General features: G+C 36.5%; 22 protein-coding genes, 8 long non-coding RNA genes and 7 other non-coding genes across 48 annotated transcripts in view; 19 read left to right on the plus strand and 18 right to left on the minus strand.

Moving 5' to 3' along the window:
- Positions 1-819: 819 nt before the first annotated feature.
- Positions 820-19,294, minus strand: Mcr (macroglobulin complement-related). The gene is made up of 8 exons (XM_065310863.1): positions 18,986-19,294; positions 6,885-7,465; positions 6,128-6,820; positions 5,999-6,067; positions 5,686-5,910; positions 4,868-5,626; positions 2,126-4,681; positions 820-2,060 (listed from the first exon to the last, which is right to left on the minus strand). Exons 2-8 carry the CDS (start codon positions 7,461-7,463, stop codon positions 1,746-1,748), a joined length of 5,196 nt encoding a protein of 1,731 aa, XP_065166935.1. The 5' UTR covers positions 7,464-7,465; positions 18,986-19,294; the 3' UTR covers positions 820-1,745.
- Positions 19,295-19,456: 162 nt separating this feature from the next.
- On the plus strand, positions 19,457-20,479 carry EMC7 (ER membrane protein complex subunit 7). 2 transcript variants are annotated; one of them, XM_065310864.1, is made up of 2 exons: positions 19,457-19,548; positions 19,609-20,479. In XM_065310864.1, exon 2 carries the CDS (start codon positions 19,627-19,629, stop codon positions 20,308-20,310), a length of 684 nt encoding a protein of 227 aa, XP_065166936.1. In that variant the 5' UTR covers positions 19,457-19,548; positions 19,609-19,626; the 3' UTR covers positions 20,311-20,479. The 2 variants fall into 2 exon arrangements, with proteins under 2 accessions (XP_065166936.1, XP_065166937.1); XM_065310865.1 differs by having other exon boundaries at positions 19,460-19,548; positions 19,593-20,479.
- Positions 20,480-20,552: 73 nt separating this feature from the next.
- LOC135798940 (transmembrane protein 209) lies at positions 20,553-22,597 on the plus strand. Its single transcript, XM_065311930.1, has 6 exons — positions 20,553-20,713; positions 20,764-20,913; positions 20,970-21,181; positions 21,235-21,764; positions 21,829-22,152; positions 22,213-22,597. Exons 1-6 carry the CDS (start codon positions 20,694-20,696, stop codon positions 22,555-22,557), a joined length of 1,581 nt encoding a protein of 526 aa, XP_065168002.1. The 5' UTR covers positions 20,553-20,693; the 3' UTR covers positions 22,558-22,597.
- LOC135798941 (uncharacterized) lies at positions 22,196-30,347 on the minus strand. Of its 2 annotated transcripts, none has more exons than XR_010549814.1 (3): positions 30,164-30,347; positions 23,323-23,403; positions 22,196-22,402 (listed from the first exon to the last, which is right to left on the minus strand). It is a non-coding gene; the product is annotated as an uncharacterized lncRNA (long non-coding RNA). The 2 variants fall into 2 exon arrangements; XR_010549815.1 differs by having other exon boundaries at positions 23,323-23,448.
- On the plus strand, positions 22,779-29,864 carry LOC135798939 (atrial natriuretic peptide receptor 1). The gene is made up of 14 exons (XM_065311928.1): positions 22,779-22,901; positions 23,227-23,468; positions 23,958-24,123; positions 24,388-24,468; positions 24,528-24,693; positions 26,530-26,649; positions 26,709-27,440; positions 27,513-27,597; positions 27,737-27,854; positions 27,910-28,077; positions 28,133-28,309; positions 28,367-28,526; positions 28,575-29,516; positions 29,576-29,864. The coding sequence occupies exons 2-14, from the start codon at positions 23,227-23,229 to the stop codon at positions 29,788-29,790; spliced, it is 3,372 nt and encodes a 1,123-aa protein (XP_065168000.1). The 5' UTR covers positions 22,779-22,901; the 3' UTR covers positions 29,791-29,864.
- On the plus strand, positions 23,830-23,911 carry TRNAS-GCU (transfer RNA serine (anticodon GCU)). The gene has a single exon. It is a non-coding gene; the product is annotated as a tRNA-Ser (tRNA).
- On the minus strand, positions 24,727-24,845 carry TRNAL-CAA (transfer RNA leucine (anticodon CAA)). The gene is made up of 2 exons: positions 24,808-24,845; positions 24,727-24,771 (listed from the first exon to the last, which is right to left on the minus strand). It is a non-coding gene; the product is annotated as a tRNA-Leu (tRNA).
- TRNAS-GCU (transfer RNA serine (anticodon GCU)) lies at positions 24,996-25,077 on the minus strand. Its single transcript has one exon. It is a non-coding gene; the product is annotated as a tRNA-Ser (tRNA).
- TRNAM-CAU (transfer RNA methionine (anticodon CAU)) lies at positions 25,246-25,318 on the minus strand. Its single transcript has one exon. It is a non-coding gene; the product is annotated as a tRNA-Met (tRNA).
- On the plus strand, positions 27,644-27,715 carry TRNAC-GCA (transfer RNA cysteine (anticodon GCA)). The gene has a single exon. It is a non-coding gene; the product is annotated as a tRNA-Cys (tRNA).
- A 122-nt stretch (positions 30,348-30,469) lies between the features above and the next one.
- Positions 30,470-34,374, plus strand: SMC2 (structural maintenance of chromosomes 2). Its single transcript, XM_065311539.1, is given in 6 exon segments — positions 30,470-30,699; positions 30,753-31,454; positions 31,519-31,858; positions 31,924-32,958; positions 32,961-34,114; positions 34,183-34,374. Coding segments are annotated over 6 exon segments (3,510 nt in total). The 5' UTR covers positions 30,470-30,531; the 3' UTR covers positions 34,294-34,374.
- Positions 34,116-34,511, minus strand: LOC135798663 (uncharacterized). Its single transcript, XR_010549762.1, has 2 exons — positions 34,370-34,511; positions 34,116-34,264 (listed from the first exon to the last, which is right to left on the minus strand). It is a non-coding gene; the product is annotated as an uncharacterized lncRNA (long non-coding RNA).
- LOC135798653 (transcriptional regulator ATRX-like) lies at positions 34,469-39,275 on the plus strand. Its single transcript, XM_065311538.1, has 7 exons — positions 34,469-34,584; positions 34,640-35,533; positions 35,593-36,583; positions 36,634-37,452; positions 37,510-38,358; positions 38,728-38,829; positions 38,883-39,275. Exons 1-5 carry the CDS (start codon positions 34,562-34,564, stop codon positions 38,320-38,322), a joined length of 3,540 nt encoding a protein of 1,179 aa, XP_065167610.1. The 5' UTR covers positions 34,469-34,561; the 3' UTR covers positions 38,323-38,358; positions 38,728-38,829; positions 38,883-39,275.
- On the minus strand, positions 39,214-40,998 carry LOC135798657 (spliceosome-associated protein CWC27 homolog). Its single transcript, XM_065311541.1, is given in 6 exon segments — positions 39,214-39,744; positions 39,802-40,075; positions 40,130-40,287; positions 40,289-40,547; positions 40,550-40,784; positions 40,844-40,998. Coding segments are annotated over 6 exon segments (1,440 nt in total). The 5' UTR covers positions 40,886-40,998; the 3' UTR covers positions 39,214-39,272.
- Positions 40,999-41,427: 429 nt separating this feature from the next.
- Positions 41,428-42,918, plus strand: LOC135799688 (acid-sensing ion channel 2-like). The gene is made up of 4 exons (XM_065312882.1): positions 41,428-41,861; positions 41,932-42,124; positions 42,182-42,623; positions 42,689-42,918. Exons 1-4 carry the CDS (start codon positions 41,428-41,430, stop codon positions 42,916-42,918), a joined length of 1,299 nt encoding a protein of 432 aa, XP_065168954.1.
- A 42-nt stretch (positions 42,919-42,960) lies between these two features.
- Positions 42,961-44,530, minus strand: LOC135798659 (putative ribosome-binding factor A, mitochondrial). The gene is made up of 4 exons (XM_065311543.1): positions 44,121-44,530; positions 43,873-44,068; positions 43,639-43,807; positions 42,961-43,579 (listed from the first exon to the last, which is right to left on the minus strand). The coding sequence occupies exons 1-4, from the start codon at positions 44,231-44,233 to the stop codon at positions 42,978-42,980; spliced, it is 1,080 nt and encodes a 359-aa protein (XP_065167615.1). The 5' UTR covers positions 44,234-44,530; the 3' UTR covers positions 42,961-42,977.
- A 63-nt stretch (positions 44,531-44,593) lies between these two features.
- Rho1 (ras-like GTP-binding protein Rho1) lies at positions 44,594-47,634 on the plus strand. Of its 3 annotated transcripts, none has more exons than XM_065311546.1 (3): positions 44,633-44,775; positions 45,266-45,461; positions 45,676-47,634. In XM_065311546.1, the coding sequence occupies exon 3, from the start codon at positions 45,681-45,683 to the stop codon at positions 46,257-46,259; it is 579 nt and encodes a 192-aa protein (XP_065167618.1). In that variant the 5' UTR covers positions 44,633-44,775; positions 45,266-45,461; positions 45,676-45,680; the 3' UTR covers positions 46,260-47,634. The 3 variants fall into 3 exon arrangements, with proteins under 3 accessions (XP_065167617.1, XP_065167618.1, XP_065167619.1); XM_065311547.1 differs by lacking the exon at positions 44,633-44,775 and adding an exon at positions 45,092-45,200; XM_065311545.1 differs by lacking the exon at positions 45,266-45,461 and having other exon boundaries at positions 44,594-44,775.
- A 31-nt stretch (positions 47,635-47,665) lies between these two features.
- On the minus strand, positions 47,666-50,061 carry LOC135798655 (uncharacterized). Its single transcript, XM_065311540.1, has 6 exons — positions 49,798-50,061; positions 49,667-49,722; positions 48,852-49,458; positions 48,572-48,788; positions 47,961-48,518; positions 47,666-47,904 (listed from the first exon to the last, which is right to left on the minus strand). Exons 1-6 carry the CDS (start codon positions 49,864-49,866, stop codon positions 47,813-47,815), a joined length of 1,599 nt encoding a protein of 532 aa, XP_065167612.1. The 5' UTR covers positions 49,867-50,061; the 3' UTR covers positions 47,666-47,812.
- A 230-nt stretch (positions 50,062-50,291) lies between these two features.
- On the plus strand, positions 50,292-53,828 carry MetRS (methionyl-tRNA synthetase 1). The gene is given in 7 exon segments (XM_065311549.1): positions 50,292-50,502; positions 50,585-50,863; positions 50,927-50,992; positions 50,995-52,474; positions 52,560-52,796; positions 52,856-53,552; positions 53,622-53,828. Coding segments are annotated over 7 exon segments (3,021 nt in total). The 5' UTR covers positions 50,292-50,393; the 3' UTR covers positions 53,775-53,828.
- Positions 53,787-54,953, minus strand: LOC135798661 (uncharacterized). The gene is made up of 3 exons (XM_065311548.1): positions 54,729-54,953; positions 54,094-54,470; positions 53,787-54,037 (listed from the first exon to the last, which is right to left on the minus strand). Exons 2-3 carry the CDS (start codon positions 54,468-54,470, stop codon positions 53,860-53,862), a joined length of 555 nt encoding a protein of 184 aa, XP_065167620.1. The 5' UTR covers positions 54,729-54,953; the 3' UTR covers positions 53,787-53,859.
- A 273-nt stretch (positions 54,954-55,226) lies between these two features.
- Positions 55,227-62,508, plus strand: Hydr2 (abhydrolase domain-containing protein 2). The gene is made up of 6 exons (XM_065311542.1): positions 55,227-55,622; positions 60,559-60,731; positions 60,787-60,954; positions 61,050-61,236; positions 61,304-61,653; positions 61,714-62,508. Exons 1-6 carry the CDS (start codon positions 55,468-55,470, stop codon positions 61,896-61,898), a joined length of 1,218 nt encoding a protein of 405 aa, XP_065167614.1. The 5' UTR covers positions 55,227-55,467; the 3' UTR covers positions 61,899-62,508.
- Positions 62,509-63,873: 1,365 nt separating this feature from the next.
- Positions 63,874-65,791, plus strand: Sec13 (secretory 13). Its single transcript, XM_065311046.1, has 2 exons — positions 63,874-64,967; positions 65,043-65,791. Exon 1 carries the CDS (start codon positions 63,986-63,988, stop codon positions 64,937-64,939), a length of 954 nt encoding a protein of 317 aa, XP_065167118.1. The 5' UTR covers positions 63,874-63,985; the 3' UTR covers positions 64,940-64,967; positions 65,043-65,791.
- tst (superkiller complex helicase subunit twister) lies at positions 64,934-69,384 on the minus strand. Its single transcript, XM_065311045.1, has 8 exons — positions 69,061-69,384; positions 68,815-69,006; positions 68,534-68,753; positions 68,313-68,477; positions 67,003-68,255; positions 66,446-66,952; positions 65,440-66,387; positions 64,934-65,389 (listed from the first exon to the last, which is right to left on the minus strand). Exons 1-8 carry the CDS (start codon positions 69,061-69,063, stop codon positions 65,039-65,041), a joined length of 3,639 nt encoding a protein of 1,212 aa, XP_065167117.1. The 5' UTR covers positions 69,064-69,384; the 3' UTR covers positions 64,934-65,038.
- LOC135798262 (uncharacterized) lies at positions 69,378-71,291 on the plus strand. 3 transcript variants are annotated; one of them, XR_010549685.1, is made up of 4 exons: positions 69,378-69,618; positions 69,731-69,782; positions 69,896-70,964; positions 71,056-71,291. It is a non-coding gene; the product is annotated as an uncharacterized lncRNA (long non-coding RNA). The 3 variants fall into 3 exon arrangements; XR_010549684.1 differs by having other exon boundaries at positions 69,896-70,902; XR_010549683.1 differs by having other exon boundaries at positions 69,462-69,618; positions 69,896-69,959.
- Positions 71,292-75,262: 3,971 nt separating this feature from the next.
- Positions 75,263-102,341, minus strand: LOC135797987 (vanin-like protein 1). The gene is made up of 6 exons (XM_065310630.1): positions 102,257-102,341; positions 77,020-77,199; positions 76,837-76,962; positions 76,040-76,744; positions 75,768-75,988; positions 75,263-75,707 (listed from the first exon to the last, which is right to left on the minus strand). Exons 2-6 carry the CDS (start codon positions 77,086-77,088, stop codon positions 75,344-75,346), a joined length of 1,485 nt encoding a protein of 494 aa, XP_065166702.1. The 5' UTR covers positions 77,089-77,199; positions 102,257-102,341; the 3' UTR covers positions 75,263-75,343.
- LOC135797986 (vanin-like protein 2) lies at positions 77,505-81,648 on the minus strand. Of its 2 annotated transcripts, XM_065310627.1 has the most exons (8): positions 81,183-81,648; positions 80,386-80,530; positions 80,200-80,322; positions 79,994-80,140; positions 79,764-79,906; positions 79,500-79,708; positions 78,919-79,139; positions 77,505-78,863 (listed from the first exon to the last, which is right to left on the minus strand). In XM_065310627.1, the coding sequence occupies exons 2-8, from the start codon at positions 80,455-80,457 to the stop codon at positions 78,195-78,197; spliced, it is 1,584 nt and encodes a 527-aa protein (XP_065166699.1). In that variant the 5' UTR covers positions 80,458-80,530; positions 81,183-81,648; the 3' UTR covers positions 77,505-78,194. The 2 variants fall into 2 exon arrangements, with proteins under 2 accessions (XP_065166699.1, XP_065166700.1); XM_065310628.1 differs by lacking the exon at positions 81,183-81,648 and having other exon boundaries at positions 80,386-80,731.
- Positions 102,342-107,837: 5,496 nt separating the features above from the next.
- On the plus strand, positions 107,838-111,666 carry LOC135798845 (probable 2-oxoglutarate dehydrogenase E1 component DHKTD1 homolog, mitochondrial). Its single transcript, XM_065311809.1, has 7 exons — positions 107,838-108,136; positions 108,192-108,315; positions 108,403-108,953; positions 109,011-109,426; positions 109,486-109,643; positions 110,184-110,451; positions 110,510-111,666. Exons 1-7 carry the CDS (start codon positions 108,022-108,024, stop codon positions 111,629-111,631), a joined length of 2,754 nt encoding a protein of 917 aa, XP_065167881.1. The 5' UTR covers positions 107,838-108,021; the 3' UTR covers positions 111,632-111,666.
- Positions 111,667-111,874: 208 nt separating this feature from the next.
- On the plus strand, positions 111,875-111,947 carry TRNAR-UCU (transfer RNA arginine (anticodon UCU)). Its single transcript has one exon. It is a non-coding gene; the product is annotated as a tRNA-Arg (tRNA).
- Positions 111,948-112,175: 228 nt separating this feature from the next.
- On the plus strand, positions 112,176-112,338 carry LOC135799927 (U1 spliceosomal RNA). The gene has a single exon (XR_010550092.1). It is a non-coding gene; the product is annotated as a U1 spliceosomal RNA (small nuclear RNA).
- On the plus strand, positions 112,179-118,917 carry LOC135797985 (spatacsin). The gene is given in 8 exon segments (XM_065310626.1): positions 112,179-112,783; positions 112,840-113,381; positions 113,436-114,881; positions 114,884-115,362; positions 115,440-115,904; positions 115,906-116,865; positions 116,926-117,854; positions 117,916-118,917. Coding segments are annotated over 7 exon segments (5,169 nt in total). The 5' UTR covers positions 112,179-112,783; positions 112,840-112,849; the 3' UTR covers positions 118,274-118,917.
- A 1,397-nt stretch (positions 118,918-120,314) lies between these two features.
- On the minus strand, positions 120,315-120,631 carry LOC135797988 (uncharacterized). The gene is made up of 2 exons (XR_010549653.1): positions 120,498-120,631; positions 120,315-120,445 (listed from the first exon to the last, which is right to left on the minus strand). It is a non-coding gene; the product is annotated as an uncharacterized lncRNA (long non-coding RNA).
- Positions 120,632-128,845: 8,214 nt separating this feature from the next.
- LOC135799357 (uncharacterized) lies at positions 128,846-129,609 on the minus strand. The gene is made up of 3 exons (XR_010549997.1): positions 129,464-129,609; positions 129,210-129,369; positions 128,846-129,115 (listed from the first exon to the last, which is right to left on the minus strand). It is a non-coding gene; the product is annotated as an uncharacterized lncRNA (long non-coding RNA).
- A 616-nt stretch (positions 129,610-130,225) lies between these two features.
- On the plus strand, positions 130,226-178,883 carry LOC135798981 (protein dead ringer-like). Of its 3 annotated transcripts, none has more exons than XM_065311989.1 (7): positions 130,226-130,796; positions 148,205-148,360; positions 148,437-148,655; positions 165,466-165,538; positions 175,861-176,044; positions 176,522-177,189; positions 177,252-178,883. In XM_065311989.1, the coding sequence occupies exons 1-7, from the start codon at positions 130,728-130,730 to the stop codon at positions 177,386-177,388; spliced, it is 1,506 nt and encodes a 501-aa protein (XP_065168061.1). In that variant the 5' UTR covers positions 130,226-130,727; the 3' UTR covers positions 177,389-178,883. The 3 variants fall into 3 exon arrangements, with proteins under 3 accessions (XP_065168061.1, XP_065168060.1, XP_065168059.1); XM_065311988.1 differs by having other exon boundaries at positions 130,227-130,796; positions 148,205-148,354; positions 148,437-148,664; XM_065311987.1 differs by having other exon boundaries at positions 130,228-130,796; positions 148,437-148,664.
- Positions 165,014-172,912, minus strand: LOC135798982 (uncharacterized). Its single transcript, XR_010549840.1, has 2 exons — positions 172,698-172,912; positions 165,014-165,689 (listed from the first exon to the last, which is right to left on the minus strand). It is a non-coding gene; the product is annotated as an uncharacterized lncRNA (long non-coding RNA).
- A 5,623-nt stretch (positions 178,884-184,506) lies between the features above and the next one.
- Positions 184,507-185,894, minus strand: LOC135798513 (uncharacterized). Its single transcript, XR_010549724.1, has 2 exons — positions 185,758-185,894; positions 184,507-185,698 (listed from the first exon to the last, which is right to left on the minus strand). It is a non-coding gene; the product is annotated as an uncharacterized lncRNA (long non-coding RNA).
- Positions 185,895-190,421: 4,527 nt separating this feature from the next.
- The window catches only part of LOC135799146 (uncharacterized), a 122,925-nt gene continuing 24,988 nt past the window's right edge, over positions 190,422-288,358 (plus strand). Inside the window, exons 1-3 of one of the 3 annotated variants that reach the window (XM_065312169.1) lie at positions 190,422-190,724; positions 191,330-191,618; positions 260,700-260,905. In XM_065312169.1, coding sequence (XP_065168241.1) covers positions 191,501-191,618; positions 260,700-260,905 — 324 coding nt within the window. In that variant the 5' untranslated portion in view covers positions 190,422-190,724; positions 191,330-191,500. Of the gene's footprint in view, positions 191,619-260,699; positions 260,906-288,358 lie in introns of all 3 variants that reach the window. The other 2 variants (XM_065312170.1, XM_065312168.1) reach the window with 2 other exon arrangements.
- LOC135799147 (uncharacterized) lies at positions 213,653-242,347 on the minus strand. The gene is made up of 5 exons (XR_010549892.1): positions 242,097-242,347; positions 241,958-242,039; positions 235,388-235,464; positions 235,073-235,113; positions 213,653-213,710 (listed from the first exon to the last, which is right to left on the minus strand). It is a non-coding gene; the product is annotated as an uncharacterized lncRNA (long non-coding RNA).

Genomic DNA, 288,358 nt, shown 5'->3' on the forward strand with positions numbered 1-288,358 from the left:
CAAATATAATAAACAGCAACAGTGTGTTTTTGATTCCACGAAATAAAGATTCGATACCTGCAGGTAAACAAACTTATCTCTTGCGCGAAATCGCGTGATCCACACGGACACGGTGTGCACTCACTAACACCAACAAGCAATATTTAATGCAAAACCGTACATCGTAGCGCCATCTAACCTTTGAAAATATTTATCAACTTTAAAATATTAAAAACACATTTATCAAATATGCAACAAAATTGATATTGCAATGAAATTGAAAACAACGAAAGACATACACGAAACAAACCAGTATTTAATTTAAACGCGTAGAGCAAAGACAATAACCATTTACCTATATACTGACTAATTTCACTATTTACTTCTAATCATGAAAAATAAATAAATAATATTATTCAATGCAACACCTACCAGTGAAACGACGGTAAACTACAACTATTGTCCCCCGCAGTGTGCCGCAAGTACATGCCGTAGATGTTGGATTGTGACGGTTGAACGAATCCAATTTTCCAGAGGTAGAGCGCACTGCATCACGAATTCACAACACAAAAACCGATACGTGTGAAAACATTAAATTAATTTCTTATTAGCAATTTTGATGGACGCCGAACAAAAACAAACGAGAACCAAGAACAAACGAGGCTTGCAAGAGCAACGCGTGCGGACGCACCGGTGCGTTTGAGACGACTAGAACTCGCAGTAGATAAGAAGAAACTGGTTTTAAAATAATAGCGGCCTCGTCGGTTATAGTTATTACTAAATTTAAAAGCGGGAATGTTTAAAAATGTGGCTTGTACTTTCTTCATTGAGAACAAAGGGTTTTCAAATCAAATTCAATTTTAATGTTCTACAAAAAGAAAATATATTATTAAACAACACGTTTTGAATTCGTACCAATATCTTTCAGCAAATTTTTACATTTTATTATTCATCAATAAGTATAGCAAATATTTCTATGATCCTTGAAACCATAGAAGTCGTAATATTATTATTTTTTATATTTTATACAAAGGTTTTTTTTCTCATTTCATAATATATAAATTTGTAAACATATAAAAAATTAATACAAAAAAATATGAAAAGAAGTTATCTAAGAACGACCTACGCATTCTGATGTAAGGTAATCGCATTTCGTTTTCATTGAACAGGTATAAACCGAAACAACAAATGTGACATATTTACAAAATAGTTATTACACATTTACATCGTCTTCATTTAAATAACTACCGTCGTATTGCTGTCCTGCTGTTCAAGTTTGAGTGTGTGAATTAGGACCTGCTTAAATAAGGCCATTGCTTACACAATTTGTGCTTTAGGCCCATAGAGATTCGTTTCTTAACTTAATTTTGCCGACTGGGTCGACAAAAATGGACGGTTTTTAGACTACACAGAATTTCAATTGTTCACACTTCAGATTCAGTGTCTAACAACAAAATGAACACAAAATGACGTACACATTCATATCTTGCTGTAAGCACCTACCACTCGCACGCATTAAACGACAAAATCCTTAGCAAAGCCTTCAAATCACAAATGATATTCGTGTAGGCACTACGTTCGTTAGTTAAAAATAAAGTTTTGTACTAAAATTGATGTGCTAAGGATTTTGTTCGTAAGTCGCCAGTGACTTATCGCATTTGTTCGAGATTTCGTACCTAGTCATATCTTTGTTTCAAGCTGCATTCGTAGCTTAAGTTATTAAATTGTCTTAAATGGTTGCGTTGTAACTAAAGTGCACGTGGAAGTTAAGTCAGAGTCGTTAGCTGGTTCGTCCACGCGTAGCGTGCGACGACGACCGCCGCGGAAGAAAGAAGCAGCATCAGGGTAGGCAAGGGATTGATCACCATCGCTGCATTATAAATGTAACAGTACGGGCACTGTGAGCTGCCACACACCTCGCAGATATTCAGCAGATACGTGGTGAATGCGTCGAAGATAGTTTCGTTGAAGCGTTCGGGTGCGTAGTAATCGTAGACTTTGATTGGCAGGAAACGGGACATATTCGCCACTGGGTACCAGCGCTCGACTGTGAGATTTATGCAGGTTTCATGTTCATCCAACTGCAAAAAAAAATAAAGATTACTTTTCATTCTTTCTAAATTAACGAATATAGGTAGGTACTTACGTAGTCAAAGTAGAAGAGTACTTTACGTTCTAAGAACTTGGCCCTTTGCAGATTTCTGACTTTCCTGCTGAGAATATAGTCATCCAACTTCTGTTGCTGAATGATATACCCAGTGGGAATAGTAATATCTAAGACGGCCATACCAGACCGCTCCGATTCGTTGAAGTTCATCCATCGCTGACAACTCACATACGCAATATGTGAGTGATTTCTGCCGTAGAAGTCCGCCCTTGTCCAAAGATCAAATGCCCTTTGCGGCGGTGGTGTTTGGAATCTTGCGATATCCACATTATACTGTACGGACATTTGCAAAATTGCATAACCGGTACCCTTCGCTTGGACCTTAACAGTTCCCCAAGCATCCGGGATATGAATGCTTTGAAGTTGTGCGCGATTCTTTTGATTCACATGCATAACTTGCGTCTTTCCAGGCAGGGCAGTCGCTTCGACAATAACAGACAAACTAGAAATGTCTCGAATCCTCTGGGCGGAAGTATATTCAATTAAAGCCTTCATCGCATGCGCTGTATCAATAGTAGATGCCCATCCACCATCGGTCAAACGTTGAGTATTTAACCATCGTACAATGTTATCTACAAAGATCTCCTGCCTGGCGACATAGACCATCAAACCATACGCTGTTGCTTCAACATTTTCTGCATCATACTTGTAGGGGAGTCGCGGAAGGAGGAAAGGTTTCTGATTTTCAATTTTATAAGGCGGTTGTGGAAGGTGTTCACGTGACCAGTACATCAAGCCACCCTCCAATCTAGCATGTTTCGCAAGCAAATTAAACGCAGCTTCAGCATTGCGCGCTTTACTCTTCATCAACGCGTATGCCACGATAGCGATATCAAACGGTAAACCATGTGACTCAATCAATTTCATGTTCTTCTCCAACCAGTTTATCGCTCGCGATTGGGCAATTGCCACCTTGGCGCTCAAACCACCTTGCAGATCTTTCACACTCTCCAACATAATCAAAACATGAGCAGTTAGCGTAATATTACGTTGTCTGATCGGGTCCCGTTCTGAATAATTAATGGAATTGTTGTACTTCCGGTCGGGCATCCATGTTGTCTCATAGAAAGCACCCTCTTCTGTTTGATGCTGTAACACCCAGTTAACTGCCTTTGAAATAACCTGAGGATCAATATAAATGTAGTTTTCCCACTCGTAGAAACTAGCTTCCTGCAGAACTCTTGCGCAGTATGAAGTCAACCACACAGACGATTCAGATTGATTCCAATCGGTACGGAAAAGCGAGAAACTTCCATCTGGTTGCATGAAAGACAACTGCCTTTGATAACCAATGTTCATATGATAGAATGAACCGCGTTCCAGAGTACGATTACGTTGAATAGTGTAACGCATGTACAGAGTGGTGTACATGTTAGCCGCAAAGCCAAATATATTCTGTTCGGCGGATTCCATTGGAAGATGCAACAAAGACGTTGCGTTCATGGGCATTGTAGGGAAAATGGGCCCAACCACGTCACCCACTACAGATAACACAGCTTTGTTCGAGCCGTAGACATAGTAGCGATCGTATTCGTACGGAATGATTGGGATCTCCGTGACATTGACGTGCATGTACTGGAAGACGTACGCACGGTTGGACAAATCCAACAACATACTCTGGTGACGATGCTGAGGAATTCCATCAGCCTCGACATGAATCCGGCGAGTAATCTGATCCTTCCCGATCAACGAAGTTGCATGTACCGTGACATCAATGTCGCCAAGTCGTGTTGGTACTATTGGAAGATAAACAACGGAAACGTCCTGTGCTTTAATGTAAATGAAGAACTGGTGTTCACCGAATGATGTTCGTGGATTATAAGCAACCACTACACCATTTTCTTCTACATGTACAAACTTATAATCCGGGGACCCGTTTAACACCACGGTGGCTTCAATAGCGTTGGTCATGTAATTAAAAACGCTTACTCGCACACCGACCTGCTCACCCTGCATACAAGTTGTTGGCATCTCAACGTTAATGAAGAATGGTAATACTCCCAGATATTCCAACGGTTTGTTAATCATACCAAAACCTAATGATGGACTCATACTAAACGCAGATACCATCCAGTGGGCGGGACGAGGAGGAACGTCAACATTAAATATGAAACGGCCATGTGGACCAATATTACAATCATGCCACAACCAAACGTTTTCATACTGACGTTGAATGCGGTTGAATCTGTACTTTCGGAAGAAAGCCAAACCACTTTCGTCTTCATACTCACAACCAGCTTCATCAGTACCATCATCACAGTCAATTAATCTGTCACATTTTCGACTAGCAGGGTAACACTTCCCACTGAGACATTCCATCATGCCAAGAGAGGCGTTACAGTAGCTATGAAGTCGTGGTACTTCAATATCAGAAAATACGACGAGTCCAGCAAATTCAAACGTACGATTTGCGTCGATTCCAAACGTAGACGAAGGGAAGTAGACTAATTCATCAGGATTTCCCTCATGTGACACCCAGGTCTGCTCCAGAGTGCCGTTGGTGTTCTCATCAAACGACGCCATCTTTTTAATTACCTGTTAAAATATAAATACAAAATCAACTTGTTTGAGATCTTTGTCTACATAATGTGCGCAATAAGTGAAAACAACTTTACTTCTACTCTATTGTTTCACTCACCAAATACTTCACATTCAAATTATACCAATTGAGAAGAAAATTTAATATTAACATCAAATAATTTACTTAAAAGTTGAGCTTACCTTTGCATAAGTGAGCTCATTACCGGCCTGCATGCTGTAGAAAGCCTTGTCAATACCAGACAAAGAAACACTGGAGCCAGGTTCGCCATAAATTGCAACTTCAACTTTATGACCAGTACGCGCTTTACGATTATTAACAAAAACGGTAAACTTATTGCGACTAATGCCGTTTACAGGGAAAGTCAGACTATCAGCCGTTACATCCCCGTATTTCCCGACATGCCACACGACAACAGAAGCCACTGGTGCCATTTCCGCACTGAGAGTAATCGCCATAGTCGCTACAGAATCTTCCATCACTTCATCGCCCGTCAATAGAACAATTCCTTTCGCCATGATGAGATAATTAAACCGTTCGATGTAATAGTTACTGCGTACGTGCAAGATTATATATTCGCCAACCTTTGGTGTCATGGTGCTAGTATAAACCTTAAGATGTTTGTTCTCTGGGCTGTAATGGGAATACAACAACAAATCTGTCTCTGCTCGTCCACCCAGAGAGTCCTTGAAGTAAGCCATGATGCGTAATTCGCTCACATCATTCAGTTGTTCATAACTACGAGCGTCCTCAACATCTAAATCGTATTTCAAGTCGATGTCATAACGCCAAATGCCTTCGTCTTCGGACATTTTCAAAGCCCGAATGGGTAATTCACGGCGAGCGCCACCACGTATTGTTACAGTAGTGCGCACTTCCATGAGACTGTCCAGGAGGCGTTTCTTATGTAGCGGCGAACCATCATGGAAAGACGCGGAAATCTGCACAAGAAATAAAAATTAATCCAAATTTATAGTTTCCACAATGAATATTAACTTACATAAGTTGTAATAGGCATGCCCTGCTTAAACACTTGCGGAGAATCACCCAAGAACCGCAATTTAATTGATGAATTAAATACACGAGCAATCGAATGTCCTTCGATGACTTCATCCAGGAAGCGATCACCAACTGTGGCGGTAATCACAATTTCTGTGCCCTCCAGACTCGGCACGTGATGCAAAAGATCCCTGATAGGGTATTTAAAGTTGTAAACGCCGTAGAACTACAAAATATTCATTAATGACCCAAACAAAACAACAAATTTCCAAAATTATTGTGCTAGGAAGCGAATAAACAGAAAGGACACTTACAAATTGTAAAGTGGGAACACTCTGATAATAGTGATCAGCTAGATTATACCAAAACGGATATTCTTCATCCTACAAACATATAAACAAATAAAAACTGTGCTATGATCATCACAAGGAAAAAATACTCACAAAACTAAAATATTTCTCCACACTCGGTCGGTTATAATCATTCCGCTGATCATACTCATTATAAATCCTATTACCAAAGAGATCATCAGGTCGGGGACGATGCAACTTCCTCTGAACTTCCTCAATCCTTCGCTGTAAGTTAATCGGACGGATGGACGCCTTAAGCGTAAGATTTCCACGCACCGGTGCGCCACTTGTATAATTCGCCATGATAGTCCCATGAATAAACTCCTCATCGTTGAAAAAGAACGCCGGCATGGTAACATTAACTTCAAAACGCGTCTGATAATATTCCTCCACCAAAAACTTAGACAACTCTTCCTGTCCCTGTGCGACTACCTTAATCACCCATTCACCAAACACAGGTTGATCAGACAGTTGATAATCTAAACTAACAGTACCCAAATTGGTTTGTCTTGAAAGCCAACGTTTCATTATATGTCCATTTGGGTCCAACATATAAACATCAATAGCGCTATCAAACGCCTTCAACTCAGTATTGATGGGAACTGTTCGGAATCTCACTGTTTGACCCTGCATGTAAACAGGTTTATCTGTTTGAATGAAGATGGTCATCGAGCGCTGTGAGAAAAGCAACTTGGTTTCATTGCTAAACGCAGAACCGCCGAAGATATTTTCGTAGAGACCTTCAACCCGAAGTTTGTATTCACCGGGAGCTGACGTTGTGGGCACCTAAACGAAAATTAATCATTTTTTAAACACCTATTTAATAAAAGCAATAAAATCATTGGCTTACCCTCATGAGGAGTGTTTCCGGTATGCCGACTTTAACATCCTTGTGATCAGCAGACATTTCAACCCCATTGCGTTGGATAGAAGCTCTAACCGTCAACGGCGCTTTTTCTTTGAGAATTGTCACAGCAACCCGGTATAATTGTCCAGGACGTACCATTCGAGATGCAACCACGAAATAACTCGCTTCCCTGATGATGGACGAGTATCCATACTCATTACGGTTATCCTGGTCAAACGGACGGTTGTATCCATATCGATCATCTAGTCCAAAATCACGATCCCGATCTCTATCTCTATCCCTATCTTGGTCGCGGTTGAAGTCTCTATCTCTATCCCGATCGAAGAGGTCATTCCGCCCACCACCAACTCCTCGATTACCGAAGGGATCATTATTGGTATTGTAGGACGGATCAAAATCCCGCTGATTATTTATAGGACGCACGGTGCTAAATGGCGGCGGACGATTTGGTGTATTGGGGAAAGGATCAGGCGTCACCTGAGCGTTGACCACGTGTAGAAGGACGCAAAACGCGATGTGACACGTGGTTGGCATCGTCCATCGCAATACTCTAAGCTGCATTTCTGAAAAAGCAAACAACAGAGACTTAAACAAACAGAAAGGTGCGTATTTTGTTTGATGTGGATAATTACAGGGCTATTGTTAGCATAGGCTTAAAAGAATGCCGGGAGCGTCGCATGCGTGAACACGCTAAGCGTCGAACGCTTAATTAAGACCAACTCGTGCAGGCCACTTAAATTTAAATCCAGTATTGTCTCGGCGCATCTATACATCACTCCATATTACAAAAGGTGCAAGAAAAGAAATTTCAGCTCTTCAAATCATGAATAAACATTAATTTTACGATTCGCCCGAGGGTACAAGTGTCAAACAAGTTTGTTCTTAGATAACAATTTAATTATTTTTACTTCCAGCCGCAAATTAATTCCGTAACATCTGCCTAGCGAGTGATATTAATACACAACGCACATTTATTTCAATTTAAAATTATGATGCCCAGAGAAAGGTCAATGCCTTTGTGGGATGTTTAAATTCGCCACAATTTGTGACGTGTCACTTGTGACACAAAGTGGACTAATTTTTATTAAATATCGCCCCTAAGTTTTCGGCTGCGAGTGTAATGAAATCAGATTTGTAAAATCTGGCGCACAAGTTCGTCATCATCGACGAAGCGCGTCGGGGGTTAAAAAATTGGATGAGAGGGTGCTGCTGAAACGAGGGGGTGTTTATCCCTCCTTCGAGGAGTCATCCTACGTACTATCTGGTCGAATAAATGCATTCAATGTGTAGACCCTAGCAAAGTTCGCCCTAGTTCATCCGAGTTTAGTCATTCATTCATTCAAATCGGGATAGTATCAAAGCAAAGAGAAAAGGAAACTTTCAGCGACTTGGATGTAACAACAAAGTTTCACCAGGGTTAGAACAACCTAAAAGTTTTCTTCCTCAAACACAAACTCGTATATTTTATTGAGAAAATATAATTACGGTCCTGTGCGTTTTGCAATCCTTTCCTCGCACGTGCAACGGATGCAGGAAGTCGTATAGGGATTAGTAGCTCCCCACAAACAGAAGAAGTTCAAGTTCAACCCTGCAGTATCATAATAATCATAAGACGCACGAGAAAGTAAATAAAACCAGCCCTATTCATTTCTTACATGCTTTGTATGCACTTTTTTATTCATTTAATGCGATGTTTTATTTGTATTTTAAGACTTTTCGACGTTAGTTTATTGTCGCTTTGTTTTACAACCTGAATAAAACCCAAACGGAAGAAGGAAAATAAAAAAGCACACAACAAAAGTTAATGGCAATGTCAAAACAACCTCAAAGCCAAGGAGTGGCAGGAAATTTAACAATGCTCTCTCCACAATAATACACAATAAGTTCACTTGCATGAGAAATGCCGTTGCGAAACGCAAAAATTTCAATTTCCCGACTGTTCCCACAAAATTCTCCGACTCGATGAATCGGAAATTGGTGTCTGCTAAGAGTTCCATTAACTCTTGACGAAAGAAACACAAAAGAACGAATGAAAAGTGAGCGAAACGCATGTAAAAGTCGGGAGTCGACTTCAGACTAAAAAATGACTATTCGCATGTGCTTTCAAGATGCTTTCAGAATTTAGAAGCATTTCCCCTTTTAAAATGTTCATTTTTACAGTTTATTATATAATTACGATAACAATACAACTTTTTACGATGGAAAAATGCTTGAATCGAAGTCCCTTTGAATTTCTCCACCCTTATCATTTGTGCAGCGAAAAGAAAATAAGATTAAACATCCCCCAGCCCTTTTTCTTCCTGTTCATGCATTTTTTTACATTAATTGACTCACGGTAGCGTTTGTTTACGTGTGCTACTCGTGTTTATTCTTGTTACAACTGTAATTTATAGTTGAGATGAAACACGAGCGACTCCCGAAGAAAAAACAAACGAGGGTGGTGTTATTTGGGGTGCGATCACAAGTTAGCGTTTCCTGTGCGCAGTTACGTAAGATAACAAACAAGACAAACTCCCCCGAAAATACTATTTTCTATTAGCAGACGGTCGATTTCCTCGAAGAGTTTTTAAGAAAACACGCCGCAATTTACTTTTAGATATTTTTCATGCATTCATACGTTACCATGACAACTAGACACAAACATAACGCACAACAAGTTGTTTTTCACTTAGATAATAACGATTGGAATATGCAGATACCTAATAGGGTGTCCGTTATTTCCCAAAATGGATTTTATTTTTCAGACGCCCCCCAAACTTTTAGATTTTGACCTAAAAAAAAATATGAGACTCATTTCAGCCCTTAAAGTTGATATTAAACCGTGCCTAAATCATAATCCTTTTCCCATTTGAATAACATGGGATTTTCGCACTTTTTACAGTTATTGTTTTTTTATCGAAACAAATATAGCTAAAAATACCGCTGGAACATATTTTGTCGGAAATTTTACGCTCTACAAAAAAGGTCTGAATACTTTTTTCGATAAAATCAACCCTGTAAAAATTATTCAAAGATTAAGTCGCGTTGTCGATACGCGATTATTGTAACGTAAACTCTAGTTTCGATCAATTGATTATAGGTGGCGCAGTTAGAATTTGCTGTAAATGAGATTATAAACTATGTGTATAACTTTAATCGCAAATAACTTTTACAGGAATGTTTTTAAGCAAAAAACCAAAGAGATCATTTTTGTAGAGGGTAAAATTTTGCATTAGAATATGTCTTTGTCGAAGCTGTAGGTTTATTTACTTTGGAGATAAAAAATTAAATGCAAAACGTCAGGAAATCCCATGTTATTTAAATGAGAAAAGGATTATGATTTAGGCACGGTTTAATATCAATTTTAAGGGCTGAAATGGGTCTCATATTTTTTTTTAGGTCAAAATCTAAAAGTTTGGGGGGCGTCTGAAAAATAAAATCCATTTTGGGAAATAACGGACACCCTAATACCTATACATATTTAATTTTATTCTTGTACACCATATAAATATAAATAATTCCCCACAACCCTCTTTAAAAGCTGTAACAGGAAGCTCCGAGCGAAATAATTTCAAGTTTTGAGTGAAAACAGTGAACATAAATTAGGAAGAGTCAGCACGTGGCGTCGACACGCATGAAAGTAAACAATAAACAATCCGATAATGTGGTAAACTCCAGTCAATTTTAGTTAACTTTGGTTTCAGAAACAATAAACACCTTTAAATGAGTAAAATTTAACTAAAACATCAAAAAACCTTTAAAAAAATCATTTATTCAAAATAATTTAATGTTTATTAGATGTTGAATAAGTTTTAGATATCCACCTTAATCATAGTGTAAGCATAAACGTGAATCTAAACTCAGAACACTAAATTAACGAAAATGGTTTCCTCGTAGTAGCCTGTGGTGCAATATCTATTAAATTTTAAAACTAAGAGTTAACCAACCAAACCAGTGTATGCATGTTTCGGGGCGCATCGACCGCATCCAATAAAAATGTCCTCAACACGCTTGAGTAATCGACATAAAGTCTAAACCCGAAAAAACTTGTTCTAAACTGTGTTCTAGGGACACATAACGTATTACACGCTTCAAAATTTTCCAACCTTGAGACTTTCGTTGAAGATCACTCGAGCAATAAATTACGAGTTTTTAATTTTTTAAATGTTACTCTAATTGAGTCAATGGCTGACCCGGAAGTGTTGAATTAATATGTTTTAGACATTTAAATTATGTCCGTGCGTGTGTCCGCATGATTGCGCTAGCCAAACATCTCACAATTGTTATCACATTGCATGCACAAGCCGACAAGCGTGTAATTGATCCATTGAGTTGCACAAGCATGAATTTTGATTTGTTTATTTATGAATGCCGCACTATTATATTTCCAATCGTCGGAATATGCACTATTTATCTAAATATTTATGTTTAAAAGCTAATACAGCGATAAAACAAGATAAATAATTAATTAAAATTGACCAAAGGCGTTAAACTGAAAAATTGTCACTTTGGAAGTGATTAAACTGTTTTAGTGCGTCTGAAAATCGTAAATCAAACGCGACGCGATACTGGAAGTGAGAAATGTTCGTCGGTTTGAAAAATAGAACGCAGGGAAATCGATTTCGAAGTTCGCTGCGTAATGTGTCGATGAGATATATAGATATATGAGTATGAGGATTTATTTGTTGGCAGCGTTCATCGGTTCCTAGCACCACCAACCTCAATTGCTAACTGACATTTATTCACTAATCAATAAACAGTCATATTTAATACTAGCTTTAACGCGTCTGTAGTCACAGAAGAAGTAACAATGAAGTAGAATGGCGGGAAGTTTAAAATGGCTGAAAGTATAGTCAATGGAAGTATAGTGTACATTCTCCATAGTGTAGTCAATTGGATTTGATGTTGACGTAGCTGTCGGTAATACAGTGTGATAATACAGTGTGATGGTACTATAGTACTTAGGTTTGAGCTTCATTGCTGGAAAGCTAGATGGCGTTAAAGTAGTCAAATAGCCAGATGCAGAGGTATTATGGGCTAAACAATTTCTTTATTTTATTTTAAAAATAATTTTTTTTATTAAATAAAAAGTAGCCTATAACCATTCGGGGACCACTAAGAATATGTGTACAAATTTTCATGATGATCGGTTAAGTAGTTTTTGCGTGAAAGTGTAACAAACATCAGGACTTTCGCATTTATAATATTAGTAGGGATAGGGATATACCTACATAGGTTAAAAATTGGGAGAGAATTGAAAACTAAAAACTAATTTTACTTAAACACAATATTAAATCTTCATTCAATGTTTTGCACTCTTACCATGTAAAGTACTATTTTTTCGTTCAGCACGTTTACATTTGCATACCTTTCGCCTTCTGCATGCAATCAGCCGTCTGCTGCAGAGTCTGCTCGGCTAAATTTAACAAAGCCAACAAAACCAGCACGACGTAATGGGATTAACAGCACAAGAGAGAGAATAGATGTGCCAGACGCGCCGAAAACGTTTTCAAAAACTCAATACACCACCAAACAAAACTATACTTTCCCATTACAATTATTAACAAAACTACAAAAAAAAAAACACAACTACTTTTATTCTATATATCACAAACATATCAATTACATTAATATCCACCACAGCTCATTACTCTTGAAGAATATTAGTATGCGTCGCTGTGCGGGCGGGTTTCATTTCAACATTAGTCCTATGTACCTCTACGTGCATACAAATGAACGCATGAATGGATGAATAATTGCCGGAACACATGTTACACATTTCAAACTGCGCGCGTACGTGAATTCCAAATACAATGATCAGCCGGCCGAATCCAGCAAGCAACACACATGGTAGTACGAGGTAAAATGTGAGTTGTAACAGTGGCAATAATAGTAATACTGCAACAGCTACACATTATGCTTTTAATCGTCTGCTTTAAAGCTCCAACGAGATAATCTTCTGATGTATTAATAGTGATGTTGAAGTTGAAAGCAAAGTTGAAACAACTATCGAATACATTAGCGAAATCGTTAGATGAAGAGAGCTTTCAATTGCCACGCCGCTTGTCATTACATAGCAAAAATAAATTTAACATTACAAACCGAAAGTGAAAAACAAAATTATCATTACCCGGCTACTAAAGATAAATCACACCACGTAATTTTATTTTCATGTCTAGGGTGTGTTATTACCCCCTAAAGTTGCATTACATGTTAGTCTACTACTGCCTTTTTGCTTCAGAGTAATTGAATAGCGTTCCTCACATTTTCCGGAATCTGTTTTCCTTCGAATGCACAAAATCTCCCCTCGTGCTGACCCTTAAAGTGGCTAAAGTCCCGCTAACAACCGACACTAGTTACCAACTGTTTGTTTCCCAATTTATGCCCCAACAATAGAAAAACTATAATTAATTAAACCGCAAATGACACGGCATTAATAACACCCATCGTTAAACCCTCCTGCGTTTACGTCTAATTTAAGGTATCTAGGATGTGGTTTACGCTCTTTGGAAATTTATGATGTGATGTAAAATTGAAAACACTGCTTGATTGAAATTTATCTTCTCCGCGTGTCGATAAGTTAAAGCTAAGAGATAAATGTGCATTAGTGGCATTAGTACTTTTGTAGCCTTGGAATAAATATTCCGTATGTCCACTTCAAAGCTCGGAAATGTAAAACGTAAACTTTCACTTTAGGTTATTTTCAGTTGAATTTTGAAACACAAAATTCGAAAACCTCTACAGTTGTATATTACCCGAACCGGATGATGAGGATCACGTGCAGCACGTGGCACCAATGTACGATAATCATTACTCCTCTTTCACCCGAACATTTCCAACCCTTACAATCGAGACATTCCCAACACACGATTCGAAAATTTAAACTCGATCAATAAACGTTAATAATTACATGGAATACGTAATGTGATGCGTCCCAAGAGTGCAAAAAGAAAGATCCTCGAGAGATTTAGTTAATTTAAAATGCCCGATGTGGTAATCCGACTAGACAGCTATAAATTTTTGAGTAAGACCCAAAATGAAAGCTGGATTAAACCCCCTGAAGACGTAATATTGGGATTAACACAACATTCAAAGCTATGCAAAGTAACCGAGCCTTAATGATTGCTTCCAACTACGAGTAGATTGCTTATTGCGATAGAAACTCGACTCCGGGTAAGTAAATAGGAAAAATGCGAATTGATAGCTCTGCAGTGGTCATAAAGGGTCGACGATCGAAGCGGGGCGCATTCCCCTTCAGTTCAAGAGTAGGAGTGGTTCTCAAGGGTTGCATTACTTTGTGTGCTTAGTTTAGTCGCATGTGCCGTTGAGTACATAAGTAAATATATGTTATTGACCAGTGAATGTTGATGGTTTATTATGATATCATGTAGAGAATTCACGCAGAACTCATGATCGGCAATTTTTTGACTACTATATACCAACCAGAAAAAAAAGTAGTGAAAAAAGAACTTAGACCTCTGGGCTAAATGCGACTGTACTTCTGGACAGCTCAGGCACGACTGAGCCCTTTCTTCACTGCAGCACACAGCTTTCATACCTGCGGTTGACCCGCTATAAGTGGTGGGGGAAGGTGCGCCTGTAAGGGAACTTGTAGGAATGTGCAGGGCGAGTACCAGTGGTGAGGGAGGGGGGAGATTGAGTCACAAATTGTCCTCTTTGGATTGGCGGCGCGCCTACCCCCACCTCTTTCAACGGGTCGGCCGCAGGTATAAAAGGAGAGCGCTCACTGCCCCTCGTGCTCAGTCGTGCCTGAGTCGTCCAGTAGTTCAGTCGCAGGTCTCCAAGTTCTTCTCTCCGCTCTCTTTAATGTAGCTTACAAATACATAAATTTACTCTGCAAATATTTACTTTTTGTGGTAAAACTTCCAGACCAAACCGCAAGACTGTTTCAAAATATCAAAATAGTTTTACATACCGTAGCAGACCAAAGGATGATCTAATACTCATTAGAAGAGTTGTGCAAGCGCCAAGAATAACTCACCTGAAACAAAAACGAAAAATCTATTAATATTTAAGCAAATGAACTCTGACGTAACTCGGACAATTAAAGGACCCACCAACCAGTAGTCCCCTTTTTTATTTACCAAGGAAAACAAGCAAATATTTACTTAAAACTATTAAAAAAAAAGCACTATTTGCTCGTTAGTTCTACTTCATTGAATTCGGTCGTTTTTCACTGTGTCCACACACGTTATTTTTCAATTCCTCTTCAAGTTACATTGCGTAACAAATTTCACGTTATTTCAAAACATGAAAATCTAACAGATGTTTACTTGGTGTTCACTTACACCCTAAAAATATATCATTTCTGGCCGAAAAAGAGCGCAAAATGCAAAAATTCGCCATGTTTGTGTATTATTAGAGGGTAGGTAACTAGAAACATCACACAACAAACCAGAAGGCCCACAAAATCCCTTATTTCCGAGTTCAGAGATCAGAAAGCGAGAAGACGGGGGTGAAACAGACAGCTGTACACAATTTTTTTGTTCAGTTGAGTTTAGCACGTGCCACGTTTCATGAGTGTTAGACGAGTGACATTAAAATGACACCAAAGTACCAAAAATAAAGCAAAATGCAGGAAAATATTAAAAACTGACGAAATTATGAGGGTGGTCGTGATATAACACAGGCGACGTGTGAACCAAATATAATTCCACGTCGACACGTGCCATACGTACTTATTACTTCCTTTCAGACATAAATATTCTAGGAAATTCATAATTTTTGTAATAACTGAGAATAAAAATGAAATAAAAGTAAAACCAGTCTAGTTAATAAAGAAAACCATACTCGATTAATGACAGCGACGCATTTACTGGCAATTAATTAATTAAAAGTGTAATAAAACACCGACAGCAGACGCCCCCTAAAAGTTACTCACACAATAAACGCGATAGAAGTGCTTTGTCTAATCGAGCACATTTTGCATACGCTGCAAATGCAAATATTAATTAAAGTTAGTAGATTTCTTTATGCCCAGGTATGGTATCGTATAATTTACACCCCTCAGTGCATAAACCATGCAGCTAATACTATGCATGCATATCTCCTGACTGGAGCTAGTCGTTTTGCGCGTTTAGTACATTTTGTACGCGGTTTAGTTGCTATAAAATGCAAAATTCTGCACGAGGGTGACCACGCACATATTCGGACGATGGATCGTTTTATTTCACGCCACGCACCCCGCAAGGGGCAAGGGCAGCACCCCTTGGATTTGCAATTCCCAAATCATTCGATGTGAGGCACGTTCGGGGGTGTTTATCTACGAGTATGTTGCGATGTTTGTACTGAAGGGCAGACGCAGTGTGTGCATGGCTGCTGATAAACAAAATCAACATGTAATTTCACTCCTGGATTAAATAATGTTGATTTTATGCAAATTACAAAATATTAACAACTAAAAATATAAAATACCCCCTCCACAATTGTCATTTATTCACATTTTCTCCCCCAAATTGTCAAGAAAATAAAATCTAATCTAATTCAAGTAGGGGTGTGATAAATCTTATACATTTCAAACATCTGAAGTGCTTTTATTAAATTTCCACTCGGAAGTGACAATGAAATGCGAATAGGAACTGATTACATTCCAAGAAAACTTATTACTCACGTCAGTCATCTGCCAAATAAATTAAGTCATTAATCATAACAGAAGTGATCATCAAAATCTTTAATTTATCTCTTGGTGGTCGGCGCCGATTTTAATTTTTTATTTCTGTAAATTGTCCTACTTTACGCGACCGCAAAAGTTTCCTTCATTCATATTATGTGAGTAAAACATCAATGATGTGATTATTCCACTTAGCAGACATAAATCAGTGCAGCATAATTAAATAATATATTGCTATCAGTGGAATATGAAAGTAAGTAAGCAATTACTAGAAATAATCTATGCAACGTTTGACTTTACGACATTTCTACTGCGTTTTGGTTTAGTTTACTCATGTTTATTTTACTATTTCTCGATGTTCTCGTAGTTATATCGTAGACAGCCGACTTTATTGACTTTTCTAGCAGTTAAGAAACTACGACTTGCGTAGTACTATTGCTACCGCGTGTGATTGTAAACCGTAGCAGACTTTACGCGTTTCAGGCTTTTCCACACCTAGTTTTCGAGCTGTAGTAAGCTTATGGCAAAGAAGAAAAATGTATCGCGTGCGTGATGGTTAGTAACTAAGCCCATCACGCTGTCGGTCATTAATCCATGCTATTATTTCACTATTTATAGCCACTCACAACACCTAAACATAGCTTTTTTTTGTAATTCCACATTTTCAGAAATATCTTAATATTTAAAAAATATATTTCTGTTTATAAAAATGCATTTTTATTGATTTTATATGATTAATTGTGTAATATCATGCATAAAATTAATATTTTATCAAAGTTGGTCGCAAAATTTGGCCTGGAAACCGGAACTAAATTAAAATTACCCACAAAAATGGCATTTGCATGCAAGCGTGCATTTTTTTCCACCCTTGCACTTTCTGTGCACGAATGGCACGCGGCACGAGAAGCCGTAATATGCTACCAGTCACCAAAAACCCTTAACGCACGCTCAATTTCATTCTCTCGTATTTTTGTCGCGTTCCGATGTTCCGGTATTTTTTGCCATGCTACTACACCCTACGAAAACTTCTGCTACCCGCTGAGTCGATTTTATTCATCGTATTATTACTTTTTTATGAAAATGAGAAAAAAAAAAAAATCGAAATAAACACGCTAATATAGTTTGAGTATAAATAACATCACGTCTGTTTATAATCTGCGCGTGCCAATAATAAATTAATGGGCATTAACAGCGAATCCAAACAAATCTGCACAGTTTACGACCACCCTGTTCGGCACACGTGCAACACTTTATTTTGAGTTTAAGTACGTATAAAATTGAGCAAAAACCGTTATTCGAAATTTGCTCGAGTACTAGACCTACCCTTAGAATTACTGCTGCACTCTACCTAACCCTAATTGCATTTTGCTGGTGCCTTTTTATTTTTAAACAAGCGGAAGCAGCTGCTTTGTTCCTGCCACCACGACCACTTAATATAACTCGACGAGTGCTTAATATTCATGTGAGTTCACATGCTCAATGCTCATATAGCACACAAACTAAATTACATTATCTATCTATTGAAAAACAAGTCAAAAACACACAAAACTATCAAAAATTAACGCATCAACGCAAAAAGTCATGCTTGTTTACTTAACACCCCCACAATATTGATTAAGTAATGACCTATACAATATTAATGAAGGTATGTCTGCATTTCCAATGAAAATTGATAAAAACATCAGGAATATGACATTTTAGACGAATTACAACGTATATACCAACAATACAAACACAACACATTGGAAACAGTCGTGAGCGTGTATTTGGTGTGTGACCTGACCCTTTGGTCTTTACTAATTCAATTTGAATTCTTTTAGGTCGCCATCATGACGATGACTTGTATGATTGACCATTTCCACAGCAAAACTCAACATTATGATGAGTAATCTATTCTAATCTACGAGTTACTCACGTTTATGCAATTGTGAATCACTTTTCTAAGACAATATTTCAAAAAATAACCTACCAGGTATTCCGAACCCTTTTGACTTAATTTAAGTCAAAATAATAACATATTAAATGTTTTCAATTTAAAATCTTAAGAAATAAAAAGTAAACAAGCAGACACACCTATTGCGATGACGCTGACAACTATACCGTGACTTTGGTGATGATAAACAATAGTAACACGAGTATAATATAAGAATGAGTCACCTGCAGTTTTAAAAACACTTGTTATGCTATTGCGTGAAATCAAACATAAAACAAAAAATAAAACAAATGAATACAGGGCGTAGATGGTTCATATCTCCGCTATTAAAGTCTCACAGGTTGTATGAGCACGCGCACCACAAACAGAAACAGGTAGGTTTTGTTTGCTAGATTGACTCTTCTATGTGGTACCATATTTACAACACATACACGCACAGGCATGGTCGACGCCCAGGTTGTACGCTGGCAAACGCGCAGAGACGATGCCCGCCCGTTGTATGTATGTGTGTTTGTGTGCATACCTGCAGACGTAACGTACCTTGACTGTGTGTGCGGCGCGATGATTGTGTCGTCTCGTCTCTTTCGCTAATAATCCCGACGAATCATGCCACTGGAGCACTGTTATCACTTGCGCTGATAACGCGTTATCGCACCATAGCGCGCAGAGTATTTAAACGGATGCAACCCGTGTGGAGTTTTATTGTATTTAATTTCTTGCGAACACGTTGGTATCGATACTCTGGCACACGGCACACCCTCACCAGTCAAACGAACGCAGCGGACTGTTGAACGGAGTGGGAGATTGGAAAGACGCGCAACGCCGGACTACCTTTTGAATCTTCATACTGCGCATGCGCAGTAAGCATTTACACCTGTAAATGATAATATGATAAAATACATGCTTTTACGCATTAAATTAATGTTAATATGTTTAAATACAACATTTTAAATGTATTTAAATAAAATTTTAGGAAGATAAACTGTTTTTAGTATGTTTTTATCGTTATAGTTTCTATGGTTACGTTATAGTCACATCCACATCAAAGTCGAGCTGTCAAACATAAATTCTTGTCATTATACACATTTCCTGCTGTTTATAAAGTTAGTTCAATTAAAAATCTTAATTAATATCAATTGATAAACAGCAATTTCTACTTCTAGGCAGCTAAAATCATAAAAATGCTACGATTCAAAGCATTTTTCTTGCTTATATGCATAACCTCTGTGCTTTGTGAGCCAATGACTCTCGAAGAAGACTCCAATCCAAACACAAAACACACCATAGAAGGTCGTATCATCATGGATGCAATGTTTGCTTCACCTAACTGGGCAGCTAATACACGTATTCACGTCAATGGTGGAGAATACCTTGGTTTTGTCAAGGAAGATGGCTCATTTCTCATCCACAACATCCCAACAGGTTCATACATCATTGAAGCACTCAGCCCACACCTCACCTATGAGCCAGTTCGAGTTGAAATCAACAGCAAAGGCAAGTTTAGAGCCAGAAGAGTGAACCATATTCAAACTGCGCTGGTTATCCAAGTACCATATCCTTTAAGAATGAAGCCACTTGGCATGACAAAGTACTTCCAGCTTAGAGAACAGTGGATGATTACTGATTTCCTATTCAATCCGATGATTCTTATGATGGTGCTACCTCTTCTGTTGATCATGGTCCTACCCAAGATGATGAATGATCCAGAAACTAAGAAAGAATTAGAACAAATTGGTAATATGACTAAGTTTGAAATGCCACAGATGGGTGATATGGTAACAAATTTCCTGGCTGGTGGAGGACCACAGGGGACTCAGCAAGCTGGTACCCAGAAAAAGAATGCCAAAGCTAAGAAAAGACAGTAATTTCATTTGTACTAGTCATTGATAAATGAATTTATACCTACAATACAAAACTGGTTGAAGTTTTGGTTATAAGTCGTCTTTAGTAAGAAATTTAAATTAATTGCAATAAAATAATTATGTTAATGAACAAACTTTTCGCATACGCAAAAAATAAATCACTTCTTATTTACTTTTGAGTATTTACTTATTTTTATGTTGCATATGCAGTTTTAATATAGGCAACACACTTTACACTCCAAACACTGTAGTACATAACTACATTTTATGTACATGCGCACATAAAATAGGGTTATATGCCTATTGGAACCGCGAAAACAGTTTTCAAGTATTATATTGAGTATTAACACTGATTAACACCGAAAAAGCGTTTCTAATTCTTTATTATGTCGTTTAATAATACCATGTAAGTTATATTAGCTTTTTGTTGATTTTATTTAATAAATAATTGTTTAGAACACCGCCAAGAGTGCCTAGAATGGTTAATTCAAACCTACAGCCTATAAGAAGAGAAGTAGTAGAGTTTCAACGAATAAAACGAGCAAAACATAACGTTATCTGGGGAACAATCAACATAATTCTACTTGGAGTGGTTGTTAATGATATGTAAGCTTGTTTTAAAGTAAAAATTAAGATATTAACATAATTATTTTCTGTTTTAGACTCTCATATTGTGAGAAAACAGGCAAATATTCTAAATATGTCTACTACTTTGAGCATGTTCTTGCTGTAATCTTCCTATTGAATTCAATTTATCATTTGTACAAGTATTGCACTAGCAATACCAAACCACCAAACAAAAATATCTCCACAGCAAATACCAGTAATCTTAATAATTCAACTTTACAAACATCATTCAACACTTCATCTCCTAGTAAGTTGAATTTTTTAACCTAAAAACCATATTTTAACACAAAATTTTTAAAGATTTAATTAGATCTCCATATCAAAATGTCATAACACACACATCGCGTCTTTCAAAGACTCCAATGGACATGTCAGCAACAAGTTGGCTAAGCACTTCAGCAAATCACAGTCTAAACAGCAGTCCATGGTCATTCCAAGCAGAATCCCCTGTGGGAAACAACTCTCCTGGATTCAAATCATCACCTATTCTACCAGCCAATTTAAATAATATGGCTTTAGTTGATGAACAATCATTGAGTCAGTATTTAAAAGAATATGAAGCTATTGAAACGACACAAAATATCAACGTTGAACCGCCATCAGCAAACTCTCTAAGTTTCTTCTGGAATCATCCAGCTACTAAAATTAAAGACAATTCACCATTATTAAGACGTTGTCAATATCAACTCTCAACTCCCAGTTCAACAAATTCCAGCCCCAAAACCGATGATAAGTCATCACCGTTGAATCAAAGTCAATGTTCTGATACATGGAAGAGATTAAATGTTGATAGTGTTGCTTTGACACAATGGAGTGAAAATCTACGCGTTGTAAGTTTAAATTTCATTAAAAATGTGATTTTTTAATAAAAAACGTATTTTTTCAATGTTTTAGTGGATTTCCAAGACGATTCTCTGTCGGTTAATAACAGAATTCACCACAATTGATAAAAGCCTGCACGTACAAGGCATAACCGACGTGATAATCGGCAAAGTAGGTTTGGATCGTCTGCGTAAAACAGCACAAGGACAAGTTTTACAAAACACGCCAAATCTACCAACGATCGTTCCATTTCTAGAACTACACACAAATCAGGAATATCTTGTGCAGAGAATTCGGGAATTATCAAAAGGTGGATGTATGAGTGAATACAAATGGAATGGTGGCGGATATTACAACGAAAAGGAATGGGATCCTACTTTACCGACAGATGCAGCGGTAAAAATACATAAAAATCAAATAACACGCTTCAAAACTACAATTTTTAAATGTTTATAGATTGTAATGCATTTAACTGCAGCTTACCTTGATACTCAACTAGTCCCACTGCCGAATAATCCTGATGTGAAGCCATTCACAGGATTCCATTTCATCAAATCCACTGAGAAGTTACCGGAACTGACTGCCAACACACTGGCAATTCATGAAGTCAGCGTCAAACCGCCGCATTACCGAATTATCATTGGCACTGAAACATTTGAAATGGATAAAGGTTACAACAATCTATTTCATACTATATTGTTCTTTTTGTATAATGTAAACAAACGTGAGCATGGAATGCTCGGCAGGGTGAATCTCGGAAGATCCGGACTTAACATGTTATGGATCATCAATGCGAATTAATTTATCTTTTCTAGTATTAAAATAAAGAATTTGATACTTATGTGAGTTGCGCAATAGTTATTTAATTAATGAAAACACTCCGATCTGAATAAATTTGGATCACGTTAACTTGAAGCGTGCGAGATTTGCATTATTAGCGCAGGATTATGCAAACCGCGGGGAGAGCGCCGCGACGCAGGTGGTTGCGCCGACGATCTCGACGCGCATGTTGGCAGACGCAGGGTGTCCGTCACGTCGGCAGCAAGTTCAAGTTCAACACGACCAACTTCCGCGTAACGAAAAACAATGTAAATCAAAACTAAAACATTTTTGTGCAACAAATAAAGTTGATCATCATTAACAAGGTAAGATATTTTATTTTATTACAACACTTGAATGTTTTATTTTGTAATATCTGCATGGTGACGCGAGCGCGAAACAAATAAAAACAAAATAAAGACGAATCTGGGTATCCTGCACGATGACGTTGATTGATGGGACAAAGTGTGTCGCCAAGCGCGCGCCTAAGCTTAATAACGCAATGTGTCGTCGGATAAAATATAGGACAATGCGCGAAAATTGCATCCTCGCACGTCTCGCACATTCAACTTCTCATAAAATCATTTTTACGTCTCTTTGATCTTCTTTAATTCAATTTTTCTTTGATATCGACCTAATTTTTACTTCTAGATGCATACAAGACTCACAATGTATACTTGGTTGTATACATTGACATTACTCACGACTACCGCGCATGCGCATATAATCGGCTCAGATTACACTTACTATAACGTCGGAGTGTTGATGGCGGGTCATCTGGACTCACCTTTCGACCTAGTCCGATGCGGCCCTGCGGTGGACATCGCTCTGGAAGAGATCAACGATAAATTTCTCAAACCACATCGAGTTATCCTACAAAAAGTCCAAGCAAGGTGAGAAAATTAATTATCATGCGCAATCAACACGTTGGTTAATTATTAATTATACAGTGTTGTGTGGATGATATCCTCATCATGAGGATGAAAAACAAAATTCAAGTTCACGGTTGTATACCACTGGAACCAATGAATACGCTGCTAATGAACCTGTCCTGCTGTCCTGCATTTTCCACACCTCTATCCAACCAGAGTTTGACATTGAATCAAGCATACATTCAAACATCGCACTATAATTTACCGATCTAAATATATCCGACACCCCCACCCAAAAAACCGGGTGTTACAGTTGTCATCAACAACATAACTTAAACCCATGTCAATCAGATCCTGCTTTTCACCAGGGTGCATTTATCAGGACGAGGTGGCCGAGTGGTTAAGGCGTTGGACTGCTAATCCAATGGGCTCTGCCCGCGTGGGTTCGAATCCCATCCTCGTCGAAGTGTTTTACCCTTTAAAAATAAGTAAACATGATGTTTTTTACAGTTATCCTTCGTGTAGCGGCGACCTGGCTCCCGGATATGCTGCAGACATGCATTTTAAAGATAATGTGATTGCATTCATCGGTCCTGCTTGTACATTCGCCCTGGAACCAGTCGCGAGTCTGGCAGCATACTGGAACACTCCGATCATCACCGGAATGGGTGACCAAGTGAGTATTATCATAATTTTACAATTCGGGCGTGAATCGTTGCGTTTTACGAGTGCATCGGCGTAAAAACGCATCAAACCCTTTTGTTCTGCGTGTTTGGTACATTAAACATGTATGTCGGGTGAATACTAATGTTTTATCCTCTAAATATCCTTGACACGTAATTTACATTAAATTTCTTTCAATTCTCGGTCGTTTTCACAATTTTTGTGATTATTACAAGTGATTATAATCATGTTATGCGTAAAATGTGATTTTATTAAGCCGCCATCTTCCGAAGATGAAGTAACAGTGACTTCCGGTATTCTTGGACGTTTGCAACGCTGGAATCGCAACGATACCGACGTGAGTGTTGAGATTTGGTTGCTAATTGGCAATAATTTGCGTTTGTAATCCAATTTCAGACGCAAGGTATATTTAAGAACAAGAGTAAATTTTATCCGACGCTAACAAGGATGTCGTACTGCCAGTGTCGCCTGAAGCTGGTCTTCGGGAGTATTTTTAAACAGTTCGATTGGAAGCACATTGCGTTGATCTTTGATAGATCGGATTTATTTTCACTTACAGTCGGTGAGTAAATGTATGAAAATGTTGAAAAAGTGCTGTCAGAAGTGGGATTCGAACCCACGCCCTCAGAGAGGACCAGAACGCTCAGCCTGTATTTGAATTACAGGAAAGTTTGCACTTGAGTCTGGCGCCTTAGACCGCTCGGCCATCCTGACACATAAACAGTGCTGTCAAAATTTCATTTATTAATCAGTGTGGAGTATATATACACTATATAAATAATTTGTTTATTGCTAATTTTGAATTACGCGATAAAATGCAAATAAACATGTGCTATTGGTAGGAATATATTCAAAAAGGACGACCGACGAGGATGGGATTCGAACCCACGCGGGCAGAGCCCATTGGATTAGCAGTCCAACGCCTTAACCACTCGGCCACCTCGTCTGTGACCATACTCAGCTAAAATCCTTATTTTAAAAACGAGTCCATACTTTAAATATTTAACAAGTAAATTTAAATAACACCTGGTGTGCTACTTAAAGAAACAATTATCAATAACATATACAGAAATAAAACTAAAATAGAAATTAATTTTAATTTGTTGGAAAAAAATGCCCCGGGTGAGGATCGAACTCACGACCTTAAGATTATGAGACTTACGCGCTGCCTACTGCGCTACCGAGGCTATAAAAACATCCTCAAAATTAGTCCTTAAATGGAATCCTCCAATATTTAAACATTATTTATTACTAGCGGCTTCGCTCGCGAATATCTAAAATAATGAAGTTGTTTCCGTACGTGTCTGTAGTCACAGAAGAAGTAACAATGAAGTAGAATGGCGGGAAGTTTAAAATGGCTGAAAGTATAGTCTATGGAAGTATAGTGTACAGTCTCCATAGTGTAGTCAATTGGATTTGATGTTGACGTAGCTGTCGGTAATACAGTGTGATAATACAGTGTGATGGTACTATAGTACTTAGGTTTGAGCTTCATTGCTGGAATGCTAGATGGCGTTAAAGTAGTCAAATAGCCAGATGCAGAGGTATTATTGGCTAAACAATTTCTTTATTTTATTTTAAAAATAATTTTTTTTATTAAATAAAAAGTAGCCTATAACCATTCGGGGACCACTTAGAATATGTGTACAAATTTTCATGATGATCGGTTTAGCAGTTTTTGCGTGAAAGTGTAACAAACATCAGGACTTTCGCATTTATAAAATTAGTAGGGATATTCTGAAAAGAATATATAGAAAATATAGAAAAAAAACATTTTCACGTAAGATTATGCGAATATTTTATGAATAAATTTAAAATTTTAAAGAAAAAATGCAGAAATTGTTGAAATTTTACAATAAAAACCGATAAAATAATATTTAAAAAACTTTTCCTTGATAATTATCTTTGATTTATTCTAATAAAATAGAAAATAATTTTTTTATCCGTTGAAAACGTAAACTTACTTAAAATCTTTAATTTCCTTTAAAATTGTTCGAAAATCTCCGAAAATCTTTGAAAAATATTTTTTTTAAAAGCTTTTTATTTGATTTACTTTTTAAAATTTGAAAATAATCATTTTATTAGTTGAGTTGTGTATATCAGTAGGTTTGTGCAAACAGTGAAGGAGCAATAGGTATAGTACTATACTGTAGACTACCCTCATAGCAAACTAATGTAATTTCAATATAAACTCATTTTTCTAGCAAAAAATAAATAATAACTTAATAAAGTGAATTCAATTTTATTTTATTTCTTTGATAAATAGAAAGTAGCCTATAACCATTCGAGGACCACTAAGAATATGTGTACACATTTTCATGATGATCGGTTAAGTAGTTTTTGCGTGAAAGTGTAACAAACATCAGGACTTGCGGATTAACTCTCATTACTCCAACAGGGAAAAACCTGGAATACGGCCTCAAACAAGACGGACTCCTCGCATTCGTACGTGAATTAGACGGAAACGACGACGAAAGTTATGATAATTACCTAAGAGACGCCAGTATGTACGCGAGAAGTATGTCAATTCACAAAAATCAATATTACAACTAAAATTTATAAATATTGATCCAATAGTTGTTATCCTAAGCGTCCGGGGAGTCCTCGTGCGTAAATTCATGCTCGCCGCTCATGAACTAGGCATGACCCGCGGTGACTGGGCTTTTCTGGACGTAGAAATATTCAAAGGAAAATACTGGACAGACCACGACTGGGAAGTTGGAGATGGTCAAGATGCAACCGCACGTAAAGCATATGAAGCCCTATTGAGAGTATCCTTACTCCAACCAACAGATGATCAATTCCAAGACTTTGCTGATAAAGTAAAAACCAGAGCTTTAAACGACTACAACTATAGCATGAGACATGAAGGAGAAGAAGTGAATTTTGTTAGTGGAGCATTCTATGATGGTGTCTACCTCCTAGGCATGGCCCTGAATGAAACCATCAATGAAACCATCACGGAACTTCTTAAAATTGATCAGAACCAACGTAAATTCAATGAAACCCTCAATGAACGCATTCGGGATGGTTTTAGAATCACCAAAAAGATGTGGAATAGACAATTCAAAGGTATAACAGGTCATGTGAGGATTGATGACAATGGAGACCGAGATGCAGATTATTCTGTGTTGGATCTGGATCCCATCACTGGGAAATTCGAAGTGGTCGCGCATTATTACGGTTTGCATAAGGAATACTCCCCGGTACAAGGGCAGAACATCCATTGGCCTGGGGGACGTGAAGGACCACCTCCAGATGTACCCAAATGTGGGTTCTTGGGGAATAACCCTGATTGTCGTAATGATGGTAATACAAAACCTTAAATTTTTAAATTTTAAAAATTTTCTAAGGTTAATGACAAAATAATTTGATTTCTAGACTCCTATGTGATGATTCTCTATGGATCCTTCGCTTTCGGAGCATTTATGGTCCTAACAGCAACATTGGCTTGTATATCATACAAGTAAGTAAAGTATAGAAGTATTGATCTAGACAAGGTCTATTCAAGTGGGGATATAGCTCAGTGGTAGAGCATTCGACTGCAGATCGAGAGGTCCCCGGTTCAAACCCGGGTGTCCCCTAATTTTTCTTTCATTTTCCAGACATTTGAGACACGTAGCTGATCTCAACAACATGTCATGGCGGATCAAACCCGAGGAAGTGCTTTTAGAAGTAGGAAAACCCTATGGATCAAAACTAGGCCTACAAAAACTAACAGAAGTATTTATCATTAATAAAATTTAATATTTATAACTAAATAATTTATATTTTGTAGACTTTTGGGTTGCGTAGTGGACGCGCATCAATCACCTCCTGTAATTCACTACCCCCAACACAGATATTCACCACGATAGGAATTTATAAAGGCACACGTGTAGCAATCAAGAAAATCACTAAAAAGAAGGTCGATGTGAACAAGAAACTCCTCTGGGAAATCAAACAGGTAGTCAAATTGTATTTTTAATGTTAATACAAAAGAACTAATGATAATTATTTAGGTCCGTGATGTAACCCATGAAAACACAGTGCGTTTCCTTGGAGCATGCATAGAATGTCCCACAGTGCTAATACTAACTGAATATTGCCCCAAGGGATCACTCAGGGATGTGTTACAAAATGATGCAATCCAACTAGATTGGAATTTCCGGATGTCCCTCATACACGATGTGGTTAAGGTAAATAAAGTAAAGTGGGTCATTAGTAAATACTTATTAAAGTAGTCCTATTCACAGGGAATGAGTTTCCTGCACGGCAGTGAAGTATCCGTTCATGGTAAACTACGATCGTGTAATTGTCTTATTGATGGCCGTTTTGTACTCAAGATAAGTGATTTTGGTCTGACTACCCTTACAACACCAAACGAAATAGTAAAAGACCAGAATTATCAAATGAGTAAGTAAAAACCTCAAAAACATTAAAACCCCTCAAAAACCTTTTTAGAATTATTATGGATCGCCCCTGAACTATTACCCTTAACAGTCATCCCAGGAACACCCGCAACCCAAAAGGGAGATGTCTATTCCTTTGCCCTGATTCTGGAAGAGATTATCCTAAGAACAGGACCATTCCACGCTGCGCGTCAGTATTTAGAAGTCTCAGAAATCCTATCCCGAATAGCAGCAAGGGAATTCCCTCCGTTTAGACCCATGGTCAATCTACGTGACTGCCCTGATGATTTACTAGAACTCATGGAGAGATGCTGGTTGGATAACCCCGATGAAAGACCTTCCTTTGAAGTAATTCGAGGTGTACTAAAGTGTATCATGAAAGGGTACTGTGAGAACCTCATGGATGATTTACTCCGACGTATGGAACAATATGCCAACAACCTTGAGAGTCTTGTCGGTGAGAAAACAGAACAACTCAGTCAAGAGAAACGCAGATCTGAGGAACTCCTCTATCAAGTGTTACCAAGACCAGTTGCATGTCAACTGATGGCTGGGGAAATAGTCCAACCTGAGCAGTTTGAATGTGTGACCATTTACTTCAGTGATATTGTGGGTTTCACTGCGTTGTGTGCTCATAGTTCCCCAATGCAGGTTGTGGACTTTTTGAATGATCTCTACAGTACCTTTGATCGGATCATTGGGTTTTATGATGTTTATAAAGTGGAGACTATTGGGGATGCATATATGGTGGTTTCCGGTCTTCCGGAACGCAATGGGAATGACCATGCAAGAGAAATTGCTTTGATGTCCCTGGCGATATTGAAAGCCGTGCAATCTTTCGTGATCAAGCATCAACCTGATTATAAACTGAAGCTGAGGATAGGGATTCATTCGGGTCCTGTGTGTGCGGGTATCGTGGGGCAGAAAATGCCACATTTTTGTCTTTTTGGGGATACGGTCAACACGGCGAGTCGAATGGAAAGCACTGGATTACGTAAGTATTAATTTTTAGGACCATAAAAGGTTTTGGGATTATATTGGGTTGAATTTTAGCTTTGAAGATACATTTGAGTGAAACCACCAAGAAGATCCTTGAATTTTTCGGGACTTTTAATCTGGAATTGCGAGGTGAGGTTGAACTTAAAGGTAAAGGGTTGTTTACTACGTATTGGTTGTTGGAGACAACTGAACCGGACCCTAGACCACCTACGCCCTGTCATAATATGCAGGAAGATGTCAATCCTTATCCGCTTGTGTTTATGGGTTAATCATGCTACTAGAAGTACAACTATGCTTAATGTACCTGTAACCTATCTGTGTTTCTGTATTTCGATTATGAAAATGCGTGCCAAAGACAGATTGATATATTTATAGCGAAATGTGATTTGAAAGTTTAAGCAAAGAATAAAAGAAAGTATTTATTGACACAAAGCGCCGTTTTAAACCTGCGGGATACCCACAAAAAGTGGTGGGGAGAGATGTGCTTGCTTGTGATTGGTCAAGCGTTTGTGTTGCAAGCAGAGGTTAAGAAAAATCAAGAAAACATGCGTTGTGAAAGGTAAATCATTTTATCTTCTTGTAATTACAAAAAAAATCACAAAAGAATGCCAAATATATAAGTATAAAATAAAAAAAACTAACCTTGTTAATTCTTGAAGATTTTACTGGTTTAACAACGGAATAAATGTTCTTGTAGCCCACAAATCACCACATCTTTTAATAATTACAATTATTAACTATAATAGTGCAACATATGTTGTCGCTTCACTATTAAACAAGTGCAACACAACTAAATGCTGAGCTCTACAATACAACCGATAACTTTCCGTTTGAGAAAGTTAAAATCTCTATCTAAAAACAGCAGTGGTGGCACTATCTGCGCATGCGCAGTCACTTGTTTGAATTGTTTGTTTGCAACCGTTTGAATTTCTGTCATGCTATAACCTGCAAATGCGCGCCAACCGTTAAACCAAATCTGCATCCTACGTGCGAGTGGAAATCAGCGGAAAATGTATCTTAAATCCGTACATATCGACGGCTTCAAGTCGTATGGTAAACGAGTGGAGATCGATGGATTCGACGCAACATTCAATGCAATTACAGGCCTCAACGGCACTGGCAAATCGAATATTCTCGACGCTATTTGTTTCGTCCTCGGAATTTCAAATTTATCTCATGTAAATTATAACAAAATAATTGAATAATCATCATTCTAATTAATATTTTATAGGTACGTGTAAGTTCTCTGCAAGAACTCATCTTTAAGAATGGTCAGGCTGGCATAAATAGTGCCACAGTAACTTTAATCTTTGATAATAGAGACAAAGATGCTTCACCGCCAGGTTATGAAAACTTTCAAGAAATAACAATCACTAGACAAGTGGTAATTGGTGGCAAGAACAAGTATTGGATCAATAGTTGTATTGTACCCAATAAAAAAGTGGCTGATTTGTTCTGTTCTGTCCAAATGAATGTGAACAATCCACATTTCATTATAATGCAAGGCAGAGTTACAAAAGTGTTGAATATGAAACCAGGAGAGATTTTGGCCATGCTGGAGGAGGCTGCAGGTACCAGAATGTACGAGTCTAAAAAACAAGCAACTTTGAGGACCATGGAGAAGAAAACTGCTAAAATGGATGAATTAAATAGTATTATAAATGAAGAAATATCACCAAGATTAGAAAAATTGCGGAATGAAAGAGAATCATACATTAATTATACTAATATTGAGAGAGAATTAATTACTTTGAAGAAAATGTATGATGCTTACTTATATTATGCATCTCAGAGATATTCTGAACACACTCTTAAAATGGTACAGTCATCAGAAAGGGAAATTCAACAAATTCAGGATAATATCACCCACAATGAGAAAACTATTGAAGAAATCACTGAAGAATTATGCCGAATGTCAAAAGATGCTGATGAGGTAACATATTCTATTTTTCCTTTAAAAATTCATGGTTTATTTATTATTTAATTGTGTTTTTAAGAATTCCGGTGGACAATTAGCGGCGTTAGAAGCTCAAGTTAAAGAAAAAGAGAAATTCAACACAAAAAGCACGGTTTCGATTAAAGCAGTCAAGGATTCAATCAAAAACGAAGAGAAGAAGTTGAAAGATATTCATAAAAACATCAAAGACGATGGAATGTTATTAGAAAACAAACAACATGAACTATCAAAAGTGAATGACTTGTTTGAAAGTTTAAAACAAAATGATGAGAAAGACAATGAAGCATACAACCAAGCACAAAAGAAATATGAAGCAATTTGTGCTGGTATGGAAATCAACGAATCTGGTGAAGCACAATCACTGCAAGAACAATTAATCGGTAATAAATTACTTTTTATTATTTATCTTTTTAATTATTAGGTTATTAAATGTTTTATTAAATAGCAATGAAGGAGGAGGCAGCTGCGAAGAATACTGAAATAAAAACCACTAACATGCACCTTGCCCAATACGAAAAAGACGTAAAAACAAAACAAGCGCAAATTGGCACTGCCGGTGCAGATTATCAAACAGCAAAAGCAAACTGCGAACACAACAAAGCTGAAATACACAAACTAGAAACCCAAGCAGCACGCCTCAATTACAACGAAGAAATGGTAGCAACTTTAAAACAAAAACACCAACAATTATCACGAGATTTACAATCTCATCGCGACAAAGTCGAAGATTTCGAAGCACGACGACCATTCACCAAGTTTAACTACCGCGACCCAACTCCAGACTTTGATCGACGTAAAGTCGACGGCATTGTGTGTCGTTTAATCAAAATCAAAGACACGAAATACTGCACTGCACTGGAAACAGCCGCAGGTGGTAAATTATACAATGTTGTGTGTAAAAACGAACAAGTAAGCAAACAGATTTTAACCTATGGACAACTCCAACAACGCACAACATTTCTACCGTTGAATAAGATCAAAGGAGCAAAGATACCAGCAAATGTTGTTAAATTAGCACAGGATTTAGTTGGTAAAGAGAATATTATCCCTGCAATGGACTTGATTGAATATTCTCCACATTTACAAGTAGCGATGGAGTTTATTTTCGGTCAGGTTTTCATCTGTAAAGACCTGGATATTGCTAAGAAGGTGACATTCCATGATAAAATCAGACGTAAGTGTGTAACTCTTGATGGAGATGTCACAGATCCAAGTGGAACATTAAGCGGTGGCGCGCGGCAGAAATCCGCACCGGTTTTGTTGCAAATTCGTGAAATTGTCGAAAGTGAACGCGCGTTACAAAATGGCGACGCTGAGCTTCAAAAACTCACCACCGAACTACGACTGAAGTTACAAAATCAGGAACAGTTTCAGAATATTCAACATCGGTTGGATATCAAGAAAGCTGAGTTGGTTAACATGGAGATGTTATTGAAAGACACTAGTTATCATCAGAATGTACAAGAAGTTGAGAATTTAAAACAAAAATTTCTGAATTGACACAAACGATTAACAATGCGAAGAAATCAGAGAAAGAAGCATTGGTTAAGATTAAATCTATTGAAGCGAATTTAAAAGATGCGGATGGGCATCGTGAACGCATGTTGAAATCCGCAGAGAATGAAATGTTACAGGCGAAGAACAAAGCGGAAAAGTCGAAGAAAGAGTGGCAGAAACGCGAAGCAGAGTATGAAACACTTAAATTAGAAATAAAAGAATTAACTGGTTCATTAGAAACACTACAAAATGATATACAAACAACCGAGAATGAAATTGAAAGGTTAAAACATGAAGCAGACACGTTAGAAAACAATTTTGTCGAACATAAAGAAGAGTTATGTCAATTGCAAGCACAATTAAAGACTGAAAAAGCTGCAATTGCTTCAAAAAATCGTGAAATGAGCAAAAAAACCGACCAGAAAGAAAAACTATCATCACAAATCAATGATTTCAATCTAGAAATTCAAAAACTTGAACATTCTGTGCAAAAACATCGTGATGAGCACAAAAAAGCGAAAACCCGTGAGAGTGATTGTGAGAAACGCGCAAAACAAATCGATAATAACATCATGAAAGATGCTTCAAAGATGTCTGATAAAGATGGTGCTAATTTACAAGCACGTATCGTGGCCAAGGAAGAAAGTCGCACGAAACTCGGCCGGAATATCAACGTAAATGCACAGATGATGTTTGACCATGAGGAGAAACAACACACGTCGTTGTTGAAGCGTAAGCATATTATCGAAACAGATCAGATAAAACTCACACAAATGCTGCGTGATTTAGACGAGAAAAAGAAACAAGCTGTTCAGTTAGCGTATAATCAAGTAAAGAAAGATTTCGGATCTATTTTTACAACGTTATTACCAGGCGCAAATGCAACTCTTGCACCGCCTAAGAATATGACGATTGTTGAAGGATTAGAGATTAAAGTGAGTCTCGGTGGGATTTGGAAAGAGAATCTGACTGAGTTGAGCGGTGGGCAGAGATCTCTAGCGGCGTTATCGTTGATTCTAGCGATGTTATTGTTTAAACCGGCGCCGTTGTATATTTTGGACGAGGTGGATGCGGCGTTGGATTTGTCACACACGCAGAATATTGGTACAATGCTAAAGAACCATTTTAAACAATCACAGGTAAATAAATATTGTTTTATTTTGTTAATTATTGAAGATAAACAAATTCTGTGTTTAATTTGTTTCAGTTTGTGGTTGTGTCATTGAAAGATGGTATGTTTAGCAACGCCAATGTTTTATTCCGGACAAAATTTATCGATGGAGTTTCGGCTGTGGGCAGAACAGTTAACAAATCTTAATATTTCTTAATATGTGCTGATTGATAGGAAAGATGTGAAGTTATATATTTTTTAAATAAATAAACGGCATGCTTACTTTGACTTCCTGTGTGTGAATTGTAACAGATCAGCGTTTTTGATACATTTTTTAAAATTGCGAACCGTTGGCGGGGAAAACCCGCTTTTATTGGCGTGTTTTGGTTATGGTTTGTTCAATATAGCTGTACAGTCTCATGAAGTATGTAGTGTATGTTATTGCTGAGTGTTATTAATGATTAACTAAACAACAATGGGTGATTACCTACGAGAACGGTATGTTTTTTACATTATTCTACCAACTTGAACTAACCAAAATAAGTATTTTCAGGTATTTGAAAGATGTGGAATTTTATAGCCACAATAACAAAACACTACAGCGATCAGCAAGCACAACATCTCTCATAGCAGATGCATCTACTAAAACTACTAAAATCACAAACCCAGAAGATGTAAAAGATCTTTTCCATATCAGTATGGACCTGCTTACATTCAAAAATAATGCCATCCATGTTTGTAAATATATGCTACAGTCTTTCGAAGGACAGATTGAGCCATTCTTCAATACACCTGAAGAAGCAATACTTCATATACAATCACTTGATGAAGTCTGGAGGACACATTGGAAGGAACATTTCTTGTTCTTGGAGCATGAATTGGGTGAACTGAATAAAAAGTTCATAGATTCATATAGAAACAAACAAAACCAGGATAATATGAATGATATTGATGAGTGCATCCATATGATTGAACCAGATTTATCATCGACAGATGATGAATGGTTGATTGAGATTCCAGCAAGTCGACTACAAGAAATGAAAAACTTGTTAGAGATAAATACATCTTCTGAACAAGATGAAAATGGTTTATCAATCGAGAAAAAACAAAATGGCAGTACAGTAAACATGAATTTAAATGGGAATGCTTGTACAATCAAGGATTCATCACCTTCACCTTCAAAATCAACCAAAGACAAAATGACTGAACAAATGAATATTGCTGTTCTAGATGAGATTCCAGACAATGATTCCCTATCGAGTTGTGATATCAGTTTGAATATATCACGCCCTGGTACTCCCATCATTCCCAAATCCAGTGTTATTCGAATATCATACACTGATGATCAGGCGAAGAAACACTACATCAATAAATATTATGTGCAGGATGATGAGTTGTATGTGAGGATTCCCATGAAAGAAAAATTATTGACTGATGAATACTCAAGGTATTATTAAGAACTTTTCCTAAACCAACTAATATTTAACTACCTTATGATTATTTTAGTAAAAAAAGAAAAGTTGTATCAACATCAGAAGATAGCAGCACTTCATGCAGTGAATCAATCAGCAGTGGTTTAACTGAGCTGCTAGGAATAAAAAAGAAAAAAAGGAGACGAATTAAATCAATTTCGACAACTACGTCATCTTTATCACCAACTTCCAAGACCGACAGCATTCACTCTTATCATTCAGACGATAATTCAGAGACTCAATCCAGTAATACCCAAAGCAGCGATGAAAACATACAGAATGTTTTAGATCAAATTCCAGATTGTAGTGATTCAGACTCCAGCAGTTGTGTTTGCCTTGATGATGTATATTCTGATGTAGATACACAGGAGTTAAAAGGGAAGCCTAAGTATAACAAAATGAAACCAGAAAGGACATCTCGAAGGGCTACCTGGATGAATGATCCACTACTCAAGCCTATGATGTTTAAAATGTATGAATTAAGTACCGACGAAGAAGATAATACGGAGGACAAAATGGAGGATGTAAAAGAAGATTATAATGAAAAGCCATGTTTAAGCACTTCTTCTGAAGAAGACAACAAAAGTAATAAACCAGTGTACATAAATGACAGTGATTCATCTTCGGATGTTGAATTTGTGTCTTCAATGCATCAACAGACGCCGCCAGCTGAAGGCGATAGTACAATCAAAGGCAGACGAAACATTAAAAAGATTCTCACTGAAGCAGAGCTCAGCAAGGAAACGAAAAAGGTACAGGAGTTGGAACGCGAACGTGTTGAACGTTTAATGAAAAACGCCCAGTCAAAACCACAAAAGGACGATTTTGTATTAAATTCAAATGAAGATGATAATTTACACGTGACTGTACATCCAAAACTAGCCGGGAAACTCCTCGCACATCAACGTAAAGGTGTACAGTTTTTATGGGACAATTGTTATGAGAGTGTTCAACGTTTACAAAATGGCGACGAGGGTTCCGGATGCATTTTAGCGCATTGTATGGGTCTTGGCAAAACATTTCAGGTATATAATCGAAAATTTACATGAAATCAACTTATTCTGATATGTTTTAGGTGGTGACTTTTGTTCATACATTGTTTAGTCACCCTGTAACGGATCTAAAACGCGTGCTGATTCTATCTCCACTGTCAATCGTTGAGAATTGGCAGCGAGAATTCGAGGAAGCAGCGAAACTCATCGCTGAGCCGCAAGAAATTAACATTTTCCTCGGCGGCACTGCAAGGGACAGCACAACAGTTAAAATCAGCACTGTACATAGATGGCACATCGTTGGTGGCGTGCTTATCATCAGTTATGATTCATTCATGGCGTTGGTGAAACGCGATGAGCGCGCAATTGACAAATGGCTGCTCGATCCGGGTGCAGATTTAGTCGTGTGTGATGAGGGTCATCTACTTAAGAAGCCAACAGCACGTCGTACGATCGCCATTGGCATGGTGGCCACCAAACGAAGAATCATCCTCACTGGAACACCAATGCAAAATCATTTAGATGATTACTTTTGTATTGTAGGGCTGGTCAAGCCGAACTTCTTCGGCACCGAGCGTGAATATCGCAATCGATTTGTGAATCCAATTCAAAATGGCCAGTTCGTGAATTCAGAACCGCATGATATTAAGTTAATGAAAAAACGTAGCCATGTTTTACACAAGATGACGCGGCATTTTATTCAGCGGTATGAAGAGAAAGAATTATTACCGTACCTGCCAACCAAATTAGACTACGCAATCAAGATTGAGATGACTGACAAGCAGATTGAATTGATTCGAGAGTTTTTGAAGATATGCAACTTTACTAACCTGTTTTCGAATGTTGCGGTGCTTCGCGGCATATTCTCTCATCCATATTTGCTACAAATGCAAGCAATGGCTGTGAGTAATCTTCATTTACATTATTTTAATACATTGTATAATACGGTCTTATTTTAGTTGGAAAAAAACAAATATAAGAAGAAACCTGTAGCTGTGGGTGCGGGCGATGAAGAAATCATAATCCCTGAGGTCATTAAAGGTGACTGGTTTAAATTACCGGAAGATGCAGCAACAAATATCAATTACGGGCCCAAGTTACAAGTCATGATGTCGATTATAAAAGAAACAATGGCGCGTAATGAAAAAATCCTGGTTTTCAGTGTTTCGCTGCTTGAATTAGATCTGATTGAAAAGTTCCTTGGCATGGATCCCACCTGGGTGCGTGGTAGAAGCTACGTGCGCATTGACGGCTTCGTCGATGTTAACCATCGAGCGAGATATTGTAAACAATTCAACAATCCAACCAGTGGACTTAATTTAATGTTACTCACACAGAGGGTAGGCGGATTGGGTTTGAATTTATTCGCAGCAAACCGTGCGATTCTCATGAATATCTCCTGGAATCCAGCGGATGATACGCAGAGTTTGTTTCGCATTTACCGCCTGGGACAGTTGAAAACATGTTATGTTTATCGCTTGATTGCAATGGGTACTACCGAAGAAGTTATTTATGAAAGATCCATCACGAAGCAGGCGATTGCCAGCCGCGTCATTGACGAAAACACATTATGCGCCATTTTCAAGCATCGCAGTTGGCAGCCATGTATCGTTGTGATCTGGATAAATCAGGCGAACGGCGTTTGCCCAAACCACCGAGCGATACGCTCTTGGGTAGTGTACTTACCAAACATCAATGTATTTATACTTATCATGATCACAACGCCATGTTGGAAAATTTACCGGATGAAGAGCTGGATGAGATTGAGATGAAGCTAGCCTGGGAGGAATACGAGAAAGAAAAAGATAGTGAGTACATTTTTTTAGAGACCGACCGAAATTTTGGTTTCGGTTTCGGCCGCATCGAAACTCACCTTTCGTGAATTGTCGTGCGTCGCTCGGCTAACTTCGCGGCAAATGGCGGTCGTTACTTTCCATCTCAATTCGCTCATAGAAGTTTAAATTAATATTATATTAAGTATCAAGTGACTAAACGGGGACTTTACTCCCAAAATGGATTTTGTGTGTAAAAAATGTGGAAAAACTGGCGATGTGTTGGTAAAAGTAGAAAAATATTTTCGGTTTCGACTAAAATCCAGTTTCGGTCGGACTCTAAATTTTTTATACATTTTAGTATCCAGATTATGATTGGGTAATAATTACATTTTTCAATTACAGATATATACCCAACACTATCATCTTCCTACGTGCCACTATATGCAGATCTGGCTGCAGGCCCATCAAACAGAGCTGTCCAGTCAAATGCGGAAGAATCAAAAGGTAAAAACTCGATAAATCAAACAAAACAATGCAATTTACTCGTTTTCATTTAGCTATTCCAGCCACAATAGACACATTGAAGAATAAAACGATATATTTCGAGTGTAATTCATATACGAAAGGCGGAAAAATCCTAGCGGTGTTCAATGAACGCGGAAAAATCACAAACAACTTGGATGACCTAACGAATGCGCAGATCAGAACCGCCGTGAGACTGTGCACGATGCAGCCGCATATCTTCAACTCCAATTCTTATGTCATCGAACGCAATGGAATGTTCTTTGATAGAGATAGAGAGAATACAATTCCACAACGCAACAGAAATATCAACGAACCGGAGATCTGATGAAAAAAGCGACCATGACTTAGTATTAATCAAGTTACTTTGATTCAAGAAGACATTTTATTATCTTTTTTGTTTTTATATTAAGAGTTTAATTTTCTTATTTCTTTTTGTGTGTTTTCTCACCGCGTCGCCGCTTGTTAAGCGGGTTGCGTGGATCGTAGATCTCGAACCAATCATCGTCTTTTGTGCTTGCATCCTTTGCTAGCACTGGTGTATCTGAAACAAATCTCAACTTGTGCGCAAGCCAAGTCTTTTCATCATCTATATCAACATCTACATCTGTTTTAGATGCTTGATCATTACTCTGTTCTTCTTCATCTTGTTCCTTAGCTTTGTTGAGTTTGTTTTTAAATTTATTCAACAAACTTAGCGTGAAATCTTCACGTTGTGATCCTTTTTTAGGCAGATCTTTTGATTTTTCTTTGTATAGGTTATGTGTGTCTTTATATTCTTTAAACTGCTCTTTGTGAGCTTCTTTTTTCTCTTCTTCTTCCTTTTCTTCAGTGCGTTTGAGTTTATTTTGATGATATTCACGTTTTACGGACTCAATCTGCTTCTGGATTTCTTCACTAAAGAAAATTTACATGTTTATTGTTTGTTTAACAATAATTTGTGATTTTACTTACTATTTTCGTTTCTTGTGCTGTACATGTTCATCTTCCTCTGGGTAAACATCGTCATCATCTGCTACGATCTTCTTTTTCTCTATTTTTTTGTTAGTTGATTTGGTTTTGCTGCTGCCAGCTTTGAGTTTGTTTCGAATCGCCTGTAATCTTTGTTCTGTAGCTTCAGGGTTGTCAGAATCTTCAGAATGTTCATTATCTGATGAATCTTCATTGATTTCGGGTTTGTTATCCACTGATTCATCAACGATTGATTGTGAACTTAATTTCGGATCATCTACATCATAAAAATATTGAATATTTTGTTAAATATGCATAAAAACTATTTTACCTAGAACATCATGTGTAGATTTTCCTTTCCCTGCGTATCTCTCGTTTTCCCTTGCATTTTCTTCCTCGTCTTCTTCAGCTTCAGTTCCAAAAGACAATAACTTAAAGTTTTTCACACCTTGTCTCTTCTCTTTCTTCTTTTTTGGTTCTTTTAATGCACATTCTTTCACTCTGAGGTTCAATATCAGGGAAAGGATTATTCAACACTTCAGCTTTGATGATTTTATGAGGATATTCTGGCCTTTCATTCTTGATAAATCCTTCCTCTAGTTTCAACATGTTGAAAATTGTATCTCCACCAACTTTGCCAAAAATGGTGTGTTTGTTGTTAAGTTCTGGAGTTGCTCCAAGTGTGAAGAAAAACTGTGAAGCATTATCATTCTTCCCAGCATTTGCCATAGCAAGCAGACCTCTCTGGTGAATCTAAGCCTCTGGTGGAATTCATCTTCAAATGTGCCTCCATAGATTGAGTCACCACCAGTGCCATCCCCATTTGGACAACCTCCTTGGGCTATAAAACCCTTTACAACTCTGTGGAATATCAATCCATTGTAATATCCTTCCATGCATAGCTGGATAAAGTTCCTGCATGTCTTTGGGGCTTCTTTTGACCACAATTCAATGTCTATATCACCCACAGTGGTTTTCAACAGGACCTAAAAGGTGTTTTAGGGTAAATTATAAAAGAAATATGTTAAATTATGAATAAAATTACCTTTCCTGACGTCGGAGGCTCTAAAATATAGATGTTACTCATGTTGAACTATGTATTTATCAATGCAATCACTAAATATTTGTAAACATTGTGTTTTTACAGGCCCTGTATATGATTCTTTAAATTTTAGGTTAGGTTAGTTTTGTGTTGCGTATATTTTCCACTTTCAAAAAAATCAATGCATATTTATAATTTATTATTTCTTGTTCATGTTATACATGTACAATATAATATAATATTTATATTACTATAAAATGTGTTTTTAAAACGATATATAAAAACACTCGCAGTGTAGTTGTTTTCCCACCAGGAAAATGTTTTGTTCAAAATGTCTGCACTCAGTGCGAGATTTTTTCAAAAACACAACTTTTCAATGTTATCATTATCTTGCTGCATCTAATCTGCACTGGACCGAGCGTATATTCTGGTTTGTTTGTATCACTATTGTTTCGGTAAGTTTTAAACTTCTCCAAAACAAAAATATTTAAATATATAAATTTAAAATTTAGGGATATGGAATAATGTTAATGTGGCGTTCACTCTACGCCAACCTAACAAACTCAATCAATCTCTCAGTGGATACCATGTATCTTGGATGGACAAATGATCTCCCAGCCGTGGTTTTCTGCGAGAGACCACGCAACATAACCTCATATGTAGACTTCCCACAATTCATCCCACCAGAATCGGACCTCACTGAAACATCATTTTTTCCATTTGCAAAAGAATTCATGTATTTTGAACCTGGTATGTCTTTGACAATGGATTGTTTCAAGAAAGAAAAATGGCTGCAAACAACTCCCACAGACCCAAACGAAGTACAAGAATGGCAAATATTGAAAAAAGCATGTAATACAATGCGCACCAACGTCACACGCTTCAATAATCTGCGTTATACATGCACAGATATAATGAGGAAATGTTACTGGAAGAACGTAGAGTTTAATTGTTGTTCTCACTTTCAACCAATGCAAACGATTTATGGCCGGTGCTACGCTATCAATTCCATGACCACCAAGTAAGTTATTTTAAACAAAACAAACAACAAAACAAAACAATAAACAATTGAAATTATTTCTTGATTGTAGAAGCACACCGTTTGTTTTGACAGCGAAATCTTCTGAAATGTTAACGTTGAGCGTCCATTTTAAAGTCGACAGTGAATGGATTCACACTTTTGTCATCAGTCGTGAAGAAAACATAGCGTACAGCCAATCAAAAGTGTTTGAAACTCCGTTTATAGGCTCATTTCAAACCGGAGATGTTTACATCAAGTTCAAGGTAAAAAAAATAACCTAACATTTTTCTTTTAATTATTCTGTATCCTAACCTATTTAGAATACTATCAATGATAAAAACATGCGTAGTATCCCGCTGAACATCCGCAAATGCCGATTTCCAGAGGAAAACATACTGCGCATGTCTCGTGTATACAGCTACACCGCATGTATTGTTGAAAACATGGCTCGACTGCAGTTAGAAATATGCAACTGCACACAATACTTTTTACCAGCACGCGCAGATGCTGCTAAGTTCTGCTCCAACCTAGATCAAATCCATTGCCTTGTTAAAAACAACCGAGAAATACTAATCGGAGCTGCAAACAGTAACTGCATGATTTCTTGCGTGGAAAATGTGATTACCTACGTTGGTAAATCAACATCTAATTCATCTGCTGAACTGGATTCAAACGAATACGAAACAATTCTTAATTTTCATTTCTACCCGTCAAAGATGCGATATTATCGACGTGTGATGCGTGATTTGGTCGATTTGATCGGTAAGAAACATAAACTTCAATAAAATTTTCATAAAATTCACTAAAATCTATATAAATATTTATAGTTAATGTTGGTGGCATTGGATCACTGTTTTTCGGCGCTAGTATCATTACAATCATCGAAGTTATTTACTACATGTGCATTAATCCTTGGATTAGACAAAATATGCAAGTAGAAGTCGAAGAAAACTCAAATACGACCCAACTTGATGATATTCAGTCAACTACAGTTTCCTACAGTGATATTTTAGCGAAAATTCGACGTAGAAATGTTGTAGTTCCCTATGTGAATTGAGGTTATGATTCAATTATGGTTATGACTGCGTGATTTACACAATTTAAGCATTCTAATATCTATTTTTCATTTATCTCATCGTTTTCTTCAATATAATCTTTCTCATCAGCTAAATATTCATAAAAGTCATACTTTTTCAACTCATTCTCTCGCTTGTTTCTCCACTCTTCTTCGAAATAATCTAAATCAGGGCGATCATTACGATCTTCTTTCTGCATTTTCTGTCGCATCGTGAGGCGTTTATTCAAGAAATCCCTGAATGCATCGCGTTGTACACGCATTGATGGGTATGAAATCGGTTCCTGATTGATTTCATTCGCTAATAAACCAATATTTGTCGAGTTTTCGCTGGTTTTTCGATGTAAACCTTGTGATTTCTGAATGTTTCTCATCACACGCTGCATTATATCAGCACGGTCTAAACCCAGCACGTTTTGTGGCATTTCTGGAGCATCTAGTTTGATATCTTGTTCAGCTGTTTCATCCGATGGTTTAATTTCGTCAAGTTTTTCGATTTTTTCACGCAAAGTGAACTCCAATTTCGTTTGAAGTTCTAATTCTTTCTTTAAACGACTTGCTTGATCCACAGGTTCATGTTCTTCACCATAATCTGCTTGTGCTAATTTGTCATCTAATAACTTTAGCAGTGTGTAATGATTATCTTTAAAATAATATAAAATTAATGTTTTTATTCTTAAAACAAGTATTTCATGTTTTTACCTTTAACAAATTCTATCTTTGGCACAATACCCACTACATGCAATTGTGTTAATTCATGCCTCAGTGCAAAAGCATGTGATTTTAAAATATCTTCAATGTTCTCTACTAATTTATCAGATCTTGCAAGCCAGTAAACTTTGACAAACTGAAAATCTGTTGATACTTTGACCTGTAAAACAATCCAAATGATTCTTTGAGTTTTATTAATACTATTATGGTATAAATATATTATACCCTGTTAATTTCTATGCCATGTCCTGTAAAAGCATGTGCATAAGTTCCAGTTGACATTAAATCAGTGATGTGTCTCATGAACAGTTTGTTTAACACATTCATTCTTTTGCTGTTGACTGCCTTCTTGCCATCTCCTGTGATTGCTCCCAAAGATTGGGCTGCTGATAAAACGGGCTTCTCTTCAACAATGTATTTTCTAAACAATTATAAAAATTAATTCATAAATAGACACAAAAAAGGAAACAAACTTTTGTTTTCTGGGTTTTGTCATCATTTTCTTCATCATTCGACCTACGCCATGAAGAGTACTCGATGTAGACAAACATCGTATGTGATTTGTTACAATAACACTACTTAACATTTTATTTAATAATAAAATATAAACTAGAAATATTCAAGTTTTGTTTTGCGGTGGATTGTAGAAATCTGTGGTTATAGTTGGGTACTACTCTAGCGGTCGACTTTGGAACTAAAGTTTATGTACCTGATGTCATTCAAGTCAAATATTTGATTAAATCGTAAACTATCACCAGATAACACTAAATAACTTAAATATATAATATTTGTTTAAGAAATTTAACTATAATATTCAAATGAAGTTTTCTTTTTATTGTTTTCTGCTTTGCAAACATTAATTATATTAAATCTGTTTTAAATTTCCTCTTGCGTCAATCCCATGCGCATGCGCAGCATAGCCCGACCGTAGTTTAGCGAAACGGGCGAACGGTTTGTTTATGTCAGTTCTATTTCTGTCCGTTTTCTGCATTCTCCGTTAGAATTTTTCCGATATATGCACGAGAAACATTTGCGCGGCGCAATACGCATCAGTGAAATTCACCGACGGCCCTATCCATCCACGAATGTTGAGTTGTTGTTGGTCCGACGGCGGCGATACGAATAAAGGTGAGTCAGAAGACATACACACATGCAACTGTACCATCACTGCCTCCCTGCGCCCAACAGCCCTTTATATACTGCGCAAACTGCGATTGTTTACACGTAAAAATTCCGTCGACAACGCCCAGCATGCTCATTACGCGCATCATTACGCATACATCTACTAGAAATACCCTTACAGCAAGTTCTCGGAAGAATGAATGATAACGTTTCTTGGAATTTCCTGTCTTGTTTCTGTATATGTGTATATCGGAATGATTGGTTGTTTCTGTGTTGGTGCATCGTCAAATCGTCTATCCCCGCCTTAACTTCGGGCGCCATTCGTATTGTCATGCTGGTCCATTCATAAACGCGACTTGAATTTATCACAACCGACAAAACCTTCATGTTTGAAGCCACCGATGGTGATGATTGTACCCAATCCAAGCATTGTGGGTGTTTACATTACATATAATACTCGGTTGGTTTCGTAAACGTGCCGGTTTTATTTTTGCAGATCAGTTTCTAGCGTCAATTCAAGCGTGTCGCGGTCGTGTGGGACGAGGCGACGAGACATGATAGCGGCCATTTTGCGTTGCTCTGTTGTCAGATAGCTCGCAAGCGGGCCGCAACCAGCAGTATACCGGGTGTTGGCGCAGTTCACAAACCCGCCGCATCGATAAAAAGCTCTAATTAACGTTGATCAAGCATAGGTAATCTCAAAAAAACAAGCGTGTGGTTTCGGGTGCGTGAGAAACGCAGTCTACTGCGTGTGTGTTTGTTGTGTGTGTATGTGAGAGCGAGTGTGTACTTGGCATCGCCGCTAACGTCACTCGTTCGGTATTTGCATGAGTGGCCCGCCGATCTGTTGAATCCAGTTCGAGAGTCGTGTGTAACTGTTTTCTCCGCGTTGCTCTGTGCCCGCAGGTCCGATGGCTACAATCCGCAAAAAGCTGGTGATTGTGGGCGACGGCGCGTGCGGTAAGACCTGCCTGCTGATCGTCTTCAGCAAGGACCAGTTCCCCGAGGTGTACGTGCCCACCGTGTTCGAGAACTACGTCGCCGACATCGAGGTGGACAGCAAACAAGTCGAGCTAGCGCTATGGGATACAGCCGGGCAAGAAGACTACGACCGCCTGCGGCCGTTGTCCTATCCGGACACCGACGTCATCCTCATGTGCTTCTCGGTGGACTCGCCCGACTCCCTCGAGAATATTCCAGAGAAGTGGACGCCCGAAGTGAAGCACTTCTGCCCGAACGTGCCGATTATTCTCGTTGGGAATAAGAAGGATCTGCGTAATGATCCGAATACCATCAAGGAGCTGTCGAAGATGAAGCAGGAGCCGGTCAAGCCGCAGGACGGGCGCGCCATGGCCGAGAAGATCAACGCGTTCGCATACCTCGAGTGCTCGGCGAAGAGCAAGGAGGGCGTGCGCGAGGTGTTTGAGACGGCGACGCGCGCCGCCCTGCAGGTGAAGAAGAAGAAGAGGCGCGCGTGCGTCCTCTTCTGAGCACACCACACACCATACACACAACACACCCGAGCAGTGCTTTTCCAAGCATATTTTATATATACATATATATTATCTTTATTTCTCTTTGAAAAGTAAAACTAAAAACACACACAAACACTTACACACACACACAATTTACCCGAACAACAACAACAAACGTATGTGGAGCGCATGCGCGAATGCAAGTAACTGAAAAAAAAGCAAAACATTTAAAAAAATCCAATCAATTATTATCAAACGCAGAGAATACGACCACAAGTGTTCCGCAAAGCGCATTAAATGTTACACGTATTTTACAAAGTGCCACATACTAATTATTAGAAAAGAAAAACAAGAAAAATATGCGTGCGGTAAAGATGGTGGAGTCTAGCTAGCTGGGGGTGAGGCGCATGCGCGTGCGGGGAGCAGTTATCATGTTATAACTCTACACTATATATTTATATTATACATTTGTATATCTGTCCATTTTGTAATGAATGCTGCACAATGACGCGAGCGTCGTAAATGTAAAACTACCAAGTGGCTTCATATTCATATATTCGTTGTAATCGTGTTGTCGTGTGTAATAATGTACATAAATGTTTCCTCAGATTTAACACTAAACTAAAAAAAACCTTGTGACGCTACAACTGAAACTTCTAAAACAAACTAAATTAGGCGTATTTTAAGTAAGATGAGACACACGCAGAAACTAAAACAATGACGGTGCTAGCAACGCTCTCCTCCGCTCGCCGCCGCTGCCGCCCCCCAAAACCTCGGGTGTATTATGAACAAGATGAACAAACCCCACGTTACGATTTTTGCACAAAAATACCTACAACTCAAATGTTTTTCATTGTATCTGTCAAATACCCAGCGCCCTCTGTCGGAGACTTCCAATTTTAATGTTTATTATTTAAGTTCTGACGTTTCTTCGCCTCTTGTTCTTCGTTATATATATAAATATATTAATCATAAGTATAAATTAACAAAAGAAAAATAATAAAAAAAATGAGAAAACTATTTAACGCACGAAGGAAACCGATCAGTTTGTGTTAACAATTGCGATTGAAGAACGATTAATTATCATTATGTTATTAAACTTTGTGTAAAACATGGCAACAAGATGATGGAAAGAGAGAAATTAATCTTGAGCAAAATTGTACATTAGCATTATTACTAACTAAACTTAACTTCTAAGTGTATCGCGTGTTGCCTATCATGATGAGGAGAAAAACAACCAACCAAAACATTACTATATAACAAACAAAAAAAATGATAAAGGGAAAATATTCGATGTAATAGCTTTAACTTTTCCAATACGTACACACGGATCTAACTTGTAACCTTTGGAAGGAAAGGTTTTCATATAATATTTTTGCCTTTTTAAAAACGCCTGCGACTTGTTATTTTAGCGAACCCAGCACGTTTTTTAAGGTTATATTTTTCCTCAGTAGCAAAATTCGATATAAAACATATTAACGGTACAAATATATCAACATTTGGGGGTTAAACTAGTGGAATACTCGTAGAAAAATACTATAACAGTAAGAAACAACGCGTCTGAATGTTCAGTCGGGTGTGTACATCGCATCCGCATTGTTTGCATCCTCTGCATACGCCTGCTCATCAAAAATTAACTCTAGTTGAGCTTTTCTTGACACTGAAATTAATTTAACATCAAAACAATCGTTATTATTTCAAAATTATTTAACTTACAAGGTTCAGCACACAATGAGAAGACTTCCGCCTCACTCATACCTTTTGTAGCCTCATTAAACACCTCACAATCCTTGTCAAAGTTTTCCAAAAACTTATCAGCAGGTTCTCCATACTCAAACAATCCCCTCACTTTTTTTAGAATCTCATCAGCAGTTTCACGTATTTTACTCGCATCCTCTTCGAATTTCTCCACTTCTTTATCCTCCAACATCCACTCCCTGATATTACCAACGTATTTCCCGAGGCGGACGATTGTATCAACAAAAAACGAGCGCTTCTTCAAAGATATTGCTTCGATTGTTGAATCTAACAATTGTTTCATGTAGGTTAATGCGTCTTGTGTTTTTGCCTCTTTGAGGCCCAAACACTTCTTAATTTCGATTAATAATTTAAAAACTTCCATCTCGCGTTGCAGCCATTGTAGTTTAGACTTTTTATACGCAACTAGGGATGAATTTGTCTCACTGACAACGTAATCATCGTCACAGTTGAGTGTTTTGATGAAGCGATGATCGGAAATGTCTAAATTACCAACTTCTATCTCTGCTTTCAACTCTAAAACAATAATTTTATATATTTTTTATTCTGAAAGCGAAAATATTAATTACCTAGTAATTCTTGGACTAATTTTGCTTCGGCTATTGCTCTGTCATATTCCGAACGGAAGATATCCAATGGTTGAGGATGATAAATAAGGCCACAGTAATTATCAGCGCCGATTTTGATCGGAAGCACTTTTAATCTGGAATCATCTGCGTTGTCCAGTGATATTGCATCGGGTTTGTTGATTTTATAAAAATGACTATTATCTTGCACGCGTTCAGCCTACAAAACAAAATAGACATTAATTATTAATAATAATGAAAAATATAAAAAGATTAAATTTACATAAGTCGTAATAGCAGTCAGGTAAATATCAGGTAACAAATTGACATCTTTTACGTTGATTTCTCCAGTATAATACGGATTTTCTTTAATTTCTTCTTTTGTTTCATCGGTTTCTTGTTTATCAATAGTTTTTGGTTCATTTTTAGGTATTGCCTCGGTAATCTCATCGATTTTTTCACCATCAGGGTGAAAATTCTTGTCATTGTCATGTTCTGGATCATTATTAGTTTCCTCAGTCTTTGTTTCTTCAGTCATTGGTAAATTAATTTCAGTGTCTATATTTTGGCTGTTTGTGTTCTCGTTTTGAGACTCATCGTGGTTATGATTGGCATCTTGTAGTTTAATCCGTTTGCTGGATGCTGTCGGTGTGTCCGATGACTTTTTACCCGCGTTTGATTGCCGTTTACGTTTGTTTCCTTTCGTTTGTGCGCGTTGTTCCTCTGGATGTTCTTCATCCAAAGCATTTGGATTGCCATCTGTGCCTCCATCTTTTGCAATATCTAATTCTATATCTTTTATTGCTTCTGCGTAGAATTTTCTCTTCTGCATGGGGAATTTGTGCTTATTGGTTAGGTAATAAAACACATTGTCTTGTTTCAATGTGCCACTACAATACAAATCATGATAATTATAACTGAAATTATTGTTTGAGAATGTTTTGTACACTGGCACCATCACTACAAGCTCTAAACGTGATAGTCGGCGGTTACAAAAGTTTTTCTAGGACTGTTAAACAACTTAAAACTAAATAATTTGATAGTTTCAAGCGATTTATAGTCCAAAATGGTTGCATTTCTTGATATAAACTTGCTTACGTTTCATTTGTGCCATAGAAAACCACGCCGTATCGTTTGCCATTCACAGAAGTCACCTTAGAAATAATTGGGATTAGTTTAAGAAGTTTTATTTATTTGAATTAGAAGCAATTCAATATTTGTTAACTTACTCTTGCTGGCCATGCGGGATATCCCTTCACTTTGCCGAAGACTTTGTCGTCTACTTTGAATCCAACCATGTTTATTGCTTATGTGAGGAAGACCATTCGATTAATACACAGAGACAATGGAATGATGAAAAATAGTGCTGATGGAAATGTGCAAACAAAATTCTGGTTTCAGCGGTTATGTTTATTTGGCGCCAGTTAATCGCAGTTATTTACCTATATTCGTTATTTACTGAGTATCCCTCGGTAGCATACATAGTGTGAAGTAGTTCTGTACATATCCACCAGGCGTCGCTTTTATAAAATTCAATTTTTAAAATTAAAAAAAATTGAATTTAAGAGATATTTACAAATTTATTTGCCAGAGACTAATGCAGATTCTATTTAAAATGATTTATTTACTATAATTATGTTTTTATTATTTAAGAAAACAGTAAATTAAATAAATTGCGAGATTTTCGCACGTTCCACATGTACACCTGACGTTTCTGACGTGTGCGCCGTGTGTGCATTCATCATAACCTTTAAAAGGTTGACGAGATTGACTCACCGGCATAGATCATTGCATCACGGTCGTGTTTTCCACATTTCCTACGAAAATGTGGACTATAACGACCAACGAGAACAACCCGGCGACGTTAAAACTCGTCGTGGCGTTTAATTACGCGCAGAAATCTGATTATAAATTGGAAATATTTACACCAGCTGGTATGTAATACAACTACCACAATTAAAATACCGTTAGTTGACTCGCAACTTAAAAATCTTTATAATTAATATTTTTTATTAGATAAATCGCGTCCATCTCAACAACGTCTACCTGTGGTGCAAATTAACGAAGATCTTCGTTTGTTTTCATCAAATGCCGTGCTACAACTTCTTGGGTTGTGTAAACCTGAAGATGAAAAAGTATCCCTAAAATGGTTGGAGTTTGAGGCAAGTCAACTTGCTCCTAGTGTTGCATTGGCCATTGCTGGTAAATCAGCAGCACACAAACAAAGTTTGTTGAGTTTGCTGAAGGTCCTAGAAGGTTATGCAACTTCTTATACAAGCAAAGTAAGTTATAAAAGTTTAAAATCATATTTTAACATTTTTTAACTTAAAATTATTATTATTAAATGATCACAGGCAGTTTTATTACATGACATTGCACTTTGGTCAACTTTATACCCATTGTTGAGTGATCCATCATTAAAAAAGAATATCTGGACACTTTTGATAATCTAACAAAATGGCTGACAAAGTTATCCAAAGAAAAACAAATGCAAGATGCTTTGGCAAAATACAAACTCACGCCAGGTTTAGTATCAATCCAAGCACTCTTAACAGGTGCTAAATATCCAACTTCTATTGTTCCACCAACTTCAACAACTCCAACAGAGGAAGTATCTGTAACACCTGAAGAATTATCAGCAGCCAAAACCGCCTGGTCTGCTGTGGGTAAACTTCCCCAGCCCAAAAAAGAAGTCAACCCAGTATTACCCATCAAAGGAGAACGAAACATTTTAATAACCGCTGCACTGCCCTATGTGAATAATGTACCACATTTAGGTAATATCATCGGATGCGTGTTATCCGCGGATGTTTTCGCTCGTTTTGCAAGATTATGCAATTGGAATACACTGTTTATCGGTGGTACAGATGAATATGGTACCGCAACGGAAACAAAAGCCTTAGAAGAAGGCTTAACACCTAAACAAATCTGTGATAAATATTTCGAAATTCACAATAATATTTATCGCTGGTTTAACATCGGGTTTGATTATTTCGGGCGAACAACAACCCCGGAACAAACAGTTGTTGTTCAAAACATGTTTAAAACATTGAACGACAACGGATTCATGGAGACACAATCCGTTGAACAATTATTATGTGAAAAATGCAATAGATATCTTGCTGATAGATTCGTTGAAGGTGGTTGTCCACATCCAGGGTGTAATTATGAAGATGCACGTGGTGATCAATGTGATGGTTGTGGTAAACTCGTGAATGCTATCGAATTGAAGAATCCACGATGCAAGGTGTGTCGCAATGCGCCTGTTATGAAAAATTCTGAGCAGTTTTTCTTGCAATTGAATAAACTGGAACCTTTATTACTAAATTGGATGAGAACTGCTCCGGATGGCTGGACGAACAACGCCAAGGTGATTACAAGGTCATGGATGAAAGAAGGTTTGAAACCTCGTTGTATTACTAGGGATCTCAAATGGGGTGTGCCTGTACCCATGGATGGTTACAGGGATAAAGTGTTTTATGTTTGGTTTGATGCTCCGCTAGGTTATGTTTCCATTACTGAAAGGTATACGAAACAATGGGCCAAGTGGTGGAAGCCTGAAAAGGCTGTGAATGTTGAATTGTTTCAATTCATGGGCAAGGATAACGTGCCGTTTCATTCGGTTATGTTTCCGGGGTGTTTGCTGGGAGCTAATGAGGGTTGGGTGTTGGTTAAACACATCATGGCGACGGAATATGTTAATTATGAAGATGGCAAGTTTTCAAAGTCGCGAGGAGTTGGAGTTTTTGGTAATAATGCGCAGGATACTGGTATTCCTAGCGATGTTTGGCGGTTTTATTTATTGTACATTCGTCCGGAAGTCGCCGATTCAAGTTTCAGCTGGACGGATTTAGCTACGAAAGTTAATTCCGAGTTGTTGAATAATCTCGGCAACTTTTGTAATCGGTAGGTTTTACAGGAAACTGTAATTTATGGTAAAAACAATTTGTGTTTAAAAAATAACTTAATGTTTATTTTTTGGTTTATTTAGTGCGTTGGTGTTCACGGAGAAATTCTTCAACTCAATGATCCCCGAAATGCACCCAACCGACGACGATTTCAACGTGCTTGCGCTGTGCGCACGCGAATTACGAGCGTATTGTTTAGCGTTAGAGAAGACCAAGCTGCGTGATGGCATTCGTCACATTTTAGCCATTTCCAAGCACGGTAATCAGTACATGCAAGCCACGCAGCCGTGGGTGTTGCTAAAAGGCACCGATGAAGACAAGTAAGTGTTTTGTTCAGTTGATTGTTTACTTGTTTACTTATTGCCGATTGTTTTAATAGAAAACGTGCCGGTACGGTGATTGGCATCTGCTGTAATATTACCTGTTTGCTGGCCACGTTACTTTTCCCTTACATGCCGGATGCGAGCCGCGCTTTGCGGTCGCAGCTCGCTGCCCCGGCGGATAACTTCGTATTAACACCTGATAATACTGATATTGTTATGTTGATACCTGCGGGGCATAAAATCGGTAAACCTGCGCCGCTTTTTGAGAAACTAGAAACTGCCAGGGTTGATGAGTTGAGGCAACGATTCGGTGGGGTTCAGGAAAAACCTGCGTCTGGTGCTGCTTCAGATGATATTAAAAAATTAGAACAAGCTGTGCAGGAACAAGCGGATAAAGTACGCATTTTGAAATCAAGCGGTGTGGAGAAAACAAAATGGCAGCCAGAGGTCGCTATTTTATTGGATTTAAAGAAACAACTAGAAACTGCACAGAAAAGTGCTAAATCATCACCGAAAAAGACACCTGCAGCACAACCACAGGCCAGTGGTGATGTTGCATCATTAGAAAAAGCTGTACAAGCGCAGGGAGAAAAAGTCCGAGCGCTTAAATCCAGTGGTGCTGAAAAATCAACATGGCAACCGGAAGTTACCATCTTACTGTCATTAAAAAAACAACTAGAAACTGCGCAGACGCAAAACTCCACAAATCCAAGTGTGGACGTCAAAACCATCGAAGCCGAAATAGAAAAACAGGTTAAATACTTCAATCACTTCATTAATTTTATATAATTAATTAATAACACTAAATGTTTTCTGATTCAGGGTCAAGTGGTACGCAAATTAAAGGAAAGCGGTGCCACTAAGACCGAAGTGCAACCGCAGGTAGATATTCTGCTAGCGCTGAAAAAGAAATTAGCAACTGCGACAGGTCAACCACTTACAACTGGTGGTGGAAAATCGAAAGGTAAAAAGTAACACACTCGCACGGTTGTACACAAAACAACATTTAATAAAATTTAAATTAATTTACATACGGCTTGATCAAGAAAAAGATAAAAACTTATTTACGCGAGTCCACATTAAGGGTGCTCAATAACTGCCGCATCGTAGCACTTGTATAAGGACAACGCTTGTAGATTTTCATACAAACCGACTTATTTCTCCACTTTTCACCACTACGCGCCGCAAGATGAATTTGTTTCGTTGCCCAGTTACTACTCTCGACTTCTTTCGACTGCCTGAAGCAAAAAATAAGTAAAAATCAACAAAAAACACAAAATTTGTGTTTTTTTACTTAATAATATTAAGCATGATGGCTTCCTCCGGGTGCAAGTCTGCTTCCTCTGCTGCGACGATCTGACAAACATAACTGCGTGTACACGTGGATAAATCATTTTCCAAGACAGCTTCCCAGTTGATGTTGATGTTTACGGGATTATCTACGGAGCGTTTGGTGAGAAAACGATTCGCTAAACTTGCGACGCTGAAATTCGGGAATAATCCCTGCCCGCGGTCTTCGGATGTAGCTCCACTGCTTGCCCTCGCAACGTTATTCATCATCCAGAGACCGGCGAGGCCCAACAGGCCGAACATCATCATGCGAAAGTGCGCCGCCTTCGTCGCGCCAATCAGCAACGACAACAACACCAGTTTGATCATGGACGATCGCATCTAGGCACACACATACCACATGAAATCAGTGTAATAAATTTTATCTACCACGGGGAAAGTTGAATGCATAATGTATTATATACGAGGAAAGCGCGAACGCAAATAGTAAAAGTCCGATTTGGCATTGATCTTTGCGAAGTTCAAGTTAGGTTTCACTCTCACTTAGATTTTTCTTTGAATTTCTGTTAAAAAAGTTTGTGAAGTTTGATTTTTTTGTTGGAAAATTTAGTTTTTGTTTTAAATATTGTTTTCACTTACGTTTTGAGGAATATTTTGTTGTTTGAAGTTGAAGAAATAGTTTTGCGATGCAACCACTCGCCGCCGACGATCGAAATCTAATGAAATCTTGTCTGGTCGCGCGAAATTGCAACGGGATGCACTTTTACCGCGACTGGCGTTTAACGGGGGAAATGAAACCGAAAGTTTCACTTTTTCCCTATGCAGCGCAATGCATCGCGAGTGTGAGACGGATAATATCACAAGTTCAAGTGCTAGGACAAATTACCGTGCAATTTTCATGCAATTTGCGCAAATTATGCTTTTTAACGCATGGAAATACGCTCAAATCGATGCCAATTAACGTAATCATTCAGATTCGTGTCAGAAATTAGCTCTTCCGTTCATTTTTTCTTTTCCTAATAAGTTTCCAAGCATAATATAACATAACATTTGTTTAGACATGTATAGACAACGTATAAGGATTGGTGTATATTGTGTTGCCTATGTTAAACAATCAAAATTCGCCGTCACCGCAGCAGGTTTTTTCAACTTCAGCTGTTGCTCGCGCGCATGCCACGGTCGAACGCGCAGGACTCGATTACATTGTTACCATTACAAAATTGCCATTCCATTCAGTCACGCCAAGGCGCTCGCTGTTGTCGTACGCGCTTGCATTATCATCAACACCGGAGGACGGGGAGGCGTGTTGTGATAAACAAAAGCGGTGAAATTCCGATGTGCGAAGAGAACGAACACCGAAACACAGAGATTTGTTAGGATGTCGACCGCGTTGCTTGCCGTCGTCGCCGTGATCCTCTGCGTGCTGTTTCGCATGCTGAATGTACACAGCCAGCCTCAGAAGCCGGTCATCTGCTGCGGCGATGTTAACTTCCTGGACACCGTGAAGAAGATTGCACCGTTAATTCTAGAACCGTAAGTAAAACAAAACGTTTTTCATTTAATTTTAATTAATTTAACACAACTAAATAATTCATACTTTAAACACATTGTATGTTGTTGATCTTGAACTTGTACCGGTTGTACCCAAAGAAGGAAGTAAAGAGAAGTGGAGGATGAGGCATAGAAACACATTTTACAATGTACCGTTCTCCGCAAATATTTATCTTGTTAGATTTCGGATGGTTTAATGTTTAAACAAATAAACATTGCGCATGCGCGCTTGATTGCCGGTAATAAAGTAATTTGAATTTCGTAATCGTTATAAAATAATAATAACAATATCGAGTAGGCTGGAGGTTCAAGGCGCGTCGCGCTTGAATTCGCGCACGCAATCATCACGTGAAAACGACGCTCGCGATGCGAATTTATGCATGATTCATACCTACAGCGTACAATTAATCACGAGTATGGCTTAATAATTAATTATACTTGTATCCTAAATGAAGCGATGATCGCATTGTTTACCAAACTCGTGAAATTTTTAGGTTTACTTTCATTTGTTTCTACTCGACCGACTTTTATTTTTTTGTATTTTTATTGTTGATTGTTTTAACTTTTTAACTTTAAAGACGAAAAATTTACTTTCGTCATTTATTTGCTTTTTTTCTACTTCCACCTTTAAAACAGCACTTTTTCTGCGGTTTTGATACACAAATTTGCACTTTAGTCACGCCCGTGATTAAAATTAGTGGTTTTACGTGTTTGAGTCACAAAAAACGTACTGAAATTTTTTTGATCCGCGATTGTTTTGACTTCAAAGACGAAAAATTTACTTTTGTCATTTATTTGCTTTTTTTCTACTTCCACCTTTAAAACAACACTTTTTCCACGGTTTTGATATACAAATTTGCACTTTAGTCACGCCCGTGACTAAAATTAGTGGCTTTTACGTGTTTGAGTCACAAAAAACGTAATACTTAATTTTTTTGATTGTTTTGACTTCAAAGACGAAAAACTTCCGTTTGCCATTCATTTGCCTTCCATGTAGATGGCACAATTTATTGCTAATGTATTCAAACATGCAATATTCGCGTCGGGCTGTTATCTCGATCACATAACTAAGTTGATGTGCGTGTTGGTACACCATTTTAGTATCTAAATTTACATATTGCGATAGATCAACGAATGTCTAATGCAATTCGTCAAATATTTTAACCTAAACTCATGCTTATGTTATCACCTAGGAATTTCGCACTTATTTTATAGGTTTTCACAATTATCCTATTTAAACACATGAGAAATTAGTCATCAAGTGCGATAAACCGAAATGAGAATAGTCTACAGTAGATAACAGTACGAGTATATTACACTGATGTAACATTTTAATTTTTAAGTGACGCTTATTTTTCTCACCCGGCTGATAAGAATACAATATTTTGAGACGCATTTACGATAAGTCTTTCATAAAAGTTGATGTTTTGTGTGTTGTACTGTTAGCAATGTCACCGTATTAGTTGTCATTCAAGCAGGGGCGTAGCTACCGCCGTATTTGCCGTATCAATTATACGGGGCCCCCGGGCCACGGGGGCCCCCAAAGTGTGTAAGGAAAAACCTTTACCTCCATATAAGGGCCCCCAAAAAAATTTTTATACGGGGCCCCGACAAGGCACGCTACGCCACTGCATTCAAGGCGTGTGAGTTCTACAAGTGTATTTGGTCTCATGTGACATGACCTCGTCCTTCGACGCAGCGAGAAATGAATATTTTCATCGAATCTATTTATTAATGCGCGCCGGAATAAATTGATGCCGGCAAATTATAGGTCATAACTTTTTTATAACGTCAGCTGTACGAGTAAGTGGCCTCAATAATGCGCCAAGTAAAATAAAATATTACCAACATCATGTTATGCTAGGGTGTGACTCGTATATTAGTTTCTTCCTGACCCATAATCAATAATTATGCATGGGAATAATTATGTTTAACGGTATAGTGCAGATAGTTGAAGGTCGTTCAAGGACCATGGCAACTCAGGTGTGAATATTTACTGATTAGATTAGTAAATTATACAATAGGTGGGATAATTGAGTGAGTTATGGAATTTTTTGGGATTATTAAATTTATCTGTGTTAATTAATCTTAAATGCGGTAAGAATTTCGATTTTTCGCTTTGTCCATTTTCCTTATGATTATTTCATCGATAGGTGACTTGTGTTCAGGGCACCGTACGAGGGTAGCGGTAGAGTGACTCGTGTTCAGAGCACCGTATGAGGCTAGCGGTAGAAGTGACTTTATTCAGGGCACCGTAAGAGGGTAGCGGTAGACGTAACTCGTGTTCAGGACACCGTAGGAGGTTAGCGGTAGAAGTGACTCGATTCAGGGTTCCTTAGGAGGCTAGCGGTAGAAGTGACTCGTGTTCAGGGCACCGTACGTGGCTAATGCTTTAGCTGACTCTCATTTGTTCATTTTTTCGTATGAATTAGAATTCCATCTCTCAGATTTGCAATTTAACTAGCTTATCTTTTAGAGAATTCGATGTAAATTACGAATTTGAAATCCGTTAAAAGAAAAGTACCTATATTATGTAGTAATTAATTAATTCATGTGAATGAAACTGTCGTGCCGCGAAGAGAATTAAAATTAATAATACACAAACAATTACGCATTAGTCCGAAACAAGCCGCACTCGCCAACCACGCAAGATATTATTAAATTTTATTAGCCGTATTTGTCTGCTACCCGATGCGATGCATTCGCCGAATGTAATTATCCCAAGCGTTTGCGTCAATCGCAAATTTTTTTGCTTCGTATTTTTTTTTTGCAAAAAAAAGTTGAAGCAAAACATGCGCGGCATAATCGCCGGCGATTATACATTAATAATAATTGCGAGGAAATGTTTTTCTGCTCCGTGTGCGCGCATTTATGTAACTTGTGAATGAAATTTCCAGCGGCTGCAATTAGAAAATATTGTTGCAGCGCTGCAATGAGTCATGACCGCAAACAATTGCTTGTTGCAACAAGTGCAGTAATTGCTATGGCTGGAGACGTGTAGATTCGGAATGTGTACGAGAAAGGAAGGAAGAAAATAAAATGCAAAACGCCCGGTGAAAGTATTGTACGTGCTCGCATTTACAAATTATTTTCAAAAACAATACGCGAAACGCAAATATCTCGACCACCATTTCTCAATGTGCTATTTTTTAAGCTAACAATTGTTGTATGTGATAATAATATGTTAGTTTTTGAAGAAAAACAGAAATATCCCTACTAATATTATAAATGCGAAAGTCCTGATGTTTGTTACACTTTCATGCAAAAACTACTTAACCGATCATCATGAAAATTTGTACACATATTCTTCGTGGTCCCCGAATGGTTATAGGCTACTTTTTATTTAATAAAAAAAAATATTTTTGAAATAAAATAAAGAAATTGTTTAGCCAATAATACCTCTGCATCTGGCTATTTGACTACTTTAACGCCATCTAGCATTCCAGCAATGAAGCTCAAACCTAAGTACTATAGTACCATCACACTGTATTATCACACTGTATTACCGACAGCTACGTCAACATCAAATCCAATTGACTACACTATGGAGACTGTACACTATACTTCCATAGACTATACTTTCAGCCATTTTAAACTTCCCGCCATTCTACTTCATTGTTACTTCTTCTGTGACTACAGACGCGTACGGATGCAACTTCATTATTTTAGATATTCGCGGGTTAAAGCTAGTATTTAATATAATTAAACTTCTGTTGAATGTGGCTATTTTTAGGCGGGATTCCGACCCGTTACGCTTGCCAAGAAAAGTGCAGAAGTGCTCTCTGGGGAATTACGAATTTAATCCAACATTTTACTACGATATTCATTCAGAATTTGTGCACTTTTCGGTTTATTTGCGTAATTGTTGCTTTCGTGGGTGTTTTGTTCAATGACGCACGTTGTGTGTTTGTATCTGGGAATCGGTTGTAGGTCAGGATGAGTTGGGCCCTCCGTACTCGACCCGACCTCGACCCAAATATTTTCCGCCTGCTAGACACATTCCAAGAAATGGAGGAAACGTGGCGAAAATGACGCGTTTGTCACAAGGGATTCACCAATCTTCTGACGTCATTTTCGCCGAAAAAAAAAAAACACTAGAAATTGCGTTCCGAAACTCGAAACAATAAAAAAAACACAAGTTGTTTAACTTTTTTGGCACAACGAGTGTTCATGCAAGCGTGTTATTGTTAATTAAAATTCGTTTACGCTCAACAAAGGCGAATTATGCCTCGAAAATAACAATTCGTGTGGTTTTCGTGTTTTCGTCAATAAACTGCGCGCTTATGTGTTTTTTTTTTCTGTCCACTTAACAAAAAGTGATTGCGCTGCGTTATCGCCCTCGACCCGATCTATATCGATTCGAGTGTTTTCCGGAAAACCACAGCGTATGTTGTATAAATGTAAAAAGGATGCAAATGGCGTGAGCGCGCCGGTTTTACGTTTTATTGCCATTGATTACGACCATTACACAACCGAACGCACTGCTAAACACACTCCGAGGCCCCGAGGTGGCTTGGAAAAAGCGTCGAATCGATATTTTCCTCATGCTGGACATATTCTACGTCGCAAATATCAACATAACGCGCAAAACAATATTTGATTAATCAACAAATCCACAAAAAGAGTTATTTTATCATTTTATGTGTTTACTAACCAAAATAAACTAGAAAAAACTATGATATGATGATTCATGAGATGTCTCGCCTTCATTCATGAATTTGGATTGCGACCTGAGCTGTGATTATTGACTTTTCTCGGTGAGGTGAGGGCGGCGGATGCCGATGAACCCGCACCGGATCGTCTCAAATATTTCCACAAACAAAACACACGCCCACTTAGTTTAGAAACGCTGCCAGCAGCTGCACAATGAACTGTTTTTCATGCTGAACATGTTTTTATCTCTGCTTTTTAATTTTAGGTATTCCCCGACGAGATTATGGGGATTTAGCGGGCATATTCAAACAATACTGCATAGTATTATTGGTCGTGTGAGATGTCCGTGGCCTATCGGCGAGCGGGTGTATCTTGTCCTGCAGGATGGCAGTACCCTCACCTACGATTTATATCAACCTTTGGGTGCAATAAGTGAAGGTATCATCAGAAAAATTTTAATTTTGTTTTTTAATTAAAAATTTTTTTTTTGTAGATGATGTGACAATTGCCATTGTGCCTGGCATCGGAAACACTTCCGAAAGCGTCTACATCAGGACTTTCGTCCACTGGGCGCAATGTCATGGATATCGCTGCGCTGTGCTCAATCACGTTGGTGCCTTGCACAGTGTACCAGTGACATCACCACGCATTTTCAGTTATGGTACGTGGGAATTATTAAAGTATTTAGTCACGGTCTTAAAAAACATGAAAAATGACACTGAAAGTAGATAAACTTAATTAAATTTATATTTACAGGTAATACTGGCGATTTTCATGAAATGCTCACACATCTTGTCATTAAGCATTCCAATACGCAACTGGTATGCATCGGATTCAGCCTGGGTGGTAACATTGTCACGAAATACATGGGTGAGACAGAACGCGAGCGTCCACCGCAGATAATCGGCGCCGTTTCAATTTGTCAGGGCTACAACGCCATTAAGTACGCTAAATTTTTCTAATCTATTCGCTTGAATTGAATGTAACTGTTTGTGATTAATGTCAATTAGGGGCACGCACTATTTGCTGAATTGGCAAAACTTCCGCCGCTTCTACTTGTACGTGATGACGGAGAACATGAAAGGTATTATCCTGCGCCATCGACACATGCTGCTTTCCGACGAGGTGAAGCAACGTCACCGATTGGTGGAACATGAGATTATTTCGGCGGCTACGCTACCTGAACTGGATGATGCTTACACACGCAAGATGACCAACTTCAAAAGCATCTCTGCTTTGTACAAATGGAGCTCTTGCATCAACTATCTCGATAATATCGAAGTTCCTATGCTGTTTATCAACGCCAAGGATGATCCAATTGTGCACGAAGAACTTTTGGAACCTATCAAAGAGTTTGCAAGTAAGATATTCACTTTTTAAGTATTTAATTGATGTGTTAATGTATTTTTTGTGTTTGTAGTGAAACGCAAAAAGACCTTGTATGTAGAAGTTGCACACGGCGGACATCTTGGATTCTATGAAGGTGGATTGATTTATCCGAACCCAGTAACGTGGCTGGATCGTGCGCTGGTCGCGTTGATCGGCAGCCTCGTGCTCAACCACAACGATTCCGTCTTGAAGAAGACTTCCAGCGTGGTGATGTAACACTGCTCGACCGCCTAGAACAACCGACGAAGCCAACACCGACGTGTACTTAGACAGTACTATCCCCCATCACCTCCGACTAATTTTTTTCAAATTTGTTTGTTTCGATAATGTAATTGATTAAACTAAACGATACACATAATCCGACTGGCGCACAGGATGACATACGATGCATTTATACAAAGTATATATTTTTATGATACGAATTTACAAAATGACTAAGCGACATACCAAACACCAGTAGATTTTCTTCGTGTAGCAAACGTGTTCGAAAGATTAGTTGTAAGGCGATTTTTATACCAACGCACCTTTAGCGCCATCATCGTGATAGTTGATTCTGTTTTCTGTTGCATTTTTCTTACTAATTGTGCGAGGGCAATGGGTTTTTGCGTATGTGTTTCCAATTGAAAGCATTGTGATAATATGATTAATAAGTTATTAGAGTTTTAACTTTGTAGACAATAGCATTTTATATGGTTGAGACAAGAGCAGCGGCGGCTTGCGTTTGCGATGTGAGCATACAACATACATTTGTGCATTTTTTGAAAGTGTTTTTGCAGCAAATACATGTATTTATGATATAATTTAATAAAAATGTGCTCAAATTCAAGTGATTGTCTTGCTATTTTCTGTTGAAAACACCCTGTATCTCCTGTACACATTGTCTTCCCTTTAAATTCTTATTAAGTGCTCTGAAATGCTCATTAAAAGGATGTTTAAAAATTGTTTTCTGTCGAAGAACAGGGGTGTACTGTTTTGTTTAAATTATTTTTGCTCGAATAACAGGGTCAAACTATTTTATTAAAATTATTTTCGCTCGAAGATGCCTCGAAAAGTTTCCATCATAAAAAAGGCAAAAGATTTCTCTTTTTTATGTCGAATGCTGTATTCAGTAAAATTGCAAATAGGGCCTAAACGGTTAACGTTAGCAAAAAAAGTTACTAAAATAATCCATGTAGAATTAAATTGTCTATCTGAAACTGAAAACAGAATTTAAAAATTCCAACTTTTAATTTTCTACATAAAAAAGTGAAATCTTTTGCCTTTTTTATAACAAAATCTTTTCTTTAAAAATTTTTTGTGCCATTTTTATCGTTTTTCAATAAGCATGCTATCTTGTCCAGAATTCTTCGAGGATCAAGAATATGTAGTTCTTTGTTTTCTAGCCCTTTTAGTTGTCGAGATAATTACTATTTTAATCCTGTAAATTAAATTATTCCGACGGCATGCAATTGTTTCATTAAAATTGCAAATAGGGCCTAAACGGTTAATTATATGCAAAAAAGTTACTTAAATAATCGATGTAGAATTAAATTCATGATCAGAATCCGGAAACAGAATTTAAAAATTCCAATTTTTAAGTTTGAACACAAAAAAGAAACTAATTATCTGATTATCTCGACAACTAAAAGGCCTAGATAAAAAAGAGCTTCATATTCATAATCCTTGAAAAAATCTCTACAAGATAGCATTCTTATTAAAAAATGATAAAAATGGCACAAAAAATTTTTAAAGAAAAGATTTTGTTATAAAAAAGGCAAAAGATTTCTCTTTTTTATGTAGAAAATTAAAAGTTGGAAATTTTAAATTCTGTTTTCGGTTTCTGATAGGGATTTTAATTCTACATCGATTATTTTAGTAACTTTTTTTTCTAACGCTAACTGTTCACGTCCTATTTTCAATTTTACTGAAAACTGTATTCGACATAAAAAAGAAAAATGTTTTGCCTTTTTTATGACGAAATCTTTTTTCAGCAAATGCAGGTTTTGTAATAATGGGAATTTTTAAATTCTGATTTCGGATTCGGAAAGTAGATTAAATTCTAAATTGGAAACCATTAACATAATTTAGATTTAAAGCTTTATGGCTTGTAAATAAAATTCCTTATATACAAGCGTTATATACAGTACCAAAAACAGGTGCTGCCGTCTATAGGAAAAATGACGCACTGAATTAAATAACTAACTGCCAACAAATAAACCCTAACTAAATGTAAGGTTACCGCGGCTGATCTTCCACGTCAGTTTTGTTCGGTTGTCTCTTGTCGAAGTGTTTACGTCCGAAAGAAATCGCAAATTATTGTAAACATGACTTCTATACTCAACTCAATCGATACCGGCCATGAAGATATGATCCACGACGCCGAAGTGGACTACTACGGCCTACGTCTGGCAACTTGTTCTTCCGACCATTCCGTTAAAGTCTACGACATCAAAAATGGGGCCCACAACCTGATCGGCGACTTGAAGGGCCACTCTGGTCCCGTATGGCAAATAGCGTGGAGCCATCCGAAATTTGGTAATCTATTAGCATCGTGTTCGTACGACAGGAAAGTAATTATCTGGCGCGAGGTCCAAGGCAAATGGAGTCAGTATTATGAATATTCAAATCATGATTCAAGTGTAAACTCTGTACAATTTGCCCCATCTGAATTCGGTTTAATCCTTGCTTGTGGCAGCAGCGACGGCACCATATCAATTCTTACCTATCAAAGTGAGACCAATACTTGGGATGCGAAGAAGATTCAAAACGCACACACAATAGGCTGCAATGCAGTCAGCTGGTGCCCAGCAATTACACCAGCATTTGAGCCTGCATATGATAACACCCAATCAACCACACTGCAAAAACGATTGGTTTCAGGTGGTTGTGATAATCTGGTTAAGATATGGAAGGAGGAAGGTGATCACTGGGTAAAGGAGCACAAACTAGAAGTGCATTCAGATTGGGTTCGAGATGTGTCGTGGGCACCATCCATTGGTTTGCACAGACATGTAATTGCAAGCTGCTCACAGGATAGGAGAGTAGTAATCTGGACAAGTGAAGATTGCCAGAGCTGGAGCTCTACTGTCCTGCACACATTTGAAGATGTAGTATGGAATGTCAGTTGGTCATTGAATGGAAACATATTAGCAGTCTCAGGAGGTGATAACAAAATCACACTGTGGAAACAAGCATTAGAAGGCTCTTGGCAATGCATTAGCGACGTATCAAAAGGCCAGGGTGCTTTGAATTCAAATAATGATCAACGCGCATTGTAAAAATCAAAACAAAATGTTTTTTAATATGGTATAAGTTTGCAAATTCATAATACACCTTATGTTCTATTCTGTAAAATGAAATAATGTTTTAATTTTTAATTAGATTACCGTGGAGTCCCTCTGCGTGTATAAACTAGCAGCAAAAACAATATCGCGTTTAATGGCGGTAGAAGCCTCCTCCATTTTGCTGTGAAGCGCTGGATCACCAATCAACCTCGCCGCGTTCTTCACATCACAAATAACTTCGTTCAACTGTTGAATACACCTCACAATAATACCTTCTTGAATATCCGTGAGGGACATTATCTCAGCGAAAGGTTTCTCCGAGGCCCATTCGTAGACCACATGCACCAGTCCGAAATTCAAATCTTTGAAATCATCACCATATACTTGATATTCAGCTTCAAGTTGTTGAATTTCTTGGAAAATGTCTTTAATTTCTTGAATTCCCTGTAAATTTCAACTTAAAATCACTATAACCTCTAAAAATAACAACTTACATGTTGTAATTCCGCTGGAAATTCGTTTTCCGATAATTCCGCGTTGGTTTTTGCTTGGAAAACCATCGACGATAATAATGCAGCAACCTCAGCAGGTTTTAACTTTGTCAGAATATTCCTCAACACCAATTCGGTGATGAGCAGTTCATTCATTCCCATTTCACACGCGACTCTACCTTTTAATTCGACACGATTCTGTGCATCAACATACTTTAAATGTCTCAATAATTGAATTCTGTTCTCATAATCAGGATACAACGCCATGCTGGCATCCGACAGCATGTGCTTCAGAAAATCGCGTTCATCTTCTAGAATCTTCTTTTTGAATACAATATTAAACTGATTCTCAAAATTCGGAATCTGTAGATTTTCCACATGGGATTCAACGTCTGTGCGTAACTGATTTAAGTGTGATATTTTCAGATACAGACTTTCCTCTACAATATTCATATCTTTAATGTAGTCCATGAAACCTAGAGATGAATCAAGCATAGAGTCGTTTTTGATGGATGTTGTTAACTTAAACAATTCTTCCACGGCTTCCCTGCAATCATCTCCAGGTGGATTGTCTTTGAATCTTGGAATCTGTCGCTGGTCATAGTCTTTAAGGACAAAATCGTATTCTGCTTTGATTTTTTTGTTGCAAACGTAAAAGATGTCCGATGGACTTATTGTAAGTACTTCATGACTTGGATTCTCAATTGGACAGTATACAATTGTGCGTGAAAGTCCCAACATTTTATACCAACATTCTGTTTTCTCATCACAAGTTGTATCATTACTCATATCATTATCATCTGTTAAGACCAAAACGCGAAAAGTGATCGGATTGCGTTTTGATTGTGACAGTATCAAAGCTAATTTATTAATATGATTCATGTGAGTGATCAGAATCAGTTTACCAGGGACCAACACTTTCAAAGCTTTAGCACTTGAAATGATATCAGTCTAAAACAATATTTTTATATTAATAATAATAACAATATAGTTGTTAAAGTTTACTTACAATTGAGTCCTTCCTGGCATCTAAATATCGGCGTGCTTTTCGATAAAACTCGACCAATGGCTCTAAATAAGCGCTTAATTCACTGGAATAATCATTGTTCAATGTATCTTCAACACGTTCCAGTTCCTTTTTCATCTTAATCATACTTTTCTGGTGGTCAGCCTCACGAAAACTCCGCGACATCATGCCTTCTACCGTTAAACTTTCAACTCTTAACAAACTCAGCACCATGCCATAAGTAATACGAAATTGACTTGTTAAATGGCTGGGTTTGCCAAGCATCATCTCCTGAAGTTGACTCGCAGGCGGTAATTCACCTTTACACAAAATAATGACCGTTCCTTTCTTGTCTTTACCTCTGCGACCTGCACGACCCGCCATTTGGATATATTCCGCGGGTAGAAGTTGTCTTCGTTCATGTCCGTCGTGTTTTTTAATTGAATCGAAAACAACTGTTCTTGAGGGCATATTCACTCCCATAGCAAATGTTTCCGTGGCAAATAACAACTAGAAACATATTAGTTACAATAGGAGACTATAACTGCTTCTTAACTTACCTTTAATAAACGATTCTGAAACAGCATCTCAACAATCTCCTTGATAATAGGAAGAATTCCACTATGATGAACTCCAATACCTCGTTTTAAAATATCCCGCATTAAAATAATCTGTGGTATATTACGGTCAGGTTCCTTTAAACTCCTGATGCACTCTTCAAAGAAATGCGAAATAGCATACTTCTCTCTTTGTGTTGTTAAATCCAAACTTCTCAAGCTCTGCGCGTTTGAATCACATTTCGCTCGTGAGAAAGTAAACGCAACCACAGGCAACAAATCACAAGTCTTCAGATGATCTACCAAAGCATACCACATGGTATTCTCCTGCTTAATATGAAATCGATGAGTGTTGTTACTTGTCCCAATCGTAGCTTTACTCTGCTCGTATCCCTGCCTTTTCCATCCAGAATCATCCAGAATTTTAAACCTATTATTCTTTGATACTCCTGATGTACCAGTGTAAAGATAATGCGCAAGTGGTACTGGTCTATGTGTAGTACTAACAACATAAACTTTTCTTTGATGGGTACGACCTAACCAATCAGCAAATTCAATTGTATTAGGAACAGTCGCGCTTAACATCACCACGCAGACACGTTCCGGTAACATAATCAACACTTGTTCCCATACATGTCCACGTTCTTTATCGTTAATATAGTGCACCTCATCAAAAATAACATACTCAATATCTCGTGTTACTTCACTACCACAGTATAACATACTGCGGAGGATTTCAGTTGTCATAATAAGACAGGATGCTGTTGGGTTGATTTGAAAGTCACCGGTAATCAGGCCCACATCTTTGAAGGTCTGTTTGAAGTCTCGGTACTTTTGATTGGATAACGCTTTGATCGGTGAAGTGTAAATTGATCGGGTCATGTGCTTCTCACACAGAGCAATGGCGTATTCTGCGACAACGGTTTTTCCAGCAGATGTGTGCGCGGCCACGAATACGTGATTGTGTTTTTCGAGTTGGATAATTGCCTGTTTTTGGAAGGTGTCTAGCTCGAAGGGGTATTGATGCGCCATTTCAGGTATTAATTCCTCGAAATTTGTAATTGGTTTACTGCAATCCACCAAAACAGCGTATTCACTGCCGGTGATGGATTTATCACTCTTCGTTGTTAATGTTAAAACAGGCAATTGCAAATCTTCCGATGGTAAAATTGATTCTTCATCAGGATTTTCGGATGTTAGAATGTTCTCTTCTGTGCTTTGCATGTTATCTTCATTATCATTACTTTTCCAGATACCTTATTTTAAAATACAATATAGAAATGTTACTTTTAGATCAAAATGGCGTCCCTTACCTAATTTAGCCTCTTCTTCGCGAATTAATTCAGCTAAATTAATTTTATTTTCTGGAATATTGACTTTTGTTGATGCATCTTCCTCTGTAGCATAGCCAATTACAGTGTTTCCATCATCATCAAATAATAGACCTCTTGAAATACCAGGTGCAACTCTTAATAAATCTATAAATTCAAATGAATCTGTATAAAATATAACTGATATTCAAACAAATTTATACCATCATTTAGCACATCATTTGTATTTTCTGGTGTTTTAAATTGTGGTTGAGGAAAACTTCCTGGCCAAAATGGCAGGTTCATTGGATTGCCTCGAACAGAATTGTTTTCTACACAAGGTGCTCTAGTAAAAGCCATGGAATTACTAGAACTTTCACCAGCATTTGGGATAGGTACCTCTTTAAAATCTATAATCTCACCAGTATCATAGTCTCTTTGTACCTAAAATATATAAAGAAAAAAGTGATGTTATTATAATTAATCTTATAAAAGAGTTAAGTACTTGTAATGTAGTTGATAGTTGTGTGATATCAAAATGCATTAATCTTGTAACATCGCAGGTTCGTGGCCAAAATTCTTGCACGTTTTCCAACTGGTGCATGGGTAATTTGTCTGGACATATCAGATAACTCCGTAGATCATCCCCAATTTCAGGTAGAAATTGGGGAAAATCTTTTAATACGTCTTCACCAGACTATTAAGAAAATTAATATTAAATTATGTTTTATTGCAGTTTACGATTACGTACCATTTATATTTGTAATTATTTAAGAAATCGCTATAATCAACACTTGATTCATGAAGTAGAATTACATACCTAGAAAATATTAGGTTAGATAAAGTCAGAATGTGTATTTAACCGGTATTAATTTATCTAATTTAATGTAAATTAAAATTAAAAGACTAACACAAAAATCGCAGTATATATAGAATACATAATGCATCTATATAATGATATTCCAGGATTATTTGAACGTCCTTAAAAACTGCATCTTAACGCCATTTGGTAATTGTTTCACATTATGTAAAGAGCAGCGCACACGTTCTTAAACTAGTATGGTTCTGATCGCGGACGAGTGCACATCGTTCGTTGTTTATTTAGTTTTATTGAACATTTCCATTTTGGCCTTCATTTTATATTCAAAGAGCAGAATCTATACGAGAATTGCACTGCACGTTAATATAATAGTGCGTGATTATCTAAAATATTCAAAATCATAAACATTTTGAGGCACTGATTTTAGTTTATTTTAGGGCTTTAAAAGCTGAATGGAAGCTCACAGGAGCATCCTACTTACAACAAATTGTAAGTATTGTTATTATATATTAAAGTCGTGTCTTAGTTTTGTAATTTTACAAGATGTAGACAAATAATTTGCCTTTTTGTGTTTTGAGGCACTGATTTTTGTTGGTTTTAGGGCTCTAGAAATTGAATAGTACCTCACAAGAGAGTCATCTTTTTATGAAATTGTAAGTATTGTAATTATTTATTATACTTATGAGTTAGTTTTGTGATTTCCATGCAAGGGAGTCATAAAAATTGCATTTTTGTGTTTCGAGGTAGTGATTTCTGTTTGTTTTAGGACTCTAGAATTTGAACGGGCCTTTGCAGGAGATGTCTTAGGACAACAGTTCTATTTTGATATTGTAAGTATTGAAATGGTTTCTCATTTTCGTAAATAATTTCCATACTTCATACAATGAAAAGTAAATTAAATTAGATATTTTAAAGATTAGCAGACGAATTGCAGATTTCTTAGTAATTTATTTCAAGTTTATGGTCCCAAAATCAGATGGCGCTGCTATCGAGCTATCTATTGTATTTTGTTCCGTCACTCCCAGATGGCGCTCGTGTCAGCTATCTATATTGGTTTGCTCCGCCACATTCAGATGGCGCTTTCATCGATTTGATTTCAAATTTTACTTCATTTTTGTTTTGGGTTTGGTGCGCTGTCACGTTTTACTTCATGTCATTTTTATACTAAACTTTTATGTTTAACAAAACGAAAATTAAGAAAAGTTTTAATTTTGTGTTTTGAGCGCTCTAATTTTTGGTTGTTTTAGTTAGACTAGCGGGCGAACGGGATGTCGTAGAACAACTATTCTTTCATAAATATTTAAATTGTATATAAAACATTTGGGTACAAGCGTAAGCCATAAAAGTGGTATTTTATCACTGTACTTTAATTAAAATCCTCTCATCCAAATAATATTTTTTTGTAAACTTCAACTGATAACTTGATAATTTGCAATATATTTGTAATCGCCCCTCCAACTGCGGATTGGTTATCCATTCTACTTGCACACCTAGTCCGACTTAGTCAATTGAGCGCTGTCTCGTAGTGCGCACGTGTTTTGTTCATTAATCAAACATGGTGACAATTGTTTGCGTTTCTTAATATTTCATTTCTGTCGTAATACTAGAATCGGTTGACCATGAGAGGCATTTAAAAGTAACAGCCCAGTGTAGCGCACAACGAGTGATTTGAGTGATCATTTGCGGTGCGCGCATGGCGTCCGTCGTTAAATGTACGTGTTTGATATGAGAACAAGGTTTCCATTTGTGATATCCGCGTGGAATAGTAAAGATGTGCGTATCATCAATTCTACTTACAATTTGCGGAATCGTGTTTGTGCGCGGTGTCACAATAAGTTCGGAATTATTATTCCGAAGTATTCGAAGAATCTAGAAGAATACTTCTAGATTTAAACTTTTCATCATTATATTAATTATGTTATTTAGGTTGCGGTGACTAAGGAAATGGCTCCATGGAAGAGGATTGAAAATACAATTACAACGCCATAAAAATCAACTTCCATATTCTTTACATGGAATTCCCGGGTTACGGCCAGATTTATTTCAAAATGTAAGTACTGAAATATTTTATTTTTGGAGTAGCTAATTAGATATTAAAACTGTACTTTTAAGAAATGTTTCTATTATTATTGTTGTCAATAAAACACTATGTAAAATTATAATCTCATGTGCATATTTCATTATGGTATCCTCTTTGTCGTTTTCAGTATTAACGTCTTAGTTTATATTGCATATAAATATTATGCGCGTGGAGCGACTGCAACATAATTGTGTTGTGTTGTTGTTTTTAAAAACATGATAAAAGTAGAGACATAAATAGAAGAATCAAATAACAATGATAAAAGCACTCGGTGGTCGAGTGGAGACGTGCACCTGCTGGCATGCTAGCAGACACGGATCGAGTCTCAGGTGTGGGAGGCATTTTTCTCAAATACAAAAATATCAGGTGTAATTTGGGTTGCATATATGAATTGCAACGAAATATAAGAGAAATTGAAATATAAGTGAAGGCAATATGAGAAGTAAGAAAGTAAATGGAGAACGGGGGAACAGAGAAGTAGGAGAATGCGAGTAGTAGAGAATAGGAGAAGATAGAAGGAAGAGAACAGAGAGTAGAGTAGAGAAGAGGAGGAGACAGAAGAAAGAGATATAGGGGTGACAGAATTTTTAAATTTTTTGGCACGTGTCGTTATAAGACAGTCTACGGCCCACTTCGATGCCTTCATTGCTCCCGGCCCATCCTACAGCTACGATGTCTCTGCGCTTCATCCCCGAAATTATCAGGCATATCAACAATTTTTATGGTGGGGGATCACCCCCAGAGAGAGGGAACTTCTTATAAGGACAATCCTTATAAGGTCTTGTAAAAATATTTCTAAGTTTTAAGTCGCCTCAAGTGAGGTGACACTTAAAAATATTCTTACTGGTTCTGACCTGTACCTGAAATGAAAGATGGAGTACACAAATCATACAGGATACCTTAACAATTTTTATAGTGGGGATCATCCCCCGAGTGGGAGAACTTCATATAAGGACTTGTAGAGATTTTTCTAAGTGTCGCCGCTCTCAGAGCCGACCACAACACTGAGAAATACTTTACAAGTTGTGACCTGTACCTGAAATGATAGAAGGAAGGGGTGCACAAGTCATAAGACACAGCCATTGCCTTTAACATTTCTTTATTAACAAACTAAATACAATGTAAGTTCATAACTTGTATGTTCAATAATTACAAAAGAAATATGACGTCATTTTAAAACATGTTTATGACCTGCATAGCCGCGCTATGCTAACTGCTGCGAAATTACAAAAGATAACACTAAAAAATAGCAAATTTTGCCCTGTTTTTGCGTGACATCAGAGGAAAATTATATACAGGGTGTTATCCAAAGAAAATTTTTCAATTAAAAAAAACAAATCAATAAAGAATGTCAATTTTTCACTGAGCATTAAAAAAAGTTTTATACAGGGTGATACAAAAATACAAGTGTTATTAACTATTTCCTCTTGGATATTTAGGTGTGATATGTGGGGAGAGAGAGACAATAAATAATAATAAATAAATAAGATATCCGACGGCCGACGGAAAACACGTGGTGCGTACATTGTAAAACCACGCAATTCAGGGTTCCACGCGCGATAATTCATTAACTGCATCTAGAAGCGCGCTCACCACGCGGCAGCGCACGATCGACTAAGCAACAAATAACGCGTTCGCGTGTTATAATAAAAAAACTACGCAACGAGTACTAGTGCGTATACACACAACTATCAATATAACTCACGCTACGGAATTTTCTAGTAAAATATTTAAATACAGGGAGATGCAAAATTAAATTCTGCATCTGGGAAAATTATTTCAAACTAATTTTGACACCGCGTTCGCGTGTTATAACAATAAAACTACAATTCCTAGCGCAACGTGTACAAGTGCGTATACACACAACTATCAATATAACTCACGCTACGGAATTTTCTAGTACGGAATAGTAAAATATTTAAATACAGGGAGATGCAAAATTAAATTCTGCATCTGGGAAAATTATTTCAAACTAATTTTGACACCGCGTTCGCGTGTTATAACAATAAAACTACAATTCCTAGCGCAACGAGTACAAGTGCGTATACACACAACTATCAATATAACTCACGCTACGGAATTTTCTAGTAAAATATTTAAATACAGGAGATGCAAAATTAAATTCTGCATCTGGGAAAATTATTTCAAACTAATTTTGACACCGCGTTCGCGTGTTATAACAATAAAACTACAATTCCTAGCGCAACGTGTACAAGTGCGTATACACACAACTATCAATATAACTCACGCTACGGAATTTTCTAGTAAAATATTTAAATACAGGGAGATGCAAAATTAAATTCTGCATCTGGGAAAATTATTTCAAACTAATTTTGACACCGCGTTCGCGTGTTATAACAATAAAACTACAATTCCTAGCGCAACGAGTACAAGTGCGTATACACACAACTATCAATATAACTCACGCTACGGAATTTTCTAGTAAAATATTTAAATACAGGGAGATGCAAAATTAAATTCTGCATCTGGGAAAATTATTTCAAACTAATTTTGACACCGCGTTCGCGTGTTATAACAATAAAACTACAATTCCTAGCGCAACGAGTACTAGTGCGTATACACACAACTATCAATATAACTCGCGCTGCGGAATTTTCTAGTAACATATTTAAATACAGGGAGATGCAGAATTAAATTCTGCATTTGGTGAAATTATTTCAAACTAATTTTGACACCGCGTTCGCGTGTTATAACAATAAAACTACAATTCCTAGCGCAACGAGTACTAGTGCGTATACACACAACTATCAATATAACTCACGCTACGGAATTTTCTAGTAAAATATTTAAATACAGGGAGATGCAAAATTAAATTCTGCATATGGGAATATTAATTCAAACTAATTTTGACACCGCGGTGGCGTGTTATAACAATAAAACTACAATTCCTAGCGCAACGTGTAAAAGTGAGTATACACACAACTTTCAATATAACTCGCGTTACGGAATTTTTCGGCTAATAATTACTATACAGGGAGAAGCAGAATTAAACTTACCAATGCAGAAATCATCAGACTCTAAAGCACGGCAAATACTGTAAATAAAAAAAGAAAACATAAGTAATATTATATTCACACAGCGCAGAAAAACAAACAATCTGTGCTGTTTACTTAAAAAAATACTTACAGCAGAAAGAAAGAGGTTGCAAGAGGTTGAAAAATTCATCATTTTAAAGAAAAACTCTTTCTCTATAACGGAATAAAAAAAACAATGTCTATAATAATAATCTATAAGTCCATATTGACTTAAATAGCAAAACGCGGGGTACGAAAAGTTATTATGTGTACTCGTTTATTATTTTAATATACTGAGATAAAATATCCCAAATAACAATAACTGGACACTCGATTTTAACCTGCGCGAGCCTGCATGAGATTAATTTAATTATTTACTTACCAGATACGAGTACATCTGCGACAAGTAATGTAACGAAATAATACTATGTAAAACAATTTGCACGACACTACGATACTACATAACAAATACCGTCAGATGAAAACATATATTAAAACATAATAAATGCATTTATTGATAATACATTGAATGATATGTACTACTTACAAGGTAACATGTTCGCGCGGGATAACCTTTGTAATCGATAACATCCAACAACCGACAAGAGCCGACAGGGAATAATTTCACAATTTCTAACATTGCACACACTCTAAATCATCCGTAACACAACACATTTGTTAGTATTACATGGCGTTGATTCGTGATCGAATATAACTCTATTTTCCGAATTAATCGCGATGGGAACATAACAACTCGCGAATATAATGCACAGAGAAAGTGACCGACATGTTACACCGACGACACATCGTTGGCAACTGCGCGAATGCAAGACACTTAAGTTTCATGCAGCGTGCGAGTTCCCACGACACATCGTCGTAAACAAGTAAAAAAAACAGATAAGAACTAAACCTGCTTCACCATTTCGCGCGCTTTCACGTGCGTCAGCGATAAGTGCGTTTAGAATTTAATTCAAATATGCGCGGTCCAACGCCACCTTGGCTTGATACTTTTAAATCATTTTATGAATTAAGTACGTTTATTTGTATTTAAAAATTTATCTTAATGTTTTGACAATTTTAATGAAATTTTATACAATACTTAACTAGATAATTTGAACACCGCCAAAACAATGCTCACAACTGCAAGCAAACTAATACTAGCAATAGATTGACCCGCCGAGGTTGTTTCACCGATAAAACCTAAATAAACCAGTCCCGTTTGTGAAACCACTTCCAATTTCATCGAAGCGCTTCCATCACAAAACATGAAGTTGACATTCTTCAGGTCCAAATTTGTAGATACCGGCAAGTATTGATATGCTGATTTCCCTTCGAACTTTGCTTCAATGGTGATTTTATTGAAAACAGCACGGCTTAACTCGTTGTCTCGACTTCCACAGGTTGCGATGCTGTCGTCATTATCACAGGCGATGATACCGCACGTAGAGTCAGAAACCACAGCCCTAAGAAAAATTTTTCAAAAATAAAGTTTCATAATTTACTTAGGAATAAATTGCACTTACTTGTACACAGGTTTAATGTTGTATATCTCGGTTGCAAATTGGACATCAAACTTGCAACAGACCCTACCTTTACAGAATTCATCATTAAAGGAAGTCTTACTAGCGTCGGTGCCCAGAATTGATTTGGCGACATATTGATCTGTATTGCTCATGGGTTTTGTCTTGTGAGCATTAATGTCTGACACCCTTCCAGTCAGATTACCCAGAGATCTAGGATTAATCTGAAATCAGTTGCTTAAGCACTTCCTGTGAAATAGTTTCTAGTAATATACCTGTTCACTGCAAGCGCGTTCCGGTAACTGTCGCTCAAGGACTCTGAGTCTGTCAGAGACGACCTGGTTTCCAGGGACCCTTGGTACATAAGCGGTATTTCCTCGTGGATCTACAGAATAAGTACCAGAACCACCTCGGTAATTTGCGGGATCACTGATACTCGACACAAGCAGATTAATTCCGTTTTTCCTTGAGTAGCCATCTTGAAGACCAATGGCGGAATAGAAAGGCACCTCGGACTGCCAAGCGGAAGTCATAATCACATCCGTAACGGCTCTATCTCTTAAAATAACCTGTGAAGGTGTTTTATGCAGGATATCGTCACTGGTAATCAAACCAAAAGTAACACCAAACGAGGAAAGGAAAGTCACCGGTTCGGTACCGGCTTTCAGTATCGATTTTTCTGCGTCATTCAAATTAATTTTGCGGTATTTTGCAAGAATGGCACCAATTTCATTAAACACCAAGTTGGTGTTGTAAATATCATTATCCACGATCTCCAATAGATTTACTACCAAGACTTTCAGTGGTGTTTTGGTGGCAATGCCGCAAGCAAGTTTATTGAGTGTCGGATCAACACTGAATGCTTGGCATAGTGCCTTACCTGGATCAACATCCGGAATTTTAATGGCGAATGCCGAAATATTTGAATGCGTCAATGCATCAATGCCTGTAATTCCGTATTCAGGGAAAATCAATACCTCCTGAAACATGATTATGCAAGCATATATAAGTATCTAATATGTTTATCTTATCGGCAGATATGGGTGTGTAAAATTTATATAAGCATTCTTACAGGATTAGCAGGTTTGTCCATTTCGGTCACGATGTATCGCACATTATTCTGGATAACTTCTTGTGGCGTCAGGTCTTTAGCTGGAGAATAATCAAAAAGTCTGACTTGGTACGGGCTTCCTATTGGCTACAAATTTGTTTATTTTAAAATGTATAAACTTTAAAATGATAATGTTTGACTTACGATTGCTTGCCCATGAGTTTCCTGAGCAAGATATGCACAAAGGCAGAGGCACAGTGTTAGTTTCAACATGATGTTGATGTTGAAATGTGTGTGGTTTCGGTACCGCGGTAGGATGTACTAATGGGATGGGCAGCCACTCCATGAGATTATAAGCATTCTCTTATCGCTGCTTAAATATATCTGATAAGGTATAGCAACAAGGTAAACTTTAGTGATTATTCGGTGAATTTCACGAGTAGAAATCAATCATCAAATAACTCAGAAATTGAAAATTTATGTTTTTCGATTCAGGGACATTGCAAGCAAGAAAAAATACAGAAAAAGTTAACTAATAAGTTGGAAATAATGATGAATCAGTCTCATTTTGCGTTTCTGTTATTGTGGTTAGGTTTCATTCAATAATTTTTTTAAGAAAATGCAAAAATTTAAACACAAATTTTAACACAAATTCCACGTTTTTTTTTAATAGAAATTACTCAAAAATGTACTTTCCATGTACTTTATTAAACTATATTTGAACATGAAATCATATTACTCAATATAACTTAGTAAATTTATAACTTGTGACCTCACATTCGCAAACAAGCAGCGTCAACAATTTTAATAGTAAAAGCGCGTTTGCCTGTTCGTGCGGTGAGTGAGTAAGTCTGTAAATAGATAGATTGAAAAATAAATCTATACATATATCATCTTTGCAAGTCGCACACATAGAGCAGGTACATATTTTTCATTTTTTGGTTCGCATATTCGTGCTTTAAGGCCGTCGCGAAGGCACATTGCATTTACAATTCACAATCCAGCAATTCCGAACGAATAGGAAACAATCTAACGTAGAAAAATACGTGCTATGCGTACATTATTCGTGTGTGCGTGTAAATAAGTACATTCTTATAATATATTATTCATAGAACATGTGAATTATTACCTAATTGTTTATCAACTACAACTACAACTAGTAGTTTTGTAGGAAAATATACCTCAAGTTTCACAGCTAGCTAATTATTAATATCATTAAACTTTCAAACACGTTGAAAATAGATTTTTTATCAATTTTTAGATAAAATATAATACTGATGTATTATTGCGATGTACTCGGTGCATTTTTAGACCATGAAAAGCTATTTTCTCAATAATACTGCTAAGCGTAACTTTTTTTTTTCGTTCAACGATTGAATCTAAACATTTTTTCGCACGAGTAGAATCATTATCAATGTGCAAACAACTAAAACGTTGTTTGAGAGCGTCGAGTGTACGCCATTCGTAATAATTCCCGGATTTCTCCCGTCATAGACGTACATGCGGCCGAAAATTCCAAAAGACATTAAATTTGTCAACGGTTGCGTGCTGCGCATTTCGGCGAGCACCGCTTTCTTATCATCGGTGAGAGTCTCGCAATACGTGTATTCGGTTAGCGGCAGCTGCTCATAGGTGAGGGTGATAGGCATATCGAAATTGTCATTGTAGCCATGATCGAAATTCCCACGTATTGATATTTGCTTGAAAATTGTTTCGCTGCGTGATGTGTGGTTACGCATACCGCATGTCGATTTATCTTTGTTTAGACACGCTATCAGCCCGCAAGAACGAACGCCGATCGTTGTGTCGCCAAAGGTTCGCACACCATAAAATAAAGCTAACATATATTTCGGATCGTGAAACGCAGGTCTCTCTTGCAAAACTACACGAAACCTGCAACAATATTCACCGTTGTAGTTGCAAAGTTTGACTTTTGTTTCCAAATCGTGGAAATTCAAAGGGTGAAGGGTGTGTAAACTCATATCTTCATGCGGAGTATTGAGCATTCCTTCGTTTAGATGACCACCGAGTCGAAATCGTGGAGTGGGCTGAAATTTCTTTTAAATTAATTTTTTTCCACATTTTTTGAATGTCAAAACATACGTGTGAGTTATTATTGCATTTTATAGCTGATAATTTGACGCGAGATTTGGGCACGTCCTGAATAATTAATTTGCTGGACTTTGAGGGTGAAATGTAAAGTTCAGCAATGCGCCCATCGTGTAGGTAAATACCACTGCCGCCATACATAGGCGGATAGTTCAATCCAGCTGCTAATAAATTCACACCTGTGGCCCTTGCATATCCAGCTTGAATGCTAAGACCTTGAAACATGCACAAACACACATAAAATAAATGTTTTTCGGGTTAATTCTAAACAGGGAACCCTTTTATGTTTGTTTCTAGGTGAAATTTTCACCTTTCACGTTAGGATATATTTTAGGTAAAGTAAGGTTATAACTAATGACGTTTCACAATTTTTTTCATAACCTTACTTGTGACGTCACTTCCTAATATGAATAAACGTATATTTCGTGTAAATTTTACGCAATCTCCTCTAGAGATAGACATGTGCGTCATGATTTTTGTTTTGGAGATCTGAAGGGGACGTAATCTCCCAGAATGACACATTCAAGGTTCCCTGCCAAAATCACTAATATCTCAGTTAATTCTCTAATAATTACTTTGTATAAACGGTGTTTCTGAATACCACGCAGACGGTAATATAATATCAGTAAGATTTTTATCTTGCACGATATCAACAGCGGGCCGTCGATATAAAATGTCATTACAAGTGAAAATGCCAAAAGTCACTCCGAAATCCGTCCGAAACTTCGCCAACTCTTTCCCAGGATGCAATTTCGGATCATTTACTAAATTAATTTTTCGATATCTACAATAAAACTATTTATTATTTCCAGAAATAAATTTTCTAATCTTATCATTACCGAACAACAATGACCCCATTCCGATCAAAAACTACATCGGTGTTGTAATAAAATGTAAAACCGATATCTTTAAATTTCTCGATTAAATTAATGACGATGTACATGTGATGTTCGTGCGCGGCAAACGAGAGCATTCGCAGGACCTAAAACATTATTTATACATCATAGCAAGTCGATAAATAAATAATTACTAGAGCAGTTCATTGAACCACTTCGACACCAACACGAACCTTATTATAAGATTCATTAATGCGTGGATTTGGATAAATCGCCGGATCCGGAACTTCAATGCTATAATTCGCGAGTTTTTGCGGAGTTTTTTTCGCAACATCCAGTGTGGTTAGGCCATCTTCCGGAAATACTATAATATCAACTCTCTGGGAAAAATATTTTTAAAAAACTTTTAAATATCCACATAAAACTCATCAAAACTCACTTTTTCGGAAGCTCGCTCAATTAGTTTCAGATATTGCTCGGCATTATTCAACATAACTTCATGCGGAAATAGGAATGGTTCCGGAAGTGCGTCGAATTCGACAACAGCCGCCCTGTATTTACCCTAAACAAACACTTGTTGTGACGTGCTGTTTTTACCAAATTTTGCGTCCGGGGCGCAACTCACCTGGGAAAACATTATTGACTCACTAGGCCAGAGTAGATTACCACCCAGGATTAACACAAAAATGAGGAACATTGTTAATATTTATTTTGATTGCATCCACGCGTGGTCCCGCGCAGACTGGCGAACCCGGAACTTACTTTGCTTCCTTCGTTACGCAATACAAACATGTAATATTGATTTATGTTATAGTTTCATCATCAGCCGCCAGATGGCGGTAGAAATTAAGGTTAACTTGTTTTTAGGGTGTAATAAAAAGAATAGTTAAATAAACAATCAATAAACACGCTAATTAATCTAATTAAAAAGATATTCACCCGAAAATATTAAAAGTATCATAAAACAAACAGGTAATTATTGATTTACCTTTTTTTTCTTATTCTACCGCTAGATGGCCGTAAAATTTAAGGTTAAATTATTTTTAAAATGTAATATTTAAATTTATGATATAAACTATCAAAAAATAGTCAAATTATAAAAAAATTCACTCAAAAAATATAAAAATATCACAATACAAAAGTCTAATATTGATTTATCTTTTACTACCTCATCCTACCACTAGATGGCGTTGGAATTTAAGGTTAACTTATTCTGAGAGTGTAATAAATGCATTAATTGAATAAACAATCAATAAGCACACTAATTTATCTAATTGTAAAGATATTCACTCGATAATCACACTAAATATGGTATTCTTAAATGAAAATTTGTTCTATTTGTATTCATCATGCTCCAAACGACTAGCGTCGCTGATAATTTAATACTATTCATAAATACGTTAAGTTACTTTGGTATTTTACCTTTCTACGATCAAAAATCCAAAATTTTCTACCGTAATACAAAATATCTCACAGTCGTCGTCCTGATTAACACAGTTTTATCAATTTACACAATGTACGCAACATTCACGAATAATCAAGAGTCATCAACAGGCATGATCTCGCGTTCGGTGCAACTGTTTATCGTCAACATCATCAACTGGGAGTTGTTCTACACTATGAACTATATACGCCTGCGAAAAGTGCAAAAACTATTCAATAAATTCGACCTAATCGACAGGGAACTCCGAAATATCCAACGATTGAAAGTCGGACAATTAAAATACATGCGAATTCAGTTTGTGATCTGGACAGGTGGCTATATGATTGTCACAGGGTATAATTACAGATGGAATGGTATTGTGTTCATGATAAAATATTACCTCGCTGAATACGTTTTGAAATACAGTCTGTATATGGTTAAATATTTTATATGCTTCATTTTGCTGTCGCTGCGCCATCGGCTGCAATTGATTAATTGCACCTTGAAGGGCATGTATCACCGAGGGGCCAATCTGACGCAATTGACAAGTATCATCAGGTTGCAGAATTTAATAGCGGATTCTGTGCAGTTGTGGAGCGATTTGTTTGGTTGGACGTATTTTTTGAGCAATGTTCAAATCGTCGTATTCTTTTTGCGAATGATACATTCTTATTTGGATGAAGAAACTCATAATATTAAACATCTTTATGTTATATTGATGTGGTCATTGTATACAACAGTAAGTAAGACATTGTCCTATTGTTTTACTTATGTTAAGTTTTATTGTGGGTGTATGATGTTTCGCCATGGGCCAATTTACCGCGGGAAAAAATTTGTTTTTTGATAATTTGACGTTAAAACAAATAAATTTATGAGAATATTATATTGAATATTATGAGTTTAATGTCCAATCTTTAGTGTTTAATACATTTGTGGACGAAATTTGATTGATTAATTGCTTAAAACGTTTGTGTAAAAAAAATTTGAATTTTTTCCGCGGCGAATTGATCCACGGCGAAACAACCCGCGGTGAAATAACGTGTACCTTTTTATTATTGATTATTTTGATGTTTTCACTTGAAATTAATCAACAAGTCATTAGGAAATAACACCTTTCACCTTTGGTAAAATATTTTTAACCCTTCAGTCATCAAAATGAGTTCATTTCTATTAGACTTGAGTGTAATTCTTACATTTTACAATTATATGGGTCTACTGCCAATTTTAGATCCACTAACGCGTCGATTTCACGCAAAACTTATACTTGTAACAATTGTAATTGCTATTCATGTAACCTTTTCTCTAATCGGTCTCTACGGAATTCTATATGTTCTTCACCCAACGTATCAAGGCAGAGCCCTTCATCTCATACAATATACAAGTATTATTTTCCTAAACTGGAGTCTAATCTACAGTTTAAACTTTAGAAACATTCGAAAGTTACAAATGCTTTTAAATAAATTCGTAATTATTGATCGTGATCTCTATATTAATTTTAACACGAAAATTCGACGTTCGAAGCATTTATTAATAATCTTTATAATTTATACGATTTTTTATATTTTTATCACGGTGATTTTTTGTTGAATCGTGATGGTCAATACGCGTTCTTTTATACATCGGATTTGTTGAATAAATTCTACATGCATCTGACGCGTGCATTTTTGTTTATTTATTGATATACATAAGAAATCGTTACATGAGCATTAATAAAATGATTTGCAATATGAGTTTTGATAACGTAATGTGCACACCGGAAAAGTTGACGAAGATTCATCATAATTTAAGTGATATTGTGGATATTGTGAATAAGTTATTTGGATGGGCGTTTTTTTGACTAATTTTCAAAATGTGATTTATATTTTGAGAATGATAAGTGACTTACTCATTGATTTCGAGATTGGTGACTTTATGCATGTGGTTGTGAAAATTTCTTGGGCTGCAAACTCGACTGTAAGTCAAAAATTATTTTTTTAGTATATAAGTTAAATTTTTGGGAGGAAAAGTAGTCTATGTTATTCTCCTGGGTCTAATCTATCTCTATACTAAAATTTATTAAAATTATTTGAGTGGTTTTTGTCTAGTAGCGTTACAAACATTCAAAAACCGCTGGATTTTCATTTATATGTCATTAATATTTCCACAGCGTAATGTATGCAACCCAAAACACACGTTTTTTCAAGCATTGCTTATTCCTACTCAAAACGCACTCTTAAACAAATTAATTCTTGTTTATTGCTTCGATTAAACAATCATCAAAATTATTACATGACTAAAACATAATTCCACACTCATATATTCTCAAACCATGGAAGAACTCCGCGTGTTTTACAAGTTATCTCGTCTTTTTCCTTAGTACCACAATACAACTTTAAAACAAAAACATTTCCTACTAAAACCAAACCCTCCAAGTGCATACTTACAATTTTAGTAATAACCGTATTATGCATCTCAACAATCTGGGGCAAATACAAGTTTCAAACCGAGCTGGAATTAATCATCGACGTTTTTAGTGCTGTACTTGTCTACATCGGACTTGTCATACTCATTCTAAGTACACACGAGAATGACTCACATAATATCCGCGACATGTTTGCGAACTTTGACGCCGGTGACAAAATTTTAACGACATACACGCGAATCACCAGAGGACATCCGCACCGCATCATATTTGGCACACATTTCGTTATTGTTGGTTTAATGATCTTTGATTTATGGATGTGGGCACATGGTCCATTGTTTTTCCGCCTTTATATATTTATAATGCCATTAATTGCCGTGGTCTACTTAAATTGCGTAGTGATTATATTTGAAGCGATGATTTTATTAGCGATTAAAACACGTTTTGTGCTGGTTAATAAACTGATGGATAATATACCACTGGATGCATTTCACGTTGAAAATATTATGAATATTCATAATTATTTGTATAATATTGTGGAAATATACAACAAAATATTCGGTTGGCATGCGTTTTTTAGCAATGTTCACGTGATGATGAATTTCTTATCATGCATCAATTTGTTTCTGGATTCGCAGCAGTGGAATCGGTTTGGTGTTGGTGTTATAACTGCATGGACAGTTTATATTTTGGTAAATATATGGTTATGTTAGGTTATGTTAAGTTTTCTGCAACCAGTCATACACATTTCTCTATTTAACCTCAAAAATAATTTTTATTTTACAAAAATGCAATTATTTAGGTGTTTTGCTGTGATTACACCGTGAACAGTTTATATTCTGGTAAATATTAGGTTATGTTGAGTTTTTCAGCAACCAGTCATACTTTTTTAAATATTTATCCATAAAAAAATACAATTTATCATCATGTATGTATAAACAATTAGGTAATGAATGAGTAATAATACTAAAACATAAATTATCGTCATCGAAAGCAAACATGCGATAGATAAACAATTAGTTCAAGCTCATTCATAAAAATTAACTCCTAGACATAATACTTTGTCAAAATGCTCTACGAAAACATCGCCGCGCCTTTAAAATTCTTATCATACCTAGGAATATTTCCATTTTACGATAAAACCGAACAAAAGTTTAAACCAAAGTTATTCCTGATTGTTATTAAATTAATCATTACACTCTCAGCTTCAGCATACAACATCTACATCGCATTAAAAATTCATTCTAAGTTAAAAGACAAACTACTCGCGCCATCTACACCCACAATCACACAACTAATAAACTTAGAATTCACTTTGAGTCTGAACATTCTCCACCTTGAAACACTCAATAATTTCTTCAAAACATGCCATTTTATTCACACAGAACTCGCAACTGTTTATAAAATACAAGTCACATCAATAAAACACGTTTATTTAATGCTAGCAAGTTTAATATCTTTATTTTTATTCGTATTAGGTTATGATTTTTACACAACTTATATGGGAAATCACATGCGTCACTATGAAAGTTTCTTAGTTGAAATATTCAACACATTCTCAATGCATATCTTGGACTATGTAAAAATACTAATCATAAAAGTGATAGAAAAATATCTGCACGCGATAAATTCAGCGTTAATTCAATCACAAACAGAAAAACATTTCGATGTGAGTGCTTTTCAAAAACTCCACTTAGCAGCCACAGATTTAGTGCAGTTTATAAACATTTTATTCGGATGGAACATTTTCCTCGAGAGTTTAAACGGTTTGGTGTTTTTCGTGCGCGTTGTTAATGGAGTTATCAATAATCGTATTCCACGAAAAGAATATTTCAATTGCGTCATATGGACTTTTTATATTGCTGTAAGTACCTACAATTAATGACAATTACTCGGACCATAACCGTATTACATTTGACCAGCATAATATGATCCATCCACTCAGTTTAATTGAAAACATTTTTTTAATTCCTATTAATATGATGGCATTCAGTCTTTTTCAATTTTTCAAAATGAAAAGTGAACTGTCTGCATCATACAATGTGTGTAAATATCTTGGTTTGTTTCCAGACTATAATTTTCAACATAAAAAATTCTCAAAACAAACAATCAAAACGTTTTTTATAACAATAATAATTTCTATATTGTGCGGGTATATATTTTGGAGTAGAACTCGATATTCGAATAATATCACAGCTGTTCTTGATATTTCTGGTGCCATCAGTGTTAGTTTGAGTTTATTAATGTTAATTTGGGACACAAATACAGGAAACTTTCATAACCTACGTGAATTGTTTGATAATTTCGATGAATCTTCAGATATTCTGCGTGTATACCGCAATTTTGAATATAAATCAAGTGTTTTAATAATCAGTGGGTTACTTTGTTTCGCATTAAGTCTTTCGTGTTATGATTTCACAGTTCATTATATTACAAATCGTTTATTCTATTATGCATCTGAAGCATCTATCCAAATACTTTTTTTCTTAAATTTTACAACGAATATTTTTGCTTTTTGTGTTTTATTAGCGATGAATAGACGCTTTCAATTGTTTAATAAACTTTTGGATGGATTTTATGAAGATCTCAAGATGGTGGATGATATTTTACGGTTGCATAACTACTTGTGTAACTTAGTTGAAGGTTATAGTGTGTTATTTGGGTGGCATCATTTTTTTAACAATTTAAACCTAATAATAAACTCGTTGTCGTCGATAAATTTATTTTTCGAAAACGAAGTGACTAATATTTATCCTCCAATTGTGCTTGTCGTCTGGACATTTTACATTCAGGTAATTCTTAGTAATTAATTAATGTGATAAGAAAATATACATAACTTTATCATATTACGTTTAAGTAAATATCAATTATTACTAATTGATTCAATAAAACCGCAAGAAATTTCATCATTATTGTGCTATTATTAAAAGTAGTCATGAAGACCGCTTACAATTTGTGCCAATTTCTATGGCTTGTGCCAAAATACGATTTTAAACAAAATATTATCACACCGTCAAAATGGAAGACACTTATCATCGCATTATTTGCGAATATTTTACTTATTTTTTGTATTTTCGGTGCACTTCCCGATGTTACCGAAAATACTCATTTTTTACGACTTATTGGATTAATCACAGTGTATTCAAGTATAATTCAATCAATTTTGAGTACGAATTTATACAAATATCCAACATTGCATACAATATTAACTAATATAAACAATTGTGATGCGATACTACTGAAATACTGCCATAAAAGTGTAAAAAACTGCAATTTATGGATTTATTTCGGATATTTCTTATTATTTTGTATCGGATTATTTGATTTTTGGGTGTGTGTTACAACATTTGATATTTGGGAGTACCGAGTACCTGATGATGTTTGTGTATAGGATGGCTACGATTGTTACCTAGACTATTTATTTTTTGATAAGCAAGTATCATTTTCAAATAACTTTTTTGAGTTCAAATTGTATACTATTTATATGCACTATTAAAATTAATTGACTTGTATAAGCCAAGTATATCCATTCAAGGCACCATACAAGGGTGGCGATAGAAGTGCCTCGTTTTTAGAATACCGTATGATGTTAGCAGTAAAAGTAACTCGTGTTCAGGGCACCGTATGAGGGTAGCGGTAGAAGTGACTCGTGTTCAAGGCACCGTATGTGGATGATTGTATAGCTGACTCCCATTTGCACATTTTTTCTTATGTATTAAAATTTCATTTTTTATATATGCATTTTAATTAGCTTATTTTATAGAGAATTGTCCATAGATAAAGATTCTGCGATTCGTTCCTTTCTAGCAATTTTAGTATACGAGATATTCGCCATTGAAATAAATCGTCAAAAATTGAAAAATTGCAATTTTTAGCACGTTCACTCGCATTTTTCGACATTTTACCTTATTTAATTAAATTTTTATTTTAAATTTTCTCCATATAGAGAATTTTCCATTCTTGCATAATCAACAATTTATTGGTTGCTATCTCTTTTAGATCAAGAGATATCAATTTTTGAAAATCGTTGAAAAAACGACTGATAATATAATGTGTCGATTACGAGCAATTTTGATTTTGATTTAATATGTATGTATACATATGTAATTACTATGTTTCTGTATTAAATTACTTTCATTACACAAAACGCTTTGTATGACGTCCACTCATTATGACTTGTTTGTCAATTCCCTTCGATGTCATTATAATCGGTAATATGATGGCTTTCAGTCTTTTTCAATTTTTCAAAATGAAAAGTGAACTGTCTGGATCATACAATGTGTGTAAAAATCTCGGATTGTGTCCAGACTATAATTTTCAACATAAAAAACACACAAGACAAACAATCAAAACGTTTTTTATAATAATAATAATTTCTATATTGTGCGGGTATATATATTGGAGTAGAACTCGGTATTCGAATAATATCAAAGCTGTTATTGAGATTTCTGGTGGGATCAGTGTTAGTTTGAGTTTATTAATGTTAATTTGGGACACAAATACAGAAAACTTTCAAAAACTACGTGAATTATTCGATAATTTCGATGAATCTTCAGATATTCTGCGTGTATATCGCAATTTTCAATATAAATCAAGTTTTTTAATAATCAGCGCTTTACTTTGTTTCGCTTCAAGTTTTACGTTTTATGATTTTACGGTCCATTACATTACAAACCGTTTATTTTATTATCTGGCCGCGGCATCAATACAAATACTGTTGTTCTTAAATTTCACAACAAATATTTTAGCTTTTTATGTTTTATTGGCGATGAATAGACGCTTTCAATTGTTTAATAAACTTTTGGATGGATTTTATGAAGATTACAAGATGGTGGATGATATTTTACGGTTGCATAACTTCTTGTGTAACTTGGTTGAAAGTTACAATGTGTTATTTGGGTGGCATCATTTTTTTAACAATTTAAACTTAATAATAAACTCGTTGTCATCGATAAATTTATTTTTTGAAAATGAAGTGACTAATATTTATCCTCCAATTGTGCTTGTCGTCTGGACATTTTACATTCAGGTAATTCTTAGTAATTAATTAATGTGATATGAGAATATACATAATTTTATCATATTACGTTTAAGTAAATATCAATTAGTACTAATTGATTCATTGAAACGTGATGAAATTTTCATCATTATTGTACGATTATTAAAAGTAGTGATGAAGACCGCTTACAATTTGTGCCAATTTCTATGGCTTGTGCCAAAATACGATTTTAAACAAAATATTATCACGCCGTCAAAATGGAAGACCCTTATCATCGCATTATTTGCGAATATTTTACTTATTTTTTGTATTTTCGGCGCACTGCCTGATGTTACCGAGAATACGCATTTTTTACGTCTTATTGGATTAATTACAGTGTATTCCAGTATAATTCAATCAATTTTGAGTACTAATCTATACAAATATCAAACATTGCATACAATATTAACAAATATAAACAATTGTGACTTGATACTACAGAAATACTGCCATAAAAGTGTAAAAAACTGCAATTTATGGATTTATTTCGGTCATTTCTTATTATTTTGTATCGGACTTATCGATTTTTGGGTGTGTGTTACAATATTTGGTATTTGGGAGTACAGATTCGTCGTGTGTTACGAAATAACAATTTATTTAAATTTTTGTTTCATTATTTTGGAGTCATTGCTTCTATTCACATTGAAATCAAAATTTAATCATTTAAACGATGTTATCGATGTTTATTTCAATGAAGAATCATCTATTGATGAAATAATATCAGTGCATCAAAGTTTATGTGATTGTGTGGATTGTTTTAATGGATTATTCGGATGGCATTTGTTCTTCAGCAATGTACAAGCCGCTATTAATGCTTTGGCTTGTTTTAGTTTTTTTATTACATCGTATAAAACTGAACCAAATTATTTTGGAGGAATATCGTGTGTTTCATGGACTATTTATTTTGTGGTGAGCATTAATTTCCGTATTTGCCAATTAGTTAAATGGATATCACATAACCTATCGTCTTGTATTATGTTCACTCATATTGTGTACTCGTATTTGAAAGCGTGATGAAGACCGAATTAAGTTTAGCTTATAATCCGTGCCAAACATTTTGGCTTCTGCCAAAATATAATTTTACACTAAAAACATTCACATTTTCTAATTGGAAAACATTAAGCATTGCACACATCGTGAATATTTTGTTTATTTACTGGACTTATGGTATTACTCGCAATGTTTTTGCATATTCAGCATTCTTTCAATTTTTTTCTGGTATTGTGAGTTACATGGGCGTTATTTTGACAATTTGGAATGCTAATGTCTTCAACAAACAAAAATTACAATTATTATTTACAAATTTAATCCAATCTGCATTTATATTACAAAAACACCGCGAAAAAATTTATAAAACTCAACATTTTTATATTTATATCGCGTTAATTGCACCTATACTGCTTTGGATTCTTGATTGCTCAGTATGGCACTCAATGATTGGCATTTGGGAATACAGATTCATCGTAACATTCGAAGTTTTGATTTATTTTAATTTTTCTTTGATTATATTAGAATGTGCGTTATTATTGGCAATAAAAAAGAGGATTATTCATCATAATTTAATAATTGACAAGATTTCACTGAATGAAGAAACTGTTGGTGAAATAATCGCAGTGCATCAATGTTTATGTGACAGTGTGAATTGTTTCAATAACTTGTTTGGATGGCACATGTTCTTTATTTACATGCAGATTACTATCAATGCGTTAATTTGCATATGGATTTTTATTGGTGTGAATGCAATGGGGGGACATAAATTTGGTGGTTTTGTGTTGGCATTGTGGACATTATATTATTTGGTGAGTTATTTAATATTATTTCATGTAAAAAATGTAAAAACCGCAAAAGAATTTAAATAACCAATCAGAGTAAAGAAGTCAACACTGACGACACTTCCTCATTTGTGCGTAGTCGGGTAAGATCGTCATAATGTCAATTATGTAACATAGTATTTGTTTCGCAAACATTTTATCACCGTAATACAAGTAATATCAATTAGTCAAATTGCACATGGTGATATCATATGACAAAACATTTTTGCAATTGAATTCTGAGTGGATAACGAGTGAAAATATAAATGTGTAGTGATGCAGACCGAATTAGAGCTGGCGTATAATTTGTGCACGAGTTTCTGGCTCGCACCAAAATACGATTTTAAATTGGGAACCTTCCACATATCAAAATGGAAAATATTATCAATTGCATTCTATATAAATTCGGTATTTTCCTATAATATTTACGGATCTCTTGATGATGTATCCAATGGTAAACATCAAGTTGACTTAGAGCTGCTTGGTATACTCGCCGTTTATTTAGGCATAATGAATTCACTTTTGAGTGTAAATATTTGTAAACCTGATAAATTGGCAGCGTTATTAATGAATTTAAACGAATGCAACAATACGTTACAAAAATATCTGCATAAAGATATGAGAAAATGTGATTTTTTAATCGTTATCACACATGTTTTACTTTTGGGAGTCTGGATGTTTGATGTGTGGACATATTTCCAAGAAATGGGTGTGCTGGAATATCGATTTGTGATTGCATTTGAGCTGCTGGTTTATTTGAATTTTTGTTTTATTTTGTTAGAGTGCGCGTTTTTGATGGTGATTAAAAATCGCATTTCTCATTTTAATGAAATAATTGGGGCAGATGAACTTGATGAACAGAATATTGATGAAATTTTAGCAGTTTATTATAATATCTGTGATGTGGTGGAATGTTTTAATGGATTATTCGGATGGCACATGTTCTTCAGCATTGTACAGGCTGCTATTAATGCATTGATCTGCATTCGATTTTTTATAACGATAAAAGAAATGATGATGTTTGCGTATAGGACGGCTACGATTGTTACCTGGACTATTTATTTTTTGGTAAGCAATTATCATTTTCAAATGACTTTTTGAGTTCGAATTGTTTACTATTTATATGAACTATTAAAATTTATTGACTTGTATATGCCAGGTACACCCATTTAAGGCACCGTACAAGGGTGGCGATAGAAGTGACTCGTTTTTAGAATACCGTATGATTTTAGCGGTAAAAGTGACTCGTGTTCTGGGCACCGTATGAGGGTAGCGGTAGAAGTGACTCGTGTTCAAGGCACCGTACGTGGATGATTGTATAGCTGACTCCCATTTGAACATTTTTTCTAATGTATTAAAATTTCTTTTTTTTATATATGCATTTTAATTAGCTTATTTTATAGAGAATTGTCCGTAGATTAAGATTCTGCGAATCGTTCCTTTAGTTTACGAGATATTCGCCATGGAAATAAATCGTCAAAAATTGAAAAATTGCAATTTTTAGCACTTTCACTCGTATTTTTCGACATTTTACCTTACTTAATTAAATTATTTTAAATTTTCTCCTAATAGAGAATTTTCCAATCTTTCATAATCAACAATTCGTTGGTAGCTATCGCTTTTAGTTTAAGAGATATGATTTATCAAAAATCGTCGAAAAAAAGTATCAAGCACCCCCCCTTGGCAATTTTTTTCTTAAGACTTAAAATTTTGTCTCTCATATTTCCCTTTTAACTATCGTATCTGATAGAGAATAGTCCGTAGATTAAGACGCTGCGATCAGATCTTAAATATCTCTTTTAGTTTACGAGATATTCGCGATTGAATAAAATGGGCAAAAATTGCAAAATGTCACTTTTTAGTACTTTTAGTCGGATTTTTTGACCTTTTACTGTAGGAAATATAATTATTTTATATTTTTATCAGATAGAGAATTTTACAATCTTTCATAATCAACAATTCGTTGGTAGCTATCGCTTTTAGTTTAAGAGATATGATTTATCAAAAATCGTCGAAAAAAAGTATCAAGCACCCCCCCTTGGCAATTTTTTTCTTAAGACTTAAAATTTCATCTCTCAGATTTCCGCTTTAACTATCTTATCTTATAGAGAGTAGTCCGTATAATAGTCTCTGCGATTTGTTCCTATTTATCTCTTTTAGTTTAGAAGATATTCACTGTCAAACATCGTGGAAATGAATTATCCCTTATCCTTTTTTTCTTATGAATTTAAATTTCATCTATTTAATTTTCAATTTAACAATCTGATTTTAAATACTAAACTTATACTAAAGGAAAATATGCTGCACGCGACAGCGCGACGAGAATCTTACGCGTAGCATCTCGCACGGCGAATGCGATAAAAAAGTTGTTTATACACAAACGCTGATAATAGATTTGTCTTCAAAACAAATACAATTCTATTTTATGATTTTTAGTTCATGCTTGTGCCATCTCTGAATGGAATTTACGATGCGACAGTAAATAGATGCGCAAAGCCAGCATGCGACCTTGTCCGAGAAATGTAATAGATGCGCACAAATTGCAATTGACGCGGTACCTGCGATATGAATTAAACTAAAATGTGCGACAGCGCGACGATAAACAAGAATATACTAGCTTATTTTATAGAGAATTATCCGTAGATTAAGCCTCTGCGATTCGTTTCTTTCTAACTCTTACAATTTACGTGATATTGGCAATCAAATTATCGATGAAAAATTCTCTTCATATTACTCAATGTGCTCCTCACTGACTCTAACAAATTCATCATTCAACACTCCCCCATATCCGTAATATCACCTAACATCATTAACTAATTAAGTTAAATGCATATCACATTTCAATAGATGCATGATTACTACCCAAGAGAATAGTATCTATCATTATAAACCGTGATGAAGACCGAATTAAATTCAATTTACAACCTGTGCAGTTTTTTCTGGCTTGTACCAACCTACAACTATGAACTTAACCAAATCACTCCATCTAAATGGAAACCAGTGATTAAAATAATATTCACAAATATAATATTTGTTTATGTTGTTTACGGCTCTCTGGACTACATGATAAAAAACTCCATTGGCCACGGATATTATTTTTCAACAGCCATATATTTATTTGGCATTATTTATTCAATTTGGAGTATAAACATCAAAAAACACCAACAATTGAATACAATTTTGCATAATCTCCATAATTGCAATTTGATATTACAGAAACATCTTTCAAAAGAATTAAACATAAACAATTTATGGATATATTTAACACATATTTTATTTTTTATAGTTTGTTGCTTGAATCTATGGGTATGGTACGCGGAGATGCATATGTTCGAGTTTTATATGGTCACATTTAATTATATAGTTTACGTAAACATTTGTTTAATACTTTTGGAATCAATGTTTCTGTTCACAATTAAAAACCGCATCAGTCATTTAAATGAGATAATCGGGAAGTGCCAATTTAATGAACAAACTGTTGATGAAATAATCTCAGTGCATCAATGTTTATGTGACAGTGTGAATTGTTTTAATGAAATATTTGGATGGCACGTGTTCTTCAATAATGTTCAAGCTATGATTACTGCCGTATCTTGTATACATTTCTTCTTATTGCTAAAATTGAGGAATATGTATTTGTATTATTTGGGAGGAGTCATGATTTTTACATGGACTTTTTGCTTTGTGGTGAGCATTAAAAATATTTAAAACCGGTATCAATACCGGTATACCGGTATTTTTATTCAAATAAAAATATTTGAAGTTAAAAATTTTAAAAATTTAAAAATAAAATTATGTGAAACTGAAAATACCGGTATTTTTATCTTCAAATACCGGTATTTTTTTAATTACCCATATATTTCCATACTGATATTTACAAAATTTCAAAAATTCTTTATAAATAATTTTATAAATACCAGTATACCGAAATACCGGTATTAACCACAAAATTCGAATCCCTTGTGAGCAATCCACACGACATCTTAATTAAAATTGAATTTTGTCCAGTTTACTTACATGTTGACGATGACAGCAAACTAATTACGCTAATGAGTTATCCATTACTCATTGGTACACTTCATAACAAACTTATTACCGTATTACTTCATTACAAGTGATCATGCAGAGTGAATTAAGTTTTTCGTACAAATTGTGCAAAATATGCGGAATTTTCCCAGATTATAACTTCAACACAAACATACTCCGCGTACAAAAATTCAAAACAATAATACTCGTGATCATTGTAAATGTTTTAAACATAAGTTCAAAATGTCGAACGTGGAATACATTTCATCCAAGCAAAAAAGTTTTGGACATTATGGCTGCATTCACGGTGTTTTTCGGTATACTCCACTGTATGTGGACGGTCAACTTCAAAAAAACCGAATATCTACAAAAATTATTCACGAATCTAAATGAAGTTAAAAACAAACTACATTTATACCATCCAAAACCGTATGCGAATCAAAATATTTCGGTTTACATTGCACATATAATTCTAATTTTGTTTCTATCAACTGATATGTACTATTGGTTGCCAATAACACATTTGAAACAACACATTCTGATCATGACCTACGAATTGCTTATTTATATCAATTTTATGATTGTAATCTTACAAATTACAATACTGTGTGCAATCAAGAAGAGATATTCGATATTTAATCAAGTTTTGGATAAAATTGATCACAGTGAAGTACTTGTGGAAGATCTTTTAACAACATATCAATATTTATCGGATAGTAGTGATTGTTTCAATGAATTATTTGGTGGAAATATGCTGTGTACGTGTCTGCAAGGTATAATGAATGTTTTATCGGCTGTTAGTTTGATGATCAACATCAATGATGTTCCTTTTGTGGTTTTTGGAGTTATGATTATATGGACGGCATATTTCTTGGTAAATATAATCATAAATTATTCTTAAATCATTTATTTATAGTGAGTAAATCAGATAGAATATTGTTGAATCTTTTTTTTTGTTTTATTTTAATTTTAACTAATTTTATTGGACGAAAATCCACACGGACACGAGTATTGACTAATATTATAAATGCGAAAGTCCTGATGTTTGTTACACTTTCACGCAAAAACTACTTAACCGATCATCATGAAAATTTGTACACAAATTCATAGTGGTCCCCGAATGGTTATAGGCTACTTTTTATTTAATAAAAAAAATTATTTTTTAAATATAATATAGAAATAGTTTAGCCAATAATACCTCTGCATCTGGCTATTTGACTACTTTAACGCCATCTAGCATTCCAGCAATGAAGCTCAAACCTAAGTACTATAGTACCATCACACTGTATTATCACACTGTATTACCGACAGCTACGTCAACATCAAATCCAATTGACTACACTATGGAGACTGTACACTATACTTCCATAGACTATACTTTCAGCCATTTTAAACTTCCCGCCATTCTACTTCATTGTTACTTCTTCTGTGACTACAGACGCGTACGAAAGCAACTTCATTATTTTAGATATTCGCGAGCGAAGCCGCGGGTTAAAGCTAGTATTGCCATATAAGACAATGCGCGCTCACTACCACTAACAAACATCACACTAACGAGAAAAACAACATCACTACCTCAAGTATACAATTTAATTCCCATAACTGCATTCTCGCGCCATCTATCCACAAATAATATAACTAAACTTAATATTTCTTTACTTGCAAATATTTTCGAATTTTATTTAAACATTTATATAGAAATATGATCCCCTAATTGAAAACAAATTTAATTGAAACCAATATATCATTTTATGTGACAATAATCTTACAATACTCTTTACATACAATTAGCCTAATTAATTTCATTTCATTAACTTTACGTTCGTATTTACGCATCAGACAAAAACGTCATGACCGCCGAGTTGAGTGTACCGTACAAATTGTGCAACAAATTCGGTTTAGTGCCTTCGTACAACTTCGAAACAAAAACCCTAACAGTATCCAAATGGAAACTAATTATTACACTAACATTCATTCATTGCATAAACATTTATTCAAAATTTCTAACGCATCCAAATTTAAGTGACACAAGATGGCTACTGGACAAACTAGCGTCAACACCGTTATACCTAGGTCTCCTCCATTTTGTTTGGAGTACACACGTGACTAACCGTATAATCTACGCATACTTTTTGTAAATATAAGCGAATGTCATCAAGATATGCAAAAATATCATCAAAAAACTTATCCAAAGAAAACTTATCTGATTATCATCGCACATTTGACATTAATCACTATAACACTCATGGATTTTGTCTGCTGGTACAGCATGTTTGATATTAAACAATATCAATACGTAATTGCATACGAATTCATGATTTATTTAAATTTCACACAAGTTTTACTTGAATCTTCAACATTAGTATCAATACGAAATCGTTTCGATGCTTTAAATCACATCATAGATAAAACAGAACACAACGAACAAAAAGTCAATGATATTATATTAATTCATCAAAGATTAACGGAATCCTGCGATTGTTATAATGATTTATTCGGATGGCATACGCTATGTAATAATTTACAAGCATTTTTGAATGCGTTATCATGTATTTCGATTTTTATCACAATCAAAGAAATTCCCTCTGCGTTGGCGATGGCTGTAATGATCACATGGACAGCATACTGTCTGGTAAACACATAATTAATTTATATACTCCTTGTTATTATCTTTAATTAGTATAATTTATTTTTCTTTGAATTTTATTGACATTTGAATTCATTTCATTTCAATTATTTTTGTCTAGTGTTGAAGCAAACATGAAAACAGAACTAGGTGCATCATACACGCTGTGTAAAATATTCGGACTTGTACCGAATTATAATTTTAAGAAACAAGTGTTAATTTCACGTGAAAAATGGAAGACATTTATTTTTACTTGTTGTCTTATTATTTTCTGTGTTATTTCATCAATTGGTGATGTTTTATTCACATCCAAAACTAGATTTATTATTGATATACTTTCAATAATATGTTTAATTGGTGGTTTGGTGCAATTTGCTTTGAGAGTAAATCATGTTTACAAACAGTTATTTTTACAATTATTGAGGATTTTATTAAATTCACATAGAATTATTAATAAATATCATCATAAAAAGTTTGGTGGACATGATTCATATGTTTATTTATTACATTTCATATTATTCTTTCTTATTTTATCAGATTTTGCAATTTGGTACTTTTATTTCGATTTTAATCTATATTTGTATGTTTTTGCTTATGAAATTTTGGTTTATTTAAATTTTATTGGTGGTTTATTAGAAGTTACGATTGTTCTCGCGATTAAAAACAGATTTGTGATGTTAAATTATATATTGGATGAAGAATATCAATACGAAGAGAAAGTAAATGATTTATTATTGATGCATCACTGGTTGTATACAGCAAGTGACTGTTGTAATGTGCTCTTTGGGTGGCATATAATGTTGAGCAATTTACAAGCTATTTTAAATACGTTATCCTGTATTACTTTGATCATTATTTTGGATATTTATACATCTCCTGTGGCTATGGTTGTTATTATAAACTGGACTTTATTCTGTATGGTAAATATAACTTATTTTTTATAGGTTATGTTTTTAACAGCTGTCAAATTGAAATAGCGGTGTTGCCATGTTCTTAACCTCAAATTTTTTGTTTATATTTTTTTAATTAAATGTTAATTAATTAGTGTCTAGTAGTAGATCATTAAAAAAAATGAAAACAACTTCTCAATAATTAAACAATTCAATTACATTAATGAAAAAAATTAATATTTGTATAAAAACTAGTTGTTATCCATTAATCTAAAAATGCAAGCCGAACTAAAAGTATATCACCTCTGCAATACTTTCGGCCTCTTACCAAAGTATAACTTTAAACATAAAACAATCACAATACAAAAATGGAAGACATTATTATTGATATGTTTCTTCAGTGTTGTAATCAGTATATCCGCGACTGGAATTAAATTTAGTTCGAAAACAATACGGACTGTAACCGGAATTCTTGCATTATCATCACTAACATTTGGTTTACTACACTTTATATTAAACTCCAACATTTTTAATACACCAATATTATTATCATTATTGAAATATCTCAGTGATAGTCATCAAATAATGCAAAAATACTGCAAGAAAAGATATTCCAACATGAATATATTCATCTGGGCATCACATTTATTTATACTAACAATAACATTATCTGATTTTATATCTTCACTTAGATTTGGACCGGTATACAATTATATTTATGTATTTACCTATGAAATTTTAATTTATATTAACTCCGTTGTGGTTTTATTGGAAACATCAATCTCACGAGCGATAGAAAACAGATTTAAAATGTTAAATAAAGTGTTCAATGAAGATTATCAAACTGTCGATAAAATTGACGATTTAATTCTGGTGCATCAACAATTATTCAGCGCAAGTGATTGTTTTAATGTTTTATTTGGTTGGCATATATTGCTGAATAACATGCAGGCCGTTTTTAATACGTTATCGTGTATAACTTTGTTTGTGCTATGGGATGATTACAAGTTGTTGGGTGTAGTGATACTTCTAGCTTGGACTACTCACTGCGTGGTAAATATTTACATTGATTTAAAGTAGGATTAGTATATGACGCGCCATCTAGCGGTTATATATAGTGATAAGATTAGCTAGCAGTGGGTATTCGTCGTCTCGCTGCAGTTGTTCCGCTGCGAGGCAAATCACCACAAAAATAATTTAAGGCTGCGGAAATAAATAAATTTGAAAAAAGATTACATTGATTTATATAAGTTTAGTCTTTTTACAATGCATTTATGAATGTAATTTGAATGAAAAGTTGCCTAAAACGATTGGGTAACCAATTATTGCTTATTTGATTGTTAAAAATGATACAATCATTAAAATTACACTCACGAACACATAAGATTCTTTTATTTCTTTAAATTTATTTATGTCTGCATAAAAATTAACTTGAAACTTTGATTTTTCATTTTTTTCTCACTACAAAACGATATTTACTCTTATTTTAGTACCTAGTGCGACATCTGTCGGTAAAATTTAGTACTTCATATCATAACAAACACGAAAAACGTTAAATTTCATGCTTAAAATGAGTTTTCAACGTACGTAATTTACTGTTTTCCTCCCTAAATATGCAATATACATATTAACGATAATATAAATAGTATTCTGGTGTTTTCATGCAGAAAAACATTAAAAAAATGAAATTTATTAATAGACAAACGACACGAACACATAATTAACGTAATTAGACTCAGCCCGTGTGGCTATGTTGATTATCTTCCCGGAATTATTTCAATTAATACAATATGCATAATTAAACACTCCTCTGCGCATTAGTAGATCATTCGCATCAAGATGAAAACCGAACTAAGAGTGCCGTACTTCCTGTGCTATATTTTCGGTTTATTTCCCAAATACAACTTCGAAACCAAAACAGTTTTCACACAAAAATGGAAAACAATTATTCTCGCCATAATAATAATTATTTTAATAATATCATCCGCGTTCGGAGTGAATTTTCACGTCAATTTAATACGAGTACTAATTGAAAACATGGCTTTAATCTCCTTATCACTCGGATTACTAAATTTTATTTTGAGTACAAACATGAACAATGTTGCAATTTTAAAGAATCTGCTTGAAAATCTCATTGAATCTCATGATACGATGGAGAAATATTGCAAAGAAAAACATTCGAATATGAATCTTTTTATTTTCATCACACATTTATTACTTTTGGCTATAAGTTTGACTGATTTAACGACTACGATTAATGATTATGGAGCAGTACAATACATATTATTTATCCCTTATGAAATATTAACTTATTTCAACTTCTCGGCGGTTTTAATGGAAGCATCCATTTTATTAGCGCTAGAAAACCGGTTGAAAATGTTAAATAATGTGTTCAATGAAGAAAATCAAACGGACGAGAAAATTAATGACTTAATCTTGGTGCATCAACAATTATCGAGTGCCAGTGATGGGTTTAATCAAGTTTTCGGCTGGCATGTTTTGCTTAATAATATGCAAGCGATTTTTAACGCGCTGGCGTGTATTTGTTTGTTTGTCACGACGGAAGAATATAATATTATGGATCTGGTTTTTATTGTGTTGTGGACGGTGCATTGTATGGTAAATATTTTAGTTTTAAGAATACGAACTGAATCTGCTGTATTGTGCGGTGTAAATATCATGTTTGACTGTTTTTATCGGTTTATCAGGCGGTTGGCCGCCAAGTTGAGATGTGAATTCTCACGCGAATACTTGTTTTGCGATATAACTTGATATAAGGCATTGTGCACGCACTACTACTAACAAATAAACACGTACGCGAATTTAAATTGAAGAATAGTGCATTGTAGCGCACTCTATGATCAATTTATTGAGTTATATTGAGTTACATGTGTGTAAACATTGGTTTCAAACAAGACGTGAATTATTTCACTTTTTAACACTTTTAATTGCATTTTTGGACTTTTCACCCCATGAAATTCAATTATTTTTAATTCTTATCTAATACAGAATTTTCTATTCTCTCATAATATTTATTCCGCTGATTTGTATCTCTTTTAGTTTATGAAATATTCGCAATGGAAAAAAAATGGTCAAAATTGGAAAATATTACTTTTTAACACTTTTAGTCGCATTTTTCAATCTTGTACTCTATAAAATTAAATCATTTTAAATTCTTATCTGATAGAGAATTTTCCAATCTTTCATAATCAACGATTCGTTAGTAGCTATCGCGTTTAATATAAGAGATATTAATTTTCAAAAATCGTTGAAAAAAAGTATCAAGCACCCCCCCTTGGCAATTTTTTTCTTAAGACATAAAATTTCATCTCTCAGATTTCCCTTTTAACAATCCTATCTGATAGAGAAAAGTTTGTAGATTAAGACGCTGCGATCAGATTCTATTTATCTCTTTTAGTTTGCGAGATATTCGCGATTGAATAAAATGGGCAAAAATTGCAAAATGTCACTTTTTAGCATTTTTAGTCGTGTTTTTTTACCTTTTACTGTAGGAAATATAATTATTTTATATTTCTATCTGATAGAGAATTTTTCAATCTTTCATAATCAACAATTCGTTGGTAGCTATCGCGTTTAATATAAGAGATATTAATTTTCAAAAATCGTTGAAAAAAAGTATCAAGCACCCCCCCTTGGCAATTTTTTTCTTAAGACTTAAAATTTCATCTCTCAGATTTCCCTTTTAACTATCGTATCTGATAGAGAATAGTCCGCAGATTAAGACGCTGCGATCAGATCTTAAATATCTCTTTTAGTTTACGAGATATTCGCGATTGAATAAAATTGGCAAAAATTGCAAAATGTCACTTTTTAGTACTTTTAGTCGCGTTTTTCGACCATTTACTGTAGGAAATATAATTATTTTATATTTCTATCTGATAGAGAATTTTGCAGTCTTTCATAATCAACAATTCGTTGGTAGCTACCTCTTTTAGTTTAAGAGATATGAATTATCAAAAATCGTCGAAAAAAGGTATCAAGCACCCCCCCCTTGGCAATTTTTTTCTTAAGACTTAAAATTTCATCTCCCAGATTTACCTTTTAACTATCCTATCTGATAGAGAATAGTTCGTAGATTAAGACGCTGCGATCAGATCCTATTTATCTCTTTTAGTTTTCGAGATATTCATAATTGAAAAAATAAAAATGCTATTTTTTGCCTTTAAACATTACATAGCAAATATTTGGCATTGAAACATAGTGCAATTTCCTGTTGTTGATATTCGATTACAAATTAGATAATTGCTTTGCAAAACATACCCATTAAATCGCCTGGAAGTCCAGTAGCAGCCATGGAGTCCGAGTTTAAATTGGTGTTTAATCTCTGCAAGTTCTTCTGGCTTCTTCCCGAATACAACTGGAAAAATAAAAAATTCACCGTGATAAAATGGAAAGCAGTCATCATCGAATATTGTTTACTACTTTCATTTGTTTATTCGCTAAGCGGCAACCCTGACGAGTGGGAAGTGCCAAAAACGTTTATAGTTTTCAATTTTCTTGGTTTTTTATCTCTTTACATCGGAATAACACAATTAATATATAAATTAAACATCAAAAACGTATCTAAACTAACTGAGTTAACCTCTAAACTAGACTGTACTAACAATGCATTACAAACATTCAAAAATAATCCATTTCCAAATTATTTTAAATTCATTTTTATTGCTCATATGATTTTAATCGCTGTGGCAACTTTCGATTTTTATATGTGGTTCACATTATTCGGTATGGATCAATACAAATATGAAATAGCAATGAAAATAATGGTTTACTTAAATTTCGCGTTGATTTTACTGGAAACCATCATAAAACTATCAATTAAAAACCGTTTTGAATTATTTAATACGCTAATAATCAGTGGTGAATACAACAATGAGAAAATAAACATATTAATCGGAGTGCATCTTAATTTGTGTGATATCATAGACTGTTATAACGATTTATTCGGATGGCATATGTTCTATAATAATTTACAAGCCATTTTCAACGCGTTGTCATGCATCAGTTTGTTTATCATCGCTATCGACATGTTTGTCGTTGGTGCGGTTGATCTTCTCTGTTGGACGATCTATTTTCTGGTCAGTACATTAATCTAATTAATTAAAAACAAACAGTCATTATCCACGAAAGGAAATGAATGTCAATTTTTACTTTTATTCATTAGTTGATTATTTTCGGTTGAAAAATGAAGAATGAATTGAAAATTCCCTATAATATCGCTAAAACTTTAGGAATATTCCCGAAATATCATTTAAAAACCAAAAGTTTGAATTCATATAAAATAAAAACAGTTATAATAATATTAATAATAAATTTAATGTTTATTTTGTGTGGAATTAATGTAAATTCAAACACAAATTTACTCATGAAGATTATTGATAACATTGCATGGGTATCAATTGGTATAGGTTTACAACATTTTGTTTTAAGCACGAATATTATCAATATCTCAATAATAAATGGGTTATTCACCTTATTAAATGAAAATTTTCAAGTGATTCAAAAGTATTCGAGTGTAAAAGTGTCTAGAATTTATATTTTTATCATTTTCACGCATTTATTATATATTTGCTTGATGATATTTGATTTTTCTATATCATTGGGTGGTTATTATGTGAATGTATATTTTTATTTTGCTGCATCAGAGTTGTTAAGTTACTTTAATCTCGCTGGTGTTATGATGGAAGTAGCAGTGCTTATGTTGGTCTTGAATCGGTTCAAAGTTTTAAATGATATTGTGGATGAAAAATGCAAAATGAGTATAAAGTTCTGGATCTTGTGCTGGCACATCATCAATTGTCTACGGTCTGTGGATATTTCAATATTGCGTTTGGTTGGCATATTTTATTGAATAATATGCAAGCGATATTTAATGCATTGTCGTGTATTTGTTTATTTGTTATATCGAAAGAGATTGTGATTGTGGATTTGGCTGTTATCAGTTTATGGACGTTACACTGCGCGGTAAATATTATAATAATATAATATTAAGTATCAAGTGTGCTAAGTAGCACTTTAACCATGTTTAGCGACGTGATTCTTATATATTTCTATTTTCACTTTATTTCCACTTGCAGATTTGTATTGCACCGTAGGTAAATGCGCAGGCGTAAGCTCCACCCCGTGACTAAAGTACTTTAGTCACGGTTTTGGCCGTTTGTGATTAAATTACCACTTTTCTGTCTCAAAACCGTAGAAAAAGTGAAAATAAACAAAAAAATTCAAATTTAAGACACAATATCAGTATTGCTGCTATTTTTGTGTAATTAAACATTTTTTTCTGTAAAAACACTCCGCACATTTAATTAATATTTGGTTACGTCAATTCTCTCTGCGCAATACAAACATACCAACAGTTAATTAATTATTTCCTGTTATTTCATAACATTCTAAATATCAATATTAAAGTAATACCATCATGGCGCACAGACAACTCGCGCCACTTTCCAGCATTCTCACATTTTTATCAATCCTCGGAATTTTTCCATTTTACAACCGCAAACGAAAAATATTCCAACCAAAAATAATCTACGTTTCTCTCATAATAATAATATCACTCTCCATAGATATATTTTCTTTATATAACGTGGTGGTATATTTAAAACACAACGAAAGCCCCGTGTCATTTTTACTCACACCTATTTTAGTAAGACTTTTAAATTTACACTTAAGCATCTGGTTTAATTACAGCGCTGGTAAATGGCAGCAGTTTTATAACACTTGTGATACACTCGACAGTGACTTAAAACAATTTCATAACATAACTGTGAAAGTTTATTCAAATGTGACTTTGAAACTCTGCGGATTGTTTTTCATTTATTTAACGTGCGTCTCATGCGATTTTTATATGTATTTAGTAATATTAGAATCAAAAGAAATATATGTGTTTTATATAAGTGAAATTGTCGGTGTGTTTATATTACACATTTGTGACTTTAGTAAATGTTTGGTTTTTTTCATGGTGCGGAGATATACGGAAGCTTTAAATAAAGCATTTGAACAGATAAATTATAGTACTTGTCGATTGGCAGTGGGTAAACTAGAAAATTTAACAAAAATGCATTTGAACATTGTGGATCTCTTCGGGTTGTTGAATTATTTATGGGGTTGGAATATTTTTCTGGAGACGGTGAACGCTGTTGGGTATTTGTTGAGATTTGTGAATTGTGCGATATATAACAAAGTATGGCATCCATTGGAGTATATTATTATGGTTGTTTGGATTGTTTATTTTGTTGTAAGTTATAATTTGGTAGTAAAATTAAGAAAACCCGCGGCTTCACTCGCGAATATCTAAAATAATGAAGTTGCTTCCGTTCGCGTCTGTAGTCACAGAAGAAGTAACAATGAAGTACAATGGCGGGAAGTTTAAAATGGCTGAAAGTATAGTCTATGGAAGTATAGTGTACAGTCTCCATAGTGTAGTCAATTGGATTTGATGTTGACGTAGCTGTCGGTAATACAGTGTGATAATACAGTGTGATGGTACTATAGTACTTAGGTTTGAGCTTCATTGCTGGAATGCTAGATGGCGTTAAAGTAGTCAAATAGCCAGATGCAGAGGTATTATTGGCTAACAATTTCTTTATTTTATTTAAAAAATAATTTTTTTTATTATATAAAAAGTAGCCTATAACCATTCGGGGACCACTAAGAATATGTGTACAAATATTCATGATGATCGGTTAAGTAGTTTTTGCGTGAAAGTGTAACAAACATCAGGACTTTCGCATTTATAATATTAGTAGGGTAATTAGACAAATATTAATGAATTTAATCGATTTATTCATTAATTAATATCTTGGTTATTAGTTCTTTTGTTTTTCTTATGAACATTAGTATTAATTAATATTGTGTTGATAAGTAACTTAAGAAAACACAAAACAATTTTTTTAAACGTTTCTTTGTGATATTTTGTTATTTTCTTGGTATTTTAGCAAAATTAGAGTTCAATAATAATAAAAATATTATCTGGGTATTTTTAATTAATACACTTTTATTTTGGCGATAATTTTTGTTGTTTTAACGAAAAAATTCCGCCGTTTTCATGAAAATAAAATTTATAGAAGTTAAGTTATTGTTATTTGAAAAATATTTACTTATTCTTATGGGTAATTACAAAAATATCAATTAATTTAATTGATTAATCATCTAATTAATATCTTGGCATAAAACATTAACTTTCTTTTCATTACAACACTAGTATTAATTAACATGGTGTTGAAAATGGACGCTAGTAAAACCCAACACAAAACTTTAAATTTCCTCCTAAAACTTTGTTATTTTCTCGGAATTTTACCGAAATTCGACCAAAATAACAATAAAAACACCCTCAGAGTAGTTTTAATCAGTGCAACATTTATTTCCGCGATAATTTTTGTTGTAGTAATGAAAGAATACCGCCGTTTTCTTGAGACTAAAGTTTTTAAAATTCTCAATCATTTATCCGATGTAGATATGGTCCTTTTAGTGATTTACTCAATAACACAGTTTGGTTATTACAAAATTCAAGAAACAAATCAATTATTCACACGTTTAAAACAACTTCTTTCGTTAATCCCACGCGAAAGTAATAAAACAGTGATTAAATATAAATTTTACGCTGGTTTTACTTTTATCGGCACAATAATCGGCATGATAGCAACAAGTTTAATTTGGTCAACACAAAATTTTAAATATCACTTCTTAGAAGTCGCATTTCTGGATCATATATTAATGATCTACGTACAAATAATTATTTTACTCATGTGGTACATCTGGAGTGTTATTAGAAGATCTCTAAAAGAGTTTAATAAAACTTTAGAGACGAATAAAATTACTTTTGCTGAATCGGATAAATTAATCGAATGGCACACGAATATTTGCGATTGTATTGCGTTGGTAAATGATATCTTCGGCTGGATATTGTTTTTAAGAACTCATACATATTTTAAACATGTTATATTTCGATATTAATCTGAAAGTTATTGAAATATTCACTGCGTTTCATTGTTTGTTCAGTTCTTGGACTCTTTTCATTGTAGTGAGTAAAAAAACAAAACAAAAATATAAAAATGAATTGAGTTTAACTAAAATATAAAAATAATTAAATTTAATATTAATTTTTACATATTTTTGCAGATTCAAGGAGTTGTCGTAGCGACAATGTGCGAGAAAGTCGTGGATGAAGGCAAAAAAACCATAACAATCAGTTACAAAGCTTTGTATCGCTATTCCAACATACCTGCCATCCGCGAGAAGTTGTTTATATTGGCTCATCAAGCGACAGCACGATGTCCACAATTCTCAGCGGCTGGATTCTTCAACGTCGATTTTGCGATGTTATTCACTTTCGTTAACTTAATCACCACTTATGTTATAGTCATCATTCAATTCTCCGAGAAAGATAAATCATAACTGTAGAATCTGCTATTTGTTGTACGCGTATTGTTGTTTTGTATGTTACTAACGTGTGAATGTAGTTTTGGATAATAATAAGATTATATATTGTAAAACGATACTGCTAGCGACGTCTAGCGGTGATTTTATGAACTTTCCTGGTGGAGTAGGGTTGGGTATACGTCGTTTGGCCTCGAGCCAATTCGCCGTTTAAATAAAAAACGTTTTTTTGATAATTTAACAAAGAAATAAATAAATTTATGAGGATATTACATTGATTTATTAAAGTTTATACTTAAATCTTTAATATATGAAAAATTTGTGCATGTAATTCAATTATTTCTGCGTCAAATTATCAAAAAACAAAAATTTTTCCTGCGGTGAATTGGCTCGCGGCGAAACGACGTATTCGTAAATATAAATTGTTGCGATGAGTTTTTCGTTTATAATACAAGGTCATAGATAAAATCAACGCAATGAATACTCATTATACAAAACGTAACAAGTTCATCAAAAGTTCACAAACAGATTAGATAATAACATAATATAATAATTATATCATCGCAAAGAGAACTTTTTCTAGTTCTTCGCAGTTCATTTATTCACATCGCGAGTTGAATATAATTAAATAGAAATTTATTTATAAAATGCGTTTGCTTAGATTATATGAAACGTGTTGTGCGCGTAACGTGAAATTAGCACGCGGATATCATAGTGATGGAGTATTCGGATACAAACCAAGAGTAATTAATCAGTTTAATGGTATTTATTACTAATTAAACGTGTAATAATAAAGTTTTAAGATTTTCTTTTGTAGTTGATCGTTCTACGGTTGAAAAACGTAATAATAATGGCAATTTTCAACGATTGGTTGATGCGTACCGCACACACGGACATAAAATAGCGAATGTTAATCCAGTGGCATTCAATAAACAACCTAGGTATTTATTATTACATTATTACGTATATAAACCGACCTTGGAAAGAAAAATGTACAGAACTACACAAAATTTTATGAATTCAACCAGGTTTCAGAATGAATTAGACCCACAACAATACGGATTTAATACCAGCGATAAACTTAACTTTGAAGGCACTTTAAACACGAATATAACTCAAGGATCAGTAGAAGATGCTGTTGACTGTTTGCAAAAGATTTATTCATCGACAATAAGCGCTGAATTCATGTATTTGGAGAGTGAAGAAGAACGTGAATGGTTCGCTACTCAAATGGAGAGATTACCAAGTTTGGAAATTGATAATGATACAAAGAAAATCATAGCTGTAGAATTAATTAAATCACAGGCGTTTGATAACTTTTTAGCGAATAAATTTCCTGGTGTTAAACGTTATGGAGGAGAAGGTGCCGAGTCAATGATGGCGTTTTTCTCGGAGTTTTTTAAATTATCTTCAAAAGATAACATTGAGGAACTTGTCATTGCAATGCCACATCGAGGAAGACTTAATTTATTGACAGGAATGTTGAATTTTCCTCCGGTGAAGATGTTTATGAAGTTAAAAGGACAACCAGACTTCCCAACGAAATTTTCAGCGACTGGGGATGTCTTAAGTCATGTTAGTAAGTAATTTTTAACAAAATTACAAACACTTATTAAATTTTAACTTTTTTTAAAAGTTTCTTCAACGGATTTAAATATAAATGGGAATAACCTTCATGTTACGATGTTATACAACCCGTCGCACTTGGAAGCAGTTAATCCTGTCTCCATGGGTAAAACAAGAGCGAAATATTTATCACCTCCTGATGGTAGTGCAAGCAGTAAAGAATATTATTCTGGAGGCTTTGGAGGAAAGTTTGTTAATATACAAGTTCATGGAGATGCTGCTTTCGCAGGTCAAGGAATAAATCAAGAAACATTAGCGATTTCCAACTCACCACACTTTGAAATTGGTGGAAGTATTCACTTGGTTGTTAATAACCAAGTGGGTTTTACAACTCCAGGGGCCCGAGGGAGATCGTCAATGTATTGTACGGATTTAGCAAAGATGATTTCATCGCCTGTTATTCACGTCAACGGAGATTATCCTGAAGTAATGTTTAATGTATTATTGGTTGCATATATTACAAAAAATTCTATTTTATATTTTAGGATGTTTTAAAAGCTACCAGAATAGCTTTTGAATATCAGAGGAAATTTAGAAAAGATGTTTTTGTTGATATGAATTGTTATAGACAATGGGGACATAATGAACTTGATGATCCCACCTTCACAAACCCTGCGCAGTATAAATTAATCACAAACAGAAAGTAAGAATTAAAAAATTTATAGAAAAACTAGCTTTAACCCGCGGCTTCGCTCGCGAAAATCTAAAATAATGAAGTTGGTTCCGTACGCGTCTGTAGTCACAGAAGAAGTAACAATTAAGTAGAATGGCGGGAAGTTTAAAATGGCTGAAAGTATAGTCTATGGAAGTATAGTGTACAGTCTCCATAGTGTAGTCAATTGGATTTGATGTTGACGTAGCTGTCGGTAATACAGTGTGATAATACAGTGTGATGGTACTATAGTACTTAGGTTTGAGCTTCATTGCTGGAATGCTAGATGGCGTTAAAGTAGTCAAATAGCCAGATGCAGAGGTATTATTGGCTAAACAATTTCTTTATTTTATTTAAAAAATATTTTTTTTATTAAATAAAAAGTAGCCTATAACCATTCGGGGACCACTAAGAATATGTGTACAAATTTTCATGATGATAAGTTAAGTAGTTTTTGCGTGAAAGTGTAACAAACTTCAGGACTTTCGCATTTATAATATTAGTAGGGATTGAAAAAATTTAAAATTTCAGAACCGTACCAGATAAATATTCAGAAAAAATGATAAAAGAAAACATAATGACCCAAAATGAACGTCAGGACCTTATACAAAACCATAACAATTGGTTAAATGAAGAATTACGAATGGTTGATAGTTATACCCCTGAAGATCCATGTTTTACCCGTCAATGGACAGGGTTTACTCAGGCTAAGGACCAAATTACTGTTTGGGATACAGGAATTAGTCAAGAAGTACAAAAATACATCGGGGAAAAATCCATTGCATACCCTGAATCTTTCGTAAGTTCTTTTTTCAGAAAATTTTATATCCAAATGATGACCAAACGTATTTATTTAGAATATCCACCCGAATCTCCTTAAAAACTACGTATATTCTCGAAAAAAACGCTTGGAATCTGGTAAGAATATAGACTGGGCTACAGCTGAAGCCTTCGCCCTAGGATCCCTAATCTACCAAGGTTATAACGTGCGGATAAGTGGACAAGATGTCGGCCGTGCAACATTTTCACACAGACATTGCATGCTGGTCGACCAGGAAACAAACCAAATGTATATCCCCTTCAATAACATTGATCCCAATCAAACTGGGCATCTTGAAGTGGCAAATAGTATTCTCTCCGAGGAAGCAGTCCTGGGTTTCGAATATGGCATGAGTGTAGAGAACCCTAACAATTTGATCATCTGGGAAGCCCAGTTCGGGGACTTCTTCAACACTGCGCAGGTTATTTTCGATACTTTTATCACCAGTGGAGAGTGTAAATGGTTATGGTCCTCTGGAATTACCATTATGTTACCACATGGGTATGATGGGGCAGGTCCCGAGCATAGTTCTTGTAGATTAGAAAGATTTCTACAATTGACTGATTCCCATGAGGATAGACCTGATGGTGATAATGTGAATATGCAGGTGTGTCAACCAAGCACACCAGCACAATATTTTCATCTCCTGAGGAGGCAGATGGTGAGGAACTTCCGGAAACCTTTGATTATCATCACTCCGAAAACATTACTGAGATTATCCGCTTGTACTTCAAGTTATTCTGACATGGAGGAAGGTACCTCCTTTAGACCTGTCTTGGGTGATCCAAATATTGATCCCAGATTGGTCAAAAAAGTGATTTTATGTTCCGGAAAGCATTATTATACCTTGTTTGATAAAAGGGAGTCTCTGAATGTGAGAGATGTGGCTTTGGTGAGGTTAGAAAGTTTCTGCCCTTTCCCAACTCATGAATTACAAGCGGAATTGTCGAAATATCCTAACGTTACGAAGTTTGTTTGGAGTCAGGAGGAACCTAGGAATATGGGTGCGTGGAGTTTTGTGAAAACACGAATGGAGAACTTGGTTGGTAAAAGGGTGGTGTATGCTGGTCGTGGTACCCTACCTACGCCAGCTGTGGGTGTAGGTAATTGGCATCAGGAGCAAGTCCAACAAGTTGCTTCCCAACCTTTTGAGATCTAATTTTTAAGAGATGAAATAAATTTGTATTTAAAATATTCATGGTGTTCTCGATCAATTTGTGGTTTTGACCAGTGGCGTAGCGTGCCTTGTCGGGGCCCCGTATAAATTTTTTTTTGGGGGCCCTTATATGGAGGTAAAGGTTTTTCCTTACACACTTTGGGGGCCCCCGTGGCCCAGGGGCCCCGTATAATTGATACGGCAAATATGGCGGTAGCTACGCCCCTGGTTTTGACCCTTGTGTGAGTCCCTTTGGCGCAGCGGATAGCGCGTTGGACTTCTAATCCAAAGGTCGTGGGTTCGATCCCCACAAGGGATGCATTTTAGTAAATTTTGCGAATTTAATGTTTTTAAAGTTAAACTACACAATTTCTGGAGGTTTAGAAATAGTAAATAAGATACCTCCATTGTTGGAAGTACTAGCGCCATCTATGGAATATTTTCAGTAAAATTAACTAAGGTCTTCCCAATAGATGGTACTTTAAAAGTTCTACATGAAAAATACAAAGCAATTCGCTTATAAGGGGCCAGGTAAGCAGCCAAAGGCATACTTACCTGGCGTAGGGGTTACCGTGATCAATAAGGCGGTTCCCCCAGGGTGAGGCCCTCCCATTGCACTACGGCTGGGCTGACCCCTGCGATTATCCCTAATGTGGATAACTCGGGCGCGCAATTTTTGGTAGTCGGGACTGCGTACGCGCTGTCCCGGTATAATAACAATCAAATATAACTTTACAAACCTCTGAAATGGTCATTCTCCTTCAAAAATCAATTTTATGTAACAGAATCTAGATTCCTTTTTGAATTTCTGCGAGAAACCCGTAAAACGTGGGCGTTTGAATTTTTCCTGTCACCTTGAACTCAATAAGAGAAGAGCTAACATAATATTGGAGTGCAGGTTATGGAAAACATGAATGTGTTCTGTTTAAAACGAAATTTAAAACGTTTCCAAACAAAACAAACAACCTTATCGTTGTAATGACGCATAGTCCACATTACAAAGCCAACCATTGAACCATTGATTGACTTCGTGAACTGTGAACTTTTGCATTCCACTTACAATGGTCCAAAACACAGAGCTCAACAACCACATCACAACAATTAACTAAAATAAGTGCAATATCAGTGCAATATCATCAGAACCCAACAAAATAGGTATGTCCACTCAAACATTAACCAAATCAACAAATTTAAACAAATTCACAATTTAGAATACAAAACATGTCACCTCCTAAGCATCTCAGTAAAGAAACACTAATAATATGGGAAGGATGGAGAAAAATGGGTCTCAGAGAAGTTGTAAGAGAATCAGCTGCAAAAGGCTCCCATGTAGAGCTAGCTTACACATTTCTCCAGCAAAAGAAGCATGTATCACTTGACAACATCAAACAATGGTTTAAAGAAGAAGTCATTGAATGGGCAATGGAACTCCTACAAAACAAGCAAATCTTTCGAGCATCTCACATACTCAAAAACATTAACCTGGATCCATTCACTGAAATCACCAACATAATGTTGAATACACCAGATGTGGACAACATGAACTTCTTGGCTAGTCATCTAGAGAAGAATGGACAATTAAATGAAGAATTTAAGCTAAATATGAGACTGTTTAATATTATTATGAATGATAATGATGCACTGACTGCTTTCAAACAGAAAACAGCCAATGAAGTCACTTTGAAGATGTTGATTGACTGTGATACTGAATGGAAAGCTAAACTAGTGGCTAAATTATTTTTAAAATACTATGGTAAACATTATATTCATATTTATTATGACACATATTTTATTTTAAAACTTTTAGATTTTACTTTATCTCCTTTACTAACTGCATCGTTTTTGTGGACAAGTGCTCTGGAATCAAATGATAAACCATTCCTAAAAATATGGCTTGATGTACAAAATGGATGTGTTTTTGACCACAGTGAAGAAAATCAACTGACTATGATACTATCGGAATTACAGATAAGTGAACAAATGTATTCTTATTTATTACAAAGTACTGATATTCATGTTGAGACAAAAGAGTTTGTTTATGATACACTGTCAAAATATGGAATATTCAACTCTGAGGAATTGAAAGACATAAGAAAAATACTTGCGAGAACAAGCAAAAACACTTTGAATGAAAATTTAGAAGAAATTCTTTCACAGTCATCAGCAAATTTAACCTATGACAACTTTAAACAACAACTAAGAGACTATTGTGTTGCAAACAACATGTTTATTGCTTTGGATGCATGTCTACCAGATGAAGACTATCTATATTCATCTGACAATCAAATATTAACTCTGTTGAAGTCATGTAAAGATATATCACACAATCCAAACAATCGACAAGTGCTTGCTGTTAACTTACAAGAAATCAACACATTTATTAATCAACCAGAAGAAAAATTCCAAGCATTATTGCAGTTAATATTAACAAAACTAACTGGAGATAACATACAGAAGTTCCTCTTGAATAATTCAAACATTTTAAGAGTTTTACCAACAATAGAAACATTTCTGAGCAAAATATTAACCAATATTCCATCAAGTGGTATAACTAGGTTTGATTTATTGCGAAAACACTTCAAAATCGACGTGGAGGATTTGTTTCCATATCGTTTTAATCAAGGAATCATTGAGAGACCGAATTTTAAGTCGGAACAATTGGTACAAAGCTATGGACATCATAAAATACTCGATTATGCGACGTTTTTGTTTTATTGTCGGCCAGGAAAAGCATTAAAACTCGCAGAGAAGGAAAATTTGAATATTGTTGAGCGAAACGTGCGTCGTTTGTTGATTAAAAACTTTAAACGTGATGACATAGCTGCATCTTGTTTATATTTCCTCGATTGTCTGAATATAAAGACAAACGAATTAAAAATTGAGCTTGCAGCTGCTAAATTACTACATGAACGTGGAAAAACACAAAATGAAGTTAAAACTTTATTCTTAAATGGAAAAACATACGAAATTGTAAAGTTATATGAAGAAAACCTATTTCCAACAACAAATGATGAATTTATTGATAACTATATACAACTAGAGTTAGTAATTAAGTTAGCAATTCACTATGGATGCAAATTACCTGAATTATACTTGGAACAACTTGCAATTGCCTCAAAATGGCCGGAATTTCTGTTTATCATACACAAATTTGATTATCCACAAGAACAAGTGAATAAATTAGTAACACACTTTACAAATCATGCACTATATGATCATTTATCACATGCTTTGGCGCATGATTTAGTTATAGAACAAAAAATGTATTGCTACGTGATAGAGACGCTCGAAAGTTTTTCCTCGCAAGAATCGGATTGTTGAAACACATGGAAAGTGATATGATGTCAAGTGTTACTTCACAATCAAGTTGGGGAAGCAATACATCCAGTAGTGGTTTATCAGATTACATCAGTGAAGTTGAATGTTCAGATGACAATCGAACTGATTTACTACAAGTGTTAATTCGATGCCACAATAGTAATGATCCTCCAAAAGCACTGCTTTATGCTTGTCAATATTATAAATATCCATTACTCGCTGTGTTAGCAACAACTTATGAACCTGACTCGGTTGTAACATGCTGGTTGACTTGGTTGAGCATTTCATGTGAAATTGAAGTTGAAGCTTGTGAGCGTTTAGCAACTGTTGGTCATATGGTTACTAATTTTCTACAAAAAGTTGCTGAGAAACGTTTTTACAAAACCCTGCGACAAAGTTTGTGTATATTTTTACTTGTAAGTATTGAAAATTTCATTTTTAGTTAAATATAAGAAAAAATAGTTTAGTTTAATATTTTATTGTTTCTTTTTAGGATAATCCCCTGAAGAACTTTCTAGACTTTCTAGTAGATTGTCAATATTTAAACTTTGATGATAAATCACAAAATGAAGACCTAAAATACTTCCATGACAAGTTAAAGATGAAACGTTCGAACAGTTATGTGCCAGAGATAGATCATGATATGTTATATCTCAATAATAAATTGTGGATTGAGAACACAGCGATTACTCTACTGGCAACAGCGTTAAACAATCAAGACAAACCTTATCAACGTGTGCAACTGTTAAAAGTAATCATGGATTTAAACTTGCAGCAATATTTCATCAGCAGTCTACCAAATTTAACGAATCTCTATGAATATTTTAATTACTTTTATGAGCGGAAAATCATCGTCCAGCTGGATTTTAATAAATTATTCGACGCTAATCATTATCACGATGAAATCAAGACTTGTATATTGACAATGTTGGCTGCAGAGAAGTACAAAGAGGCTTTGAAAGGTCGCACAAGTTGAAAATGTGCTTGTTGATGAGATATTGATGAAGAAATGGAGTGATTCCAGTAGAGAAGAACAAGAAACCGAGCAGTATTGGATAAAATGTGATAATGAATTTAAAAAGTATGCGATTTCACCGGAAAACGCTGTGAAATTCTATAAAAATACAAAGATAAACGATGAAATACTGCGGTATAAAATCCTCACGTTGTCCTACACCTGGTGTCGAAACTTTAAACTTCAAAACCAGCAAGAAGTTGAGTTGGAAATGTGGTTGAGTTATTTAAAATTAACTCAACCGAATATTTCTATACAAATTGATAAAGAAACTAACAAGTCTTACTTAGAAATGAAGACTGAAATCGACCAAATCACATCTGAACTTTGTGATGAATTATCACCGACAGAAACTGAGAAACTTGATGTTGTAGTTCATAAATTGCTACAATCAGGGTCGATTTTTCAAGCATTGCGTCTACAAAAACTGTTTTCTACCTACAATAATGTCAATTTAGACATATTCAGACTTTGTTATACTCTAGCAGAAGGAATAACTCTACCTATACAACTCTCAGCGCAAGAACGTTTGTTAATCCGCAAAGTAAAAAACAATCGCACTTATAGCCACCGCAGAAAACCGTTGTTTTCATTCCGTTTATCAAATTCAACATCAAGAAGCCCTGCATCTAGTTTTGGCACATTACTAGATGTTGAACCGAAAGTTCAGGACACATTATCTCTCCTAGAAAATCTCATTGAAGGACTTACAAGTGGAATGGAACTCGGTGAAAGTATCCTGATGACTTATCGCATAAGCATCAACACAGATATTTCTTATAATAACATTTTATCCATAGAAGATCCAACTGTGTTGTTGCTGAATGCAGTGAAATCAAATTGTGTGAATAAAATCGAAGTCGCACATGATTTCTTCTGCATTTACAACTGGAATAAAGAACAGGTATCTTTTTAAACTTATATAACCTATAAAACATTAAATTTGAATTGTTTTTTGCTTTAGATTGCTGATTTCTTGTGTGAACAACTTGTAACAGCTGTAAATACTTGCACAAAGTCAAAACAAGGATCAAACATGATGTGGGACGTGAATTTAGACCAAGAAATCCATCTTATTCTACAATTACTACCAGATGCTTGTTCCAAACTCGGAATTAAGTTGTATTCATATTGCAGTGCTCTGCACAAAGCAATAACAGTCACCAACGAGATGACAAACATGTTTGAACTGACTGTGGTCATAGAATTGTTAATCTTGAGCCATGAGTGTTATACATATGATTGCAACATGGAAGGCATATCAATAATCCTCAAAAAGTGTCAGACTTTGATAAATTTACTCCTGGCACTTAAAAATTGGTCTTTGATCGTTCGTTTACTCACTGGTGTTGGACGATACAACGAATTAAACTATGTCTTTCATATTCTACGTGATCACGACCAATTTGAGTTTTTATTGCGGAAAGGAAGTGCGAAAGACAACGGTTTACGTGTAGCACTCTTAGATTATTTGAAAAAGTTCTGTCCAGATAATCGCACGCTGTACGAAATGGTCGCGTTGTATTTTTCATTGTATTCTGAAGTTGCACAGTTGTGGGAAGCTGAATCCCGGCAGTCGATTAAGAATCTCATCGCCATTTCCAAACTGGAGATGATCAACAGAAAAATCAACCCGGATGAATGTATTTTTGTCGAGTTTAGTAACACGGAAGGAACGAAAATATGTCTGAGTAAAGTTATGGAGAACTACAGTCATGCAGCTGAATATCATCTACAAGGGGAAAAACTAGCGAAAGCTATGAATGCTGCACGTCAAGCTGAACTCATTGCCTTACAAATTTCACTGATTAAAGCTGTGCCTACAAATGCAGCAACAAATTGCATACTGAATCTGACCTCGCTGCAAATTGCAGCGTTATTTTCAACATTAAGGTTTGTTGTGTTTTATATCTTTGTCAGCATTATAATAATCATTATTTTGTTATTATTACAGCTTTCAACAAGCTCTAATCGTCACAGAAGCCTTTAGTTACCAACCAGACTGGGCACAGATTTTATTTGAACATTTCATCGTTAAAAACGACTCCAAATACTTTGATAACTACCTGATGACGTTTAATATCACTGATAGTTTAGTCCACAACTTATCCAGACATTATTTAGCTAAAAATATTAACACTGAGCATGGTGCTCGTAACATGAAGATGGTTCTTAAGTTATTACCATTGATTCACTTACAATATAGAATTGCAAGTGAGTTGGGCTTCTCAGACATGGTTGAAAAGCTGTTGAACAGTGACAAATTGAATTATCTCAAAGATACGGTGTGGAAACGTGGTTATCGCGAATAATATCCAAAGATTTTTAATGATTTTATGTAAATATGCAGATTTAAATATGTTAGTATTAAATATAAACACTTGATGGCGCTGCATGTCCATTGAGAACATTTTAATCCAAGAAAAGAATTTTATATTCTCGTCAGATGTCGCTGTATGCCTGTATTTTAACATGGCCGATGAAAAAATATCCATGTTGAATTTTATCTGTGTTTACAAACACGTTGTAATCTATAAAGATAAATGCGTGTGCATCGGCGTTGAATTTACACGTTTTGACTTGATTCCTGCTAGCGAATTTTATATTTATAAAACTTACGTCAAAACTGGTCAAAACCAAAACGTTTCACGTTTTATCATGAACTCATCAAGATGCATGAGCATGAATTGTGTCACGTTATTATACATTAATGTATTTCAATCACGATTAAGTGCATTAAATACAATTCGTAATGATGCATTAAAACGTGTTGTAGATTAAACAGTATTTAACGCCTCAAGGTTAAACACTGCAGCAATTTAGTTGCCTATTGATATATAATATTAAAACATAATGTGATTAATTGAGCGGCATGAAGAGGGAAGCAGGAATGAAATCCATCATTCGACGAGGGTTTCGTATCTGCGATGTCAATAAAGTAAACTTTGGACGAAAATTAATGGACATTTCTCTATATCGGCGCGCGGTGACAAGCGCAAACTATCAATCAGCCCCTCCGAAAACCGCCGCTGCGCAAATTACTGAATTCCGCATGCAAAAACCCGCCGCCCGGATCGCGGAGGCGGCACACAATGCCGCGATTGCGTAACGACGACGCCGTCGGCATCGCGCCAATGGAGGCGGCGGCGGCGATGCCACAATAGACGTGTTCGCCGCCCCTCCCTCGCGCGCATCGGCGCACGATCGTTAATCTTATTCCTGCCTACACAGAATGTAATTATTCGGTGTTATATACGTCAGCTTCGGATGTATATACCCGTTACAAGCGATATTTAGATAGGAAACACATTTCGGCATCGACGCGCTCGGAAAAAACACAAACGCGTTGCGAATGAAGTGATGAAAGGGTGGTGAAACATTCCACTTTCACCCCTGGTATACTAACATCATTAATTCAAGCAAATTAAATAAATGCCACGCATAATATGTGCAAAATTGCTTTCAAAGCGATTTTATTGCGTTGAAAACAATGTTTTTATAGATAAATCGTATATTTATGTAATCAGGTATAAAAACCAAGTGATATTATACTTACAGAAGTATATTTCACCCCTAGGAAGAGTCTGTTTCAGCCCACGACACTTTTAACGACTTTTCAGTTCACTTTTTCGTCAAACAATGAAAAAAATGGCTGAATACGCTTGTCGGGTACAATTTGCGCGTCGTATAACTGGTTGCCTATAACATTGACACGTATAGTACGCCACCTTGCGTAAAAATTACAAAGTTTAAATGAAAAAGTAAATATTTTGTTTTAAATTAAAGAAAAAAACATATTTTATCCAACAAGGTGGTTAAACATACCACTTTCACCCCTGAGACAACAAAATCATTAATTCAAGCAAGTTAAATAAATGCCACGCTATTAATACATGTAAAATATTTATGTGATTAATTCTCAACAAAGAGAAGCATCGCAAATGAGCGGCCCGGGCTTAATTACAGACGCAGACACCTTATCCGTCGTGATGTGCTTTTCACGGAGCGTTTCTCATTTTTATTCTTTGTACACTCGTTTACAAGCACACAATGTGTTTATTCATGTTGGTGTAAGTGTTAAAAGAAATTTTCCGCTTTGTTTAATACTCTACCGCATGTTGCCGACAATCCAAGCACTGAATTCCGATCGCATATTATATTGTGAGCATTTAGGAGATTTAATATTTGAGCGCAACAGGCTGCGTTATTGATGGCGCGTTGTTGTCCGCTCGAAAATCATCAAGATCTGCGGACCGAAGCGCACGGAGCGTTAAACAAGCGAGAAGTGGAAGATATCAAGAGCCATTAGCACCAAGGGTCATCAATTAATCATAAAACACACCGGGCTCCGCCTCACTTATATAAATGATGTGTAATTTAGAAAAGATTACATGCTTTATAAAGAATATACATTATTAAATCACCTACTAATCGTTCCAGTTTGGGAATTTGCACGTTTATCGCAGAGAATCGGTGTTTTCATACTGAAAAAATAGGTAAATAGTATTTTTATATAACTAGATAAAAGATACAAACGTATTTCATCTTTTGGAACTCTCTACAAGTGTTTTTTTAGTGATTTATTCGTTTAAACACAAAAAACTTTGAATACGATTGACAGTTACCATATGTAAGGTGTATAACTGGTTGCCTACATATTGCCACGTATACATTGCCAACCTGCGTAAAAATTTCAAATAAAAATAAAATATTCTGTTTTAAATGAAAGAAAAACATATTTAAACTGTCATATCCGCCTGGGTCTTTGAGTCCTGTAGGATGACATCTCATATGTGCGCTTTATAAATTTAATTTATAATTAAATCACCTACTAATCGTTCCAGTTTGGGAATTTGCACGTTTATCGCAGAAAATCGGTGTTTTCTTACTAAAAAAATAGATAAACAGTATTTTTATATAACTAGATAAAAGATACAAACTTATTTCAACCTTTAAAACTCTCTACAAGTTGTTTTTTAGTGATTTACTAATTTAAACACAAAAAACTTTGAATACGACTGACAGTTACCATATGTGAGGTGTATAACTAGTTGCCTACATATTACCACGTATACATTACTAACCTGCGTAAAAATTTCAAATTAAAAACAAAATATTCGGTTTTAAATGAAAGAAAAACATATTTAAACCGTCATTTTGTGCTCGCCAGGGTCTTTGAGCCCTGTAGGGTGACATTCCATATGTACTATCCATGATATTATTCCATCCAATGCACATTTTATTGCCTATATAACATTAACGAGATTTTAATCTGCAAACATCGACAGTGATCGCAATAACAGCCCCGCAGGAAATAAAACACGCTGGCCAGCACACACAGCGGCAACCACCCAACCAATAAAATTACCTACATACATAATAATAATGCAGCCACGTCGGCGCACCACGTCTTTTTTGCATTCGCTGAGGGAATAATAAAAATAAAATGGAAAATCAATCTCTTGCTACGTCAAAATTCATAAATCATTTTTCATTTTTTCCACTCACGTACACACCGCGCTTTTATAATTAACTCCAGGTGGTGTAAAACAAACATCTAGATGGCGCTGTTTTATTTTTATATAAATTGTGATTTCAAAGCAACTTTCTCCGTTTTCTGCTTAATTAAATATTCGAATGTCAAACGAAACGCAAACAGCATTATAATGTATATTTAATCAATTACACATTAGAAATTCTTCAATCTATTGATGTACGACAAATATGGGTGTGTGATTTGATTAAAGAGAAATTTATTACTTTATGCCTAATGACATTCCACGCGGATGGAATAAACGACAATTAGCAAATCACGACAATACTTTCTCAAGCACAACACACTCGTAATTCAATTATATTATTGTCTATCGCGTCGCAAATGTCAAGTTAGTAAACATCTGTTGTTTACACCGAGTGTCACTCATAGTATTGTGTAATGTTGGTTGCATACCACAACAAGATTGGTTATCCCTACTAATATTATAAATGCGAAAGTCCTGATGTTTGTTATACTTTCAAGCAAAAACTACTAAACCGATCATCATGAAAATTTGTACACATATTCTTAGTGGTCCCCGAATGGTTATAGGCTACTTTTTATTTAATAAAAAAAATTATTTTTAAATAAAATAAAGAAATTGTTTAGCCAATAATACCTCTGCATCTGGCTATTTGACTACTTTAACGCCATCTAGCATTCCAGCAATGAAGCTCAAACCTTGCTTTTGGTATATATTGCGAGTGTGGTTAATTGATATTGACAATTGCATGCGACCTTTTCATTGTGAATTGTAATAATTGTTTTTGAAAAACTATCTTCTAACACACGGAATGGTATATTACATACCTAGAATGGAAAATAATGAATTACACACTCCAAAACAGTGCAGAAATGTGTGTTTTCGAGTTGTGGCATTAAAAAACGCACAATTTTAGTAATATTTTAGTAAATAATTAATTTCTTTGTTTTTCGCTTGAAATATTAAAGATGCTTCAATTTTATATAAAAATCAATCCGAATTCAAGGGTCTTTAAGTTTACAAACTATTAGACAGAAAAATAAGCCAAAAACAAACAATTTTACTCAAATAAAACCAAATAAAAGCACAATTTGAGTGATATTTACTTTCCGCAACAAAATCCCTACTAATATTATAAATGCGAAAGTCCTGATGTTTGTTGCACTTTCACGCAAAAACTACTTAACCGATCATCATGAAAATTTGTACACATATTCTTAGTGATCCCCGAATGGTTATAGGCTACTTTTTATTTAATAAAAAAAATTATTTTTTAAATAAAATAAGAAATTGTTTAGCCAATAATACCTCTGCATCTGGCTATTTGACAACTTTAACGCCATCTAGCATTCCAGCAATGAAGCTCAAACCTAAGTACTATAGTACCATCACACTGTATTATCACACTGTTTTACCGACAGCTACGTCAACATCAAATCCAATTGACTACACTATGGAGACTGTACACTATACTTCCATAGACTATACTTTCAGCCATTTTAAACTTCCCGCCATTCAACTTCATTGTTACTTCTTCTGTGACTACCGACGCGTACGGTTAAAGCTAATATTCATATATTCACGCAGTATAATTATAATTTGTATCTATATGATTGTTGATTGTTAAATTGTTTGTTTTGTTGGTGTTTTGCGCATAATGCGGGCGAAGGCCAAGGGTTTTTACATGCCTCCCTCATCGCTGTCACAAACTCTTTGTAGATATGAGTAATACAAGCATAAACAGTTTAATTTATTAGCTGCGCGAACAAAACACTAATAAAATCTTTATTTGGCGTGTTTACCTTGCGCGAATTCGCATGTGGAAACTATGTGGATAGGTAAAAGGAAGTTATTAAATTTCAATGTTTGATTATCGATATGGACGTCATGCGGTACGAGCGTATGTATGTCGGCATTTCCTAATTGATATTGAGGTTCTCCGATAAGTACATAAAATTGATTCAATATTTGAGTCATTGTTTCTTCCAAGACGTGCGGCGCCGAATGGGAATTGATTTGGAGTGGCCACAACCCATCCGCTACGCGTTTTTTTTTATGTCCTTAACTATAGATAAGTAATATTGCTAATGTTAATATTGGTTTTAGATTTAAGTGTTCATTGTTAGATATTTCATGTTTAGATAAATTAAATTTTGAGAATTTGTGTGTCAGATTTGGTGTATTTTGGGTTGCAGCACAAGAATTTATTGTCAGATTGACATAGAAATGAATTTAGGCATGTTTTTAAGAGTTTTAATATAATAAACACTCAGTATATTAAAGTTATGCGTCTAATTTCAACATAAAATAAAGTTTTCTAAATTTTTTTCAACCAAATATCACAAAAAATAAAAATTTAGTGTTTCTGTTTATTTTAATCAAAAATCACAAAACTCAAAATAGTTATTCTAATTTCAACATAAAATAAAGTTTTCTTAATTTTTTCAACCAAAAATCACAAAAAATAAAAATTTTGTGTTTTTGTTGATTTATACGTGTATTTTGGGTTGCAGCATACGCACACACTAATAAAATAATTTTCCCGCGTTGTAATTTTAATAAAACATCAAAATTCGATTAACCACAAACAAAAACGTTTTTATAACCACAAAATAAATTTTCTCATGTAAGTAATACGTCTTGTAAAATATAAAACTCGGGAATACTTGTTTAAATTAATGTTTTACTAAATATTTACACTGAATGGTAAACCTGAGGTTATCAATATAAGAAGGCATAAATTTGAAGCATCCACCTAAGTACTCATCGATGATAATTTTTTCGTCTGGCGCACTTGCTCAAACATAAACTCGTTCAGACAGAAATGCACGCGCACACACACACCACACGCATGCGTGCATTAACTTATAGCGTATCGGCACATATCCATCAAACGGCGCGTCCGCGAAGAACTCCGCGCAGGCAGCATTGAACACGAGCATCGCACTCGCCGCGCTGCGGTTCGTTATGCCTCCTCCTCCGACGTTGTGCACACGAAATGGTCGCACCGTGCGAGAGATACATCGCTTCTCGACGCTGCCGCTGCTCTCTGTGTGTGTGTGTGTGTGCATTAACAACATATCTGAGTAATTAACAGGTTTGTATGAACCTATTTATGAAGTCTCGAACGCCCAGCCTATAAATGTTGAGTCAATATTGAACAATGCTCTTTCCTGAGAATCTCGGACGCTTCACGGGCCTCTACACACAACCGACGAGTAAAATTAACCTGAACCTTTAATATTCTGCGTTTTTTCTTTACCATCAACGCTTAAATTAAACTATAGGTTGTGTTATTGTGTAATATTGGTTGCATATCTTAATATTTTTATATGTACACACAAAAATCTGGACTGTCAAGCGTTAAATCAGAATATTGGTTGTTTGTGGTGTAATGTGTGTTGCATACCTTAAATATTTTCACATATATGTCTACTAATATTATAAATGCGAAAGTCCTGATGTTTGTTACACTTTCACGCGAAAACTACTTAACCGATCATCATGAATATTTGTACACATATTCTTAGTGGTCCCCGAATGGTTATAGGCTACTTTTTATTTAATAAAATTAATTATTTTTAAAATAAAATAAAGAAATTGTTTAGCCAATAATAGGGGAAGGTAGCCTAAATTGGACCAGCGCCTAAGTTGGACCACCACGATATCCGCGGACTGTTGATGTTTTTGCAAAAATAGACAGGCCCCTTGTTTTACTCGTATTTATAAACAATTGATGCAACTATTTGGGTTAAAACTTGCCGCGTGCTTTCGTCGTGACAACAACTTTTTGTATCCTTGATTATCAAATCTATTATAACGACGTAAGTGCATAAGCTGTCAAGCTGTTTAAACGTTAGATTTCACGATTATAATTATATCATCAGAAAGCTTATTTATTTATCTATAATTTATAGTATTAATTTGGAGAGGTTATGTTATATTAAGATTGTCGTTGATCATTAAATAAAAATTCTTCAAGGTGCCCAAGTTGGACCGGAGACAGGCACCGGGTTTTTACAGGGAAAACGTATATCATTTTTTTGATCTCTTAGAAAAGCTTGTGGACGAGCACAAATCTTCGAAATGATGCAGTGTATGAAATGCCGCACTTTGGTTTATACAAAATGTGCTTGTGTTTCTGCTAAAACTAAAATTTACTATTGTGTCAATTGTCGTTAAAAAAGCATAGTCCAATTTAGGAAACCGCGCGGTCCAATTTAGGAAACCGGTTTCTTAATTTGGACCAAAAACACAATTTTTTTAAATTGAAATTTGAGGGGTATAAATATAATTTTTACTTAAATCAAAAATATCATTTTGTTGGTAAGCCTTGTGAGTTACTTTTCCGCTACTTAATTTTTATGGACAGTTTATATGTGGCTCTATAAATCGAAAAATATAAAAATGGTCCAAATATGGCTACTTTCCCCTACTATAGTACCATCACACTGTATTATCACACTGTATTACCAACAGCTACGTCAACATCAAATCCAATTGACTACACTATGGAGACTGTACACTATACTTCCATAGACTATACTTTCAGCCATTTTAAACTTCCCGCCATTCTACTTCATTGTTACTTCTTCTGTGACTACAGACGCGTACGGAAGCAACTTCAATATTTTAGATATTCGCGAGCTAAAGCTAATCTTGTATAATTCACATTTTGACAGTTTTTAATGAAAAAAACGAACGCGTTGCATGTTTTCCCCTAAAAATCTCCGTGTGTAATTTCCATCTCGCTGAATTTCATGAATATTGTGCTTGTGTTGCTTGTTTCTTCTGGTATTGTGGTGCGTGTGCACAAACCGTCGATCATATTATTCGAAGTTGATGAACCGGACCGAGCGAAGGGATTAACTCGGCGCATCCAGCCGCGTCTAACATTGCCGACCGCGAAGGGTGGCGCTGATGACCTTGTCAACACCCGTGTGTGTGGCTTCTGTCTATTTTGTCTCCCTAAATAATCTCTTTTGTGTACATCTATAGATTATCCCCCGTTTTCGTTATTAATTGCCGGTTTCGTGGAAAAATTTAATGATTTTCGCATAAATTCAACTGGTTTATCAACTATTTCAATATTCTCACACTTTAACACAATATATTTGTGATTTATATGATCTGTGAAGTGTAATATGTGATTTAATTGGTAAAATATCATTGTTTTGATGTTTCAAGTCATATTTTTGATTATTTTGACATTTTTGCATAAATTTCATGTCTTAGGATAGGTGTATGTTGGGTTGCAGCATGAAAATGTCAAAATAACATGAAAAATTTAATGATTTTCGCATAAATTCAACGGATTTATCAACAATTTAACTTTTTTCTCATTTTAACACAATATATTTGTGATTTATATGATCTGTGAAGTGTAGTAGGTATGTGAATTAATTGGTAAAATAACTTTTTTTTGCTTTCTCAAGTCATATTTTTGATTATTTTGACATTTTTACATAAATTTCATGTTTCAGGTTAAGTGTATATTGGGTTGCATCATCCAAATCTCATAATAACACAAAAAAAAATGATTTTCACATAAATTCAGCCGGTTTATCAACAATTTAACCTTTCTCACACTTTAGCCCGATACACGTGAGACATATATGATCTGCAGGGCGTATATATGTGAGTTAATTGTTACGTGCCCGGTTCGGACGAGAGCAGCGTAATTACAATGATTAAGGTAGCGCGCGCGCCGCTTTTGTTGTTGTTGCAGGCGCAGAAGGAGACGAAGAAGTCGAGGAAGGCGAAGCCACGCAGCCAGTGAACGCGAACCGCGCCAACGAGACGAGAATTAAGCGATGGCGCACATATTGGTAAGGTAGGGTTGTGTCGAGCTCGTCACGTGTGTAACTCGCACATAAATTAACATTTATAACACTTGCATATGCGAGTATGAGTGTACGAATGCCGAAACAAAGTAGAGAAAATTGTATTATCGGGCGCTGCGTCGTTTCTAAGAAGTGTGGCTGGTGTGTGAAATTATGGTAAATTTTAATATTCTGCACCAACGGCAGCAACAAAGCATATGTTATGAAATTGTATTACATAATTTGGTAGATTATTTCGTTATTAAGTGTATTGCAAGCTGCAAAAGTATTATTTTTTATTTTTTTGTCTAAATTTTGTTTTATTTTTTGTTTTAGTTTTTTTGCTTTTGGGGGCGTACCACAATTCGGAGGAAGTTGAGTTTTGGTGAGTGTAATCTACATTAAATTTACTATAAAATGATGTATAATTTGTTTTTCTATCTTTTTAAATAACTGAGTTATCGCATTAAAAAGTTGGAAGTTTTTTTTTTTTAATTTTAAAAAATCTAAAATTTTTTGCGTTTTTTTGTAAATATCTCACAAATGATAAATTTTGATAAATTTTTATCTATCACATTTTATACTTTATATAATTATCTACCAACTGCAAAAAAAATTGTTCCGTTATCACTAATAGTATAGGAGATATCACAATTTTAAATTCATAATATGACAAATTTTATAAAATTACATTTTTCCGATTTACTCAAAAACTAAAATTCCTACAAAAACCAAACTATTACCAAACATAAACCATAAAATTCTCTTTTAAACAACATTTGATTCAATTTCCTATCATTTTTACTTATCGCGTAATTCCAGTTCAAACAAGTAAAATTTATAACAAAAAAATAAAAATAACACAACATTAATTCCACCTAGAATCAATGCGTCATACACGTGCTAATTAAAAAAAAACCCAACATATTAATATCCATATTCCACACGTCTATATCTAGTTTATTCATTTTTTATATTTCTATTATTCTCAACATTGAAGAACACGCAGTTTATCGTTGGCGAACATTCTCTATCGCACACGAGCGCTCTGCGTTATCAATAATTACATATACATTTATACGATACAGTTAATTAGCATATTTTAATACGTTGTACTTTACCGCACGGCGTACACTTAGATATCGAGTGAATTAGAACGACACTAACACCTATCCGGGGTGTAATAACGAAAAAATTTATTATTATTATGACAGAAGCTTAAACAAACAAAAACCAACACCTAATTATTCATTTGCGCTATATTTCACATTAAAAACCACACAGCGTGTTTGTTATCAATGTAATTTGTTACTTGAGAAGGTAAAATCAGTAAAAAATACCTGAACACATTGTATGTTGAATATTCTATCCGCAAAGATAGTAAAACTAAGTCAAAGCGTATATGAAAATAAAATGCAATAAGTAAAAAGTATAAAACGTACAATATAGATAGCGCGGAATCGAAATTGAAATGCGGCTAGAATTTAGTGCCTTTTATAATGACTCTGCGGTTTATGCCATGGCGAGGAATATAAATGCGACCTCACTTTTTAAATATTTATGTATTTATATGGTTCTCTATTTATAATATTGTTGTTATATCGGGCTGTTATCAGGCCTCATTTATCGCGCGATGGTTATGCCATGTTATTTTTTTATATAATCGATACTCACAAGTTACAGTTATGCGCCTACTTACGGCGTAGAATAACATTTTCCTGCTTTTTTGATTTATGTTTCTATTATTTTCAGTTTTGTGTTTAAGGTTAGCTGTATTTTGGGTTGCAGCACACTTGTATGGTAGAGAAATGAACTAAAATGAGAATAAAATCAGAATAATCGCTAATTTGGGTGATAATTTTATAAGAGGTTATGCCACGTTGTTATTTTATATGATTTATACTCACAAATTACAGTTACAGTCTTATTAGGGGGTTAAAATGATGTTTTTCTGCTTTTTAAACTATATTTGTGATGATTCAGTCCAAATATGTCAATGTAGTATGAACTGAGTGAAAGGTTAGGTGTATTGTGGGTTGCAGCACACTTGTATGGTAGAGAAATGAACTAAAATGAGAATAAAATTAGAAAAATCGCGAATTTTGGTGTTACTTTTATAAGAGGTTATGCCACGTTGGTATTTTATATGATTTATACTCACTAGTTACAGTTATGGGTTTACTTGGGGCTAAAAATTATGTTTTTCTGCGTTTTAAACTATATTTGTGATGATTCAGTAGAATTCTGTCAATGAGGTATGAACTGAATGAAAGGTTAGGTGTATTGTGGGTTGCAGTACACTTGTATGGTAAAGAAATGAACTAAAATGAGAATAAAATAAGAATAAACGCGAATTTTGGTGATATTTTTATAAGAGGTTATGCCACGTTGGTATTTTATATATTTATACTCACAAATTACAGTTACAGGCTTACTTAGGGGTTAAAAAGATGTTTTTCTGCTTTTTAAACTATATTTGTGATGATTCAGTCGAATTCTGTCAATGTAGTGTGAACAGAGTGAAAGGTTAGGTGTATTGTGGGTTGCGGCATGCGTACATCTTAACAAAAAGAGGGGAAATGTTCTCCAACATCACAAACATCAAATTAACGCGTAATTTATATAAAATCATTCACAAATGATGATTAAACATCTAAATACAAAGAAAAACACAAATTTTCGTCTTTTTACTATAAAATTTTATTTATTCTGTCAAATATTTCGCGTGTATTTTGGGTTGCATCACGCGAATTCATCCGTAAAATAAGCTTGCGTGCCGTGGGCAGGAAAAAGGTGTGATTGGATTGGATAACGGCGCATAATAAAAACATATCATTATATCGGCGAAGTGATCCCCCGACCGCCGGCTGCAACACGCCCCATGCCTACAACACCGCAAGCCACTCCTGTGCCGCCGTCGAGCTTTCACGTCTCTCGCTCTCGCGCCGAATCCCCGCGTCACGAGACTAAACCCGGCGCGGAGAATAAAAGTAGGGGAAGTGCAGGGATCGCGCGCGCGATGCTCGTGCGCCGTGCCCAGTGCCGCTCTTGGTCGCCGTCATTCTCGACACGCCGCGTCGGCTCGCCACATCGCACGCACCGCACATTCAAAAGTATTCAACTACGCCAGCATTACCCATTTTGATTTTGATCAATTCACCGGATTTAAAAACATACAGTGTGTGCGCGGGGAATACAATACAAAATACAACTTAAACGTGTAGTGTGTGTGTTTAATTAGTGATTAAAAACTTGAAAAATCAAAAAAAAAGAAAAACAAAATAATTTGCTTCTCAATTGAGAGAAGTGAAAAACACGTGTGTTGTTTGTATTTGTGTGCATTGTGTGCGCAGGGTGCACGCCCTGCCACTGGACAAGGCGGCAAGATTCGCGTCAAAAATCGAGAACCGGTGCCGGTCTACGCCATGGAAATGGAACGGGACAGGGAGCAGGAGCAGGAACGCGACAGTGATATCGGCGAAGAGAGTCCAGTGGTAAGTTAAACTTACGGAATATCAAACAATATTGTGGTTGGTTGGGTGGTGAGCGAGGCGTCGCGACGCATTGTGATTACGAGTATGCGCACACGCGATTTGATATCAGTTTGATCAGCAGGCGCAGATCTGGGGGGCCCCCCACAGCAGGATCTCCTGCGACGTCGATTGGCCGCGGGTTTTATAACGCCGACACGCCTTGCGCATCTCTCATTGGAACACTTTGATACGATCCAATCGAAAGCTCACTTTGGCAAAAAATCGAAAACTAAAGCTTGGTGGAAATTCGTCTGTAACTTTTGATAGGAAGGTGTTATCTGTGATGTTTTTTTGATAAGAGTTTTGGAATTTGATATTCTATTGATTACTGAAAGAATTTTAGGGATTGGTTTATTAGTTTTGGCGTAATTAACGATTTTGTGACAATTTTTTGGTCTCGTTGGTCAAATGCAGTAATTAATTTGTTTACGGTATAAAAATCGTGATAATCTCGTTATTGTTTGTGATATTTTGATTATTCTTTTGAAACTTGATTAAGAATTAAATTCTGCATGTAATTCAAAAAAGATTTTGTTGATGCGATTTTTATAAACAAAGTTATAAACAATTAAAGTAGGAAAACGCGAAAAAAAGTAAAATTTGTAGATAAAGCCCTGTAACTTTTGATAAAAAAAGTGTTGTCAATGATATTTTTGCAGAAACAGATTCAGAATTTAATATTTTATTGATTACTAAAGGTATTTTAGGGATTGGTTTATTAGTTTTTACGTAATTAACAATTTTGTGAAAAATTTTGGTTCTCGTTGGTCAAATGCAGTAATTAACTTGTTTACTATATAAAAATCGTGATAATTTGTTTATTATTGATGATATTGTTATTATTTTTTTATAGTTAGATGAAGAATTAAATTGTACGTATGATTCTGAAGAGTTTTTGTTGATGCGATTGTTATAAACAAAGTTATAAACAATTAAAATAGGGAATTGCAAAAAAATGAAAATTTGTAGATAAAGCTCTGTAACTTTTGATAAAAAAGTGTAATCAATGATATTTTTACAGAAACAGATTCAGAATTTAATATTTTATTGATTATTGAAGGAATTTTTAAAATCGGTTTACTAGTTTAGGCGTAATTGATGTTTAAGTGTAAATTAAATTTTTTCTTTAATCAATCACACAAATTAACTTGATTATTATACAAAAATTGTGATCATTTCTTTATTAATTAAGATATTGTGATTATTCTTTCACAATTAGATTAACAATTAAATTCTACGCCTGATTCTGAAAGACTTTTGAAGATATCTTTGTTATTAACTTAGTTATAAACAATTAAAGTTTGGTATAGTTGCAAATGCAAAATTTTCACAAATTAGCTTATAACTATTAACAAAAAATTGATATCAACAATATTTCTTCAATATATTATTCAGAATTAAATTATTAATTGACTAGTAAAGAAATTTTCAAGATATCTTGAATACTTTACTCGCAATTCTCATTTAAAGTTTAATTTTCTCATTATTCTTTTATCAAACGTGCAAATTAACATGTTTTCAACACAAAAATCATGATAACTTTTTTACTAACACTGATAATATGATAATTCTTTCAAAATTAGATAAAGAATTAAATACTTTACACAATCCCAAAAAATTTACCCTACGATTATTACAAACAAAGTTATACACAATCAAAATTTCAACTTAAATTTTTAAAAATTTCAAATCACTTTTCATTACACATGTAATTTATTTCCACCGCATGGAAACACGAAAAAAAAAATAAACCGTTTAATTGTTTGGCCCAGCGCCAAATTAGTAAATAACGAAATATTCATGTTTATATTTATATATACCAATATAAAATTGTTTTGGTTTTCGTTCTGGTTTGCTTTGTTGATTAAAATAATCGCGTTCACGAATCTCCGGTCGACATAAGTCACGTGACGCACGACGACGCGCTCAGCATTCTCAGCGACTCCCAGCCACCATGGCGAGGCGAGTGCCTATCGATATATTTCCGATGATAAAGATCTATATTCAATATTGTCTGCTCGCATCAATCTCGGATGGCCCGCCGAAGACTAATTGAGTTCATTTTCTGAGCTGACAGATTTCATCTGTTATAAATTGATATCTCAGTCAAACAAAAGCGGAAATGTTTGCTGGAAGACTCGTAAATCTATCAAGTTTTCGAATTGCCCAAAAATTATTCGTACATCTGGCTGCGCGATTTCATAAAATCTGTTCTTGAGGGCGTACACACATGTTGAACACATTTCTGAAGATATTCGACTTCATTATATCCGGTTTGCGTGCATATTATGATTATTACCATTGAAAATACGTAAATTTTCATTCGAAAACAAATTTTTCGAGTTTTTCTTGAATTTGATTAATGTTTTTATTGCTGTCTGTTATACTATACTTTATGCATGCCTGTGTGTTTTGTGTATGTGTGTGTTTTGAGAGCATTACGCAGTGTTTATTTTCGTAAGCTATTAAGTACACACATAAGTTGTAATAATTAAAATTAAAGCGCTGCAGTAAGGCGCACACAGTTAGCTTAATTAAACGTCTGCGCAGACGGCGAAGAAATCGGTATAAACAAATTTCCAATTAAAATTCGTATATGCAGCGCGTATAATTACGAAAATGTTACAATTACGCACACCCGGACGGCCGAATGCTAGACAAATAAATTACAGTCGTTAAAGACGCGCCCGAATTCAATTGAGACATCAATAAAGGGCGAATAATTACCGGATGCGCAGGTTTGGGTTTAATTTCAGCTTTTTTTCGGTGTCAAATCACAAATTGACTTGTTTACTCGACAAAAATCGTGATAATTTCTTTATTAATCATGGTATTTACTTCGTTTTTTATAATTAGATTAAGAATTAAATTTTGCATTTATTTTTAAAAAGATTTTGTTGATGCGATTGTTATAAACAAAGTTATAAACAATTAAAGTTAGACATAGTTGCGAGTGGAAAATATTCACAAATTAGCCTATAACTTTTGATAAAAAATAGTTATCAACAATATTTTTGCACTAAAATATTCAGAATTTATTTGTTAATTAAATACTGAAGAAATTTTTAAGATAACTTTATTTGTTTCGACGTAATTGGCATTTAGGTTTAACTTTTGTTTTTTTCCGGTGTTACACGCTCTCAGTAACTTGCTTGCGCCACAAAAATTGTGATAACTTTTTTATTAATCATGATATTGTACTAATTTTTCCAAATTCGATTAAGAATTAAATTCTCCATCTAATTGCAAAAAGATTTTGTTTGTGTCATTGTTATAAACAATGTTATAAATAATTAAAGTTAAACATAGTTGCGAATGGAAAATATGCACAAATTAGCCTATAACTTTTGACAGAAAATAGTTATCAATAATATTTTTGTGCTCAAATACTCAGAAATTATTTGTTAATTGATTACTGAAGAAATTTTTAAGATATCTTTATTTGTTTCGACGTAATTGGCATTTAGGTTTAATTTTGTTTTGTTCCTGTATCACACGCTCTCATTAACTTTTTTGCAGTACAAAAATCATGATAACTTCTTCATTAATCATGATATTGTTCTAATTTATTAAAATTTGATTAAGAATTAAATTGTCCACTTAATTATAAAAAAATTTTGTTGATACAATTATTATAAACAAAGTTATAAACAATTAAAGATAAAAAATCAAAAAAATGTTAAATCTGCACAAAACACCCTGTAACTCTTGTTAAAAAACAGTTATCAACAATATATTTACATAAATAAATTAAGAATTTAACTGTTAATCGATAATTGAAAAAGTTTTAATGATGCGTCTTTTATTCCCACCGCAGTTTAACAAAAACTAAATTAAAAATAGAATGTTCTCCAACAACATAAAAGTGAAACTCTATTTTCTAATTTTTAATTGAATTTAATATTTAATGGAGAAAAACACAGTCACTTATATTCATGAAACTCTTGCATGTTTCTTGTAAATACATCTTGATTGCATATTGGTAGTTAAATCAGGCTGGCTTCAATCGGTACAACATGATTACAATGTACATGATCGCGCGATCATAATGAACATTTACAGTTTACGATAATTCATTCATTTAATGGCGATTTATGAACGATAAATCGCAGTTCGCAATTGGGCGCGCAACAAATACCCGCATGCAGTGCACGGGCACACAGGTAGAGAGAGAGTCAGCGTATTCCAAGATTTGCCAACAATAGATGGATTAAATAAAATTTCGGAATTTCGACGATCATAAACACCACAACACTAATATTAAGACTAATCCGCACACAATATCGCCCACAGCAATAAACCCTTGCCCTTATAGAAGTCGGAATTTTGCACGAAAATATAATTAAAAAACAATTAGCAATTAAATCTGTTTTTGATATGGAGTAATCACTGTTTGAGTGACCCGTAGATTCACATTGTTTTAATTGCAGGCATGGCGGTTAAAAGTTGACATTTGTCACTTGGTTCATCATGACGGTGACGCTGACTCATGAGGGTATAACTATAACCATCATTAAATTCATTAAGATTAAGATATTTGTACAAATCTCAACGTTTTAATTGGACAAATTACCAGAGCCCAAATTAGTTGTTATAACTGTTTGCTGGGAATCAGAATAAAAGAAATAATTCGTATTTTTCTCATTTCTTCTGTTCTAAGTGGTTTATTAGGTCAAAACGCGCATGCGCACAATACTAAAGTAAATTCTCCATTTATTTATGCAAAAATATTATTTCTAACTGTTTTTTATCAGGAGTTACAGGGTGTTTTGTGTAGATTTTACATTTTTATTTTCTAATTTTAATTGTTTATAACTTTGTTTGTAATAAACGTAACAACAAAATCTTTTTTTAGTTTGATGGAGAATTTAATTCTTAACCTAGTTTTGAAAAATGAAAATAATATTATGATTAATAAAAGAATTATCACGATTTTTGTGATGCAAACAAGTTAATAAGAGCGTGTGACACCAGAAAAAAACAAAAATTAAACCTAAATGCCAATTACTTCGAAACAAATAAAGTTATCTTAAAAATTTCTTCAATAATCAATTAACAAATAAATTCTGAATGTTTTAATGCAAAAATATTGTTGATAACTGATTTTTATCAAAAGTTACAGGATATTTTGTGCAAATTTTACATTTTTTGTGTTTTGAACTTTAATTGTTTATAACTTTGTTTATAATAATCGTATCAACAAAATCTCTTTGAAATTAGATGAAGAATTTAATTCTTAATCAAATTTTAAAAAATGATTCCAGTATCATTATATATTAACAAATTATCACGATTTTACTACTGAAAACCAAGTAAATTTTTAAGTTTGACTACAAAAAAAAACTAATTTACATTTAAATATCAATTACGCCAGAACTAATCAACAAATTTGAAAAATTTCTTCAGTAATTAATAAAATATTAAATTCTGAAGCTGATAGTAAAAAAATATCATTGATATCAGCTTCTAATCAAAAGTTATAAAGCAATTTGTAATAATTTTACTTTTATTTAAAAAGAAAATGAATTGATTTTGTTTGCGAGTGAAATATAAATATAAATTCCATACTTTGGTGACAATATTAAAATGGAAGTGTATATTAATATGAATGTAATGCTAAGTCGAGGTTGGTGTCCCGCTGGGTCGCCATGATAAATCAATTCCCAACATCGCCCGGCGATGTACTAATAGTGTCTCCGGCAACCCCACCGCGCACACGCATACAAAACACATACAGCATAAGTCACAACACTCAAACCTAACCTAATCTTACTCAGCACACCATAAACTTAACTCTTAACACTTCAAACACTCTGTATATCCACTCGTTCTGCCTTGAGTCCGGAGAGCATTGCATTATTTATGACAAATTTTATAAATCTGCGCGCCCACGCGCTAACCTCCTTGTTTCACCCTCTGGGTGCTGTCTGCGTGAGGATTTATTCATTTCTCTCGAAACTAAAGCATGCAGGTGACAATAATTCTCATAGTGTTACCAAAATAAATTTTTGTTCTGTTATTTAATTAACACATATCTGGTGCAAGTTGTTAGTCATACCGTTGAGACAATCAGCTTCATTGAATCGAATCTGAGTTGTTCGCGCATACGCACAAAAGCCGGCTTGTTTCAATAAAATACGCACCTTTCACAAACACGCACACATTTATACGCCATCGGCATTTTGAAACTCCATTAGTTATAACTTATTGAAAGTCTGTAGTCTACGCATTTAGCTGTACGCGCATGCGCGTTAAAAGATACGGTATTTGCTCAACGAATTATCATTAATTCTTTACTTGAATAATGACTAACGGTACAAAATATTTTAAATTTTAAGAGATTTTTATTATTGTAATTTTATTACTGGTATAAACTTCAGTTATTTTTTGTTTCTGAAGGAGTCACTTTTTTTTCGCTGGCGTGCATTTATGAGCAAATTCTTTCCGCTTATAAAACAATTGTTACGTGTCAGATGTTGACGCCAACATCGTCGATCATTCTCGCGTTGTACTGCTACATTGTTTGCTTCACACTTATATCGCATAACATTTAGATTAACAGGTAAATTCTACATATAATTATAAAGAGATTTTGTTTATGGGAGTGATGAAAAGTAAGTTATGAATAATTAAAGTTGGGAAATTAAGTAAATGTAAAGTTATTACAAATTGCTCTATAACTATTGATAAGAAAATGATATCAATCTTATTTTTGCAGTAACGGACTCAGAATTTAATACTTTATTGCCTACTGAAGAAATTTTTAAAATTGGTTTATTAGTTTCGGCGTAATTAACATTTATTTATAAATTTGTTTCTTTCTGTAGCCAAACACACAAATTAATTTGTTTTTTAGTACAAAAATCGTGATAATTTGTCTATTAATCATAATATTATTTTATTTTTTGTTAAATTAGGTTAAGAATTAAATTCTCCATCTAATTACTAAAAGATTTTGTTGATATGATTATTATAAACAAAGTTATAAACAATTAAAGTTAGAAAAACAAAAAAATGTAAAATTTGCACAAATTTGTCTATAACTTTTGATAAAATACACTTATCATTAATATTTTCGCACAAAATACAAATTCACTATGCATCAAATATTGACGCAAACATTGTTATAACATGATTTGTTTAACACTTACAACGCATTTAAGCATCTTAATTTAATTAAATTCAATACTTACTCAATTTCTAATTAATTTACCAACGATTTAAAGCTGCTTGCTGTCGATGTAACACATGAAATGTTAAAGTTGAGACTTTTCAAAACAAAATGTATAAAAAACATTTATGATTTTCGTCAATTCGTCACGCCGGGTAATAAAACATAATTTTTCTCGGAAATATCTCTCTATGAAATTTTGTAAGATTCGGTTTCGGATGTACAGAATATTACTTGCTTTGGGTCAGCAATAAAATGTGTAACAATAAAATCGAGCATTTTACGGAAACATAAAGCAATAAAGTTTGCAAGCCATCCACGTCGTGGTCGTAAATATAAATTCAAGTGACTCCGCCACTGCGTAATGTCCAAACGTTTAGTGCCCAACTGCCAAAAAGATTCACTCAACTAAAATTCTATTCGAAACATATTCAATTGATTTCATTTAGAAAAAAATGTGTTTTTTATTGTTTGGTGTTTCTTTGGTGAACAATGAATGTATTTTTAAGTATTTTTTAAGCGACACTCGTCAGACGTGTCTATTTATACACTCTGCGCGCGGATAATTCGTAATTTCGAAAATACGTCCGACGAGCATTTTCGAAATTAATGACATACATTGATCCGGCTATATTTACCCAAACGCGCGAGGAAACACAAGGAAACAAACACCTCTAAGATTATTAATTACAATGAGATGTTTTTATAGCTCATGCACGCCGGTGATTAATTAAATCGCGTCAGTTTAACGCGTTAATGGTGTGTGTGCGCACGTTAATTAAACATTTTTTCACTTGCCAACGAAATTTTTCAGGTTGAAAAAAAATATTTTGTGTATTAAGTGTCAAAAAGTTTGTTTTATACACTAGTGTTTAAAAATTCATTTTAAACACGCTGTAGAAGCAAAAATAGTAAAATTTTAGTTTTTGTGTTTTTATTAAGAAAAAATTGGTAATTTTTTTAGTTATTGACAGAAAAAATTGAATTTTAAGTATGAAAAATTGTATTTTTGGACACTAGTGCATAAAATGACATTTTACACACGCTAAACAAGCAAAAATAGCAAAATTATGTTGTTTTTACATTTTTATTGGCAAAAATTGGTAATTTTTTAGTTTTTGATAAAAAAAACTTGTATTTTAAGTGTGAAAAATTGTATTTTTAGACACTAGTGCTTAAAATTCAAATTTTACACACGCTAAACAAGCAAAAATAGCAAAATTTTACTTTTTACAGTTAGAATTGCTAACAAAACTTCAATTTTTCATTTTTTGTCAAAAATTGGTAAAAAGTTTTTTGGAGTTATCGATGTAAAAATTGTATTTTAAACACTTTAAACAAACAAAAATAGCAAAATTTTACTTTTTACAGTTAGAATTGTTATAAAAAATCAATTTTTAATTTTTTGTCAAAAAAATTTGTATAACGAGTGCAAAAAAGTATATTTTTGGACACTAGTGTTTAAAATTGACACTTTTCACACGCTAAACAACTAAAACCAATAAAATAGTAACTTTTAGATTCTAGAATTTCACGTGACGATGACGCATGGAGTTTTATACGACTTTTATTGAGTTTTAATCGTTTGATGTCCGCATAGAGTATAATTAGACACACGCATTAGCATAGCTCGCGAAATTATTAAAAGGCAGCTCGTGGTGGCGAGATAAATGGACGCGACATTATTAAACAGTCATGTAAACTAGAGTATAAGTAGTGATGGTCATTTGTCAGGTGTGATTACCGTCACGACGTCATTCGTTAGTGCGCGCGCGCGTTGCACTTGTATGCAGCGCGTGGGAAACCAGCAGGACATTTGTGCACATCGGGTGGCCTATACACACACAAACAAACATAACCTACAAATATATCGATATATATCTAACTCAAAATGTGATTTTTTTTATTTTTTTTTGTTTTTTAAATTTTTTATTCTTATAACGCTCACACGTGTTGTGTGTGTTTATTAATAATTTTATAAATGGCGGCCGGAGCTGGCATCAAACGCACGCGCGTAAAAATCCAAACCGGCCCGAATTAATTTCACTTAATGTACCGTGATGAATACTTATACTCATATACTGCGCGGATGCCGAACTAACAATAGGTATTTATAATTGCGCGCGCGCGCACCCGACATTTTCAGTTTTATAATGTCTCCGTCCGGACAAAAATACCACCACGCTTTATAGGAGATGTTGGAAATAAATTTCGAAATTGCGTGCTGGTGTCGCAAAGTATAAAATTAATTCCGACTAATTGCGCCGCGCATGTGGCACAATTAAAATGTTTCCAACGGCGGACACTTTTGAATAATGCAGCGCTGATTAAAAGATGCGCAACTGCATACGATTTGTTTGTCTGCGACCGCAGCGTACATCAAACACTCTAAAATTAAAATCTACACTTTGTCGGATTAATTTCATGCGGAATTTTCGAAAAATTCAAAAATAAAACCGGATGAACCGGATATCCGGATTTTTTTTTGGTTTTTATATTTATTTCTAATTTTTTTAAATTTAATTTAAAAAATTTTGAGTAAAAAATTTTTACCGGATAAAAACCGGATATAAACCGGATAAACGTACATCCGGTTTTTTTAAAAACAAATTTTTATATTTTTCTTAATTTTAAAACTTTTTATTAAATTTTTATTTTTTTTGTCAAAAAATTTTTCATCCGGTTTTTTTTGTCCGGATAAAAATAAATGCTCACTAGATGCGAATCTAAATTAAGTGCAGCATTCACCGAAGATGACAGTGAAAGCCGCACAGCATCATATCTGCGTAATTATAACGTGTATAAATAATCCCGCTTCTCCGAATCATAATAATCTATTTCCGAGCGCTCGTAGGTATTGAAACTAAAACATTTTATTCATTCATGATTTACCGACTAATTTATACCGAGTGTACGCGCTGCGCGGGCATGTTTAGCACGTTTGCTTTAAATATGTATGCCTGCGACGGCGATAAAAGGCGGCTGCTGAGTGCCACTTAAAAATATTGCTCTTCTTTTCCGAGAATCCTCTTTATTTGAGCCTCCTGCGCGCGCGCACACACACTCTTTATATGAATGGCATTTTAATGTCAAGTTTAAGCCGTCATTGTTGGCCACGCACAAAGTCGCAGCGTATTAAATCACCGGACGATGTGAGGTCTGTTTTATGCACTAGTGGTGTTTTATGCACTAGTGGGGTAAAATTTTTGGGTTTTGCGGAAAATTATTCATTTTGTGGAAAGTTATAGTTTTGAACACTAGTGTGTAAAATGTTCATTTTGACACGTTGCAGCGGTTTTTGTTTTAGATAATCTTTACAAAAATTATAATTTTTACTTTTTGCGCTTTGTTTTGAGTGCGAAAATTATAGTTTTATGCACTAGTGTGTAAAATATCAATTTTTCAACTGTAAAATAGCAAAATTTTATTTTTGACTAAAACCATAATAATTTTTATAAAAATGGTAATTTTTTACTTTCTACCCTTTGTTTTGAGTGTGGAAAATGATAATTTTACGCACTAGTGTGTAAAATGTCATTTTCACAACCGTAAAAATAAAAAAATTGTATTTTTCAATAAAATTACTCAAAATTTTTACAAAAAATAAAATTTTCACAATTTGCGCTTTGTTTTGAGTGCTTAAAGTGATACTTTTTCGCACTAGTGTGTAAAATGTCAATTTTACAACCGTAAAAATAAAAAAAATTGTATTTTTCAATAAAATTACTCAAAATTTTTACAAAAATTACAATTTTTACAACTTGCGCCTTGTTTTAAGTGCAAAAAGTGATTCTTTTACGCACTAGTGCATAAAATGTCATTTTACACACGCTGTACAACTAAAAACACAAAATTTTTAATTTTTTTACTAAAACCATAAATAATCTTTACCACAGCAATAATTTTCATAAACTATATGTTTATTTGTTTATAAAATCGACGTTAGATCAAAACACGACGTAAAAAGTCGTGATTTATTTCAAAACGAAAAAAACTCATTCGAGGACACGTCGCCTCATGTCTCATTCCGCACGCTCCCTCAACAACGTTCTATTTCGAGCTTTATTAATAAATCCGAACGTAGTTGTCCATCAAACGAAATTCAAGACCAACAAATATCAATTTACATCTGCAGTTAGTTAATACACACGCTGTGAAGAGTAGGCGCAAATTATAGTTGCGCCTCGCGCGCATGACGGCGGCCATCTTGAATATTTGAGGTAATTGCGATTGCAACTCGTGTAATAACAACCAGCGCCGTTCACGATATATTCAAATTTACTCGTTCTCCTTCCACCTTTGGGCGCGTTATCGAAAAGTGATCTTGCGTTTTATTCATCTGCTCGCGTTTTTCCAACTTATTTCATAATTTTATTTTCACATCATTTATTGCACGCAACCCAATACACTCTACAATGTAGAATATATGTATATATATATATAACAAAAAAAAGCGGCGGACCCTCTAATAGTGGGATATTAAAATCGTCTGGGTTTGCTCATGTCCGACTGGTTATCGAATAGACACATCAATTATACAGGGTGTGTGAAAATACGCGTTCTGTTGGATGCTGTGTGTGAGAAGTGAGAACCACCCACGTGCATTATAAATTTATAGAACGCACTTTGCGTTTCAGCGTGCAGTGTGTGTGTGCAGCAAGCGGAATGTAATGAAACAGAATTGATTATTCCACGCGTGCGACCATAACTTTTGTCAAGCCCGCCGCGCGCGACGCGCGTGGAAATGGAAGGAATGGCAATAAACTAAATAAAGTGTTGATAGATTGGTGTTAATTTGATGTATAACATACACACGGCGAACACTTTCCGCATGGCGCATGTATAGGCAACCAGAAGTGCATCTTAAGCATATTGAGCAAATCAACAGTACAAATGTGTGACATCTTTACTATAGGCAACTATAAATGCGTTTTTTGCTTGTAACCTGCAAGTAATGAAAGAATATCCCTAAAAATCACAAAATATGGTAATAAATTGCTAAAATATTGAAATTTAAGTTGATTTGGCGTGAGATTTTCATCGTAGATAACTGAAAATACATTTTTTCTTTTATATAACTTAGAAGTATTGCAAAATATGTTGTAAAACAATGAAATTTAAGTATTTTTGTATTTTTTGCTATATAGGCAACCAGAAATGCTTCATAAGCATACTAGGCAAATCAACAGTACAAATGTGTGACACCTGTACTATAGGCAACTATAAATGCGTTATTTTGCATGTAACCAGCAAGCAATGAAAGAATATCCCTAAAAATCACAAAATATGTTAATAAAATGCTAAAATATTGAAATTTAAGTTGATTTGGCGTGAGATTTTCATCGTAGATAACTGAAAATATATTTTTTCATTTATATAACCTACAAATATTACAAAATATGTTGTAAAACAATGAAATTTAAGTATTTTTGTATTTTTTGCCCAAATCATTGTTATATAGGCAACCAGAAATACACCATAAGCATACTAGGCACATCAACACCACAGATGTGAACATCTTTACTATAGGCAACCATAAATACGTCTTTTCACTTGTAACCTTCAAATAACCAAAAATATCACAAAATGTGCAAGAAAAAGTGTAAAATAGTGAAATTTAAGCAGTTTTAACATAACATCTGCACTGTAAGTAAACAAAAACACATTATTTATACTTATAACCTAAAAACAAGTCAAATTATTCAAAAAAACAATAAAATCCACAAATTTTTGTATTTCTTGCACTTAGTGATGAAATCCATCACATGCAAATGCTTAATTTTAACTTTAGGACTTATGGCTCTCGTTACAGCGCCCCGCGAGCTGTAATTACCTTGCTGACACTAATTCGTATATTAAATATTAATAGAATTAATACACACTCTTGTGTGCGTCGTTGGGTAACTAGGACAAAATCGGATATATTTTAAGAATTAAGTAATTACTCTCTGCATTATATATGCAACCAAACACACATAACCAAAAAATGCTAACCAAAGACACGCATTGTTTGATTTACAAGTCCGGCCGGAGTCGGTGTCTGCATGATTATTGTTTCAATAACAAAAATCAAGTCCAAGCACTCTCGGCCAACCTGTTGTGGGTTGTTTGCTCGGTCCAGCGTCGCTTTATTAACTTAGGATGAGTGCGCACGGTTTCGCGGCTAATTCAAATTCAACACGCACGATACGATAATCGACGGGGGTGGCCATTTTTATTATTATTGTTATCTAAACACACTGCGCATATATCAATATTTGTCGAGGCGGTGAAAACCTGTGCGTGCGCATTTTTGACCGCTGCGTCTCGAAATTAATATTTTATCATGAAAAAAAGCGCCGTGGCACGATAATGACGATGATTATATTTCGGTAGCAGACGCTCGCCAAAAATCCCATCGACACGCAATCGAAGCGAAAAAATTTTTGAATTTCAGAAGACCAGTAGCGAAAATTGCAAAATTAGGGAAGATATTTAATAGCTACCGGCCGCAGGGCTTCGTGGCGTGGTGTACTCACTTGATACCTACACGAAGAATGCAGATGTTTTTTTTTTTGTAAAGCAAAGATACAATCGAAATTAAATAATTTTTTTGTTGCAAAAATATTTAAAAATTTACTTACAATTTGCTCCACCCAAAAGGGTTGGATATTCTTTGAAAATAACTCCGCAACACAATTAAATTGCACGTTGCGAGGCTTTACACTCGGCTAAATACAATGATAGAATTACTCACCGGAGGTAAAAATTACAATCATCAAGCAGTTCTCTTTCTGTGCTTGTTTTTTTTATGTATTTCTTCAATTATTAGTTGTATATACGTGCGCGGATCTTGATTACGTGCAAAATTGGAGCACCTCGAGCATACGATTTCCAGAATCGCACAGCTAGCTGGCGCGCTAATCTTTTATAATAATCCGCTTGTTGTGTGCTGGGTTGTATGCGCAGAGCGCGCGATAATAACGATGTGATGATGATGATGATAATAATAATCGTCGGTTACCGCGTTACGTTTGTGCGCCGGCGCGAGCATCACACGCATTCTGTCAATAGTCGGCGAAAATTATGCTTTTCCCGTGAGATTTTTGATTTGGGATTGATTCTTATGTAAAATATTTCATAATCATCTTTTAAAATGCTTTAAAAATAATATTTTAATAAAAAAAAATTAAATTTTGTTGTTTTGTTGATAGGAATGAAAAATAAGATATTATTATGAACCAAGAGTGGAAAATATAGATTTTTTATTGTAATTACTTTGTATTCATTTGATTTTTATTTATACGCTTAGTAAATAACTATGGAAAGATGAATTTGTTTTTAATTCAAGAGTGGAATTACATGAAATTACATAGAATTACAATCACGTGCATGTAATTCATTGTTTTCCACTCTTAATATGTAAATAAATTCAAAATAACCTCAATTTAACAACAGATATGTCAAGTTTTGTTGCTTTAAATTAATTTCTTCTATGATACGACGAATAATTGTGTTTATAATCAGCTTGAAATGATTTAAAAAATTGCAAGTTGTGTAAAATTAAAAAATTTGCTTATTTTTTGTTCATACTTTACTGAAAAACATTGTTTTCCGCTCTATTTATGTAATTCTAGCTTTAACCCGCGGCTTCGCTCGCGAATATCTAAAATAATGAAGTTGCTTCCGTACGCGTCTGTAGTCACAGAAGAAGTAACAATGAAGTAGAATGGCGGGAAGTTTAAAATGGCTGAAAGTATAGTCTATGGAAGTATAGTGTACAGTCTCCATAGTGTAGTCAATTGGATTTGATGTTGACGTAGCTGTCGGTAATACAGTGTGATAATACAGTGTGATGGTACTATAGTACTTAGGTTTGAGCTTCATTGCTGGAATGCTAGATGGCGTTAAAGTAGTCAAATAGCCAGATGCAGAGGTATTATTGGCTAAACTATTTCTTTATTTTATTTAAAATATAATTTTTTTTATTAAATAAAAAGTAGCCTATAATCATTCGGGCACCACTAAGAATATGTGTACAAATTTTCATGATGATTGCTTAAGTAGTTTTTGCGTGAAAGTGTAACAAACATCAGGACTTTTGCATTTATAATATTAGTAGGGATAACAAGAGCGAAAAACAATGTTTTTGGGTGTTTTTAAAACAAAAAATTTAAAAAAAAAGAACAAATTTTGTGATTTTATGAGATTGGTATCTGTTTAATCATTTGTTAGCTGGTTATAAACTCAATTACTCTTGTAAAAATGCCGCTAAATATTTCCTGAAGTCTAAATATGAATTCCGCGTCGCTCAGTTGTATTCACTTGTGTTTTGTTTAAATGATTTTGTTGTAACGTAACGTGCATCCCAACAAATTAGCTGAAAAATCGTGCTTAAGTTATAGAAATTTGCATTGCAATTTTCCGGGATGTTGGGATCATAATTACAACAATATTACAAATGTTACCATCGATTTCATGTCTTTAAAAAATATTCTAGCTCATAATGACTAGAAATAAACATATTTTTCGTCATTTCACAGAAAAACTGTAATTTTATAATGAAAAAATTAATATTTTACTAAAACAAGTTTTTCTGCACTTAATTTAATAGCTAAAAATCAAAATTTCAAACCATATGCAACCATAGATACAATTAGTCTATTTTTTGACATTTTCTCCTCCAATTCATTGAATTTCCTAAAGAAAAACAGACCACAAACAGTTTAGGAGTAATATTCCATATTGAATTCATCAGCCAGTTACCCGCCTACGCGTTGTTTTTATTCATGCAAAGCTCTTTGTGCCAGACAGACGACACTCTGGCCGTCGTTGACTACAACTGCGCGTTGTATCGAATGACGTCACTTCCGACCTACCCTAAAGCCGACACCGCACGCCACACCATGCCGCCGGCACGTGACAACAACTCCTCTAGCCTGTCTAAAAATAAACATCATTTTATACGCATACTTCTCGATTTAAATCCGCACACACCCTAACTGTGTCTATGTCAAAACTTGCCTGCGTTACCATCCTGACCTTGAATAATAATACCACCAACCCTCGAAGACATATAATAAACGCATTTACTCATAGATCTACAATTTACATTTACAACGCTTAAACTGCATGGATTTTATAATTCTCGGAAAATAAACGCTACCTGCTATCGAAACACCGAAATTTATCACCAAAACTCGCATTCCAGCGGTGAATATCAACATTTCGGTTTGATTTTGATTTTGAGTAATTATTTGGTATTGGAAAACAAATTTGACATCCACCGCATGATTACTCATTATTTAAGTGTGTTTATTACGCCGATAAGAAAGAATTCCCATTTGGAATGATGTCGAATGGTTGAATTATGAGCGCGTGATAGTGATAAATAAAATTGAAAAAAAAAAAAATAATGTGTTTGAGAGTATCTATGGCTTGTATGGTTTCTGTTGCTGTGTACGTACACAAGGAAAACCTTCGGACAGATAACGAAACGTTGATCCCTTTGATTTAACCAGGGCTTTAATATAAAAATGACTAAGACCGTATAAGAAATCGAGTTTAATGCAATTTTCCCTTGCTTGAAATTGGATTAGGTTACCGAGATTGCGAAATCACATCCAAGTTGTGACATTAATACGATTTCTTAAAAAGCAAGGGTTGAAAACTAGTAAGTGCATGATTAATACGATGCTTGTGTTTCAAGAAAGAAGTATTTCTTGATTTTGCGTGAAATTTGAGTTCAATACCGGTAGGTTTTTAATTAAAAAACCGGTATTTTTATTTCTAATTTTGGATTGTTTTAGTATATTTTAATTTTGATGTTTGAAAAATACGGTATACCGGTTTTTGTAAAAACCGGTATTTCGGTATTAATACCGGTATTTTTAATCAAAATTTAAAAATTTTTTTATCATTTTCCTAAATTTTTAATTTTTAAAATTTATATGATTGAAATTACCGGTATACCGGTTTTTCTAATAAAAACCGGTATACCGGTATTAATACCGGTATTTTTTAATCAAAATTTTTAATTTTATTTTTGATCATTTTCTTAAATTTTTAATTTTTAAATTTTGTTTAATTGAAAATACCGATATACCGGTATTTTTTCATTCAAAAACCGGTATACCGATAAAAAAACCGGTATTTTTAAAATTTCTGCCTTTAAACAACCAAATTTTATTTTAATTTCTATCTATTTTTTTCTTTTCAGTCAAATCATGAAGAAGAAATGAGTGAACCGGAATCAACCGGAAATCATGAAGATGTTGACAGTAGTGATGAACTGCGACGACACAACAGCCTCCTGGCTGATCACGGTGATGTCCTCGCCAAGCTCAAGATGCAAGTGCGCGACATAAAGGTAGGGGTAAGTAAAAAACCGAGTTTTTAAGGTTTTTTACTCATTTTTTTCCGTTTTTCTTCAAAAATTCCCCAAAAAACAGGAGGATTTCGACCCGTCGCGTCTGCCCTTCCCGCTGAACAACCGCAGTGATGGCTTCCAACTGCCAGTACCATTTCCGTTCCCCCACCCGGCGGCGGCGTTCCTTCCGCCAATGGCGCCGCAGCAGACGACAGCGCCCTCATCGGGTAGCTCACACTCTTCGGAAGGCAGCAATGCCTCCTCACAACACACCTGGTCCTTTGAGGAGCAATTCAAACAGGTGCGTCAGGTATGTTCGCATTGATTATCAATTTTTTTCCTCTTTTATTTTTTTTTATTTTTGCGCTCTCGTAAAATATCGCTTTGTTCGCGAAACAAAACCGCGCTTAATTTGTATGCGAGCAGGGCAGAGTCTTTGTGTGCGCGCGTGAAAATTATGAAAATTTATTAAAATCGTAAACGTCGTTTGCTCGCGTTTCGTCTCTATATTATTAGCGCGGTTCCTGCGAAACGAATAAAGACAAACGCGCACCACCGCCCTCGACTTCACACACAATGGTTCCGACGCAGCACAACATTTATTGCATGCATATGTATCATCAGTGCATCACACTCGGCTTTATAATTTGGCATAATACAATTTCAACTTTTACTGCCTACCCGAATATGATTTATGATTTCTCTAAATGCCGGTGATATTTAGCCGCATTTATTAATATTTATTATTTTGCAAATTGCAGCAGACAATGTTACACTACATATGCAACCATACATCATAACCTCATAACTATAGGCAACCCAACATACATGTTTTTATTTATTTTTGCATTTTTATGGTTTTTATGAAAGAAAACAGAATGTGAATGATGTTTTTTATCGTGCGAATTGCGTATTGCACGTTTAAATTTAGTCCACATGCGATTTTAATATTTTTTCATCATCATCCAAGCCGGCTTCTTGAGTATTATGTTTCGAGACGAGAGACAACTGGACGTAAAGCGGCGTCGTTTCAAATTCATTAAAATGATGCTGCCGCTTTGATATCCGCAGATTAATAGATGCCGAATCTTTGATGTTGAGCGCGAGTTACGTAAACAATCTTTTCGGCAGCGAGCGCGGTGAATCGTTTGTTCCCTCTCGCTGGGCGTCGATCGGATGTACACTTAAAAATACACACCGCGCACGCGTGTGCACGAATGTTGCGTTGTCTTAATTTCTCTCTACGACTGCAGCAGCCGCGGATAGTTATTGTTACATCACACACAAAGATTTCTTCTAAAGACTTCTTAAATATCACAAACAATCGTAATAAACACTAATACTAATATAGTGCATGTAGTGATGCCAACTTAAAATCTAAAAAACACTAAATTCCCTAGGTGCGTTTGCTTGGGTATTTTGGTTGGTTGGCAGCAGTGTGTGTGAATGTGAGGTTAATGCGTAGTAAATTATAACACACAACGCAACAGTTTAAACGCGCCGGTACTAGAAATCAATTACCTTCTCGAGAGCCATAAAATTATGCAAAACAACAGCGAGATGTGTGTGAGCCGAGAGAGTTGCGCGTACATCGCGCAGCAAGTAAGAAACCATAAAGTGCCAGAGACGAGGCACACAACTCTTCGCGTTGGCCACGCGCACGCGCCGGTAGTCGACAGTTTCTAGTTTCGCTTTTTGTCAATGCGGTGAGTAGTCAGCAATCCATAAAACACTGCGTTACATTGTTTAATTTGTTCAATAAAACCACCGATACACGCTAATTGACCTATAATTAAGACTAAAAGCGTAATCGGACCACACACACACACACATAACCTCACAAAAAGACAATAAAAAATCTCATCCGAGAAGTTTCGATGAGATAATGTTTGCTTGTCTTAATTAATTGTCAATTATCATACATTTATTAAGTAAATATTGCGCTTTAAACGTGCGATTTCCATGCGAACATTGACGTCAAACGGAATTTTACGAATAATTGTACTAAATAAATCTATGACTAAACTAAAAAAACAATGTTACAAGCACGTTGGAAGTTGAAGTTAATTAATAACATTTTATCTTTGTGTAGTGTTATAACAACGATTATCATTTAATTGTATAGTTTCACTCGTGTACGGATCATTATAATTTGTGGGTGTAGTGTTTTTATCTTTTGCTTTTAATTTCTCGTGTATTGCCGGCGATTTAAATTAAAACTCGTATTTATTATCATGCCAAACAGCCCGCAGCCACCCTCGCCGCGTAATGATTGATTAGTAACGATTAGTTATGTATAACAAAAGTCGGACGCGCGCACAGCGCTCGGACGGGTCAAACTATTTCGTTGGCTCGAGACATTTAGGTTCTTTAAACAAGTTATTATGATACATGATTAGCTCCGAGGCAAGGCAAGCATGTTTAAATTCTTTGGACCATCAGATAACGCGAGTTAACTCAATACTCGTAGAGACATTAGTCTATAACTGAATAATAATAACGATTAACAACAATATCAGTCAAGGTGTTGGCTTTATTTATTACATGACGGGTTTTATCTCTGATTGCTTCGGCATTAATCGATTTTTATATTCATTTTTGTATTACGCCCACGTCTTCTTTGGTTCTGTAGGTAAATGTAAAAATCTCATTTTCGAAGTGTTTAATTTTAGACTGCGACTATGTTTAGTTTAGTTGTGTCTGCAAAAGGGAAGGTTTAAATTATTGCGCTGGGGAAAATTTTACTTATTTTTGGAAAGTGAAATATGCGTGATTGTAGATCTAGATCTGTGAAATGAGGGGATGGAGATTGGAACACATGCTTGCGATGTCATCGTGAGTAATATCTAGGCATTAAACTATGCATTAAAACGTGGCGGAAATCTTAAGCTTTTGGGAGTTTAACCCTTTTTGGAATTTTGGTATTAGTGGTAGAGTCGTGATTTACATGGAAAGGGGTAAAAAGGTTACTCAAAACAACATTAACCACAAAATTTCTATTTTTGGGAAGAGTTTTGCTTTAAAATTTGTATTTTTGGAAAGAATTGGGGGAAAAATTGTACAGGTTAGGAATTATAGTGTTTTTTATCATTTTATGGCTCATTAATAGATGGCGCTTTGAATTATTAGCTTGGAAACATCATAACCTTGACAAAAATTGATTTTTTGCTTTTATTTTTAATTTTTTTGATGTTTTGATAGTTATTTTGATATTCAGAGGCAAAAAAATCAAGAAAAAAATCAAAATCATTCATTTTTTGTCATATTTTATGGAAATTTATAATTTTATACAAAAATTCCCACGATTTTTGGTTTATTTTAGGTAAAATTGGAGAAAATACGATGTAAAATTCCCAAAAAAACAAATTTTCTTAAATTTTTACCGATTTAAAAACATTTTTACACCCTTCCCGGGTACCTATATTATTATTGTGCATCTCTTAATAAACCTTAACAAAATTTAAGTTTTTTGTTTTTATTTTCAAAGTTTTTGATGTTTTAACAGTTATTTTGATATTCAGAGGCAAGAAAATCAAGAAAAAAATCAAAATGATTCATTTTTGGTCATATTTTTTGGAAATTTATAATTTTATACAAAAATTCCAATGATTTTTTATTTATTTTAGTTAAAATTGAAGAAAATACGATGTAAAATTCCCAAAAAAACAAATTTTCTTAATTTCTACCGATTTAAAACCATTTTTGCACCCTTCCTGGCATATTATTATTGTGCATCTCTTAATAAACGCCTAACAATGGTAATTAAAGCAGCCGGGTTAATTGAAAGGTGGATAAGAAGAGTTGGTTGCTGCGCGAGCCCGCGGAACGTCGTAAAAACAGCAGTCGGTTGTTTTGTCCATTGGTTCCGCTTTCGAAGCGCTTTATAGAAAAACGCCTGCGATTTTTATAGCCCTTCGCATGGTCGTTACTCATTCCGCCGGGCCGTGTGTGTGTGTGTGTTTGCAAATTGCATTCAATGCTTTTTACCTCTCGCTGCAGCCCCGGCTCAATCATCATACATATCATTAAATATCCCATTTTGGCCGCGCTCGAATTTCGGCATTGCGAATCCAATTAAGCGACTCAAATTAACTAGTAATAGTAAAAATGTTTTCTTGCACACATAGAGAATTTTATTGCAAATTTGTTTCGGGCGCGCGTTGTTTTTTCTTCTTTTCCTCTTCTCTTGTGATATTTCTCTGGTTTACGATCGTGTGAATCTCGACAGACAGATGGAGCGTAAAAATCCTCTATTATTTGTTTTCCTCCTGCCGACACTACCAGTCTTGCGGTGCAAACATTTGAGGAAATCGATTTAAAAAAACGCGCGCGCGTCATTTCCACATTCCGAGAAAATCCTCGAAGCTATTACGCTTGCGGACGAGATAAATGATTAAACTCACTCGCTTTCGGTCGAAATCAATCAGAAGGATAAGAAGTATTGCCACGATTTGGAAGGCTTTAAAAGTGGAGGGCTTTTCTTCATTTATTCGATAATTCGCACACATTTATACCGGACACAGCCCAAGTGCGCTTCATTATCCGCCGTCGATTGAGTCATTTCATCCTTAACACATTCCCCTCGTGTATGAGATTAATGCGTGTTGCGATAATTGCGTAAGGGCCGCCCCCACGTGTACTAAATTCGTGTAAATTCATGTACGCCTACACTACACACAAGAGGAGAATAAGAAAAGAAAAAAAGATTAATTAAATCGTAAACGCACTTTCATCACAAACGCAGCGCTGATCGTAAACGTTTTCTTCGCATGAATATAATTAACACGTTTTTTTTATTGTGTTTGATTATGATTCGTCGGTATCTTAGATATACTCGTATTTACCTTTATTTCGGTAATCGTGTAATGCAAACACAAACACAAATAAAAGTTTCTAATTTTCGAAAGTTTCACAAATAAATAAATTTCAACTTTATTCCACTACAAATCACGCATGGAATGTCGAATTATATTGATATATGTGTTTTGCACTGCACACATTATTCATTTGGATAATTTGATATTTTGCTATTTTCCTACAATGTAAAATTCACAGACACGCATTTAAAAACACAAAAAATTAAATTTTAAAAATAATTTAACTAAAAATTTAAATCCGACCCTGTGGGGTAATATGTTTGTGCATTTTATAATAACAACAAATATTTTTAATATCTAACCTTCAAGGACATTGATAACAACACACATTTCAGTGTTTTTCAAGCAAAAATTCAATTTCTGTTTGCGTTTGCGTTTGAAAACTAAAATTAACCTTTAACCCTCGATTTCCATTGAGTTAGGACATGGTAGATGGTGATTAAGGGCGGCTGGAGTGAGGGCGAGACCTTGGGATTGTATGAGATTAAGACATCTGTTTGGCACATTTAATTTTAACTCCGCTACTGGGGGAAAACACGCATTTAATTGCTGGAACAAACTGTGTGTATATATATATGTATAAACTTGTACGTAGCCCCCGAAATTGATTCACTCAATGTGTCGGTGATTGAGTTGTTTTCCATCATTTGAGTGGTTCGTGACTGCGTCTATTAATACATCCCCCAGAATGGTCACACGAGCGGAAATCAACATAACCTCTGATTTTGATGTAATGTGGGTGGTATAAATTATATGAGCAAATCCAACACCTGGTTGGCTTCCATTTGGTTTATGATAAAACAATGCGGTTCAAATAACAATTACATTGTCGTATGCAAATTGCATCTCGGTTGAGTGATGTATGACCACGTGGCTTGTTTCGCACACCTACTGCACGTAATGCACATTTTCATCATTTGCTTGACGCGAACACTCGGGCATTACACATTGTAAATACTTTATAATTACACACCGGTCCTCTTTGATTCTCTTTACTAATGAACGCTTTAATTGCCGTTTAAATTACGCCGAGCGCAACAATTTTGAAATTTTTTTTTTTTTTGGGAAATATTTAATCAGGTAGACAATTGTGTACGGGACGCGTGCGCTGTGATATATTATCAGATGGATTTATCAAACAACGGTTTACTGGTGCCTGCGCATCGGAAATGTGTCTATAGTTTCTACTACCTGACTTTAAGCGGGTGCGCATGTGACTTAAGCTGCAAGTACTTAAACCGCCGCGCCGGTTTGTGACCGTAGTTACATGAAAACCAGACAATACTCGGAATCGAGAGAGAATCTCGAATTCAATATGCAACAAATTCGAAAACTATTAGTTACCACCGCCTACTGCGGCACAATGCGGAGGGTGAAGGCCCTTGAAATTCTCGAAAAACGTGCACAAAAAGAATTCGGTGTGCGCGCCCGCACATGCCGGGCGAAGACCCTCCTACTTGACTTTAGTTCTGCGCGAGTGCCGGCCAAGTGCGCATGGTTTATTTTATTTAATTCAACAACTTAACCTCAAAAAAAAAGAAAACAATTAATTGTGTTAATCAGTGTCATATCACCGATCCACATCATGCTCGGAGGTGCTAATAGGAATCTAGCGATGGAGATTCAAGAGGTCAGCTTTTTATTTCACTTTATAATACTTGTATATACAATATCTGCAGTTGTAATGCATGTAAACATTTAACGAAAAGCGTTTCGGGAGGACATTAAACTAGTTCTTGTTAGCGTTCACGTGCTAAACACAAGTTGAACTTTACATCACCGGTTTCTCGGCTGCGCCAACCCATATTTTTTGATATTATTAATTATTACGATTGTTTCCGTTGTCACGTACACATCAATAACATGAGCATAATGATACCGGGTTTTTAGCGCTTTTAAAACGTGTCTATAGCAGCTTAATTTTATTGCGTTTTATGTTTTAATATCTGCTGGTAGTGTTTTATGAACTGCTGTTTGCACAAACCGGTTACTGACTTCTTCACAACAGAGGCACGGCATTAATGAGATGTTTAAATATTGTAAACGTATATTCTTCACATGAATGAAGAATGACCAAATATTTCTTTGTCCAATTGGTAGATGTGCGCGAGCCGAAGCCGGAATTTGTGCTTCATCGCCTCGAACGATATCGAAACCTATACATTTATAATTAGTTAACACAAAAGGGGAAAAATTAATCATAAATTTCAACTGAATTTATAACGTGTTATCTTTGTACCTCGTAGCGTGCTGGAAACGATTAATTGTCAATTAATATTTTTCGATTGCCGCTCGCGCTGCGCCCACGACAACACCGCCGCAGCGCGCATTTTAATGCTGTGGGGGGAACTATCAGGAAAGTGTCATAGAAATGCATGAATTATTGTTGTTATACACCAAACGGAATCATTATTAATGAATACAACATGAATACGAGATGAAAAAAAAAATGACCAGCAAAACGCATTATTAATTTCTGCATGAGATTTATTTCGCACGTACAATTGTCATATTTCAACACAACACCACAACATGTGTTGCAAATGTTTCGGAATCATATAAAACCTAACCTCGAAACTGGTGTTGTGACGCTGGGATTTTATAAGCGCGCACAAAGGGTGCTATAAAAGTTGAGTTATTCATAACATTGTGCACGTTCATAAAGTCATAAATAATTTTTATAACAGCGGAATATTATATTTTATATTTTATTACAAACAAAATTCGATATTTCTTAAAAAGAACAAAAATAAACAAATCAACAAAATAGTGTGTTTTTGTGGCGATAGATGGCGCTGCAATGCACTTTCGCTCAAATTATACTTAAGTCATACGTTTGGTGGTGGTAGTGAGTGCACAATGCCTTATATAGACAACATTTGTGCCTCACGCGACAAAATCTTTGTTTACGCTGTGTTTCTGATAAATAACACACAATATCACAAATGTGTGACATTGCTTTGATCTTTTTCTTATTTAATTCGACTTTATGTTATGTCTGAATGCGAATTTCAAGCAGTTTGTGTAATATAAATATTATGCTCGTATAAAAATTGTAGACGATACAAATTATACAGCCGTGCGTCCGTTAAAATCGGTAACAGTTATACGCTTTTGCAATTTTGCACCGCGCGTACAATTAGAGGATTCTCGTTAATTCATAAATAAATCATGAACGATATTCACGCGCGCCGTGTGGTGTCTTATTACAATGATGCGCGAGAACGCATTGCGCAACAGCGCGAGCGCGCGCGTGCAACGCGGAAATGTTAATGACATTAATTACAATCATTAGGATCAACAAAGTTGCGCGCGCGGACGGCCGGTACAGAAATATATTTCCTATTTATTTCTGCCTACATCAATCATGGACGTGTGGCGTAGAGGAAAGTGGGAGTATATGGAATCAGTCAATGTATCGATAAGTAAACGCAGGCTCCGCCTTCATAACCGTTTTGCTATTACCGAGAATTAATTTAAAGTGCAGAAAAACGGCGCGAGATTAAGTGTATTTGGTGTATGTGTGTATATCTTGATAAGGCGGAATTTTACGAGTCAATTTGCCACTTTTCTAGGCCGGAACACGGATATGCTTTTATTACCGCTTGCAAATTATACATATACGCGAAGACGAAAACAATGGCGGCATAACTGCCATAATAAAAACAACAACCGAAAATTATGCGCCTTTGCAAACAAGGGAAATGAACAAAACCAACGCGAGTAATGTGTTTAGGAAATGAATTGCGTGAAAAAATAAAAACAACCTAATGAATAATGTTCGTTTATATAATTTATCGCAATGTTGGTTGCATACACTTTTTTTTAATATCTTGAAAGAGGTTATGTAATAAAACGCTTTTAATATCATCAGGAATAGCAAAAAATAAAAAATGTAGATTTTTTTTAATGGTTTTCTTTGATTTACTAATTTGTCGTAAATGTTATTAATTTTTTTCAAAGTTAATCTTATAGTGCTTGTTGAGGTCTATCTTTTGATAAAAAAATTATTTCTTTATCAGTATTACTTCCGGAGTTATTGATGATTTTGTTTGTGATTTCTACCCATTTTTATGATTTTTTTTGTTTTAACTTCAATAACTTAAAAATGATAAAAGATACTAACGTGCCCTTTGGCACAATAAATCTCTAATAAATTCTTGTATTATTACAACTTGATCAAGTGACGTGCAATTAAAAATGGCGGAGTTATTAAGTTTGAAATTTGAAAATTAAAAAATTTTGTAGTAAAAAGTCATTATTTTGATATTTTATTCAGTTTTTTGCCAGTTTTCTGCAATTTTCTAGTTTTTCATAAAATTTATCACTTCTTTTGGAAGCCAGTCTTATAGTCCTTATTAAGATTTATGTTTCTGCACAAAAATGATTTGTTTATCAGTATTACTTCCGGAGTTATTGATGATTTTGTTAGTGATTTTTACCCATTTTTATGAAATTTTTTATTTTAATTCCAATAACTTCAAATTGGTAAAAGATACAAATTTGTTCTTTGGCACAATAAATCTTAGATAAATTCTTTAATCATTACAACTTGAATCATTGTATTACGTTTAAAAACAACAAAGTTATTGACTTTTGAAATTTATAAAAAATAAAAATGCATCTTTCAAAAGAGGTTATGTTATAATATAAAAACACCATTAATAACACCACCAATACCAAAATAAAAAAGATGTAGATTAAAAGAGAAACACCTACGTTATAATTTATAATAAATCGATTTGAATAAAAGCATAAAACATGGTTTAATCGAAAAGAGAAAATCAAAAACCGAAACAATTAATTCGGCTGTCTTGATATTTATTAATTCGTCCAGAGCCGAGGTAGTAGACCCTCTCTCGAGATGTAGAAGATGTAGATTCGATTAAGTGTTGTGCGCACTGCGCACGGTGTGAATATGTTTTTAAATGGTTCGAATGCCTACGCAGCAAATCATCTATCATACCTATCGTTGACACGTTCTAAATTAAAAAGCTATCCCTCTGTTACCATTTCAACTCCACTCCAACTCACAACTTACAAAATAAAACACAACTACTCTTCACTCACTCGTTGTTTTATCCAAATACTACATAACCATAGAAACCGCATTATCCATACTATTGTCCCCTATAACAATATACATTCAGGGCGACCAACTCATGTCAACCATTGTGATTCTGATTATCGGAGGGTTCATAGGTGAAAGCAGATCTTCCTGTTTGTTATGATTCCCCTGATCCCCTGTTGATAAATATTTTGAATGGCGCGCGTTGTGAATGAAATTGCTTGACTCGGAATTTTTTATTCGGCCCAGAGGTAGATTTGATCTAGGTTCAACCCAGCGACCGGCGATTTCGGTGGAGTGGGCATGCGCGTAAGCATCGTGTAAGTTATTAGGTGGCTCGGCACCTTTATCTGGCCGTGTCATCGCTGCATACATTTCAATAAAATTAGTATTAAATAAAGTCGAGCAAGCGGAATAACACTTTACGCCTTTTAATTATGTCAGCGAGCGCCCAACACAGCGGCTTCTGCGTCCGCTGCGTGCACGCCCAGTCACGAAAGTTAATTGTTTTAATTTATCACCGCTTATTGATTGAGAAAAAGGTAAAAAACATCGACGGAAGCACAAACGCGCGGTGCGGAGATTTTAAACCGAGAATTTGGTGTTTTTTGTGGTTGTTTGTTTATTTGGTTGAGTTAGGTTAGAATGGGTGACGTAAGATTACTTTAACTAGCGACATCTGGTGGTAGAATAATGAATTATTTATTTTAAGCCGAGAATTTTGATTTTTTTAAATTTCTTTGGTTTTTCGTAGTTTTTCAAGATTTTTAGCGTTTGTTTATGTTTTTAGGTCGAGTTAGGTTAGGACAGGTGACGTAGCCTAACTTTATCTAGCGACATCTGGTGGTAGAATAATGAATTAATCATTTTTAGCCGGGAATTTTGAATTTTTTTGCGAATTTCTTTAATTTTTCGTAGTTTTTCAAGTTTTTTTGCGTTTGTTATGTTTTTAGGGCGAGTTAGGTTAGGACAGGTGACGTAACCTAACTTTTTCTAGTGACACCTGGTGGTAAATTAATGAAATAATTATTGAAGGCACGAAATTCTAATTTTTTTGGGAAAATTTCTTTGTTTTTGTGAAATTTTTGCGTTTTTTTACGTTTTTTAAGTTAAATTTAGTCAAAACAGATGACATAACCTCATTTATTATGTGTTGCGATACAATTTTAGTGTTAATTAATATTTCTGGTGGCCTTCTAATTTTTTTCGACGGAATTTTCCGAGAAGGCCCCAAAATAAAAAATATTATTAGGGTTTTTAGTTATTGTTGCAACGTTGCAGGCCATAAAGTTTTGAATGTCAATAAGCCGCATTTATAGGTCAATTTTATTTCATCTCGTGAATGCATACATAAACTGAGACCTATTTAAATCGGAGCTTTGTTCGGGTCGCCCGCGTCGGAGGATCAAAATCGGCGCACAAAAGTTTCGCTCGCCGTGCGCGCTCGGTTTTTTTCTTATTCCGTTTACGTCTCACCAATTATTTCGCTCCGTTTTTATTTTATTTCCTCAGCGCCCGCGCGCGCTGTGGAGTTCGGTTAATTCGTAGTGGTTTTTATTACGTGTAGATGGCAATTAAATTTTAAACAGCAACCAGCGTAGCACAACAACAATGCATTCGGGTTTTGGATTTAAATATAAACCGCCATCGCAACAAGATCAAGCTCGGCGAGGGTCGCGCTCGACTCGCTGTGTTGTTTATTCCAGCACACATTTATAATAGGAACTCATTCGTCGCGTTATATATTCTTTGCTGTAGAAATACGGCTATAAATATACAATAAATATCGGATTTACATGATTGTAATAGCTTCATTTCAGATGTGATTTAATATTTTCTTCGAATGTATGGCGGCGCGCAGCTGGGGCTTCGTAATGTGCACTCGTAAAAACAACATAGGATGTATAAACACGTCTAATTAAGTTAGTTTTAATTACGCTCGAAGTTGATTCTTTTTTCGGGCGCGCTCCGAGCGTATGCGTTTTTGCGCATATGGCGAACTTGAGTTAATTGCTTTTGATTCGTTCATATTCAAAGTGCTTCAAAATGCATTCAAAACTGTTTAGAAATTAATTTGCAATTAGGAATACAAGTCTTTCATGTGATTTTTCAGCGCAAAAACTGTTTTGTGCTTATGTAATTTATGTTATTTTGACATTTTACTCATTTTTTGGTGATGTTTTCTTTGATTTCCTTGTTTCTCATTAAATTAATTAATTTTTTTGAAAGATTATCTTATAGTTTTTATTGCGATCTATCATTTGGTTTGAAAATGGCTTTCTTATCAGTATTACTTTCGGAGTTATAGATGATTTTGTTAGTGATTTTTATCGATTTTTTGAAATTTTTTGTTTTAACTTTAATAACATAAAAATGACAAAAGATACAAACGTGCCCTTTGGCACAATAAATCTCTAATAAATTCTTGTATTATTACAACTTGATCATGTGACGTGCGATTAAAAATGGCGGAGTTATTAAGCTTGAAACTTGAAAATTAAAAAATTTTGTAGTAAAAAAGTAATTTTTTTGATATTTTGTTCAGTTTTTTGGCAGTTTTCTGCAATTTTCTAGTTTTTCATAAAATTTATCACTTCTTTTGGAAGCCAGTCTTATAGTCCTCATTAAGATTTATGTTTCTGAACAAAAATGATTTCTTTATCAGTATTACTTCCGGAGTTATTGATGATTTTGTTAGTGATTTTTACCGATTTTTATGAAATTTTTTGTTTTAACGTCAATAACTTAAAAATGACAAAAGATACCATCGTGCCCTTTGGCACAATAAATCTTTAATAAATTCTTGTATTATTACAACTTGATCAAGTGACGTGCGATTAAAAATGGCGGAGTTATTAAGCTTGAAACTTGAAAATTAAAAAAAATTTGTAATAAAAAAGTCATTTTTTGATATTTTGTTCAGTTTTTTGCCAGTTTTCTACGATTTTCTAGTTTTTCATAAAATTTATCACTTCTTTTGGAAGCCAGTCTTATAGTCCTCATTAAGATTTATGTTTCTGAACAAAAATGATTTCCTTATCAGCATTATTTCCAAAGTTATAGATGATTTTGTCCGTTATTTTTACCGAATTTCTATTAAAATTCTTCTTTTTACTTCAACAACTTAAAAACTGCAAAAAACACATACCTTTCCTTTTGCACAGTAATTCTTTGATAAATATTTAAATTATTACAACTTAAATCATTGTTGTGCGTTAAAAACTAACAAAGTTATGAAGCCTTAAAGTTAAAAACTTACATTTTTTGAAGTAAAAATGCGCTTTTAATGTTTTGCCTTAAAACAACACATAAATAGTAACATTATATATGTTTATTGTTGGCATTGTTGTAATCCTAGATGGAATGTACGCTTGAAATCAAAAATGGTCATTTTCTGCGAGTTTTCGCCAGCGAGTTATAACAATTTTCGCATTTTTGTGGCGGAAATTTCAGATTTGCCATACCATTTAATGATTTAATGATTTTTAGCCCAGTTGCCCCACGGTTAATGAAGATGGCCGGTGTGCGTTGGGTGTTGTGGGAACAGCGCGCGCGCGCGTACACTAACTGGCCGACTAATTAAAAGCAATTTATGCAAATTCGATTAAAAACATATTTTATAGCCTTTTAAACTCCCATACGCATGAACGAATGCACAATGCGCATTAAGCATCGCCAATGCAATTGCGCGCATTATTTCGCATTCGTTTACGAGTGATTACTGCCGTTCTGGGGCCGCGCTCGTCGGCACCGTCGAAGGGCCGGGGCCAGTCCGCACCGAGCGCGCGCGATACGGTCGATTTTAATTACCACGAACGTATTGGACGTAATTTAAAATTGCCTCGGCGTGTTTATGCGCTTGGCGCGTCGGGAATGCCGGCTCGCAGCCCTTTTGCATAATATCTTGTCTTTCTCCAATCCATCAAACCCCGATGCAGCAGCATATCGGTATCGTCGTGCGCGGCGCGCGGGGCTCCTATATTGGCGAAACTTTTTTATTACTTCGGGCAATCGCAGAAAGAGCGAGTGCATCCAGCGCCGCCATTTCCATTCGGCATGCCGCGCCGCATGTGCTGGTTTTAATAATAAAAAAATCGATGAGACTCGCAGGCTCCGCCGCGCGCGGAAAACAAAGGCGAGCGCGCGGAACTCCGCCGACTTCTTCTGCGCGCGTCTGCCATTTTGCTTTTAATCATTATTATGGTAATTACGACCTATACGCCGCTGACTGCATATGATTATGGTTTTAAAAGTCGTTTAAAAACGCCACGGTTTATCGATATGTTTTTTGCTCACCGTGCGAAGATATGCGAAGAAATGCGCGCACACACAGCACCATGCAACATGCACCTGTGATGTTGACATTGTGCGTCGTCGTCGTTAATTGCGACGAATATCCGAGGACAATAACAACACGACCCACAATAACGCGCCGGCGATTATTTAATAGTAATAACCGCTAATATCAGGGAATACCGTAATTATCCAAACATTTTTATGTGTTTTAATTTAATTGTACGCGCATTTGTCGTGAACATGTGCCCGTGCAAAAGCCGTAAGACTTCCGCCCGCATTCGTACTCAACCGAAACGTCATCCGCATATTGTGAATATTTTAATAGCGGCCATTTCAATTCCTGCATTAATGGTAATTAAAAAATGGGAAAGTGCTTTTTTATCGCTGGAGTTTTTCATTAATTACTCGCAAACCAATCAAGGTATTTGAATAATTCTTTTAGCATTTGTTTTAGTTTTAAATTCTACATTAACAATGCAAATATCGTCGCGGAATAAATTTTTTATCAAAAGTTATAGGGTGTTTTAGAAAAATTTCAAGAAATGAACTTTGATTGTTTATAACTTTTTGTACAATTATTCGATTTGAACCAAATTTACCTATGTTATGTAGAATTTAATTAGGAATTTAATTGCATAAAAATTTTTTATTTCAAAAGTTACGCACTAATTTGTGTGAGTTTTTGACTTTTTTTTGACAAATTTCAACTTTGATTGTTTATAACTTTTTGTACAACATTCCGATTATTATTGAATTCACTAATATAATTTAGAATCTAATTAGGAAGATATCTACGTCAAAATTTTGTTGATCAAAATTTTATATCAAAAGTTACAGGCCAATTTGTATGATTTTTGGTCATTTTTTTGAATAAATTTCATTTTAATTGTTAATAACTTTTTATATAATAATCCAATATGCCCAATATTTTTAAATAAGATGTAGAATTTAATTCCTAATCAATATCAAAAGAGATAATAACAATATCTTTATTGGTTTTCGTGTAATTTGCATTCAAGTGACATTATACACTCTGTGTGTACAAATTCAGCCGGGCGATAATCATTTGTAATACGGTGTTAAAACATCGTCGATGCGCGCGGCCATTGTTGCGAGGTGGGGTTGCGGAGGTTAAACACGGTCATTAATAACCCCGGTTAACTAATCTGTCTGCTTGGCCCATCTATCTTTACAAGTTACTTTGCGCGCCCGAGCCTGTCCGCGACGACGAAGCCGCCCGAAGGGACGACGCAATGTGTTTTCTTATACGTCGCTTACGACTTCCACCCGATCCAATAAAGTATTAAAATTACTATTAGCGCATTGCGCGTCCACGCTCGCCGTAAATCTGCATGCGCTCCCTCGGATTTCTCCGATTTTATTGGATCGTTTAACAAGCGCATGTTATAATTACCCATCGCTGGTCGGGGCCGGTTCTTTATTATTTCACTGCGTCAGTGCTAACAAGCCCTCTGCGCTAGATTGATCGGTGTCGATTAACCGGAGCGATGAAGAAGTGCGGAGGGCCTCGAGCCCTGAAGACGGTTGATGAGCGCTAACAGCCGTTTGATTGATGTCAGGTTACTCCCCCGAAAACCTCGCGCGCGCGCTCGGCCACGGCAATCATTGCGACTATTAATTACCGAAAAACTTATACGCGCATATGTGCGTTATCAATAAGTTACCCAGGGCATCATCATCATCTCGGTGCGTGGCGTTTACACTCGATTTAATTAGATTTTTGCTTTTGATGTGTTTTATTTTTTTTCGGACTTGTTTTGTTGGTTAAAGGCGCGCTTTATCGACAAAAATCCACGCGCACCTTATAATTAAAAACGATCGTTATATACGAAGCAATTAATAATAATCAAAAAAATGTGTGTGTGTACAACCTGTTGGATCGGGATGCAGGCGAGCAACAACTCCGGACAAAAAATGTAATTAATCATTAACGGCTTACGCATTTAGATTACTTTTTTGTGCTTATAATAATTTTCGGTATTGCTACAAAAATAAAACAAAAAATCAATGTTTAATATCTCTAAACTATTAAAATTGCAATTATTCACCGATAGATGGCGTTAGTTAATATATTAAAATTTTTCTCTTACGTGTATTAATTGCTCACATTAATCATGCTTGAAATTTTTTGTTTAATTGTTTATAACTTTTTGTACAATTATCCAATTATTACCAAATTCTTCAATATGACGTAGAATTTAATTCTTAACGTAATTGCGTGAAAATTTTGTCGATAAAAATTTTATTTCAAAAGTTATGCGAATATTTGTATAATTTTTTGACATTTTTTCACAAATTTTAACTTTAATTGTTAATAACTTTTTACATAATATTCCAATATGCACCATATTTTTAAATTAGACGTAGAATTTAATAAAGAATTTAATTATGTCAAAATTTGTTGATAAAAATTTTATTTAAAAAGTTATGCTCTAATTTGTATAATTTTTTGACATTTTTTTCACAAATTTTAACTTTAATTGTTAATAACTTTTTACATAATATTTCAATATGCGCCATATTTTCAAATCAGACGTAGAATTTTATTCTTAATATAATTGCGCTTACGCATTTAGATTACTTTTTTGTGTTTATAATAATTTTCGGTATTGCTACAAAAATAAAACCACACAAAAATCCCTGTTTAATATCTCTAAACTATTAAAATTGCAATTATTCACCGATAGATGGCGTTAGTTAATAAATTAAAATTTTTTCTTACGTGTATTAATTGCTCACATTAATCACGCTTGAAATTTTTGATGAGTCGGTTAATGGAATAAACGAAAGTTAACGAGAAAAAGAAAAATATCTTTAGGGTTGTGTTACTAATCGGGCTTTTGTTACAGCTGTACGAAATCAACGACGATCCCAAACGCAAAGAGTTCCTCGACGATCTTTTCTCCTTTATGCAGAAGCGAGGTAAGTGCTCAACGTTTACATTTCGAATGTCGTCAGTCGCCACAAAAGGGGCAGCGTGCAGTTATTGTTGAAAAGTGAAACACGTTGCCGAAGTTTGCGTGCGCGTAATTGTCTCGCGAAGATGTTGGCTGCCTATGCAACACACGCACTGCTAAAACAAAACAAAACCGGTATCAATGATATTAATTTGGCGATGCGATTATTTCGATCCTAATTTTGTGAAATATTTTAGTGTGACTGCAAAACTAATAATATTGATTTGTGATTCGGGGAATTTCAGTGCTTAAGTGTAGTTAATACTGAGTGGAATGCAGGATGATATTGTTAGTTGGTGATGTTTCGGTAGCACTTTGTATGTGGAATATGAAAATGCTCATTTTAATCATCTTAATAACAGCACGATTCCTTTGGGTCACGATATAATTAGGACAATTTAGTGCCGTCCGCTCGTCCGTCGTCTATTTTCAATAAATTCCCTTCGATATGCGAATATGTTATATGTACGCCGTATGCGCGTATATCATTTATTGTTCATTACGAAATTATCCTCGCATTTCTCGTCGTAACCACACGTTTGGCGCATGAATAAGTTAGTTAATTTGCGTTTGCAGTTTTTGGAATTCCTGCCGCGCCATCGGCGTTTGATGTAACAAGTAATAAGTAAATGCAAATACAAATGCATACGAATCATATTAAAATGATTTTTAAACATAGTTAGGAGTCATATTTTGTTGCAAAACAATTGCAATGTTTTTGGGAATGTTTTAATGGATTTATTTTGAAAATTTCATAAAAATCGGTCTGTTTGATTAGGAGTTAATGAGGAACACACATACAATTAATATAATGTACTCGTACACATGTCAGGAAATGAAAATATGAAAATAAGATAATAATAAATGAATTTTCGGTTTCGAGTCACGACTTTTATTGGCAACACATCGGCCGCAGTCCGACACATCAAATACAATGTCACACGTCGTAAATTAAATCAAAAACAACTTAAAAATAAAACTGGCCGCGATCATTTTCGAAACACCAAACATTGCAGACGCTGACGAGCAAATTGCAGGGTAATTCCAACCCGTAATTATCCATATCGTCCGAATATCAAATTATAAACCAGTCGAGAGGTCTTCCATAGGCGCATGGCGCATCTTCGGCTTATTATTAAGCTATTATTGACTGGCTACCGTTTAATTTCATAGCCAAGCGCGTCGTACCTGTATCAACATGACTCGGCCGCTTTTATACGCCCTGGTTTTATTCTATTAGGCGCGATAAATATTTTCGTGGTACAAATTGAATCAAAGCTCTTTGCTGGCACGCCGCCACGCGTGAAATCCCTCTACAATGTTAGTATGTTAAATGCCGATGTTTTCAAAACACTAAGAGCATCACGAAGTGTATTAAAAACAATGCCATCTGTTGAAATAGAAATTATCGCTCGTAAAACTGCTCCAAATTGCGGGATGAAAGAAAAATACGAAATACGAAATAATTTTAGGATGCACTCGTATATAGGAATACATTTCGTGTTCGGAACAATTACGGGAACTTATTTTTTTCGGGCAGATGATGGAGTGCAGAATGTTTAATTGTTTATAACTTTTTGTACAATTATCCAATAATTACCAAATTCTCCAATATGACGCAGATTATGTTTAATTCTTAACATAACTGTGTTAAAATTTTGTAGATAAAAATTTTATTTTAAAAGTTATGGGCTAATTTGTAAATTTTATTGACATTTTTTGAAAAATTTCAACTTGAATTGTTAATAACTTTTTAAATAATATTTCAATATACACCATATTTTCACGTTAGACGTAGAATTTAATTCTTTATCAATATCAAAAGAGATAATAACAATAACTTCAATAGTTTCGGAGTTATTTGCATTTAAGTCACATTATACACTCTATATGTCCAAATTCAAACTGATAGATAGAGTCTGAAAGAGTGCAGAATGTTTAATTGTTTATAACTTTTTATACAATTATCCAATTATTACCAAATTTTCCAATATGTCGTAGAATTTAATTCTTAACATAATTGCGTTAAAATTTTGTTGATAAACATTTTATTTTAAAAGTTACGGGCTAATTTGTATAATTTTTTACATTTTTTGACAAATTCCAACTTTAATTGTTAATAACTTTTTAAATAATATTTCAATATGCACCATATTTTCAAATAAGACGTAGAATTTAATTCTTAATCAATGTCAAAAGATAATAACAATATCTTTAATAGTTTATGAGTTATTTGCATATAAGTGACATAATTCATTCTATATGTCCAAATTCAAATCGCTCCAAATTGCAGAATGAAGAAAAACACAAAATACGAAATAATTTTAGGATCCACTCATACATTTCGTGTTTGGAATAATTACGGCCACTTGTTTTTTGGGGCAGATGATGGTTTTCTTTACTAGTTAGTCCCAAATGTTAGGCGCACATTAATCGCACCAATGATTGACAGCTCCGTTCGACAATAAATTTGAAGATGCGCGCAAAAAACAGCAGGAAAACAAAAAATCCAACACGTGAACGGATATGAACGATTTGCGGCAGCCGAAATTCGGTAATTTGCTCCATTGGAAATTAATTTATGCAAGTGCAAACTTTGCGCCGCAAAGGGTCAGACATAAGTTGTTTCATATTGGATTCTTGCGCATCATCAAGTAGATATATTATTGACAAATGGAATTCTGTAGCGTCATTGTGTTTAGTATTCAGAGGGTTGTTTCAGCTTCCAGAAGCTGCTTCCAACTTCATGAAAAAAGTGACTTGCACTTCTCGCAAACGCGTGCTCGTGCTCGTTTACTCTATTACATAACCTGAATAAAAAAGGTGGGCGTATTGTTCTAAATTTATATACGAGTAGCAGCTACCTACTCGTTGTGTTTGTTCTCACAAAAATCCGATGTCTTTGGGGTTTAATCGAGGTGCACACATGTATGTGATCTTGGCATCGAAAAGACATAATGGCGGCGACGGTGAGTGACGGGCATGTTTACGTGCGCTGCCAACATAAACACACCGGAAGTGTCCGCTAATTATAAATATGTTGTCATCAATCATTGAGCTGTACGCTCCTCGATACTTAGCGTGCGCTTGGGGGAGCAATAGTGAAATTAAAATGGTAGGCAACCAGCAATACGCGCCAATATCAATTCGTGTATAACTGGTCGAGATTGTAAACAATGCAATTACAATATTAAAACATTAAACGGTGGAAACGTGCGAAAACAATCAAACAAGCGCACAATGTTGTCGCCGGTCGGATTTCTTCTCGCGCTCCCCGTAATAGCGCAATGTGTAATGTCAGAAGTAATGCGTAATGTCGGAACGTGCTTCGAGTGCGTGTTGAAAACTCAATGGCGACACCGCACAGCAGCCACACATACACACGCACAGTGCCGGACTAACGCGACAAATGCGTGCATAATATATATACCTTCACATACGTGTTGTGTGTGCATATGCGCTGGGGCAATTACATTCAATTACAATGTATCCAGTGATTTCACAGTGGCAAAGAACCCGACCCGGCCGAGCGCGCACCAACCGGCCATCAACCGTCGCGTAAAATGCCGGCCGTCCTTCATTCTTTATATGCGGTTCGCGAGTCGCGCGTATCGTTTTATTGAAATTCGAAATGTGCATGGCGACGCCGATGTCACGTAACCGGCCAAAGTGAGCCTTAATTGATTAGTTTATACAAAGAAATATTAAAAATACGCACGCATGTATTTTTCACACATGCGATACCGCGAACTAATAATGTGAGCGCATTATTCCACGAAACACAGGGTGTGCATTCTCGGTAATTCACCATTATTCACTACACCCTTTTCAGTCACTACAATATAAGTGGGATGGATGGGCAAAGTTTTATTGCCATTTTTATATTTACTTATAGCCAGAATTGGCAAACAATATCCCTATCCCTTCTAATAATATTATAAATGCGTCCTGATGTTTGTTACACTTTCACGCAAAAACTACTTAACCGATCATCATGAAAATTTGTACACATATTCTTAGTGGTCCCCGAATGGTTATAGGCTACTTTTTATTTAATAAAAAAATTATTTTTAAATAAAATAAAGAAATTGTTTAGCCAATAATACCTCTGCATCTGGCTATTTGACTACTTTAACGCCATCTAGCATTCCAGCAATGAAGCTCAAACCTAAGTACTATAGTACCATCACACTGTATTACCGACAGCTACGTCAACATCAAATCCAATTGACTACACTATGGAGACTGTACACTATACTTCCATAGACTATACTTTCAGCCATTTTAAACTTCCCGCCATTCTACTTCATTGTTACTTCTTCTGTGACTACAGACGCGTACGGAAGCAACTTCATTATTTTAGATATTCGCGAGCGAAGCCGCGGGTTAAAGCTAGTATTACATAAATAGAGCGGAAAACAATGTTTTTCAGTGTAGTATGAACAAAAAATAAGCAAATTTTTTAATTTTACACAACTTGCAATTTTTAAAATCATTTCAAGCTGATTATAAACACAATTATTCGTCGTATCATAGAAGAAATTAATTTAAAGCAAAAAACTTGACATATTTGTGGTTAAATTGAGGTTATGTTGAATTTATTTACATATTAAGAGTGGAAAACATGTAATTTCATGTAATTCCACTCTTGAATTAAAAACAAATTTATCTTTCCATAGTTATTTACAAAGCGTATAAATAAAAATCAAATGAATACAAAGTAATTACAAATTTTGAACAACAGATGTTCAATTCCCTCTCGCAGCATCTCTCAACGCACGCGAGTTGAAATGCGTGCCCGGCGGACACGACCAATAAGTCATTACAATAATAAAACGTCGATTTAATGCGCTCTTTGGTAGAATTTGATTACGTTTTCGATGTAATTAACGGCCGTGGCTCGCTACGCAGCGATCATTAAATCGATGTCAATCGCAAGTTAATTGAATGAGCCAGCCACGCGTAATAAACCAAACGTGCTGACAGACCAACTTCACGACAATGCGATTCAAACTAACTTGTGCATTGTTGTCTCATTAAATCCGCGTAAATTTCGGCATAAACTATGCGTCTGTAATTGCTGGAATAAAGAATCAGTATTTTGCGCGTGTAGTCACTTCGAGGAGGAGAGAACGGAAAGAATATTGGTGTAATAAATAACCGGTATATAAATAAGTCCGACACGTAATTACACGAGATAGATACTGCCCAAGGTGCGCCCTTTTTAATAAAACGTGACATATGATTAACAAGTGTATCCTTCACCTTCCACGCGCCCGGCACACGGCAACGGGGCAATCGTTTTCTTTCCGCTGGGCGTTCGGTCAGCGACGTGTTCTGCTTTAGACTCTTCTTTAACACCATTGTAGGTATGAATATTTTCAGCCGGGCGTTCTTTATTAACTCGTTCGGTAAATGTGTGCGTTGTTTTCACGCCTTGTTAATGCTGGAGTTTATTTATATTTATATTTACGAATGATGGATGTGTCGAAGAGTGATCATTGCACCGGAGCGTATTTCCTTCGATATTGTTTGCGGTGTGTGCTAAGTGTTGTAATTTGCACATGCAATGCAACTCTTCACCTGCGTGCGCCGGTCGTGCATATGGATGGAAATCAATTAAAACAATAAGCCGGGGCTGCAACAATCGCCGGTAGGAATCGCCGGAACTACAGGCACTCACGTCGCTCATTACAAGGAATTCGACGGCTTGAATGTTGAATAAACGTTCGCGGAAAGTGTCGCGATGAATTTTAACATAAAATTTTAAGTTGTGGGTTTTTTGTTGTCCGTTAGAGGGCGTTATTAGTGCTGAACACATGCGGTAACTGATGAAAATTGATACTTTTTGATTCTATTAATATCGACATCTTTTAAAATATGCTAAATGTGAAATTAATATCTGCCATTAAGTCGTGTTCGTTTTGTGAGCGAACGCGCGAGCAGCAAACCGCCGAAGCGCACATCTGTTCCGGATGTGAGAAATTTTTATCCTGAAAATTTTAAATTCAAGCGGACACACCACGCGCGCACGAAAACACCACCTTTTCGGAAAACGCTAATTATCACACTGGTGCAAACGACTTAAGTAAGATATTATTATGTTTATCGGTAAATAAAACGCTTAATTTCATTTTTTTAAAGTTGAATTCTTATACTCGTATTTTTGATTTTCTTGTTAACCAATGTGTCTCCTGATGCTTAAAATATATGATGCGTGTGTGCGCTTGCTGATGCGGCAATAAACTCATATGAAATATAAATCAAAGGTTTAATAACGCGCAGCATTAAAACTTTAATTCCGACGACTGTCGTCTGCGTCCCGCGCGATCATTCAGCTTTAACGCCCCGCCTGTCGCGCACAATCTAAAATTGCGCGCCGCCAAAAAACGACGCACACATTACGCCGGATTATTCGATTTTATTATCTTTATAATTTTATAAATAGCCGCTGATGCTTTATTTTATTTCTCCGAAAACACCGTCGTATTGTTATGATAATATTTTTGATTCGTCTGTTAAAAATGAATTAATTTTGTGTGTTTTTTGCGTATTTTGCGCCGTAAAACGGCCGTAACTTTAATGCGAAACCGATAATAATAAAAGGGCGACCACCGTTTTCGTTCGCGCTCCATTTCAAGGGCTCGTTGGCAGCGAGCAAGAAAGAAACCCAAATGCAATTATGAAAATGTGACTTAATGTTCGTGAGATTTATGGTCGCCGCGACTTAAATATATTAATTTATGGAGTTATCTGCGCCGCCGGCCACACGAAACAAATACAACGCACACGTATGCACGGATATGTCGCGTATTAGAAGGTGCACACACGTTGGAAACTTCTTTTAAAAATAGCTGAAACAAGAACCATTTAGTAATGTGTAGCAATCGGGCGCGCGCGCGCGCTGAGGAAATAAATTGGAAACGAGTTACGAAGGCGAGTCAAATATTTATAAAACAATGGTTGACAATCTCATTAATTTTATATTATGAATGGCGCTGCTCATCGTGCTCAATCGTGAACATTTTAATGAATCGGTAAAAATCTCAGGGCGGCGTGTGTTGTGACTAGCATAAGTACTTAATGTATATAAAAGCTCATCAAAAAAGCCGTAGCATAATTACCATCACGAAGTTGGTTGGTTTGCGCTTGCGAGTCGAAAATAGAATTATGTCCCTGTCGGCCCGATGATATCTCTCCTCCATACAGAGCGACTCAGCCCCGTCTTCTTGACGAACTGCTAAAATTAAATCAATCATTCCTCTCCGCCGGCGCGTCGTTCGTCTATTTGCATGTGATGCGCAGCCATCGGGCCCCCGTAGCACAATTAAAAACGCGACGTGCGTCTCACGTGAAACTGGCGAACGCGTTACGGATGACGGATTATTAAGACGCATCGCGGTGACAAACAAAATTTATAAAAATATAACCGCGCGCAGCGCACGAGTTTCTTTCATTCGGGTGGCGTTTATAAATAGTTTAATCACTGCTCTAAATTTCGATCGACGTTTTTCGCTTTCATGCACGTGTTACTTATTAAACTTCTTTCAGACACATTTACATTAAACATGTTTGTAAAGTGGGGCGTCCACATGGACTGGACGGGCTCCATTTGGATTTTTGCGCGTTTTTATTTTGTTTTTTTGGTGTTTTATCACTAAATATCAATATTTTTTGTTATTTCTTTTTGTAATATTATAGTTTTTGATGAGTTCTATACAATGGAATTTAAATCAAGTAAATATCTCTTTTAGTTTAGAAGTTATAACGAATTTAAAATTTATTTTTACAAATTTTTACATTTTTTGCATTCTTACGTCTACATAGTAAAAATATTTAGGTTTATTCTTAACTAATTTTATAGTTTTCATAATTATTTATCCGTTAGAATGAAAATAAACAGTATATTATAATTAGTTTTCAAGTTCTAGCGATTTTTTGATACTGATTTGAATCTTTTCGCGCTTCGCAACTGCGGAAACTGCGTTTCGGTGCAATATGGTTACCATAAACATACATTTCTCTTCACTTCACATATTGCATTTGATTGCGTGGCATCAGTTTGAACGTTTCCCAGGTAATTGCCACTTGCGGTTCGAGTCGAATCTGTGTGCAAGACGGGCACTATAATTTCAATCTATACTTACGTCGGCATGAATTGCGATTATTATTATAAATAGTTACGCTATTTTAATGTGCATGCACATTGTTCGCGCGGGTAACGTCAGTCAATGATATACCCCAAGCTTCGTTGCGCTCATGGGGTTAAAGTTGAAAATGCAAACGAGCATCGCATTTCGAGCATCGCATGTCGGCACGATATTTCGAAATAGTTTAGACATGCATTCAAATACGTACCGGTTATAATATAAGGATAAATAATAGCAGCGAATGGCAATTTTTATCGAGAAAGGAGCGCCGCCACCGCCGCCGCACAGTTCAGAAGTTCAATAATAAAAGTGGTCGCGCCGGCGCGCGCGCACACACGAAACAAATATTTTATTTTCTAATGGATCGCACGAAATCCACTTAAACAATTACTATATCGGTGAAAATGATCGCGTGCACATTTCAGCGCGCGGCGAAATCATGCTGCGGTTCTTTCGCTGAATTTATTATACGCGAGTGACGGCCGAACACATTCCTAATTGAGATTAACATAATTACGATCGGCGAGACGATCGAAAGGTGCGCTTGCAATCGTATATCATATTGAACGATAGAAACACACACGACGTGCGCGCGAAGGCGGCTGATTTTAATTGCGCTTCATTCTTCATTCATATATGTGTCGCATTCGATAAACCAACACATTACGGCTCATAGGTGCGTTCAACTTGCAATAGATATGTGTATGTGCAACTAATTTCAATATTAATCGCTCGCCGAGTGCATAAATATCGACACGCGCACGCATGATTTATATCGAGCGGAAAAACTGAAAGGATATCGTATGTGCGTGCGGCGCGCGGATATGAAATTTGTATATACTATAGATAATTATAAAACGCACAGAGACAGTCAAATAAATTACCGCCGATACACGCGGACCATCAAACATCTTAATTAATGAGCATCGCCGTTTGATCTCGCTTAATACTCGCACGTCGCGCGCTCGTGCCGCACACGCTCACGCATAAAACTAAAACAAATTTTCCGTCTGCATGTCCCGATGTTTTCATGGTCTTTTGCTAGCGATTGGAAAGATTATTATAAATGATGTCGGATTGTTATGCATATAGCATTTCAATTGCACAAGATATTGCGCTGTTAGGGGTTTATTTTCGAATTGTTCTACGAGCGTCGGCCTCGACCCAAATTTATTTCATTTTATTTACTGTTTCATTATAAAGTCGTAAAAAGTTGGAGTTTAATCGGTGTGAGAGGAGTTTATTACACATTTCATTTTGCACGCCGCGAAATAAAATCAATTCACGGCTAGAAACATTTGTGGATTATAAATTATTGTATGTGCTGACATTTGGAGTCGTTGTAATTGTATTTTTGGACAATTTAAACATAGATGGCGCTGCGGTGTATTTGTTCGAAATCATATATATCTAGGTGATGCATCTTTTTGATGGTTTTGAGCATATGCGCATAGAATACTGACATCGATGATCTGTCACATGATTTATATAGTTTTTTCAAAATTCGCGCCAAATTCAAAATACTTCTAACTGTTGTCTGCGAGTAAATTACTTGCTGGAAAATTACAACTCGACCACAAGATAATTATTAACAAAAAAATGACATCAATTGATGATTTATTTCAATAAAACACTGACCGGATGACCAAAAGAACCTACAATGTATTAAATTTAGCCTTTTGAATACCATCCGATCATTGTTCCCATGCGGTCTCGTGCCGAGACTTGTTCGGCACTCATCTAACATATGCGGATTACAGTGTTTTTGATTAATAAATGTCACCGGAAGATAAGTTATAGGCTCAGACGTCTAGCACTCTCACCACACTCTCAGCGAAACGCGTCGGCAACTTCGCGTTTTACGATCGCATGCAGGTCGTTCGTTCCGTTTCAGAAGTAAAATACGCACATACGGGCACAAGAAGCCCTCTCAACGCCAACACGATGAAAAGGTTGCCTTCTTTTCTTTCAAATCATAAAAATCACTCGCTGAAACTCGCCTGATCAAAGCGCATTCACAGCCGTCGCAACATTGTCGTCCAGCATCAACAAATCAACATTATTAAATATTACTTGAATACCAGCATGATTTACGACTTTATATCTGTTTTAATAAATTATTATTCTTTGTTTGCAGGCACACCAATCAACAGGCTGCCGATTATGGCGAAATCAGTATTAGATCTCTACGAATTGTATAATCTAGTAATCGCTCGCGGGGGACTCGTGGACGTCATCAACAAGAAATTATGGCAGGAAATTATCAAAGGCCTGCATTTACCCTCCTCGATCACATCGGCGGCTTTCACGCTTCGCACACAGTAAGAATCTTCATTGCTTTAGCTTGTATATTGGTATTTTGTTTGGAGATTATAAGATTATGCGGCACGCGGTCAGATATATTAATGATATATTTGTGCATTATGACATTCACGATTGAATTCCACGATTTCAAGATAGATTAGTGATACGTTAAAAACATGTTTTGTTTGTTATTCTGTCGTGTGCGTGCGCGGTTCGATTTTGTAGCCGCATTTATTCGTTCGCTCTTCTTCATCTTTATCTTAATATAGAACGGATCATTTATCTCGACAGTGGTGCTTGTCATATGTCAGACACCGGGTTTTCATATAAATAGCATTAGTTTGAATTCGTAGCCCGCAACTTCGTTTTAATGTGCTACTAATTCGAACAACGCGCGCCATAACAACGCGCCAATGAATTTTTTGTAGCATATCATGTTTCCACACTAAATAAAATTACGTTTATTAACAATCCGTTTTGTTTTATCTCCGCAGATACATGAAATATTTATATCCATACGAATGCGAGAAGCGGCGTTTGAGCACACCGGCTGAATTGCAGGCGGCCATTGATGGTAACAGACGTGAAGGACGTCGCAGTAGTTATGGACAGTATGAGTCTGTGCAGAGATCTCCAAATCCATCACAAATGTCTCCACTGTCGCTGGTATCACAACAGCAGCATCTAGCTGCCCGAATGAATTCGGTTATGAGTGGCGGAATCAGTCTTCACAATGGCGCACATCATCCCAGCCATCCGACACCTTTGGGACAACCGATGAACGCAGGTCCTTTGCCCGGTTTAGCGCCCAGTGAGTTCGAGGCGCGGATGATGGAGTATGTGAAGTTGTTAAACAAGGAAATCAGAAGTTCGGCGTCAACGCCGCCAAGGCAAGGTGATCTCTCACCACCGATTGCCACATCACCTTTGAATCCACTCGAGATGTCCCGAATGACATTGTGGAATCTGTATAATAATAATCAACCGCCGTTGGAGCCACAAAAGGAGGCTCTGAACTTGTCGGATGCGTCGCCGCCGATGATCAAACGCGAGCCTGAGCATCGAGATTCTCCGCCACCAGCCAAAAAGTTCATCAAAGACAGCAATGATCATCCTGCTAAGATGATGGCACCCAGTACAAACATCAAAATTAACAGTCGAGGTAAACAGACCCACAGAAAAACAATTTTTACTGTTTCTAACTTTTTTCTTTAAAATTTCCAGGTGATGCTCGCAATGGTGACAATTCTTTGGTGGTCAGTATGGAGCTGAATGGCGTCACATACCAGGGAGTTCTCTTCGCACAAGCAGCCTCAACGCCGAATATAAATAGCACAGGGCGGACGGTGGTGGCATCGTAAATGTTTCCTATGTACCCATCATCATCCTGATCATCTTAATCATAGTGTTTATATTTTACAATTCGTGCCGATTTTCATGGAAACATGTCTAGATAGGGTATTACTGACGCTTCACGTTTGTTTTCTTCGAGAATGGTTCGTGCTTCAAGGACGCGTCAACACCGACACAGATTTGTTTACTTTTATTTATTGAAAAATTATATTTGGTGTTTGACAATCCGATAGAAGTCACACATCGCTTTTATCACCTTCATACCGACTAAATGTTTAATACTAGATATTTCTAATTTTAAGTGATCAGTGGTTATATATGTTATGCACAAGTAAATTGTAGGACGTATGAAAGTAGTGAATGTTGAGCGTTATGTAGCTTTTTTGTAGTATGTCTTAAGTTCTGACAGGAGATCAGAATACAAAATGCCAGTTTGTACATGTATATTTATTTTTGCATTAGATAGTTGGAATATTTTTAACTTAACTTTTAAACTTATACTCTAATACTGTAATCGAATGTTATGACATCAGAAACAACGCATAACTAGTGTAGGTAATCGTATCATATTAGTGTCCTGTTCATTGTTCCGAATTTTTCAGTATTTTCCCCTTTGATTTAACACGTAGTATGTGTGTGTGTGTCGTGCTGAACAATGATTTTATTGTGAAATCAGTTACGAGCGACTGATTTAGTTTAAACATAGTGTTGTAGGCGTCATCCATAGAAGCGTAATGGAATTGTAAATAGTTAAAAGTTATTTGTCTATGGATCCTACTTTTATTATGACTACAAATTGCAATTAGGAGCTTATTGCATGTTAATACTTGAGAAAGGAACCATATCATTGTAGTATGGAGGCAATCTAAATGTTGTTCAATTCAAAACTAAGCAGCGGTTAATGTGCGTATTTACTTAATTAATATATTGCGACGAAGCTGATGCGGTAGCAGTTTTGCTATGGAACGAACCGAGGGTATTTACTGGTTTTGGACGAAACATTTTAAACAATATTTTGTACCAAAAAGACTGTTATTTTATTGAATTTTATTGATAATTGTGACTTATTTAAGAGGTACGCCTAGTTACTACACGAAACAAAACTAACTATCTAAATGCATTACTTACTACTTTCTTCGTTCTTTACGAAATATTATTTGAATTTATAATTTAATCATTATTAAGCATAGTCTTATCATAAAGATAAAACAAAAGATACACATGTTGTAATGAATCTTACAAACAACAATTTGTAGCAATATTAGATTTATGGTATTAGTGTTATGCGTTTCTTTTTTCACTGATAATTAGAGAAAGTATAAGAAGGAGAAAAAAGTAATATTGAAGTAAACTTATGTGAAGGAGGAAAACTAAGCTGTACATTATTTCATTGTTCCAATTTTAAATAATAATGCGTAAATGATATATGGAAACCACATTCGATTTGTGTGGAATGTCGTTTCAATAAATATTTAATACATTAAAGTGAAATATAAAACTGAAGTGATCAATATGAGAGAATATGCTGCATAGCTAGCGTACGTACCGGTTTGCTGCAACGCGCTTATCAGTGTGTGTAAACAAACAACTTTTTCTATCGTTTTCAGCCAGCGCGCTGCAGCGCAATTTTAGTATATTTTTATCTGATTGAGAATCTTCCAATCTTTCATAATCAACAATTCGTTGGTAGCTATCTCTTTTAGTTTAAGAGATATGAATTTTTGAAAATCGTCGAAAAAAAGTATCAAGCACCCCCCCTTGGCAATTTTTTTCTTAAGATTGAAAATTTCATCTCACAGATTTCCGTTTTAACTATTCTATCTGATAGAGATTGGTCCGTAGATTAAGACGCTGCGATCAGAACTTAATTATCTCTTTTAGTTTACGAGATATTCGCGATTGAATAAAATGGGCAAAAATTGCAAAATGTCACTTTTTAGCACTTTTAGTCGCGTTTTTCGACCTTTTACTGTAGGAAATATAATTATTGTATATTTTTATCTGATTGAGAATCTTCCAATCTTTCATAATCAACAATTCGTTGGTAGCTATCTCTTTTAGTTTAAGAGATATGAATTTTTGAAAATCGTCGAAAAAAAGTATCAAGCACCCCCCCTTGGCAATTTTTTTCTTAAGATTGAAAATTTCATCTCACAGATTTCCGTTTTAACTATTCTATCTGATAGAGATTGGTCCGTAGATTAAGACGCTGCGATCAGAACTTAATTATCTCTTTTAGTTTACGAGATATTCGCGATTGAATAAAATGGGCAAAAATTGCAAAATGTCACTTTTTAGCACTTTTAGTCGCGTTTTTCGACCTTTTACTGTAGGAAATATAATTATTGTATATTTTTATCTGATTGAGAATCTTCCAATCTTTCATAATCAACAATTCGTTGGTAGCTATCTCTTTTAGTTTAAGAGATATGAATTTTTGAAAATCGTCGAAAAAAAGTATCAAGCACCCCCCCTTGGCAATTTTTTTCTTAAGATTGAAAATTTCATCTCACAGATTTCCGTTTTAACTATTCTATCTGATAGAGATTGGTCCGTAGATTAAGACGCTGCGATCAGAACTTAATTATCTCTTTTAGTTTACGAGATATTCGCGATTGAATAAAATGGGCAAAAATTGCAAAATGTCACTTTTTAGCACTTTTAGTCGCGTTTTTCGACCTTTTACTGTAGGAAATATAATTATTGTATATTTTTATCTGATTGAGAATCTTCCAATCTTTCATAATCAACAATTCGTTGGTAGCTATCTCTTTTAGTTTAAGAGATATGAATTTTTGAAAATCGTCGAAAAAAAGTATCAAGCACCCCCCCTTGGCAATTTTTTTCTTAAGATTGAAAATTTCATCTCACAGATTTCCGTTTTAACTATTCTATCTGATAGAGATTGGTCCGTAGATTAAGACGCTGCGATCAGAACTTAATTATCTCTTTTAGTTTACGAGATATTCGCGATTGAATAAAATGGGCAAAAATTGCAAAATGTCACTTTTTAGCACTTTTAGTCGCGTTTTTCGACCTTTTACTGTAGGAAATATAATTATTGTATATTTTTATCTGATTGAGAATCTTCCAATCTTTCATAATCAACAATTCGTTGGTAGCTATCTCTTTTAGTTTAAGAGATATGAATTTTTGAAAATCGTCGAAAAAAAGTATCAAGCACCCCCCCTTGGCAATTTTTTTCTTAAGATTGAAAATTTCATCTCACAGATTTCCGTTTTAACTATTCTATCTGATAGAGATTGGTCCGTAGATTAAGACGCTGCGATCAGAACTTAATTATCTCTTTTAGTTTACGAGATATTCGCGATTGAATAAAATGGGCAAAAATTGCAAAATGTCACTTTTTAGCACTTTTAGTCGCGTTTTTCGACCTTTTACTGTAGGAAATATAATTATTGTATATTTTTATCTGATTGAGAATCTTCCAATCTTTCATAATCAACAATTCGTTGGTAGCTATCTCTTTTAGTTTAAGAGATATGAATTTTTGAAAATCGTCGAAAAAAAGTATCAAGCACCCCCCCTTGGCAATTTTTTTCTTAAGATTGAAAATTTCATCTCACAGATTTCCGTTTTAACTATTCTATCTGATAGAGATTGGTCCGTAGATTAAGACGCTGCGATCAGAACTTAATTATCTCTTTTAGTTTACGAGATATTCGCGATTGAATAAAATGGGCAAAAATTGCAAAATGTCACTTTTTAGCACTTTTAGTCGCGTTTTTCGACCTTTTACTGTAGGAAATATAATTATTGTATATTTTTATCTGATTGAGAATCTTCCAATCTTTCATAATCAACAATTCGTTGGTAGCTATCTCTTTTAGTTTAAGAGATATGAATTTTTGAAAATCGTCGAAAAAAAGTATCAAGCACCCCCCCTTGGCAATTTTTTTCTTAAGATTGAAAATTTCATCTCACAGATTTCCGTTTTAACTATTCTATCTGATAGAGATTGGTCCGTAGATTAAGACGCTGCGATCAGAACTTAATTATCTCTTTTAGTTTACGAGATATTCGCGATTGAATAAAATGGGCAAAAATTGCAAAATGTCACTTTTTAGCACTTTTAGTCGCGTTTTTCGACCTTTTACTGTAGGAAATATAATTATTGTATATTTTTATCTGATTGAGAATCTTCCAATCTTTCATAATCAACAATTCGTTGGTAGCTATCTCTTTTAGTTTAAGAGATATGAATTTTTGAAAATCGTCGAAAAAAAGTATCAAGCACCCCCCCTTGGCAATTTTTTTCTTAAGATTGAAAATTTCATCTCACAGATTTCCGTTTTAACTATTCTATCTGATAGAGATTGGTCCGTAGATTAAGACGCTGCGATCAGAACTTAATTATCTCTTTTAGTTTACGAGATATTCGCGATTGAATAAAATGGGCAAAAATTGCAAAATGTCACTTTTTAGCACTTTTAGTCGCGTTTTTCGACCTTTTACTGTAGGAAATATAATTATTGTATATTTTTATCTGATTGAGAATCTTCCAATCTTTCATAATCAACAATTCGTTGGTAGCTATCTCTTTTAGTTTAAGAGATATGAATTTTTGAAAATCGTGAATTAGAAATATGTATCCTATTCGTAGTTTTAAGTAAGTGTAATTAACGGCTGTCCTTAGCAGGATATTCCGGGAAATTTGTGTGTTAAAATAGTACATGTTCATTATCCGACAAAATGAATTTAAATAAGTGTTCATCATAGTGCGAGTTCTCACACACGTGTTTTTTTGTTTCAGTCCTCTCTTTGATTTCCTGATGCACTGGTAAGTTTGTAAACGTTATTATATCATAATTACAAATTTATTTTAAATCGCATGTAACGTGAGTACCGTAATGAAACAAAATTGATGCGTGCCGTCGGATGCGACTTCGATCTACCCGTAGAGTATGGTCGTGTCAATCGTCGGTTTAATAACGTGAATTTTTCCTTGCTTGCATTTTCTTTTCATTTCATAAATCTGCAGGCTCTTTAACGTATTTTCGTAGTTTGGCAATTAATTATTGAGAGTAAGATATATGTAAAAGACGATTTAAATTTCCTTTCGCGTGTGTGCTTTAGTTGCCGTCGGCGGACACATTTTGCCTTGCTTGTGGCGTATCTGGAGAATCCATCGCAAAGAAAATTTCTAGCTCTTTATAAATGTAATTGTATTTTTGTTGTTTCACCCTCTCTAATCGTGAATCTAATTCCATGCATGGAAAATTTTGAATTTTTTTATTAAATGTAGCAATTTTCTTCTTGAAAATATTAATTTATTATATTATTATTAATTTTCCTTGCTCTCTAATGTAAAACTGACTAAATTTATTGGTTCCGGGTTTTCTATTTAAACTTTGTATTTTATTTTTAAATGTAGGAATTTCCTATTTGTAACACCCTGTATGTTTGTTTTTCTTGATTTCCTATTATAAGTTTTCTAAATTTGTTATTCCCGAGTGTTTTCTTCTTTGAACTATTGATTTTCTTTTTGTAACACCCTGTATATATGTTTTCTTTTTGTGTCCGTGAAAATTTTGCTTTAACTGTCGTCTTTAGTATTTTCCCATTTGCACTTTAAATTTTCTTTCTGGAACACCTTGTATATTAGTTTCCCTGATCGTCGAGTGAAAACGAGCGGCGTTTGTAGTGTCCAGAGTTTTTTGTTTGCACTTAAAATTTTCTTTTTGTAACACCCTGTATATTTATTTTCATTGTCAATAACATAGAAAATGAACTATTTGCTAATTTCATTATTCCGGTAGAACTGTACGTAGTGCTATTTGCTTATATGTGCGCGGCTTAGCAGGTCGTAAGTCCTGTTTCAATATGGCGACATGTATTCTGTTGACTTGCAAAGTCTAAACTTGTATTCTATTGTTAATAAAGAAATAGTAAGATATATTGACTTCTTTGATTTGTGTGTTCGCCTTCTATCATTTCAGGAACAGGTCTCTAAGAGAGTTCCCTCTCTCAGGGGATGATCCCCTCTATAAAAATTGTTAAGGTAACCTGTATGATTTGTGTACTCCTTCTTTCATTTCAGCAACAGGCGACTTAAAACTTAGAAATATTTTTATAAGTTCTTAAAAGGATGTCCTTATAAGGAGTTCCCTCTCTCTGGGGGTGATCCCCCACCATAAAAATTGTTGATATGCCTGATAATTTCGGGGATGAAGCGCAGAGACATCGTAGCTGTAGGATGGGCCGGGAGCAATGGACGGACTGAAGCAGTGGGCGATCGACCAGAGCGCCGAAGGCGCTCTGGGAGATCGACCTGTGACTGTCTTATAACGACACGTGCCAAAAAATTTAAAAATCTGATCCTCCCCTGTTCTCTTTCTTCGATCTCCTCCTCTTCTCTACTCTACTCTCTGTTCTCTTCCTTCTATCTTCTTCTATTCTCTACTACTCTCACTCTTCTATTTCTCTGTTCCCCCGTTCTCCATTTACTTTTATTTCAATTTCTCTTATATTTCGTTGCAATTCATATATGCAACCCAAATTACACCTGATATTTTTATATTTGAGAAAAATGCCTTCCATACCTGAGATTCGATCCGTGTCTGCTAGCATGCCAGCAGGTGCACGTCTCCACTCGACCACCGAGTGCTTTTATCATTGTTATTTGATTCTTCTATTTATGTTTCTACTTTTATCATGTTTTAAAAACAACAACACAACACAACTATGTTGCACTCGCTCCACGCGCATAATATTTATATGCAATATAAACTAAGACGTCGTTAATACTGAAAACGACAAAGAGGATACCATAATGAAATATACATGAGATTATAATTTTACATAGTGTTTTATTGACAACAATAATAATAGATACATTTCTTAAAAGTACAGTTTTAATATCTAATTAGCTACTCCAAAAATAAAATATTACAGTACTTACATTTTGAAGTAAATCTGGCCGTAACCCGAGAACACCATGTAAAGAATCTTGAAATTGATTTCTATGGCGTTGTAATTTTATTTACAACCATCTTCCATAGAGCCATTTCCTAAGGAACCGTAACCTAAATAAAAAATTATAATTAGTATAAAGATGAAAAGTTTAAATCTAGAAGTTTAAGATTATATGAGAAAAAATACTTAGTTTATAGGTAGATTTACATCGATTCTATATTTACATATAACATGAGTTACATTTATAAACACAACACAAGTGCCAATGACGATGTCAATACAATATATCTACAGATTAAAACATGTTTCTAACAGGTTACAGTAGAAACGTGCACACTAATACTAAAACATAAACGCAGAAAGATTTGCACACAAGAGAAACAACAATAAACATCTACATATTTAAACAAATACCCAGGTATAACGTTGTATTAAATACAAATGTAATACTACTTTTCGAAAACATACATTTCCAACATGCTTCTAAACACAACACTAGAAAAACGATGTCTATCTTACTAGGCATTAAGTTAGTGTGGAGCACAGAATAAAACAACACAACTAAAGTGCAAGAAGAATAATCTGGACAAAAGTAAAACTGAATGGAACTAAATACATAGAAGTAACAAAGAACAACATTAATACTATATGTAACTATTCTCTAGGACTGAACACACAAATCCCACAAAGAACACACATATTTAATACAAATATTAACACTTAGTACATCGATTATAAATACTTGTTCATTTTTCATTACACTTTTTATCTCCATTAGCATTGACATCAATTATCATTTAATTTCTCTGTGTGAATGCCCGAATTAAGCTTTAAAATATCATAAACCTGAATTTAAAACAAACGAACTTATCTTCAGAGTAAGACAGAATTACACATTAAAAATGCAAACTAAGATCATGATTCTTACATTACAAATGGGGCGATAGAAATCTTATATCAATTAATTTTCTTCCCAATAAAAGTCATGCGCTGTTCTTTAACTCATTTAGATTTAGAACAAACATTTTAGCAAGCAATTTACCCCGAATATTAAATATAAAGCTACTTTTTTAGTACTTGGCACTATTATACGTTAAACACAAAGCCTTGTACATATCTTCTGACCAAATTAAATATTTTGGAACAAAAATTAGAATCAAGAAATTAGTGCAGTTAAAATTGGAACTAAAATGTCTTTGTCCTTACGTTAGATTGTTAACAAATTTATTCTTTTATGAAACAAAAATGATGATGAAGAGGAATTTATAAATCTTCTCTTGCTCTCCATTCTGCTCAAGTCTCGTAGACGCGTCTGGTAAAATGAATGAATGAATTTTGAATCTGCTTCCAGATCTCCGTAAGGCCTCGATAAAAAATTAAACCTAAAAAAGACAATGTTAATGTACAATTATTCAAATTTAAAAAATACTAAACCACTTACATTTTGAAGTAAATCCGGTAATCAATCAAAGTGAAGCTGTTCCCTGCGAAACTCTTACATCAGAAAAGTGATGAAATTGATTTTTGGTGGAACCGTCCGTTGTGACGAACTATTTTCGAACACAAAGTGATCTGATGTAAATAAAATAAGCATTATTATAACATAGAATAATACCGAATTTAAAAGAGAATAATATCAGAACTGCACAAAGGTTTACCACAAAAATAACAACAAAGAAATTAATTTTAATTTGAATTGAAAAAACTTAAAACTCGTTGATGCTAGCGCCATCTAGTTGTGAAAATCAGAAAGTTAATCTAGCGACGAAGGAAATTACAGTTTTCTGTACTATTTAGCTACTATTTATAATAATTGCGTGCCCCCTCGTCAGAGGTCGCTAGGATACACGTTTCGAGATAAAATAGCGCCTGCAATAATCGCAAGATAAACAAAAGCTAAAAAATCTCAAACATTTATAATAATTAATAATTAATTATATTTAATTAATATAATAAATAACAATAAATATGTCAATCGGAGAAATGTCTCCTAAAACATCTGTCCGCTTTGATTTCTGCAATTTTATCCGAAACTATATGCGCGCTCTGTAGTTTGTACAACAATCAAAATGTGGAATATTAAATCAGCGAAGCTGACGTATCACGCTGCTATAAAACGCGTCTGAATTTTGCAACGGTGCGCCAAAATTGCACAATGCACAAGTGATAAATACCACCGCCGGGCGCAAACATCACGGCAATAAATCATTCAGGCGTAAATTTAATGTTTAAAATAAACCGCGCCGGGTCGACCGCCGCCACCGCCGCACGTTTAAAACGTTCGGGCGGGCAAACACCTACGTTTATGTCTAACAGTGTCGCGCTCCGGCGGCATTAGCAGCGTAAGGTATCCCCTATTAATTAAAAGCGCAAAGTTTCAAGTAGTTTTGTTGTGTAATTAAACCGTAATATCCCGCGCGTAATGCCTTTGACTTATTTAAGCAAAATTATCGCGTAAAAGCGGATAGTCGTTAGACGCTCTTACCCTTTGTTCGGCAATCAATATGCTGCTGCGATTAAGCGACGTTCTAACACTTATTTATTTATTATCGGGTCGGGGCGCTGTGCTCACGATAATCACGCGCGCCGGGTTATCAGCGTGCGCCAACGAAACGAATTGAATATCGAGCGCACCTCTTTTCCAGAAAATCGATTCGTTTTGAATGCCTATGAGATGAGAGATTCTAGTCTCATTTTGTATGCCTAATGATCGAACTTAAATGCGTCTAATAATTTTTAATTGGATAACTTTTTAATTGGCAGCGACCTTTTCTATGGCTTTCGCTTGGCGCCGACGAAGATTCGGAGAAATGCAGATTTTCCTAGTTTGGATTTGTTTGCTAAAGGCTTTCATGTGCGCGCGTAGGGGATCTGCTACTTTGTGATCATTATTAGCGCGCTCTACCACAATGCGAATTTCAACTTTCTAATCGATTCGTTTCAAATTGCTGATAATTAAGATTCTCTTCCGCAAAGAAAACTACACTTTATTCAACACACTAGCAAACAATTTAAATGTTTTGTGCGAATACATTTCAGCGCGGCAACCTACATCTTAGTATTGTAAATGTTGGCCTGAATAGAAATGACATTGTTTAAAGCGCAACAAAAAAGCAAGTGAGAGGTCGAAGCCGAAGAAGTATGTGTTTTGTTTTATATTCTATTTTATGGTGCGCGCGTGGAATGGCAAATTCGGCGCGCCACGGCAAAGGTAAAAGAAATTTTATTGCGCGACCGTCGCACGCGGGCGTCGTGGGGCGGCACTGAAAGTCGCCGCGGTGGAAAACCAAAAGCCCACCAAAGTCCGATTCGTCGAACGGACCTTGATCGTTATGCGCCCTCGCTTGTTTATTTATTGCGTGTTCGCTTGTTTATTCTATTACGGCCATCACTTGCGGATTGAAAATTTCTTCCTTTAGGCGGGGCGGCGGCGGCGCTCGACGAGTTTTATTTTAATTTGCGCATTCCGTTCACTTTTATTTGCGGACCCTTCGGCGGGTCTTTCGCGAATGCCTATAAGTGAAATAATCTATCATGTATGCTATGCCAGGGGTGGACCGCGGACCTCGCGGGTCGAACCTAAGAATACAACAAAGGCAATCGCTTTTCTGGCTTCTGATGGTCTTTTCGGGGAGAGAGAACGCTAAACTTTATGCGCGCAAAAGTTTTTAATTAAAACGCCAGCATTATATTTCCACTGCATTTGAGATACATCGGCATCCCTACGAGCACGCAATACGAGTACAACAAACGAGCATTTTTCGTTTGATGAAATCCTAACGCGTGCAGCGAGGGAGGGAAAAAAAACTACTGCAACATTTTGAATCAACATTTTAATGTTTCGAGGTTATTTTGCGTTTTCTACACGGTAATGTGGAAAACGTTGGGGCACCTTGTACGGAAAACAGTGTTTTCCAACGTGGGAACACGTAAAACAACTTGCAAAGCGGTAAAACACCTAAATATCAATTATCTATATATATAAAAATGAATTGCTGTTCGTTAGTCTCGCTAAAACTCGAGAACGGCTGAACGGATTTATCTTATCTTGGTCTTGAATTATTCGTGGAGGTCTAGGGAAGGTTTAAAAGGTGAGAAAAATTCAAATAATTGCCGGGAAAATCCTCTAAACAGCTCTTTTTTATAGAATAAAATTTGACATTGAGATTCAATCATAGTTATAGTTAAATAGTTGAATTAGAGATGGCGCGCTGAAGTGCATTATTGACAAAACTTTATAGAATTAATTTCTTTAAATTAAAATTGTTAATCTTATTGATAGAATTGACTCTTACTACGAGTATGTCTAGAACAAGAGAGTAAAAACGAATTACATTTTTATTAAACACTGCCGGAAAGAAGTCGCGGGCAACAGCTAGTGTGATATAAAAAATTAGATTTTTGAGTGTTTTCCACATCGTAGTTTAAAAAACATTATCACCTTGTGCAGAAAACAGTGTTTTCCAACCTGTGAGTAAGTAAAAAGACTTGCAGACACAAGAAAAATTGATCCACGGATGTTTTCCACACGCTAATGTAGAAAACACTGTTTTCCAACATGCGAAAACGTAAAACGACTTGCAAAGCCGTTAAAATACCCAAATATCAATTAAAATAAAACTTTCGCCAGTATTTGTAAACGCGAAGACAAGTTCCCCGCATATGTTGCCGCCTGTGCATGTCGACGTGCTCGTCAGGCTGCGCGCAACAAACTTTACGCAGTGCGAACGACGAAAGGGTAAACACAACACACAACACAACATGTACAAGCCCAAAAACAACCGGCGGTGCAGCGCACACCAGAGCAACGCAACGAATGTACTATCAAACCCTGGTGTGGCGTTGGCGGCGGCAGCATCCCAACCGCCGCCCGGGCTGCCCGCGAAGCAAGTGGCACTAAGTCACAAGTATCAACGCTGTGTGATGCCTGCGATCCCCCCAAATGTTGTGTTGCAATGTGCGCGCTGAAAGCTCGGCTATTTATTGCCGGTTAATTTCACTCACGAGCGCATCACGCGACTAAAGATATTAATTCAGTCATGTTATCTAATTAGATACGTTTTCCAACTATCATCGTTTGATTAATCATTAAATAGACACACTCGCAAATGACACACACCATTCAGGGCGAGTCCAGGAATCAATTTGCGAAATTTGCTCGGCGTCTATATGTAAATGCCGCTGCCGCGGCCGAGGGTTGAAAAACGTCACGCGCATACCCATTGTGTGTACGCGCGCAGAGGGATAGAAGATTGATGTAAAATTGATTCGTTTGAACAATATTTATGGTCGGTTGGTCAATCGGTCAAAAGTCATTCGGGACGCGGCCAGTACATCATAGGATCAGGTTGTGAATGTACATACGAATCGCAATTTATAACGGATTTAAACGTAGAGATGAATGCTTATAATTATTCGCCTGCCATAGAAAAGTTTCCTATTCGCTTTGATGTGCGCTGATTGGTAAAATTATTTAAATTTCACCTGCACTGCATGGAAATTATTTTAGAGATAAATTTATTGAAAATATCGCAAATAATGTGATGTTAGACGGCTGTAAAAACTAATAAATTAAAACACAAAACAAAAACGGTTGAATATCGCTATATACTAATTGAATTACCAAACATGCGGAGTTGTCTAGATATATTAGAGAGGAAGTTGCTAGCATGCTAGGCAACTATGTTGAGCCGAGGAAACCGGTTTTGGCTCGGAAAAAGGAAAACTGATCTTCCGGAAGCTTTGTTCACATACAGAATGTTCAAAAGATTTTAATAATAAATACAATAAAATTAAATTTTAAACCAAACTAGCATAAAACGCCAGGTAAAACGTAAAATATGCGAAATTAAATTACTAAAGCAAACTAATTACGCGAAAAGTAATTATAAAATATTTAATTAGAGCGTAGTTTTTAAAAAACAAACATTTTTTGTGGAAACTTTTGAACAAATGGTATGCTCGCTATATAGGGATGGTGGCGGTGCGTCTGCCGGCGGTGCACTGAGAGCGCCGGGACGCTGAGGCGCATGCTGCGGGGCTGGACCAGGCCAGCGCGCGCGACGGTGGTGGAGGCGGCGGCGGCGGCGTAGGTTCAGCGCGATGCTGGCTTTCCCGCTAGTCGGCGTTAATATCGGGAAATCCGTACCGAGAGGAATTTCACGACTTCAGTCCTCTCGAAGTGATGAACGCCGTCGCGTGCGTCCGCATTACGTGAAAATTACGCGCGCCGCATGCACGCATCGCGCACACCTTTCAACTTTTACAACGCGCAAATAAATCGCGACAAAAAAAATAATCGAAATTTATTCCACGCACGTAAATAATCCGAACGAAAAAGAAAAAAATATAAACTCATAGTTGTGAAGTTTTTAATTTAAAATTCGTGCGCGTGAAAAATTTTAATTGGTAATTACATAGCACTGAGGCTCAAGGATATTTTGTTACCGACCAAAGAGTGGGGTATTGATAATTACTATTTGCATTTTAATTGCGAATTATATCAATTTCAATTTTTATTTCCGTTTTGCATATTTTACGCGGCTTTGTCACAGTCACAGTCAGTTTTTCGTTGTTTTTTCGCGGGCACGTAGATAATGAAATACTAATAAAGTTTTAGTTACTTGTGCACTTTCATTTGACGGCAATAACATCAAGTGCAGCGGTGCCAATGTGCGCCATATTGTGGCATACAAGCCGCATGTTTTGATTGCATTTTTTGCCAATTTTCCAAATTTCTCACAAATAACATATTGCGCGTTAAATTTTAGTGCAGTCTTTCAATTACTCCAACTTGTCACAACCCTACGGGCGTGTGTCTCATGTTCGTTGTCTCTCGTGTCTTGATTATCTAGTTAATTTAAAATTAATGCCTCTTTAGCCAAGTTTGCGGACGGCTTTCTTGAGAGCTTTTCAATTTGCGAGCGCGCAAAGTTGTTATCAATGCCCCGGTATTAATAACGCCTAACCATAAACGTAAAATGCTTATCTTGCCCCACGCTCCGTATTTTTAGCGGTTAGTTAAGACTTTCGCGTTCGGAGTGCGGCCGCACGGATTTGCGCCGTTTAGACGCAGAAGAGCGTAAATGTGCAACGCAATCTACGCTCGGCGAAAAGCGCGCAAAAACAAACAAGATTTTTGAGCGGGGACGGCGCCGCATTCGAAATACGTTTGGGATTTACTAATGGTTCTACGACAGGCGCACCACCACCGACGGCGAATGGGAAAACGCTCCTCCAACATGAATTGCATCGTCGGCGTGCTCGTGTTGTGCACCATTGCGTTTCAGCCAGCACATATCGGTAAGAATCTTGCGAGATTTATGAGATTTATTGGACGTTTGATTGAAATATAAGTGTCAGTTGAATATTTCATGTTTTAAAAGCAATGCACATTTGTTTGCGAATATCGGAAACAACAACAACAAATTGTTACACACGATGCACAAAACATAGGTATTGGCATATTGACTTGAATGCAGCCGCAGTATAAAAAAGCGTACACACACGGCTTTTAAGCATCACACAGAGAGCAAAAAAAATGCTGGTTGCGAATATGTCGGGCGCTTCCGTGGCAACAAAGTACCCGCCGATGCCGATAAATTGATTGATGCCTTTGATCTTTTAATTTACTTTCATGAGAGTCGCTTTTACGGTTCCCTAACGGTCTCCGGCTCGCCAATTCCGCGCCGACTGTTTCTCTATTTATCTTCGAGTGCGCGCACACCACGCCGCTATACAAACCTTGTACTTTTATCAGCGTGGACCCTTGAAATCATGAATTTTTATACGTCCACCGAGCCGCATTGCTTTATCAACGTTATGATTGCTTTTTACGCCCGTCAATCTCTTTCCACCCATGCACATAAAATAAACCGGAAGTGATTCTTCGAAATTTTCATAAATTGCTCCCAAAACGCTTCGAAACATTAAGATAATAATTAAATGTGTTGTTATTAGGCAGAAATTACATGACAAGCAAACATGACATGATTAAGACCGCGCCGGAAGTTTGAGCTAATAGATGCTGAAGTGGTGAAAATGAAATGATTAAGAATTTAACTTTTTTGGCACTCGCGGTATGATAAGCACGGCGAATAAATTAGGAAGCACCCAATTTGGAACACTTGCGGCTGGGCGCGCACCGCTTCCTTCGGCTTGGGTCTCCCCCAGCCCTGCGTTTATAATGAGAGGCTTAAAGATGTAAGTACGTAATACGCGTTTTAGCATCCATCCCGTATAGATCTGATCGGAGACGCGCTCGCGCTCAGCCAGAAACTTGCCAAACTTATGCGAGCGAGTGGCTTAAAGCATTCCATCGGGGGATGGCCCACCTTTAGGGGATGTAAATAAGTGAATATATCATTGGCGCATGCCAGCACTATTATAATTCTAATGAGCTGCCATTTATATGAGAGCTAATTAGAAGGATTTTCAAGTGAATTCATCACGAAACAGAATATTTAAAACAAAAAATTAGTTGATTTGCCTTTGAAGCTTTGTAACGATGTAAAATATTTTCATTTCTAGCAAATATGACACGGTATTCATTTTAGACTTCAGGAAATATTTACCGGCATTTTTACAAGAGTAATTGACTTCATAATCAGCTAAAATCCTTAAAACCACTGCAAAAATAAAATTTTTAGTATTTTTTTTTAATTTCTAGCTATACATGTTGAATGCTTTTACTTTTAAATTTAATTATAAATCATGTTTCGAGCATGTAGGTAATAATTACAGCTCCCAACAATTCCTAGCTAAAATGAAAATTAAATTTCCATGAAACTGTCTATCATACGTCGATCTTCGTCATAACCGCATAATGCTTGGGACCTAGTGTAATGCACACTCATTTCGGCAGTTCGCTAGTTAGCGCCAACTACATTTACATTCGGGGTATAAAATTAAAGCGCCCCCGGAGCACCACTACACTACTTCAGCCGACAATCTCAAAGTATTTTTAATTAAAGCGGGCGCCAAATCAAAATGCGGGGCTGGTGGTGGACAAGCTAAATTATTGAATAACTTGTTTAGCGGACAACTCCATTTGACTGCAAACATAATTCCCATTTATATGTAGGTATAAAATTAACACAGCGTGCGCGCACACACCCTCGCACGCTTTATGAACCACGAGAGTTCGCGTGGTGCTGGTGGTGGTGAGTGAATTTAACCGCGGATTTAATATTATACCACAATGGCACATATAACCGTCACACATTCGCGCGTAATCCGACGCTTGCAATTCAAATTCGCGCACAAATAGATTCTGTAAAATATGAATAAAAAGCTGGATGACTTTCATGTTCGAGCGCATTATTTTTCGAGTGCCACGCGCCGTTGAGCATTTGCCGGATCACGCGGGGGCCGTGGATGCCTATTAGCGGCTTGTTTTTGTTGCGCGCGCCAGTTTTGATTTGTTTGGAGTGAAAATTTGTTTTAGACTAAAATAGCATTCAATCGGCGCGCCGAGCAGCTTCGGTAATCGGTTAAATCATTACCACGCCATCGTGTTCGATTCGTTACAACAACAGTAATTATCGAGGGTTATTTGAAAGGGTTTTCGCCGGGCTCGGCCCGTGCACACGCTCGCGCCTGGGTGTTAGTGTTTGTGATAGCATTGTATTGCATCCAGCGAGTGTTTGTGTGTAGCTGGCCAATGCCTACTGTTCCTAATTCTCTTTACCAAACAAATCAAATCACTTTTACACACGTTTCAATTCCGACTGATGGTGAAAAGCAACTTACAGACCCAAATTGACAGCGCAAACACATGCGATTTTAAACAACACGAAATGTTTAATAATAATTACGTTAATTTGCAACAATAACATACCCTGCGGTTGTTTGTAATCTGTCAAACTAAAAAATAAACTATAAAAATTGAAATGTTGCGAGCGTAGCGGAGTCAATCAATCAGAGAAATATGTTTACAAATAATTCCGGGGCGCAAATCGAAAAAAACTAAAATTTTAGGAAGTTGTTTGATGTGTGGCCCGAGAGCAAACAAGTCAAGTCGAGTAGACGTATATGGCAGACATTTTTCTATCAATCTACACGGCATCGATTCATATCAATACGTTTTCGGCGTCGGGGCGGCGGCGGCAGCGAATGATAAGACGAGCTACGTGCGTGTACGTAGCGCCGAAATGCACTCGCCGATATTCCAAGGCGGCGGCGTATTGATAGGGCACTTTGAACCCGCGCGCACAACTACTTCAGGCGGGCAGCAGCAGCAGCAGCAGAAGAAGAAAAAAATATCTCAACGCAAAGCCAGCGCGCGCGCGAGCGCAAACCGAAAAAAATGATATGATTTCTTGATATATCTGCTGTGGCGTGCTGTAGGTGATTTATGTCGGAATGTTTGCTTCATATATCAAAACAGGAATGACTTCGATTTAGTCATATACATATATTTCGAAAAGGTTTTCATTGCATGCGTCGGTTTTTTTTAAGTCTATTTGAATAACATACGCATTACTCTCGTGGACTTTCCATTTAAAGTAAGCAATTTGTTTAGATAGTAAAACTTTTTAACACGATAACAAGATAATAAACCCAGAAAAAAAATATGCAAGACAGGTTTTATGGTTTGGTGCAAATTTAAAACGCGCCGTCAAATATTTTCGTTTACCTGTGTGCGGAGCGAGAGTAAAAGAAAAGTTACAGTATAAATTTAAGCAAGCGTGTAAGAACTCTTTAGTCGACCGGGATGGGATGTGCTGATGTGCATCAACTCGACGAGAATGAATATTTGTATTAGGGATGTGGTACTCACTTATGTACATACATACATATGTATGTGGCAAACTCGGCGCAGTCGGTATTAAGACCCCAGCCGACATGCGGAGGTTTTTCGGCCCGTATGTGTGTAACAACTTGTAAAAGAGAAAATGCAGATGGATGTATACACAGGCAGCAGCGGCGGCACATAAAAAGGTTTTTTTTTCCGCCCCGCGCAGTGAGGACTCAGTTTTCGACGTCGCAGTAGATTGCAGGCGATGCGGGCGGTATGTAAATGAAATGCTTGGAAATATTCCAAAAATAGTAGCTGTCGAAGGACGGGCATTTTTGTAACAAATTTACTTCCTCACAGCGGCCGCCCAACGCGCAGTTTTGCATCAAATCGTATTATTTAAATTCGTTTAGCGTAAACTTTTATTTATGGGTTATGATTTCCTCTCCGCGTGTGTGTGTGTCGTCTTGTTGTTTATGAAAAACGTTTTTTAAATTCAATTTCGTGCACAACACATTTTTTATCGTCTCGGACCGCGCGGGTTCCTTAAACGAGAGCATTTACATTTTGATATTGTGCACGCGGGGCGACAGACACATGAAGTGCGCCCCGGGAGCAGATTAGGGTTACGATGTCCCGGCATTAACCAGCCTGTCGGTTTCGCCAACGACCACTCATTTGGGGCCCGCGCGCACGCATCTGATAAGCAAATGACGTTATTCGGAAAACGAGTGGTGTAATTAGCCCGGTCATTCCCATATTATCGTCGTGCACGCCGTGCTGCATATTAAAGCGCGCATGATTTACGCGCCCTTGAAGAAGATAAGTGCGTCAACAACTCCCGGCCACACCCAATTGCGAGAGGTCCAGATCGGAATTGAATGAGGGTCTCGCGCGTCGCTTCGTTAAAAACAAAACCCAAGCAATTGACCCCTGGCGCGCGCGGTGCGAGTAAAAACAACACCGCGGAACCGCCACTGCTACGATCACTTTGGGGAAAAATCCACTCGGTTACGCTTCCGCACCCACCCTGCCGCGCACAAGAAACCCTAATATGGTAATTACGGACTCTAATAATATCTACCCTCACCGAGAGAGGAGAGCAGAGATACTGGGCGTATGCTGTGCGGCGGATTTTTTATCTTTACGCAAATTACAGAAGCGCTCCTTTCAAATGCGAATGAGGCGTAACCAAGCTCCGAGATTTTTTCCCCTATCGCCTCCTCGGCATTATAGAAATTGTTTTATGAATTACGCCTGCTTCAAATTTTAATAACGCATTATTCACGATTGTATTAACACACTCCAAGCACCGCGATTTGCTTCACGATTGAATGGTTGCAAAGGATGCGCGCGTGTGTCCCAAATATCGGTGCGGCCCCGAAAACGACAAAAGCACCGCTCATATACATTCATATAGGATGGCGTCACACACCGGGAAGTTGCCGCCGTCGCCGCCGCCGCTACTGCCTCCCAGAGTGGGCGCAGTCAAAAATCATACATTATCTTTCTCCCGCATCGTTATAGAGGAGTATACTTTATCCTTAAACCCTTCGTAAACAACAATGCCAGCCAGCCGTCACATGAATAAACGACACAAAAGAAGCAGCTTTCACAAATTACTTCAATATGTAAAAATGCGATTTTAATATTGAACTCTTCCACATATCATTTCCACATAGAGTATTTTGACTTTTAAAGGCATCCACTATATATTTCATAAAAAAAATAATCTAGGTCAACCGCAAATTATCAAAACTGTCACCAGTTTTAAAACGAACGCTTATTATTTACATAGAAATGTTTAACTTGATTTATTTCGATTGTGGTCGCGCCCAGTCTCGACACAAATCATAAATTATTTCGCGTCGATCCGAATAGTTTATCGATGTTTGAATATAAATAAAATGCGCATATAAAAGTGTCGAATCGGACCGCAATCGCAGCCGGTCCGACCACCACCACGGGCCCGAAACTCCCGGATTCCCTGATGCACGCGCGTCGACACAGCCGGTGGGAGTTGCGGGTCCGTGTCGCTGCTGGCGTTCGGCGGTGGGCAACATATGCCAGAGCAAAGACAAGACACAGCCGATCCTCGAACATGCGAACTTTACTCCCCCAACTTGTATTAATATTTATATAAATTTAATCAACACTTGAAAATCTATTTTTACAACTTCAACTTTCTTCCAAATTCAACAATCGCGGAAATAATATGCACTATATTCGTATTTGGCAAGAATGTGTATTTTTTTCTGTTTGAATATAAAACTCAAGAAGCCGTAAAAACAACAAAACTCAAGCGTTGCCTTATCGGAAATTATTCAGAAACAGCGCTGGGAAATTTATATCGACGACGTTTCGTTAAATATATTAATAATTCATCTCGGTGCTGAAACAATGATAAGAAAAAACAACGGGCCGAATGCGAATGGAGGCGGCGGCGGCGGTGGCGAAAGCTCGGAAGACCGTAAACCACGAATTACCAGCGGAACAAAATCCAATTTGAATCGAAAGGTTTCTACAATTTTCCCTCTTCGCACGCGCGCTCGATTGTAGATTGCCAAAAATGTTAAACCCACCTCTCTGGTGCTTTGAATATGTTTGCTCCATCAGCGTTTTATTAGAAAACGCTAGTACTAGTTTGCGAACAAATTCGCAAGAATCATTAATTATGCCGAAAAGGGCGCGCGCGCGGCAAACAATTGCAATTAATCAGCACGACTTCAGATTTCAGCTCTTTTCGCGCATAAATGACAACGATGGCGATGGTGATGGCGATTGGATGCAATCGTCGCCATCCTCGCCTGTCGACAAGCGTAAGCCAGAAAAAACCACCACGCCATCGCTCCCACTAATTATCATCGAGATAAGAGAGGCCATGCAAAACACGCGCGCAAATTCCGTTGCGTTTATTTCCGGTTCACCACCGTTTTGTATTTATCGCTCCTTGGAGAGACAGAAGCACCGCGAGCAAGGAAGCAAAACATTTTCAGCCCGCTTAATTTTTCTTCGGGGACGCGCTCCGGGTTTAATAGAAGCATAAAATACGAAAAGACTCGCGCGTCATTTGAATATACTTCGCGTGTCATCCGCGCAACGCTTTCACATGCCATCGCGTTGTACATATTTCTTCAGCGGCGGTTGCGGCGGTGGCGCACTATGAAAAAAAATACACGACGACGCAGATATGAAAGCGTCAGTACATAAAGCACGCTCTAAATGCATACATCTTTCATAAGTGCTCGTGCGCTCTTTAAATTCAACTATAAACTTGCGTGTTATGCGCCCGAATCGCTGCGACATGACACTTGAAAGAGAGTGGCGTTATATACGGCATTCAATGATATGACATCCGCGGAGCAAAACTTGTTTTTAATCATGATGCGATAATAAAACGCAGCAGAATGAGAGGAGCGAACATACACGAGTTACATTACATACCTTGAATAAGTCGACTTCTATTGATGAGGAAAACTGCTGCAGAAGGTGGAAACCCCAGGAATGGAAATATCACGATCCACAAGGACACCGCGTGGCGATGAAGTCAACATGGCGAGAAACGGCACGACAGGAAAACACAGCCACGCGCGTTGACTGAGCGAACGCAACTGCCTCAGTCAACCTTGCTGAGTCAGTCGCGCATGCGTCCTTCAAGCGTGGCGAACGCGCATCTTACCAAACACCTCCAAGGACATACGAAGTAAACACCATTTATCAACTGAAACAAAACAAAAAGAAACACACATTAAAGTTGACTTAATTATATCACAACAGTATTAATATCCATGCAGCAAATGGCAATAAAAAGTCCGAAAATGCGCAGCTTAAAAGTTTAAATCCTTTGTCCGACTTCCCTGTGCGCGTTGTGCGCTGCGCGCTCATAATTATGTACAAAACTTAATAAAGCTTAAATTAAAGAGAGGCATAAAACGCGCTTGTAATCCGCCATTAATCCGCTAAATGAAGAAATCGGTTGTTGTGTAACTAACAAGGAGACGGGCAACTCTCGCTCACCCAACAGCGACGAACATCTTGCCGCCACACCGTCATGTCCCGAACGTTAAGCGCGTACTTTAGCCCGGTTTATTTAATATCGCCCGAATTATCCACGTAGATTACATGCATTCGTACACTCCGACTGGAGAGTAGTGCCACTGCCGCCACTGGATACACGCGGATATAATAACCTCAAAAGTAAATAAGCAGAGTGCTGCAGGAGGGACAGGAGAGCAAGGGAGCAAAGTCTCTCCTCAGCTCAAGGATGAGAGTGCAATATCAACGGACCGAATTTGCACAATCTGTAATGGACGTGCGAGCGCGCGCGATTTGCTTTTCGCTCTCGTACGTACGTAGTGGTGGTGTGGCGCGAGCGGGGCGGCAGTGCATTGTAGATGCAAGTGGCACGACGCGCGCTACGGGAGACGCGAGCACGGCGCATCCCCATTATAAGCCATTTCAAGTAAATTAGCGTTCTAGTTCCGTACTATTTCTGCTGTATTCAAGATTTTAGCAATGTGGACGAGTACACGCCGAGAGTAGTCGCGCTTCTTGTATCTGTTTTGATATCTCAGCAAAATTCTACAAATTATATACACATTGCATCAATTATTTCATTGTTATCTCAAAAAATAATCAAATTTTTTAAAATTTTCATAAAAAAGCCAAAAAATCTTTTTTTAAATTAAGTCTTAAAACTCATGAATTTTTAATTTAAATGTAGATTTTATGTAAAAAGCAATAACCATATGGTATATCCAAGATAGGAGAGCCAAGCTCATTTCTTCATTGTTGCAGTCCTGCTTTTTAATGAAATACATGTCTTCCTAACGAAGAAACGACAGGCGAGCGCACACGATAGCATCTTCCGCGCGTCTTCTTCGTGCAAACAGCGCTTAACACTCTTCCGCGTTTATTTATACCAGCGGCGATGCTATTATAAATAAATTTTAAGCTCGCGCGCAAACTGTCGTGCCCTTTGTTGGCCGATCCGCGCTCGCTTTTATTCGCGCGCGTCGAACGTGCATTCCGGCCATAATCGATAATTAAATGTTTCTCTTCTGTATGAAAGCCTTGCGCGAAGAGAGCGTCCGTTTTGATACCACCCGACGACGAAATTTATTGGCACGCGTTGAAAAGCTTATAGGCAGTGCTCTCTATGTTTGCGTCGCGTGCTTTTTTCGGGGACGGCAGCAGCATACGCCAATTAGTCACATTTTTCACATTCATTCCACTTTATTGCTCCCCCGCATCGTTTGCGTTAGTGCACCCTTTAGGTTTGAGGCCACTCGTTGTGTCTCGACCGGCGACACGTATTATACCATGAGAGAGGCCTATTAGTGTGGTTATAATTGCCAATTTACACAGCGGGCAAAGTGATTTTTATGTTTCGCACGACTACATTACAGTTTTTTCCGCCTTCTTCTAGTAATCTTATTAAATATCTTATATAGAGCTTAGAGATATGCTTGAATAAATAAAATTTAATTCTTGGATTGTTTTCAGCAGTTCTCTTAATTTCAGTCGGGCAGCCTCTCTGCGAAACTGACTAATAACATGGGAAAAGCCATTGTGCGAATTGTTTTATACAGAATACTCTAAACCCACGCATAGACTCCGAAAAAGCCGAAAAAATCATAAAATGCTAAATTTTATTTTTATTTTATTCGAAAATTCATAAAAGAATTATTTATTCAAGTAGTTAAAGATTTTGTTTATAACGTACTTATTTGAAAGAGTTTCCAAAGTGGGCTGTGGTGTGTGTAGCGTCCTGTGTAAAATCTAACAACGAGGAAAATGGGAAACATTATTCTGCTAGAACGCCCGGCATACAATCTTCCAAAAAGGAGTTATCGCCCCGCTATCCTCGGCGTTTTGCGGCAAATCTTGAATAATACACGACGCGTACCCGCGCGCTACCACCCACACACACAACCACACTGGCAGGGCGCGCTATCCACCCATTCCGCATCCGGAAAAATAACAGCAGCGCCCGCCAAAATGGACGTCTCACGGCCTCACACATTCGCTACAAATCAATTACGCTCACTAAACGTCCGAATGCCGTATATACCACAATAACTAATCCGTAATCCAGCAATGGATGCAAGCGAAATCTTCCCGCGGCTTGCTTCCGGCCAGTTTGCCGTGTTTTATTTTATCGAAAACGAAGCTACTTGCCCGCATAAGTTGGATTTTTATACATCGTAATAACCAAGTTTGACAACGTGGAAGCCAAAAAAGCTGAGCGAGCACCCACGCAACAAATGCATGGATATTACTTTGCGAAATAATGATTGGCTGGAGTTTTTCTTTTTTAATAAAAAAAAAAGTTGATCTCTTCATTTCCCGGCCAAATGAAATAGAATTGAAGAAAGAAATAGAGCGCAATTTAGCTCGGCTTCAAAAATAAGTTTAGGTGTTTACAAAAATTCCACACATCTGTCGTTGACACGACAATAGCGCCGCAACTCTTAGCTCCTTGCCGCTGCTGAGACATTCCGACCCAATGCTTACTTTTCCTTTTGCTCCTCCGCCACCACCACCGCCGAAAATGAAAATATTGTATATATTTCATTGTAGTTCTTGTTGTTTGTATCGTGGCGCAGTGACATTGTGCGGAATAATTGAAATTTCACCCCGGCAAATATTGCCGCAAGCTAAAATTTTAAATGGAGTGCGCAGGCGGTAATTTGTTTTCATTTCTGCCATCTTCCAATTATCAGCTAAGCGTGGTGGTGGTGATGGTGGATCGATCGAGGCGCGGGTAGATTTAGCGTGTTATCATTTTGCTTGCGTTCAATTTAAAGTATAACATGATTATCCAGCTTGTGTATACTTTATCAGCCTGCTTGTGGTGCGGGGTGTGCGTGTGTTGCCACCGTGAAGCATTTGTGCAAGCAAACTTGAGTGTGAAGATCGCTGGCGCGCGATGCCTGAAGTGCAATTCGCAGGCGATATCCTCATGTTTACTTCTCAAATTTAGTGGGCTCTTATGTAGGCAAATATTTAGACTGCGATACACATTAAGCTACAGCGGCATTAACATGTGATACATGTCATTTTTACGGGGAATGCGAAAACCATCTTTAATATAATTAATAATAATATTTGAAAGTGGGCCACTCTGTTTAAACATAATTTGATTAGTGTGTTCACATTATGGACATTATAGAGGTGGAGAATTAATTGGATTTAAGGGTACAAGTGGAAGGAAAGGTGATGAAGGTAGAGGAGAAGATAGTTGTTTAAGTGGCCTAGAGTAGAAGGAGATGAGGAAAAGGAATGGAAGCAGGAAAGAGGATGAAGGAAGGTTGTGAGGGGATAGTGAAGGTGTAAGAGGTCATGGTTAGCAGGAGGAGAAAAGGAAAAAAGGACTTGAGGAAGAGCAAACCAGGAGAAGACCAGGGAAAGATGAAAAAATGAGGAATAGAAGAAGTGGGAAGGGGGAGGAGATAAAGGGGAAAGGGAGGAGAAAAGGAAGAAGAAGAAAAGCTGATGAAAGTTGGTTAGGTTGTGAGAGGATGGTGACCATGGTTAGTAGGAGAAGATCAGGAGAAGACTAAAGGAAGATGACCAAATAAGGAGGAGAAGAGGAAAGAAAGAAAAGATGAGAGATAGTTGATGTGAAGAAGAAGAAGAGTTAGAAGCAGATGAGTTACATCTAAAAGTGCAGTCAGTCATCCCACTAGAAATAGTTATCGAGTATTCAAATCGAAATAAATCAACGACGTAGAAAAAGTCAATGATGCATTAACCTAACGTCAACTCAACTCAAACGCTCTCCCATCCCCTTGAGGTATGCAAGAGCTTCTCGATGAAAGAAATCAATTCTATACAATTTGTCTTCGCTAATAACTTCGGCGACGCTCATAAGTACCACGCAAACTCTTGCGTGCGTCGTCGCGATCAGAAAATCATCGGAAACTTTGCGATTTTTTCGCGCTAGCGTCGCGCGTCGTCTACCGTTTTTTCTCCCAGCCAGCGCAAAGCAGCAGCAATCCAAACTCTTCAGTTGGGGATTTTTCTAGTGGCGAGACTAAACATGTCTCATATTCTTTGCGCCAAAGCTCTTGTGGATGTGAAAGAAAAACAAAAAAACCAAAATCACTGTGTGTGTATAACATATTTCGCTAATAACACCGTGGCCCGCAAACTTTTTCCATGCCGCTTCTCTTATTAAATAATAACTTTTCCATTTTTTCCCGTTGCTGCTGGCGTTTCTTTTGGCTTCATTTTTTCCGGCTGCGGTTGTTGAGATTGCGCATACACTCTTCAACACACGCCAGTTGAGCAAAAATTAATATTACAGATTTTTAAAAATTGCGTTTATTTTCACACATTTGAGAAAGAGATTTGACGGAAGAACTTGAATGCGCATAAAAAATGATGATAATGAATGCGATGCGGAACGGCTGTGGTTAAGTGTGGAAAAATAGAAAATACACTTGATATCGACAAAAATCCCGCAAAAAAATCTAAAAAATATACATAACCAATCCAAATTTTGATAAAATCTTGATTATTATCTGTTAATCGAATCGATTTTAACAAATACGTGTAAAGATTAAACCGATACGAGAAACAAATCATAAATAACATCAAACGTGTGCGATTTATAGCGATGGGTAAAGTTGTAAGCAACCAGCAGTATATCGTTTATTATCGCGTTGCAGAGGCTGCAATTGATCGCTTTCGGTGCCTTCGGTTGGAGGCACGTTGTTGCTCTGCAAGCTCTACGTGCATTCGCGTTGAATAACTGCGACCGGAATAAATGGATGAATGCAAATGTTTACAATGAGGCAGCGCTTAGCACTACGTAAACGTCGGGGGTCGTAGATGCGCGCGCTCCAAACTTCGAGCTCTTTGTGCGCGAAAATTCGCGCAAAAGAATCGCAGCGTGCAAACAATGCGAATATTTTTTCCACCAACTAAACACAAATATTAAATTTACGGATTGTTGGCACCTGAACTAGTTAATAAAAACAATAATACAGAAAAAAGTATCAAGTGTGCTAAATAGCACTTTATCCACGTGATAAAGTACTTTAGTCACAGCCGTGATTAAATTACCACTTTTCGTGTCTTGGAACCGTGGAAAAAGTGATGTGAAAGTAAAAAACAAACATTTCTGAAGAAAATAAAGATATTATCGTTGCAGATTATCAGTACTTTGACAAGATAAAGCCGAAAATAAAATAAAACAAGTCGGTACCCCGAAAAGTACAACAAAGATTAGACGCGCGATGTATAATTAACACTTAAGAAAGTACAACGGGAGCCTTGGAAAGTATTACGCTATGAAAATTATAAGCTCTTTATAAAACCACTGCTCACGAAAGTAATAACAAAACCGCGGCGCGCTTTTAACGCAAAACCCCCGCAAATTCACAACACTAAAAAAATCCTCCGCCGCGGAGTTGTTGGGCAACTAAAACCCCGGTCGCAGAAACGCGCACGACTTGGCATTTTATTTAAAACAACATTTTTGTTGCTCGCCTTTATTTAGTAAATATGCGCGATGCGTTGTGCTGGGGACAGTCGTCGTCGGCAGCTGCTTTGTATGCGTCCCGCGCGTCGATGATGAATAAAAAGAACCGCAAAGTGGGTACTCGGCGCGCCGACCCGTACACATGTCCATCGCATATCGCAATAAAGACAAACATAAACAGGACCGCAAGCAATTTTAACTCGGCCATTAAAAGCCACTGGACGCTGCGCTACAACCCGTCGTATGTGTGGGTGGGTGTGTGTATGTATGGTCTTGCGGGTTCGCGCGCTTGGCCCACGCTATCTGGTCGTCCTTCGCGGCGCGCCGGAGCGAAACGGCGTGAGCAAGGACCGTCAGCTGCTGGTCCACTCGATAAGGCCGCAAGTTTCATTATCATGACATGACACACACTGGCCGGTCCCAAACTATGAAAAGCTTTGAATTTTCAATATGGCTCACCCCCGACTACTTTCAGTTTTGTACTTGCCATGTCGATACTTATAAATATGTTTAGTTGATGGAGACAAATGACACCAACCACTAGCGTAATATTTTCAAAATGGTATTTAGCAAAAAAAATTTGCACCTTCAGCACGTTTACGCGCCCGCCTATATTTCTTTCTCCGCTCGGCAAATAAAAGTATCGGTCGGCAAACAAAAAAACGCGCGCACGATTTTATCGCGTGTGTTTTCTATTTTCTATTCCATTCATCCGATGTGCATGTGCATTAAACCAATCTTTGCGCCGCGCACAAAAACCAGCGAAAAATCGATGAAACGTTCGTTTGGTCCCGTGTTTATTCGTTTTGATTGGATTTTTTCCGTTGCCTCCACGCACACACTGTTTGTCATCATGCACTGAATTTACTACCTCAACACAATCCATAGAATGTTTCAACTCTTTAGTAAATATCAATACTCTTGAATCGAATCGCTTCCACAACAACAAAAAAAAATACAACATCCGTTTAACTGGTATTAATAAATAATAGTTATGCTTTTGTTGTTTTCGCGCTCAACACAGACTGTATGATATGCATTATTCGGATGCACTTTGCACCTTTGCATTTTTCTGCTGGTTAATCCGCACACGCGCGCTATCTGAATTAAAACTCTATTCATTTTGAATGCGGTGCTAGTCAACAGTGCCGAAAATCAAATGGAGCAAAACGAGCGCAAATCTTTTAAACCGTTTAATGATTAAATCGTTGCTGTAATCTCAATGTACTTGCATAATCTAAATATGCACAATGTTATATAAAATAAAAGCAGTTGTCATTTGCGCCACCAGAGGACGCGCGGTGCGTTAGTTAGGTAATTGTAAAGATTTTTTCATTTTCCTCGATATTTTGATTGCGAGTCACTCGAGTAACTAAAGTACGGTGCACTGAATGAGAGTCACCTGTGCCCTGAATAAGAGTCAGCTCCTACTTAACGCATGTTACGTGTTGCATCCCCTCCACAACCGCCGGTACTCGTAGGTACCCGTCGCTAGCACAACTCGCCCGCGACCAATCATGTACCTACGCGCCTTCCCCCTCCACTTTTTGCGGGTATAAAAGGCGAGCGCGCAGTGCGCTCCGTGCTCAGTCGTGCCTGAGTCGTCCAGCAGGCTAGTCGCAGCTCTCTCAGTCCCCCCTCCCCTCACCCTTTTCACTTAGGAGATTACTCTACCATTTACCCTATCGTTCTAATTATGAAGCATAAAATATATTACTAAATGCAACAAATGTCTACTATTCCGACTATAGCAATTAAATTATTCATAATGAGCAATTAGCAATTAAACGAGCAACGATAAAACTATTCACGACTGTATCAACGCAAATAATTACACGTTTGAAATATTCATGTAAAAATGCGAATAATAATCGTCAGCACAGTTAAAACGTTTTTGGTTTGTTTGGGAGAGTGATTCAATCAAAACAATATGCTTTTCACAGTACAGAGCGCATTGCATTTTTAATTTTTTGCATATTCAGATCCAATCAAACAAAGGACAACGATTTTATTGTTTGCTAAAAAGCGCGCGCAAATATTCTGCATTTTTATTGGCTCGTTTAATATTGATCAAGTCAAAATAAACAAAAAATAAATAAATAAAAAAAAACAGCGAATGCACGCGCATTAGTTAACAGCCCGTTTCGGGCGCTCGTATCTCTAATCGAATCTTTCGAATATTCTTGAATAAAATATAAACCTCGACGTGCGCGGGGCGGGCGCTTCAGATGCGTTGCTATGCGTACAAATGGTCCACATATTTTACAATCAAGATTCACTTGATCCGCAATTTATTCCTTATTGTACTCGCAGGTCAGTGATTGATTTTTCTATTTGCCGTTGAAATTGTTACGGCCGGCCCGTAATTTGTCACTGATAAGTAGAAAAGAAATGGATTTCTACTTCCAGCTACTTTATACAACAACAAAAATCATCTTTCAACAACGCAAAATTTACTTTCTCGCAGAGAAAACGTCTTAGATTGATGACTTTAGACACGAATTAATTTTCTGTTAATTAAATCCATGCACACGCCCACCTGACACGCTAAAAAATGAAGATAATGAAAGCTTTAATTAAATTTCGACTGATATTCGGCGCGCCGACACGTAAAAAATGACATTCGCATATAGTAGATCATACAATATTAACAAGACATAAAGTCTAATAATGCCAAATGTTAATCCGGAATGAACCCGCTTTCATTCAAGCCATTATTCGGCTTTCTCTGCGCCTGCCGACTTAATCGTTAACTTACTCCACTGCACGAAATGACTATTTTCGTCCTGCGCGTTTATTATAATAAATGATTTTGTGCGCCGGCGGGCAGCAGCGCAACTCACCGAAATGTCGAAAAACTTTATTTAACCAAACAGATATTTTTTGAAAGCCAACTTGCCCAACTAATTATGTCCTCGTGCATAAAATAACCGCGTGGAACGCCAGGACAATGGACATTGCGCGCGGTGCTTCCGGTTCACACCACATGCTTGCGGCCGCGCATTGTTTTTAGTTTCCATTTTCCACAGCGGCGAAAGTTAGCATCCAGAGTGGAATATCTACATTTATGCGCGGTGAAAAGTTATATACGAGTACGCTGATATACATAATAGATTTACGGACTTGCACAATATATTTAGTGCTAATTTTATGCGCTCATATTTCAGGTACGATAAATACTTTTTGCTACTTTCACGTTTAAAGAGGAAATTTGATCACGGACAGACAAAGTCGTAAATAAAGTACTTTAGTCACGGGGAGGAGCTTGCGCATGCGCAAACTCCAATGCATTATAACCTTTCATTTTCCGGTAGTGCGCGAACAAAGTTTGAAGTTTTAAAATAAAAAGTTCAAATACAAAAACTAAACGTGAAAATAAAGTGAAAATAGAAAAAAAATATCGTGGTTAAAGTGCCACTTAGCGCACTTGATACTTAACATACTATTTTATCAAAAAGATTAAATTATTGACAATTCAGCAGAAGAAAAAACTTGATTTGACAAATACCCCCGAAAAAATGAGTGAATCAGCATTTAAATACTTCTTCTTTGAAACCGTCTCATTCTATACCGCCATAATCGCGATTCTCATTCTGATGCTGATTCGCAATCAGAAAATGTTTGAAATTCAGTTTGAACTTATACTTTACTTGCGACAGAAAAGCGCCCAAGTTTGCACCGAATGCGGGTAATAAAAATAACTCTTTTAAGAGCAAATTTTTCCATCGTCCGCGCCGCCCCAAGAACGTGATTTTATTTAAACCAGAATTAGAATGTGTTTGATCTTTGCTTGAAGTTCAGCGCTGAAAAAAATGACGTCCCTTGAATATACAATGGTCGTGATGTGAGGACGTGCAAACGAATACTGAAAACATTCCCGTGTATATACAACTAGGAATTAAGCTGTAAAAACTTTAATTTGAATTTTAATTTGTTAATTATTATGTTAATTACTCGAGAGGCGTCTTTGTGCACTGCGCGCATACCTCTTTCTCTTTCTCCTTCCCTTGCGCGCGCGCGAATAAAAGTCGGTGCAAAGAAAGAAAAGTAATTAAGTTGACGCTTTATGCGGACTCGAATTTTATTATAACAAAACGCGGGCGGGAGCGCGCACAGCACGTAATAGTGTAGTATAGGGCGGGCGGCGGCGTGGATTTCGGCTGTCTGCGCTAAGGGAGGTATTACTGGTTCGACGATAGTGTTGCGAGAGATGCGATGCGCGCCGCCCGAGAAGAGGCGGATAATGCCAGAACAAAAGAGACACTTAGTCCTTGCGTCGAAGGACAACTGCGACGACGAGAGGAGAGCTTTGGACGCCATACAAAAGACGGTTTTATAATACCTAGCCCAATACAGGGCGCGCGCGCGCGCCCAGTAAATTTAAATATAAGTTGTGAATGGCGGCGCAGTGTCAAACCGAGGAGGCGAAGAGAAGAAGAAGCAGCCGAGAAGACTTTTCGGCGTGCCGTCAGCGCATTGTTTTCTTCTGGCGTCGACGACTTAAAGCATGGCCACCCGTTTGTCTTAATTATTTGTTTAATGTTGAAACGTCGGAATTTTAAATACTTGCCGAGTTTAAGTGTGTGCTCGAGATGCGAAAAACGCGACGCTTATCTCAGCATGAAAAAGAAACAAACAGGGAAAAATGTTGATTAGCCTAGATTTGCTACTTGACAAAACTAAAATACTATTTGTTAGAAAATTTTAAGACTAGAGACTAGATTCTGAGCTAATTGAATTTTTTTCGACACGATTTTAGAAGTAATACGTATTATAAATGCGAATTTAAGGGTTTTTGTATGTTTGTGTCACTGCTATACAAAAACCATTCAACTAATTTTGATAAATTTTAGTATAGAGATAGTTTGGACCTAGGAAAATACCATAGACTACTTTTTGTCGTGAAAATATAACCAGATCGGTGCGTAAATTAATTTGCAAGTTGGATTTCCAAAAATTGCAGATTGCGCTAATATCGCCTGCATCCAATCATTCGGAATATAGGCCCCCGAATAAAATTAACATAATCTATCAATAATCCGTGCCAGCGCAAAAAAGACATAAAACCCGAACGTAAAATTAATTCAGCAACTGCCGCGCCAGCTCTACTGCGCTTTGTCGCCGCGCTGGCTGGCGAATATAACAATCGCGGTCATAAATTCCCCGCGCGCGTATATGCACATATATTTCCATCAGCTCCGCGAAAAATCTCTTCCATTAATTGAATCCAATTCCATTATAAAAATAGTTTCAGCGTTTAAATCTACGCGAAGACTTTTCCATCAGACGCATCTCGCAAGTACTCGTCCATGCGCAACGGATATGTGACACCAATAAGTACTTCCGGATCGAAAGCGATCAGCGCGCGCAAAGGGTGTGAGCCCCTCTCAGACGAAAAACGGTCTGACCCATACCCGGGGCCGTGTCGCCGCCTCCGTTTTCTATGTGTATGTCGGGGTGTGACGTCATATTATTAAACCTCGGCGCGTTTGTTTGCCAAAGCCATAAAATAAGTCCTCCTCCTTTGGTGGTGAACAACCACTACCCAGGCGGGTCGCACTGGCGACGTACACAACCCCCGGAACGTCCGACACTGTTTTGTTTGTTGATTTATTGGCGCGTGATTTGAATTCCCTAATACGGCGGCGGTCCTGCCGGCTTCCGTCTTCCATGAAATTGGCTCCAGAGCAGCAGCTCCCGCCGCCGAAATCTTGACCGCGTTCCTATCGAAGAATTGTTCCATTCTTGGAAATTTGCATTCGTGACCTGATTAATTTTCTAATTTATTATATCGGTGAATATTACAAAATTCTTCCGCAAAGATGAAAATTTATTTATTTGTTAATATTTCACCTTCGCTAATCGTTTAACGTCGAAGTTGCGTCCGGTTTCGTGCCCGCGACCGCTGACATGTTATATAATTCGTTAACTTTGTTCACACTTCACACGCAACTGCGGCTAGCCGCCCCCGACACGCAACATGCCAACTTTACACAAATTTATGTCCTTTATTAGGATTAATATTATAATTTCGTTAACGCGCTGCGGCTAATAAAATATTAACGCCTCTCTAGTACAATACGCGCATATAGAAACATTTTATAAATTGTGTATTACCCACACAATTTATTTATTCACAATTAAAGTGATTAAAACTTGAACAGATTTTGATAATTAAAGTAAACAAACGGAATTCATGATGAATAAATTCATCATAAATACGCGGGGTGCTTACATCGCACAATATAATAAATTATTTATGCGAAAATAAAATCGAAATATGAATACAAATTATGTTTGGTAACAAAATATTCCAATTTTATTTCGTCTCGCATAGCTAATAACAAGAAAAACAGCTTTTTGATGTTTTGATGGATTATCAAACCGAGAGGAGTCTTCAATAAATTTCACCCGGGTGTTCGAATGTCTCAATCACACGAAAAAAAATAAATTTCCTGCCCTTTATAATATATAAATACCGGGCTTGTCTGGCGTGTGCGTTTCGAATGTCCCGATATAATTCTTCCCGCATTGGCGATGCTGAAATACAGCGCGCCAGCGTTTGTTGGCCTTGTTTTCGTTTCTTTTCTTTTCCCCGGCTTTCTTTGCTCACGACACACGAAGCGTGTGTTTTCTTTGCGCCGGCGTTCGTCTCTGGGCGAGTAAATTTACAAAAGATCGAAGATTCGCAATGATCAGTCGAACAAGCCAATTATAAAAACAATTATTGTTTGATATAGATAGAATGGAGTCGATAACGCTCGGATGGCGCGCGCGCGCGCGCTCGGCGACGTCATTCTTTGCAGCGCAAAAGAATTGCTTTTTCCGCTCCTAGTTTTTCTTTTATCTTCGACGGACGTTCCTTTCATCCCGCGTGTGTATTTTCTTTGTTCACTGCTTCGATTAAATGTTTATTTACTACGCGCTGCTATAATTTATACCTACTTTGAAAAAATATTTCGGGGACTAAACAATTGTTGCATGTTTATCAAAAAAAAAGTCCGTTCGTGTTGGTTGTGTACATGATGCGACACACAAGAGGAAGGGACGACGACATAGATGGAATTCTGCGCGGCGTGCGCGCTCCGGGGGCGGGATGTTTATTTAGTAAATTTGTTTGAACAGCACTTGGACTGCTTTTGTCCGGTTCCGGTACAAGTTTCGAGATTATATGCCCCCGTAATGTGTGCCGCGCCCATTACACACTGCACACCGGGCCCTCACTTCGCAGGCCATCCAGCGCAGGCTGCGGCTGTGGCGGCGGCGGTAGCCGTACCCAAATGGAATCATAAGCGTTTCCTTCACATTTGCCACACGAAATTACGCGCGTGTGCTCTCGGGCGCTCGTTACGCGGCATCACATGTGTGTGTGTGTGTGTGTGTGCCGAAAGATATAATTCAAGGCGGTGGTTAAATTCACCTTGACGTTTTGCTGTTTCGGACACTTTGTTTCGCAACATTACAAATTAGACACGCAGGCAGGCCCCAGTTGGACCCGAAAGTGTGACAGATGAGTAATAAACATGCACTTCTAATGAACTAAATAACTAATAATACAGTTTGTTGGGGAATTTTCGCCGCGTTTTTTTTTTCTGCGCCGCTTTTACTTTATCGTCGAGATAAATAAATACGCGGCACACTTAAATCGGAAACAGGCTTTTCAGGATTACAGAACAATGCTCTCAGAGTCACCTAAATCAGCTTATAAGTTCCACCCAGCAACGAAACGATTTTCCCCTGCACTATCGTATTTTTCTGCAACAATTTCCTAATTTTCTGCAGCGCAAAACTAGTTTCCCAAAGCAAAAAAACCGAAAAAATAAATTATAGTACCTAATGCCGATTAAGTGCGAGAAAAAAAAACAGATAATTCAAAAAATTATCATGAATCCACTTCGGGACGAAAAAAATATCTCATATACTTGTATCTAAATCTCTAAACCTTTCTTCTTCTCCTTCTTTTCCTTCATCTACTTTTATACTGCAAAGCCTTTGGCTTTTTTTTGCTTGCGGGTTGAAATTGCCCTCGAATATAGTGCATATGGGCGCGGGCGCCTCCACCAGACATTTCTTCTTCTTTGTCTTTTTGTCTAATAACACTTGAATCCCGAATCGTCGGCGGGCGCAGGCGACAAAAACACGTCGCACGTACGGCAATTGAATTAATAAATAATTAAACAAAAACTGCGCGAAAATTCAAATTGGTTTCGCCACTTCTTGGCGACAAACACGAGATATCCACAGACACAGACACATGTGTGTGGAAAACTGGGAAATTCTTAATTGTGCGCATAAATAACCTTTCTTTTTTTGTGAGTGTGTCGAAGGCGAAAAACATAAGAAGCACATTTCTCTCATTTCCTTTGTTCCTACTTCTTGCTCATTCTCGTTTTTTTTTTCTTTCTACGCGGGGAATATTTAGCAATGCTCTCGTTGCGGTTTGATGATATTATTCATGCAGCACCCCCCTGCGTCGAGAATGAAGAAAAATACCGCGCGTTCCGGGCGAATTTCAATGCACGCTGGAAAATTCAATTTTCCACTTCAGATAACGTTTAATAATAAATTATTGTGTTTTTAATACCGAAGGTGCCGCACACCGGACAACAACAATTGTACTTTGTTTGCTTCGGTGCGTAGTGCGTCTCTTTTATAGCGGGCGCGTAATGAAATCGCAAATTATTTTTAATTAGCTTTTGGGCGCGTGTAATTGTGAATATATATCGGTATACAACGCCTAAATATAACGGGCGTTCTCTTCGGCTGGCATCGGCGCGCAAAATTTGTATCTGCGCCCGATATCTAGATGGGGAAAAGCGGGTGCGTATCGGGGGTGCAATCATGGACGCAGCGCGCAAATATTAATTACCTTCGCGCAGCACGGCGCCGCGCGCCCGAGTATAGTGTAACACAATCGCTTGAAAATACAATAAATTTCTGGAATATTTAATTATTGAAATGAATCGCTGATTGCGTTTGGTTTGTAACTCAAATACCACACTCGTTTAATAATATCTACTCGCGCTGTCCTTTTAATATTCAATTTTGATTTGGTCGAAACGCAATAAAAGCAGCATGCGCGTGCATAATAATCATGCGGAATTACACTCACCAGAGTTCGTGTTCCTCGTGCTTGGAGGAAATAAAATCGATCACGGCATGATTTCTGTAAAGAAAAGAAACAGTTTTTTTTAGTTTCAAATTAAATACGGTTTTTTGAAACACGAAAAGAGCAATCCCTACTAATATTATAAATGCGAAAGTCCTGATGTTTGTTACACTTTCACGCAAAAACTACTTAACCGATCATCATGAAAATTTGTACACATATTCTTAGTGGTCCCCGAATGGTTATAGGCTACTTTTTATTTAATAAAAATAATTATTTTTTAAATAAAATAAAGAAATTGTTTAGCCAATAATACCTCTGCATCTGGCTATTTGACTACTTTAACGCCATCTAGCATTCCAGCAATGAAGCTCAAACCTAAGTACTATAGTACCATCACACTGTATTATCACACTGTATTACCGACAGCTACGTCAACATCAAATCCAATTGACTACACTATGGAGACTGTACACTATACTTCCATAGACTATACTTTCAGCCATTTTAAACTTTCCGCCATTCTACTTCATTGTTACTTCTTCTGTTACTTCATTATTTTAGATATTCGCGAGCGAAGCCGTGGGCTAAAGCTAGTTTAATCATATATAGACAAATCCATGACTAAAGCATTTTAGTCACGGGGTGGAGTTTGCGCATGCGCATTTGTTCAAATTCCCAAAACTAAACGTGAAAATAAAGTGAAACTAGAAAAATTACGTGCGCATCACTTCGCTAAACGTTGTTAAACTGCCACTTAGCACACTTGATACATAATCTACTATCCTAACTCTAGATATGTAATGTATTTATTCCTGCGCATTAAGAGTAAAATAGCGCTGATTGATGACGAAATTATTCCCTAATTCCGGGCAAAATGAATTAGATTACCTCTGCTTGTCAAGTCGTGAGTTGGGGGCTGACTGCATGTGCGCATATGTGACGAAACGAAAGTCAAGCGCATTTGAAAGGCGCTCGCGTGCAGATATTCCGCGGCGACGTAGAGTTGACGTAATGCAATCCAGCCCAGCCAGCACAGCGCACACTGGCGACGAGTCTCAATTATATCAGCGCAGAACGCCCGCGCGTTACTAAATCGCATAAAAGCAAATCTGCTTTGTGCGGCGTCGAATGAGGAATGGATCGAAACGCGTACACACACACATTAGCACAATGTATGAGGAATTTTGCAAATTTGCATTCGAAATTCGCGTCGGCTAATCACCTTCCAGACTACAAAACACGCGCCGCCGCCGCCGCCGTTGGCAGCAGCGCTGAATTTACAAATCGCGCACACTACACTGCTACAAATTATACCTAGAGGTGTGTACAACACGGTATTAACGTGCATAATTACAAATACAACCTTAGATATTCTAATTACCAGGCATGCCATGTAAATAATCAAATTTTAAAATACAACCTCTTCTTGTGCGAGTATTTAGCGATCGTGTGCGCTAATGCATGCATTCGAATAACTTCACACGTCTGACAAATCATGACTGATTGATCTAGGCAAGCGTTCTCGCCGCCGCCCAGAGAATGTCCCCGAGCATGTTGATTTCGTCGACTCGAGACAAATGGGAAGCATGCGGCGAAAACACACAGCGAACAATCGTAATTTGCAAATGCCTAATGAGAGTTGTTCGTCGCCGGCAACGGCAGAAAATGAAGAGTACGACACACGAGCCACATTTATAATGCAATGGTGTTAATCACCCGCACATAATTTACTCCGCTTCCACCTGCCTAAATACATAAACGTTAAAAATCCTCGCAAACAAGAGTTACTCGTAAATGTGATTGGGAAGCATGAGCGGCAGTTAAAATGTGAAGTGTTACATCAGCGTCAAGAACATTAACCACCACTACCTTCCATTCCTTCTCTCGCCGGGACTTTTACCAATTATTCCCACAATTCGGAACAATCGCAATCCACGCTCGGCGATTCTTTCCAATCGCAAGCCATTACATTGATGGAGCATCCAACTTTCATCTTGCTCCCCAGCCTCACTAATGGCCCATTTTCATGTTTAACAAATCAATCTCGAGTAAAAAGTCGAGCGCGCGCAAAAAACTAAATAAATCAACGTAAATAATAACCTCAATGTGCGGAGATAATGATCACTCAGTTAAATTAGCAATAAATTATGTCCCAAGTCACAATTAAAATGTATGAGCGTCCGAAAAGGCGCGTGTTTACGACACAATGAGAAAGAGAGCCATCACTTAATGAAATTAACTCATCATTTTAACGCTGGACTCAGCTTGAATTTTATTATCGTTGCAAAATACCCCAAGCAGTATCGAAATAAACGTTTTTACGGAATATATTCAGTTAATTGTGTGGATAAACACTAAGATTAGCCATAATTGAGCGTTGTTTCCCCTCAAAGCCGCCGCTGCTTTTTTTTTCTCATCGCGGCGCGCGGAAAATTTTAATTAAAAATAGTGATATTAAATTGAATTCGCCGACGACGCCAAACATTTTTCTTCTCGCCTTCTTTTCACTTGACTTTTCCATTGTAAGTAAAAAACAGTGAAACATTAAAAAGTGCAAACGCCCCAGTTCCTCGCCTCGCTCACTTTGTGTTCATTTCGGTATCAAAACTTTGCATCCCCGCCGCGCGCCCGAATAAAGAACTTAATTAAATTTTATAATTATACGTCAACATATTTTTTTACCAATTAATTATCATCAAAGATAATTCGTCGCCGTTTGCGGTCGTCGCAAGTCGGATGAAACAATGTGGAACACCGTTCCAGATGTCTTCTTTTTTTCCTTCCGCAGCAGTTTCGCCTGGCCGAGTTCTTTTTTTCTTCTGACACGCCTGGCTTTTGCGCTTGTCTTCGGAAAGATACATATTTCGGGGTAAAGTTTCCGGCCGCTGCGGTCGAAAGGGGACGCGCGTCGCTTTGTGGCGTGCCTCTAAGATTTAGTAAGCGTCGCGGCCGTCGAGGGAGACCGAAATTCTGTTGTGCAAGGTCCGACCCACTTGCCGCCGCCGCCGCCGCCGCGAGAAATAAATCCCTAAACTGTGCGCAGCGCGATGATTTAACTCGGTCGGGGGGCGACGCGTCACGGGCATGCACTCGTTATTTAGTGCGCATGATTGGACATTAACATAACTCGTGATTTATTACGCCCGAAACCTACGCGCTGAGCTTCAATTTTTCGAATATTACCTGCGCGCAAATAAACCCAACACAGCGCAGAAAAAAAGCAACAGTGTGAGTGGCGCATGAGGAGAAAAGAAAAGAACTTCCGGTTGCTCCTCATACATCCACACACACACACACACACACACACAGGCAGAGGAAAATAGATAGATATTGTGTAAAGTTAGCACTAACTGCGAAGCAGCGCCGAGTTATATTACTGGGGCGTAGACCCACGCTGTGACTCTCGGGACTTTCACAATGAGAAGAGCGCCGCCGCCGATTCAAGTTCAAAAAACTTTTCGCATAAATGCACAAAAGCCAAAGAAGCGGCGCGCGTAGTCTGCGCTAAGTAGACATTCAGAATGTTTCTGTTGACTCGTCATTTATAATAAACCTGCGATTGTGCAAAACGTTTTTGAATCCAATTCAATTTACGTCGATAAATATTATAATATAAAGTACTAGCGCCAATTAATAGCCCCCAAACTTCTATTAGGCTGAAAGCAATATTGATCAAATACAATGTACATTATCAAATTCAATTTGTGGCGAGCCTTTCACAATTGCTTTTGGTATATATTGCGAGTGTGGTTAATTGATATTGACAATTGCGTGCGACCTTTTCATTGTGAATTGTAATAATTGTTTTTGAAAAACTATCTTGTAATACACATAATTGTATATTATATACCTAAAGTGGAAAATAATGAATTATACACTCACTGTTTTCGAGTTGTGGGATTAAAAAAATGCATAATTTTAGTAATATTTTAGTAAATAATTAATTTCTTTGTTTTTTTTTGCTTAAAATATTATTTTTTTAAGGTTCTTAAATGCTGATTATGAAAGATGCTTCGATTTTACATAAGAATCAACCCCAAATCAAGAGTCTTTAAGTTTATAATTAGCTTACAAACTATTAGACAGAAAAATTAGCCGAAAACAAACAATTTTACTCAAATAAAAGCATAATTTCAGTGATATTTACTTTCTGCAGCAAAATAATTCACATGTGACTTTAAAGAATAAAAATTGACACCCTTTGCCACCTCACCCCGATGATGAATAAGCCATTAACTTTAATTGTTATTTGCTTTCAGTTAGATACTAAGAAGTAGGTATAGTTGTCATCTGGTACATGAATATTTAATGCTCAACGCAACATCAAACGTAATACGTACAAATGCGGCGCGAAAATGTGCAAGCACAAGATAAGTAGATGGATATCTGTTATAAACACGTACACACTTAGACTCCCGCCCGCCGCCGCCGCCAGCACGCTCGAGTACTTGCAGCGCGCCCTCCACCATTCAGCAATCACTCTTCGTTTTGGCATGCCGCATGCCCTCTTTCGCTATTTCGCACGCACATACATTATGTACACACACTCGTCGCCAGTGGTGTGCTGCTGCTTGCTGTCTGTTATCCATCTAAACTGCTTGAAAGTTTTGTCAACAAACACACCATGTAAATCCACTCGGGCGCGAATCCGACCAATATTTCTACTGCATCAAAATTTCCCTACCATCCTGCCCTTCTTCAACGCGATGATAAACAAATACAAATTATTTACGATGAATTTTCATGCGTAAACTTTTTTCCTCGCGTTGGGAAAAATTCCTTTGGCGCTTCGAAATCATGTGAGAATTGCTCGTCGCTTGATTCTGACATTCCTCTTTGGTGCGTCACTGCAAACAGTTTTCGCGTAAAACAACGGAAGTCCTCATTTTCTTTGTCGTTCGACGCCGCCGCCGCGAGGCTCGAACCTTCCAACACGTTCCCAATGACATGTCTCTCACTATATATATATTTTCGAAATTTTTCCATCGCGCCCCCATGCAGGATGCTATAAGGGGCGGCCAATTTATAAAACATGACGTTATTTCCCCTTTTGTTATTCGAGGTGTCTTCGAGATCGCTTCATGCTCTCCGGCGTCAATCAATAGCGCCGCACACACAGCGAGCGAGCGAGGACGCTCAGAGTCTTACCGCCGAAAATTTACATTTAAATTATAGTGCCGGCGTGTGCGTGCGTGTTGGTGGCGATTGCCGCTGCCGCCGCCAACGACGACGACGACTACGCCTGGCTGTGCCTTGCTCACTCATTTCATTCCGGCGGCGATACTATGATACTTGCGAGCGTTCCAATACGCTTTGCGTTTGTTTATCCGTCGAGTGGCGGCAGTGGCGGCCGCCCCGGATGGAGAGAATCGAGTCGCGACGCGACGACTCCGAAATGAAACACACTTAATCAACGAAGCTTTTCTCAATCAAGAGATGTGTAGGTTTGATGAAGAATCTCGACCTCGGGGGGTAAATTACTCGGGAATTGCGTCGCTCGTTCGCTCTTTTCGCTACGCGTCCGTGCCCGCCGGCCCTCTCGACGCCTCCGCCCACATTGGGGCTTACTTTATTATTATTTTCCTTTGTCTGCGACAATCGGCGCGCGGCTTTATCTCTTTTATGGCTTATTATCGCATTTAATGATGATTTAATTCGCTCTGTTTCAGATTATTTACTCAATCAGTACTTGGTAGTAAAATACCGATATCAATATCGGTATACCGGTTTTTTTTTTTTAAATACCAAAATTTTTATTTAAAAAATACCGGTTTTTTTCTCATTCACTAATCAGTCCATCCTGCACCAGGACAACACAGTGGTTAAATTATAATGCACATTTATGCAGGGCGCGCGCGCACACAAAACGATTAAATTCAAACGCAATTTTCCAGTCGGAATAAAATTGAAGCAGCTGCAAAATACGAATCCCAGCAATCAGTCAATTATAATAGAGTTTTCCCATTAAAGAATTTCCGGTAAGAATACGAAGCGAGGCCCCGGCGCCCGACGCAGTGTCGGTAATTGGACTATTTGTAGAGCGGGCGTGGATTTAATTTTTTCTTATATGATAAAACGCGGCGCGCCGCCTTTCGTCTCTCTACATAAAGAGAAAACGGAAAAGCGTCAGGCGACGTCGATGGAGAGAAATGAAAGCCGGGCGGCGGGCGAGAGCGGAAAAAGAAAAGCGCGAGCGCGACACCGGCGCGCCAAAGAACGATTCCGTTTTCGGAGCAAACCGATGCAGGTCTAGTCGAGGCGAAAAAATCTCATTACAGTTTACACAACTTGATTATGTTCCCATTTATCGTAAATGCCCGATGTTCTCTTTTGCGACGCAAAATCACCTGCTGCAAATCCGACACGTCGAGGTAATTAAAAATAATTCTTTTGTGAAATCAATCGTGTGCGCCTCCTCCGCCGCCGCCAAAGTTCCCACTGCTCCACACTTTATTTTAACGACGAAAGTTTGAAGTCGCTCTTCTCTGTGTTTATCGACACTCGAAGAGAGTGTGTGCGCGCTGCGCGGCGAGAAAGTTGTTTATTCGAGTGATGTTTGTCGTGATGTGTATGCGCCCTTTCATCAGCTGCGCCTCCACAGCCCGAGCTGAGTATTAGTCGGATGAAATTCGATGCGCAAGTTTTATCCCTACCGTCCGTGCGGCGAAGACGACGCGCCCCAGCTTGAATAGTTCAAATGCCGATGCATTGGTAGTCAGCATAGTGGAAATATCTCTCAGACAACTTCACCTACATAATGCCGGGCGCCCTTTTCTCGCCGGAGACAAGCTAAAGGACGCATGCAAAATCTTGAGGACGCGTCGCAGCCGGTGTGAGCATTATCCGAGAATTGGTAAATTGCAAAATTCACACTCGCGTAAGCTTCTTTGAGAATTCAGCCGGGAACGTCATTAAAATTTCTTTTGAGCCGCCTGCAGCCGTTTGAAGCGTCGTTCTTGCAATTTGTTGCTTCGATAAATATTAAACCGACATTTATTACGTTCGTATTTCTATCAATCATTATTTAAATTTCATTTTTTGACCTTTTAAAGGCCACACAATCAAAATAACCATGAAAATTGGCAATTTTATAACGGAAAACCAAAGCCGTGACTAAAGTTCGTGGTTAAAGTGCCACTTAGCGCACTTGATACATAATATACCATTAAAAAGATATTTTCATATTTTTTTCATATAAATCGAGAGATTATGACCCAAAGTTCCCAATAAATGGCTCTGAATGCAAATATCTACGCAAACAAAGACGAAAAACAATATCCGCCCGAAAGAAGCTAATGCGCGTCGTGATCCCGACCGAAAAAGAAGCGCGCATGATGTATGGACGCACAGATATAATATGTTTATTATTTATAGTTGCCGGGGCCGCCGTGCGCGCGCCCTAAGTGACAGAGATATGTTATCTCAAGAATTTCCTCCGTCGTCGCCGCCACCCACTCGGTGTTGCGCAAAACCCCGACGAAATCTCTTCCGACCACCGCCGCGCAACATTCCATCCATTCTTCAGGCGCATAGCGCGTGTGGCAAAATAAAAAATCGCCCAGTGGCCCACCCAGCTCCATCTAACGCGCGCGCGCGTGTGTATTTACATCGGTCATGTCTCGCATCGTGCAAGCAGCAACAAACTGAAAACAAACACGCACCGTATATATTTCTATGCTTGTCAAATTGTTTTGTTGTCTCGCGGCGGCGGCACGTATACGTATGATGGAATTGATGCGGACTCGTGACGCGGCATACACTTTCGCGCTGCTTGTAAACAACGTGTCGATAAGTCGTTTACTCGTGAAATGCACCGAGCATTCTCTTTGATATCTGTCGATTCGTCTCGGCGTTACTCAAGCGCGCGCGAGACAATCCATTTATAATATTTCGCGCGCGGCGAGATGTCAACATGTATAAAACATTCTCTCGCCTGCGTAAAGAAAAGCATTAGAGTTCCGCATGCGAAAAAAAGATGACATATTGAGCGTCTCTCTGAATAAAATATTTAATTTTAATTTTTTTTTGCGCGCTGGTTGTGTATGAGTTGAACAAATATTTTGATAAGCAATTTCCGACGATATTTTTCGACGTAAAAGCCGCAGTTCGGATAACGACCGGAAACGGCGAGCCAGCGACGCATAAATGCGAAATTATTGCTTGCCATGCATGCAGGAAAGACGCCTTCAAGCGCCATCGCCATCGAAACAGTCGTTGTTCGGCTAAATGAAGTCCTTAAAGTCCAGCACCGCAGTAAACCAATAAACGCTGCAAGTACCTACCAAAACGAATCGTCCACATTTACTGTTCGAATAAAATTCGCTTATTTTTTCCTTTTTTCTTGGGGGTTTTTCTCCCACTGGCATAACGCGTGTTTTCTAGCGCTTCAGTTCATAACCGCCCCGAGTGAAATCGTCTTGTCAATGTTGACTAATTCAAACAACTCGCGAAGAAAAAAAATCATTAATCACATGCGCAAACAAACGAAATATATACCTACATATACAGAAAAAAAGATGCAAACCAAGTCTCCATGGGGCGAAAAAAAAGCCACCACCGCCACCCAACGAACGTCCACAGAATATGGAAGCGTGCGCACCTGCGAGCTTTCGCTGGGAATATCAAATATGTTTTGTATTTTGCAATGCAGATTCGTTTTTGGCGACGCTTCCCAACCACGCTTTGCATGCGCTTTTGCCTAACTGCGAAATTCCGAATTTCTCCGCCGCTGGTCTATGCCTTTTGCTTTTTTACTTCTTATCGTGCGCGCGGGCAGGCAAAAAATGCAGACCGAAGGAATAAAGAGAAGAAGAAAAAAAAAGCCGCGGCGAAGAACGAGCCGGCCTACCTAGTGCACGAGCGTTCCGAGAGCAGCGCGCTGCTCAAGTAAGCAAACAAAATTAGGCATCATCTGAATACGGAATTCGCTCGAATACGAATGCGATATACGGCGATGGCATAAGTAGCAATTTTAAGATATTTGAATGCTGCTGGCCGAGGTATGCATTGTGCATGCTACGGTTAATTTTTTCCTTTCCACCGCGGAATTTACAACGGAAAATTCGAAAAATATTATTTTCCTACGATTTTAAGATACAAAAAGTGCTACTTTAGACACGCAAGGCTAAAACCGTGACTAAAGTACTTTAATCACGTTTAGTCTTTAGTCACGCAAGCGTCATTCTTGCAATTAGTGACTAAAAATCAATCATTATATAAATTTCATTTTTGTTTAGCCACTTGATACTATAAAACACCAACGGTTTTGAGTTTTGCATAAAAAATATATTTTTATATATTTTTTCCGCAAAATCTCAAAATTATAATTAGTTAAAACAACACTCAGCAAGAGAATAACAAAAATTAAATATGTTTATACATTTCAACCTCATTTCAGAATAATCCACAAATCCGTTATTAAACTAGTTTTTCGACCAAACATTTTCGTTGAATACATAAAATTCGAAAATCTGCGCACAGAAAAGTCCAATTTCCATTTGCGGAAGTGCAATAAGCACCGTTTTTAGCACTTTACAATCCGGCTTTATAAATGTATATGTATATCGCTCCGCACAGTTGGATTTAACTTTTTCTGCACTCACAACAAAGCTCACGGTCGAGAGAATTACAGTTAGAACACAATATGTCCGATTTAGTAAATTTTACTTTATATTCCGCGACACAAATATCAAAAAATCACATTTTAGTATTTTTTGATTGTGATATATCTCAACTTCCAGACGTCGCCCGCGTCGCGATATGTTTGTTACGAATATAACGCCGAATGACAGTCCTACTTCACTATCTATCAATATAGAAAACTCTACGCGGACACACAAAAAAAAACACCAGCAGAAGCAAAACGCGCGTTATCTTTAAAAAACATCACAACTGAAATGTCAAGCGGCACGGCGGCTCCCAAATGTGCTCTCACGCGCTCTTGCTCTTTTCATCTTCAATCAGCCGCCGATCTCGGCGCGTCGCCATCTTGCCCGCCTTGGGTCGGGTTAGTTACGCTCTGCTTTGTTTGACATTTGACAAATGAGAACTTTTAGATGTGTCGAGCTATCGTTAATCATCATAAATAATAGAATCAGAATATGCGCGACACAAACATAATATTTTTATGACATGCGCTCGCCTTCCCTCCACAGTCTCTCGAAGGGTTTATTATTTAAAACGTGTCATTCATCTGCGAAATGCTTTACATTTGCATACATCAAAGGCGCTGCGTGGCGAAAAATTGATCAGGCGATTCGTCAATCAAATAATTTACATAAAATTTTATAAAAATGAAGAAAAAAAAGACGAAATATAGAGATTTTATTAAACTGGTTGTATAACCTGCGAATTATCACTACTATAGGAAAAATATGCTTATACTTGGTATAATTTTTCTTGCACGCTTCTTATTTCCGCTGTCACGTTAACAACTCCGAGGCGTTTCGCTATTATTTTAGCATTTCCGACGTCGTGAACAATTGAAAAGTTGCATTGCCAGGCGCGCGCGATACGTGTATTGACTACAAATTCAATTACTTTCGAGTGCGGCACCACGTCAAGACAAAAAAAAAATAAAATAAAAAGAGTAACTAATGAAAACTATGGAAGCCGGCGCGCTTGACGCCTTTGCGAAATTACTTTCATATAAATTGCAGCGAATATAATATTGCATAAAAGTTGTAAATACAAGGCGGCCGGCGGCGTTGAATGGCGAAAGGCGTGATGTGGACGCCATTGCCGCGGGGGTCGTATTGATATTGGCGAAAAAGAAAAGCGGACTGCTCCTGAAAGGACGTGCCGGAGCGGTTAGCACTCGGCGTGATGCGAAAGAAGCGCGAGAGGTATTCGAAAACTTTTCAATCGAGGATTGCTCCGGCAAATTGCTCCGATAATTGCCGGTTGTCGACGACCGGCGTGTAAATGGCGTTGAATATTCATGCTGCGTGGTGGTTTTTTTTCTTCTCTTCTTCGCGCTATACACGCGTGAACTTTATCGAAGCGCAAAAAGATGTAGTTTGTTGTTTTTTACTTCGCAACTCAGCTGGAACTAACACGCGATACGCCCAAGACAAGCGTCCGAAGAATTTCCGCGCGAATTAATTAAATAAAAGAATTTCCATAGCATAACTTTTAACTTTATGTTGGAATTTAATGAAAAATTTCGCCAAAATCAACTACTTTTCATTCACAAGCGGCAAAGTGGACTTTTCGTGTCCGAGTGTCGCAAAAATGCGTTTTTATATTGAAATTTTCATTCGCACGGCGCGAAACAATGCATTTACATCATTTCGGATATCAGGCGGGCACGTAGAGCATGATGTAATATACAAGTACAAAGGATAAAGGAACGTGTGCGCAACCAAAGTGGAATTCTTGGCCAAAAAGCGAAAAACTGCGGCCCGCCACGGCCGGCGCCGATAAAATATGCACGTTCGCAGAGATTGCCATGTGACAATGTCTGGCCCGGTCCCGAATTTTAAACGTATGCCAAGGCATTTTGCATAGCCATTCATATTACACCGAGTGTCCCCATAAAACCTCAAAAAAACAATTTTAAATAAAAATCACCCACAAAAAACCGAAAAAATTTAAATAAACACCGAAAAAATTATTTTTATACGCGGATATTTTTCCAAGTAAAAAAATATTCCCCGCACGACACTGTATAGCACACGGCGTGGACGACGTGACATATTCGTTTTTGAATATACTCGCGCCAACGTAACGTATGTACTGGCGCGCGTGCGGGAAATAAATGCCCTCCAGATTGTTTTCGTTCCATTTTATAATATCTGACCCTGCCATCTAGACTTTTGACTCTTCAAGCAGCAGCCGCACACATCTAGAGGAGCACAGTTTGGGTGGAGGCGCCGGGCGCGCATCAACCATTCCGCCGGCGTAGGTACGCGAACACGCAGCGCGCCCTAAAACAATAGCCGACCCTGTTTGCGTTAGGATTCACGCGACCGCGTAAAAGCAAAACCTTTTCAAAATCAACATGCCAGTCGTGACATTCATTGAGTGCGTGCACGACACACACACACGCTCACATACTGCATATTATTCACCGCTACGTCTCCTAGAGAGAGGCTAGGCATCAGGTGAATGATGGCGCATTCAGTATCTGCACGTGGGGCTCACTCTAGTTATGGCTGTAATAATCGACGATAATTGTCCGCCGTTAACTATTACGACTGCTGGAGGAACTTTATTCGAACGGGGAAAATGCATAATGCGCACGGGGTAAAAATAATATCAGAATGGAAGAAAAATTAAGTTAAAATGGAAATTTTAGGTCAATACCGGTATTTTTTAAATAAAAAAATATAAAAATAAATCAGATGTAAGGAAATGTTGAAAAATACCGGTATTTCGGTATACCGGTTTTTGAAAATAGGAAAAATACCGGTTTTAGAAAATAGAAAAATACCGGTATTTCGGTATACCGGTTTTTTTAAATAGCAAAAATACCGGTATACCGGTATACCCCCACACTTTAAATTCACATTATGACGACAAAAAAAATTTCCAGCGACAAAAATAAGTTAATCAAATGAAATAAAATTTTCCCTCGCTTGTAAAAAGGAGTGCATTCCTATATGAATCTTCGTCGTCATAAAATAATATAAAAGTCCCTCGGGTAGATCGAGTTATTCTTTGTCAGCCGCCACTGATTGTTTGCGAAATCACTTAGAGCTTGTTCCCCTCGTCATTAAACACCGCCCCACCTCCTCCAACGAAAATCACAGATGAGATATGACAAACACAAAAGCTCATTAGAACAAACGCCGCTGCAATTGAAGACGTAAGAGATGTGTGTGCGTGCGGACGATAATAAACACAGCGAGAAATTACTTTTCGGTAACAGACTGTGTGCGCGATTCGTGCCTCATGAGACGGCGCATGCATAATTCATATTTGAAATTGTTAATGCCAGCCTAAAGACAATGGCACTCGAACGACGCTGATTTTTAAAAATGTTTTTCTCGCGCCAACGGCGAGGGAATGTCGTGTCTCCGCGCCGAGCAGCAATGCTGGGGGAAGAGAGGAGAGAGCGCCCGCGACGAGACAATGGGTGTGAAAGAAATTCCTTTTTCTCCCATTTGCCGCACTCGCCCCGATCCGAATTTGACGCCTGGCTTTTGGATTATGTAAATGTCCCAGCATCGCGCGTTGGTTACTCGGCTCCGGCTCGTTTCGTCTCTCAAACATTTTTGCTAAATGACGCACGCCGCCGAGAATACTCTCGTCTTTCGGTCTCGGTAAATATTATCAGCGGGTAAACGATATCGGTTTTTCAATTTCGCCGAAAATATGCAGATTTTATCGACTCGACTTTTACACTTGTTTTCATTATTTTAATTGCAATTTGGCACCGCATTCAGCATGGGAGCAGCAGCGCGGTCGAGAGTTGAGCCGACTTCCTGCCTTTTGAATGTGATTAAATAAAATCTCATTACGGCGCGCATCTTGCTGTGATAAATTGCAACATTTTTGCAATTATTTGCTAATTTTCAAAATCTACAAACTGCATAGTAGTAGGCGCGCGTGTGGAAATTCTCGTAAAAATGCATATAATTATTTTTGCTCGTTTTTAGCCATGGGAGAGAGCTTTAAAAACGAATAAATTTCTGCGTGGCTTGCGCGAAAAAAAGCTCTAAGCTAGGAAATAACAATAGTCTCCTTCTGGTAATGTCGTAAAAAGCGAACGCGAATGCGAATTTTACCAGCCATAAAATTGAAATTATGGATTTGAAAAAATCATTATCGTGAAGCTCTCTCGTGCGGTGGCGGCGGCGGCGGCAGCCGGATTGGCTTTGCAATGGGCGTGTAACATTCGCATCTATCGTTTGGCCAAACGCATATAAAAATTCCTATTTGAATTTTGCATCGCAAAACTAGCACCAAAAGTTACATTTTCAACTTTTTCCACGGTTTTGAAACACTAAAAGTAGTATTTTAACCACGGATGGATAAAACCATGACTAAAGTACTTTAATCACGAGGTTGAACTTGCGCATGCGCAATTGTGTATAGGTAAATACAACAAAACTCTCAATAAAACTCCAAAACTCGTAAAAACAAAGAAAACAAAATCAATAAATTTAAATGTTTACCTGCAACATGAGCACCGCTAACGAAAATTGTCACAATGTAAGCGGATATCGCATAAAATCAGCAACACGACCCTTACATGCCCGAATACAATCGTATAATCAGCCGGAAAAGCCGAGCTGACGGACCCCATTGCGCATACACACGTCAAGGACACACACACACGCACACACAGGGAGCACATAAAAACGCCGAGGGATTGAAAACGCAGCGTGGGAGTATCAGCCGGCAGCCACCCTGATTGACATTGCTTAAGCGTCACCGACTTTTATAGATCTTTGCGTAAACAAGCCTAACACACACATACACACACACTACTAGAGTAGAAAACGTTTTACCGCCGCCAAGCCGATTGCCGCTAACAACCGTACGTGGGATTTACTAGACACTCGACAGTGCCGTCACTGCGAAAGAGGCGGCGAAGCAAAGACTGCAATAACAATGTTCACTTGCACACAAGGTGTGTGCGCGCGTGAAGAAGGTGAGCGACAAAACCTGCTGTGGAATTCATTTAATAATTTCGGCCGCTGATGAGAAAACTGCGATTGCGAATGATGAAAATAAAACCCGTGAAAATTGCGCAGTCAGCTGACCCAGAGCTTGGACTTTGTAATGGACAGTGGGAGCTTTTTCGGGAGATTTTTTTATGATTCGCTTTGTGCGATGCTAACTGCTTCGCTTCATATTCGCAAATCAAAACGCCAGAGCTTTTGTTATAATTTACTATTACTATCATTATTATTATTTCAACTGACCCAGAAAACAAAAACTAAAAAGTAAAAATTTAACCTCAAAATATTTCCCGACGAGAAAGCATTTTATTGGTCATGCATGTTGTGCAGGCGAAGAATCCGGGATGCCTTCATCAGAAATATATTACATTTTATTGTACGCGTGCGCGCATCTGCGCATTGTCGATTTATTCCGAATGCACATGTCAAATGCAAAAGCAGTCGACAATTTTGCACGCGTCACCGAAAGGCAACAAACACACACATACACCTATACACCTACACTTGCGCAATTTGAATATTACATATGCCCGCACACTATGCGCTTTGATCTTTCTATCATCGCCATCGCCATATACCTGTCGCCGCACTCGTCAGCGAATCTTTAACCTCGGCGCGCGCACGATATGGAAATGAAGCAGACGGGTGAAATTGACTTTGCTTTCGCATCGAAATATAGCGTTGGTGTATTTAAACTTAGGAGAAACATGATAATAGTGTATTAAGCATCAAGTGCGCTAAGTGACACTTTAACCACGATGCTAAACGTGAGCATTACGAGCAAAATTTATCGAAAATAAATTATTTTTCTATTTTCACCAGTTTTTCCATGGCTTTGAGTCACAAAAAGTGGTGCTTTAAGCACAGTCGGCCAACGCCGTGACTAAAGTACTTTAAAAACTCCCAAAAACACCATATTAGCCACTTGATACTTAATATACCAAAATATGAGAGTATAAACTCCACCTCGTGACTAAAACCCGTGACTAAAGTACTTAAGTCACAACCTAGGCTATCCGTCATTAAATTATCACATTTTATGCCTCAAAACCGTGAGAAAAGTGACATTTTAAAGCCGGAAGTAAAAAATTTCCAAAATTTATCACTACGATTATGATTATTGAAAATTAAAATCAATAAATCGATTTACGCGCTCAATTTTATTACACCGCCTGAAAATATAGCAATTGCGCGCTTGGGCCGAAATCAAATCGGCCACTAGGTAATTATGAGGGTTTAATTAGTTGCCGTTATAATCCAGTTACTAATTAATACACGCCGGGCAGAGGAGTGCGCACCACCACCACACCAGCAGGCCGAAAATTTGTTTTTGACGCGCGCGGCGCTTGATTTTCAATTCGCAATTCGCCGAATTACTATTAGCGCATATCATTCAATGTTTAATCAGTTTTGTAAACGCCACTGACATTATAACATCATTACTAGTTTCGCTAATTAATCACACAACATATCATCAACAATTCCGCATTGAAAAATATCCCCGCGCGTAAGTTTGTCGGCCGGCGAGCGAGTGAAAAACTTTTTACTGCCGCCGCATACATTATGAATGCCATAATCCGTATCCGCAAGCAACTACTTCAAAGTCCCTGCTTGACAGTGTAAGAAATATCATAAAAGATTTAAAACTGTTCATAACAATGTGTACACCGCAAGTTTGAGTGATGCACAAACTTGTTGGGGGAAGAAACTTGCAAAATTTGCATTTTTTTCTTGCAAACAAATTAACAACCAGCCGCGTAAAATCGCACAAAACGTTAACAACTTTATTATTAAAACTCTCTCTGCCGGTTATAATAGTCGAAATGAATGCTGGCGATGGTGATATTAATTAAAACGAAATAGATCACGACAAAGTTCGCGTGTGCAAAAGTATAAAATTTAAATTTCGGCCCCGTTTTTCACGTCGCCTCCTGCATTACACACAATGATGGCGCGTAACGAAATGCAAAAACTAGGTGCTGTAGCGCGTCGTCGTCGTCGTCGTGATTCCTCGCTGTCGCAATTCTTCCGCGCCGTCGGCGTTTGCGCACGCACACAATTAGAATTTGCCTGTCGTCGCTTATACTTCCCGTCTTCTGTTTCATTAACAACGACAGAATAGATAACAGCTCTTGTTGCCGCCGACGCCTGTTATAAATGCGCACGTGTAAGAGTACTCCAACTTAATGTTTCACATACGAATACAATATACATACAGTGTGTTCCTAGTACATAGAATTTAATCACGTCGAGCTGATATTTACTTGACTACTAATGCGAAATTGATATGCACGGAGCTCATAATTCGATAGAGCTAATGAAATTTGCATTAGCATAGAAAATCACGTCTTGTGCGACATGAAACGCCGGTTTTTCATGTTTTAATTAACAAATTACAGCCCTAGAGCGGTAAAACGTGGAAAAATGTACGATGTATGGATTTAGAAAAGAGGCGATATCCTTGAGGGTTTTTTACGGTTATTATATTTGAAGTGTTCCGCGCCGCCACAAGAATAAAACCACGTTATGCGAAATACGCGTAGTAAAACTAAACCATTGTTTCTTTATCTTTTTCAGGTGAGTGAGCATTTATTTTAAGCGACTCCGCCGTTCCGAGCCCGAAACATCGCACGATCGACTGGGAACGAAATCCACTTCGGCAGAGCATAATCTTTGAATAAAAAACGATCGAAAATACGCGACGCAGAAGAGAGAATGGCCCGGAGGGTAAAGTTAAATCACTTTTCTTACATAGTATCTCTCTATTCGATGCGAATATATCTATATACATTTTCTGCCAAGGTATGCGATTACGAAAATGCACAAAATGCCAAATCACGTTTTAATATCGCAAATATTTGATCCGCGTTTATCGACATTCCGCCCACGCCGGCGCGGAATTCTTCGGGCTATTGTGTCAAATAAATTAGTTATTTATTAGAGACGTCAATATGCGCATTTTTAAGCACTAAACAACAGCCATCGACAGCAGGAAAAAAAGCACGCGCGTTGATTATTCATCGATATTAATTTATAAAATGTTTGCAGGGCGATAATTGGCGCTGACTGAAGCGTTTTTATCCAACGCCGGCAAAAAACGGTTAAACAAATCGGCATTCGCAATCAAATCAAACAACTGCGAACTGCAAACTGCAAACTGCAATTTCGAATATATCGAATTTTCACCAGCGCATAGATTTTTTTCCGGCAAATGTCCGAATCCTAATTAATCATCCGTTTTGCGCGTTGGTGGCCATTGCCACTGCAGTACTTGCAAATCGTTGGAAATATACACTGAGGCGCTTTTTGTCCCAGCTCCCGAAATAAGTGGGCGCTCGAGAGTGTGTACATTATATGACACATCATCGCGTGGCGGCGGCCGAGAGAAAAAAATCAGTCGTTAATCATTATATGATGCTCCTCCACCACCGCAGTATCCGGTTGCATGGCTTGCAAGCTCGGGACGCAAGAAACATCGAGAGGCTTCCGCCATAAATTATATCGCCCTCAACAGCGCGCGGTGGAACAAAACATTCCCGCATCCAACACTATTAAAATTATAATTGCAATCGGCGGAAAAATAAATGCCGCCGCTGATATGTTAATTACGCGCGCGATAAATCGCGATAATTTCAAATCGCGCAACATGAACAAAACAACACGATTATAATGAATGCGTAGTAAATGTTGGCGGTTAATTAATTTATTAAAAATGCAGATTAACTCGGCCGGATTTTGATTTATATCAGCGAGTGAGTGCATTTAATGCAATTTTTGTTGCGTTGCGCTTGTTGTGCACTCGATACACCAGCCGCCTCCGGTGGCGCGCGGTCTGCGGCGCGAATAAATCAAATTACATTACGTTTTCCCATTAAGCAAACATAAGCAATGCATTTTAAATTATCACGCTGTGTTATCTATACCTTATATGCCAATGCCAACAAGAATCAGCTAATAATGACCAAGTTAACCTGAATTTCGCGCCAAACTTCGCATCCCTACTAAGATTATGAATGCGAAAGTCCTGATGTTTGTTACACTTTCACGCAAAAACTACTTAACCGATCATCATGAATATTTGTACACATATTCTTAGTGGTCCCCGAATGGTTATAGACTACTTTTTATTTAATAAAAAAAATTATTTTTTAAATAAAAGAAAGGAATTGTTTAGCCAATAATACCTCTGCATCTGGCTATTTGACTACTTTAACGCCATCTAGCATTCCAGCAATGAAGCTCAAACCTAAGTACTATAGTACCATCACACTGTATTATCACACTGTATTACCGACAGCTACGTCAACATCAAATCCAATTGACAACACTATGGAGACTGTACACTATACTTCCATAGACTATACTTTCAGCCATTTTAAACTTCCCGCCATTCTACTTCATTGCTACTTCTTCTGTGACTACGAAGCCGCGGGTTAAAGCTAGTCTATAATAAATTAACGATAAAACTTTCCACAAGTTTAATATATGACCCATTCGATTATTAAATATCCGCAGATATAAGTTTTAATTAAATACTTCATCAGTTCCATAGCAAAACTTTCGTTATTTCAAGACATTTCCATGCATCCAATATAAAACTTTGATTTTACTGCGGGGCACATCGATTAAAATCAATTTTAATACGCATTAACAAATCATTTATCACATGCCCCACGCCTCGTGCACTATCTACTGCAGCGCCATTTACAAGATGAATATTAATAGTCCGACGTGTATAATAGCCTGGTACTTGCACGTATGAAAGTTATAAGTCCGATAGATCGATTCCGGGGGGCCCAGTGGAGATTCATCCCCGCAGATACCGCGCGCAGCGCTCCCAATCCGAACATATTTACGCTCCGAAATTTTAATCAGGAATTACGAGCTTTAGATAACGGACGCGTTAAGATAATGATTCGATTGGCGACGACCACTCGGCGCGAGTCTTGGCGCGCGCTATGGATTACCGGTCGATTAAATTAGACGCGGAATTCGGGCGGTGCGGTGGAGAACGTCGAGGGAATTATTAACACAATAATAAAATTGTTTTGGGACTTGGTTGGAGCAGCGTGGCTGATTTAATAAAGATTTCTGTGCGCTGGGCGAGCGCGGGCGCTTGCTATTCTTGAGTCGTCCATCAGACGATGTAATTATGCCGTTTTGGGTTCTGCGGGGTCGTCCGGCAGCGGCGCGCACATTCCGGGCTTCCTATGTCTTCTACGCTAAACTCCTAGTTGTAAGTTTAATAAAGTGACCAGTTCCGACCCGACAGGGGGAAATCCGCCGCCATGCCTTGAGGCGCACATAAATTATAACCGTTATTTATTATTCCGGAAAATCTCGCCGTCTCCTGACAGCGCAAGATTTGCTTAATGCGTCCCTATGAGATAACGAGCTAATAATATATGCATTGTTGGAATAAGCCAATCTTAATTCATCATAACCAGTGAATAAAGTATAGTATTTTCAGTTGTTATAAAATTTTGAACAATTTTGACCTTATTTTCAGATTATACTTAGATTTTATAAAATAAAGAAAGAAAATAACCTTTTTCTACTTCCACCTCGTGACTAAAATACTTTAGTCATAAGGTGAGAGTGGCTAAAGTGCCGTTTAGCACACTTGATACTAAATATGCTGATAAAATATCGAAATATTGCTGAAAGCGACATCTAGTGAAAGAGTAATAACATTTTCCGCAATATCCTACTTTATGAACTTGGGAATAATATTTTTTTGCAAACTTTTTCCAGCCTCTGGGGAATTATTTCGGCTCTCGTTAATATGAACCATTAATTCCGCAAAAGTAGATATAATGAGCGGCTTTTATTTGCACAAAGTGGAAAATGTTAAAAAGCTGATCAAAAGCCTCATTAGAGCGACTTTCGCGTGTGCGGTCGGTCGGTGTGGACAGTAGAACAGTGAAACGCCCGCGGAACGTGGGCTTCATCATGAATGCATAAAAAAATATTCCATACGTTTTCCATATTTAGCTTCGTCGTTTTTTTTTCCTGTTTTGCGTTGTGTTGTGTTGTGTACACACATCTCTTTGTTTCGTTTTGCAAGTGCATAAATGATGCCCGCTTTATATTTGCGTTCTCAAATTGCGGATATTGTAATAATTCCACACAACAACAAAAAAACTCTACGCGAGTGTAGAAAAGTGTACTTTACGAGATTTCGTCGCGGTGCGCGGCAAAACTATTCCACAGCCGCACACACTTGTCGTAAGGGTGTTTGGGGAATGAGCGCATTGTTGTTTACCATCGCATTGTGCAATTTGTACGTTTGCATTATGCGCCACATTTTTGCATTCAGCGAAAAAGATTGCACGGTCCTTTTGTGCGCCGGTCGAACGCCCTCTTGTCGTCGTTGTCGTCGTCGCGGTGGCGGTTTCACAGTACCACCCCCATTGTCGTCATTACCATTTCAAATTAGCCCGCCTCACCGCAACTATAGCACACTCCGGTGGTACTGTACTGGCGTGGCGGCGAAAAGGGAATAAACACCGACTGTGCAACGTCGGAAACTTTATTTCGTCGCGTATCACATTGTTAATTTGAGCGACAACAAAAGTTGGCATTTTTGTGCTTGTGCACCAACGGGCCCTCGTCACTTTTGACGCCAAATGAATGCTCGTAGCTGGCTGGCACGTTCGAGACGGATTTGAATGTCACGGGACATCAATGAGGCTTTGCCGCGAATGTTCACATCGGACAAGTTAATCCATGTTTACAACTGTTTACGCATGTTATATAGAAAGATGATATTGATTTTTGACTTACCAGGAAAAACTGTGATTTTGTCATCTCTTCTGTGGATGCATCTGAAAATAAAGACAATGTTAATATTAATTATGGTCTTGTATTGCACCGTAGGAATATCCACGCGCACAACCGTGGCTAAACCCGTCGATAAAGCACTTTAGGCACGACATTGGCCGACTGTGATTAAATTTCTACTTTTTTTTGTCTCAAAACCATGGAAAAAGTGAAGCTTTAAATGTGGAAGTAGAAAAAAGTACTAAATGTTCATAATTTTGTCCAGAAAAACAAAATTTGCCACTAATTAACCAACTTATTCATAAAATATCAACAAACCTCATTCCCCATATCCCTCAACATCGATTTGTGGCCTCCTGGTGTCCCGGACAGCATTCTGGAGCACCGGAAAAAATCTGTAAATAAATTTCATGATCAAAAAATTATATTTTTCATCAATAATTAAAAAATGTTAATATTTTTATAACCGTCTACCAAAATAAACATTTTTTACACATTTCAAGTATCAAGAAACAAGATATTTCCTATACCTATTTGAATTCAGATTCCAGCGTGTTTTAATCAACGAGATACACGTAAGTGACACCTGCTAAATTTCCACTCATTGAAATAACGCATCACAAGATCCAACCTAAACACACCCACCCACACACACGTCTGCACTAACCGAATATCGAATTCTGTCGCTAATGCAAGCCGGGGCTGCACTAAATAGCTGCAAATAGTAAACGACAAACAACCGACCAATGTGTTTACTCACACATATACCGGCGCAGCATCAAACACACCAAACCATCAAACCGTTTTACATTATGTTGTTACGAATCTGGCCCACGCCGTGTGCATGTTCCCTCCGCCACGGTGGTGTCCATCGTGTGTACACAACGTGTGGCGGTAGTAAATACAGTTATTGCCTTCGCATGGGCACCATATTATCCTCGGCTTTCGGACGATGCTGTTTTGCAAATACGTTTCGTTGTAATCGAATTACCGCGCTCGCGTAGTGCACTTTGATGTATTATCAAATATAATTCGTTTGCAGCAAGTGTTTCGCGCACGCACACCTTGTTCGAGTGGGTAACGTGATTAAATTCGGCGCGCACACTCGAGTGTCAATTATTCAGACTCGCGAAATTATTACCGCATATTTGTTATCAATTTGAATTTTTGCGTGTTTTATGAAATTTGCGGCGCGCAAACAAGCGTAAAGTCTCAACGACACAACACACTCGGAGGGCGGGGGCGCCCGAAACTTTCGTAAATATTAAATTAATTAAATTAGTAGCGAAGGATTCCTCTTCCACCAGCGCCTAGCACATACATTTTCAGCGCACGCAGCTATTAGACGCTCTCGGAATAAAATTGGGTCGGGCTAAAGTGATTAATAGTCGTTTACCTTTCCCACCGCGCCTTCTAATTAGGCAAACACAGCGCCGAGGATTTTTACTGTTTATTAATAGTATATTATATTTTATTCACGTGTGTGCGTGTATTATTTACATTCTAAGTATCAAGTACGCTAAGTGGCACTTTAATTTCAGTTATTTTTATATTAAAGTTCCACCCCGTGACTAAAGTCGGTGACTAAAGTACTTTAGTCACACCCATGATTAAAATACCACTTTTCGTGCCTTAAAACCGTAGAAAAAGAAGAAATAAAAAAGGAAACATTTAAAAAATCTATCCAACACATAGTAGAAACTATAAACTTGTTTGTTTCCGTTTAATATTTGATTTGCAATGTAATCAAAGCACTTGAAACACTAGAAATGGAACTGCGATGAACGCAAAGATTAAAATCCAATTTCAACAACTATTCCCCCAAGGCTGATATCGTGATAGATTTATATGATCTCGTGATTTTGCGCACTACCCCCAAATATAGTGTCGCGAATTGCTTGTTACACTCGCAGAGCGTCGTGATAATGGCCGCATGTAAAACTCAGGAGCATGGCGGGCATGTAATAAATTCGACTCATAATTCTATTCAATTCATGGAATTGTAGTTAGTCCACTATATCATATAAACTGCAGGCAGCGTGCGCGCAACCCTGCGGGGGCGAATATATGGGCCATCATTAAAAATAACTTACAGTCTAAAATATCTATGCTTCATTTAGTTTTAACGCCGCGCGCGCATTCCACAAAGTGCCGCAGTAAATTAATTTCTAGCGGTTTGCCACCCACTCCGCCCCAGGCTGGCTGGCTGGCGCGATGGGAACAAAGAATCCTAATTAATTCGCATAATATTAGATAAAAATTTTAATTTTCGACGCGCGCGCGTGCAATTTTTTAGAGTGGTTTTTATTTACGAATGCGCTTTTTCAATCTCGGCGCGCGCGCGGGCGCAGCGATGCAATTATGTGGGGCGAATTGTGTTTCGTTCGTTACGTCGTTACATCTCGCAGCCGGCTTTTCCTTCCTCTCATCGCTAATATCATCGCGCACTAAAACTTTTCGTTGCACTACAAGACTCCGACACACTCTCCGGCCACAAACCTAATACACAAGTGTAGTACTACACTGCTCCGCGCCTCGGATTCTTGGCGTTCTCGGCGAAATTTTTGCATGAGCTGTTTCGACGAAACTTAATGCGCATTTGATATCTGCACTAACTTCTACTCCAATAAACCAGATATATACTCATTCCGGTGCGCGCAGAAAACTCGAAAAACATTTTCTATATCTACTCTATAGATATATATATATATATACACTTATTCTTCGCCTAGAGGAAGTCGCTTGATCGCTTAAAGATAGCTCTCGCGCGGTTTTTCCTCGGTGCGCGCCGGCAAAGTGAGTAAGTATATACAATATACATCAAAGAATGTATCGTTGAGCATTGTTGTCACGCGCCCTCGTGTCTCTAAGGTGGCATCCATTCGCATCTCAAGCTTCCAATCAATAAATTTCACTTCGCACTAATACAACATTAGAAGAAGCATAAAAATCGCAAACGAGACAAAAATGTTAACAAGGGCACTATCAGGGTGTGAAATTAAAAAATACCAGTTAACCGAAAAACCGGTATTAAACTAAAATGCGCATCAGAAATCAAATTACAATTTTAAATCGAAAAATCTTCAAATTTTCTAATAATTTCTTCATTTTCTTGCAAAATTTGCACATTTTGGTGTTAATTTAACGTCAAAAAAGTGAAAATGGCTTACACTTATGCTCTCCATAAAGTTATACTCGTCCGGTCGACAAAAACCCCTAAATAGGATTAAATAGTTCAAAATTTGTTCACCAAAGCGCATTAAATTATTGATTCTCCCCTGAAACCACTGAAACAAACACGAATCCCACCGAAAACCAAGTGTATTATTCACTTGTGAATAACAATCCTTGACTTTCTTTGTCCCTGCGGCCTGAAATAGTTGGCATTGCGATAATAAACCCCGCTGGCGTAATGAACGCACAATGACAGCCCGAGACAGAAGCTCTTTCGGTATCAGTGCCAAACGTGGCCGCCGCACATCACACACTGGGGGTGATGGGTGATGCATGCGGCGAGCCCACACGCACGACATTAGTGCTCTCAAAGCGACGTCGGCGGCGGTGGCACCTTCACGACGCATTGAAAGCCTCGCGTCTGCCGTCACACGCCGCATACAATACCGACTGGAATTGACGATAATGTACATTATTTAGTCCTTTCGCAGAAAACAGAAAACTCCGCTCGGATAATAACTAAATGGTTTATACATTGTAGACAATGCAATATCAGATTTCGGTTTCTATTTGCGGCGCATGCTTTTTCCGAGTGTGTCGAAACACTTGAAACATCCGCATCGTGTTGTTCGATACCGAGTGGATGCGTCATTAAATAGTCATAGGGACAATGCGGCGCGGGCGAAATCAAGTGATTAAAAAATCAGCAATGAACAAGCGCGCGCGTATCACAATCGTGACCATCGACCGGAGTTGGGTATTTAATTAGTCATTTTGCAGTTTCGCAAAAATTGGCTAGCGTCCAGTGGATGACAATTACAGATAAACATTAACGACTTTGACGATAAACAAATTATGTTGCCGTTAAATGCACATTCGCATTTTATGTCCGCCATTACTTCCATTTTCCTCCTTTTTTTTTTCTTCCCCCGCACGCGTATTACAACTCTATTTACATATTAAAAATTAAATAGGTGCAAATGAAAAAGCAGAAGACGCGAGAAAAAAAAAACGAAATCAATTTCGTCTTGTTAGATCGTTACCATAAAAGAAAAACCAGCGATAAAACTGACCAAGAATCGCTTAGCAACCCTCGGGCATTTTTTACACCCCGTTATCTCTACGCATACCGAAAAGGGTTTTGTTTTATTCGCCTCGTAAATATAAATATAAAACATCGCGCGCAATGGAATGCCGGAAAGCGAGAGAAAGAGATGACGCATGCGCTGTAGCCAATTTTGGCGCACCCCTAATTGTTATGAATATTTGAAGGCGTCAATTTAAGTTTACGCCTTTTCTCGCGTGCATTTAGCTACCGGGAAATTATGCTATTAAAGTTACACATGTGTGCTGCGGGTGTGAAGCTTTTCCATCTTCTTGTTGACGTATAATATCTCTACCCCCACCACTAACACAACGTCTTGCCGAGAAGAAGCTGCAGAACACGTCAAGGTATAAAATAAAATAAAATACAATATGCCGAATTTATGTCCTCGTAAAACGCGACCTCACCCCGCACCCCTAACACCCACCCCGCTCACGCGCGCGAAAGAGATAAATACATATTTATAATAATTGTTTTCTCGACGGCGCAGCCTCGCAGAGATTACATTGTTTTGCGCCCCCGGGGTGCGGTCGCGACTTTAAAAAGCTTTCTTCAACCCTTCACGCTTCATACTCTTTTGTCCCATTGTACCACGCTAAGCAGTGAATGGCCGCCGGACTTGCCGACGACAGCCAACAACAATAATAATAATAAACACTTGCAGGACGAAAAATTGCGTCTTCAAATTCTATTTACAATACAATAGTATATTTACGCTTAGACACAACAATAATGCCCCGTGTGCACTGTGCCGCGAACCGGGGAGAGTGTACCTTTCTGGTTCCGTATTAAGACGAAAGTGGCGCGGCGCGCATCCGGAAGGAAGCGCCCGGGATGGAGGAGAGAAGAACAACGGCAAAACACACAAGAACTTTCGACCCTTCGCTCTAGATTAAATAGAGAATAATGGCCGAGGCACTTCTTATAAATATAAACGTCGTCGAGCGCCACAGTCTCATTCGCGCCCTTGGCGCGGCAATATGCACACAACTTTCGTTACCTGCAGTCATAAAACCCAAATTGCTACCTATTACACACAATTAACACCGGGGTAATGCCTGCTACACATGTTATTTCTTACGAATTCACCAGAAACTTATTTTTTCCACACGAAAAGTAAGGAAATTTAATCACAGGTCGTGGCTAAAGTACTTTAGTCACGGGTTGGAGTTTAGGCCTGCGTATTATTATGTGAAACTTTGAATTAAAGTGGAAATAGAAAAAAATAGCATAAGGATCACGTGGTTAAAGTGCCACTTAGCGCACTTGATGATTAATAGGGTATTTTCAAGCAGAGATATTTAATTTTATATTATAACTAAAGTTTAGTTAGGTAACTTGTGGTTTCACGCAAAATTTGCACATATTTAATGAAAAATTATTAGTTTTGATAATGAAATAAGTTTGAGCAACAAATTTGCATAATAGCACAATTCGCAAAAATGCCTTGCGCGTTGCACGCGAGCTGAAAATTTGGAATTTATCCCCAGATAATGTTGCGGAGTTCTTGTTGTCGCTTGCATTAGCCCCGGGAGCTGAAATTATTCAGGAAGTGTATTTGCACGCGACCCAAATTCTTTTCGGCTCTCTCAAACGTGCCATTCAAGACGCTGGCGCGCTGCGCGAATTTAATTAGGAAGGGATAAAAAGGAATGCGGCGCCGATCTGTTTTAAAGACGCGATGCTGCTGCGACAAAGCGACTAAATATTAAACACAACATTTTGTTTACAAGACAATGCAAATAATGCGTTAATTGTGTCGCTTTGCGCGCCGAATTATTCTATTTGCATTAAAAAGCGATGCGCGAATTTATGGAATGCGAAAAAAACAATTTTCCGAAATGTATGCATAACTGTTGGACGTTTATGGCCGTTACTTTTTCAGCGCCGCCGTAATCGTAAGCATTGACAATGTCGAATGCAAAAAGCGCCGAATTGCTTTTCGCCGCGGCGCGAGAATTCGATTTGTTTATGCGATGCAGAAAACTCTTTCGCGCATTACGAGTGAAAAAGCCATAAAACAGACCGACCAACCACCGCATAAAACACATACATATTTTCAATGTCTCTCCGAAAAATGTAATATTCCTGCCAGCCAGACTCAGAAACATCAGAAACATCCACCAGACGGACCATAAACCGATTGATTTGAAACGCAAACAGCACACGGCGTGCCTTTTCTGTTGACTTATTAAACTTTTCAGCAGTGATAAACATTTTATTTACACAATCCTGTTTAATTTCTAGTCTGAGTGTTGATCTAAGTAAATTATTCGCATTCGAAACTTCCCGAGTTATGTGTGTGTCCCACGTGAAAATTTCGCTGAGACTAGCTACTAGCAAATTCACTTACAACTGCATACGAAATAATTATTACTTTTGCCTAACTCCATAACATGTGTATAATTTAATGAGCAAGTTGCTAATAGTACAAGTTTCACCCAGCGCCGGGCTTTACTTATACGGAAGTTGTCTAACTCGCTTAGCCCCAGCCGAGCCGAGTTGGCGAGCAAAGAATGACGCGACTCGGGGGCCGAGCAAGGCAGTGCTTACATTTTAAACACTTTCAACTAGTTGAAAAACTCGCATTTGCAAGAAATCCACCTTACCACTGCGAAGTGTAATAGTTGCTATGCAGTATCTGCAGCCCACAGGAATATCTGCTACCAGCATCATCAACATCACGAGATTCTAAAGGCAAACATGTATATTAAAAACTAGGATCATTCAATTAAGTTGTATACTTACAATTTCAAACAGAAAACACAAAAAATGGCGGAATTTTGATGTCGATGTGCAGCGGCATGCGGTATTGGAGGTTACACAAACGCAATTTCACTATTTCTACGTTAAATCGCAATTGACTAACAATATCTATTCACTAACATGCGATTAACTATTATACCTTCGTATTTACACATACTCAACTTGTTCAAGCTTGTTTTTATTAATTTTTATTAGTTTTTAATGAGCAGAATCGTAGATGTGACGCACACGCTGAGTTGCAAAAATGGAAAAGACGCCAAGCGCACTGCTGCCAACCTTGAAAGTTGCAGCGCGTCAAATTAATTGCAGATTTCTATCATGTAGCGCCCTCTAGCGGTGACAAAATGAATTTAAAAAAATTCCTAATACAAATGAACTGATTCAATAAGTTGCAAGACAAAGTTTCTACATCCGTCATATTTGTTGCGAGATGGGGCGAGCTGTATTTGTTTTGGCAGCCGTATCCAATCCAGTTTTTGCGACTTAAACTGCTGCGGCAATGAAAAATGTCACTTGTGTAAACTCTCATCGTCATCCCGAATTCAATGTAATTGCAAACAATGTCCGGCGAAGAAAAGCTTTCCATTGTACTGGATTTATTTACCGCGTTGAAAAGCAGTGATTTATTTTGTTTAAAATATAAAATCAAAATATTAATGGTGATAATTTGGTTGTAATGAAATTTTAATTAATTTGAAAATGCAAACAGTGTGCAGCAGGGAAATTTAATCATTTTGATAGTTTTTGTGTGTTGGCAGCAGTGAGTGAATTGTATACAAAGGTCGAAAAGTTTCATAATAGTCGGAAGTGAACTGGAAAAACAAGTATAGTACACGACAAGAAAAAGGAAGCGCATGTTTTCCGCAAGACAAATACTCCACCCGACCGCCGCCCCCCATACAAAACGAATGTGTGCGCTGATGTACACGCGCGTCGATTTGTGTGTTATTTATTTTTCCACCCCCGCGGCGCGCACAAAATGCAACTAAACTTCGTTTGACAAATGGACTTATGAACAAACGCAATGAAGCGAACAAAAAGCCATAGTAGAGTGCAGCGGCACAGAGCGAAGCGCACCAGCTCACCAATACCGCCGCCGCCGCCGCCCCTGGAAAAGTCTTTCTTGTTTTATACGCTTTTAGTTTCCCTTCAAACACAACACCATCTACTGAATGTTCGCCGTCAAGAAATCGGCGTTGGTTTAATTGAATTTCACCAATTGGAGAATTTTAAGCGAAACCCTTCTTCGCTACAGCTTTTACTTAAATTACTGCGGAAGGCAAGAGTTCCACCAACTTGTGAACATGGCGGATGCAACTCCACACAATAAAAGTGTGCGCTGTAAATACAATTCGAAAACAATTGGGCGACAATTCGCGACTAATTGATTTCAACTTGTTCATGAGCTTATTCCACCAATAGTTTTAATCCCCGGTTTCACTCACGAATATCTAAAATAAAGAAGTTGTTTCCGTACGCGTCTGTAGTCACAGAAAAGTAACAATGAAGTAGAATGGCGGGAAGTTTAAAATGGCTGAAAGTATAGTCTATGGAAGTATAGTGTACAGTCTCCATAGTGTAGTCAATTGGATTTGATGTTGACGTAGCTGTCGGTAATACAGTGTGATAATACAGTGTGATGGTACTATAGTACTTAGGTTTGAGCTTCATTGCTGGAATGCTAGATGACGTTAAAGTAGTCAAATAGCCAGATGCAGAGGTATTATTGGCTAAACAATTTCTTTATTTTATTTAAACAATAATTTTTTATTATAATTAAAAAGTAGCCTATAACCATTCGGGGTCCACTAAGAATATGTGTACAAATTTTCATGATAATCGGTTAAGTAGTTTATGCGTGAAAGTGTAACAAACATCAGGACTTTCGCATTTATAATATTAGTAGGGATTATACCACGTTTTTATCCGCCGACAAAAACAACAATAATTTAATTATCCGAAAACGTTTCAATTAAGTAATATGGTTGCATTTTCATTAGGATTACGACGCGCGCAATTTACAATTGCAGCGAAATGACAGCGCGCCATTCGATTACATCGAATTATTGTTTTTGACAGTTTTAATGCCGGCCGATACGCATCTAACTGGGGCGGCGGTGTCGCGCATGTTATAATTTAATGCGCGCGCTGTCGCATCGGTAATAATTTATTAATTGCCACAATTTCCGCTCCACGCCGAACGTAAATTCTCGCTCAACGTTAAAATCTTTTAAAATTCTATTATTATCCACGTTAAATCCACCAAAACGGTGATTATTTACGTGATATACATGATCGAGGAGTGGAAAACACTGACAATTGACAGCTGTCAACTCTGGTGATAACATAAACTTTAATTCTTGACATAATTGTAGTTATTTATCATTAAATATCAAAATTTCTTTCTAAAAGTTGATTTTTTTTATTAATTTTGTTGTTTTTCACGTTAAATGCCGCAAAAACGCGATTATTTTATTTGTACGGTGCCCTGAATCAAGTCACTGGTACCGCTAGCTTCATACGGTACTTTGAACACGAGTCACTTCTACCGCTAGTCTTGTACGGTGCCCTGAATCGAGTCACTTCTACCACTACCTTCGTACGGTGCCTTGAACACGAGTCACTTCTACCGCTAGTCTTGTACGGTGCCCTGAATCGAGTTACTTCTACCGCTAGCCTTGTACGGTGCCCTGAATCAAGTCACTTCTACCGCTAACGAAGTACGGTGCCTTGAACACGAGTCACTTCCACCGCTAACGAAGTACGGTGCCCTGAATCGAGTCACTTTTACCGCTAGCCTTGTACGGTGCCCTGAATCAAGTCACTTCTACCGCTAGCCTCGTATCTATCAACTTGGAAACTCCTATAACCTATAATTTTATCAATCCAAGATCACAATCAGTTGTCAACTGTCAATTATCAACATTTTGCACTTTATTACCGATAATTCCAATCATAACCTCATTTCCATCATGTTTCAATCCATAGATAACAAGATTTATTATTCACAAGTGGATAATATAATGATAATACGTTGTATGGCAAACAGAGAAGCAATAATCGCTCACATCGTGTTATCCGTTCTAATTAATAGAAAATCTGCTCGTCGTAATGCTGGAGGCGCGCACAATGCGTTCACGGATGTAATAGGTTTACTGGGCTATGGCCTGATTTCGGGGGGCGGCTGGAAATAGCCAGTATCGCGGTTCGCGGTTAACTATTATCAATATGTGTGCTGCGAGGAGCGTAAGCCTTCCAAAGTGGCCTCAGTGCAATCTATAATGTAAGCTTTCATAAGCAGACGCATTATTCGCGACCGGAAGTAACCCTTTCATCCATACACACTCCAATTTCATTAGGGACATAATACAAGATAATTTAATTACTAGATATTTAATGTTTTAATTTTAATTAATTTTATTTTTTGATTTTTTCGAGGTTTTGTCGTCTTTTCCGGGCACTTCCGGGAAGTTATAAGTGGAGTTCACCTTGCTGGTTAAGCTACCTGCACGCCGTTTAATCAATTTCTGCTTAAGACTTTTTAATTGACAGATTACGCCGGATTCACATCACTTTTTGCACTTTTGCACACGAAAATAATTAATTTCGCAAAGCCCCGCAAGGCGGAAATCGATTATGCGATTGATGAAATTTAATTTAAGCGTTTAGTCGCGCGCTCGCGTTCGTGCTCCACTCTGGCTGATGAACAAATCGAAAAACTCGCATTCCGCCAAGGTCTCTTCCGGTTTTCCGCCGCCCCCGTCGTATAGATGTAGATATATACATTATAACAAATCAGTGCTGGCGTCGGAGTGCCGCCCGTTTCAAATTTTACTTTTTTGTCCCTCCCTCTGCTCGCCTGACGGTCTGGCACTGATTTAAACATTTTAATAAAGCTGTACCGCAAATTGTTTATAACGTCGTGTATATGCGACTCGATGCGCCCAGCTTACACGAGCAAATCGGTTAATTTAAAATAATAGCAATATGCAAATCGGCATCTCTCTCGCGGATGAAGCAGTCGTTCGCGTTTTTTTTTCTGCTTTCGCCTTTTGTGCGCTCGCCGGAATATGGAATAAATTTTCATACATTTTCTAAATTTTATTGCGTCATCCATAAACGAACATGGTGCATGGATAGTAAGAAAGTCGACATTGTAAAATGTGATTTTTAGTTTTCTTCGGGGCAAAGGAAAAGTTTTTTATGATTTTTTCGCGAAAATTTAGAGTTTTTCGTAAAATTTTTAAGTAAAAAGTTTTTATTTCGAAAATTACATAGTTTTTTGTAGTTTTATTAAAAATTTTGTTTTATAACAAACAAAATTGTTAGTTTAAAGCTTTTTTGTTTTGTTTTCAGTGAAAAAAAAGTTTTTTACATTTTTTCATTTTTTTTAGTTTTTAACCTATAACTTTGTAAATATTTATCAAATATTACTGGTGATTAGCGAAATATTTTTGCAATTAAATTCTCTTTCTAATGATATTTTTTTCAATTATGCATGTTTTTAAACAATTGAGTTACAACAGTTTTAAAATACAACAATTTTTTTTCCAATATTTTTTTATTTTTGTTATATTTTTATTAATATCTTAATAAATAACAATACAATATTATCTTTTAAAAGCGACACATTTTAACAATTAAATTCTCTTTCTAATGATATTTTACTCAATAATTTCTGATGAGGAACAACAAAGTTACAAGACATTAAACTTGAGGCTTTTTTAGCAAAAAATTTAAGATTAATGAATTTAAATACTTTCAGTCTAAAATCCACCAAAATCAACCTCTGCAACATTCCAAAATGAAATTTCCTAGCCACCCTTTGAGTTAAAAGCCACAATTAAATATTGATGTTGTGCTCGCAGATTGTTCACCCCTTGGTGCGTAAAACTTAAAACATAGTCCGGGTCCTCCCCCAGCTCGAGTTAGAAGTGTCATCAAAGCGCAGCCTTCAAGTTGCTTACCTTGCGCAAACACTCGAAAACAATTAGTCCGCCGGTGCGATATTTTTCCTGTTTCCTTTGTTCCTCTACCCGGCGAAAATTTATGTCCCGCGGCCAAAAATTGGACATTACCTTAAGCCGGCGTGGCGCCGCCGCCGCCGTTCATTAATTTTATGATGAACGCATTGTTTAAGTTAATTTACAACAAATCGTTGGCACGCGTAATTTATGATGCGCCGTATGGTGTAAGCCCTCAAAGCGTTCGGCAGAAAGTTTATCGGGCGAAGGATACCGCAATATTTCACCATTTAAGCTCGTTCGCAGTGTGTACCCACTTGCATAATACAACAACATAATGTAAAATTCAGAATGAACTTGTTATATTGTTTAGCAACTAATGAACTAAGTTCGTGTGCGGCGTGCGCGAGTTTGGAGCGCGCCGCCGTCCCACTCAGAAGACTTCATTCTGTAAATTACTGAAATGCACCGGATTAGTTGATAATTTTCGGCGGAGAAGGCGGAGGGTTCGAAGGTTGATTCATGAATTCCGACTTTCATATCTATCGAAGAATGCTTCCAACAATTTTGTTATCAAAGTAGAAGTTTATTTTAACTTTTGAAACTTTAAAGTTGAAATTCTTTGTTAAAATAAGAAGATTTTTATGTGAAATTTAAAAGTTTTGTAACTCAATTGTTTAAAAACATAAATAATTGAGTAATATATCAGTGGAAAGAGAATTTAATTACAAATAAGTTCAGCTTTTAAAAAATGAAATTCGAGTAATATGTACAAAGATATCGGTAAAAAAATAAAAAAAATCAAACTTAACAAAAAATATGAAGAAAAAATCAGCAAATTAAAAGTGTTGTAACTCAATTGTTTATAAACATAAATAATTAAGTTAAGTATCAGTTGAAAGAGAATTTAATTGCGAATAAAATGCACTTTTGAAAAATTATTTATCAGTAATAGATATAGAGCAACAATAAAAAAAGTAAAAACTTTTAATTTTCTCAAATAAAAAAACGCCTAAAAACAAAATTAAAACTGTTATAAAACAATAACTATAAGTCATAAAATATTAATTTTACTGATTTTAAATAACCATCACTATATACTATAACACTGCATTTAAACAAACATAAAAAACATTACCATCATTCCGTAATTCAAAGAAAACATAGAAAAAAATTGCTGCAACCTGTAAAAACGGAATAAATTTCGAATAAAACCATCTCGAACTCTTACACATCCGACAAAGGTGTGCATCGGCAACGCGGAGTTTTCGAACTTTACAAAATTGATAATGTATTCGCGATGCGATAAAGCAAACAGGGCTCGCTTCACGGCGCCGTTCGAGGCACGAAATTTATGTATTGTATGTTTGCGCGATGATGCTGATATATACAAGTGGATATTCTTGTTTCGGAAATATTGCATTTGCGAAAGTTGAAAGTTTATGTAACCCTCGAGATCCGCATCTATCGCAGACAATGTTGTCAATACACGCATCCATGTGAATACAACACGCAAGTAAATTTCCCCAAAATGCAAAAAAACAAAAAAATTATTTTGAATTTTTTTAGTTTTTTACTTATATCTTCTTAAATATTTATCAAATATTACTGGTGATTAGCAAAATATTTTTGCAATTAAATTCTCTTTCAAATGATACTTTATTCAATAATTTCTGATTAGAAACAACCAAGTTACAAGACATTAAACTTTTGGCTTTTTTAGCAAAAAAATTAAGATTTATGAATTTAAATACTATCTGTCTAAAATCCTCCAAAATCCACCTCTGCAACATTCCTAAATGAAATTTCTTCAAAAACACAAAAAACAAAAAAATTATTTTGAATTTTCTTCATAAAATTATTAATTTTCCCATGACAATTATGATAATATCATTGTGTAATTAACATATACATATACATTCAGGTTAAGGGATGGGCGCCGCCCTTAAGTTGGTGCTAAGTAAGTTGGAGTGGCTTTGGTGTTGCAGGAACTCGGAATCATACAGTTAAAATATATTGAATGCTTATTAAATTGTTCCCGTCTGGATATGAGCCCAAGTCGGGGCCTAGATAGCGCGCGAAGCGAAACTTCACTCATGGGAGTTGGGAGTTTTCGAAAGTATAACCGAAACCCCGAGGTGGCACTTCCTTATACACGACCACATGCGCCGAAAAGCAACATCCAGGACCTCCACGCATATACGTATACATATTTTGAACCGATTCGTTCTCTTATTGTCTCGTTTGTCTTCGCTTAACCTTTAAATATATAACCTTAATAAACTTGCGCCCTCTGTGTACCAGGGGAGTTGAAAAAATAAAATATTTGTTTTAAAATGGAAAAAATTTAATATTTTGATGTTTTTGGGAGTTTTTAGTTGAATACCGGTTTTTCGGTATAAAATACCGGTATACCGGTTTTAATACCGGTTTTTTACACCAAAAATGAAAATATTTAATTTTTTCTTGTTTTTGGTGTAAATTATGGATGTGAATTTTAAGGTCAATACCGGTACTTGAAAAAAATACCGGTATACCGGTTTTAAAACCGGTTTTTCACACCCCAAGACAAAAAATATGATTTTTTCTTGTTTCTGGTGTGAACATGCCCACGCTCATAATCCGAATCAGTTCCGGGTTCGCCTCATTCGAATTTGCACCCTAATAACTCCCCTCGGCGCGGTCGCGACCGCTTGCTGGGCGTTCGGTTTCCTCCGGCGCGGCGCACCGGAAGTGCCGGCCGAAACACGTAGCGTTTATATCTTCACGCTGCGCCGGCCTCGATGACACAGAATGCAAAAATGCGAAAACGCAAACGCCGCAAAACCAACACGTTGTTGTTCGTGACTTGTTTAAGACCTCGCCGGTAATAAAATGTACTAAAGGCCCTTCGAGACAAATAATATACAAACCCTGTTACTGTGTCTGTTGAGAGGGTGTGTGTGCGCACGCTGCAAATGGCGCATAAAGTCGTCGTCGTGTTGTTAAACTGGGTCTCGAAGCCATGACCGAAATTTTGCTTTTCTTCCTAATTGAGATTTATAGGTGGATATTGATCGGAAAGGTCCGCCGGGTAATAATAATAATGCCGCTCAGTTCCAGGAACCAACCAACATGAGGTTTTCTTCGAGAGGGCAGCTTTTGATTATTATGCTTTCGGCAAACAGAACAGAACAGAGAAAAAAACGGCGCCCGGCGCTTTTTATTGCCCAAGTTTTTTTTTCGTTTTCACTTTTTTTGTTTGCCCAGGTTAATGTCATCCCGGGAATTGTTAATACGCTGAGAAAAAGTGCAAATTAGCTATTTTCTTTTATGGTTATTTCGGCCCGAATAGAATTCTTAGTAAATTACAAGATTGATAGGAGATTGGCATCGGCCGATTACGAATTCATAAAGCACTTTGTTTTCTTTATGCGGTGTTTTTTTTTTCTATATTTTTTATTCGGGGCGAGTCGCACGCTAATTTAAATTTGCAACTTAATTAACCACGTTCTTTTTTATCCACGCATCAAGTTTTCTTTTTTTTTCTGCTTTAATTTTGTGGGTTTCGTGTCTCTGCGTGTCTTTCTTACATCGGCACGCAGAAGAGGCGCGTGTTCATGTTTATAAATGACTTTACATTTTCATGAAAAATCTCGACGTTTTTTTGTCCACCTTTTATCGTTGGCAGTGATGTTGTCGTAGATATATCAAAGGATTGCTTATATTAGACAAAAAATTCAATTACTAGACAAATTATGTTAAATTTGTTATAAGAATTGTGTAAATTTTACGTTTTATAAGTAATATTTACGATATAACAAAAAATTACGAAATTTTGCAAAATGTAAAAATTTGCTGAAATTCAAACTAGTTTTACTCGGTTGTTTGAAGTCATAAATCATTGAGAAAAGTATCATTTGAAAGAAAATTTAATTGAGAATCTATCACATTTTTCATATTTAAAATATAAATAATAGTTTAGTAATGGCAAAGAAAAGAGTGACACATTGCATTAGCAAAAAAAACATAAAATTTTGCTAAAATTGCAATATAAAAACTACTGTAACTTTTAAACTATAAGAGATAAAACATCGAATAAACGTTTTTTAGATAGATATTAACTAAATCTATAACATTGCATTTAAATAAATAAAAATTTGATTACCATTTTGTTGCAATTTACAAAAAACAACAAAAAATTGGTCTAATTTTTGTAATTCCGCGTTTTTTCATGTTTTAAATGTTTCTACAACGATAAAAATAAAAGTAAATTAAATTTAATATTAACAATAGTGTGAATCTTTTGTTGATACGCGTTTGCCGGTTGTTGATTTTTTTTTTATCTTTTGTTAACGGGCGAGAACGCGCGAGAGGTTGTCGAAACACTGGGCGAACAAAAGCAATTATAACTTTCACAATAACATAACTAATAACTAAGCTACCCCCTCAGAAACATTGTCAAATGTCGGTCGGCGGTGGCGGCGGTAGCGGCGCGCATCGCGCTTCCGGTTTTAAACCGAACCGAACGAAATGCGCGCGTATTTACTCTTTGTTTATATCCATTTGTTGGCAGAAAACTGGCGCGCACACAACCTCCCCTCAAAGTTACAGCCTGGCTGTAACCACTCTCGTGAAAACAAGTTTTAATGATTAATTATTTTCCGTTTTCGTTTTTATCGTTTATTTATGACACGCTGCCGCCGGTGTAATTATATCATTACATATACGCAAATATTTTCCCAAACATGTTTAATATAAATTGCCATTCACAACTCCATCAACAAAATTTTTAACTCCACCGGCGAAAAGACATGATTGTTACTTTAGTAGATTACTAGTATTGATTCGTCTGGAACACGCTGGAAATGTGTCCATGGTGTCACAGAACCTCGAAAATTTGCGCCAGCATTGAATTCTGTCTCGGATAGACACGTGTCATAAAGAAATTGTCTCTTACACGGCGTGTAATAGGATTACTGCGTTTTGTAGCGACATTCCGTAATCCAGTCACGACTTATTTACTCCCTACTCGTGAGTATAAGTAAATGTGCTCGGGAGTTGCTCGAATAAAACCCTCGCGCGAACCGTAATAATATTCTATTCATAACGGGCTAAAAAGTTATCTATACGGATAAGTACATGGACAACAAGCGTAACAATTTGTTATGGACGTAAAAAAGTTGAGTGCATTTAGGCACTAAAATATGAAATTAAGAATAGTAGTTTATCATAGAGAAAAATTAAAAAACGTAAATTGTAAATATTTTGAGGAAAAAATTCGTCAAGTTTAAACTGGTTTATCTCAGTTGTTTAAAATCATATATTATTAAGTAAAGTATCATTGGAAAGAGAATTTAATTATAAATAAAGTGTGTTTTGAAAATATTTAGTGAGAGTAATATTTTAGGTGTAGCAAGCAAAAGAGTAAAATGTTGCAATTGCACATACTGAAAATTTGCCTAAAACGCAAAATAAAAACTGCTGTAACTTATAAACTATAAAAGATAGAGAAACGAATGAACGTTTTTTAGATAGACATTTGTAAAATCTATAATATAGCTTTTAAAAAAATATAAATATTAATACCGTTCCTTGGCAATCTTTAAAAAACACACAAGAAAATAGTCAAAATTTTGATTTTTTCCACAAATTCTAATTTTTTTCAATTACTATAACAATGAAACTAAATTTTATAATACCAATAACGTAAATTAATGTTTATAAATATAAATATTATAATTATTTGCAAATGCATGAACAGAAGGCGTAAACAATTTGTTACAAGCGTCGAAAAGCCGAGTGCATTTAGACACTGAAATATGAAACGACTCAATAAGAAAAATACTTCATCATCGCAAAAAACTTTTTGTGTGTTTTTGGAAAAGGGAAGAAAAACGATTGTTCTAGTTCCACTTCCACTTCCACTCGGTGTTCTTTTCGCCGTAGCGCTCGTAGCGAAATCCCAATCGATTGATTCGTGATTCCAACTTTTTTCCTTTAATTAAGTCATGAGAAGACATAAATCTAGTTAACTGCTAGTATTGCGACGTGCCGAAACAACACCCACGCCGTGAATGGCTCCCGAGCAACATTTCACGCTGACGCGTCTCTAACGAATGCGCTCGCGAAATAAAATAATGTGGACATTTGTTCCGGCAAATTTTAATGATAGTTGAGAAGCTTGCAGGCTGTCAGCAATGAGTGTTACTTCACCGTGACACTCTTAAAAATAGTAAATTGCGACGAGTCAGTAAATTCATCAGCCGAGGGGAAATGGAAAATGTCATATTAGAATGAAAAGCATTTATATCGAAAGGCATTAAGTGCTATTGTGAATAGAAACAGGCAGAAATGTGGCAAAAAACAGATTGAAATTCACGGCATTAGACTGTCACTTAAGGTAATAGATGGAGCCAGCTTGATATGACGGCCATAACTTGACGTTTACAATAACTGCTCGTGTCCGTAGCGGCGCGGTGGTTGCCGTCAGTGGCGATGAGCACTCCGCAACATCGCCTGCCATCGGATTTGCAGCGTGCGCTCCAAGTGCTCCAAAAAGAGAAGAATCTAATGGATTCTTGTTTGATGTGACAGTTTGTATGTTTTCGAGCTGTGGAAGACAGCAAAAAGCGTCCGCCACACCAAAGACCACGTCGGTTGCTTTATCCCGTGTCTTGTTATAACACTTAATGCGATGAATTTCGGTTCCGTCGCTTACTCTTTTCGCCGCAGTCAGGATAATCTGTCACATATCAAAATTTCACGTCGAAGAGCGCGCACTTAGCACGTTGGAATATTCATAAATTACTTTCTAACCTTACAAAAACGCCTGGCACTGTGCATACACATTTATTTAATTGAAACTAGCGGCTTCGCTCGCGAATATCTAAAATAATGAAGTTGCTTCCGTACGCGTCTGTAGTCACAGAAGAAGTAACAATGAAGTAGAATGGCGGGAAGTTTAAAATGGCTGAAAGTATAGTCTATGGAAGTATAGTGTACAGTCTCCATAGTGTAGTCAATTGGATTTGATGTTGACGTAGCTGTCGGTAATACAGTGGATAATACAGTGTGATGGTACTATAGTACTTAGGTTTGAGCTTCATTGCTGGAATGCTAGATGGCGTTAAAGTAGTCAAATAGCCAGATGCAGAGGTATTATTGGCTAAACAATTTCTTTATTTTATTTGAAAAATAATTTTTTTATTAAATAAAAAGAAGCCTATAACCATTCGGGGACCACTAAGAATATGTGTACAAATTTTCATGATGATCCGTTAAGTAGTTTTTGCGTGAAAGTGTAACAAACATCAGGACTTTCGCATTTATAATATTAGTAGTAATTACGCGCAGGGAATGCCAAAAATAAGCTGGGCTACTCAAATGGCGTAGAAAATTACCGGCGCAGTGTAATCGCTTTAAATAACGTTGCACCTTTAACATAAGGTAGAAGCAATTCATCAAAAAGTAGCGAAGTGATTTCGCACCCTCGCAGGCAGAATCCGCGCGTCTTTAGAAAGTAATCCATCCAATTTTTCGACTGCTAATAACGAATGATTGATAGCCTATCACGATTATTGGATGGAATAATCCATCGCCAGGCTTTGGAAAACATCTATATTTAAAAAACTTAAACACCCTGTATATAGGGATCTTCTGGTGGTGCTCCTAAAGGAGCATTACATTACACATCTAATGCTCACTTTTTACGCCGCTGGCGGAGCGCATTCAGCGTGTTATTTTTCTTTGGTTCTCATCCTTATGTAAAGCCAACCAGGTTTGAAAAATAACGCTCGGTTAAAGACCAGCTGCGACCTCGAAGGTACTTCTTATGTGTTGGTTTATTTTTCTGCACTTATTTTCGACATCGTGGAGCATGTAAACACGTTGTATGGCGGTGTGTTTCTTATCGGCGTCGTAATTTTGCGCGCCTGTTTACAATCTGATGCAGGCGGCGGCAATGGCCGGCAATTAAAAAACTCCCCGAGTCGGGACTCTTTTAAATAATTACTTACAAGCCTCAGATATAAATCTACCTGCGCGCCGAAGACGGAGTCTAATCTTGAGAGGATAAAACGTTTTTAAGATTAACTTAAAAGCTTTAAGGGAGGAAATTAATTTAACCTATACCTTTTTTTCTGCTAGTTTTTTAAGGGGTTAATGATGCGTAGTGTAAATTTTAAATAAAATCAAATAAAACGTGTTGGGTAAAATTGACTTGTGAATTTTATTAGTGATAAAATGAAGAAAACGGAAATTTTGTAAAAATTTGTAAAAAATTGGATAACTTTAAACTGGTTTTACTCAGTTATTTAAAATTAAAAGTTATTGAGTAAAGTATCATTGGAAAGAGAATTTAATTGTGAATATGTTGTTTTTTGAAAATATTTGTTTAGAGTAATATTTTAGGTGTGGTGCAATAAAAAGTAAAATGATGCAATTGCACATTATGAAAATTCGTCAATAACCGCAACATAAAACTATTGTAACTTTTAAACTATAAGAGATAGAGAAATGAATAAACGTTTTTTAGATAGATATTACCAAAATCTATAACCTGTCCTTTAAAAAAATATAAATATTATTACAATTTGCGCTCAATTAACAAAAAACCTGAAAAAATTCGTCAATTTTTATATAAATTTACATTTTCTCCATTTTTAAACTTTTTTTTTCTACTAAAATAAAAACAAAAATTAACATTTTACAAAAACTAGTGTAAATCTGATGTTTATACTTCTCCATTACTTATTTTTCAAAAATTAATATTACGTAGTATTATTTATAACAAAATTTAAAGTGTTGATTACAATAGAATTATGAAACATGACGATATAAATAAAAATATCCCCGCTCGTAAAGTTTATTTAATTGTGAGCGTGGTAAATCATCCACGCGGAAAACAAACCGAAAAATCACGAGATAAATAAATATCAAAAGAACATGCTGCATTAATAGCTTCTTCCACCTCTGGTTTTCCAGCTCTCAAAACCGGAAAGCGGTTTAATAATTCCTCTCAACGTACGCGTATTAATTTCGCCTTGCATATGTGGTTATTTTTTCCTGCTGACCCCAGAGAAATATGTGAAGACCAGCCTGGTATGGAAAATTAAATTCTCCATCAGATGCACATGCGCTGTGCACGAGAATAACCCAAACACAAAGCACACGCAAAAAGACGAAAAAAAAAGACGAAAAAAGCAATTTTCTTGACTTGCATATTCATTCCCAATCTGTAGCTCTAATAGATATTGGTTTTGCTTTCTGCGAATCGAAAGTTTCTAACTGTGGTTATTTTAATCAACTTCCCAATCGAAGGATTCCCGAATAGAAGCGCCATGATGATCTATTAGAAGGCTGCGGCTGCGGCAGCGATTTATAAATGGCGAATCAATTCTTTGATTAATTCCACCGGTATATTAGAACACTTCTTGTGTTCACTTTAATAAATTAAGTTCGGTGTTGGCCGGAAGCCAAGGCAGAGTGCGGAGCTGGTCCATTCAAGCGGCACACTTTTTTCCGGGCGCACGCAATAACAAATTTCGTTGAGTTGCGACTTTATTTCAATTAGGGGCACTTGTAGGTGTCAGTTGTCATCTGTATCCCGAGGTTATTAACAATATGAACGCAAGTTAAGTTTTACGATCCGAGCAACAATATGTGAGTTAATGAAAGGTCCATATAGCGGAAGCAATTGCGAGGGGAATTAGTTACCAAAGAGGGTCCGCAAATGGACAAAACCCTTTATTATTTCGTGTAGCGTCCAGTTTACGTGTTTTCTATCTAAACGGCCGTGCAAACGCTTCAAATTAACAGATACTTGGATACTTTATTGGAGGGTTCAAGCACTTACAACTGGATGAGCTTTTAACAGCTTGCAATATTGTATTACGCGACTAGAAGTTGTTGAAATCAAGTTTATTACGAGATTTTTTTTCGAGTTCATTATTGTGGATGGGGAATGTGTGCATGCATGTGAGAAGTTGAAATGTTGAAATATATAGACACACGAACATCAATAAGTCCGGGTCGGGCAGACGTCGCCTGCGGCGCGAAGGTCTACCAACCTAATTCCTGCGACGGAGACAAATTGGAATTGAGAGCGTCCGGGCGCTGTTCTTGTGTCAACATTGTTGGGTAAATAAGGTCAAACGATTCTGACGTTCAATGAGTGTTAGGGTATTGAGTATTAGGTTAGTGCCACCTTTTGATTTTGACATAGATGTTAATTAAATACAAAAAATGGAAATTTTGATGAAAAAGAAAAATTTTACAAAAATTTGAAAAAGTTTAAACCGCTATAACTCGGTTGTTTAAAATCCAAAATTTATAGGTTAAGTATCATTAGAAAGAGAATTTAATAGTAAATATTTTGTATTTTGAAAATATCAGATGTGAGTAATAGTTTAGGTGTGGCAGAAAAATAGTAAAATTTTGCAATTGCATATATTACAATTTGTAAAAAATTGTAAAAAATCGGATAACTTTAAACTGGTTTTACTCAGTTGTTTAAAGTCATAAATTATTGAATAAAGTATTATTAGAAAGAGAATTTAATTGTAAATATGCTGTTTTTTGAAAATATTAGTTTAGAGTAATATTTTAGGTGTGGTGCAATAAAAAGTAAAATGATACAACTGCATATACTGAAATTTCGTCAAAAACTGCAACATAAAACTACTGTAACTTTTAAACCATAAGAAATAGAGCAGCGAAAAAACATTTTTTAGATACATATTAACAAAATCTATAACACAACTTTCAAAAAATATGAATAATATCATCATTTTGTTGCAATTAACAAAAAACTAAAAAATTTTTAGCAAAAAAACACAAATTTTTTTTACACCAAACTGACGTAACTTCCGCTATCCCCATGATAGTTCCACTACCATAACCTACAAATCTTACAAACAATGTTTTTTATAATAGAAAATACAATTACATAACCTAGAATTTCAATTGCAATCAAGTTAAACTCGATTCCGCATTACCATTAGCATAATAACAATCGCATACGATTTAGTTCAGTGAGCGTGTGCGAGTTAGAGGAATGCCTGAAACAGACGCGCACCTGTTCATAATGGTCTATCACTAACCTGACATTCCAGCGCTTTCCACGCTTACGCTCACCACCGCCATGGCCTATAGCAACGACCAATTAGAATAGCAAACTGAATCGCACAAGGGAAGTCGTTATAGTAATAATAATTACGTTGCAATCCAATTCGGAAACTTTGCTGCGCTTAAAGCAACTACTACACCAGTCTCTGGTGCAATATGGAGGCCAATGGCTATGTTTATAATTAAATCTACGAATCGAATCATGACATGGGACATAGGTGCTTGCTTACTGACTGCGAATTCAAATTGCTCGATTCTCCCGCAATAAAATCCCTTTATACTTATATGAAAAGACATTATAAATTCCCTTTTATCCACTGAATGCTTATATACGTCCCTGGGGGAGATTGGTCCGGGAAATTCCCGGCGAGTGCTCTCGAATATCCAAACGATCACACAATTTTTTTTTCGCCGAGGATTTTGTCCCCTTGATAGTCTTTCGGGGAGTTTGGTTAACATGCCGGCCAGGTCCAGGTCGGATTTACTTTTCGAAATTAATTTCGGAAACTAGTGATTTCTGAAGAATGCGGAATGGATTTTTGGCTCCCACTTTTAGAGTTGGGAGCTCAAATTACGCGAAGTGCTGCAGACAGACTCATAAACCGCTAAACCGAATGTCGCCAATCTGCTTCCTTGTGTTGCTCCCATTCGTCTGGCTTTAGCACAAACAGAACAAATGATCTGAGATGAAAAGACAAAGTTTTTCGATTGCCCACTTAACCATTGTTGCGTTTTATTGATATTGAAATTTTATCGATTTAATTTTCTTCTTGGAATTTATTTTTATTGCTTTTTTTGACTTCATATGTAACTTGGATTTTAATTAAAGCTTAAACTCTTTCTGGTTGCAGGCGTTTTTGGTTTGAAAAATATGCACATCAAAAATTTGCCAAAAACTGCAACATAAAACTACTGTAACTTTTAAACCATAAGAGATAGAGCAGGGAATAAACAGTTTTTAGATACATTTTAACAAAATCTATTACACAACTTTCAAAAAAATAGAAATATTATTACCATTTTGTTGTAATTCACAAAAAATTGAAATTTTCTAAGAAAATAAAAAATTTTACAAAAATTTGCAAAAATTCCAAAACTTTATACCGGTTTATCTCGGATATTTAAAAACAGAAATTAATAAGTAAAGTATCATTAAAAAGAGAATTTAAATGTGAATATTTTTTATTTTGAAAATATTAGATGTGAGTAATAATTTAGGTGTGTCAAGGAAAATAGTGAAATGTTGCAATTGCATATACTGAAAATTTGCCAAAAACTGCAACATAAAACTATTGTAACTTTTAAACCATATAAGATAGAGCAACGCATGAACGTTTTTTAGATACATATTAACAAAATTTATAACACCGCTTTCAAAAAAATATTAAAAATACCACCATTTTGTTGCTATTTACAAAAAACTAAAAAAATTTAGCAAAAAACACAAATTTTTGCATTTTACGCAAAACTAACGTCACTTCCCCTATTTCTCATGATAGTTCTCCTAACATAACCCACAAATCTTACAATCTTTTCCGATTGTCCACTTAACCATTGTTGCGTTTTATTGATATTGAAATTTTATCGATTTAATTTTCTTCCTTGAAATTTATTTTTATTGCTTTTTTTGACATCATATGTAACTTGGGTTTTAATTAAAGCTTAAACTCTTTCTGGTTGCAGGCGTTTCCGGTTTGAAAGACATGCACATTACAAATTTGCCAAAAACTGCAACATAAAACTACTGTAACTTTTAAACCATAAGAGATAGAGCAGGGAATAAACATTTTTTAGATACATTTTAACAAAATCTATTACACAACTTTCAAAAAAATAGAAATATTATTACCATTTTGTTGTAATTCACAAAAAATTGAAATTTTCTAAGAAAATAAAAAATTTTACAAAAATTTGCAAAAATTCCAAAACTTTATACCGGTTTATCTCGGATATTTAAAAACAGAAATTAATAAGTAAAGTATCATTAAAAAGAGAATTTAAATGTGAATATTTTTTATTTTGAAAATATTAGATGTGAGTAATAATTTAGGTGTGTCAAGGAAAATAGTGAAATGTTGCAATTGCATATACTGAAAATTTGCCAAAAACTGCAACATAAAACTATTGTAACTTTTAAACCATATAAGATAGAGCAACGCATGAACGTTTTTTAGATACATATTAACAAAATTTATAACACCGCTTTCAAAAAAATATTAAAAATACCACCATTTTGTTGCTATTTACAAAAAACTAAAAAAATTTAGCAAAAAACACAAATTTTTGCATTTTACGCAAAACTAACGTCACTTCCCCTATTTCTCATGATAGTTCTCCTAACATAACCCACAAATCTTACAATCTTTTCCGATTGTCCACTTAACCATTGTTGCGTTTTATTGATATTGAAATTTTATCGATTTAATTTTCTTCCTTGAAATTTATTTTTATTGCTTTTTTTGACATCATATGTAACTTGGGTTTTAATTAAAGCTTAAACTCTTTCTGGTTGCAGGCGTTTCCGGTTTGAAAGACATGCACATCAAAGTACCGGAAGCAGTGCGCGTCGGCGACACGGTGACGCTCGCCTGCGATTACGACCTGGAGCAGGTGGCGCTCTACACAATCAAATGGTATCATCATGGTGTGGAATTCTACAGATACGTGCCAAAGGAGTCACCTCCGTCATTGGTCTTCAATCTACCAAGCATCGAAGTTGATGTAAGTAAATAAAACATGCGGAAGTATAATGACGCCATTCTAGGTTAGTGCTGGTGCATGTAAAGTTGCCTACGTTACGAAAACCAAACCAAACCAAAGCGCATGTTATTGCAATTGGTCTAGTGCCAAGCAATCACTGTATTTCCTTCGGTATTAAACCGATTTGTGAAATTAGAAAAATCCCACAACATGACATTGCAATGCCTGTATAAATCATAATTTAATTTCGGACTCACCATAATGCAATTATGCAATATCCAACTGCAGGGTGATTGAGTATTCGTATTTTCCGCATTCCGTATTCTGTCTAGCCGCTCGCAACTCAATTGAATCACACTGGTTGTTCCCGCAAAAGAAAACTTTGGTTTCATCCGAGTGGGAAACGTCCACGGTCCACAAATAATCCACAGCATACAAGTTAGTTCACATCACACATAAATCTCACTTGATCTTACACGGCGATTTCTTACTCGGCGTTATTTGTTGCGTTCGCATATAGAGACATTGTACGAGTGCGCCGCCAGCGCATAACAACGCTTTATCGACGAGGCTTATCAGTCACTCAGCCGCGCCATTGTCGTAAACAAACAATATTGTTCCGCACGTACGTGCGCTGGCACAAGGCCCTCATGCTGGGGGAAACAATTTGTTTGCGGATGATAATCGTGATACCGCAGCGAGTCGTATGATGAGTTTAATTCGACACAACTTTCTCTGATCGTGCACGGCACGTACGAGGAAGGGAGATTGCAGTGTAGGTGTAGGTGTATGGGTAGAGATATCGTAATAAATTATTGGCGTGAGGTGGAAATCAGTTTGTGGTTGGTGCATTTCCATTTGGTACACCGATGTGGGCTCACTGCTGATGTTCTCAACCACATCAGACACGTCTATCAATATTAGTTTATACTGGAATATGGAGATGATACGAAAACTAATTGAATTGTCATGGATGACACAAGGTTACATTCAGGGGGATATCTCTTCATTGTTGCTTTAAATCTTTTTCTTTTTTTAGTTATCTTCTTCTTTTGTTGGTGGTTTCTTTGGGTTTTTCACGTTTTTTGCTTGTTTTTTCTTCTTTTTTCTGTTTTCTTCATCTCCTCATCGTCTTCTTTTTCAAGGACAATTTCTCTTTTGTTCCTTTTGTTTTTTTCGACTTTCCCCGGTCTTTTCTTCGTCTTGTCCTCATCCTTTCCTATGTATCACCTCTATTTAGTATCTTCCTTTGATCCAATTTTCTGCAACACCCTGTATATTCCTTTTTCTCAGTCCCTCTTCTCCCTTATCGCCTTGTCCGTACTCCCACTTATTTTTTTCCTTCTCCTCTTCTTTTTACCCTATTTTCCTTTCATTTTTCCTTCTCCTTAACCCTTTTTCCAAATCTTCTCTTCCCCACTTTCTCCAATCTTCACCATTTTCCATTTTATCTTCTTCCCTACTTCCCCAAACCCCCAAAACCTTAATTTTTCTCATTTTAGAAAAAAAACTACAACAGTTTCATTCAAATCCTTCAATACACCAACTGCTAGTAACCATCTGTATCAGTTGAACAGAGGTTCAATTGGATTATGGACTATATTCATTTGGTAATTCAGTCGAGGGCGAACAATAGCCGCATGCAGACAATGAATACACCCTCGGTCCTATCCTGGCCACTCTACCGCTCCGTTTTTGGCGCTTCACTTCCTTTCTTCTCCCAACTCTCCACACTTCCTGCGCTCGTGATTTTCAAACGGCGCGTTTTAATTCCTGCGCCCGGCTATTGTTTCGCGCCTGGCAAATTATTTTACGCCCGTGTTTACTTTTCGCCTTAATTCACAAATTCTATATGACGACATAATACACCAGCTCCGGATGATTATTATCATCATGCTACACATGTACCGACTGAAATTATACGAATGAATCCCTACTAATATTATAAATGCGAAAGTCCTGATGTTTGTTACACTTTCACACAATAACTACTTAACCGATCATCATGAAAATTTGTACACATATTCTTAGTGGTGCCCGAATGGTTATAGGCTACTTTTTATTTAATAAAAAAAATTATTTTTTAAATAAAATAAAGAAATTGTTTAGCCAATAATACCTCTGCATCTGGCTATTTGACTACTTTAACGCCATCTAGCATTCTAGCAATGAAGCTCAAACCTAAGTACTATAGTACCATCACACTGTATTATCACACTGTATTACCGACAGCTACGTCAACATCAAATCCAATTGACTACACTATGGAGACTGTACACTATACTTCCATAGACTATACTTTCAGCCATTTTAAACTTCCCGCCATTCTACTTCAATGTTACTTCTTCTGTGACTACAAACGCGTACGGAAGCAACTTCATTATTTTAGATATTCGCGAGCGAAGCCGCGAGTTAAAGCTAGTTAATCATAATTTATAGTTTTATTGTAGTGTAAGTAAAATAAAATAAAAGAAAAAAAGAGGAATAAGATGAAGCTATAGGGGAAAAGTTGAATGACTGCCGGAAAAGTTTGCACAATTTTTATTCCCCAAACGACGTGTAACCTAATACAAGTAATCTAGTCCCGAAGGTGAGGTACAACACGCCGATGTGTGGGTGGGCACACATCGTCCTCTGCGCGCCTACTTCAACCCCAATAAATCACTCCGATACCACGCGAAGTGTTCACACTAAGCCAACATTAACATCTTGCACTCGTGGGAATTACGCACACGCCGCGCCGAGAATTCTTTTACCGCAACACATCACATCTCATATCGCGCACGTTTATTTATGTCTTAACGCTCTTATTTCTTCTTTCCTACCGACACTACACTCGCCTAGTGGGCAAACAAAGAAACAACTTTCAACTTTGTGTCGTAAATCCCCGCACAATTGTCGTGAATGATCAAGCATTTTCTAAATAACTTGAACTCAATTTCGCTGTTTTAGAGGCTAGTGTATACATGTCACACGCGTGTGTAGTAAACCGAGCGGGACGCAAAAAGGAACATTAATCTTTATGTTCGGGATTGCTTATTTTGAAGAAATCACGAAAACCTCTACAAACCGTCTCGAATTACGCACACCGCTACACAACACAGCGTCGCACTTAACACAAACGGCAAAAAATCCACCGTCGGCGAAAAAACTTCGAGCAATAAATTTTGATTTTTTACGGCGTTTTTCCTGTCTTTACAATTCACATACGAAGTTTTCGTTAAATACCGGTATTTGGGTATTAAAACCGGTTTTTGGTAAAAATATACCGGTATACCGGTATTTATAAAATTAATTAATTACGAATTTGAAATGTTTAAGTCATTCGTTTTTATATTAAAAAATACCGGTATTTTGGTATAAATACCGGTTTTGAATAAAAATATACCGGTATACCGGTATTTATAAAAATAAGTAATTACGAATATTTTGTTTTTAAGTCATTTATTTTTTGATTTAAATAAATACCGGTATTTTGGTATAAATACCGGTTTTTAATAAAAATACCGGTATTTCAGAAATTTGTAATTTATAGTGTAGCATAGCTTAGATTTATGCAACCAAATATACTTTGTACAAATAAGCTTCGCCATCAAATATCGAATATGAGGATTATTCGTGTCACTTGTGAATAATACGCGTCTGAAGGTTTGCAAGCGCTGCAAACATTTCGCTTTATTTATTATGCACATCAGAATGTTTATGAGAACAATACATTGCGACGGCGCGCGAACGAATTGCGAGGCACGTAGTACGCGCGCGCCGTAGAATGGTAATTTCCATTTCAATTAGGCGCCTCCACCAAGGACGATGGCTTTGAGTCGCCGGCGACGTAAAATCCAATTCGCCGCTGCACAGAGGTGCAAAGCTGCTGCAGGCTGGAGCAAGACGAATACGACGCTGTCACTTGCATCACTTGCGTTATTCTGATACCATGTTGCTGATGAACGCATTAATTTCCTCTTTTTTTTTTCTTTCGTTTTTTCGAGAAATATAAGAGAAAAATTGCTAAAAATTTATTCGTTGCTAACAATACGAGGCACTAAAAAATAATGAAGCAATTGGGCGTGTGTAATAGCAAAGAATATAACAATATAAATAAATATGAACCTGTCATCGCTGGCGAGTCGCAATAAACGCTCGAATTGCTGATTTTTGCACATTGCCAAAGACACAAAATCAATAGAACAACCCTCGATGTTATATCTTGCGCATACCGCATTTTCATCGGGTATATTACATGCGAAATGTCGTAACACATGTTCAACGAAATATAATTAAATAATAAATCATTTCAGCGTGTATATAGTATAGTATTTAACATTTATATAACATTAAATATTAAGTGCGTTAAATGTCACTTTAATAACGATTTTCTACTTTTACTTTTCCAAAATTTCAAAACACAAAAATTGTACTTTATACACGGCTGTGACTAAAGTACTTTAATCACGGATTTTAGTCACGGGGCAAAAAAACAAAAAAAAATTAAAATGAATATTTCTGTAACATTTGAATACCTATTGATAGTATTCAATATCCAAACGTTATCAGTTTAGTAGATATTCCTGTGTATGCGTTCTTTCATTGTTTTCGATGACACAATTGTGCCGCGTCTCAACACGCGACATCGCATTGTATCAGCGAACTGTCGTCCTTCTCGCTGTCGCCCGTCGACGTCCTCCAGCACCCACTCATCATTCATACTGTCCTCGGCTGATCAACACTCGAAACAATCCGGCAATTGGACGTCGAGTTGGGATGTCGCCGTCATCAGGCAAATCAATGATCACTTCAACTGTCGGCTGCCTGATCAAATAGACAAACGCGCACGCATACACTCACGCCATGTGTACATGTCCAAACAATGTCATTCACACACCATTCATCGGCGAAGTGAAGACCGAAGACAAAGACAAACATGAGATTCGTCGAGAGGGATTCAAAGTCGGATTGTTCTGAGATCCTCTCCGGTGTCACACTTGTGTTGTAGTGTGAAATACCGGTATTAATATCAATATACCGGTATTTTTACTTGAATATTGATTTATTTCATCAAAACATATTTTTCAATCAAAATTATGCTTAATTAATTCATTTTTTGAATACCGGTATTACCAAAATACCGGTATTAAAACCGGTAATACCGGTATTTTTCCAAATTTCAATATTTTTCACTAAAAATCAATTTTTTAATGAAAATGATTTCTAATCAATTAATTTAAAAAATACTTATATAACTGGTATTGAACAAAAACTTCTCTCCCGTAAGATTTTCACGATTAAAAATACAATTAAGGTTTCAACTGTGTAGCAAAGGTGCGCTCGCTACGCCCTGCGTAAACAATTTCTTATTCCAAACGCGACTTCTTATCCAATCGAGTAGTGTGTCTTTTAAGTTGAGGCCGTGGCTCCGCATGGCAATGATCGAACTACTTACTTTGCGAAAACTTGTAAGGTACGCTTCGAGAGTGCCGAGAGTTTTTCCGACTTTTCTTCTAATGTCGCCGATAGACGCGTAAAGAAGTCCCGCAAATAACTGCGCGCCCCGACGTGTGCGGAAAACCCGGAAAACTTGAGACTTCGCCGTATTTTTCACCACACTCTTTTATAAAATCAGTATTAGTATTATTTTCGCATTTATTGATTTCACTCTTCTGCTAAAAATAAAACTAGAAAAATCGCTACTAATATTATAAATTCGAAAGTCCTGATGTTTGTTACACTTTCACGCAAAAACTACTTAACCGATCATCATGAACATTTGTACACATATTCTTAGTGGTCCTCGAATGGTTATAGGCTACTTTTTATTTAATAAAAAAAATTATTTTTTAAATAAAATAAAGAAATTGTTTAGCCAATTATACCTCTGCATCTGGCTATTTGACTACTTTAACGCCATCTAGCATTCCAGCAATGAAGCTCAAACCTAAGTACTATAGTACCATCACACTGTATTATCACACTGTATTACCGACAGCTAGGTCAACATCAAATCCAATTGACTACACTATGGAGACTGTACACTATACTTCCATAGACTATACTTTCAGCCATTTTAAACTTCCCGCCATTATACTTGATTGTTACTTCTTCTGTGACTACAGACGCGTACGGAAGCAATTTCATTATTTTAGATATTCGCGGGTTAAAGCTAGTATTGTATAAAACAAATATTGATTTATGTAACAGAAAGTTTCGCGTTTTGCACGCAAGATGTTTGTCGACATTGACATGTTATCTTTAAATTTGCGACCAAATGTCGCAGTGCAGTCGTGAAAAATGTCGAGTTAACAACGGTCGCGCTCGATTTGAGTCCTGCAAGCTGCCGGCGCGAAACAACAAAAACTTCGTGTCGGTGCAGCCGAACACACGTTTCTCGCGTAAAATTGTTTTTCGTACATCAAGCCACACGCCCGTAACAAGAAATAGATGAATTGCAACTTTTATATACGTTTTTACTGTCATTCCGCATAATACGCCGCCATTTTCGTCCTTTTTTCCCGCGCGAAAATAAATTTTAACGCGTTGCAGTAAAATAACCTGCTTAACAAATATTCAAGACTTTATGATAATACAAAACCTTAAGACAGACCATAATTTACTTGTTTTACAGGATAGAATGACCCGTACGGCCATAACTGTAAGGATTACGACCGAGCATAAATTAAAATTGAAGACGCGGTTACTTCCGCTCGTTAAAATTAGTTCGAATTTAATTTCACCATCGACAGCGATAAATTAACACACAAGTTTTACCTTTGCGAGGGTGGAATTAACCTTAAAATCTAAAATAATTGCAACGGTTTAATAATGTGCAAAAAGTGGAACAATAGATTTTGAAAAGGGAAAAAAGGCGTGCGCGCAATAAAAGTACTCGCGCAATTTTATGGCGTTGTAAAGTTTGGGGCGCCGTCTAATAAATGCTTCGGCTCGCGCCGGCCGGCGGGACGCGCATGCGAACGGCGGCGTCCGCCGCCCCCCGAACTAGTTTATAGTGGTAATCTATCAGCGGCAGTCGTACTCTACTTCTATATATACAAGGACGCGTCCTTCAACGAAAGTCTAACATTGTTTTCGAATAAATAAGTATTTTTTCTACTTGCAGCTACTTTTTTCACGGTTTTGGGACATAAAAAGTGGTATTTTACTCACGGCGTGACTAAAGTACTTTAATCACGGATTAGAGTTTGCACCTACACAAAACGCTGCATCCTAGGAAAATACACAAGTGTAAACTCCACCCCGTGACTAAAACCCGTGACTAAAGTACTTTAATCAGGACCGTGACTAAATTTGAACTTTTTGTGACGTAAAACCGTGAAAAATTATTTTTAAAAGATGAAAAATGAAAAAATAATTTATTTGAGTGTAAATTAAATGTATCTATAAATATTTACCCTGTTGTTCATTTTGTTAACAAAACACAACACTCGAATGATTTCAGACGGCTTGATTCCAGCTTGTTTACCTTCTCGACTAGTTCATTACGCGCCTGCTAACTGAATAATTGGCTGTCGGTTTAATGAGTAAATATTTTGCGTCCGTCGAAATTTAATCAATTTCATCAAAATCAAAATCAAAAGATTAACATTGTTAGCCGGCACCCCAAGAAACGTGAATTATCATCCGCTGGGAGACGCTAATCCTGCTTCAGCGCTTCCTCTCGGTCTGTCACTTTGTTAAATTGACAGTCGACGCTCAACGCACTGCGACGTCATAATAGCATAACATCTAAGAAACACGATATATACAAAGTGTTCTCAATTTACTCCAAAGTATTAAAAAACAAAAAATAAAATTTTTAACAAAAATTTTTTTTTAATTTTGAAAATTTTATGTTTTATAGTACAAAATTGAGGTTATGATGTGCATGAAATATGTAATTTGGTGTTGGATGATGTTGTGGGGATGAGAGCACTCGTGTTGTGTTTTCGCACTGATGACAAGCAATGAACCGGCGTTAAAGCAGCAACAGTAATTATGCAAATCGCTTATAATATTCTTCATTATATCTGCGCCGAGATTTATTGCTGCGCCTATGGCGGAACACCCTCCGAGATGGATATCTCGCATATCCTCCCCTTCGTCATCAAGCCATCCTCGCTTGACTCCGCTTCACTTTGGTATTATTAAAATCTTACCTTTGTGTATCGCAATTTTACGAATAGGCAAAGCAGCGTGGATTAGTCGCGTAATATTTTCCTCCGAAAATAAGCACTATCAATAACTTTGAAGGCGTTTTCCACAGGAGGGCGCGAAAAAAGTATTATTGCGTTTTCTTTTTTGCAAGTTTTGGTTTCTTTCACCCTCGCCGCATTAAAACAAGATGGATAGCGCCCAACTTCACTGTAATCTGAGAGATATTTAGCGACGGAAGAGCGACACCAGGCGGGCGGCAAGAAGTTGCGTTTAGTTGACAGTTGGAGTGGCCCGCCTGCTGCAAGTTTTTCTTTGACAACAGTTGATCCATATATGCGTCACCTAGAGTGGAGAGAGGAGTAGTTTTTATGTGAGTTTTGTTCTTTTCGTTGAGCCTTTCTCAACTGCTGCACTTGTGGAATTATGCGACGCATAGGAAAAAATGGAGATGGGGAATATAAAAGCGGTAAATGTCTTCAAAAGTGCAGGAAATTTTACCATGATAACAAAAATAATCGTTTCTTATCTGATAGAGAATTTTTCGTAGATTAAGAATTTGAAATCCATTTGTTTCTATCGTTTTTAGTTTTTGAGATATTCGTAATTGAAAAATGGACAAAAACAAAAAATTCACATTTTAGCTATTTTAGTCACGTTTTTAGACCTTTTATTCTACGAAATCAAATTATTTTTAATTCTAATCTTATAGAGAATTTTCCATAGATTGAGAATTTGTAAATTGTTTATTCCTATGGCTTTTAGTTTATGAGATATTAGCAATTAAAAAAATGCAAAAAATCAAAAAAATTTATTTTTTTGATATTTTAGTCACGTTTTTCGCCCCTTTACCTTACGAAATTAAATTATTTTAAATTTTTATCTAATAGAGAATTTTCCAATCTTTCATAATCTTCCATCCGTTGGTTGTTATCACTTTTAGTTTAAAAGATATTAACAATTAAACTTCATTTCAATACTCCAAAAGCAATAAATCCTCGATATATCGAAGTCAAATGCATTCAAATCCATTCTCCACGCGTTCCAACTAAAAACTCCTCATATTACTCCCTCAGCTTTAATTATACAAGAATAAAACCCATTGCACAACATAAACCACCCAATAAATACGCTATAATCTAGGGTATTATGTATTATGCGCGCCTAACGAATTTTATTTTTATTTCCATATAAAAAAGATATAAACAATTACTGCCTACGACACACAAAAAAGAGTACTAACCGCACAGCAATAAAAACATATCTATCGACCATGTTCCATGTTTGATATAAGACTAATACATTAGATGGATTTTTATGTATCAATATAAAAACGCGAAAAATACGGAAATACGGAAACTTTTTTTGTGTCTTAACGAGTTTTTTTCGATCTGTAAAGAAGAGAGAATATTATTTCTATCGCATGATGCTTTTTTCGGGTTAATTAAGTGGTCTTAATATATTTATAAAAATAATCATCAGACGCATTAGTTGATTAATTTTTAATGTTGCACAAAATCGTCATGTGGATTCATCTGCAGGTAACACAATTAAAATGATTAAAATTTATTTCGTGTAAAATAAACAATCGCGATAATTGAAAAAGTCACCGTGTCTGTTTGCATAAAAAATAAAATAAAAATATGCGCTTCCATTAAAATTAATAATCAATGTTTAATCGTGAATTTAATTGCTTTTGAAACGCTGTACAGGGTTGCCAAAGTTACAACAGCGCATTAGCCATACATTTTTTTAGAAAAAGTGGAATATTTCGGAAAGTATTAAACGTACAAGATTTGTAAATATGTCAAATTAAAGAGAATTTAATTGTGCATCTTATACATTTTTAAAATTATTCAATATCTTGAAAATTCATGGAAAAAAAATAATTTTTAAAATAATGCATTTGCGCATTAACCAAACTATTTTATATTTAGAAAAATTGGAATATTTTAAAAAGTACTAAACGCACAACATTGGTAAATATGTCAAATTAAAGAGAATTAAATTGCGCATCTTCCACGTTTTTAATATCTTGAAAATTCATCGAAAAAACTAAATTTTAAAAATAATCCTATTGCTTCAGTAATACTTGCATTACACTGTACAACGCAAATCTTTGTCAAATCCTAAATTTAATTGCTTTTAAAATACTGACAGGGTTGCCAGAGTGCAACAGGGCACAATTGTCACTTACGTCAAATTAGAATCCCCGAAATAGTTGACAATTAATTTCGGATGTTGCGGAAAATAAACGGCGTGATACATCCGCACGCTGTCCACGTTTTGAGCCATTTGTCACGTTGCAATGAAAATATTTAATCATGCGCTGCTCCAACAGCCGACACCAACGCCCGCGCACGCCGTACAGATTTTTCCGCGAATATTTATAGTTTAATTAACAATCGTTTGTCAGAGTGTTTTGCGACTTTGGAATGTAATGTAGCGCGGCCATAAATAACCCGGCAAAGCTCCAAACTTATTGGTAACGCTTTAAGCTCGATAAATAAAAGCTTATGTATTTGTGTTTGTGTTTTGTTTCTCACCAGCGCAAGACGACAACAAGCGAGTTGAGTTTTGGGGGGCGGCGCGGGCTTAAACTCTCTCTCGGAAACAGAATACCGATATATCGAGCGTATAAATATCTACAACTTTAGAGAGGAAGATAAAGATTGCCATTAAACTAATTGTTTCTCTCTAGGAGTTGCGTAGTTGTCTACAGTTGATTTTTTAGTTTTTTTTTTGTTTTTTTTTACATGAAGTAGAAGTACATATGAAAATGTTTATTGGCAATTTTGTGGAGCTGGTTAAATGGCCCATTTAGTATAACCCAACGACGACAATGAAAAGGGGTGTCCCCATTCCGAGAACAAGGACGCGCCAAGGGCACGCGCCGACTTCTTCGCCTCCATACCGAAATTTAATTAACTGAAATTTCTTGTTTGCATTGCGCCGCGCCGCAGAATGAAGAGCTAAACTGCGCACACACGATTGTTTCAATTTCGTTCGAATTGTCAACACAGATATACCGTTAACACATGCACAAACACTAATGAAACATAACCTCACATAACCTAAAAACTTTTCTCAAACAAATAAAGTTTTCTGGTGTTAAAAGTAAAATAAAATATATTTTTGCTTCGGAAACAAGTTTTTCCATAGTTAACTATTACGATTGTTACTGGAAAGGAAAGAAGAAAGTTTTTATTTCAAAACTCTAATACAGATGATTTTATAAATGTTTATCGTGTGTGAGTGGGTGAGGTTTGGGTGAAAATTTGCATTTTAAGTAATTTTAGAAAACATGCATTATATTCTCTGGAGTTGCAAAAACCAAGGCTGGCATCTTTGTATATTAGCGGGTTCAAGAGTGTATACACTGCAATTTCGCGAACGCAGGAATGCACGAACTTCCAATCATAACTTTGCTAACGCGGCTAAAATCCTTTCCGGCTCCACACTCCCCAGCCGCTAATCTGAATATACATATGCCAACAAGGTAAACTTGCATCTACTTATTTAGACTCGAAGTTCTTTCGGTGAATAAGTTTATAGTATCAAAAAACCGTTTATTTAGACTTCATTTTGAAAATTGAAGAAATTTTTAGGAAATATACAAAATATAAGACTAATACTAATCAAAACAGTTGGTAAAAATTATATTTTTGTGGTTATTATATTTTTAATTGATTTAATTGAATAGGTTTTGAATAAAATGCAAAAAATTTTTTTAGAAAAAGTTAAATATCTCGAAAAGTATTAAATATACAAAATTGATAAATATGTCATATTAAAGATAATTTAATTCCGCATCTTTTATCTTAATAACATTTTTTCATATTCCAAGAATTAATACTCAAAAATTAACTTTTTGTATTTTTTACCCCCACCAAACTCTTTTTAGTTACAATTAAGATTAATAGATGGCAGCATGCATTCTACCCAGCGCAAATCTTCACCCACTGCAACTGAAACATTCCTCGCTTTGCGTTGCGTTTGTCGTTTGCAGCCGTCCGGTTGTGTTTACGTCCGCACCTTAAATTACCTCTATCGATTGCGGTGGCTGCGTCGCCGTATTCGTAATGTGCAAAATAAAAGCCAAAGAATCGGCAAAGTCGTTGCCGTTTGCGATGAGCGCGACATAAAAATATTTGCGCTTGCTTTATCTCCGCGAAACCACCTTCTTCTCCTCCATCGCGAGGAATGCGTTTGTTTCCCTCGGCCGAGTGCCGAGTGTTTTCCCCCCGAGATCGTAAATCAGAGAATGCGGTCGCATAAGTTTATATAAATCAGATAAAGGAAAAATGTAATCAAATAGAATCAAGTACCAAAAAGCGCAGTGGAAATTTGTCTGTGGCGATGTCCTAAAATATTCACATACATATTTTATGATTTATGAATTGATCTTGTGCAGTGCCAACCACAACCAAAATTTTTTTCTTTTTATTTTTTTTATTTTTTCTCTCTATGAATTTGTGTGGGTGTTTTCGGGGGGCAAAAATGTTTGGCAGCAATTTCTCGCCATTACCGATCGGCGGCGCGCCCCCGCTGGCGATGGTGCCGTTCTAACTGCGAGAAATAAGGAACGGTTTCCTGTTTCCGGCGCAGCGACCACTTCGATACGTATATCGCGTTGCAAATATTCTACGCACTGGCACCATCGGGAATAATAACGATATTTCTTGTTAATCCGGTTACATGATAAAATGCAATGCGCAAAAAAATCGCGCGCTTTTATTTCACTGGGTCATTCAAATTAACGACTGCAATGCCAGCGGCGCGTTAATGCAGGTCAATATTTCATCGATGATCGAATGCTTGATTTGATCTCTGATTTATACGCTTGTGGTCCTCGAGGGGCTTCTTCAAAGCGCCACACGCGCGCGCGCGGCTGTTAATGGTAATTGCTGCGCTTCCAAATGCTGTTATCACAAATATTTGTTGTGTAGCCGGGCTGCAACTCGTGCAAAGACACAATGTTTGCTCGGGGAATTGCACTAACTGTCGGTTTACTAGCCGCATTACTTCCTCGGGCGTTGACTTATTTTGCATAACATTCCGTTGAGTAATTAATCGAGTATTGTTATTTTATTCACCAAAGCGTTAAATCGTTGTTTCATGATCCGTGACGAGTTACAATAAGTTCTCGTGTTTTAAAACGATTTTTTGAAAAATTTACAAAATATAAGACCGATACAAGTGAAAAAACTAAGTAAAAATAATATTTTCAGTAGGTTCAGTAGGTTTTAACTAAAAATTCAATAAAAATTTTTGAGAAAATTTAAATATCTCAAAAAGTATTAAACATACAAGATACATAAATATATCATATTAAAGACAATTTAATTGTGCATCTTTTATTTTAATAACAATTTTTGATATTTTGAGAATTTATACCAAAAAAATTAAATTTATGTATTATTTTACTGCGACAATTATTTTCGTAGTAAAAATTGAAACTAATAGAGGGCAGCATGCATTCTACATAGCGTAAATCTTCGCCCACTGCACCTGACCTACAATAGACTATTGACGACCGAATTGAAGACCGATACAACTGAAAAAGTAGCAAAAAATAATATTTTCAGTAGGTTCAGTAAGTTTTGACTAAAATGCAAACAATATTTTTTGAGAAAATTTAAATATCTCAAAAAGTATTAATTTATAAATATATCATTTTAAAGACAATTTAATTGCGCATCTTTTATTTTAATAACATTTTTTAATATTTTAAGAATTTATACCAAAAAAATTAACTTTTTATATTTTTTACTGCGACAATACTATTCTTAGTAACTATTAAGTCTAATAGAGGGCAGCATGCATTCTACCCAGCGCAAATCTTCGCCGACTGCACCTGACCTACAACTGACTATTGTTATTTTATTCACCGCTGAGTTAAATCGTTGTTTCATGCTCCGTGACCGGTTAAAATGAAGTTAAATCAGTTCCGGCGCTTAAGTAGCCGCCAGGACCTTCGGAATGAGGGGGTGGAGATAAAAGGACGTGAACGCATGATGTATCAGCGTAGTATATCCACGTCAGGGTGTAACGCGTTCCAAAAGTGGCTCTCTTATTCATTTAAACCCCAAAAAACACTAAAAACAAGAAAAAATCAACTTCAACGTTTTGTAATTTGATTGAGTGGATGAGATTTTTTACATCCATACGTTTAATTAAATTAACACGCTTTTTTAGTTTTTATCGATTGTGTAAATTGCGGGCGTTTTATTAAATTGAACGTTACACTTTTCAACTGTCGATAAATCATTTTTGTTGCGTTTTGACAAACAGCTGCAAATAATTGATGATTATTCGAGTGATAGTAGTGTTTGCTGTGTTTTTCAATGGATACCACAATATTATCAAAAAACCATTTATTTCGACTTCATTTTGAAAATTGAAGAATTTTTTAGGAAATTTACAAAATATAAGACTAATACTAATCAAAAACATAAGTGAAAATTATAATTTAGTGGTTATTCTATTTTTATTTGATTTAATTGAATAGGTTTTGAATAAAACCAAAAAGTGTTTTTTTTTATTTAAGAAAAAGTTAAATATCTCGAAAAGTATTAAACATACAACATTGATAAATATATCATATTAAAGAGAATTTAATTCCGCATCTTTTATCTTAATAACATTTTTTCATATTTTAGAATTAATAGTAAAAAACTAAATTTTTGTATTTTTTACCCCCACCAAACTCTTTTTAGTTACAATTAAGATAAATAGAGGGCAGCATGCATTCTACCCAGCGCAAATTTTTTGTAATTTGATTGAGTGGATGAGATTTTTTACATCTATATATTTAATTAAATTAACACGCTTTTTAGTTTTTATCGATTGTGTAAATTGCGGGCGTTTTATTAAATTGAACGTAACACTTTTCAACTGTCGATAAATCATTTTTGTAGCGTTTTGACAAACAGCTGCAAATAATTGATGATTATTCGAGTGATAGTAGTGTTTGCTGTGTTTTTCAATGGACACAACAATAAATATTTCGATTTTGTCAGAAAGTCTTGTTTTGCATATATATTTCGGTTACATGCGCGTCGAATCCATTTATTTTATTCTTTATTTGTTGAAATATATGGATGCATAGCGTTGCGGTCGGTGAATAAATTGAAATTTAGTATTGCAATTATATTTTCGTCACCCGCTGGGTCCTGCCTCGACGAAAAAAGAAGCCGGAAAAAAACGCGCGAGAGAAATTGAAAAAATAGGTCGTTGGGTATTCTTTGTGCGCCGCCGCCGTCTCCACCGATGAGATAGTTCAGCAGAAATGTTGTGCTCAGAACAGGACATAAATAAGGGCTGCTTTGTGCGGGGTGCCCCTTCAGCAAATAAAATAGAGTTGAATGAGCCCCTGCGTATCGTACGCAACTATAAAGTAACAAACCGTATTTTCAAAACGTGCCCACGTCTTTTATTCCAATTTTCGAATGGTGTCCGTATTGTGCTCATTCCGGCATTATTCAATAGCAGAAAATTGCGAATTGCGATTTTGTTGTTTTGTAATTTTCAATTAAGCCCAGTGGTTGCAGAATTCTGCTGATGTCGGTGCGTCCATCCGCGAAACTATTAATCTCGACGGGCAGTTCATCTCATTGTCAGTGAATGGAACTCGTTACCTGAGACCCACCTCCAGCAAGTATATAAACAGTGCCCCCCCACTTGTCGTCGAGAAATAACACGTTACAAAGCCGCAAATAGATTACCGCATCGAATAGACCGGAAACTTTAGGTAAGAGAGGACCACTGCAAACCGGAAATAAGAAGAGAGGACCGAATGACAGAACTCAGTAAGGACCGAGGGGTTAATAGGAACAGGTCAGATCCGGTCGGTGCCTGGACAAATGAGACACGGACCAACAAGCCTCTCTCTGCTGCTGTTACCCCCACTCCTCGTCGACAACCCGCAATGGAAAAGGTTCGGCCGTCGCATTTACAAATCGGACATGTCGATATAAACCGGTAAGGACGGCTGACGGTGATTTGTAGCCGATAGTAAAAACCTACTGTGCATGTTCTTTTTCGTTCGAATTGCTCGGCCCGGCCCCTCTATCAAATCATCAAGCCTTCCTACTTTATTGGAAACGACTTACGATCATAGGGTGTTTTACAAAGCACTGGAAATTTCGATAAATCGTATTTGGAACACCTTCATCCGATCGCCGCCGAATCAATTGCAGACTAATTGGCATTTCTTTCATTACTCCAACTGTTAAAGTGTGCACTTGATGGAAATCCGCAACGAATCCGAGGTTCAATTAATGCTCTTCATGCACTCGTCTGGATTATATCTAATTTATTTGCGCCGCGCGATGATTTTTTTTCTTTTATTTTATTTCCATCTCATTTGAGTCGCGCCTAGTCACCAATCTTACTTTACCTACATTTCTCATACAAATTTTTGGGTTCTTTACCAGCGAGATACAGGGTGTAACGAAAAAATGTTCATTTATTAAAAATTTTGCTTTTATTTAAATCTATTGTATTTATTTGTAAGACCTAGGTAATTTTTGTAGGATAAATATACAGGGTGTTACAGAAAAATCTAATTTAAAAAAAAATTGTTTTATTCTAATCAGTTGTATATATTTATATGACCTAGGTTATAATCTGGGAAGGATATACAGGGTGTTATAGAAAAATCATAATTTTGCAAATTATTAATTTATTTGCTCGGCGCGGTGATTTTTTTCCTTTTATTTTATTTCCATCTCATTTGAGTCGCGCCAAGTCACCAATCTTACTTTACCTACATTTCTCATACAAATTTTTGGGTCGTTTACGGCGTGCGTATTCTTTACCGGCGCCTATTTTCGCCAACATTTTTCCTCGGCTGCTGCGGCTATACGTGCGTGCATGGAGGGGCATAATATTCATATTATTCATTATTACTGCGATATATCTCCGACGTTATATAAAATATTTCCTTCCTCTTATGCAAACCCGCCGGCTACATATAGAATAAAAGACGAAATGAAAAATATATTCATTTTGATTATTACAACAACAATGAGACTGAAATAATACGAAATTAGACTCGGGGACATCGTCAGTCATCTTCAGAAATGAGATTGAGTTGGTGTATGAGCTGATAAACTGACAAATTATGCCAAATTGATTTGCCACGTGTGCAACGTGGTTGGTTTTTTCGTTTTTTAAGGAAACCAAGTCAAGCATCACGTCCTCGGATGGCACGCAGCTTTTCTACAGAGATTGATGCCATCAATCGAAATTTCCGCCGGGGTTATTCGCCTACAATCACATAAACACACACACACGAGTGTTTCGATTCGGAAATGCTAGGGACTCGTTTTCGTGCATGACAACGATCGTGCCAAATTATTTCCTCCTTAGTCACTTGATCTCACTGCTCCATTCGCGAAATTGATTTCGCAAATGATTATCCACCTTCCACCTGCAATTCAATTATCATCTTATCAAATATATATGAAATTTGACACTGCGGTAGCGTAAAATTGAAAATTTGAGGTTATTTTCATAAAAATCCCTAGAAAAATCACCAAAAATAACAAAAAATTAAAATATCTACTAAATTATTTATTTTTCAATACTTTTAAAAATATTATATTATAGAGAATTTAATTCTCCATGTTTTGCTTTTTAAATTTTTAAAAAATCTCATAAATTACGGATTTTATCACAAAAAAACTAAGTTTTTTAAACCAACTTTTAAATATTCCACACAAGTATCTCTTTAATTTGTGCACGAGTACGATCCGCCCGTGGTTTATTAAGAACAATAGCCTTGATTAGTATTAATCAATAGCACATCCGTTGCATTGCACGTACACGCCTAGAAAAAAATATCCCCAGGACAAGAAATGAACAACCCTGATTCACACGCTGTCCACCCGAGGGCGCCACAGGTTTTGCATGATTACAATGCACTTGAAAATGTGGAAAATGCTTGCAGATTTTCCCACGTCACACCGGGAATGTAAAGTATGCCCAGTGCACACTCTTCAGTATTCCGCACGTCGAATAACCCCGGTTTTATAACCGCAAAATTTCTGATTTCTGCACGAATTGTTTGGTTATGTGCCGGCGCGCGAAATAAAATTTACCTCGCGGCCATATTTATATTAAATTGCCAAACAGAGTGTTGCACAGACGCGTTTTGATCTGTTGACGTGTTGGCAGAAACAGTCGGCGACGCAGTCACAAATGGTGTCGCGTGAAAATTGCAGAATTGAAGCCATTGAAGAATGGGAATTGCATTTCGAAGGTCGAAGTGACGCATTCCTTTCACGCTGCTGCCGCTGCCGATCGCTGAGCGATATTTCTATTTGCGGATTGGTTTCGCACGGCAGCCGAAGCCAATACTTTTCAACTGATGCCTCCCCAACACACGTCAACTGGCTGACGCTTCCTTTTCGAACATCGTTGTCGGCGACAAGTCTTCTTGTTCTTATACGGATTCCATTTCCTGCAATCTTCCGCTTTCTTCGGCGATGTAGTAATTCCACAGTTCAAAACTGCCGCCTGCCGATAAATCTTGCTTTATACTCCTGTCTGCCCAGGCGCTGAGCTTTTCACCCTGAAGCCCTTCTCTTCCCAGTGCTATTTACCAGGGCATCATCTTATTAGCACCTGTGGTGGAAGAATTTGTTTACGGTTTTTATTTTGGGAGATATTCAAGTTTTTATAAAATACCGGTATTTATATCGGTTAACCGGTATTTTTTTATCATCCCGATATAATATTTTTTTCAATTAATACCGGTATATCAGAATTTTCATTTTAAAAAATACCGGTATACCGAAAAACCGGTATTGAACTCAAAATTTCTTGTCTTCATTTTTACTCAAAAATACGAAAAGTAATAGTTTTCCTTTGTATACCTGAAAAATACCGGTATCAATACCGGTATATCGAAAAACCGGTATTAAATTCAAAATTTCCTGTCTTAATTTTTACTCAAAAATATGAAAAATAATAGTTTTCCTTTGTATACCTGAAAAATACCGGTATCAATACCGGTATACCGAAAAACCGGTATTAAATTCAAAATTTCCTGTCTTAATTTTTACTCAAAAATACGAATATTTTACTCACCTATACCTGAAAAATACCGGTATGAATACCGGTATACCGGTATTTTTTCATAAAAAACCGGTTTTCACCTAAAATCTCCCTCAAAAATTACTTCTGACCTCACCTTCGAGTAAATTTTATTCCTCTATATATGCTCAGCAATATTCTCTATAGCTTTCCTCTCCGTAAACGAAGTGAACCGCTTGGCCGCCAGGGTTACCCACAACTATTTTAAATTCTGTTTATTGTGGCACTAGCATTTTATTGGGCAGTTCTTTATACGACATCGTAACCTTCATAAAATGCGCTTCGGCTTGTTTGTCGAGCTGGCAAACGAAAAACGTTTCGGCTTCCCTAATTAAACAATGCCTCACTTTAATAGTGCGCGCGGGCTTTGTGCGTATTTTTCGATGAAATGCGCCACAAAATTGAATGAAAATAGTGCAAAACCATCGCATTCACGTGCCTTTTATTCCCGACTCTTCCCGGGCGGTTCGTACGCGTATGCCCCATCCATTATAGTCGTAGGTTTTATTGTTAGAGCGGCCCAGGTCAGAGCATGGGCGGGATACATTTAAAACTACATTTATAAGTCCGAGGGTTGGAAGGATATACAGGGTGTCACGGAAAAATTTAAATTTTACAAAAATTTTGGTTTTGTTTAAATCTATTGTATTCATTTGTATGACCTAGGTAATTTTTGTACGATAAATATACAGGGTGTATCAGAAAAATCAAAATTTTACAAAAATTTTTGTTTTATTCAAATCTATTGTATTTATTTGTATGACCTAAGTAATTTTTGTAGGATAAATATACAGGGTGAAATAGAAAAATCAAAATTTTACAAAAAAATTGTTTTTATCTAATCAGATGTATTTATTTATATGACCTAGGTTAAATTTTGGGATGGATATACAGGGTGTTATAGAAAAATAAAATTTTTGCAAATTTTTAATTTTTTAATGCATTTTAACCCGAAACTCTTACAAATTTGATTGAGAGGATACACGTGTGCACATTGCACGTTCCAGGAGAATCAACTCCTGGATTAAAAGCAAATCTCCATATTCTCCAATCCTGGGGGCCGAGCACGAAGCGAATCATAAATTCCGACCTCGATTTATATCGAAATTGTACTCGCCACATCGATATGCACTCGGTCCAATTTGGCGAGCGTATTTATTTCGAAAGTGTGCACATAACATTACACCTCTAATAGCCGGAAATATTTGTATTATTCGATAAATTCGGCGGTTTTGCACTGTTTGATTATCATTAAACCTCAAGTGTTTATTCACAGCGGCAAACATTCCCCCTGCGTGCGTATGTGTGTTTGTGGTAAAAATTTACATGCGTGGCGTAAATGTAAATCCACACGCGCGGATAAATTTTTTCTGATCGAAATTGTTTGGGCGTTTGGCCCGATTTAAAACCATTTCCTGATGGGTTTATAGCCGGACATAAATAAACCCTTTTCGTCCAACTGGTTTTTATATATCTTGGCGTAGGTTTCGATGCGACTGCTGCGTTGTTATTGCAGCCATCAAAAAAACCAACCAAACTGCAGGAAAAAGTGAGGCGACGTTAAAAAGTAGCCGACCGCGTTTTGCACTTTTTGTGATGTGGGGAGAAATGCGGGTACAGGTTGTTGGTGAAAAGTCGCTTGTCACGATAATGCCGCAAGCCACCCGCAAGATATCAGAGGTTGGGGAAGGCGTTATTCGCGCCCCGAGGGCCGCATATGTGTACTACTGACAAAGCGTTTCCATCAGTATCCTCGAGCGTGAGGACTTGCTTGCGCACCTATGTAATAGGATTTAAATGGCAGCTTAGCAGGCGGACGTAATCCGTAAAGCTGAAGCATTGGCAGGTTTTATTATTTTTACCACAAAGTGATTGTACGCGTACTCACAGAGTGGAGTTTCTTTGTTAGCAAGGAGGTTAATAAAATCAAATTGCATTGTTTACAGTGCGAGGTGATTTGCATTCGATGAGATTTTCGACAATTTTAGGGTTAATCCAGGGTGGATCGTATAATTTTATGGCTTTTTAGTAATTTAATTGAGTGCTTTTGGGCGATAACCTCACATAACCTCATTTAAAATCACCTTTTCGTTTATAACTTCATTTTTACTAAAGTACTTTAGTAACGGACTTTAGTCACGGGGTGAATTAAAATGCTGTTTAGCGCACTTGATATTTAATATTCAATTTAAATGTTTTCATATTTTATTTTGAAAAACAAAAATACCGGTATACCGGTTTTAATAAAATTAATTATTTATTTAATCAAAATATGAAAAATATTGTTTTTTGAAAAAAAAAAATCGGTATACCGGTTATTTTTAAATTTAAAAACCGGTAATACCGGTATTTATAAAATAAATTATATAAATATATTGATATATATTAAAATGTAAAAACAAAAATACCGGTATTAAAAAATACCGAATTTAAATTTGATTGACAATATATTGTCAAACTTTTGTATCAATCAGCTTAAACTTACATATATTTATTATATTTTTGTTGTATCAGTATATTGATTCTGGCAAAGTTTGCGTTTGTAGATATTCAATTAGAACGAAAGTATTCGCAACAGTTGAAATTGACGTGAAAGGTGGAGAACTCAGCGGCACCGAAATAAGTTGCAAGTTGAAGACGGCGGCAACTATGTACATTACATAAGGTAAGTCGACGAAAAGGGGGCGAGCTGTAATAGCACGAGTTTTGGAAGACTCTCGGCGCGGAAGCGGCGACCTGCGAATTTTATTCGTTGACGGCGCCGCACGTAGACGAAAAGATAGCTAGGAATTCACTTGGCGCCCTCGCGCAAAAAGGGATATAATTAAATAACTTTACTTGCTTTTCCTCTTACCGGGCGGCGCAGGCCTCCGCATTGCCAAAGTGAAATTATTGTGCAAGCTAAATATTTGATACCTACTAAGATTTCCGCTTAGAATAAAATTTTCATAAAGAATTATAATTAAATCAAAGGTTACTGCGTGTATGATTTAATATCCGGATGCGAAATTAGTGATAAAAAAATTAGGGTGTAGCCGCAGAAGGAAAATGTTTAATTAAAAACCATCATAGCGAAAACGCCACCGCCGCCGCCGCCGCCGCCACGGCGTCAATCCGCCCGCCGGCAGCGTGGAGATGCACAAAGTTTTAATATTCAGCGAGACCTTTTCGGTTGAAACATTACGACGTGTTTGAATGTAAAAGTTGTTTCAGCGCGAATGAAATATTTAAATGCGCACGGGCATGGAAAGATGTTTGCAACATAATGTAATGTGCGAAGGAGGAAAACATTCGCAGAGAGTTGAAGACATCAACGCGTCGCGGGCGCGTCGCAGCGCACAAAACCGTAAAGTAATGAAAAGTAGCTCATTAAGATTAACCTAAAATTCGCGCGCGCGTTGGCGACCGAGCGCATGCACAAAAAGTTTACCATTTACCGAAAAATTTAAATTGCGTTAATTCCGAAATGCACATGAACACGCTTACCATTTTTCAGATTTAGTGCGCGGTGAGAGAAACGCTGAAAAAACGCAGAAAAGAAGAAGAAGACGAAGAAGTGCCTTTCATTAACTTTCAGACGGCGTAAAAAGCTACTTTCAGATAAAACTTCCACGCCAAAGTTCTGAAGTGTGAACGTGTCCAGGGACACGCCGCGCGCAGAGGTGTGTGGGTCTTCGTGCTCTTTATCAGCGCTTCTTTCTGAGAGACAACAAAGTTATACAGATTATTCTCGGAAATCAACGATTTATTATCAGGTCCAGTGATGCGCAAAAGCGCAGAGCACTTCATTCACCTGACTCGGTTTTTTTTGTTTTAAACTTCTTTTTTATTTTTTCCTGCACATTTGGGATGTGAATTCAATACCGGTATTTTTAGGTCAAAATATATACCGGTATTTATTGAATTCATTATTTATTTTATTAGTAATATGAAAAATATAAAATTTTGAAAATAAAAATACCGGTAAAGGTATACCGGTATTTCGGTTATTTAAAAACTGGTATACCGGTATTTTTATTTTCAAAATTTTATATTTTTCATATTACTAATAAAATAAAAAATTAATTCTATAAATACTTTATTACAATATTTTTATAAAAACCGGTATACCGGTATTTCGGTTATTTAAAAACCGGTATACCGGTTTTTATAAAAATATTGAAAAATACCAAAAAATATCAAAATTTAAGAATAAAATTTCCGGTATTTGCCGATATACCGGTATTTCACACCCAATAGTTGTTGTTCAAAAAATAAAATTATGAAACAAGTTAATAATTGGAAATTGGTTCAACAAGTCAATTGGTAAAAGTTGTGGCGCTCGATAAAGAGCCCGACGAAAGGAAAAAGATTGTTTGGAAATTGCGTCGGGCGCAGACGGGGAGAAAATAAATGGAAACGTATCACCTCGCCATAGAAGCGGCTTGTTTCTTAAGTATATTTTCCTGTAGACGGAAATTTAAATCTTCTTTGAGAGCGACACACATAAGCTAGCAAACTACGCAAACATTCACCGCGCGCTGCGGAAAAACAAAAAGAATTAAGTTGTGCAAAAGGCACGAAAAGTTCGCACACGATGAAGAGCGCACGAAGTTCCTGCTCGCGCGAGCACGGGTTATGTTATACCTGGCCGTAAACTTGATTCGCAATTTACGAGCGTGTATCGCGCGCACCAAGGGCGTTATGTAAACATATCAAACCGGAAACGCGAAACTATTCGAGACCAAACTGTTTTCACTCAACTCGTGCGTCGTGCAGTTGACTGGCACGTTGATGAATCATAAGAAAGCAATTTCATCACGAGCGCAAAGATAAACAGCGCCTGGAAGCATGCCATTAACGCAATATCATTTAGTGTCTTTTGGCTGCGAATCAATTCGATTTGCAAGTTGCACAAGGGGTTGATTTACAATATGCAGATGGTTGTGGTAATGGTTGTTATTTGGTCGTTGCGGCATCAATTCCAAAGATTGTTTATAAATCACGCTCGAAAGGATCACGCCCGTATATCATCGAAGCAGGGGGCGGTGCTGGACCCATGGGTAAATTGAAGATTTCCGGATGAGACACTTGTATCGGAGGGGCACAAGAATTTAAGCCACTTTCACGACCACTCGCCGGCATAAATCTTCGGATCGCATATAAATTGTTTGAATTATAATAATACCCAAGCGGCCAACGGCGTGGGTATAACGTGACTAAACCTTTTAATAATTGTATGCATAATTCTAATAGCACAGCTATAAGAAGAGATCGTTTATCCCTTAGTTATCACTCGTTTAAACCATCGTCCTAATCTGATAATAATGTTCTGTTGGTTTTGTTTGGGAAATGGGTGTGAAATACCGGTATACCGGTATTTTTATTGTCAAAAACTGATTTTTTTACAATATCATTGAATAAATAAATCATTTTATAAAACCGGTATACCGGTATTTTGGTTAAAAAAACCGGTATACCGGTATTTCTATTTTTCAAAATAATATCTTTCAAAATGATTAAATAAATTAATTATTTTATAAATACCGGTATACCGGTTTTTCGTTTTTTCGGTTAAAAAACCGGTATACCGGTATTTTTATTTTAAAAAAAATCAATATACCGGTATTTATATTTTCGGAATCATTATCAATCAACTGTCAATATATTGATATAAGTACAAAAACATAAAACTTAAAAATTGTCAATATATTGTCAATATAATGATAAAAATGCAACATTCTTACATATGTAATTTGAAATCCACTGAATACATAGTAGATCGTATTAATTAAGAGCCAGTTCATTACTCTATGTGCCCGCTCTATTCATAATACACACAAATTACAAAGTTTTATCCGGATCGCACAACATTAATTTAATTACATTAATTATTCATTGAAGTCGCTTCTTCGCACGACTCTCTCCGCCATTCAGTGCGACTTCGACGCGTCGCTTTTTTTGTGTCTTCATCCTCCCAACGCGCAATCAATTTGCGCAAACTCTGAAAACATAAATTCATTAATATTTTCCATTCAATGAATGCATTGTTTATTAGTACACACAAAAAACCGTGGGCTATGTAATCTCATGAATATATTATTTAGGTTTTTGTACAGCAGCCTCTCGGATGTGTCCTATTTGCGTATACAGGATGTCCAGAAAAAACGCAGTCATATTATCATGGTAGCCTTCCCACAACGCGCACATTGTGAGCATTCTGTTTCGGCATTAAAGTTGGTTAATAGCCTACCGAGGCTCACCCTTCGACGACAGTTTGTAACAGAGTATGATTGATGAATTAGAAGTATACGCGAGGCCATGCCGCCCCCGTCGAAAGTGGTAACGAACGAGCGAGTCTATAGAAAGTTTTTAATAGCCGCTGCCGTCGACGCAACAACAAAGTCAGACTGTGAGAACTATGGACGAAAGTTGTGCGCGAGGAGAGAAAAAAACCACGTACATTATATGGACCTCACGCTTCATGGCGCGCATGCAATAAGAATAAAAATAATGAAATGAATTATTAACTTCAGTTAGACTCTGGAATTTTTTTTTATTCCAGCGTTGTGTGTTTAAATGCAAATTGCCTCGTGATGCGTGATTTTGATATTAAATAAAATTGCATTTTCGAAGCTTTGGGCCCGGCGCAAACAAAATTAATTTGAACGTCAACGAAATTCAGGCTCATGGCCTGCGTAGCCATCTATTACTGTCGATGTGCTGAATTGTAAATGCCAGAGAGTTTTGTATATCCATAGGTATCAGTTGATGTTTTATGCGCGCCGCTCCGAAAATGATTAATAGCCGTTAATTAATAAAATAAACGCCGCGTTAAAGCTGAGCTGTTACATTTCCACTTGACAAGTGTATAATGGCGTCATTAGATTAGCTCGCGATCGCATTCCGAAAGTGCTTCTTCAACTAATTATTATTTGAGTGGTGTCGTCGCTGAGTGTAGGTGAGATTTGTACCTGCGCGCGGGAAAAAATAATGTTATTGGCCGCCGATAAGCCGTTAAGTATGAAATATTCCGGAATTCGCATTAAAAGAACAAGAAAAAGAAGTAATGCCCATTATATTTTCGGAATATACGTTGACGGTGGAACATTACGTTAAATTATTATACTTGGAGAAGGGAGGAAGCAACCTAACCTCAACTAAGCTCTACTTTTGTTTGGGTGGAGGCGCGTCTTTTGTTTTTCGCATCAACGCGAATTATTTCGTGAAGTGTAAGTTTTGAAGCCAGCAGCGGTGTTTACTGAAACTATTTAGTTTGTAATTTTATCATTACTAACGTGGGAATATTTGTGTCAACTGTTTCTGAAACATTGCACCAGCTGAAGATGACTAAAGTGGAATTTAACATGATTTTTAGGTTAAAACGAAGATTGGTGCTTTGTAAACGTTGTTTTCTGCATAGAAATAGTGTTTTCCACTCTTGGTATGTAATATTTTGTTCCCTTTTGTAGTTTACGAGTAAATATAAAGGAAAAATGTAATTTTTACCAATTAAATCAAAATTTTAGCAAAAAAAAAAACATTTTTTCTTTTTAAAACGCTATTTCTATACAAAAATGTTGTTTACCACTCTTGGTATGTAATATTTTGTTTCCCTTTTGTAGTTTACAAAATAAAAGAAAAATGTCTTTTTCTTAATTAAATCAAAATTTTAGCAAAAAAGTCAAAACAAAATATTTTTTCTTAAAATAACGCTGTTTCTAAACAAAAATGTTGTTTTCTACACTTTGTATGTAATATTTTGTTCAATTTTTAAAGTTTTTCAAAAATATAAAGAAAAAATTTGATTTTTAACAAATTTAAACAAAAATTTTTGAAAAAAACGAAGATTGGTGCTTTGAAAACGTTGTTTTCTGCATAGAAATAGTGTTTTCCACTCTAGATATGTAATATTTAGCTTTATAATTTTGATTTACAAAAAAATAAAAAGAAAAAATGTCTTTTTTTCTTAATTAAATCAAAATTTTAGCAAAAAAAGTCAAAAAATAATTTTTTCTTCCTAAAAAAACGCTGTTTCTAAGCAAAAATGTTGTTTTCTACACTTTGTTTGTAATATTTTGTTCAATTTTTAAGGTTTTTCAAAAATATAAAGAAAAAAATTTGATTTTTTACAAATTAAAACAAATTTTTTTTGAAAAAAACGCAAAAAACATTGTTTTCCACTCAAATAATGTAAAAACTAAATTTTTACAAATTCCTACATCACCTGAAATATCCCAAAAATAATAA

Source organism: Atheta coriaria, unplaced genomic scaffold (assembly GCF_025399875.1).
Source record: "Atheta coriaria isolate IRGN ID8LTWV9N9 unplaced genomic scaffold, Caltech_Dcor_3.1 hic_scaffold_9_pilon, whole genome shotgun sequence".
Taxonomy (NCBI): domain Eukaryota; kingdom Metazoa; phylum Arthropoda; class Insecta; order Coleoptera; family Staphylinidae; genus Dalotia; species Dalotia coriaria.

Bases quoted from the DNA above. Each gene is read 5' to 3' on its own strand.
- Mcr (XM_065310863.1), bottom strand. From the start codon at position 7,463: ATGCAGCTTAGAGTATTGCGATGGACGATGCCAACCACGTGTCACATC. The intron at 6,068-6,127 runs GTGAGTATTTTT...ATATGTTTGTAG, and splicing joins TGGAGAAATATTTTAGTTTT to GATGAAGAATATCCGTTTTG. The intron at 5,911-5,998 runs GTAAGTGTCCTT...AATATTTTGTAG, and splicing joins GTGTTCCCACTTTACAATTT to TTCTACGGCGTTTACAACTT.
- EMC7 (XM_065310864.1), top strand. From the start codon at position 19,627: ATGCTACGATTCAAAGCATTTTTCTTGCTTATATGCATAACCTCTGTG.
- LOC135798940 (XM_065311930.1), top strand. From the start codon at position 20,694: ATGTCGTTTAATAATACCAT. The intron at 21,182-21,234 runs GTAAGTTGAATT...AAATTTTTAAAG, and splicing joins ATTCAACACTTCATCTCCTA to ATTTAATTAGATCTCCATAT. The intron at 22,153-22,212 runs GTAAAAATACAT...AAATGTTTATAG, and splicing joins CTTTACCGACAGATGCAGCG to ATTGTAATGCATTTAACTGC.
- LOC135798939 (XM_065311928.1), top strand. From the start codon at position 23,227: ATGCATACAAGACTCACAATGTATACTTGGTTGTATACATTGACATTA. The intron at 27,598-27,736 runs GTAAGTAAAGTA...TTCATTTTCCAG, and splicing joins TTGGCTTGTATATCATACAA to ACATTTGAGACACGTAGCTG. The intron at 27,855-27,909 runs GTATTTATCATT...TATATTTTGTAG, and splicing joins GCCTACAAAAACTAACAGAA to ACTTTTGGGTTGCGTAGTGG.
- LOC135798653 (XM_065311538.1), top strand. From the start codon at position 34,562: ATGGGTGATTACCTACGAGAACG. The intron at 36,584-36,633 runs GTATATAATCGA...GATATGTTTTAG, and splicing joins GTCTTGGCAAAACATTTCAG to GTGGTGACTTTTGTTCATAC. The intron at 37,453-37,509 runs GTGAGTAATCTT...GTCTTATTTTAG, and splicing joins TACAAATGCAAGCAATGGCT to TTGGAAAAAAACAAATATAA.
- LOC135799688 (XM_065312882.1), top strand. From the start codon at position 41,428: ATGTATCTTGGATGGACAAATGATCTCCCAGCCGTGGTTTTCTGCGAG. The intron at 41,862-41,931 runs GTAAGTTATTTT...TCTTGATTGTAG, and splicing joins ATCAATTCCATGACCACCAA to AAGCACACCGTTTGTTTTGA. The intron at 42,125-42,181 runs GTAAAAAAAATA...TAACCTATTTAG, and splicing joins ATGTTTACATCAAGTTCAAG to AATACTATCAATGATAAAAA.
- LOC135798659 (XM_065311543.1), bottom strand. From the start codon at position 44,233: ATGTTAAGTAGTGTTATTGTAACAAATCACATACGATGTTTGTCTACA. The intron at 44,069-44,120 runs GTTTGTTTCCTT...ATAATTGTTTAG, and splicing joins ACAAAACCCAGAAAACAAAA to AAAATACATTGTTGAAGAGA. The intron at 43,580-43,638 runs GTAAAAACATGA...ATTATTTTAAAG, and splicing joins AAAGATAGAATTTGTTAAAG to ATAATCATTACACACTGCTA.
- Rho1 (XM_065311545.1), top strand. From the start codon at position 44,733: ATGTTGAGTTGTTGTTGGTCCGACGGCGGCGATACGAATAAAG. The intron at 44,776-45,675 runs GTGAGTCAGAAG...CTGTGCCCGCAG, and splicing joins CGGCGGCGATACGAATAAAG to GTCCGATGGCTACAATCCGC.
- LOC135798655 (XM_065311540.1), bottom strand. From the start codon at position 49,866: ATGGTTGGATTCAAAGTAGACGACAAAGTCTTCGGCAAAGTGAAGGGA. The intron at 49,723-49,797 runs GTAAGTTAACAA...ATTATTTCTAAG, and splicing joins ATCCCGCATGGCCAGCAAGA to GTGACTTCTGTGAATGGCAA. The intron at 48,789-48,851 runs GTAAATTTAATC...TTTGTTTTGTAG, and splicing joins TGACTGCTATTACGACTTAT to GCTGAACGCGTGCAAGATAA.
- LOC135798661 (XM_065311548.1), bottom strand. From the start codon at position 54,470: ATGCGATCGTCCATGATCAAACTGGTGTTGTTGTCGTTGCTGATTGGC. The intron at 54,038-54,093 runs GTAAAAAAACAC...TTTTTGCTTCAG, and splicing joins ATCATGCTTAATATTATTAA to GCAGTCGAAAGAAGTCGAGA.
- Hydr2 (XM_065311542.1), top strand. From the start codon at position 55,468: ATGTCGACCGCGTTGCTTGCCGTCGTCGCCGTGATCCTCTGCGTGCTG. The intron at 60,955-61,049 runs GTACGTGGGAAT...TTATATTTACAG, and splicing joins ACCACGCATTTTCAGTTATG to GTAATACTGGCGATTTTCAT. The intron at 61,237-61,303 runs GTACGCTAAATT...AATGTCAATTAG, and splicing joins CAGGGCTACAACGCCATTAA to GGGCACGCACTATTTGCTGA.
- Sec13 (XM_065311046.1), top strand. From the start codon at position 63,986: ATGACTTCTATACTCAACTCAATCGATACCGGCCATGAAGATATGATC.
- tst (XM_065311045.1), bottom strand. The intron at 68,754-68,814 runs GTACTTAACTCT...TATATATTTTAG, and splicing joins AACTATCAACTACATTACAA to GTACAAAGAGACTATGATAC. The intron at 68,256-68,312 runs GTAAGGGACGCC...TTTTAAAATAAG, and splicing joins CGAAGAAGAGGCTAAATTAG to GTATCTGGAAAAGTAATGAT.
- LOC135797987 (XM_065310630.1), bottom strand. From the start codon at position 77,088: ATGTTGAAACTAACACTGTGCCTCTGCCTTTGTGCATATCTTGCTCAG. The intron at 76,745-76,836 runs GTAAGAATGCTT...ATCATGTTTCAG, and splicing joins TGGACAAACCTGCTAATCCT to GAGGTATTGATTTTCCCTGA. The intron at 75,989-76,039 runs GTATATTACTAG...AACTGATTTCAG, and splicing joins AACGCGCTTGCAGTGAACAG to ATTAATCCTAGATCTCTGGG.
- LOC135797986 (XM_065310627.1), bottom strand. From the start codon at position 80,457: ATGTTCCTCATTTTTGTGTTAATCCTGGGTGGTAATCTACTCTGGCCT. The intron at 80,141-80,199 runs GTGAGTTTTGAT...TATTTTTCCCAG, and splicing joins TTGAGCGAGCTTCCGAAAAA to AGAGTTGATATTATAGTATT. The intron at 79,709-79,763 runs GTAATGATAAGA...GTTTTATTGTAG, and splicing joins AATGGGGTCATTGTTGTTCG to ATATCGAAAAATTAATTTAG.
- LOC135798845 (XM_065311809.1), top strand. From the start codon at position 108,022: ATGCGTTTGCTTAGATTATATGAAACGTGTTGTGCGCGTAACGTGAAA. The intron at 108,137-108,191 runs GTATTTATTACT...TTTCTTTTGTAG, and splicing joins AGTAATTAATCAGTTTAATG to TTGATCGTTCTACGGTTGAA. The intron at 109,644-110,183 runs GTAAGAATTAAA...TTAAAATTTCAG, and splicing joins AAATTAATCACAAACAGAAA to AACCGTACCAGATAAATATT.
- LOC135798981 (XM_065311987.1), top strand. From the start codon at position 130,728: ATGGAAATGGAACGGGACAGGGAGCAGGAGCAGGAACGCGACAGTGAT. The intron at 148,361-148,436 runs GTAAGTAAAAAA...CCCAAAAAACAG, and splicing joins TGCGCGACATAAAGGTAGGG to GAGGATTTCGACCCGTCGCG. The intron at 148,665-165,465 runs GTATGTTCGCAT...CTTTTGTTACAG, and splicing joins AATTCAAACAGGTGCGTCAG to CTGTACGAAATCAACGACGA.